General features: G+C 43.9%; 1 protein-coding gene across 1 annotated transcript; it reads left to right on the forward strand.

The window, feature by feature from the left end:
• Nucleotides 1–1,007: 1,007 nt before the first annotated feature.
• Nucleotides 1,008–206,225, forward strand: KCNJ3 (potassium inwardly rectifying channel subfamily J member 3). Its single transcript, XM_060257226.1, has 3 exons — nt 1,008–1,755; nt 35,585–35,801; nt 204,779–206,225. Exons 1-3 carry the CDS (start codon nt 1,069–1,071, stop codon nt 205,357–205,359), a joined length of 1,485 nt encoding a protein of 494 aa, XP_060113209.1. The 5' UTR covers nt 1,008–1,068; the 3' UTR covers nt 205,360–206,225.
• The last annotated feature ends 82,133 nt before the right edge of the window (nt 206,226–288,358 follow it).

The raw sequence follows: 288,358 nt of genomic DNA on the forward strand, positions 1-288,358 counted from the left end.
CTCACACACACACACACACACACGCACGCACACACGCGCGCGCGCGCACCCCTCCTCTCTCTCTCCTGCCGCCGCCTCCTAAGTCAAGCGTGCTCCTTCACGCCTCCCGCTAGCACGGAGAGGATTTGTCGTGTTATTTTATTCGCCTCGGGAGCTTCGCTGTCGGCGCCGAGCGGCGTGCAGGCTCGACCCAGGAGCTCGGCAGGGGGAGGCAAAGGCCACCCCGGACACAGCGCCCGACCAGGCGGTCAGTGCCGCTGGGGCAGCCAAAGACGCCAAGAGACTGCTGCGCCCCCGGGCTTGGGAAGGGGACCACCAGGGGCTGAAGCAGCGCGCGCGCTCTCTTTCCCCGGGCTCCAGGGGGCAGCACGAGCAGCAACTCTCCGCGGCACCGCGGCAGGCAGGCAGCTGCCGCCCCGTGGGAGCTGCCAAGGGGGCGCTCCGCTCGCCTCCCCGCTCTGCATTCCGCCCAGGCGTTTCCCGGGGAGCCGAGGCGGTGCCGACTGAGGGCGCCGCGGGGAAGGGACGCGGTGGCTCCCCGGGAGGGGGGAAGGAGGCTTGCCCAGCGATGCCTTTGCGGCCGCTCCTCGCGGGGTCGCCGAGGCGAGGCGGGCAAACGGCGCCCCAAAGCGACGGCCCGTCTGACTGACTGCGGCTGCTTCGCGCGGATCCAGCCCTTTTTCTCTCCCCCCACCCCGGGCTCCCTTCGCCTCTGCCGGAACGGAACTTCCCCGAGCGGCTTGAAGACGCCAATTAGAGGCGAGCTGCAGCAAGCGGCGGCGAGGGGAAGCTAGAATGGGACTTGTGCGGAGGGGCGCTGGAGTGTGAGCGGGGAGGGGGAGAGTCCTGACAGAGCAAAGGCGCGAGGGAAGGGGGGGGGAAAGGGGGGGGGAATTCGAAGCAAGCCGGAGAAGTGGGGGTGGGGTGGGGAGAGAAGGACGCGGAGAAGGCGCAGGGAGACGACGGAGTTGGAGAGCGAGGGGGCAGAAGAGAGGGAGGGTGTTCGAGCCCCCCCTCCTCCCCCTTTTTACCCGGCAGCTCGGCGACTCTGGCTAGCCCCGCCGGATTATGTCTGCACTCCGAAGGAAATTTGGGGACGATTACCAGGTAGTGACCACCTCGTCCAGCGGCTCGGGCTTCCACCAGCAGCAGCAGCAGGCGTCCAGCCACAAGAAAAAGCGCCAGCGGTTCGTGGACAAGAATGGCAGGTGCAACGTGCAGCACGGCAACCTGGGCAGCGAGACCAGCCGCTACCTGTCGGACCTGTTCACCACCTTGGTGGATCTCAAGTGGCGCTGGAACCTCTTCATCTTCATCCTCACCTACACGGTGGCGTGGCTCTTCATGGCCTCCATGTGGTGGGTCATTGCCTACATGCGGGGTGACCTGAACAGATCCCACGACGACGAGTACACGCCCTGCGTGGCCAATGTCTACAACTTCCCCTCGGCCTTCCTGTTCTTCATAGAGACAGAGGCCACCATTGGTTACGGCTACCGATACATTACGGACAAGTGCCCGGAGGGCATCATCCTTTTCTTGTTCCAGTCCATCCTGGGTTCCATCGTGGATGCTTTCCTCATTGGCTGTATGTTCATCAAGATGTCGCAACCGAAGAAACGGGCGGAGACGCTGATGTTCAGTGAACATGCGGTCATCTCCATGAGGGACGGCAAACTCACGCTCATGTTCCGGGTGGGCAACCTCCGCAACAGCCACATGGTCTCTGCGCAGATCCGCTGCAAACTCCTCAAAGTAAGTGGAAAGTTTCTAGCCCTCTGCGTGGCTTTGCACCTGCGCGTTCCTCGAGGTTGCATCTTTCCCTCGAATCCTTTCCTAACTCTCTCTCCTCTCTCCCCAGTCTATCCCTCACATCTCTTTCAACTCATGATCTGCCCGGTACCTTCCTTCTTGGACTTTTCCCACTTCCAGTGCATTTGCTTGGGAATGTCCCATGAGTTCTTATCTGTATATATCTACTCCTGTTGTCTCCAGGGTGCATAATTGCTATTGTGTTCCTTGATACAGCAGTAAGTCTAAGTATGGATCCTCTGCTTTTTAAAATAACAGTCCCAACTTCTTTTGCTTCTCTTTCTTCCCCCCCATGTAAGTAGATTCTCAAGCTAGAATTTGCATTAAGCTCTCTTCCAGCCTTCACATTTAGGGTTTCTTCCCCCCTCTCTGTTCTTTTGGTGCGTCTAAAATATTTCACTAGCACACGTCGCCTCTTTTTTAAATCCTTAAACCCACCAAACCATCTGTTCCTATTTTTTTGTTCTCCATTCCTACCGAAAACCATATATGTTTATGTATTTGTAATAAAAAACAAAGTTGTTATCGCTGGTGCTGCCAAAAGAACAAAATACTTTTCCAGACCAGTCCTTTGAAGAAGTCATAACCCCTTCCCCCATACCATAAAGGTGTTTCTTTGAGTTCGTTGGAGGTCTAACCATAGGAGTGTGGATTGTGTGCAGAGGTGGTATCATTACCGTGTTATGTGCAATGAGTACCATGTTGCTTTAAAGTTTGTTTTATTAAATTCTTTTATATTGTTTTTTACAATATTGTTACCAATCTTGGATCCTGAAATGCCTGGGAGAAAGGTGTGTATGCAAGCATTTTTAATAAATAAATAGCTTTATACCATCTAAGGAAAATGATTTGTTGTTTTTTTTTAAAAAAACCCTTTCTAAATATCAGCTTACCACCCTTTAAAGATTACTCAAGTATATTTACTCTGAAATTTAAATGTGGTCCAGAGCCTACAAAATATTTGTAATATGCCGGTATACTAAAAGTGCAGTATAAATTCACATTACTAATCTTGAGGGCACAACTGTATGATTACAGCTGTAACCTTAAAAAAAATTAAATACCTAGTTAAAATACCATCAGCACTGTACGTTGTTACATAATGGTGACTACAGATTGTTTGTGCCCCCCTTGGGTTAATGCAGGTGCGTCTGCATGTGCCCCTAACCACCAAGGCCACCCTGAGGACTTACATGCTCCTCCCTCTCTCCCCCTTTTACACAGGCATTCTCACTTTCCTTAGAGTTTTACATCTAACTGGTTAACGTTGCATCTGCTTTGGCACTTTCTGCTCACCATAACCAGTGTCAAAGCATTAACTTGCTGTCATGGTTTGAAAACCATGGTTTCAAAACTATGATGACGGTTACGTCGATGCAGGTGTAATGTTAACTGTAGGGGCAAAACATGTTAAGGAAGTCAAATGACAAAATAGAATTTGCATTATTATTGGAAATCCTGAGTACTATGCTCGGAGCTGGCAAGCCTTTCACCCTTGATTTTTGAGGTTGGTGGAGCTGAATAGCTTCTGTCTCACATATATGCCTGCTATATATGTATCGTTCCAAATGGGTTCAAGTGGGCTCACCCACTGCTTTCGGCATTTCTCACTAGTTATTACTAGTTACTACATTTTAGTTGGTTGCTGTGACCCCAAAGCGCGATCGAGCTTCATAGGGCAAAGACATATATAACATTAAGACCCAAATGTAGCAATAAGTAACAGAGATAGCCTATCAATGTTGGTTCAGCCAAGGTAACTGCAGATAGAGCTCAAGAGAGTCTTCCAGTTCCCAGCAGATTACAGGATGAAAAAGTGAAAAGTAAATTGTTAAGAAAGGGAATATGTAACTACAGCTGCTCTGCCCAGGATGGTAGACATAACTGTGATAGACAATACATGTTGAGACCTGGCATTTCTTTCTTTCTCCCAGAGGACATACACATTTCAAAATGTGGGAGAAAGAAATGTCAGCTTTCAACTTCTGTTGTCTATCACAGTAAAGTCCCAATAATATGCATGTTAGTTCTGCTTTTGGGGCGGGGGGGGGTGTTCTATGTAAATAGGGTTTTTTTATCGGTAATTTAAAGTGGTAAAATAAATTACATGTTAGGGTTTCTGGTTAATGTTTGTCTAGTCTTTAGAGGGCATCTCACCTACCGTATAGCAGACTTTTGTTATTAGGCTGTAATAATCAATTACGGAGAAGGACCGCAAAACTTTGCCCAGCCTTCAATTTAAGTTGTTATTCTGAGAACAGATTTGCATTGTGTGATGGTTACTGCGCTGGTTGATTAAAAAGTTGCCCCATTCTGTAACATTGAGATGTCTTTGCATATGATTTGAGACAGCTGAAACTGCTTTCAGAAACAGTGGCAGTTGCATGCTCAACTTTACAACAGGACTTTGCTCCCCTTTCCCACTCAGTTGCACAGTTTCTATAGCATTCAGTGTCCAATGGATATCTTATTTTAAATCTTTAACTTTTTTGTTTTTATGCTAACATAAAAAGGATTTTAAATCAAAAACATCATGCATTTTTCCATGAATGCATTACTGCACACCTTTTAAAAATACTCCCAACTTGTTATATAATATGGCTGTAGGAGTGCGTATTGTGTCTCTTAATTTAGAACAAAATATGCGCAGACGTTTAATATATAGGAAAGCTGAATTACAAGGTATAGCAGGGTACTGAGAAAAAAGTCTATACCATTTGGATTCCCGTCGGGGAGAGGAGGTAAGGGGATGTGGGGAATGGAAAGGATTTTCTTTAAAAGCACTACAAGAAAATTCACTAAAATGTGGGATGTTTCCTAACCTCTCTCACTGCAGAACAGTCTAGACCCAATGAAAAACTGATCACAATCTGTACCCCTACCCAGATTTATTCCTCCTAAAGAAATACAAAGGGATGTGTCTATTGAAAACAAATTTCCATTGAAGAACTTTGGATTGAAAAGATATAAGGGGAATTCATGCCTTTAACCTATGAACAGCACTGTCGTATAACTTAAAGTAAGGTTCAGAAATCCTTAACAGTGAATGCCACTGATATAGTTTGTGAAGTTAGGTGCTGCAGTGAATGGACTGGGAGGGAGAAGTCAGTCTCACACTGGGAGCTGGTAGAAGAGAGAGTAAATGAAAGACAGGAAGAATTGTGGCAGTTTTACAAGGCAGAGTCAAGTAGCACCTTAAAGACCAACAACGTTTTTTTTAAAACAATAAAAATATTGTTTATTATAATATTTTTATCTTGCCCACCAGCCAGAAATGTGTAAAATCCTTTCGTAGCTTGGGTGTAACAGGAGAGTTCTCTTACACAAGGCCTGAAATTAAACAGGAGCCATGTGGCGCAGAGTGGTAAAGCGGCAGTACTGCAGTACTGTGGTCTGAACTCTCTGCTCACGACCTGAGTTTGATTCTGGCAGAAGCTGGATTTCAGGTAGCCAGCCCAAGGTTGACTCAGCCTTCCAAACTTCCGAGGTCGCTAAAATGAGTACCCAGCTTGCTGGGGGGGGGGGAGTGTAAAATACTGGGCAAGGCAATGGCAAACCACCCCGTAAAAAGTCAAACGTTGTGAAAGCAACGTCACCCCAGAGTCGGAAACGACTGGTGCTTGCACAGGGGACCTTTCCTTTCCTAGTAGCATGGTATTGCTCATACTCAGTTCTTGTTGATCTCTATGGAACTTGGAGAATGTCTTGGTAGGTCGCTCTCATTTTGGTGGCATGAGAGGTGATTGAATGGTCTAGACCAGAAGGTGAAGGAGCAGATGTAGAAAATGTATATTAACAAATGAGTGGAACAAATTGTCCCAAAAATTATAGGAGCTGAAATTCATGTGTTTGATTAACTGATGAAAATTATTTAGAACGGCCACTTCCAGATTTCATGCTTGGCAGTATGTTTGGACAAATCCATCTGCCTAATTAACAAATGTCTGTGTACACTGCAGCTTGTTAAGATATAGTGACGTTATATGTCCAGCCAAGTTGCATGGAAGGTTTACAACTGTTTCTGGCTACTGGGATTACTTTGACTATTACTAAAAAGGTAAAGGTTCTCCCCTGTGCAAGCCTTAGTCGTTTATGACTCTGGAGTGACGTTGCTTTCATGTTTTCATGGCAGACTTTTTACGAGGTGGTTTGCCATTGCCTTCCCTAGTCATCTACACTTCCCCCCTTCCAAACAAGCTGGGTACTCCTTTTACCGACCTCAGAACGATGGAAGGCTGAGTCAACCTCGAGCCAGCTACCTGAACCCAGCTTCCAGCGGGATCGAACTCAGGTCATGAGCAGAGTTTGGACTGGAGTCCTGCAGCTTACCATTCTGCACCACAGGACTCTTACTATTACTACTAGTCACTAATTAAGGTCAAGATGCATCAAGATGGTAAGTGTGATATAATAGGCTGGTGAACAAAGAAATCTGGGTTCTGCTACCCACTTAGTAAAGATGTTCAGTGGGTGTCTTTATGTAAATCATTCTCTTAACCTAATCTGGGTAAACAAGAATAAAATGGGGCAACCATGTATAGCAGGGGTGTCAAACGTGGCCTGGGGGCTGAATCAGGCCCTCAGAGGGCTCCTATCAGGCCCCCGAGTGACTGGCTGTCATCTGCTTCCTTCTCCCCCTCACTTGCTTCTGCTTCACAGCTTGCTTTGCTATGCTTGCTCAATTGCACAGGAGCTACAGAGCAAAGCCTGTTTTTCCATTGGCTGAGGCTCCTCCCTTGGGGAGGAAGGGGGGAGGCAGAGCTTGCTTTGCCAAGCTCTCTCAATCACAGAGCTTCTGAGCCAAGCCTCTATTCTTTCTACTGGCTGAGGCTCCTCCCCCTCCTGGTCCCCTGGAGAAGGAAGGAAAGAGTCAGAGTTTCTTTTGCCCAATTCCCTGGATCCCATGGGAGAAATACAAAGCGAGCACCTTTAAGACCAACAAGTGCTAAACTTTAAGCGTGTTTTAAGGGGTTTTTTTTTAATCATTAATTGTGTTTGTCTGGGTCCTTTATAAAGTTTATATCTCTGCTATTTAATCTTAAATAGGTACACACAAGGCCCGGCCCAACATGGCCCAGCCCAACAAGGTCTCATTTATGTTAGATTCGGCCCTCATAAAAAAATGAGTTTGAAACCCCTGATACAGTGTCCTGCATTTAAAAACCAGTGTGAATAATTTCAGGTATTGGTAGAACACAAATATCAGCATTGCAGGAGTCACATTGACTGTGCAGATGAGGGAAACGACAGTGACGGTGGGGGGGGGGAGCAAAACTGCTCCTCTTCTCTCTGTCATCAGCTCCAAGCTCCTGATGGAAGACGGACCGTTTTACCCTCTTTCCTCCCCGTAGTAACCTATATGGCTTTTAGTTTGTGCAAATTCCGTGACACCGGGAATAATTTATTTATTTAAAACATTAGCTGTCTTTTGTTCCTTGCAGAGTTCAAGACTGTTTACATTACAACATAAAATATTAAAACCAAAATTAAAAATCACAACTCAGGACTCCTAGTAAACATAACCAAATGCAGTCCTAAATAAAGCCATCTTCAACTTTTTAAAGACTGAAGTTGAGGGAGCCAGACACACTTCCCTGTGGAGGTTGTTCCATAATTGTGGGGCTGTCACTGAAAAGGCCCTCTCTCATGTAAGCACCAAATGGACTTCTTTGATCGATGAGACAGTCAGGAGGGCCCTCTCACAGTCAGGAGGGCCCTCTTACATCCTTGACAGAAACATTAGAAATTTAGAACTGAGACTTAACATTCATCTTCAACCAGCTCTTTTATTTTAAAGCTGTATCTCCTATCCCAGATTACCTGTGCCATGCTTCTAAGCTGGCCTCAAGAATCAAGGTGAAATCTGATTTCTAACATATTGTACCCAAATATGTTAGAGAGTGAAGTTTTGTTGCTGATTCCACTTTTATCATATAGGTGTCTGTGGAATAAAGATTGATTCATTTTACATTTATCTTAATATCCTTACTTAATGCTCGAACCTTGTTTTTATAGAGTAAACAACAATGAACACTCCAAGTGGAACTTACCATTCACATTTTGACACTGAGGAGGACAACAGAGGAAAGGGAGGACAAGAGATTACTTTGTGCCAACGGAGTTAACACCCCTTATACTCTTAGCATTCCCCATGAGATAATTTCCAAAACTTAATAGAAAAAAGAACAAAAAAAAACACATCCCTCCAAAAGGCAATACAAGAGAAATATCAAGAGTACAAACCATGACCCAGAATTAAAAAAAATATATAATGTTAAAAGCACTTTGAACAATTTAGGACAAGAACAAGTACACGCTTATACGAACACAGGACGTGCCCTGCTGGGTGAGACCATGGGTCCATCTAGTTCAGCAGAAGGAACTGTGGGGGAAGGAGAAAGCAACAAAAATGCTCTTCGCCCAGGATCTTCCTCTGACAGGTTGCTGGATCTATTCCGCCCCCCCCCCCCCAAGTTTTGCTTAGCTTTCAGATCTAGTTATCCGTCAGCATTCAGGCCGTTTGTTTTCTGATTATATACAATTTCCTTGTAGATAATCAGTATCATTTAAAACTTTCAAAAACAAAATGCTGCAGTTGTCTGGAGCTGCATGGTACACGCAGATGTATTTTTAAGGAACGCATTATGTTTAAAATATTTATGTAAAAGCTCATGGTCATGTGATAGAATGACGTCGCTGTGAAAACACAGCCACTGACACAACCTAGTGAAATTTAATTCCTTATCTTACTGGAACTGTGTCAAATAAAAACTGATAAATGTCATCCGAGATTTTCTTTCATACTGATGGCATATACGTTTCAAACCTAAAAGTTAAGTTTTTAATATAGGCTGGCCCTAGACTGTCTTGCACCCGAGACGAGGCTAACTTCTGGTGCCTCCCCACGGATAACATCACCAAGTCACATGGGGGGTGTCCAGTTCAGGGCCCCCCAGAAGGCTGGCCCCCTAGACAACCGTCTAGTTTGCCTGGTGTCAGGAACTGGCCCTGTATATAAAGAGAGACCTAAAGCCACATTATAGGGCCTGATATATGACATGCTTAGATATTAGCAACAGAATTCTTTCAATATCTATTACCAACTCCTTTGCAATATAATTTGCTATGCAAGAAACTCTCTGTGTTCAGAATGTATAGAATAGGTTCAGGTTGTGACCTGGTTCTGTCCTAAGAAAACTTATTTGCTTCTAATGATGCATTCATATGATAAACATAACGTTGATTAAACTAAAGCTGGGAACCCACGAGGACTTGTTGGGGGCATCCCACTTTTCTCTATATATCCCTCAATACAGTATTTTCTTTTTCCCTTCTCTTGGCAGTCTCCATATCCTCACCTTTCCCTGCTTCCTTCTCACCCAACCACCCACCCACCAACCTTTTAAACTGCCACAAAACATCTTCAACTGTATTATTTATTTATTACATTTAGAACCCCTTCTATCCACAAGGGGGACTCAAATCATCTTATAACATTTTCCTCTGCTCCATTTTATCCTCCCAACAACCCTGTGAGATAGGTAGGGTTGCCAGTGCTCCTTGTCATTCCAGCGGGGAGATTTGGGGAGTGTTCTGGGGGTAGGCAGGGACATTTGATGTGCTGACATCACCCAGAAGTGATGTCATCACTCTGGGGGTGATGCTCTGGTTTTTGGGTCAAACTCTATGGTAAATTTGCCCCCAAATCATAGAGGGTTGCCCAAAAACTAGAGCGATCCCACACAACATGACATGATGATGCAATTTCCTGGTGATGTCATCACATCAGAGATGTTGCATGGATATGTCCCTGTTTAGGGGTGGGGTGACCAGCTGATCCATGGCAGGGAGAAGCCCCCAAAACTGGGGGATACCCTGCTTGGACCTGGGGACTGGCAACTCTAGACTACAGAGATAGGTTAGCCGGAGAGTGTGTGACAATCCCAAGATCACTCAATGAGCTTCCACAGCAGGGTGAAGATTCAAACCTGGGTCTCTGAGTTCCTCGTTTGAAATTCTAACCACTATACCACACTGGCTTTTATGGCATGGCTGCTTGAACAGTAGAAACCAACCAGTCCTGGGTGAATCAAAGTTGCATGGTAACAAGTTGCACAGTAGTTGCTGCTAGTCTTGGGCCTTATGCGACGAGTCCAACCTCAAAGGCCAAAACACCCCTAGCAAGGGCCCTGTCCCCTCTACCTCCCTTTTACTGACAGAACTCAAGGCTTGAAGGTTGTCTGTACTGTTGTGGTTGCCTAACATCCACACCACAACAGCCACTGAGAGTACATTCATTCCTACAGTTGTTACTTCTTTTATTTTGGGTTGTTTTAACCCCCCGAAGTTTGTTGGTTTATTTGTTTAGATGCCAGATGTTAGGGGTAAAGCTGGATTTTTTTTTCCAGATTTGTAGAAAGATCTGTCTTCTCTGTTCATGGCTACAGTCTCTGGATTTAATTGTGCTCATATGGGACAAGTTGAGAATTAGATATATTGATGTGCATGGACAGAGCTGGGTGCCAAGCTTGCACATGATCTCATTCTGCCATCAACCTCTCCTTTCTTGTGCAGAGCACGATGAAGGACATTTCAATTAAAACCTAACTCTGACTATTCATGACTTATGAAGGCAGGGTGTTGGTTAACTGGAGTTAATTTTCTTTTCACCGGCCAGATTCTAAACTTGGATTCAACTCTGATTTAGAAACGCAATTAGTGGGAGGAAGACTAGTCTTGGTTAATTTGCATGGCTGCATTTGCACAACATGGTTTGCTGGAGTTTGAAAACTACCTATGGCCCATTATGTAGCTGACTGCAAATTTTCCGAATAGTAAGCCTTTAATCTTGACTTCTGATTCTGTGCTCACCTCACGCACCATTCTTTTTCCTCCAGTATATTTATTCTGCAGCAACAATTAGAACCACCCGCACTTTTCTAAATCAGGGTGGAATGTCACTTGTGATGTGTGTGTGTGTATGTGGGTTGTGGGGGGGTGTGATGTCCAAAGTTATTTTTGTTTTAAAAAATATGCAGTTATCGCAGCTGTGCAGTAGTGTCCAGCAAGCGCTTTCCATTTAAAAACAGTTGACATCTTTAGACACCTAAAACTGTACTTAAATGATGTGTCCACACCGCTCAAAGTCTAAATCTACCCTGAGCTAATGGCTTAACTAGTTTAAATTTTAATCTGTTTTAGTTGTTCGATTACTCTATTATGTATTGCTGACTGTTTTACTGTTGGTTTGATTGTTTTATTGTGTTGGAACCTGCCCTGAGCCCATTACGGGAAAGGGCAGGCTATAAATAAATAAATCCTCATGGTTCAGGTTTTGCACATGCATGTTAGCTTTAATGCATTGAATGAAAGGGAACAGAAAGGAACGCAGGCAGAGGGGTAAAACCAGATGCTAAAAAATTGACTAGCAGCTGTGAAGCCCCATTTCCCAGATGGCTGAGCATTAGGGGGTTTTCTGTTAGGGTTCCCAGTCTCCCACCAGGGGTAGGTTTTCCCTTGATTTTGGGACTTTGCTGTGGAATTGGTCAGTGTGTGTGTGTGTGTGGGGGGGGGAACCCTGAAGAGCACTGGCACACTGTGACATGTCTGGTGCAATGATGTCACTCGGAAGTGATGTTATTGCATTGGGCACGTTGTAAGGGGATGCTCTAGCATTTGGGAAAAAACCCTCTATGATAATATTAGATTTTTCCAAAGTGTTAGAGCATTCCCCTGTGGCATGCCTGGTGCAATAATGTCAGTTCCTGGTGACGTCATTGTACCAGGAATGGAGAGCCAGTTTGGTGTAGTGGTTAAGTGTGCGGGCTCTTATCTGGGAGTACCGGGTTTGATTCCCCACACCTCCACTTGCACCTGCTAGCATGGCCTTGGGTCAGCCATAGCTCTGGCAGAGGTTGTCCTTGAAAGGGCAGCTGCTGGGAGAGCCCTCTCCAGCCCCACCACCTCACAGGGTGTCTGTTGTGGGGGAGGAAGGAAAAGGAGATTGTGAGCCGCTCTGAGACTCTTCGGAGTGGAGGGCGGGATATAAATGCAATATCTTCATCTACCTCACAGGGTGTCTGTTGTGGGGGAGGAAGGGAAAGGAGATTGTGAGCCGCTCTGAGACTCTTCGGAGTGGAGGGCGGGATATAAATCCAATATCTTCATCTACCTCACAGGATGTCTGTTGTGGGGGAGGAAGAGAAAGGAGATTGTGAGCCACTCTGAGACTCTTCAGAGTGGAGGGCGGGATATAAATCCAATATCTTCCATCTACCTCACAGGGTGTCTGTTGTGGGCGAGGAAGGGAAAGTAGATCGTGAGCCGCTCTGAGACTCTTTGGAGTGGAGGGCGGGATATAAATCCAATATCTTTTTCTTCTTCTTCTTACCACACACACAAAGAAGATCTCCCACCAGGTAAGACCTGGCAACCCTATTTTATGCTGTGTTATTGACCACCGTAAAAAATGGGAGTCACAACGTCTAATAATATGGGGGGACATGTTGAGTGTAGAGAATGTATGGTAGAACCCACTGACACTGGAATTGCAAGCTATGATTGTTGGCAACATTAAGCTATGATTGTGTGTGTGTGTATGTGCAAGCCTGGGCAAAGTCAGCTGTAACTCCACAATGCTTTGCACAGGGCTACAGTTTGTATGGGGGATGGGACCTCTGGCAGAAGCTCTGGGGAATTTTTTTAGTCTTGAAAAAAAAAACGGAGGGGGTATTTTTGCCAGTGCCCTAGTGCAGCTGCATAGTAAGACTAATTTCCTGCCCTTCCTTGTAAATTTGCATGGTTTTCTCTTTGTGATTCTCTAATCTGATTCTGAGGATGCTGGAAGACAGGAGGGCCTGGCATGACTTTGTCCATGGGGCCGCAAAGAGTCAGACTCTACTGTGCGATTGAACAACAAATCTGATCCTGCACACTGGTTGTGATTTTGGCAGTTTTTAAGAGCCTGTCATGTGCAAATTGCACTACATCCTCCAAATGAATTGATCTCAAGTGATAAGTTCAGCAGTTTGCAATAGGTCCATGTGACTCAGCCACTGTTTTAATGTTAGGCTTCCGAAGACTGCCAAAATGGACCCCCCCCCCCCAATTTTGTTTAATGCTTTAAAGTGGGCAAGAAGTACTGCAGTGGCATTTTGCAAGAGCTTATTTTATATTTTCTCTCTTATTTATATGCATATCACCCCATCTCTTTTTTCCTCTATTACTTTAATTAGATAGGACTTGTATGTTGCTGTCTGCTATTTAATTATCTTATGTTTTAGGGAGTTATTCGTGGGAGTTAATGATTGGTGAAGTTTAACTCCCTGACTTCCTTTCATATTTTTTCCCCTTCCCAGCTGCTGCTTTGGTAACGCTGACCTTGAGAAGAGCAGTTGTTTTGTTAGTGATTTAATTTTTATTTTAACATATAATTAGTTAGGATTAGATAGTATTAATGCATTAACCTGTTTTAAGATTGTGCTGTAATCCATTTCACATTAACTTTTAACGCTTTCAATTTTAATTCCTTTTAACTCATTTAATTTTATCTTTCTGTAAGTTTATTTTAACTGTTTCCAATAGTTTTATTTTCTTAACTATTCTTAACTATTTCTAATAGTTTTGTGTCTCTTTACTTTTCTTTTAACTACTTTAGGATATTCAGTAGTGGGGGTTAATTTAATTTAAATTTATTACAGAAATAAGAGCTAGGGAAACAGAATTATGGCAATAACAAAAGTCTTTTAATCTAAAAGATCAGCTGTGGCTTGGCAGAAAGCCTCTTTCCTTTCTTCCCCTCCTTTCTTCCCGTTAATTTCCCCTAACATCCCCTCTTCCCTTTATTTGTAAGTCTTAAGTTTTGTGTTTAAGTTTTAACTTCACAATCTTATATACGTTTTATGTTTCATATTTACATTTCTATATTGCTTTTAACTGGGGGCGGAGTGTCGACAGTGTTAATGACGGACGCGTGAAGGGAGAGCTCTGATCCTCGTGGCTTTGTTTCCTGCCCTCTTAAGCCTCCGATGGTCTCAAACTGCCGCGAAAAATGAAGAAAACAGAGGGGGGGGGAAGCTGCTTCCCCCCAAAAAACGGAGCGATTGGCACGAGCGTTTCCCCAGGAGAGAATGAGCGCGGAGTGTTAGCAGGGGGAAAAACAGCAACAACAAACATGGTGGATGTGCTAGGTGAGGAGGAAGCGCAGGACGCCTATTCTGAGGCCTCTATGAAGGAATTCTTCCAGGCTGCTCTTAAAACCTCATTGCAGGCAATAGAAGAGTCTATGCTTGACAAACTGTCTACCCAGATGGCTCTGCTCTTGCAACCTATCAATGTGCAACTTCAAGATCTTACAAAATCCCTCTCTCTCATGGAACAGACGGCAGACACAGCCCTGAATCTTGGCATGGCATTGCAAGAGGAAAATCAACAACAAGACGATCGCATACTGCAGCTGGAAGGCGGGGTAAGGCAAAATAATCTCAAACTTCGGGGTATAGCAGAAGAGGTGGTAGCTTCGACTGATTTAATTGATCTACTATTGACATGGTTGGCTCAAGTGTTAAATTTATCAGATGATTTCCCCTTGGTTATTCATAAAGCCTACCGCATTGGAAACCCCAACAATCCCAACAGAAAGCTTCCCAGGGATATCTTAATAACATTGCCTGACCCCTGTATAAAAGCATTGCTGTTAAAAACTGCAAGAGAAAGGGGATATTTGCAGGATCAAGACTGCAGAGTGTCCATCTTCCCTGACCTCCCTCAAGATATGCTGACATTAAGGAAGGCACTTAAACCGGTGACCATCAAACTGCAACAAGCCAATATCAAGTATAGGTGGACAATGTTGTATAAACTGCAAGTAAAGCATATGGGCAAACAATACATGACTTCTGACTTAGTCACAGGAATGACTTTACTCAAAGCTTTGAACCTTGAAGTTCCTACTGATATGATGAAGAAAACTGCAAAACGAAAACTCACTCTTACTCTAGAGAAGCAGAGCAAGATTCCAGTCCTGGACAAGACCCAAAGACTTAAAACTCTGATCCTTTTCACCTGAAGCAGACTTCTGAAAGAAGAATATGAAAATTGCTGGATCCAACACTTGAAGCGGATCTCCTGAAAATGTTATATGAGTATAAGGGGTCCGGGGGGGGAGGTGGAGGTTACGTTCTCCTTTTCAGATCTCCAATATAGTATTAGGAATTGTGTGTTTTTCAATGTTTAATTTCGCTTGTTAGATTAGGTATAGATATATTTGTAGATCAGAGTAAAATAGAATATTAGGATATTAGAATAAATAACAGAAAATAGATAGATATTTGGAAGTCGAAGTTTACAAAGTTAATATAGAACTACAAGTAGGGTATTTTATTTAGTGAATTCAACTAGCTTTGGAAGTAAGTGATCAGCCTACAGAGATCTTGAATCACTTAGCTTACATGATGAACTCCCTTAAAATTATGACATACAACGTGCGCGGTTTGAACAACAAAATCAAACAAAAGCGCATATTAAGCAAATAATGAAGGACAAACCAGATATTTTGTTTCTCCAGGAGACTCATCTAAAATCCAAAGATCACTCTGTGTTAAACTCCTCCTGGTTCCCAATGCAACTTATAGCTCCTGGAAATTCAAAATCAAGAGGGGTCACCATCTTAATAGCCAAACATCTCAGGTTTGAAGTCCAAGACTCTTTAATCGATCCTCAAGGCATATTTTTTGTTTGTAAAAGGCAGCTTAGATGGGCTTCCTTTAACATTGGCAACACTCTATGCTCCAAATTTGAATCAATTAGACTTTTTAAAACAGTCTTTGCAACAATTACAATCTATGCAATCCGAGAATGTAATCCTGGGCAGAGACTTTAATTTTATTTCTGATAAGTTCTTAGGCAGAACCCATGTGCAGCCATACCATAGAAAATTAAATAATACAAACACAGGTCTAGCCTCCATATTAGAGAGTTTTGGGCTGTACGTCACTCACACCCAAATGAAAGAGATTATACATTTTATTCAGCAAGACATGATGTTTACACACATACTGATTATGATCTGTTGTCTCAAGCTTTAATGCAATACTTACTGGATGTACAAATTGGTATAAAAGTATGGTCGGACCATACACCAATTGTATGCGCTCTGAAACCATTCACAAAACCAAACACAACACGGGGATGGAATTTTGAGGGGAAAAATGTATTGGATGAAGCTATAAAAGACCAAATTGCCTTAGGCATACAAAATTACTTTAAAGAAAACGATACTCAGGAGGTCCCAATAAATACAATTTGGGACGCCTCTAAGGCAGTAATTAGAGGCATTGTTTCTTCCTGCACAATCCACCTAAAAAAAACAAGACCACAATTAATAATCATAACACAGGAGAAGATTAAAAAATTGGAATCCTTATGTAAAGTAACTGGCAGCCCACGCATTTACAGGAAATTGGAAGCAGAACTAAATTTTACAGGATAAGGAAACTGAAGCAATCCAAAAACAACTGACGTATGTTAAACAAAGATATTGGAAAAAATTGCCTAGAGCGATAAAAATTTTTGGCGTGGAGGGTCGAACAAAAGAGGCAAGCATCTCATATCTACTCACTTATGGCACTTATGGTTCGAAACAGGTAGAAACGCAAAAAATTGTTAAAGTCAGGGCCTGACATGTCTAAAATGCAGGAATTTTTCCAAAAAAAGACCTGTTGCCCCATCTGATTGACTCTCACAAACAACTGATGGAGAAGGCTATCACAACTTCAGAGGAAGCTATACAACAACTAAAACCTAACACTACACCTGGCCGAGATGGCCTTCCCCCTGAATACTATAAAATTTTTAAAACCGAACTGGTTGGCCCTTTGACAACCTTATGTAACCACATTTTAGAATCTGGTTCTATGCCTCAAACCTGGTCAGAAGCAAACATTATAACAATCCCAAAACCAAATAAAGATCGCCAAGATCCCGCCTCCTATAGACCGATATGATTGCTGAATGTCGATAACAAAATTTTCACTAAGATATTGGCTAACAGGCTAAAAACCGTTCTCCCGGACTATATAAGACCAAACTGGCTTTATATATAAGAGAAATATTGCTGACAATACATGGCGGCTTTTAAACATTATAGCCCATTGCATTACTAACCATCAGGAGGCCCTACTTATTTATTTAGATGCCATCAAGGCATTTGATAGTGTAGAGGTCCCATATTTGAAAATGGTAATAAATAATATGGGGTTTGGCACTAAATTTAAAAATGCAATCTACACTTTATAAGAAAACCCATCGGCCAAACTACTGATTAATGGCTATTCATCAGAATCAATACCACTACAGAGAGGGACGCGACAGGGCTGTCCTTTGTCCCCACTCCTCTTTGCTCTTGCCATTGAGCCTTTGGCTGAGGCTATTCGTATAAACCCATCGATTCATGGAATAACTATAGAACAAATTACACATAAAATTATGTTATATGCCGATGACATTGTCATTTGCTTAACCGACCCAAGAGATTCCTTAACTGAGACACAATCTGTATTACAACAGTTCGGCATGATCTCGGGACTATCCTTTAGCCAAACTAAATCAGATGTCTACTTGATTAACTTGCCTAAATCAAATGTGTGCACTACCAAACAATCTTCCCCATACAATTGGATATTAAAAAAAATGGAAGTACCTAGGAGTGACTATCCCAGCAGACTGCACGCAGCTGTTTAAAGTAAACTTTTTAACCCTACAAAAGGAAATCAGGAACTCTATAAAAATTGGAATGCCATGGCACTTACATGGACTGATAGGCTAGAGCTCATAAAACATTTCATTCTCCCAAAATATCTCTACCTATTTCGAACCAGACCATTTGAAATTCCTAGGAAATATACAGAAGCATGACAAAAAGAACTTACCCAATTGTTATGGGCCAAAAAGAGACCACGCATCAACCATAGAACTCTTATCAAATAGCAAATAGCAAGCCTTTATTGGCATAAAACAGATTTAGCAGTATAGAACTCTTATCAGAACAACATCCGATGGAGGCCTAGGTGTACCTAATCTCCCTCTTTACTATGAGGCAGCTAATTTAGCCTCTCTATTAAGAGCCCTAATTTTACCAGACCTACCATGGGTTCAGATGGAACAACAAGCTACTGCACCTTTAAACTTATTTGACTTTCTATGGAATAAGAAAGCCTGTCATACAAAAAAAAAAAAAAAAAAGCCAAACGCATTTATTTGCATATGGCCCTTAAAATCTGGAATAAATACAGGGAGAACTTCGCCCCGAATCTTTCACTCCTATCCTCATATATGAATCAAGACTGGTCCCCCAAAGATACTGCAAAGATATTAACTTTGAGTTACAATACAGGGCTCACCCGAATAGTAGATTTCTTTCATAAAGGGAAACTATTGGAGAAGGGCAAACTGAAACAAAAGATTAGTTATAAAATGTCTTAGCTCCACTACTTTCAAATAAGAAGTTTTTTTTTTCAACAACCCAAATACAGAAAGCCTTACTCAGACCTTTAACAGAATTTGAAAAAATTCTGCATGATTTACCTACCAAAGACTCCAAACTTATATCTAGACTATATAATGTCTTAACTAACTCAGGGCAGAAACCCCCATTGAAATATCAACTTCAATGGCAATTGGACTGCAACAGAAACTTTACTGCCAGAGACTGGAAAGATATCTGGTCTCCATCATACATTTCTAAATGTCTTCCGGTTAGACTACAGTCTTATAAATTGATTATGAGATGGTACTTACCCTCTAATGTGCTTCACCATATCAACAGGGAGATAAGTCCAACCTGTATAAAACAATTCAGAGAAAAGGGTGACTATCTTCATTCTTGGTGGTTGTACAAACACGTACAAACTTATTGGAAACAAATAATTAATAACATAGCTATCATTACAAATACACCTTTACAACCTGAAGTCTTCCTTGTTGGAAAGTGGAGAGACCCTACAAGAGACAAAGTTAACACTGAAAGAATACATATTCTAATTTCAGCAGCACATACCACATTAGCTGCACACTGGATAAACAAATCCCTACCAACAATTCTGGAACGGCAACATCTTTGGGAATATTTTGTTATGTTAAAGATTTCTGTACAATCACAAACCGCTATAACAGAAAACGATGAGAATGTTTTCATTGCTGTTCGGTACCCTATAGTAAGCTATCTGTCTGATCTAGGTATTCTTCCAAGTAGAATGATATATAGTAAGATGTTATACTTCTAATTTTAAGCATTGAAAATAGTAACTTTAAGATTTGTAACCTTAAAATACCCACAGTAAATGTACTGATGGGGTTTTTTTTTGCTTATTCTTTTATGTATACTTGTCTTCCTGAATTGATACTTTGTGAAACTGTTTTTGTGATAACCTAAACCAAAATAAAGCTTGTTAAATTGGAAAAAAATGCTTTTATCCTAGTTTAAATTTAGCTGAAAAAAATAGCCTTTCGCACTTTAATTAACATTTTCAGGTTTTCTGCCAGTAAAACACCCAACATGTCTTCTGAGCCATCTGAGCTACTCCCACCTCTTCGAGCTTGTTTTATCTCAGGGAGAGGGGAAGAGAAAGAATAGAAAAAGAAAGGGATAGAGAAAGGGATCCCCTATGAAATTACAATCTACACACTTCTCTTGTGTTACTATGAAAAGCCACTTAAGACATGTACTCATAAACAGAGTAAATTCAAAACAGATTCTCACCTTTGCCTGAAGAGACTGGGGTGATTGAAGAGCCAAAATCCACCCAGGAGTTTGGCTATAAAGAGGCTTCACAAGAGCAAAATAAATTTATCATAGTAAAAATAAGAAATGTGAATGACATTTCAGAGGTTACTTCTGTTTCCTTAAAGGACCATATTCTATTGCTTGATAGTGATATAAGCACTGATATAACTAATCTGATGACCTCACAATCATTTCTGATAGCAGAGACTCTCCAAGTGATTTTGGATAAGGTTAATTCATTATCTCCAATTCTTTCAAATGACCATATTAATCATGATCGGTTTCCCGGATTCCACCAAAACAGAGTGAAGCGTACTGTCTCAGCCGCTAGCTTTCATTCTTTACTGTTGTTAGACCCCAAAAAGATTTTAAAAAATCTATTTCTCTTTTCCATGGATGGTATATTAAAGAACATTTGATTTATTGTATAGAATGCTTTCCCAAAGCTCTTGACTTACTTTTAAATGCTCCTGAGTTTTAGAGAGAACTGCATTATTTTAAGTTTTTATTCATCACGAGTTTCCATGTTGATTTGAACATGTCAGAGACTCTTAATCTCTCATGAAATCCTCCCAAAATGTTGCTTCACTTCTGAATCTCCTAGACCAATTTTCCTATTTAGATACTCCTCTAGAAAATACATCTTATCTAAAAAAGACTATGGGAATTGCCCAAGAAGGCAATGATAAACTTTGAATTTTCCCCTTCTAGTAAAAATGCAAGACCTCAGTTACTCAAAGAGGGCCAACCCCCAAAGGCCCAAGAAAGATTTAAATCTTGACTGTGAACGCTGACTGTGCCTTTGAACATATCCCATGAATCATTGACTGCTCCAGCAAACATACCTTATGTAAAAGACGACAAATTAACTACATCAGATAAGGAATTAATTCAAATATTTCTGCAAATTGCCTGGGGATGATCAGGATAATATAATTGATCAGTTAAAGCTATTTAAGGATAACCTAATCGCAAATAAGAATGAAAAGAAGAGCAATTTATTATCTGATTCCTGTGGAGTATGGCCATTGGGTTAATCAGGCTCTCAGATGACCTTGGGAACCACAGAAGGAAGATTACCTTTACTGATTTCACAGTGATTCTTCCTGAACCTTTAGATCCCAAAGTGATAGTTCTTTCTCCTAATTTATCAGCTTCTTTGCTTCCCCCAAAATAAAATCTGTCTATAGTGGACTATCTATTTAAAAACTGTATCTTGGAATGTGGTAGGTTGGTCTGTAAGATCAAGATGCAAAGAATCTCAAACTTTTTTGGGGTCTCTTTGTAGGGGTCCCAACCCTCCCGCCCTGGCGGGGGGGGGGCCGGGTTAGCACCCCCTTCTCCCGCTGTCCCAAAAAACAAAAGCGGGGGAGGGAAGGGGGCGAACGGCGCAAAGGCCGCGAGTCCGGGTCGGTCAGAGGCTGCTGAGCCCGTCTTGAGAGCAGCAGCAAGTTGAAGGCCTGGCTAGAAGAGGCGGCAGCGGCGCACAGCGGCGGCGTCAGCCTGCTCCGCTCCCCTCCCCTGTCCCCTCCCCTCTGAGGTCAATCAGAGAAGGGGAGGGGGCAGGCCAGGAGTCAGGCAGTAAGAGCGGGCAGCGGCGGCGGGGCCTGTTGCTTCCCTCCAGTCCTCTAAGGTGAGGGGGAAGGGCAGGCCAGGACTCACGGCAGTAAGAGCGGGCAGCGGCAGATGAATCCCTCCCAGTCTTGCAACAGCAGATTTGAGGGCAAAAGGGACCTGGGCTCAGGGCTGTCAGTGGTTTCATTTGGTGGAGCCGGTGTCTGTGTGTGTGCGAGTGCGGATGCACGCAAGATAATTCCCGGGCCTTTCTGCAAAACCGCATTGGGTGAGATTCTCCACCTGCCCTCTTTCTCTCTCTTTCTGTCAGCTCCGTTTTCTCTCCCTTCCCCCCCCCCTACATTTTGTGAACTAAAGATGAAAGACAGGAGGGGAGAACGTTCAAGGAATTGCCCACATGAGCTGCATCAGTCCGAGGCTTTGGGAAAGGAATTTCAACAGTCTCCCTAGAATTCAGTCCCAGCACACGTTTCCCTTTCCAAAGAACTGTTGGGTGGAGGTTTTCCCTAAGAAGGAAGGAAGGAAATGCTCCCTCTTCCCCCCTGCCTTGCAGACACACTTCTCAGTGCCGCTTCCCTTTGGGAGGAAGAAGAGAAGGGCTGATCTGGCAAAGCAATTCAAAATTGGGTCAGTTTGTTTGCACCAGTCAGAGATGCATGGCGAGAGGAGGCAGGTCAGTAGGGCTGTGCTGGTGTCTGTGCTAGGATTGCCAATCCCCAGGTGGGGGCAGGGGATCCACTGATTTGGAGGCCCTCCTCCCGTTTCAGGGTCGTCAGAAAGCGGAGGGGAGGGAAATGTCTGCTGGGAACTCTGTTATTTCCTATGGAGATTTATTCCCACAGAAAATTATGGAGAATTGATCTGCAGATATCTGGGGCTCTGGGGGGGGCTGTTTTTGGGGTAGAGTCACCAAATTTTCAATATAGCATCTAGTGCCTATCCCCAAAATACCCCCCAAGTTTCAAAAAGATTGGACCAGGGGGTCCAATTCTATGAGCCCCAAAAGAAGGTGCCCCTATCCTTCATTATTTCCTATGGAAGGAAGGAATTGAAAAGGTGTGCTGTCCCTTTAAATGTGATGGCCAGAACTCCCTTTGGAGTTCAATTATCTTTGTCACAGCCTTGATCTTGGCTCCACCCCTAATGTCTCCTGGCTCCACCCCCAAAGTCTCCTGGCTCCACCCCCAAAGTCCCCAGATATTTCTTGAATTGGACTTGGCAACCCTATCTCTTTGACATAATTTTAGTTTAAGAAAGATGGGCTTTGGCAGGTATTTCTCTCCCTGGATACTTTGTGTTATATCTCTGGTTATATCCCCTGGATCTCATTATGCTATATCCAGGTTATATCCCCTGGATCTCATTATCCTATAAAGGGAACTAAAGGCCACCCAAAAGGTGGCTTGGCTTGTTTAGTCTGTACAACTATGAACGTTAAGAAAGCTGAACTGGTCATATTCATGATCTTCTGCTAGGACAGGGGTGGCCAACTTACGACTCAGGAGCCACATGTGGCTCTTTCTCCCATGTTGTGTGGCTCTTGAAGCACCCACCACCCTGTCAGCAGGCTTGGAGAAGGCATCTGTCTGTTTAAATCACTTCTCCAAGCCAAGCCAGCCAGCAACCTGGAGAATGCATTTAAAGTTAAAGTCTTTCCACATCCCCTCCCCAATTCCTCCCTCTCTCCTTCCCTCAAACATCTGACGTTTATTCTGTGCGGCTCTTATGTTAAGCAAGTTTGACTACCTCTGTGCTAGGAATTAATTTTGAAATTACCAACTACTTTCTATTAATTTGTTCCATTTATTTGTCATAGTCCTGATCTATAGAAATACAGATTTGGGAAGTCTAATGCAAATATTCGGGCTAGTCTTCCATTTTGCCAGTTTATTTCAACTAGAATACAATCCGTGAGAGGTCACTATAATCGATAACACAACAAAAAATGCAAGCTAGTGACCAATTTACTAAGAAATATATAGAAACCAGTCCAAATGTCCAAGCATGTACATTCAAGTCCCAAAGTAGTGTGGTGACAAGCCAATCAATTAAGTACTTGTTTCTTTCCAGTCTTTATCAGACCTGGGACCACTAACAAAAGAAAATATTATACAAAAATATCAGAAGGACATTCAGACACCACCAACCCTCTTCCTGTGAAAAAATATCATACTTACATATTGATTCAATATTATAGATTCTTTACATAATTTTTTAAAAAGGGGATGCAGAGCGTCTCCAACAGCAATTTCACATCGGCTACAGCTCAGTATGAGGCTTCTTGCGCACCCTAATGGTGCAACTAACCTGTTTAAAAAGGCAAACATCTCATTTACAACTGCCATTACACAAACCTCTTAAAGGTAAAGTAACATATTTCTAATGCAACATGCTAAAAGACACAAACACCACAAACTATATCCACAGCAGATACAACATACAAAATATTCCATACAAAGAATGTCAAATCACATAATTTATACAAAAATGTGTTATCACACAGCCAAATTGTGCACAGCACTCATAATATTATAAAGAAGACCATTCATAAAAAACATGTCAAATCATTGGTCATATTCAGTCCATATGGAGAAATGCAATTCAACTGGTGTATCCAGTATGCCTCTTTTTGCAGCAGGATCTTGTACATGTCTTCATTTCTCTCTGTTTGTTCATATTTGTATAAGGTGAAAAAACAAAAATCTTCACAGTCATGATTCTTTTGCATAAAATGGCTGACCATAGGAGCTTCAATCACATGGTTCCTAAGTCTGCTTCTGTGTTCCAGGATACGTACTCTTAAGGGCTCAAATAGTGCTGCCAACATACCTTAGGCCACACCCACAGATGATCAAATACACAACACAGCGGGTAGCATATGTAGAGTAATGATTTAGAACAAATGGTCTAGTCTTTTCAGCAAAATAATACTCTTTGACATTCATAGATAAATGACAAAGTGCACACCTTTTACAAGCAAAGTACCCTTTAAGAGTATGCTTGACCGATTGGTATTCTCTAGATCTTACCAATTTATCCCTAATGGAATTCTATTTGTGGCAGCATTTTACAACCTCCAGTATCACTTACAATGTGCCAATGCTTCCTTACCACATTACAAATTCTGCTAAACAGTCTTCTAAATTCTAGTCTCCATTGTAATCTAGTATTTCTCATCCTGGGATTCTGTTTTAGTAACTGTGTTCGATCTAGATTGGCAGCCCTTTTTCTAGCTATCCTAACATCTTTTTCTGGATAGCCTCTACTAACAAAATGAGATGCCAACATCACTATCCTCAAGATAATCAGACATTAGGGTACTATTTCTTCTCAGCCTTACAAACTGGCCATATGGTATATTCTTTTTCAAAGCAGGTGGATGGAATGATGAATACTGTAAAAAAGCATTCCTATCTGTTGGCTTTCTGTAGGTTTTAGTTGCCAACTTATTCTCAGTAGTTTTATACACAACTGTATCTAAAAAAGGTACATCATTAGTGCTTTCCTGATAAGTAAATTCCACCTTGTCATGTATTGTGTTCATCCAGTTCATGAGCTCTGACACATATTTTGTGCGGCTTATTACAAAGAAGCAATCATCTATAAATCTGGTGTAAAAAATTATCTGTTTCAAAAAAGGATTGCAATTTTCATTGAAAAATTTTTCCATCTCAAGTTTGTACATGAAGAGATTTGCTATGCTAGGGGCACAACTTGACCGCATAGCTACCCCAGACACTTGCAAATAAAAAGAATCTCTATACTGGAAAAAATTCTTATCCAGGATTATGTCTAGCAGTTCCATAAGGAAATATGTAGGAGGCTCTTTAATTTCCCTCAACGCCAAAGTTTCTTCAACCACCAGTTTATTTCAACTGGCGATTTTAATGCTAGAATGGGGCCTCATGATAATATGTTGACGCAGAAATTAATTGGCCCAGAAGTCCTTCTCAATCCTTATTGGTTAGACAGAGTTCCTAAGGATACTGTTGTTAATTTGAAGAAGAAGAAGAAGATATTGGATATATCCCGCCCTCCACTCCAAAGAGTCTCAGAGCGGCTCACAATCTCCTTTACCTTCCTCCCCCACAACAGACACCCTGTGAGGCGGGTGGGGCTGGAGAGGGCTCTCCCAGCAGCTGCCCTTTCAAGGACAACCTCTGCCAGAGCTATGGCTGACCCAAGGCCATGCTAGCAGGTGCAAGTGGAGGAGTGGGGAATCAAACCCGGTTCTCCCAGATAAGAGTCCGCACACTTAACCACTACACCAAACTGGCTCTCCTGTTTTGAAGGGCCTTGTCCTAGTGAACCTTTATATTCAAAGGAGGGCCTAGTCCTAGTGAACCTTTATATTGCAATTAATGGTCGAGTAGGTCTCAACTTCAAGGGAGATTGCACATATATTGGTGCAAATGGCCATAGGCTGCTTTGTCTTATCAACAAGAGTGGCTTCCTTTGTGAAGGCTATGGATGATTTTCTGGGAAGTGATAGTCTCCCAGTTCTTTTATTTTTAGATCTTAAGCCTTCCCATTTATTGTCCTTACCTTTTGAGTCTCTAAGCCAATCATTCAGTTCTTTATGCCATACCCGATGGAACCCTTGATGTGATTCAATAATTTAAAAATTGCAGTTTTTTACTTAATTCTCTATAAAATTATTTTCATCTTCTGCAGATTCTCTGCACATTCTTTCTGAATCAAACCAATATATACTAGGCCTAAACACAGAGAAGTTGCCTCCCTAGGGTAATACATCAAAATCCTGGTTTTGATGGCAAATGCAAACAGATTAAAAAAGAACTCTCATGAAAGGCCAGAGAATTTTAAAAGAAAAATTACCATGAGACATTGACTGAACTGTTGGGACTTAAATGGTATTATAAATCTCTGCTGGCACATCACAAACACAACTTCATCCATAAGGGCTGGAAATAATTGATTGTGGCTGCTAATGATAATAATGCATCTGCATTCTTGTTAACTCAGGAATGAAAGTCTATTATAATATCTCTTTTTGCATTTCATAATCTATTTGGGTTAACTATCTCAGTTCTCTGTTTTCAGTGAAATCTAATTCAGTCTTAACTACTCCTGACAATCCTCCTGCTTGGCCCCCAGTCACACCTAAAGTAGTTGAACATCTTATCTGTGTGCAGGTGCAGATTTAATTCCTAATGAGATATTTAAAGTTAATCCTGTTTGGTGGGCTGAAACTTTAACCCCAATCTTTAGTATGATAAATGCCTCCAATAACATTCCATCTGCTTGGAAGTAGACTATCATAGTACCCTTTTTTAAAAAAAAAGATCCATTTCTAACCCAGTGTATTACCATCAATTTTTTAAAATTAGCCTGCTTAGGCAAGTTGTATTCCTCTTACCTATTAGATAAACTATTGGAATGGATGGAATCTAATAACATCCTAGGTTAGGAGCAAATTGGCTTCAGAAGAGGTTGCTCTTTCATTTAGCCAAAAAATATACTTCAGTTTCAGAAGGTGATCTTTACGTAGCCTTTCTGGATCTTAAAGGAACATTTGACAGCATCTCTCGATCAAGACTGGAACAAATTAAGGAAATCCACCATGGATAGATGACTGCTATGGCTGATAGAAGATCTTCATAACACCCAGAGTGCTCAAGTCTGTTGCAGTGTAGAAGAAGGTCGCTCTAAAAAAAATTCCTGTTGACAAGGGAGACTGACAGGGGTGCTTGTTAGATCCATTCTTGTTTAATTTATCCTTAAATGATTTACTCAGCTTCCTTGTCACCCTCCCTATCTACCTGGCCTAGAGATCCCACTCATATGCTGATGATGTGGTTTTGCTGTCCCGCTCTTACGTTGGACTCCAGAGGCTATTGAATAAATTTGCCATTCACTGTTGTTCTGAAGATCTAGAAATCAATTATGGTAAATGCAAAATACTCTGACGGTCTATTGATAACATTAAAATCCAACAAGAGGAGGAATTTGCATATTTGGGAATAGTTTTAACGTATAATTTAAGTTGGTCCTCTCATCAAAAACTCATGATGAAGAAAGCAGGATCTTGTACTTAAGGCATCCTAGAACTTTTTACGTATTCTGGAGGACAATATATACCCAGGTCTAATCAGGTTTTCAATTTGAAAATTGTCCCTGTTCTGCTTTTGGGGACAGCCATCTGGATCCAATCAGTCAAAGAATCCTCAGACCTCCCTCTACTCTGCTTCCTTCATAAATTGACTAGCCCTCCGAAATGTGCAACTGGACTATCCCTATAAGCAGAGTTGGATTAACCATCCTTTGAGGTTAAAGCTTGGCAACTGGCCTTCAATTTGTATCTAAAGTACTCTATAGTAACTCTGGATACCTGTCTTTATTAAAAGCAGATTCTCATAAATCTTCTTGGTCCAAGATTCTTGATACAAAAATTTAACTTATTGGACTAAACCCTTACAGAATTCAGGGCCTGGAACCTGCAGTTGTTAAGTCCTGTATCAAGAAGAATATCCAAGAAAGGGATTCTTGAGCTCATGGTCTTGTGCCTGCAGGGATCGCTCTTCGGTATTTTTTGGTATTCCTCCACCAAAATTGCTGCCTTCCTTTGCTTTTTATCTAAGTATCCCAAATTATTTCAGAGCTTTCTTACTATCTAAATTGAATGCACAGCCCACTCCTGTTATGAAGGGAAGATTCTTTACTCAGATTGCCTTTGTGATTGTTCTCAGGGAGAAATTGGTATTTTAATATACATTTTAGTGGAGTGTTCTCTTTAAAAATGAGGAGGAAATGGAACTTTACACTGACAAAGGGAGAAGGATGTAGAATGGGCAGAACAATCTTGATGTGGGCAAGGAAGTGACCTCTGAGGGGTGGCAAAAAAGCAGGGGAAAATCTGAGGGAATCTATATGCTTTTTAATTACCTTTGGTTTGGAAGTAAAGCAAAGGAAAAATGGCACAAAAACACTCAGAAAACCTGGGAAAACAGTGACCAGAAAGTGAACTGAGAGCTGAAGGGAGGAAAATCAGTGCAAAGAAAACCATCAAACATGCACAATGAAAACAAGGTATAACACCAGTGCTCAATAGGCCCATGATTCTTTCATCTTGCTCCATGTATATTGCAAGGGTGGGGGGAGGAGTAAGGAATGTGCAACAGCCTGACAAGCAAAGTTCATAATTAGTTGCCATCTGAATGCAGCCTAAGCGTGGTGCTTAAATCTTAAAAGTTAAATTTGAGTGTGGATCTGTTTAAGGTAAATTAGAATATGTAGTACATATACTGTGCATGCAGAAGATCCTAAGGTCAGTCAGTAGCTTCTCCAGATGAAGGATCTCAGAATCCCATTTTTTTGGGGGAAAAGTAGAATACTTTAAATATTTTAAATAAATAAATCTGGTATAACTTATATTGGGGAAGAGGTTACTCTGCTTTAAGATCCTGGAGAGTATCTTGTCAGCTACAACATATAATATCTTAAGATGGATCAGGTTAGGTGGGCCAGCAATAGAAAACAGCTTTACAATCCTCCTGATCTTTGCCTTTTAAAAAAGTTTGCTGTACAGTAATGTAATCTTCATCCTAGTTTGTTCTACTACATGTATTATCTGTTTATTGTGGGGGCAGGTATTTTTCAGTAGCTGTGCTTATTCATTGTTCTGCAATATGAATAGTTTAAACATATTTCCAAGTACGAGTACTTTATCTCTGATTCCTCTATACTAATACCGATGGAAAGCCCTCTAGAATTGAGTTGACTCTCACAAATATTTTGCACTCAAGCTCAGCCAATTCACTTCCTTATTATAGTCTCCATCTCACATGGCTTTATGTCAATGCAAGTCCTATGATTTCTAGCCCTTTTAGTTGTCAAAGGAGATCCCTTCCTCCCCTTTTACAAGCAGAAAAGCTGGTTGGATCAAATTTTGGTCCTAAGGTGATTAAATGACAAGAATGTTAAATATTGGCTGGTATCCAGCCACCCTGCATAGCAGAGTTTGTGGAAGAGAAACGTCAGTAGGAAGAAGTTCTCTTAGGCTGAAGGAAGCCTTTAAACTTTGTTGAACAATGTGATAATATGTTGTCATATGTCTATAGTAGACTATCAATTACTATTTGTATATCATTTATTAAGCACCAATAAACAGCTAGACACTGCACAAAAGAAATAAAACACAAGCTCTGGCCATGGAATTTTTTCTTCTTCTGTGTACAAGTTCAACCACAGAAGATCTGGATACTTAGTAAACTAGTCAAGGTGAAGGTGTTTGGATGTATGCCACTATAGAAATTAACAGTGGTATTGCTATATAGTTTTAGTTGTTGGTTGCATCTCTGGATTGGTGGAATATAAATTCTCTGAATGCGTGAATTAGGAATATGGTGTTAGCCAGGCCAGTCTTACTGTGGAAGTAGATAATGGCTAGAATTCAGAGACCCTGCAGTGCGACCCATGAAAGAGGCTTTCATGTTTCCTGCAGCACTACCCTGTCCTCCTGGAAAGCTATTCACAATGCCTCATCACATGGGATGTATCATGGCAGGCTTCCTTCCACTCACTGCGTTCTGTTGATGCAAGCAGAACCTCCTCCACAGTAGAGTTTAGACAAAGCAATTGAATTTAAGTTTCTGAAGTAACATCAGTCACCCGGAGGCAGCTTACATGCAGGTTGTGCTTAATCAGGTTGAGCAGTTAGTGCTTACAAAGAAGAGTCCTGAATGATGCACCAGTGCACTGTCATGCCACATAACGCTATGCTTGAATTACAGGATATTTTCTATGCGCATATGCCGGCACAAATGTTCAGGATCTTAACATACACGGGTTCCATTTTAAAGTACTTTTAATTAAGACGGGTTAAGATGCATATAACCCTCTTTAGTTTCTGGCATTTCATGCGACTGCCAGCCTTATCCTGGGAGCCGATGATACGGGAAAGTGTCTGTGCCTCTATGCTTTATCTAGAAAAGCAACTGGGCTGTTGTAATGTGTCAGTGTATTCCATCAGGGCCATTGCCTTTTGAAAAACGAATCTGTAGATACCCAACTAAGTTTTAGTTGGTTGTATAGATGGCCACCCATATGGTTCAAGTTAGCAATAACGTTACAGAGGAAACTCCCATGATATGCAAGTGTTAGGCCATCCTGTAAAGCATTATGTAATAAACAATTTTTATTAGTAACATATGGTAGCAAAACTATATCTACATCTTATAAAGACTTAAAAAAAAGAGAAATTCTTCTACCCCATATCTTACTTTTCCCCCACCCCTCCCCCCGTTACTTGACCCCCGCCAGTGTTATTTCTCTCTCTCTCTCTCGGCTTGGCTTCGCGAACGAAGATTTAAGAAGGGTGCAATAGTCCACGTTTGCTGCAGGCTCGCTGGTGGCTGACAAGACCAATGTGGGACAGGCAGGTCCGGCCACAGCGGCTGCAGGGAAAAGTCTGATTTAGGGTTGGTCCTGTAGCAGTGCAATTCTTCCTCAATCTCCTTTTGTCCTCAAGACCAGCTATGCGTGTGTTCTCAAAGGAAGAGACAGCCTGGTGGATGGTGTGCCTCCATGCTTTGCGATCTGAGGCTAGGTCAGACCACTGGTGATGGTTGATGTGACAGGTGCTAAGGGATTTCTTCAAGGAGTCCTTGTACCTCTTCTTTGGTGCCCCTCTATTTCGATGGCCGGTGGAGAGTTCGCCATACAGGGCAATCTTGGGAAGGCGGTGGTTTTCCATCCTAGAAATATGCCCTGCCCAGCGCAGCTGCGTCTTCAAAAGCAGTGCCTCGATGCTGGTAACCTCTGCCCGCTTGAGGACTTCAGTGTTGGTCACAAAGTCACTCCAGTGGATGTTGAGGATGGTGCGAAGGCAGCGCTGATGAAAGCGCTCAAGGAGTCGCAGGTGATGACGGTATAAAACCCACGATTCGGAGCCATAGATGAGGGTTGTCATCACAACCGCTTTGTAAACATTGATCTTTGTGCCTTTTTTCAGATGCTTGTTGCTCCACACTCTTTTGTGCAGTCGGCCAAATGCACGGTTTGCCTTTGCCAGCCTGTTGTCAATCTCCTTGTCGATCTTGGCATCTGAGGAGATGATGCACCCCAGGTAGCTGAACTGCTGGACTGTCTTCAGAACTGATTCACCCACAGTGATGCAGGGAGGGTGATAATCTTCCTGGGGTGCAGGCTGGTGGAGAACTTCTGTCTTCTTCAGACTAACTTCTAGGCCGAATAGCTTGGCAGCCTCTGCAAAGCAGGACGTCATATGCTGCAGAGCTGATACCGAGTGGGAGACGAGTGCAGCATCATCAGCAAACAGTAGCTCTCGGATGAGTTTTTCCATTGTCTTGGAGTGTGCCTTTAGTCGCCTCAGGTTGAACAGGCTGCCATCGGTGCGATAGCGGATGTAGACACCATCGTCCTCATCTAGATCTACTGCGGCTCTTTGAAGCATCATGCTAAAGAAGATCGTAAAGAGAGTTGGCGCGAGAACGCAGCCTTGCTTTACACCTGTGCCTATTGGGAAGGTCTCCGAGAGGTCGTTGCAGTGTCTGACTTGGCCTCGCTGGTCTTCGTGTAGCTGGATGATCATGCTGAGGAACCTTGGGGGACATCCTAAACGTTCCAAGATTTGCCACAGGCCTTTCCTGCTAACGGTATCGAAAGCTTTGGTAAGGTCGACAAAAGTCACATACAGAGCCTTGTTCTGTTCCCTGCATTTCTCTTGGAGCTGTCTGAGAACAAATACCATGTCGGTGGTGCTCCTGTTAGCTCTGAAGCCGCACTGGCTCTCTGGGAGGAGTTCTTCTGCAATGGTGGGCACCAGTCTGTTCAGGAGTATTCTGGCAAGGATTTTGCCTGCAATGGAGAGCAGGGTTATCCCCCGGTAGTTGGAGCAGTCTGACTTTTCCCCTTTGTTCTTGTATAGGGTGATGATGATTGCATCGCGAAAGTCCTGTGGTAATTTGCCTTGTTCCCAGCAGGTGACAAGTACTTTGTGAAGTGAGCTATGTAGTACTGTGCCCCCATGCTTCCAGATCTCTGGTGGAATTCCATCAACTCCTGCTGCCTTGCCACTTTTCAGTTGCTTGATGGCTTTAACAGTCTCTTCTAGGGTGGGGATCTCATCCAACTCTGTTTTCACCGGTTGAAGTGGGGTGAGGTGGATTGCTGAATCTTGAACTACGCGGTTGGCACTGAAGAGAACCTGAAAATATTCCGACCACCGGTTCAGTATGGATGCCTTGTCTGTGAGGAGCACTTGGCCGTCTGCACTATGCAAGGGACTCTGAGCCTGATATGATGGACCATATACTGCCTTCAGGGCTTCGTAGAACCCTCTTAAATCACCAGTGTCTGCACACAGCTGGGTTCTCTCTGCAAGCTTGGTCCACCACTCGTTCTGAATGTCTCGAAGCTTGCGCTGGAGGTTGCTACATGCAGCGCGAAAGGTTGCTTTTTTCCCAGGACAGGAGGGCTGAGCAAGATGTGCTTGGTAGGCAGATCTCTTTTTTGCCAGTAATTCTTGGATCTCTTGATTGTTCTCATCAAACCAGTCCTTGTTCTTCCTTGTGGAGAACCCGAGGACTTCTTCAGAGATCTGCAGGATGGTAGTTTTTAGGTGTTCCCAGAGTACTTCTGGAGAAGGGTCTGTGGGGCAACTGAGGTCCTCAATTCTTGACTGGAGTTTTGCCTGGAAGGCAGCTTTAACTTCGGCTGACTGGAGGCTGCCAACCTGAAACTTCCTCCGAGGGATACCTCCTCTCCTGGGTGTGGGTTTAAAGTGAAGACGGAGATTGCAGCGTACAAGACGATGATCCGTATGACATTCTGCGCTGCGCATTACTCGGGTGTGTAAGACATCTCGAAGGTCTCTCTGGCGCACCAGAATGTAGTCGATAAGGTGCCAATGCTTGGACTGTGGGTGCATCCAGGTTGTCTTCAGACTGTTCTTCTGCTGGAAGATAGTGTTGGTGATGGTGAGCTGGTGCTCCATGCAGAATTCTAGCAGGAGGCGCCCGTTGTCATTGCAGTTGCCAATGCCGTGTTTGCCAAGTACTCCTTTCCAGGCTTCCGAGTCTTTACCTACTCTGGCATTGAAGTCGCCAAGGATGATCACCTTGTCCTCTGTAGGGGTCTTCCGTACGAGGTTGCGTAGATCAGCATAGAACTTGTTCTTTTCTGCAGGATCTGCTTGAAGGGTTGGGGCATACACACTGAAGAGTGTTGCATGCTGCTTGTTTTGAAGTGGGAGGCGCATGGACATGATGCGATCTGAGTGACCTGTTGGAAGGTTTTCGAGTTTGGAGGCAATGGAGTTCCTGACCATGAAGCCAACGCCAGAAAGGCGGCTCTCAGCCTTTGACTTACCCGACCAGTAGAGGGTATAGCCAGCACCGTGTTCTTGAAGACTACCTTCCTCAGGGAAACGGACCTCACTGAGAGCTGCTATGTCGATATTCAACCTGAGAAGTTCGTGGGCAACTAGAGCAGAGCGTCGTTCAGGGCGACCACTGCCTACTGTGTCAAGCATGGTTCTGATGTTCCAACACGCAAGCTTTAGTCTTTGCACACTTTGTGAGGCAGGTGCATGCCTTTTCTTTGTTGTTATTTTTCGACCGCAAGTAAGGATGCCCGTTGACCGCGGCTAGCCAACTGGGGTGGGGGAGACGAGCTTTGTTTAGGCCACCTTTTCTAGGCCCCTCTCCGTGTGGAGCAAGCAGTGCTGTCCCTAGATAAGGCTGCTTGGTCGTTCAGGGTGCTGCCGAAAGATGCTTTCGTCTCCGGGTTAGCATCAGGCGACCAATATCCTGAACCGCCTACATGCAGGATCGGGACTGCGGCTTCCAGTGGCACCTTCCACCTGCCGTTTCGCCCCTTGCCTATCGCTGCAGGACTTGATGCGTTGTGGGTTGTGTGTGTGGATATGCCCTTCAGGCCTGCGCAGAGGAATTTTTTAGGTGAAGCGCAGTGTGCGCGGTACTGGCTCCACCCTTTCACCTGGGGGTCATCTGCCATGGCCCAGTAAGCCGGGACGCCGGCAGTGAGTCCTCCAGGTGGTAGGTGTTACATTAACGAGCTCTATCTGCCCGGGTTTGATGTTAGAGTTTTCCTTCTCTTAGGCTGACGAAGTTGGTGGGCCCAGCCTGCCCATCCGGTTATACCGCCGGACAATTCGGTCGCACCATGACGTAGCAAACTCTGTGAAAACGGGGGGGACCAGCGAGAAGGTGTTGCTACGGATGCAGTAATGCAGGAGAGGCCATTGCAGTGACCATCTGCCAGGCATAGCCAGACAGTGACCACGCGGCGTTCACTACACCGGGAGAGGAGAGGCTATGTATTGCGCATGCACTTTCCCTGGGGGGGTAGGATTCCCAGAGGGAGCCCACCCCCCACCACCCCCCCAGTGTTATTTACTTAAAAAAAACACCCCAAATATTAAAGGTACCTTTAACTATTAAAAAACCAAAAATTATACTTTTGTTTTTTAAAAAAAAAATAAAAAGAACTTAATCATTATCAATATCAAAATCATTTTCATCCTGTAAAGCATTATGAATGGAATGCAAGGATGGCAACAGACAAGTTCTCTTCTTCATCGTTTCCCTTGTAGTAAGGGAGAGGCTGTGGCTCAAGTGATAAGAGCATCTGCTGTACATGCAGAAGGTCCCAAGTTCAGTCTCCGGAATATCCCGTGAAAAGGCTCAAACAGCAGATGTGGAAGACCTCTCCCTGAGATCCTGAAGGGCTTTGGTGAGACAGAGCGGGCAGTACTGACCCTGATCTGCCAGTTGTCTGACTCTGGAGCCCTATATTAACGTTATAGCGAATGCGTGTACAATGCTTGTGTAGTGCTTTTATACATGTGTGATTTTTACATTGCATTTAACACATATTCAGCTGAACCCCACATTTATCCTGGTACCGGTCCACCAATTGATTTGTAAAGTGAACATATGCTGGCTCTTTCTTATACACAGGTTTACAAGTATATATTAAAAATGTATGTGCATTCACTGTAATGTGTGCAGGGTTAGCGTAAGGCAGCTTTGTGTGTTGATACCTTGAGTGCCCCCTGCCCTACTGGCGGGATATAATTGGATGTATGCTGCCTCAGTCACTTGTTTTAGCAGCTGCATTTTTTCTGCCAAGCAGTTTTTCATGTCTTATGAGCCAGTGAGCTTTAATTATAGTAAGATGTACTTATAAATAATGCATGTATGTTCTGTAATGTTTGGCTTCTGCCCTCCCTTCCCTCCTTTATAACATAGCTGCATAATCATTTGTTTGGATTTTCTCTCAGATGATTGATGGCGCAAAGCGTTGGCAAGGATGTGACTTGATGTCAGACTGACTTTGAATATCACTGAACTGGTTGCTGATTTTTCCCCCCCTCCCCTTCTCTCTTTCTCTCTCTCTTCGTGTGTTATGTAGTCTCGCCAAACACCTGAGGGCGAATTCCTTCCTCTCGATCAACTTGAACTGGATGTAGGCTTTAGTACTGGAGCAGACCAACTTTTCCTTGTTTCGCCACTTACGATTTGCCATGTGATCGATTCCAAAAGTCCCTTTTATGACCTTTCTCAGCGAAGCATGCAGACTGAACAGTTTGAGATAGTTGTCATCCTAGAGGGCATCGTGGAAACAACTGGTGAGTACAGTGATCTCAAAGCTTACCAAACCGTATGTGTAGTAGCTGTTCCCCCACCACTCAGTTTCAAGTCTTATTCCTCTCCAAACCCATCCCCAAAATAAACTACAAAGGTATTTCTGGGCTCAGTGTTGCAAGTGATTATTATCGACAGTGACAAGGTGACCTAAATACTGAAAGTTTTAAATATGTTAGGCATATATTCCACAGACTTACCCGTTTCATGTCAAAATACGTGAGAAAGAAAGCAGCCTAATGAGGTGATGGTGTATTTTCTGTGGATTGGGATAGTATTACTTCGTAGGAGCTTGCCTTGTGTTGGTATTCAGCTTGCGTTACGTTTGCGTTCCCTCTTGCCAATGTGGGTGTTTCCTTGTGGTGTCTGCACACAGCAGGTTGTATCAGGGAAACTAAGTTGTACAGTTGAATTTTGCAAGCCTGGATGTAGTATCTTACTATACACCTGCTGCTGCCTGTTTATTGATGGATCCTTCATGAAAAAAACAATCCTCAGCAATTGTAATTCCAATGGCAGCCTTTTTTTAAAAAAATGTGTTCCTCCATAGCAAGCATTCCAGATGTTCTAAGTTCAGTCAATGATCTCAAAGCTTACCAAGTTCATAGGGCCTGCAAGACAGAGCTATTCTGCTGGGCTTACAGCTGAGGCAGCGGGCGTCTTATTCCAGCTATTATTCCATCAGTTGGCCTCCCTTGTGGTGACGTTGTGTCTTACTGCAGTGCTATCCTGCTATTACTATCCTCATTTAATCTGGGCCTGTGGTGCACTTTATTTCTTGTGTTATTGTTTTTACTTGTTTAATTTTAATGTAATGTTTTAACTCTGAGCTGTAGGTTCTTATTGTTGTTACTGTATGTTGTGATCCACCCTGAGCCCGTTTACAGGAAAGGGTGGAATATAAGCCTACTAAATAAAATTAATAAAATAAATAAATCAGTGTCATACGCTGCAAAGCACAGTTGGCAGCTGGATTGTGATTGTGCAGAGAGTACCCCTGAAATATGTCAGTTAATTAATTGTAGCTTGTCTACTTTTTTGCTGTGTGTTTGCGCGCACACATTTGGTAACCACCACATGCCAAACAAAAGCCCTTCTCTGACACTTTGACTTGTAATGTATTTCTCAAAAAGCCTTATCTGCCACTCTTGCAAATTACAACTGATAGGCACTTTTTTGTGTTATCACATTAGATCTTATAATTATCCCTTGTGTATTTAAAAAGGTAAAGGTAGTCCCCTGTGCAAGCACCGGTTGTTTCCGACTCTGGGATGATGTCGCATCACGTTTTCACGGCAGACTTATTACAGGGTGGTTTGCCATTGCCTTCCCCAGTCATCTACACTTCCCCCCCCCCCCAGCAAGCTGGGTACTTATTTTACCAACCTCAGAAGGATGGAAGGCTGAGTCAACCTTGAGCCGGCTACTTGAACCCAGCTTCTGCCAGGATCAAACTCAGGTCGTGAGCAGAGGGCTCCGATTGCAGTACTGCAGCTTACCATTCTGCACCATGGTATTTACATTTTTATAAATTAGGCACCCTGAGGCCAGGCTAGAACATACCTTTGGGATTGCCAAGAAGGGGTGGCCCTTTATATCAGATTCAAAACAACAATGATTGTATGTAGAACCTAACGTGCTGTCAACCTGATATTGCTTTCCCTAACTGGAGAGCCAGTTTGGTGTAGTGGTTAAGTGTGCGGACTCTTATCTGGGAGAACCGGGTTTGATTCCCCGCTCCTCCACTTGCAGCTGCTGGAATGGCCTTGGGTCAGCCATAGCTCTGGCAGAGGTTGTCCTTGAAAGGGCAGCTGCTGTGAGAGCCCTCTCCAGCCCCACCCACCTCACGGGGTGTCTGTTGTGGGGGGGGAAGGTAAAGGAGATTGTGAGCCGCTCTGAGGCTCTTTGGAGTGGAGGGCGGGATATAAATCCAATATCATCATCACCATCTTCTTCTTCTAATTTCAATCAATTTTCCTAAGTATCTCATGAGATAGTACTTTTATCATGATTAATGAAATTATCCCAGTGAAGTACTTTGAGCACTTAGAAACATTATACAAATGCTATTACAATCTTTGTACTCAGTACCAATATCCATAGTTCCCATATATGAGGTCTTTCCTTACAAAATGAAATAATTTACAGAGACATTTCTACTATGCAGCAATAGTTATCATAATTTTTGTGGACATTCCTTGGAGATGTAAATATGCAACCTCCAACCCCTCCTTTCGGCTGCCCCTAAAAGTCTCCATATTGGGGACTATGTGAGGCAATGATACAAAACAGAACACTCCCAGAATTCTATTGCAGAAGAGACATCAGCTCTAAAGTTATAACTGGGAAAATCATTCCCTCGCCCTAAACATTTTTTTTTTACAAAATACCTTTTTTAATTTTTTTTTTAACAAAATACTATTAAAAGCCTTATTGGGGAGATTCAGGTCTAAGATAGCAGATCCCCTTGTTTCTCTCTCCACTTTATGGAAAATGAAGTTGCCAGGAAGACAAGTCAGGAATCTATTTGACCTTTCGTAGCAGAGTTAGACTTCCAACAGATGTCTAGATAGTTGAAATCTCCCATGACCACTGCATCGCTTCTCTTTCAGTACTTTGCAATCTGTTGTAGTAGTATTTCATCCAAGTCCTCTGCCTGGCTTGGTGGTCTATAGCAGACAGCCACCATAATATCACTGTTATTTCTTACTCCTTTTATTTTTTCTCAGAGACTCTCAGTTGAACTGCCATTCTCACAAATTTGTTCACAAGCAGGACTTTTTTTTGTAGCAGGAACACCTTTGCATATTAGACCACACACCCCTGATGTAGCCAATCCTCCAAGAGCTTACAGGGCTCGTAGTACAGGGCCTAATATGCAAAGTAGTTCCTGCAACAAAAAAAGCGCTGCTCACAAGTATATACCTCCTTCACATATAATGCTATGCCTCCGCCCTTCCTTATTTGTCTGTCCCTTTTAAGTAAGTTGTACTCCTCGGTCCTAATATTCCAATTGTGAGTGTCATCCCACCAAGGTTTAGAAATGCCTATTAGGTCATAGTCCCCTTCCTTTATTAGGACTTCCAGTTCCTCCTGCTTGTTTCTCATGCATTAGTGTAGAGACATCGGAATCCATGTTTTATGCTCCCTGAGGTTTTTGTTTCCTTACGTACCTGCAAGTTAATGTTACCTGGTATATGTGCCACTCCCCGCAAAACTTCAGCATTCTTATTTCTAGTTATTAGCATCATACTAGGCTTTGAATAATTGTCTCGCTTCCCCATACCATTTAGTTTAAAGCCCTCCTTATTAGGATAGCAAGGGTCTTACCAATCACCTTTTTTCCTGCCTTTTTGAGGTGCAAACCATCTGCCAATAGCCAGGGAGGCCACCATGTGACTCGGCTCAGCCCAGCAATTCCCAAGGGCCAGACCAAGTGATCTCAAGGGCCATAAATGGCCGTAGGGATGGACATTCCCCACCCGATATAAAGTCTCCATCACAGTTGTGAGTGTAAATAAAACGCCAGGTTCTGGGTCGCTCAGCTCAGGGGCCAGCTGCAGAAACCTCTGTCTCTGCAGTTCACTCATGAGGAGTAGCCATCAGGATTGCAATTGGGTTATCTCACAATCTCCCTTTGATCGAGGGAGATTTTGCCAACTGGAAACTGGTTCTGCTGGTGTTTTTGGCTGTGATGTTTCTCCATTTTTTTCCAGATGTCAGCACACCATAACACCTCACCAGAAGCATTACTCCTTACCAAAAACCAAACCTCTCCACCCCTTAAAAGATGCCTGCCTTTCAAACCTCCTCAAAATCCCTGGCAAACAAGCAGACCATCCCTTCATTTTGTTTCCCTGGATGGTTCAAAGATGTCACATATATATATTTAATAAGAATAAGGCCCGTTGTGAATAAAAACACAATCCTTGTTTGTCCTGGAACAAGGCTGAGAGGAGGAGGAGGGAGGGAGTGACAGGAAAGAGGTGACAGCTATGGGCTCTGAGGAAATGCTCCTGGTGGGGCCAGGCCTTGCTGCCTAGTCACATTATGACAGCAGCAGCAGCTCCCTGGCTATTTGGGCAGCCTTTGGAGGCTCTGTGTGCTGGGAGGCCTTCCTTGTTGGCCATTGATGTGGTAGCAGGAGTCTGTTCTTGTGGTGGCCGTGACGCCTTTCATGAGGCTGCAATAGAGCAGCAGCCCTTTCTGAGGCTGGTTGACAGAGAGGACACAGAGAAGCATCAGCGATGTGTCTGTCTCTGAAGTAAGACTGTTTTGGCAGTTTGTTCAACATTCCCAGGCCTGCAGTCAGCCAATGGGAGGTCAGAGACACTGACTGAGCCATGACGGGCCAATGGTTTATGGAGTGCATGAAGAGCTCCATTTGGCCCCCACCATAGGTGAATTATTATCTATGATGGTGGCAAGCAGGTCTCAGGTTCAGTGGGAGATCACAGGAGTGCAGCTCCTGAACCTTTCTGAGAATTCCACCTTCTTGTCCATTGAATAGTATGTGCAGCTGCATAACAATCCCTGGTTGAGCTCCACCACCTATTTTTCTGCAAAATGACCGCTGGTGGCAAGTATGTTAGACAACACCAATATACTTTATAGCAGGGGTGGCCAATGGTAGATCTCCAGATGTTTTTTGCCTACAACTCCCATCAGCCCCAGCCAGCATGGCCAATGGCTGGGGCTAATGGGAGTTGTAGGCAAAAACATCTGGAGAGCTACCGTTGGCCACCCCTGCTTTATATCTTTTGCATGGTATCTGTCAGAATCTCAGGACTGTGCCAGCTGTGCTATCACTACTTGTTTTGATGGGTCAGAGTGCTTTCCCCCCTGTGTTTTCATTTTTGTATGCTCTCCTGTAAATTTGCTAAATTTCAGGTATTCTTGATGTTAAAAGTAACAGCTGACAGTGAGTGATGAATGGTTTGATTTGCCAGAAGGAATCCTGTGGAAACATGAATTTTGCACACACACAAACAAATTTGTAAATGTATCTTTAAAATATTTATATGCTCTTGCTTTGGAGACCTGGAAGAGATTCATAAAATAATACAAGATATATATTTAAAAAACCCCCCATAAAATAAATGATTAAAAATCTAGGCAATAAAAATAGAACATATGAAAAATAGAACATATATACAGATAAAGTTGCAATTGTAGGTCAAAGAATTCTAACTAGAGTTGGAATGAAGATGAATTAATTGGAGGTCAGATAGAAGACTATTCATTGAGATTGATTATTAGCAATTGCAGGAAGCTAATTAAAGCTGAGTGCAGAATCAAAGGCAGATACCAGGAGCTGCCATGTAAGAGAGGCATGATGCTCTGAGTGGACAAAGATAAAAGCAGGGAAATTGATTTAATGCATAAGAAATATGCATCTGACTATGGATGGATATGAGCATGTGAAGCTCAGACCCTTGACTCATCAGGGTCAATATTGTCTGCTCAGACTTTCAACAGGTCTCCGGAGGCTCTGGTAGATGTCTTTCACATCACCTACTACCTGATTCTTTTAACTGGCAATGTTAGGGATTGAACCAGCAACCTTCTCATGCTGAGCTGATGCTTTACCACTGAACTGTAGCCTCTCCTTTATTGACTTTGTTTCAGCAAAAATTGCCAGTGTCCTAAATGAAGAAACTGAAAACCAGTAAGAGTCTGGTTTATGCAACGTCTGTCCTAAAATTAAAATAGTTATGAAATTAAGTTTAGCACCAAATATAGTGGACATCCGGTTGACAAATGTTGACTTGTGGATTTGTGGCAGCACAGTTGTAAGCATCTTATGACCCAGATGTTTATCACCTTTAGTGTGTTCCTGTGGCCAATGTTGGTTAGGAAATGCCTGAACTTTCCTCTTTAGTACTTGTGCAGCATTGGTGACTGGGTAATACACCTGAACATGCTGTTGTGCTGGTTTATGCAGTGATTTCAATGCTAACATTTTTTAAAAAAATTATCCACAATTGTGTCACTTACAAAGATATGTCAAGAAATGTATTTTCACACGGATCCTGGTTTGGATGACAGCTTTCATATCTGAGAAACTTTACGACGTCTTTTGTGACGTTCAAGATCGACAGACAAAGCTTCCAGATTCTGAACAAAATAGGTCACATGAAAAAATTGAAATGCATGACTCGAATAAATTATGCAAAGCAGGCAGATTTGCTCCGTTTACATGCTTTAATTGATTGCTTTCAAGTTTGTTGCAGATTAGGGATTATGAAGCAAGAACTGGAGTGAATGTGCCAGGTTGTGATGGCTCAGAAATATATAGACTTCTGCTTCCTAAGCATTTAGCAGAATCTGCACACAGTTTTGTTTAACCATGAGGGTAAGATGCTTGGTTTTTTAAAGTGAAAACTCGAAGTTTTTCATGATTCAGTAGTTGTCACTTTTGCATTGGAGTGACAGTTCTTTGATTCACAGTCACGTGGAGAACGCCTGCTGATTGTCACCCATGTACCTTGTGGATGTGCAGCATTTAATTTGTAAAAATCCTCTTTGTGGGTTTCTAATATATTTTATATTTGCTTCAAAGCATTCTGCATCTTTTTGGGAGGGTGGGGCGTAGGTTTATCTATATGTTTTATATGTTTATCCTAACCGAGAGATATAGGGGCTGTATTAGCGCTTGTGAAGACCCCTCCCCTCTTCCTTTTCACTGAAAAGGTGCTTGCATTGCTTCCTTCCCCTAACAAAGCTGAAAGTTGAATCGCACAGAGAGCAGCCTACTTGTGTGACTTTCTGGATGAAGAGTCAAAGCAGAGAAGACGAACGCTGATGCATTTTTTTTTTTTTAAAAAATACTGTATTCCATACAAAGATGCCCGCATGTTTCACACTTTACTTTGTCAAGGACTCTGTAAAGAAACTTTCATCAGTATGTTCTCAAGTTTTTTTTGTTCTCTGCTCTGACTCTACATTGGTGTGTCTCCCCCTTTCATCTCTGGATAAAGGTCAGAAGCCAGATTTTGGAATGCAGCAATTTATCCCTGCCTTGACAGCATCCTTTTTTCATATGCTGTAGCGATGTGACTTTCATCCTCTGGATCCAAGCCCTGAGCCTCTTCCGGCTTTGCTAACAAACCCGCCTACCCACAGCAGCTCTGAAAAGCCTCCCCTCTACCACTCAGTCACCAGCACCAAGCAGGAGCTCTGTCTGAGGGTGGGCAGCTGCCAAGTTGCCAGAGCCCCACTGCAGGGCTGGTGAGGGGGCAGGCTCAGGTGGGCGTTCGCGTGCTGGGCGGAGGGGAGGTGCTGCCAGCTCCTTCCTTCTGCACCTGACACTGCCTCTCCGGCCATATGTTTGGTGTCTACTCCTGAGGGCACACATCTTTTAGAAGTTTTAACTGGATATGCACATTATTAACATAGTGGGTTTGGTGCACTGACGAGGCGAGAGAGTAGTGAACATCAGCTCTTTATTAGGCACAGCATTAGATTTTCAAGTCTGGCTTTAACTTTGGCTCAAACAAAGAGCATGCTGGGTAGAACCAAAGTGTGACCAAATGCTGCTAGCAAACCCTTTCCTGTTCCCCCCTCCCTTTTAGAGAATCTCCCTGCTTTGAAATGGTGATGTGTGAAAAGTCTTATCTGAACCTTCTCAGCTCAGGCCCAGGGGAGAGGAAAAGAGCCTGAAAACCATCAAGGCCAACAGGCCTCTAATCAACATGAGAATGTATTGGTAACGTCTATGTGTGAATGTTCCCTGCACAATTCCCTACCCGTAGGAATGCCTTTGAAGTACTCCTTATATGCAATGTATCTACAGTACGTCTTTAGTCTTTTCAAGCCCTGGCTAAGGCCACAAGTAACCAATATCAATAAACTAGTTTCTTTGTATCCACATCGACTCATTGAATTTGCAGACTTGACATAGATAGGCTGCCCTTCAAGACAGGGGAACTGGGCCAATGGGGTCAACTATATACAATTTAGGGTTCACGTGCAAGCACGGTATTGGGTCATTCAGGAGGGGCTCGTGATTGGTGCAGGGCAGCAGGGATTTGGATCCTGCTGCCCGTTGTTCCCAAGTCCCCAAGCTCTGTTCTTACGGTTCCAATGAGCCAGGCAGGAACACCGTATACAGTCTTCACTTTGGTCCGCATACACAACACACATGCTACATCTAGCCAAATGTTTAAAGCATTCCCTGCCAATGATTTTTTTTCCTCTAGTGACCCGAGATTAGTGATAAATTTATATTGCTAACTCAGCTTGCTTGTAAAAACCCCCCAAATATTTTAAAGATGGAAAACCTAATCAATAGTGGAGCTTGTACACTGATGAAGGGAGTGGGATGGTGGGAGGTGCAGAGTGGGACAAATTACCTCAGTGTGGGCAGTAGAGCGGTGAGAAGAGGGCAGGTGGGTAGATCCAAGGAAATTCGTATTGTTTTGAATTGCCTTTGAAGCAAAGGGAAAAACCGTCACAAAATAACTCTCAGAAAGCTTGAAGAAACAGCGACCAAAAAGCAAACTGAGCACTGCAGGGAGGAATATCAATGCAGGATGAAAAAGAAATCCCTACAGACATGCAAGGTGAAAGTGAACGAAAAGGTAGAATGAAAATGAAAATCTGATGGGCATATACGGTGAAAGCAAGGGAAAACACCTGTACATAATAGGCCATTGTCTTTATTGGATAGCAGTATCTACAACCTTTTCTTTTCTTGTAAAGAAACAACCCTTAAAAGGTGTGTATGGCCTAAATTATGCCAAAATAGTCCAGATCAGATTGTCATGATTACAGCTTGTTCTTGTGCAAAGTTACAGGAGCTTTATGTGAGCATAATTGATTGTTATGCTTTTTTTTGTACCTTGTTTAGCAACTGAAATTGATGGGTTGCATCAGTTCTAAATCCCTACTCCCATTATCAGTAGTATCAGTGTTGCTCGTGAATGAATTCTTGAGGGCCAGACAACAGGAGAGGGGCTAGGACTGAAGCATGTAGCTTCGCTTTATATTCTTCGTATATCTTAGGACATAATTAAGTACCATCTTGCTGCTTTCTACTGAAAAGGATGCAATTTTATTTTATTTTTTTTGCCTTTCATTGCCAAATTTTTCAAAATAAGATTTTTTTTTTTAGTGGAGGAAATGATTGATTTTAAGTAATATAGCCAAGTAATACATAAGATCTTATTTTCCTTCAATGGTATAGAATTTTGAATAAAGTATGCCTGAGAATTTGGCTCAATTGGACCAGCAGCAACTTCCCACCTTGCGGCTGCTCTTTGTGGCTCACCTGGAGCAGCTCTGAGTGAGCAAGCACAGTCTCCCCATGCCGCTCTCTGTGGCTTGCCTGGAGCAGCTCTGAGTGAGCAAGCACAGTCTCCCCATGCCGCTCTCTGTGGCTTGCCTGGAGCAGCTCCTGGCAAGTCAGCGCAGCCTTCTCCCCACCTCTCTGTGGCTTGCAGAAGAACCTGGGGGAGGGGGTTAGCCACAGAGAACAGTCTTCCATCCCAGGCTGCCATAGCTCCACCTTCATGTCCGGTGTGGCTCCTGGGATGCTGTGTTATCAACCTGCTGTACCGCCTGCAAGCCCAGTGCGGATCTCAGGCTGTTGTGCCACCAGAGGTGGGTGCTTTCTTTGTACTTTTTGGGGGCGGGATTTTAAGCTTTCTACCATGTATAAAATTGAATTGAACTGAACTGAACAGAGATGAGGACACGGGTGTCTGTTAGAATATTCGATAATCATTTCAATGCAGTTTTGTGGTTTAGTGGTTTATGCATTGCATTGCTTTGCAACTCTGAGTTTCCATGTCCCTGTTTTAAAGTAATATTTCTCCAGTAAGTGGGATAAAACTCTGTAACAGTGGCAGGGCTTTTTTCCCCCCCAGGAACTCCTTTGCATATTAGGCCACGCACCCCTGATGAAGCCAATCCTTCAAGAGCTTACAGGGCTCTTCGTGCAGGGCCTATTGTAAGCTCCAGGAGGATTGGCTACATTAGAGGGGTGTGGCCTAATATTACAAAGGAGTTCCTGGGGAAAAAAAGCCCTGAACAGTGGTATTCCCAGCCTATGTTCATGAAAATTTATAAAAACCAAATAACACTCTCTCTCTCTCTTGGTATTTATGTATACGTATATGTAACCTATTCTATATTGAAACTGCATACATAAGTCACTGAGTTTTTACTCTTCAAACTATATAACATGGTAATTAGAATGAATTTTTCAGAATGTGCAATGTGAAGGCTAGGGTTGCCAACTTTTAAACTGGTCCTTCTTTCTGTCCTGTTAATGTCAGGTTGATCATCAAGCAATTATCAGGTAGTGTTATTTAATTTCATGCCATATAAATCTTCAGTGGTCCATTTCTGTTCATTAAATCTCTATTGAATGGACAGGACATTTCCCCCCTGTCTAGTTGGCAACTTTAGTGATTGCCTGCATTTTCATTTACACTTCTTCTGTCCCTTCTACAGACAATGTTTTCAATAATATGGAAAAAACATGCTATCTGTATAGCTTCTAAATCACAATCCTGAAGACTTTTCAGAAAAGCTTCTAAGTAAGGGCTAAGGTACAAAGATGCTAACCCATTTAATGGTATTTATGACTAAATAAGTGACAAGAGACAGAATCTCTCAGCTTCTAGCAACATTTTAAAAGTATTTGTTTGAGAACAGTGCTCAAAATAAGGTGGAATATGGTGAGATGCTATCCCACTTTTTCACCATCCTAGGACTAACGTATCAGTATTATGAAAGTCACTAAGAATATGTTTCGTGGTTACCCCAGTCTGAGCAAGGCTAGTTGGAAATAGATTCTGCTGAGCTTGGGGAAAGATGAAACTGTTGGGGGGGGGGCAAGGAATAGCTACCTTGGTCCTATTCTCTAGATTGTCTAGAGATGTTTGTGGAGCTGGACCAGGGAGAAATAAGCACTGCAGAAGCAAGAACTTGGATAGGCAGCTTTTGGAGGCTTCAGTTATTGCAGGAATAGGAAGCTGTCTGTTCAGGTGCCTGTGTCTGCAAGGTAAATCTTTCCCAGGCCCAGAAATGGTTCTAGGCTGAGGAAAACGAGAAGATGGAAATCAGCTTTGCTGGCTGTCAGGCTTGCAGGAGACCAGGAAGGGCTTTCTATTGGCTGTAACCACTTTGGTAAGGGTCTGCCTGGGAGGGCCCAGAGCACCCATCCGGCCAGTGTCTTTGTTTTCAGGAAGCACCTTTTATCTGTGACCTCAGCAAGCACCTTTTATCTGGGGGATGCAGACTTGGGCAGTATAATAACAATAAGTTTATTGTAAGTGTTCAAGAACAAACGAGTAGGTTGTAACTTTTAGTGCAAAAGTGAAAGTTACCAGGGCTTTTTTGGTAGAAAAAGCCCTGCAGGAATTTATTTACATATTAGGCCACACCCACTGGCAGCACTATCTTTCACACAGGGCTTTTTCAATAGAAAAAGCCCAGCAGAAACTCATCTGCCTATTAGGCCACACCTCCTGACACCAAGCCAGCCCCGATGCTTTTATTTTTTTCTTCCTTTAGTTCCAACTAACTTACCACTCTTTCAGTGAGGAAGCTCTCATGACTGTAGCCTTCCTCCAGCCCATCCTTTCCTGAGAACATGTCTCCCTCTCTGGCTTGACCTTTTATTTCCTTCCTTCCAGGTCCCTGGAGCCAGTTTGGTGTAGTGGTTAAGTGCGTGGACTCTTATCTGGGAGAACCGGGTTTGATTCCCCACTCCTCCACTTGCACCTGCTGGAATGGCCTTGGGTCAGCCATAGTTATCACAAAGCTTGTCCTTGAAAGGGCAGCTGCTGGGAGAGCCCTCTCCAGCCCCACCTACCTCACAGGGTGTCTGTTGTGGGGGAGGAAGGTAAAGGAGATTGTGAGCCGCTCTGAGACTCTTTGGAGTGAAGGGCGGGATATAAATCCAATATCTTCTTCATCTTCATCTCTCTGGTCTTCACTGGGCAAGTTTTCCCTCCAAAACTGCTGCCCACTCAGTCACGGGGGACAGAAGGGATCTGGGAAATGTAGGTCCAGTAGCTACTCTGATACAGGCTTTCCTGGAGCCTGTAGGCCTCGTGAGGCCTAGGATCATGACAGTCGCCTTTCTCTGTAGGCTTGCCAGCCCCTAGGTCCCAGGTCCTTGGCAAACTTAAAAGAACCTTGCAAACTGCTTGTGTTGTGGGCTCTGTGTGTGCCTTTAAAACTCAGCTGTATGGGCAGGACAAGCAAGCAGAGGAGGTGAGCGTGGGACGCATGTGAGAAAGGAAGAGAAGCCAATACATGTTTGTTTTGCGTTGGTTTTGGAAGTTGTGTGTATAGTAAAATGATGTTAATTAGAACTTTATCTCCAAATGGAGGAAAACTCCATGTCCTAGTTCTGCTCTCTTTTCATTTTCCTGTTAGTCTGAGGAAGATGATTGAAATACAGCAGATGGTTCAGCAACTCCCATGAGTAAATTACCCTAGTGACCACACAAAAGTGTGTGCTTGCAAACTGTATATTTTGGAAGCTTTGTGTGTGAGTTCACGTCTATTTAGTGGAAATGCAGCTGCTGGGGATGAGGAAATGAAGCTGTATTCAGGGGAACCGGACTGCTTTATTTTTATTTATTCATTTTAGGGAATGGGAAAGTTTCCTGGCTCCACCCCCAAGGTCCCCAGATATTTTCTGAGTTGGACCTGGGAACCTTGTTTCCCTGCCATTGCAGTGAGGAAGTGCACACGATTTGCCCAAAATTATCGGAAAACTATTTTTAAAAACAACTGTGATGTCTAATATTAGATTACATTTGTTAATGTGTGTGACTTCATTTATAGTAACTCTATTCGAGGTAATGATTGATAACTGACTCACTGTAAGGATTTTAAAGTGTGAATATATAATTCAAGCTTGTTAGCAAATGATTTATTCAGCAAAGATGTATCTATAGATGGTGAATGAACCACCAGCTAAATTGAGCCTGGCCTAGACTGAATGAAACCGTCTTATGTCCTTCTTGCTCACTTCCACTTCAAGCGCTGATTTAAAGCAAGCCTGGGGGTTGTATGTTCTAACTCTTTGTATGACCTATTTGGTGACATGCAGACTCCATTAATAGTTATTATTGTTGAAGAGTACCTGTGCTAGTCTGTTGCAACAAACATAAATTTGGTGACTTAAAAGTTTTTATCTTAGCATTGGCTTTCATGGGCTAGCGCCCACTTTGTCAGGTGCCTCATCCTAGGAAAAAAAATGTGTCGTTCTGTAGATTTTACAAGATTTCCATTTATTTCTGAAGACTTCTTTGTTCTCATTGTCTGATATCAGACATTGAGAACAAAAAAGTCTTCAGAAATAAATGGAAATCTTGTAAAATCTACAGAACCACACATTTTTTTCCTAGGTTGAGGCATCTGACAAAGTGGGCCCTAGTGCATTCCACACACATACACACAAATAAAGGTAAAGGTAGTCCCCTGTGCAAGCACCAGTCGTTTCGACTCTGGAGTGAACGTTGCTATCACAATGTTTTCATAGCAGACTTTTTATGGGGTGGTTTGCCATTGCCTCCCCCAGTCATCTACATTTCCCCCCGCAGCAAGCTGGGTACTCATTTTACTGACCTCGGAAGGAAGGAAGGAAGGCTGAGTCAACCTGGAGCCGGCAACCTGAACCAGCTTTTGCTGGGATCGAACTCAGGTCGTGAGCAGAGGGCTCCAACTGCAGTACTGCAGCTTTACCACTCTGCATCATGGGGCTCTATATATATATATAATTTTTTGGATAAGAAGAAGAGACAAGCTCACCTTCTTTCAAGGTGCAACCTTTTGCATGGTTTCATGAACGTATATACAAGGGGGTGCTTGTGTTAAGTAATGTAATATTTTCTACCAGTAAAGTTGGTGCCATCTGCATGTCTCAAACTGTTAATGTTCCTTCCCCTAGTTTTTAATTCTCCTTCATTGAAATATAATCTAGCTTTCCTTACTTTCCTTACAAGGTGTTCTGCATATAGACTGCAGACATAAAATACATTCTTGTCTGACACCTTTGCCAATTGGAATCTGTTCTGTTTCCGTGTTCTAACAGTAGCCACTTGCCCAGATTGTAGACTGTGCATCACAACAATCAGATGTTGTGGCATACCCATTTCTTTTAAAACCAGCTGTAGCTTTTCGGGATTGTACAGTTACAAGCTTTGCTGTGGTCTACGAAACACAGGCTGATTTTTCTTATGAAATTCTCTTGTATGTTCCAGTAACCAGTGTAAATTTGGAATATGATTTCTAATACCTCTTCCTTTTCTGAATACAGCTTGAACATCTGGCACTTCTCATTCCATGTACTAACAATTCTTGTTGTAGGATTTTGAGCATCACTTTATTGTTACTAATTTTTACTTCATTTGTACCCCTCCTTTCCCCCCAGTGGGAACCCAAGGTGGCTTGCATCATTCCCTTCCTCTATTTATCCTCACAACAACCCTGTGAAGTAGTTTAGGTAAGAATTTATGACTGGCCCAAGGTCATTCAGAGAGCTCCCATGGCACAGTGGGGAGTCCTAGATCCTGGTTGTCCTAGATCCTAATATAATAAGCTAACCACTACACCATGCCTGGCTTTACTCGTATAATTAATTAATGCAGTGGCCGAAGAGTTGCTGCAGGTATTTTTGGGAATCATGGGGCTGAAGGAAAGAGTTTATGAAGGGGTAGTGGGAGCTGGTGCTACTGGGGCAGTAGGAACTGGCATTTCAGATGAGTCCTGGCTCCTTGGATAGTCTGCTCTAGCAAACACGTGCTCTGCTGAGGGAGTTATATGGATGACAGGAAATTAAATGGCAAGCAGACAAAACCTGAGTAGGTCATTGGCCATTGTATGATATCACTTTAATTGCTTTGTCTTTACTTGCATGGAAACAACGTTGAAATGGTATCAGTTGTTAATTAATATGTCATGTGTTTAGGTTTTTAATTAATATTTTATGGGTTCTAATGTATATTGTGTTTGCTTTATACTGCGTTGCACTGTTTTAATTAACGCAATTTGCTATGGCTATGAGCTATTACGATAAACTTGACTTGAAATGGTGCCTCAGAACCTAGGTTGCCAATGAAATAGTCTGATCCAGGGCTTTTTTTGAGCAGGAACGCACAGGAACGCAGTTCCAGCTGGCTTGGTGTGAAGGAGTGTCACTTAATATGCATATGAGCCCCTGCTGGGCTTTTTGGTAGAAAACAATGGTGATTGCAGGGGGTGTGGCCTCAGGACTGGATCGACATGTTTTTTGAGGGGGAGCAAAATTAAAAAAATGATGCCCCCTTTTGGACCATTCTGTATTATGGTCCCATAGAATACAATGGACTCCATACCCAATTTGGCACCCCCTCCGTCGGCACCTGGGCAAGCACCCCTCTCTACCCCCCCCCCCAGATCTGGCCCTGTGTGACCTAATATGCAAATGAGTTCCTGCTGGGCTTTTTCCTACAAAAAAAGCCCTGGTCTGATAGTATACAATAGATGTTTGTTATCACACCATCTCCTGTGTATGAAGCAGGGGGTCAGAGCTGCGTAGTTGTGTTCAGGTTGCTTATAAATGGAAACAATACATTTATTTATAAACCTTTTAGCTACTTGTCCTTAATAATACCTAAAGTTGCATACAAAAATGGAAAGCAGAAAAAAAATACCATTTACTATCAGATGAAACAATAAAAAGAACATCCCTTAGCCATCTTAGAACAATTTTTGTAGGATATTACAGGGTGGGGCAGGATTTACTTCCTCGTGAATCTTATATGATATTCTACTATTTTGTCACAAAGTTTAGAGCTAGCTCTCAGTACTAGATCAAAGGGGTATGGGTTAAACCAGCATATGGGGGAAATAGCTCTGGATTCTTAATAATCCCACTAGTCCTCCCCTTCCCCCAGTGGATTCAGCCCTGTGTCTCCACTGAAACTACCTGTGTGCAAACGGTATAGTTTGTTGGGTTGAATATATGTAGGCAGGGTGTGTGTATACATATGATGTGTGCTAATGTGGTAGAGGTGAATGCTGAGGGAGTAAAATTGGCCGTATGGGTGGAGGGTACTATTAGGAGTGGTCATATGCATGGCCTGTTGTGTACAGAGCTGATGCTTCTGGTCTGTGGGAATAGGACACTTGACTCTTCAATCACAATGCAAAGGTTTCCTGAAACATATTGGACTTGATTCAGTGTAATTATCTTAGCAGGCATATGGTTACTTGGTTCTAAGGCATAGCATGTGAGAAACATATTCTTTTTATTTCTGTAGACATGCAAAACTAGCTGTTTGTATTTTGCTAGAGATTTGGGAATGGGAGAATTTTTCCTGCAATGGATACCGAAGCTATTGCAAACCTTATATTTTAGAACTCTTATAACTGAGATTATTTTAAATCGGGTGTCAAACATGTGGCCTGATGGCCAGATGAGGCCCCCAGAGGACTTCTATCAGGCTTGCAAGCAACTCACTGTCATCTTCCTTCTTTCTCTCTTGCTTCCTTCTGCATCACAGCTTGCTTTGCCAGGCTTGCTCAATCGCACAGGAGTTACAGAGCAAAGCCTCTATTTTCTCCATTGGTTGGCCAGCACATGAAGCAACTTTTGTTCAAAGGTTTGCAGTGCCCAGCCATTTCATGTTTTTCCCTGGGTCTTAGACTCAAAGCATTGACCATGAAATTTCTGTAATGAATGTCAATGAATCAAAAGTAGGTTTGCAATTTACAGACACAAACCTGAACAACACCTGAACAGCATACTCAAGATTGCTACAGCACAGACATTGTCTCCACATTTTAATGCAATACTTTAGAACAAGAGGTGTCAGTTATCAGATACTGTTAAATAAACAAAATATTGCAAAAGTGCTAATCTTTTAAGCGTATTTTAAGGTGTTTTTTTTAAATCTTTAATTGTGTTTGTGTCCTTTATAAAGGTTATCATTCTGCTGTTTGGCATTACATTTTATGACATACACGACCCAGCCCGACAAGGTTCCATTTATGTCCGATCCAGCCCTCATGAGTTTGACACCCCTGCTTTAAATAGTGAAACTATTTTAGTCTTAATCAGGATGTTTTTATCACCCTTTAATTTCATTTTGTCCTTGAACACACGCTTTTCCAGTGCTGAACAGTCTTTTGTTGGAAGTTTGTAAGACTTACTAGTTCATAAATGTTTTAAAATTTTCAATCTGCCTATGTATGCTAGTTCAAGTCTTTTGTGACCCATTAGAAATCTGAAAGAGAGTGGGGGAGAAACCATTTACAAAAAAACCCCCTTCCAGTTTGGTTTCCTGGAGGTAATGCTTACCAAAGGTGAATGCACAAGTGACTGTTTCAAAGCTGGAACAGAAGAATGAAAACCATCAAGGAAAAATCTTGCCCCAATCAAATCTGTATGTCCTGTAGAGCAATTTCTGCTTTCCTTTCTATCTCTTTTTTTCTGCACCTGAATGTACAATTCAGCAGACAGGTGATGATACAATAAATGTTATGGCAAAATAAAACAAAGATTAAGTGGGCTCATAGTGCAATGTCATTTTGAGTACAACTATATTTTGAGTACAACTATATTTTGCATTTTGTTTATAAAGCTGACTTGTTGACAGCCAGCCTCATGAGCAAAAAGGATCAGTTACAGAAGCAATAAAAATGCCACACAGAAACCACAGACTTGTGGTTTCTTCCTCTTCATTTCCTGAGTGTTCCCAAAGTACTTCTTTATCCAATTGACCCTTCTTGGTTTTCTTTACAGTCTTAATCCCAGGCATTTGCTCAGTTTGCTATGTCAAAATAAACAGAAGAGATCGTGGTGCTTAGCATTTATACCGCTCATTGAATTTAAATGGAAACCCAATACCTTTCTGCTTTCACTGAGATACAGCATTTAGAGTAAATTTTCCTCAGTATGTTTCTCATTATAATGTATAATAGGCATGATCTCTCATTTCTCCTACTCGGTATTACACAGTAGCACACAGGGATGCTACACTATAGCTTTTTCGTGCTCAACATGGCAAATTTTTTAGACATTCTACCATGGTAGATAAACTGAAATTATGAGAAGAAAATGCGTACATGCACATTTAAGTAGGGTTGCCAGACCTCCAGTCCAAGCAGGGGTTCCCTCAATTTTGGGGGCTCCGATCTGTTGCTAGCTGGCTGGTGGCAGAAGCCCCGCCCCCAAACAGCCCCCTCCCACCTTGACATCATCATTGCAATGATGTGCCTGGTGTGATGATGCCGATGACATTGCATGCAGTGATGTTGCCCTGATCTCCCCACTCCTGAAAGGCTCCCTCCCACCCCCAACAAGCTGGGTAAGTAGACCTGACAACCCCACATATATGCATTGCTCATATCTCATGTAGGAGAGCCAGTTTGGTGTAGTGGTGAAGTGTGCGGACTCTTATCTGGGAGAACCGGGTTTGATTCCCCACTCCTCCACTTGCACCTGCTGGCATGGCCTTGGGTCAGCCATAGCTCTGGCAGATGTTGTCCTTGAAAGGGCAGCTGCTGTGAGAGCCCTCTCCAGCCCCACCCACCTCACAGGGTGTCTGTTGTGGGGGAGGAAGGGAAAGGAGATTGTGAGCCGCTCTGAGACTCTTTGGAGTGAAGGGCGGGATATAAATCCAATATCTTCTTCTATCGTCTTCTAAAGTGTAAAGAAGTGAGATGCAGGTAGGACTATCTGACCTTAGCAAATCATTCTTTTGCACCCCATATATGTTCAACCTAGTTTAACATGTTGTTCTATAGAAAGTCCATGCTGGAAGACTTTGTTATCTTGAAAGGCAGTCAGAATGTTTATAGATCCAGAAAATGACAATGCATACACCATGATTAGTCTCCACGTTTTATTGTGAATATTTTTCAATAAAAGAGTATAAGGAAACAAGGTTGCAGTTCAACTTTTGATTTAGCTTCATCAAAAGCATTGTAAGGAACGCAAGCACTTCTGGCTGAGTGTGATCTTCAGCTATTTGGACTGTAATCAGGTTTTTTCTCTCTCTTTAGGGGAACACAGTGGAATAGAGCTCTGGAACCTCTTCCTGGAAACAAAATTCTCAAAATCTTTTTGTGTGTGTGTGTATGTATATATCTTCTTCGTGGTCTCTGTGCATCACACTTGTGGGAGTAGGCGCCAGCGCCGACCTCGATCGGTAAACTTCAAAGCTGTGGATTTCCGCGCCCCCGACCCAGTGCGCATGCCCAGAAGCCCCACCGCGCATGCTCACTGGGACGGGCGCGGACATCCCGCCAGTTGTCTTCTGACCGCCGCGCTGATCGGTTGATCTATCTGCCACGGTCGGTGAACTTTTTCTCTATCCATTCGGATTTGCTAGCTTAGTTGTATATAGTTAGTTAGTTTAGTTTTAGATAGTGTAGATAGCTTAGTTTTCGTCTTGTTTGGGAGAGCGGGGTTTTCCCTTTTTTGTTCCCGCCCTTCGGGGTAGGGGCCCCCTCTCCCCTTCTACGTTCTTCCCGCCTTTCCTTCCTTGCATGGAAAGAAAGTGGGGATTTTTCCGCCGCTGCTCCAAGTGTGGGAACAAAATTGCCCCACCTGACGGACACTCTTTGTGCTTACTGTGCCTGGGGGAACGACACAGGCCCGATTCCTGCTCGCACTGTGCCAAGTTTTCCAAACAGACGCGGAAGAATAGAGCGGCTAGACTTGCGGCGGCCCTGATGGAGCGAGCACTGTCTCCCCGAACCGAGCAGGCCGAGTCCGCGGCTGGTCAGGCGGACCAGTCTACATCGACTCCGGTCGATACCGGGCGGCCCATCGATACCGACCGACCCCGAAAGCGTTCGGGCTCGGTAGCCGCCTCGGAGTCCTCGGTGCCGATCAAAAGGCCCAAGGAGGACAAAGGGATGCCCGTCGAGAAAAAGAAACACAAGAAGTCGGAGAAGTCAAAGCGTGCAGCGACGACTCACTCCGCACCGGCATCCCCGGCCGATCCGACAGCACCAATCGTCCCGCCACTGAAACTCTTCGCCTCGCCCGTCCGACAATCGACTTCGCAGCTGGCATCGATGTCGACTCAACTCGTCATCTCCGATTCCGATTCGGAGATTGAGTCGGCCCAACGCGTCGGTACCGGAAGTAGCCCTATCGAAAAATCGACTTCTCAGTCCCGAAGCTCACACCGTCGGGACCGATCGTCCAGCAGCCACTCCCCTCGCTGCCGAGAGGAGGACCGCTCGCCACGACATCAGGCAGCCCAGATCCCCTGGGACCAGAGGCAGCGGCAATACCTGTACGGGGCGTACCCGGTGCAGCCTCCCTTCCCATGGCTTCAGCAACGCCAGAAGGACTGGGATCAAGCCTCTGAGACCTCCTACCGATCCCGGACGTCCCACAGGACGCAGCGAAATGCACCGTCGGCGTCGGTATCGAAGCCTCCTGAGCGGGACCCACCGGTCCAGAAGGACCCCAAGCAGCGCTCCCCATTGATGAAGGAATCTACCCCGGTCGCTCCAGAGCCTCCTACCCGGCACCGATCCGAACTCTATGATTCCCCTGATGCTTCTTCCAGGTCTCTGGATGACTCATCGCCCGAAAGAGAGACCTCCAGCGGTGAACCCTCACCTCCTGTAAAGACGTCCGAGGAGCAGCCAATCTCACCTTCCGAGGACCTCAAATCCTACGGTGATCTCATCAAGAGAATGGCTCAAACCCTCTCTCTCACCACTGTGCAGCCTCAGCCCACGGTGACGGACACGGTTTTTGACATAGTGCAACAGGATACCTCGACAGCTATTGCTTTACCGCTTACAAATGTCATGCTACAGACAGCCAAGGCCTCCTGGGACAAGCCTGCCTCCACGCCTGTCTCCTCTCGCAGGCTGGATCACATGTATAGGATACAGGAAGCATCAGCAGAATTTCTCTACGTGCACCCTAAGCCCAATTCGGTGGTCGTGTCGTCGTCTTCCAAGGCAAAAAAGACACACTCCACCCCGCCAGATAAAGAGGGCAGGAAACTAGACGCCATGGGGAGAAGACTCTATTCAGCCGGTTCCCTAGGCGTTAAGATCGCCAACTACACAGCCTGTTATGGCCGCTACCAATACGCCCTCTGGGACCAAGTCTCCACCATCTTGGGTTCCCTCCCCGAACAGAGCCGCAATGCTCTAAGGCGGTTGCAGAAAGAGGGTATGACCCTGGCAAAACAGCAGCTAAATTCTGCCAGGCATTCAGGGGACACTTGTGCGAAGGCCCTTACATCGGCTATCTCCCTGCGCAGGCACGCATGGCTGAGATCCACAGCGCTTCAACCCGACACACAAGCGTATGTCGAGGATCTCCCCTTTGACGGGGCGGGATTGTTCAGCTCGACGACGGACTCGGTCCTCCAGGAGCTGGATAAAAGTATCAAGACATCCAGGAACCTGGGGGTGTCCGGGCCGCGCCCTCCATCTAAGCGTCAGTGGCCTAAAACCTGGCAGAAGAAGCCGTACTCTAAGTCGCCTGAGAGGCAGTGGCGCTCAAAATCGGCTCCCTTCACTCGACCCTCCTACCAGTCAAAGCCCAAGTACTCCCCATCTTCCGCCCAGACGGCTCGCCAGAAGGGTGCGAAGCAGGGCAAGCAGGGCCTTTGACTTCCCCCCCGGGACGCTTGGCCCATCGGACTTGGACTCCATCCGCCTTGCCAAATTCTTCCCTGCTTGGTCCTGTATCACCTCGGACCGGTGGGTTTTGTATATAATCAGGATGGGCTACTGTATAGAGTTCTCCCACCCCCCGTGTACCCCGAGATTCGTCTCCACAGCACCATCTCCAACCCTCTGCGAGGAGGTCCAGTCACTCCTTCAGAAACACGCCATCCAGAAGGTTCCTGCGGACCAGGAAGGTCAGGGCTTCTACTCCCGTTATTTTGCAGTCCCCAAACGGGATGGAGGCCTTCGGCCGATTATGGACCTGAGAGCACTGAATGTATTCGTGAGGTGCGACAAGTTCAGGATGACTTCGCTGCAGTACATCCTTCCTCTTCTGAGCAGAGGAGATTGGATGGCGACCCTCGATCTGAAAGACGCATACTTCCACATCTCCATCCACCCCCGCCATCGGAAGTATCTGCGCTTCACGGTCGGAGACGAACACTTCCAGTATCGAGCCCTACCATTCGGCCTTTGTACAGCCCCAAGGGTATTCACCAAGACCATGGTGGTCATTGCTGCCCACCTGAGGTTACGGGGTGTGACACTCTTCCCGTACATCGACGATTGGCTCCTGGTCGCGGAGTCGAGGGAGCTCTTGCTGCGGCACATAACAATCACCTTGGCCTTGGTGGACGAATTGGGACTCCAAATAAATTTAAAAAAGTCTCGTCTGACGCCTTCTCAGAAGGTACAATTCATTGGGGCGATCCTGGATACTCGAGCCTGCAAAGCGTTTCTCCCTCCAGACAGAGCGGACGCTATAGTGCAACTGGTGTTTTCTCTCCAACTGAATCCGACCGCCCCTGCACGGACGTTGCAACGACTTCTGGGACTGATGGCAGCGACAACGTCTGTCCTATCGTTCGCGAAGCTCCGGATGAGGCCGCTGCAACTCTGGTTCCTGCGGAGTTTCAAGTGCAATGTGGAGCACCCCTCCAAGTTGCTGACGGTTCCTGCGGAAATCCTGTCATCCCTCTCCTGGTGGGGGCTGAAAAGTCGCCTGATGGAAGGGGCTCCCTTTCACAGGCCGGAACCGACCCTCACGCTCACCACGGACGCTTCCCTATGGGGTTGGGGGGCCCACATGGGAGGCATGTGCGTGGGGGACCGTTGGCCGAGCCACCACTCCAGCCAGCATATAAACTTTCTCGAGTTGCTGGCCATCTTTCATGCCCTTCGCTCCTTCCAACCGCTCCTGGGGGGCAGGTCGGTGGCGGTGATGACCGACAACACCACAGCAATGGCGTACATCAATCGTCAGGGGGGCACGGTGTCTCAGAGACTCTGCAAGTTGGCCCTCCTGGTCTGGGAGTTGTGCATCTCTCAAGGGGTGTTCCTCCGAGCAGCTCATCTTCCCGGGGACCGGAACGTACAAGCGGACTTCCTGAGTCGGGGCGGAGCTCTCCTGCACGAGTGGGAGCTCAACTGGGAGTTTCTGCAACCGGTTTTCCGCCGTTGGGGAGCCCCGGAATTGGACGTTTTCGCTACAAGGCAAAACACAAAATGCGACCTGTTCTGCTGCAGGGGAGGAGTAGACCCCCTAGCGTTGGGAGACGGACTCCTGGTGCCGTGGAGGTACCACTCAGTATACCTGTTCCCCCCCATACCGCTACTCACCAAGGTGGTGCAGAAGCTCCTGAGGGAACGTCCACGGGGAATCTTGGTGACGCCATGGTGGCCTCGACAGCCCTGGTTCCCACTGGTCCTCCGCTTGTCGGGAGGAACTTACCACCAATTCCCTCAGGTGGGGAACCTCCTGCTCTCTCACCAAGGACAAGTCCTGCACCACGACATCCCGAACCTGCGACTCACGGCTTGGCGTCTGGATCCAGATTTTCAGACAGAACCCAGTTTGTCATCCTGAATTGCAGAAAGTCATCTACCAGAAGGTCATACGCGGCCAAATGGGCCAGATTTGCCAAGTTTGCTACAGATCGTTCTGTGGTGCCGGAAAGAGCGGACTTATCGTTGATTCTGGACTTCTTAGTTACGCTGTTAGACGGGGGCCTGGCGCCCTCCTCGGTACGGGTCTACTTGGCTGCCATCTCTGCAGAACATCTTCCGATTGATGGCCACTCGCCCTTTACACATCCAGACACTAAGCGTTTTCTCAAGGGCATGGCGAGGCTGTACCCGGCAGTGAGGGCCCCTACGCCAGCATGGGACCTCCCCCTAGTTCTCAAGGCGTTGACGGCCAAACCATTCGAGCCGATGGCTACGTGTCCTTCCCACCTCCTGGCATGGAAGACGGCCTTCCTTGTGGCAATCACCTCGGCAAGGCGGGTCGGGGAATTGGCCGCACTCAGGTGCGACTCTCCCTACTTGGTGTTTTCGGCTGAGGGGGTCACCCTGCGCCCAGACATCACTTTCCTGCCTAAGGTGGTGTCGCCGTTTCACCTCAATTCTGAGATCCATTTACCTGTCTATTTTCCCTCTCCGGCTAATGACTCTGAGCGGTTGCTGCATGCTCTGGACGTCAAGAGGGCGCTCTCTTTCTACCTGCATCGCACCGCACCCTCCAGGAAGGACGCCAGATTGTTTGTGTCCTACGCTGCGTCCTCCTTGGGGCAGCGTATTTCGTCACAGCGATTGTCCAAGTGGATCACGGGAGCTATTCGCTTGTGCTATCTTCTTCAGAAGCAGCCTCTGCCGGGACCGCTACGTGCCCATTCGACAAGGGCTGTTGCGACGTCGGAGGCGTTTATGAAGGGAGTTCCCCTACAGGACATCTGTAGGGCAGCCACATGGTCCTCGGCACACACCTTCGTGACGCACTATGCCCTGGACCTGCGGCGCAGACAAGCCTCCTCGGTGGGCCGCGCAGTGTTGCAGTCCGTTTCCTTGTGATGGACCGGCGTACCCTCCACCAGGTAGGCCTGAGCTTGCTAATCTCCCACAAGTGTGATGCACAGAGACCACGAAGAAGATAAACAGGTTTCCTACCTGTAACTGATGATCTTCGAGTGGTCATCTGTGCAGTCACACTACCCGCCCGCCTTCCCCGCTGCAGCCGGTCCCTCCATGGGGCTAACGCGGCGGTCAGAAGGAACTGGCGGGATGTCCGCGCCCGTCCCAGTGAGCATGCGCGGTGGGGCTTCTGGGCATGCGCACTGGGTCGGGGGCGCGGAAATCCACAGCTTTGAAGTTTACCGATCGAGGTCGGCGCTGGCGCCTACTCCCACAAGTGTGACTGCACAGATGACCACTCGAAGATCATCAGTTACAGGTAGGAAACCTGTTTTTCCCCTGTTCCCCTTCATTTCCCTTTTGAAGAGTTCCAGCATCTCTTTTTCCAGGGGGGGGGAAAAGCCTGACTGTAATGATGTGCTGAGTATTTGTAACACGTTTTCATTGGATTTATATGGTGATTATAATCCTACCATGAGATTTTATGGTCTCATATTTTATGTAACTAAATCCTATAAAAGAAGTTGTATCCAGTTGGCCTTCCGCAAAAGTACAATGCAGGTATGATGTTGGTTCTCTGCAAACCATGTTTGAAAACTGGGAGCTATCCTTGGGACAATTAACTTTTCTTTATCCCCTCTCAGGAGCTATTTGTATTTCCCCCCTACCTTTAATGGTCAATTTCTAGTACATGTGACCTGGCAGGCCATTGATAACATGAAGCAAATTCCTTCATAACTATGATTTTAGTTTCTGGTATTTGAAAGGGCCATGAGAGCCCCATGGTGCAGAGTGGTAAAGCTTTAGTACTGCAGTCAGAGCTCGCTCACGACCTGAGTTCAATCCCAGCGGAAGCTGGTTCAGGTAGCCGGCTCCAGGTTGACTCAGCCTTCCATCCTTCCGAGGTCGGTAAAATGAGTACCCAGCTTGCTGGGGGGAAAGTGTAAATGACTGGGGAAGGCAATGGCAAACCACCCCCTAAAACGTCTGCTATGAAAACATTGTGAAAGCAACGTCACCCCAGAGTCGGAAACGACTGGTGCTTGCACAGGGCACTACCTTTACCTTTTTATTTGCAAGGGCCATGTTTTGTAATCAGCATACATAAAACTGGAAGGTCAAAATTGGTCTGGAATCGGAAAGGACCTGGGTTGAGAGATGGAAGGAGCATGTATTCCTGAGGTTAGCTTCAAATTGGCAAACCATATGCCGTCACCTCCTCCTCATAGGCAGTCTTCTCCTTGTAGTGCCTTAGAACTGTTGGTATAGAATGGGTGGCCAAACTGTGGTTCAGGAACCACAGGCATTTGTCTTTTAAAATGCATTTAAGGTTGCTTTCTTTCTACCTCTCCCTCCAACATCTGTTTTTCATGGCTCGCATCTCTCAAACATCTGACATTCATGCCCGACAGCTCTCAAAAACCTAACGTCTATTCTATATGACTGTTACGTTAAGCAAGTTTGGCCACCCCTGGTATGCCAAACACCTAAGTTATTGACATTCTCTATGTTTAAACCTACTCCTCTGGAATGGCCTATCCCAATATAGTGGGTGTGGAAGATATTGAACGATTCTGAGGGGGAGGTTAGCGAGGCTGTGGCAAAAGGTTTGGCTGACATCCTTACATTTAAATCTGACCATGTATGAATGCAACTGTAAGCTCGGTTTAAATGTTTAAATTTTTATATTCTGTGTATTTTTATTTGCCACTGTTATGCCTTTAAAGGTATGGTATGGGTGTGGAAGATGTCTTACTTACACTAAAACGGTTCTGTTTCAAAAGACATTTGAAGGAGGGTGAACTTTCTCAGTAGATGTATCTGTTTGTAGTTTTTAAAAAGTGTCTTCTTTTATTTGTTAATGTTGATGTTTTGTGTCTGTGTTATCCACCTTAAGGAAATAATGTGGGATATAAATATTGTAAATGAATACAAATACAATAGGAAAGGTGGCGGTAGATAGCAAATCAGAGGTTTCTTTAGCCCAAATGTATTTTTCTTGTGTGTTACTTTAAAGGATTCCTGTAGACCCGGATCAGATTTTTCTTTCAGGCAAAGGGATGTGTAGTCTTTATTCAGTTTTACTGACCTTTTCTCATAATTTGGAAATGATAAACCTATCGTCATTACTATTGGAATGAATATTTCATCAGTAGTTTTAGGAAATCCCTTTCTTACTGGAGAGAGGTAATAATCTGGTGCTTTAAAATCTTTTGTTTAATTTTCTGGGATTTTTCTACAGTCATATCTTGGGATATTGTTACATAATTGTGCTAATGTGGATAACAGTTTACACTTGCAATGGATTTGCAAAAACACAAAGTGGGATACTCTAGCACTTTTGGATTATGTAAAGAAAGCTAGATAGGGATTGCATGTCATACTATAAATTTGGTCTTTTCCTATCAAAAGAGCTTTGAGCTCTTTTTCCTTCTGGTATGGAGCTTCTTACTGCACAGATAAATGCTCCTGTAATGCAATTTTTTAAATAATTTTATTGTCCTAGCTTTGAAACAATTGATAATTTCTTTTTAAAAAATAATGTTTTGGTATTCTGACATTTCCTACACCTTTTTACATTTTAACGGTGAAATAAAACATGCCAGGACTGAGTTACTGGGCATTTAATACAGGCGTAGCAAAACTTCCGGCTGAAAAGGCGTTTGGTTCTTAATTGGACTGCTGTTAGAAGCCTAAACAGCATGGGTTCCTGTATCTGTTTGTGGCTGTCCATCAAGAGATGATATGCTTTTATAATTGCAGTGTTATTCTGTAATTTAGCAATAAGCTGCCGTACCTATTATGATGTGAGCAGCTAATGAGAATCTCAGATGAATGCAAAATATAAAGTTTCTATTAAAATTGGTTTATGGATTCGTTCGTTAAGCTCATTAAATATTATCTTGGAGACCTTTAGATTGTCTTCTGAGAGAAGACCTTAAACTGTAACTGCCACTTCAGAAAAGAAAGTGATTAAAAAGTGGCAGCTGAAAGATCCGATATTTTAATGAATGGAGGGAGTCCTAGAAACTCCTTTACTGGTAGGTTATATTTGCAGTTGCCATGACTTGTGTGTCCAAGAGCAGTTCGTATGATCTGCTGGGGTTAGCAGAAAGATCAGGGCAATGAGCTTCTTTTGTTTTTGAAACATTATCAGCTGTGACAACATCCCACAGAAGACAGTAGTACGCTCTAATCTTCTAAAATGCATGCTTTTATATTTCCTATCAGCTTTCCAGATTGTTGAATTGCTGATGAAGACTGTACTGAGCAAATGTTCGGTGTGCATTTGGTAGAGATGTGCTAAACACTTGGACTGAAATATGTGCACTCGTATTGAGTGTGATTACTGTGCCTATTCATAGGCGTCCACGGAACAGAGGCCGTCTGGAAGAACTGAAAATATACATACTATCCTAACAGTGGTATGCCCCACTGCTCTTCGTTCTGCCTCACGGCCATCTTATTCAACATATGCTCCTTTAGAAGTAATATTAACATCAGATAAATCGACAAATGACTTATTTAGGCTAAATAACTACCTTATAAACACAAAGTATAAACAGAATAATATAATTTTAAAAACCATATATTTCAAATGCTGTGCTAAAAATCACCCTCACTTACATGCAGCTGTAAGCATATTTAATAATAATAATAATAATAATAATAATAATAATAATAATAATAATAATAATATTTTATTTATATCCCACCCTCCCTGCCGAAGCAGGCTCAGGGCGTTTAACAACATTTCATACAATACAATATACAATGGGTATTAAAACAACATTAATCTTAAAACATTCTAATTATAAACTAAAATCGACATTTCTGGTGCTATTCTATCAGCGAATATGATGGCAAGTCACTTTGAGCAAGTCCTTTGATCATTCAGTCGGCAAAGGCCATCTTAAAAAGGATGGTCTTGCAGGCCCTGCGGAACTGTTCAAGGCTCCGCAGGGCCCGCACTTCTCCCGGGAGCTGGTTCCAGAGGTGTGGTGCCGCAATAGAGAAGGCCCGTATGCGAGTGTTCTGGAGTCTTGCCTCCTTTGGCCTGGGGATAGTCAGCTGGTTCTTCCCCACTGACCTCAGTGCTCTCTTGGGTTCATATGGGAAGAGACGGTCCCTTAGGTAGACAGGTCCTTGGCCATATAGGGCTTTAAAGGTAATAACCAGCACTTTGTAATGGACCCGATATATAACTGGCAGCCAGTGCAGTCCACGCAGGCCCGGCCGTATGTGCTCCCACTTCGGGAGCCCTAATAACAGCCTAGTCGCTGCGTTCTGCACCAGCTGCAGCTTCTGGGTTCGGCACAGAGGCAGCCCCATGTAGAGGGCATTACAGTAATCTAGTCTTGAGGTGACTGTTGCATGAATCACTGTTGCTAGGTCACAACGCTCTAGGAAGGGGGCCAGCTGCCGTGCCCACTTCAGATGGAAAAACGCCGACTTGGCGGTGGCCACTATCTGGGCCTCCATTGATAATGAAGGCTCCAGTAGAACCCCCAAGCTCTTAACTGGTGCGCCATTTTACACCTTTCTTATCCAGTTGACTTCAATTGACATAGAAAAATATAATTCTGCTTAGGAGTGCACTGTTAATTTGCTTGCTAAAACTAAAATTCCTACACCATCTCCAGAAGATACTCTAGTTTAAAATTTGGATAGCCCTCAGAAGATGAGCTTGGGAGGGGGGGATGATCCCTATGGGTGCATTCACACTGCACTAAATAATGTGTTTTAGATCCGAATTTTACTATGTAAGAATAGCAAAACTCCAAATGTAAAATACATTATTTAGTGTAGTGTCAGCAGACATGTCCCATTCACTAATTTGCCACACAGATAGTATGCTCATGAGATGTCTCTCTTCGTTATCTAAAATTGTAGTTATGGGCAGGATCAGGGCTTTTTTTTTTTTTTTGAGCATGAACGCACAGGAACACAGTTCCGGCTGCCTTGGCATCAGGGTGTGTGGCCTAATATGCAAATAAGTTCTTGCTGGCCATCTTCTACAACCCCCCCCCCATGTGAAACGATGACATCAAGGAGTGTGACCTAATATGCAGATGAGTTCCTGCTGGCTTTTTTCTACAAAAAAAGCCCTGGGCAGTATATAGGCAAACCTTTGACATAGAAGATTTCAGTCAATTTCCCCACATTGAGTCACTTTGCATTATAAACATTGAGTAATCAATGAGACTTTAGGATTTGGGCTGAATTAAAAGAAGAGGTACATCTATATATCATTTATATACTGATAGGGTGGCCAGACCGTCCCGGTCTCCCGGGACATTCCCGGATCTGGCCACCCAATCCCGGATCCCGGGCTGCCTATACCGGGACCATTAAAGGTCCCGGTTTAGGCAGCCCAGGAGCCGGTGGGCCGCGGGCGCGGGCGGGGAGTGAGGGAGGGAGCGTCCCTGCGCCTGCGCAGGGCCTCTGCGCACGCGCAGGGACGCTCCCTCCCTCACTTCCCGCCTTCCCCGCCCGCACGCGGGGCCCGGCGGCAGTGGTGGAGGCCTCTCCGTGGCCTCCGCTGGTCGCTGGAAGCCCTCCAGAGACTCTGGAGGGCCTCCAGCGACCAGCGGAGGCCGCGGAGAGGCCGCGGGGCACCCGGCGCTGGTCCCCGAAGGCCTTCCAGAGCCTCTGGAAGGCCTTCGGGGACCAGCGCCGGCCAGCGAAGGCTTCCCCGCGGCCTCCGCTGGTCCCTGTAGGCCCTCCAGACTCTCTGGAGGGCCTGCAGGGACCAGCGGAGGCCGCGGGGAAGCCGCGGGGCACCCGGCGCTGGTCCCGGAAGGCCTTCCAGAGGCTCTGGAAGGCCTTCGGGGACCAGCGCCGGCCAGCGAAGGCTTCCCCGCGGCCTCCGCTGGTCCCTGTAGGCCCTCCAGAGTCTCTGGAGGGCCTGCAGGGACCAGCGGAGGCCGCGGGGAAGCCGCGGGGCACCCGGCGCTGGTCCCGGAAGGCCTTCCAGAGGCTCTGGAAGGCCTTCGGGGACCAGCGCCGGCCAGCGAAGGCTTCCCCGCGGCCTCCGCTGGTCCCTGTAGGCCCTCCAGAGTCTCTGGAGGGCCTGCAGGGACCAGCGGAGGCCGCGGGGAAGCCGCGGGGCACCCGGCGCTGGTCCCGGAAGGCCTTCCAGAGGCTCTGGAAGGCCTTCGGGGACCAGCGCCGGCCAGCGAAGGCTTCCCCGCGGCCTCCGCTGGTCCCTGTAGGCCCTCCAGAGTCTCTGGAGGGCCTGCAGGGACCAGCGGAGGCCGCGGGGAAGCCGCGGGGCACCCGGCGCTGGTCCCGGAAGGCCTTCCAGAGGCTCTGGAAGGCCTTCGGGGACCAGCGCCGGCCAGCGAAGGCTTCCCCGCGGCCTCCGCTGGTCCCTGTAGGCCCTCCAGAGTCTCTGGAGGGCCTGCAGGGACCAGCGGAGGCCGCGGGGAAGCCGCGGGGCACCCGGCGCTGGTCCCGGAAGGCCTTCCAGAGCCTCTGGAAGGCCTTCCGGGACCAGCGCCGGCCAGCGAAGGCTTCCCCGCGGCCTCCGCTGGTCCCTGCAGGCCCTCCAGAGTCTCTGGAGGGCCTGCAGGGACCAGCGGAGGCCGCGGGGAAGCCGCGGGGCACCCGGCGCTGGTCCCGGAAGGCCTTCCAGAGGCTCTGGAAGGCCTTCGGGGACCAGCGCCGGCCAGCGAAGGCTTCCCCGCGGCCTCCGCTGGTCCCTGTAGGCCCTCCAGAGTCTCTGGAGGGCCTGCAGGGACCAGCGGAGGCCGCGGGGAAGCCGCGGGGCACCCGGCGCTGGTCCCGGAAGGCCTTCCAGAGGCTCTGGAAGGCCTTCGGGGACCAGCGCCGGCCAGCGAAGGCTTCCCCGCGGCCTCCGCTGGTCCCTGCAGGCCCTCCAGAGTCTCTGGAGGGCCTGCAGGGACCAGCGGAGGCCGCGGGGAAGCCGCGGGGCACCCGGCGCTGGTCCCGGAAGGCCTTCCAGAGGCTCTGGAAGGCCTTCCGGGACCAGCGCCGGCCAGCGAAGGCTTCCCCGCGGCCTCCGCTGGTCCCTGCAGGCCCTCCAGAGTCTCTGGAGGGCCTGCAGGGACCAGCGGAGGCCGCGGGGAAGCCGCGGGGCACCCGGCGCTGGTCCCGGAAGGCCTTCCAGAGGCTCTGGAAGGCCTTCGGGGACCAGCGCCGGCCACCGAAGGCTTCCCCGCGGCCTCCGCTGGTCCCTGTAGGCCCTCCAGAGTCTCTGGAGGGCCTGCAGGGACCAGCGGAGGCCGCGGGGAAGCCGCGGGGCACCCGGCGCTGGTCCCGGAAGGCCTTCCAGAGGCTCTGGAAGGCCTTCGGGGACCAGCGCCGGCCAGCGAAGGCTTCCCCGCGGCCTCCGCTGGTCCCTGGAGGCCCTCCAGAGTCTCTGGAGGGCCTGCAGGGACCAGCGGAGGCCGCGGGGAAGCCGCGGGGCACCCGGCGCTGGTCCCGGAAGGCCTTCCAGAGCCTCTGGAAGGCCTTCCGGGACCAGCGCCGGCCAGCGAAGGCTTCCCCGCGGCCTCCGCTGGTCCCTGCAGGCCCTCCAGAGTCTCTGGAGGGCCTCCAGGGAGCAGCGGAGGCCGCGGGGAAGCCGCGGAGCAGCCGGCGCTGGTCCCTGGAGGCCAGCGCCGGCAGCTCCCTCCCTCCCTCGCCGCGACGCCGCCGCCGGAGGACTCCCCGCCGCCGCCCCTGCTGGACTCCGCCGCCCTGGAATAAGGTAAGGGGGCCGAAAGCGGGGCGGGGGGCGGCCTTCCTTCCTTCCCTCCCTCCTCCCTCCCTTCCTTTCTTCCTTCCTTCCCTCCCTCCCTTGCCTTCCTTCCTTCCTTCCTTCCCTCCCTCCCCCTTCCTTCCTTCCTTCCTTCCTTCCTTCCTTCCTTCCTTCCTTCCTTCCTTCCTTCCTTCCTTCCTTCCTTCCTTCCTTCCTTCCCTCCCCCCTTCCTTCCTTCCTTCCCTCCCTCCCTCCCCTTCCTTCCTTCCTTCCTTCCTTCCTTCCTTCCCTCCTTCCCTCCTTCCCTCCTTCCTTCCTTCCTTCCTTCCTTCCTTCCTTCCTTCCTTCCTTCCTTCCTTCCTTCCTTCCTTCCTTCCTTCCTTCCTTCCTTCCTTCCTTCCTTCCTTCCTTCCTTCCTTCCCTCCCTCCCTTCCTTCCTCCCTCCCTCCCTTCCCTCCCTTCCTTCCTTCCTTCCTTCCTTCCCTCCCTCCCTTCTTCCTTTCTTCCCTTCTTCCCTCCCTCCCTTTCTCCCTTCCTTCCTTCCTTCCCTCCCTCCCTCCTTATGTTGTTATGTGATGCAGAGTGTTGGACTGGATGGGCCACTGGCCTGATCCAACAGGGCTTCTCTTATGTTGTTATGTGATGCAGAGTGTTGGACTGGATGGGCCACTGGCCTGATCCAACAGGGCTTCTCTTATGTTCTTATGTGACACAGAGTGTTGGACTGGATGGGCCACTGGCCTGATCCAACAGGGCTTCTCTTATGTTCTTATGTGACGCAGAGTGTTGGACTGGATGGGCCACTGGCCTGATCCAACAGGGCTTCTCTCATGTTGTTATGTGATGCAGAGTGTTGGACTGGATGGGCCACTGGCCTGATCCAACAGGGCTTCTCTTATGTTGTTATGTGACGCAGAGTGTTGGACTGGATGGGCCACTGGCCTGATCCAACAGGGCTTCTCTTATGTTGTTATGTGATGCAGAGTGTTGGACTGGATGGGCCACTGGCCTGATCCAACAGGGCTTCTCTTATGTTGTTATGTGACGCAGAGTGTTGGACTGGATGGGCCACTGGCCTGATCCAACAGGGCTTCTCTTATGTTGTTATGTGACGCAGAGTGTTGGACTGGATGGGCCACTGGCCTGATCCAACAGGGCTTCTCTTATGTTATTATGTGACGCAGAGTGTTGGACTGGAGGGGCCACTGGCCTGATCCAACAGGGCTTCTCTTATGTGACAATACTGACTTTGGTGGACCCAAGCACTGATTCAGTGTAAGGGAGCTTTGTGTTTGTGTCTTCTAGTGCAATTTTGTTCTCAGATCCTGTATTTACTTCATCAGTATATGGGATAAGGCACTTTCTCAACTGTGCTGCATAATGCAGCCTATTTATTTTGTCCTGTTGGCTCTGTTGGCTCTATCTGCGCCACCTTCATCACTTTCGGGGTGTGGATCCCCCAGTGGAGTGGTCTCCCGACTCCCTCCGCCGGCTGTTTCTGAGAGCCCTGCGCCCCCTCTTTCATTTGATATGTGTCCCGTGCGGGTGCCACCCTCCCGCCGGGAGATGCCGCAAAATGAGCCCCCTTGAGGCTTATGGCGGCAGGGCTCGGGGGAAGCGAGCTAGACTGCTGTTCTTTTGAGGGGTTATAGAGTGTTTCGAGCCCGTCCCTGTGGCATCGGTCCCATCGTTGTGGGGCCCAGGGGGCCGGCGCAGCAGCACGCTGAAGCAGCCTGTCGGTCACTTCCAGGTTCCTGTCCTGCATCTTGACCGGTGTTATTAGTGACAGGCTGCTTCGGCGTGCCGCTGCGCCGGCCCCCTGGGTCCCACAACGATGGGACCGATGCCACAGGGACGGGCTCGAAACACTCTATAACCCCTCAAAAGAACAGCAGTCTAGCTCGCTTCCCCCGAGCCCTGCCGCCATAAGCCTCAAGGGGGCTCATTTTGCGGCATCTCCCGGCGGGAGGGTGGCACCCGCACGGGACACATATCAAATGAAAGAGGGGGCGCAGGGCTATCAGAAACAGTCAGCGGAGGGAGTCGGGAGACCACCCCACTGGGGGATCCACACCCCGAAAGTGATGAAGGTGGCGCAGATAGAGCCAACAGAGCCAACAGGACAAAATAAATAGGCTGCATTATGCAGCACAGTTGAGAAAGTGCCTTATCCCATATACTGATGAAGTATATACAGGATTTGAGAGCAAAATTGTTTCTGGCGGTGATATTTGGGGGATTTTTGGGGACGTCACAGGAAGTGCTGTGAAGTCACTTCCTGTTTCCGGCAGGTGACGCGGGGGAAATGATGTCACAGGAAGTGATGCCACTTCCTGTTTCCGGTGGTGGCATGACATCACCGGAAGTGACGTCACCGGAAGTGACGTCACTTCCTGTTTCCGGCGGCGCGCTTCGCGCGCGCGCACCCCCCCCCCCCCCGTGTCCCTGGCTGGCCTTCAGACATTATGGTCACCCTATACTGATGAAACCTTACATCACATTTTTGTTCTTGTATGAAGGACTTAAGATACTTGGTAGACTCACAATGACTTGTGGGGAAGCATCTTATTTTTCCTGAAAGCCCCCAAAGACTCTGCCCCTTTGCTCTTTCTTCTCTGCTTTCCACCCACCAGCCAACCCACCTTTATCTACATTTCTGACATGCTTTCTCTCCATCCTTTCTCCTGGCAGCCTCTACCTTGGAAACCTATGGCACTGTTGCACAGTAGGGAACTTGCAAGGACTTCTGGGTAACTGAAAATGGCCCTGTCCCTAACTTTTACTGACAGAAATCAAGGTTTGAAAGCTGACAATATTGTTTTGATTGTCTTGCTCATGGCTCCAGTCTCTGGATTTAAGTATCTACAGATTTTGCCATGTTGATAATTAGATATATTTATGGAGCCAGTGTATGTAGAGGTTACAGTGTTGGTCTAGGGCAGAGGTCCTCAATGTTTTTTGAGCTTATAGACACCACTGGAATCCTGATACAAAATGGCTGCCACAGAAGGCGGAGCCAGCCACAAAATAGCCACCACAGCTTACCTTCAGTCACACAGTGAAATCTCCAGTGCCCAATCAGGAGCCTTGGTGAGAAAATTCCCACCTGATCCCACCCACTTTTTAAAAGCACTTGGTGAAAGCCAGGAAAGGTGTTGGTGGGAACCATGTGCCCAGGGGTATCGGATTGGGGGCATTTCCTAGGATAAGTGCTCATTTTTCAGTCCAAAAGCCCTCAAGATCTACAATACTGATTGTAGTTACATTCATTAAATACTTTCATGATCAACAAGATTTAAGGCTGGCTGAGTTGGGATTGGAGTTCATCATGCTTTGGTGCTTCCACACCTATCTGATTGTCTGTTTTCAGAACATGGTGCTGGCCCTCTTATCGTGATGCTGTGAAATCCTACACCATTCTGTTCTGTGTTCCATCATGCCATTTAACGCCGGGAGAGATTGCTCAAGGATTTGGAGTGATATGCCCACAATACGCATATGACACCCAGCTCTGTTTCTCCTAAACAGCTGGGTCAAGTGGGTTTGTGAGAAAGTTTTGATATAGATGACAAAAAGTCTATGATTTGAGTGGCTGCTGCATATTGCATATTTTTCACTATGCATGACAGATACACTTTAACTCTGAATAATATGACAGCAGAAATGGGCAAATCAAATGCTGGGTCTCTGTTCTTGCAAGGAAGGTAGCAATGGTAGTCTTATGTGCAGCAGTGTCATGCCCTGCCATTCATCAGTTGTCTTTAAGCATGGGTAACGCTAAGAAATTCTGGTAAAACTTAAGTGGAGAGCCAGTTTGGTGTAGTGGTTAAGTGTGCGGACTCTTATCTGGGAGAACCGGGTTTGATTCCCCACTCCTCCACTTGCACCTGCTAGCATGGCCCTGGGTCAGCCATAGCTCTGGCAGAGGTTGTCCTTGAAAGGGCAGCTGCTGTGAGAGCCCTCTCCAGCCCCACCCACCTCACAGGGTGTCTGTTGTGGGGGAGGAAGGTAAAGGAGATTGTGAGCCGCTCTGAGACTCTTTGGAGTGGAGGGCGGGATATAAATCCAATATCATCATCTTCTTCTTCTTCTTAAGTCCTTTTTTCAACATTTTGAAACCCATTACAGGATTGGAACAATTTATAATAATATACAAGACTTAGTAACCACTTCTCTAGTATTACAGAAGCATGTGTTCTGAAGGGAAGCAGTGGTCCACATTGCCTTTTTTTGAAATGTGATAGAGTATGTGGCACACACAGGACTATCTTTGTAGAAAAAAGCCCAACAGGAAATCATTTTCATATTAGGCCACACCCCTGACATCACCATTGTTTCACACAGGGCTTTTTTGTAGGAAAAAACCCAATAGGAACTAATTAACTATTTGGTCACACCCCTTGCCATCAAGTCAGCTGGAACTGTGTTCCTGCTAAAAAAAAAAAGGCCCTGAGCACACAGTACACACAACTATACGTTTCTAAATTATGGCCAGGTTCTGTAGGGCGTAATTGAGCCTATGAGCCACTGCAAATAGAAATACAGTTGGTGACAGCTAAGCTTACTTTTCCCTCTGTGATTCTAACATATTTCTGGTTCATGGCATCTGTAATCTCTGAAGATTAGGGTGTCAGACTAGGATCTGGGATGCCCAAGGTCAAATTCCCACTCTGCCATGAAGTTTTGTGGAAGACCTTGTGAAACTCACTCTTTTCTCAGTCTAGGCTACCTCCCAAGATTGTTGTTGGAATAAAATGAATTATTAATGAAGTAGTTAATTAATTAACTACACTGAGCTCCTAGGAGGAAAATTTGCATTGCCAAATCCCACTATTCCCCCACCTTTCCATTTAAAACAAAATATAATAATTTTAAGTATGTTTGTAATTTAAGTTTAAAAAAATCTTTGTGTTTCTCTGTGTCCTTTATAAAGTTTATATCTCTGCTACCTGGCATTGTATTTTATGATATGCATGGCTTGGCCCCACAAAGTCCGATCGGGTCCTCATAACAAATGAGTTCAACACCCTTGATCTACAGGGTAAAATCCTGAAATTGCACAGAATCTCCCTAGATGAGAAACAGACTCCAAATTCCTTTTTTAAAAAAGCAAAAAAACCCCAGATTGTTGGATTTCAGGGAGAAATGTGGGAAAGAGGAACAAAGAGAGAATTCATGCTGTTTGAGTGCGACAAGTTCTGCCAGTTGGAAGCAAAGGGCTCCATGCTATCCATGCATAATTATTCATTAGCAAAGGTTAGAATATACAACATTATATTCTAGGTTTGTCATCATGGTTTTCCCCATGCTACTAACAGGGTAAGAACATAAAACCTCTGCTTGATAAGACCAGTGGTCCAGCAAGTCTAGTATCTTTTCTCACACAGTGGCCAACTAGTTGCTCTGAAAACCAACAGCAGAGCATAGAGGCAAAGGCCTTTCTCTGATGTTGCCTCCTGGCACTGAAGAAGATGAGGAAGATACTGGATTTATATCCCGCCCTCCACTCCGAAGAGTCTCAGAGCGGCTCACAATCTCCTTTCCCTTCCTCCCCCACAACAGACACCCTGTGAGGTGGGTGGGGCTGGAGAGGGCTCTCACAGCAGCTGCCCTTTCAAGGACAACCTCTGCCAGAGCTATGGCGGACCCAAGGCCATGCTAGCAGGTGCAAGTGGAGGAGTGGGGAATCAAACCCGGTTCTCCCAGATAAGAGTCCGCACACTTAACCACTACACTTAACCACTACACCAAACTGGTATTCAGAGATTTAATATATTATTATTATTTATTGCATTTGATTAATTGCCCTGTCCTGGCTAGTGCCAGGCTCAGGGCGATGTACAACAGTAAAAACACACATATATAAAATCAATTACATTAGAATTTACAGACCCTGATGGCGTCTTTAAAGTACTCTTAGTTATTACATCACACCAGGGGTGGGGGAATCTCCTCAAGAGGGGATGGAGAGAAGAAGGTGCCAGCACGGCAACTGTTGCTGTCCTGGTTTAAAGAATTTTATTAATAACATATGGTAACATCCATTAATAACTTTTTTTTAATCTTCCCCATATGCTATTTTCTAAATCCCCCCTCCCCCCGTTAATTGACTCCCGCCGATGTTATAAACTTAAAATGTTAACACTTAAAGGTACCCTTAAACCATATGAACCATATAAGCCTAGATTCATATTCTTTTTTCTAATACTTAATCATTATTAAAAAAATTGTCCAATGTCCTTTTATTTTCCATTGTTTTTCTACATAACCTCTAAACTTTTTCCACTCCTTTCTATAAACTTCCAAATCATAGTCTGTTAAGATTCTTGTTAGTTTATCCATCTCACTCCATGTTATTACTTTTGTAATCCAATCCCATTTTTCTGGTATTTTTTCTTGCTTCCATAACTGCACATACAATGTCCTAGCCGCTGAAAGCAAGTATCAAATCAAAGTTCTATCTTCTTTTGGAAATGTTTCCATTTGTTGGGATTACAAATGCAACCGTTGCTGTCCTTAAACAAAGGCTTGGCGGAACAACTCTGCCTTACAGACGCTGTGAAACTCTAATAGATCCCGCAGGGCCCTGATGTCTTCTGACAGAGCTCTGTTTGACCACCAAAGCCACTGGTAAATCTATTCTGTATATATCTGTCTAATCACCTTTTAAAGCCATCTGTGCTTAAGGCCATAACTACATCCTCTTGTAGTGAATGCCACATTTTTAATCAATTGTTGATTATCTTCTTTAGTCCTGAATCTACCGTCAGTCAATTTCATTGGATGGACCTAAGTGCTAGTATTTTGGGAAAAGGAGAAAAAGTTCTCTGTCCACTCTCTCTATCCTATGTATAATTTTATAAACCTATCATATTCCTACTTACCGGTAGTTATCTTTTTTCCTAAACTGGAAGGCCCAGCATTCTTCAGAAAAGGACCTCAAACCTCCTAATCATCTTGTCTACCTTCTCCTGTACTTTCCCCAGCTCTGCAGTATCCTTTTTGAAATATGGTGACCAGAACTGCATGCAGCATTCTTTATGAAGCCACACCGTAGATCTATACAGGGGTATTATAATACTGGCCTTTTTATTTTCAATTCCTTGCAAATCCCCTGAGAGCCAGGGCGTTGTAGTGGTTAAGAGCCGTGGACTCTCATCTGAAGAACCAGCTTTGATTCCCCACTCCTTCATATGAAACCTGCTGGGTGAGCTTGGGCCAGTCACAGTTCTCTCAGAACTCTCTCAGCACCACCTACCTCACAAGGTGCCTGTTGTGGGGAGAGGAAGGGAAGGCAGTTGTAAGCCTTATTAGGGTAGAGAAAAGTGGGGTTTCAAGACCTACTCTTCCTTCCTAATAAACCCAAGCATAGAGTTTGCCGTTTCATTGAGCTGTACCAGGGGTGGCCAGCGGTAGTTCTCCAGATGTTTTTTTGCCTAGAACTCCCATCAGCCCCAGCCATTGGCCATGCTGACTGGGGCTGATGGTAGTTGTAGGTGAAAAACATCTGGAGAGCTACCGTTGGCCACCCCTGAGCTATATTTTATTTATTTATTTCATTCGATTTATATCCCGCCCTACCCCACCGAAGCGGGCTCAGGGCGGCTTACAACATAAAACTCTAACAATAAATCAGTTTAAAATACATTAATAGTTAATACAATAAAATACATAAAAACACATTTATCAATATACCATGCTACATCTTCCCTAAGTCAGTTCTTCAAGTATTCCAATGTTCAAATATGCTGATGTTCAAGAATTCAGATAATCAGGTATCGGTCAGTTATATGCTAGCCGGAAGAGGGTTGTTTTACAGGCCCTGCGGAACTGTCCAAGATTCCGCAGGGCCCTCACCTCCTTCAGAAGCTGGTTCCACCAACAGGGAGCTGCAATCGAAAAGGCCCTGTCCCTAGTTGTTTTCAGATGGGCCTCCTCCTATACACTTCAACTGCAAGGTCTCTGCCTCTCTTCTCAGCAAATTCAGATCCCATTAGAATGTAATTAAAACTGGGGGTTTTTTTTTGTTCCATTATGTTGTAACATATACTTACCTGCATTGAACTTTATTTGCCGCCTTGCAGTTCACTCACTCAAGTTATGGAGATTCCTGTAGCTCTTTACAGTCAGCCATGGTTTTCACTTCAGTTTGCCTACGTGACATCTTCATTGGTTGTTGCTGCCATTACTTCAATGAATAATCCCAATCATTTTATTGAAATCTTATGAAGACCGCATGCTTATACAGGGAAACAGATTTGTATAAACCCCTGCAGTCTGTTTGTACAAATGCATGAAGGTTAATGAAATTGGGTTTAGTATCCTATGACCCACCACCTCGCTGACGTAGGAGTTTTGGGGAATTCTTACAATGGTTTTCCTCTTTTCTGTGTGGTTGGCGACAGAGGGTGGCACTTGGTGAGGAGATCTCTCAGGGCGTTTTCGCACTGACCTTAATCGGCAGCGACACCCCTCTTCACCGCGCAGGATCTGTGCAGATTTTGCACCAATTGCCGCGGAGCACCCGGAAGAGCCGGAAAGTCCCGCAGCTTTTGCGGCGCAAATGGAAACCGCCAAAAGCCGCGGGACTTTCCGGCTCTTCCGGGTGCTCCGCGGCAATTGGTGCGAAATCCGTGCAGATCCTGCGCGGTGAAGAGGGGCGTCGCTGCTGATTAAGGTCAGTGCGAAAACGCCCTCCGTGATATCCACTTGAATGTGGAGTGCCACAGGGGGCAATCCTCTTGCCAGTATTGTCCAACATCCATATGTGCCCCCTAGCCCAGTTGGTCTGGGGGTTTGGGATGACAACCACTTTTGTCTGTTGTTGGATGGCTGCCTGGACTCCAGCCTAGGGAATTTCACCAGGTACTGGGGGTCGTGGCTGGACGGTTGTGGCAGAGTTGGTTGAAACTTAATCCAACAAAGATGGAGGTTCTGAACCTAAGCAAGGGCGGGGGACATTGAGCTAGGAATCAGGCTACCTACCTTGGATAGTGCACCACTTGTCCAGTTCAGGATGTGAGGAGCCTAGGATTGGTCCTGGGGGCCTCATTTACTATGGAGGCCCAGGTCACCACAGTTGCCAGGTCTGCCTTTTATCATCTTTGGCAGATCAGGCAGCTGGCTCCCTATCTCTGCTCCCCCCCCCCCCCCAGGACGTGGCACTAGTCACTTCCAGGCTTGATTACTGTAACTTGCTCTTTGTGGGCATGACCTTGTGGCTGATTTGGAAATTCCAGCTGGTGCAAAATATGGCAGTGCACTTGCTGACTGTGTTGCCTGTGTGGGCACACATCCAGCCAGTTCTACACCAGTTGCACTGGTTACCAGTTAAATACCAGATCAACTTCAAGGTTCTGGTTCTGACCTTTAAAGCCTTGTCTGGTCAAGGACCAACATACCTAAGGGACCGCCTCTCCCCATATGTGCCCCGGAGAGCCTTGTGCTTGATTGGTCAACATATTTTGGTTGTTCCTGGCATGAGGGACATCTGTCTAGCCTCAGCCAAGGTTTTTGGCCCTGGCCCTGGCCTGGTGGCTCTGTTCTGCCGGGCTTGTAAGATAGAATTGTTCTGCCAGGTCTTTGGTTGAGCAGGAGGAGAAAGCCACACAGGCATTCACGTTAAATCAACCTCAAATACTTAGAAATTCAATTATTTATATGGCAAATTATTCATAGAAAATACAGCGTATCACAAAGTGCAAAGAAAAACTACTCCCAAAACAACCATTCCTATATTGATATCCGACAGTCTGCTCCTTGAAATTGGAGTTGGGAAGTAGTGTGCGATGCCGTGGAAACAGAGTCCAATGCCCTAATTCTTCCCTGTTAGCCAATATCTGGATGGAATGCAGCAAGGCAATAAGACGCAACAGGGATGCACTAAATGCCCTGTTTCACCCGAGGCTTCAACGAGCTTCGGAAATGACTAAAACAATTCATATTGGAGACCAACACTCCTACATTCGACAGAAAAATGACGGCCATTTGGTTGAGCCTGAAGGTGTCCAATGAAGTCAGCCTCCCTCACTGAAGCTCTCCATCATTATTAGTCACTCCAGTTAAAATTGTTGACTCTCCAGTGGACACTTTTTCATGATTAGCAGCTGCATAAGGTCCCAATTTGAGCTATGATTGTCATGCATGGGAGGGGAGCTGATTCTCTTTCCTCACCTCATACATTCTCATTCTTAGCATTGGGAAAAATGGCACAGAGAGTGAAGAGTAAAAGCCCCTCTGTCTCAGTCTGGGAGCTGACAGTTCCTAGTTCCTTCTAAGCATTCATGATAGTTATGTTTTTTGGATATTTTTAAAAAATCTTTGTTTGCCTGAGTGATTTTGGCTTTTGCTATGACATACTTGAATTGTTGTTGACGGACACAGCGGTGGCAATTTGATTTGAGCATTAAAAGGGTAACTGCATTAAAATTTCCGGGGAATTTCAAGGCTACTATTAGCTTTTTAGATCTATACTGTTTGTTTTTGTGACTTTTTACCCTTTATCATAAAAGATGGTGTTTTGGAAATAATATTAAATTTGCTTCTGTTTTTTTAATAACACCTGCCTCCCAGTCTTATGTATAATTGCTATAATGAATCACTTAATTAATTTTTATCATTTGTAGTTTATTTCTTTTACACTGTTTTTAATGCCTTATTTTATATGTTCTGATCATGAAAAGGGAGAATATGAATTATTAAATAAGCAAATAAATGTACATGCTTCCCAGCTACCAGTCAGAAAAGGAATTTATATGGAGCCCATTGAAGAATAATACTAATATTGTTTTTGAAAAAAAAGTATTAATGAAATATTCATTTTTGGAATTGATACATCTGGCCAAACTGTATAGCTTGTGTATTGCAAACAAAGTAGAATGTTATATTATTTAAAAATCCTGAAATGTACACTGTGGGTTGCTATATATTTGAGTTGTCTCCAATGAATACATGCAACAGCCTGGGTTTTCCATCTCCTTTCCCACAACAGCCTCTCGGGAGCTGCTGCAGATGTTCTGTGGTAGTTCAGAGATGCTGAAAGAGTTCATAAGATGAGGTGAAGGAAGAGATAGAGAAATATGCTTCCGATATCATTTCACATGCCATGAACTATCCATCTGAAACAGAATTTGGAGCTGGATCAAGTTCACTGCTCCGCTTTCTCCAGTGAACATTGATTTAAATTCAGCCCAGCTCCCTCTGTAGAGATGCTAAGTGATGAAGCTGTGCTCAGAGTGTAAGCGGCAGCCTCCCACTGCCTCAGATGAAAAGATTGCTTCCTATTCCAGACTGGTTGCGGTTTTCCATGGTACTAGAGAGTTGTTATTTGAAGGAAAGCTTGTGTAGAAGGCTTATTGCGATTAGAGGGGAGAGTCAGTGTTAGAGAAGAAAATGAAAGATTCATCTGACATGTTAAAAATCCATGACTGGATCTCAGGATATATTAAAAGTCACCATGAAGCTGGGGAATCGGAGAGACTTCAGTCAACTATGCAGTGCTGAGGTGGGCAGGGTCCCCATCACTGTTTTCTGGTTTGAAATCAGGGGCCCTGAAGAAACTACTTGTCCCAGTATGAAAAAAAAAAAAGAGAGGCAACCTCTTGTTTCCGAATGGGCTGATTGCCACGTGTATGAATCACGTTTTGTCTAGAAAACATTTTTAGCGGCAGGGGAAGTCCCAGCACCACAGCCTTGAGTAGTTGATCTCATGTTGTGATTTGTATAAATAATAAGTAAATGAAAGTCTGGTTGATAATAAAACAGTGCTCAGGCTAGAAGCTGACCATTAAAACAGCAAAGATAGGTAGAGACGCTCAGTTAAAAGCCTGGGTGAAGATAAGTGTTTTGGCCTGATTCCTGAGGGACAGTAACATATTTGTGCCTTGAGCAGGGACTAGTTCTTGAAGGACAGTAATTTATTTCCGTGAGCAACTTGAAGCCTTGAATTGCTTTGCCGCAAGTGCAGGGCTGGCATGTGGGAGTTGGCGAGGTAGGCGGCCACCTGGGGCACCACCTCACCGCAGGGGTGGGTACCCCCTCCCCGCTCACGCCAACTCCCACGGTGCCTGCCCAGCTCCCTTTGAAGTGGGAGAGGGCTGGGCAAGGTCAGGGCGGGCTGAGCTGCACATTCTTTCTTCAAGTACATGCTGCTTAGTCCGCCCTGCCCCGGCCTCGCCTGGCTGTCTCCCGCTTCAAAGGAAGCTGGGAAAGAGGCCGCCTCCTTCTTTCTTTGCAAGAAAGAAGGAGGCGGCCTCTTTCTGGCTCCTTTGCAGCTGGAGAGGGGTGGGGCAAGTTGTGCGAAGCGCATGCAAATAGAGTCCTTTTGGGGGGGGCCACGGGGTTCTGCTGCCCAGCCTGCACCACAAGTGTCTGTGGAATTTGCAAGGATGCTTTGAGTGGGATTATTAGACAGGTTTATTGCTTTAACAGAAAATACTGAAGATGCATGTAAGAGCTTCCCCCAAAGCAATCTATTTTAGTAACATTTTATTCCAGTGTTTAGAATGGTTGCATAATTGTCTTGTCCTCTGCTCATTTGTCTGATCTGTAATATGTTGGTGTGCAGTGATTTCTTCCAATGTTTAATGAAACGTATTGTTACTGAATATGAATGGCAGAATGATGACCCAACATGGTTCTTATAAAATATTCATGCAAGTCAGCTGTCAGGAGAACACCATGAAGGGGAGTGACCTATTAACATTTAGAGTGGCTTCATTTTCCTTTCAAGATTTCTTTATTCTGAACAAAAATGCAAAGAAGGATTTGGGATTACAAAGGGTAATAAAATAAATGTATGCTCCAGACAGTGAACTGTGATTGCATAATGCTGTTGTGTATCAATTCTCTTTTGTCTGTTAGATACAGGACAATTGCTTCTTGAATCTATGGAGTGTGTAGTTACGTTGAGTTATATAAAACTAACTGTAGGGTAACTTGCTTTTGTGAGTAATGCGAAAGGATGCGTAATAATAAATTCAAGTATACAAAATACTTTAGATAAGTGTTTTATCAGTGTGGGGAGATTGTTTACATTGTGGAGAGAGAAGGAAGCATCAGGGGGAGCAGAGGTCCAGATTATTTATTTTATTCAGTTTGTCTCCTGCCCTTCCCACAAGCAGGCTCAGAGTGGTTTCCATCATAAAACCCCACAATATTGAAATCAGATTATCAAGTTAAAATACATCTAAAATAATCAGAACATGAACAACTAACCGGTGCATTAAAAACTGGCAACTAATAAAGTTCTACAGTTTTGTATTTAATAATTCTATGGGGTTAGCTGATTAATCATGGTCCTTGGTAGAGGAGTGGAAACTGAAGCAGATATGTAAGCAGTGGAGACAAGCTCATACCTCCAGAGGTGTTCATTGGAAGCATCGTTTATGGATCCATTTTTGTTTCATTCTTCCCTCTTTTTGGCATCCCAGATGCAAGACAAACTTCTAAGTAAATCACCTCAATATCAGCGTTGAAATTTCTGTTGAGTAACCGAGCTTGTGCAGTAGAGGCTTATTCTACAGCCTAGAACATAGTTTCTTTAGTTCTTAATGTTCTGAATTATTTATTTTTCAAAAAACAATTAAAACTGTACTAATAATTTTAAATTGTAACCTGTTTTAACTTTTAATTTGTGATTGTGATTGCTTTATTGTTTTACTGTTGACGTTATGATGTTGTTAGCTGCCCTGAGCCTGCTTCTGCGGGGAGGGCGGGATATAAATATGAAAAATAAATAAATAAATAAATAAATAAATAAATAAATAAATAAATAAATAAATGTGCCAACTTGCGGGCCTAGACAGCATTCTTTATGTGAGGTCACACAACAGAATGGTCTGTCACGCCACATTGTCTGTGGCAGAAATACGCCATTAGTATATTTGTTGCAGTGATAGTTTTAAGAGAGCTTGTCAACCAGGATGTCGACACTGTAAAATATACCTGACCCTGGGATCTATTTGGATACATTGGGAGGGGGGAATCCCAATTTTTGAATTGCATGGGTTGAATTGTGTCCCATACCACCTTAAAATAATAAAGCAGCATTCAAGTACATACTTGGAAAAAACTGCATTATGAAAGAGAGATAGAATGTAAATACAATCCTAGTATCAATCAGTGCCCTTTCCTTTTCCATTCTCATTCTGTGGAACAGCCTCTTTGAAAAAGTGAGGGGATCACCATTGCTAGAAATCTTCAGGAGGCTTTGCAAGGCCAAAGCTTTTAATGGAGTAAAACTGAAGGAAACTTTTCTGGGGTTTTGTTATGTTGGTTTTAAATTGTAGAGGTCTAAGTTGTAAGATGCCTTGAGGAGCAGGCAAAGTTGGATATGAATATCTGATGAAAAAAGGGAAAGAGAAATTAACATCCATTTAGTTGTTAATCCATCAGTCAATCATCACCAATTTTCACACTGTATGAGGGGGGAATTGCGTCCAGTTTGAAACTGTGCCCAGTTTGAAACTCATACACACACAAACAAGCCCCTGATCTGGTTTTATCTATACATATATTTTTGCCGTTTATAGAAGAGCCTGAGCAAAAAGCCTGCTTGTTATATTTCTAGCAGAAGCAGTCATTGTTACGTAAATCTGTATGGAATGAACCATTAACGCAGCTAATTCACACTGTTCTTTCATATGCTCATAGATTACTAATATTAGAAGAAGGTAGAAAGAGAATTTCTGATAAAGTTATTTAGCATTTTCTTATTAGGTTTTCATTTCTCCATTAGGCTGAAAATTATTATAGAGTGTAATAAGTGAACAAATCCATCACCCGAGTGAATTTCTGAAGCTTAGTTTTCAATCCTTGCTGTTCTGATTAGATCAGTGTAAGATGTCATGCACAGTACTGCAGAAATGTTCAGCTTCACTGATTCATTAATGCAGCTGAGTATGAAAATAATCTAAGGTTTTCTCATTTCAAAGAGGTAAGCATGAAAATTCTCAGCCTGGGGACGTTATTTCATCTCACACTACAAGTAGAAGGCCAAATGCTGCTAAGCACTGATGAATTTAATGCTTCTGTGTTTTCTAATTTTTCACAAGTGATAGTTTGACTATTATAGTTGGATTTATTGCTGTGCTTTTTAAGTTCTCATGACCATATACAGATGACGGCTTGTTTTCTTCCAGTTGTTCTTATGCCACAAACTAATATATCAGTATGACCATCATTTAGGTTCATGTTGCTGATATACGGCATCTAAATTAGCAAGAATGGGAGTCTGCCACACATTTCTATGCTTATTCATACAGTGATAGGACTGAAATACTTCTTTGTCTTTACCTTGGCATCACAAGGCTCACAAGGATGATGTAATATTCTGAAATCTGTTCCATGTTTTAGTATAGTATCAGGGTACCAAAATCTGGAGCAGTTCTAGGTAAGCATACTAGGTTCCTCACTGCAAGAAGCCTACTTTGCACACCGACTGGCTCTCCCCCACTCTGCCTTGGGGTGGGGGGAATGATGCCAGTACAGGGTGACAGGCAAATCTCCCTGGGGAGGGAATTCCAGAGTCATGATATCATGAGAGAGAAGGCCGTTTCTCAGGTCACCACCCACCTATTATCAGACTGTAAGAACAACCAATCCAGGACCTCCGAGGATGAGCAGAGTAAATTGTTAGATTCGTATAGGAGAGGCACTCCTTAGAGTGTGTTGGTTCCAAGCCGTACAGGGCTTTAAAGGTCATTACCAGAACCTTGAATTGAGCTTGGAAGCAATTGGAAGACAGTGTAGGTGGAACAACTGACACTCCAGTCAATGCTCTGCTGGCAGCACTCTGCACCTACTGCTGCTTCTGGACTGTCTTCAGGGGTGGCCCCACAAAGAGTGCATTGCAGTAATCTAATCTAGATGTTATAATATAGTATATAGTTGTATACTCCATAGTGGCCAGATCTTTTCTGTGTAGGATGGGCTGCACCTGGCTCACCAGCCAAAGCTGCTGAAAAGCATCCCTGGCCACGTCTACCACCTGTTGTCCAACAGGAGTCCTGTGTCTAAGAACCCTTGAGTGGAGTTATCCCCATCCAGATCAGGGGATAATCTATTTCCTGGATTAGACATCCCTCCTCCCCACCACCAGTAGGATCGTTGTCAGAATTAAGTTTCTGCTTATCCTCATCCATTCCCAAACTGCCTCCAGGCACATGGTCATGGTTTCCACAGCCTTCCTGGGATGTGAGGGCAGTGCAAAATACCTCCCCCCCATAAGTACCAACCATAAATTCACATAAATCTAGTTTTCATCTGTTTTCAGCTGCAAGGGAAAGGCCCTGGTATCTGTCAATACAGGATAACATTTCAAAATCTTCTCAGTTGTGCAATTAAAGATATGATGAGCTGGAAACCAGAAAGTGTATCAGAGGCCTAAAAAGGAAAAAAAAACCCACCTCTCACACTTTCCACCAGTTAAGTATTTGCTTTTATTTATTTATATCCCACTTCCCCCCATAGCTGGGACTTGGAGCTGGTTTTAGAACACTTAATCTTCATGGCTTGTTTGGGGTCCCAAGCTGGAACTATGTGTGTTCAGACCAGTCATGGAAAATATTTCCAAAGCTTTCTAGTAGGCTAGGAGTGCCCCTCCTCCTCTGTCACTATCCCACCAAAACAATGATATGACCAGGAGGAGGGGTACTACTCTCTTAGTTCTCTGTTTGCCCCCACAAAGAGAGGATCTCTGCTGTCTGTCTCTGGTTTTTCCTCACCTCATTCTTGAGACTGAGGAGACATATTTCTTTAAAAAAATTTTGTCAGCAGTCCACCTCCTTCACTCAGTGAGCTTGCTAATCTCCCAGTGTCAGCTTCACAGAAGCCATGGTGATGATAACAGGGTTGCAGTTACCTGTAGCTGTTGTTCATCAAGTGGTCTTCTGTACAGGCACAGATCCCTCCCTCCTCCCTCGCTGTGAACTCTCTGGAACTTTAGTGTCTTGGGGTCTCCAGTGGCGGCTTGGACAGAACTGAGAAAGTTGCACATCTCCTCCTAGTCATGTGATCATTTTTGGCAGGAAAATGCCAGGGGGAGGAGGTGCATTCCTAGCCTACTAGAAAGCTTTGGAAATCTTTTCCATAGCTGGCCTACACACATGCAGGCCCAATGTAGGCCTGCACAGAAGACCTCACGACAAACAACAGTACAACCCTGTTTTCTCCCCTCCTTTATTTTCTCACCACAACCCTGTGGAGTAGGCCAAGCTGAAGTTTGTGATAGGCCCAAGGTTACCCAGAGAGCTTGCATGGTAGAATTGGGCATTCAAACCTGGGTCACCAGAGTCCTAGTGTGCTGTTCTGTCTACTACAGCGCATTGGCTTTCAGTACCGCCTCTGCGACAGACTCAGGAACTTAGCCTGAGCAGCTGGGGACCAGCTGAACTGGAGAACTGGATTCTGGTGGTCAGCATGGCTACCCAAGACTCAGACCAGGAAACTAGTAAGGGCTGAGACACACCAGATGTGAGGTGTGAGTCCTGGAGGCTAGTGTGGAGTGTCTGTGAGGGAGAATTAACTGGCACCAGTCAGGAGTTCTATGTGTGTGCGAAGAGTGAGTCAGTTTGTTAATTTTATGATTTTAAGTAGCCAGAGAACAGGGCTATTTGAATGGGAGTGAGGGACATTCTAAGCACCCAGAAGGCACAGCCTGCCTGAAGTAGAATTCAGTTGAATTCTGAAGCCTGCCTGTTTATTGTTTTTGAAAAGATCTTCTGCCAGTGTTATTTGTTATATTTTACCTCAACCTGATAGAATCTCTACTCTCAGTAATTGGTTTATTCTGCCATCCGTCTGCCAACTGATTTGCCTTTTGAATATTGAACAGTTATAATAAATATTATTTTAGCCCACTCCCTTGCCTTTTGTTATCTAATAAATATTTTTGTGGTTTAGAATTTTTAAAATGGTCTGGTGCCTAATTTTGAGAAGTCTGACAGGATTTCTGTGAGTGTGACTGAGAGAAGATGACTGGGGAAAAATTTAAAGTGGTCGCCCTCCCTAGTAGACTCTGACTGGGTCCCTCACAGTCTCGCTCTCACATTCACTTACCTGCTCTCATACCCACTATTTTTGCAGTTCCAAGCAGTCATCAAAATCAGGAGAATGTCAGATCCTAACTGTTTGGTTAGGAGTGCCAACGTTTAAACTGGTCCCTTTAACTATCCCTTTAATATCAGTTTAACCTGCAACATTCAGGGCTTTTTTTGAGCAGGAACACACAGGAACGCATTTCCAGCTGACTCGGTGTCAGGGGGTGTGGCCTAATATGCTAATGAGTCCCTGCTGGGCCTTTTAAACAAAAAATTCCCTTTGTGAAACAATGGTGACATCAGGGTGTGTGGCCTAGTATGCAAATGAGTTCCTGCTGGGCTTTTTCTACAAAAAAAAAGGCCTGGCAACAATTATTATCTAATGTTATTTAACTCCATGGCATAAAAACCTTCAGCTTCCCATTTCTGTATATTTATTTGATTTGATTTATATCTCGCCCTCCCCGCCGGAGCAGGCTCAGGGCAGCTCACAACAATATTAAACCTCTATTCAAAGGACAGGCATTTTTTCCCCTGGCTTGCTGTCAACTTTAAGTGTTTTTAACAGCAGCTTTCACTGTTAAACTGTATTCGGTGGCAAGGTGGTTTATGAGCTGTGCAATCCTGGTTTAAGTTCATTGCTTCTTCTCTCATGGAGTCTTTCCCTGATGGGGTTAGTTGTGAGCTGTCCCCAAACATCTAATTAGTATTGCCCTGTCTGCCTTCAGACACTTTTGTCGAGTATTCAGGAGAACTGTATTGGCTAATGATCCCTTTCTTTATAGAATAGGTTGTAAAGTCAAATTGTGTCTGAGGTATTTGGCTGCCATTAATGGCTGAGCTATTTATCTGCATTAATTACAGTGCTCTTTTATTTATAACTCAGGAGATTTTATAAATATTTGGAGATAATTTGATATTTCTGGCTTCATGAATTCTCTTTTTCAAACATCATGAGATTAGTGAAACATTGTGAATCTTGAGGCAGTTGTCGGGGGGAAGAGTCTCAAAATAGTGCCTACAGTTTCTAGAATACTTGTGGTTCCATGGAATGACAGGTTTGTTGATAACAATAAATAATAACCTATTTTACTAGTGCTAAAATGCACAGCTATAAAAGCTTAGTTGTCCTTCGGTTTAGTTCTATTTTTGTTTAACTTTGCTTTTGCAAAACCAGATTAACAGTGCAGTCTTAAACAAGTTATACACAGCGAAATCTTTTGAAGTTAGTGGGGTTAAATGATGGAGATTATAGGATCTGCATAGACAAACAAATGGGCTCTCGTAAGGAGAACTGGGTGAGACTGAGAGAAAAAGATAGTGGGATCTAACCCTGTATATTTTTGAAATGCTGTCAACTTTAGGTGTTGAATAGCCTGATGTCAACAGATCTCATAAACTGAATAGCCTGATGTCAACAGATCTCATAAACTAAGAAGACTCAACCCTGGCTGGTATTTGGATGGGAAACTTCCAAAGAATTCCAGAGTCATGATGTGGAGTCAGTCAATGGCAAACGCCTCTGAACACCACTAGCTTTGAAAACTCTACTGGGTCATCGTTAAGTCTACTGTGACTTAATGGTAAAACCCCTCCCAACAAATTGCAGCGTTCTCCAATGTATAGGGTTGCCAGATCTTCACCAGGGTTGCCACCATTGTGCAGTGACACTCTAGTTTTTGGAAAAATTATATGGTAAAATCAGTTAAAATCAGTTACAAACCATAGAGTTTTGCCCAAAAACTAGAGCATCACCCCCAATGTTAGCATCATGATGACATCACTTCTGGATGATGTCATTGTGCTCCGTGCACTTTACACCACCCTCTCGGAGTCTCAGAGCGGCTCACAATCTCCTTTACCTTCCCCACCCACAAAAGACACCCTGTGAGGTAGGTGGGGCTGAGAGAGCTCTTACAGCGGCTGCCCTTTCAAGGACAACCTCTGCCAGAGCTATGGCTGACCCAAGGCCATTCCAGTAACTGCAAGTGGAGGAGTGGGGAATCAAACTTGGTTCTCCCAGATAAGAGTCCACGCACCAATTACCAGAAGAGGTGCGGGCCCTGCGGAACCTTGTCCAGGGCCTGCAAGACTACCCTCTTTCTGCTGACTTTTTCTTAATGTGGAATCTATTGTACCATTGTCACATAAAATCGTAAGCTGAGTAACATCGAGACTGTAGCATCAAACTAATTTGCTGGAAGTGAATTTGATGGTTTTAATTAGATGGTTTTAATGTAATAGTATATATAAGTGAATTGTAATATGTAATATGTTGTGTAACCAGAGTGCTTTTATTATTGTAATGTTTGTATTTTATGTTATGCTATTTGAGCCGCCCTGAGCCTGCTTCGGCGGGGAGGGCAAGATACAAATTAAATATTATTATTATTATTATTATTATTATTATTACTACTACTACTACTACTACTACACCAAACTGGGTGTAAGTGGTATCCCATCTCCTGGAGAAAATGACTGCTTTTCCAAACATTGTCCTCCTAGGCTTGCCAAACCCCCGCTGGGGGCGGGGGATCCCCTGGTTTGAAAGCTCCGCCCCCACTTTCAGAGCAGATATTGGCACCATAGAGACTAAGGAACATGCTAGAGCGTCGCTGCTGGAGGACTAACATCCTCTGTTTCCTCGGTGTGTTTTGCAAGTCCAGAGAGCAGGCTTGCCCCGCCTTCCTGCTTAAAGAAGCCCCCCCCCCCCCCGCAACCCTCATTTGACCTCGTGCAAGTGTGCTGCTGGTGGGAGCTCTTTGAGCTGTCGGGGTTGCTGTGTCCATTCCTGCATGGCCATGGAGAAGTTAAGTCCCTAAAGAAGCTGATGGCGGGGAGTTAGATTTTCACCCCTATCCCCAGGCCATTCCACAAGGGAGCCAGGGAAGGGGGGGGGGAGGCCGAGCGCACCCACTTTTCTCTGTGTGTGTGCACGCATGTGAGTGAATGAGAGAGTCTTTAAAATCAACAAAGATCTTCCCTGAGTGCGTGTATGTTGGAGGGGGATGGACTAAAACGAATGACAAGATTGTCCATAGGAAACAATAGCAGAGCCTGGATTGTCCATTGACTTGCATGGGCTTCATTGAAATACATTGAAGCACAGAAACGGCTGCAACAAAAATCTGGAATGGATTCTTTCAGGAAAGTCAAAAGATACTACAAGTGTCCTGGAATGGGATTGTCAGGGGGAGGATGAGTTGCCACACTCTGGGACTGCATTGCCAGGGGACAGGGTAGAAGGGCAGCCTCGGGGACTGGAGGTTGGCAAAGTACATTTCCCCCTGTCAATCCAGTCCTAGAGGCTTTTGACTTTCCTGAAAGAATCCATTCCAGGTTTTTGTTGCAGCCGTTTCTGTGCTTCGATGTATTTCAATGAAGCCCATGCAAGTCAATGGACAATCTTCTCTCCCATTATATCCTATGGACAATCCAGGCTCTGCTATTGTTTCCTATGGACGATCTTGTCATTCGTTTTAGTATATCCCTGTCGGGGGTGGGAGGGGGCTCTACTTGCCATTCTTTTCCCCCCTCCTGGGCATCCTGTTTGATCCAGTATCACCTTATCTTCCCTGAGTGTGCGTGTGAAGTGGCAAGCTATGAGCATGGATGGTAAATTGTTTCAGCATATCTGGCTGTGTTCATTCTTATTCTCTGTGTTTTTAAAATTCTGCGTGTCCTGAATTCTGAATGCTTTGCATTTCTGGTTTGTGCATTTGAATTTGCTAATTTGGACTGGAATATTGTGTGCCTTCTCAGCTGCTAGAAATAGCTGCTGAGAACACACCATATAAAGGGATATTATTCAGGTGCCTTTATCTTTGAATAAGCTTTTGAAGCAAGTCGTTATGTCCACAGATTAATTTGTTTTCTGGCCATTGTAAATTTAGTATTCACTGATGCAACCAACCTTCTAGGTGAAACGAAACGACAACAACTTCCCAAGGTCTTGATATGTACAGTAATGTCAGATGTTTGAGAGCTGCAAGACATGAATGTCAGATGTTTGAAAGCTGCAAGCGGAAGGAAGGAAGGAAGGAAGGAAGGAAGGAAGGAAGGAAGGAAGGAAGGAAGGAAGGAAGGAAGGAAATAGATGGGGGAGAGAGGGGTGGAAAGAAAAAAACTTTAACTTTAAATATCTTCTCCAAGCTGCTGGCTCGCTTGACTTGGAGCAGTTATTTAAAAGAGAGAAATGTCCTCTCCAAGCTGACCAAAGGGGCAGTAGGGGCTTCTGGAGCCACACAATATTTATGAAAGAGCCACACGTGGCTCCTGAGCCACAGTTTGGCCACCCCTGGTCTAATCATTTTTTGCAGTTGAGTCTCCTAGTAATACAGGAGAGAGGAGACGCTTTAAAGTGCCTCTCATTATACTTAGAAGAGGAAAGTTTTATTTCATAATCTCACCCTCACGCCCTATTATTTCATTGCCTTTAAACAATTAGAACAATTGGTTTTCCTTTTAAAATACTTATGGGATACTAACTGCTTTTAAGCTTTTCTTAAAAGTTTGTTGAAGTGTAGATAGAAATAAAAAGTCTGTAACTGAAGAGCAAGAGATTTCAAGCCATTCCTCCATTTACTTCAACAGTATATTGGCTACTGTGTTAAGACATTGCTGCTGATTGAACTTAACAAAGTTTTATAAAGCAGTGGATTGCAGCTCTACTATTGCCATCTTTTTCTCAAGATTTCACTGTCTCAGGGAACTCAGCAGTTCTTGCTGTCTTAGTAGTGCATACAAAGTTGTGACTTCTCTGTTCATATAATGAGAACTTCAGAATTAATAGGAGGGCTTATTTCTATGAGTTGATGTCTAACTAGCATTCTTTGATTTCTTTGCTATTAAGTGTTCATCTCCATATTTCTGAATACTGTTTATAAAACATACAGGGCTGGTTCAAAACTCTGGTTTGGTTGTTTTAGAATACCTAACGAGCAGGGGAGTCCTGGGGAGAGAAGGTGACAGGCATGGGTTGTATCTTTTGTCACCTTGCAGCCCACCCTTCTCCAATGGCCAGCAACCATATTCCACAGCCATTTGGAGGTGGGGGTGGGGAAGAGACAGTAAATCAGTTTTGCTAACTATTTAGAAATCAAAGAAGAGAACTGCCTGCGTAGCTGGAATTTTATTTCATTGTTCTCAGCATCAATTAGTTCCTAATGCCCTCAAACACAAACCTCTGTGCAGTTTTCAGTACACCTTGCCTGGTTAGCAAAAGAAATTCCTGCAGTGAAGAGTACAAGCAAAGCTCCCTTCAAATGTGCCTTCTTATTATGTACCCATCCTTTGGATTACAGCTTTAAAGGGGTAAAGTCTAACCTAGAGTGCTGGACTAGGGTCTGGGAGACCTGAGTTTGAATCTCTACCTTGCCAAGGAAACTTGCTGGGTAACATTGGAATACTCTCAGCCTCTGATGAAAGCAGCTTGGGTTCCCATTAAAAGTAGGGTATAAATCAGGATTGCCAGCTTCCAGATGGTGGCTGGAGATCCCCTGCTATTACAACAAAGGTTTGAGGGTCAGAAATCAATGTAAAGTGATAAATTTAAATTTGGAAGGGGGAAATGACATCACAGGAAGGCGTTTGGGTGCAATGTTCTGGAAGTGACATCATTTGAAGGGACGGTGCTTGGGAAATGACATCATATGACCTTTGTCCTGGAAGTGACATTACAGGATATGACATCACAAAGTGATGTCACATCCTTTCTCCTGGTTCCACCCCCAAAGTCTCCTGGTTTCACCCCCAAAGTCCCCAGATATTTCCTGAATTGGACTTGGCAACCCTATGTCCTCCCCAGGGTCCATCCCCTAAATCTCCAGGTATTTCTCAACCCAGAGTCGGCAACCCTATGAGACATCAAGTTTTAACAAAAAGAGAAATGGGATTGGATTGTAAAAGTTATGACATGGAATAAATGGACAGGTTAACAAGAACCTTAAGAGACTACGATTTAGAAGTATTTAAGATGGAGTGGAAAAAGTTCAGAAGATACGTAGAAAAAGAGTGGAAAATAAAAGGACATTGGACAGTTTTTGATAATGACTAAGTACAAGAGGGAGGAGGATATTAATTTTGGTTCTTATTAATTAAGGGTACCTTTAATATTAAGATTTTAAGTATATAACACCGGCGGGGGTCAAGTAATGGGGGGAGGGGTGGATAGAAAGTAATATATGGGATAGATTAAAAAAAAGGTAATTATTAATGAAGTAAGACATTGAAATTTATTACCATATGTTACTAATAAAATGGCTTGAATCACAAAGTTTTAACAAAAAATGATGGGAGGAGAATAAGCAAAATAGTTCAGGAAATGGTGGGCTGCTGCTGCAGAGAGTGCTAAATTCTTGTGAAGGCCCTATTTTCTACTTTATAAAGTTACAACATGGTGTCACGAATAGCAACAAGTGTGCAGTTAATATGATCACAGATAAACAAAGTCTTGTTAATAATTAAAAATTGTTGCAAAGCTCTTATCTGGGATATGAGGCGAACAGTGCCATTTGATTAATTGTGTTTGCTGATAGAGCGCATTGATGTTCAGAGATCTTTATTTAGGAAATTGGGTGTTTGCTTAAAATAGCAGGCCAGACATAGTTGGATGATATACACAGCATGCTAGCCAATGCCACCATCCCCTTTGTGAAGTTTATCTGTTAGATAAGCATTTGTGCCTTGCAGCTCTAAATCTTTTGTAGCATTTCAGAAACAAGGATGATGTTAATTAAATTATCCATTTTGCATTGTCATTATGGTAGTGAAATAGGTTGTGATTTTTCTCACTTCTATTCCAGAGAAATAAAACTTCATTAGGACTATTTGACTGGTTTTACAGTTGAGGTTCCTATTATGCCAATAACCAGCACCCCATTTATTAAAGAACATATTCTGTCATCTTTTCTCCAGGTTTGTCCCAAAAGTGGCCTGGCCTGGAGAGAGCAGTATTGTTCTTTAATTTGCGTATGTGCTTGTTTCAAAGCAGCCTGGCTGGTTGGGGTTCTACCACATCACTATGGAGCCCAGCCAGATATGACCAGCACTCTGCTACTTTCTCCCCCCTCCCCCCCAGGGCTGCCAAGCCCAGGAGGTTCCCCTGCCAAGGAGTTTCCCAACCCGCCGGCCCACATTGGGCCAGTGGGGGGAACCTCCCCCGACATCGTCAGCGCGATGATGTCACCCGGAAGTGATGTTATAGTGCCAGTGGCGGCACGCGGTAACCATTCACAATAGGTGCCATAGAGTTTTTCTCTCCCAAATGGGTAGAGCATCCAAGAAAACCATAGAGTTTTCCAGGAAATAGCTAGAGCGGCCGCAAGCGACGCCACACTTCTGGGTGATGTCACTTCCGAAAGTCCCCTGTGGGAGAACGGAGGGAACTTGGCAACCCTACCCCCCCACCACTGTGTCCAGCTTAGAGATCCATTGCATTTCCGGTTAAGAACACAGTATGGTACAGGAAAGCCTCATCTCTTCATGCCATACTTGGCCCAGGGTAGAGATGACTGTATTAGGCATTAGCTGAGGAAAGGCCAGCTGACCCATGGTGCGTTTGAAGGAAGCCATGTCACCCTTGTTTCTTAGCTAGTACAATTATTCAATGTGGCCATAAAACAGAAGACCAAACTGCCATGTTTTATCTATAACTGTTTATTTAGACTTGGACAAGCTATGCCTTCAATCTGTTGAACCCATTTTATTACTTGTTGGTAGCCTTTTATTTGCTTCCAATAGGCTATGATCATAATAATACGTTACCGTCTGCCAGTATCTCAGTTTTTATTATCATTTCAGATATAGGCTTGCTGAAAAAAATTATTCAAATTCAAAGGACTAGAAAGTCATAATGAATAAACTATGCAATGTGAATTGCTTAAGGCGTGCGCAGTCCATAATCTATTATACAATTTGCTTTTAAGTGAGATTTGCATATAAAAAAAATTAAGGATTTTATGACATTTACCACCACATTTACCATCCATTTCCATTTCATTTCACCTTTCTGAGGGGCAGCATGGTTGTGAAATGTCTTAGTGAAGCATATTAAATTAAACACCTTTGAGGTCTCCTTTCTAAAAATTCATGACTGTCTTTTACATGTGCCGTAAACCATATGTCCACAGTATTAGGGCCAAGTCTTTGAGCAGATGCCAATAAAATGTGCCAACTGACGTCAGTTGAATACTTAGCTATTCTCACAACCAAGACAGAAAAAATCACCACTCTTCCTTTGAAAAAACATTATTACATGCAATGCCTTGTACTGTTTTGATACCAAATAAAATTTTTTATAATAGAGGGGGGGGGGGGGGTTGACAGTAATATCCATGCTTCAAAAGACATGTGATGTTTATCATCTTCCCTTTTTCTTTTTATAAATGTTGGAGTGCATTTTACATTGTTTTTGTATTTTAATTCCAAAAATAACAAAAATCACATGGCATTTCTGTTTTTTCCTGTAGTTTTGAATAATCATGTACTATTTTAATGCAATACTTCCGGAAGCAATAATGTGAAATGGTCCTGACCAGTTCTTGTGTGTTGGATGAGCACTTTTTTTTTTTTACAACTGAGGTAAAAATATTTATCTGATTTAATTACTGTTTGCTAATGTGCTAAACAAAAGTGACATGCCAGTGCAATTCTAAACAGTCACTCCACTCTAAGGGCCAAAGTACACGGGGACTTGAAGCAGTATTGCAGGTGCTATTTTCAACTGGAAACTACATTTCAAATGGGGTTGCCAGTCTTCTAGGTGGTGGCTGGAGATCTGGAATTACATCTGGTCTCCAGCTTACAGAGATAGTTCTCCTGGATAAAATGGCTGCTCCAAACCCCTCCCTTACCTCTACACCATTTTTCTAAACCGACATGATGCCAGGGAGCAAATATCCCTGCAGAACTGAATTGTGCCCTCACAGAAATTTTAAAAAATGGGTTTCCTTCAAAACACACAACTGCAATATGGTTACATAGGCCTTGAATTCAGCAGAAGCTCACAGAAACGCAGCTCCTGAACCTTTCTGAGGGTTCCCCTCTCCACCTCCTTGTCCTCCACCTACCTTGTCCATGAAGTAGGTACAGCTGCATAACAATCCTTGGATCAGGAAAGCAGGCAGTCAGCCAGCCACCAGGAGCTCTGCCACACCCCCAGCAGCCCTCATTAACCCCACGAGAAGCCCACTCCACCCTTTCTCCATTTCTTATGTGATTTTGGTGGCAGGTGGCTTGCTGACCTTTTGACTGGGGCGGGGGGGGGGGCGGCCCAAGAGAGCCGCAGGTGAGTGAGGCCTGCTTGGGCTGGCTGGATCGCTAACCAGCCCAAGCAGACCTCACTCACCTGGGGCTCTGCTTTCTTGCGTTGGGTTGCTTTTGGCTGGTGTGTGGGGGGTGGCATATGCTAATGAGTTATACTAATGAGCTCCACCACCTAAGTCCGCATGATTCTCAAGCATGCGGGTTCAATGGACGAGTCAAAGTTGATACAAAGACTACGTTTATTGATAGACCGATACTTTGGTGTAACAGGTTCTTGAGAGTAACGCTGCCAATACATTGATACAATACTTTTAAGGCTTACTTCAAAAGGATTCCAAGGGATAGGGGTGCGGGGGTAGCATTCACAGACAAACTATCATAAATGTCTACGTTCCCATAGTGTTATCAGGACTTCGTCCTTGCTTTCCCCAGATGTCTTGTACTCCCTTACAGGAATGTATGGAAGGTGCTGATTACTTGTGTTCCAGTTCTCACTACTTCTAATTTTAAGCCATAAAGCAAGATGGGGGGAAGGAAAAGAATAACAAGCTAACAAAGTTGGATCCTCCATGATACTTCACAGACCAGGTTTAGGCAGGACCCTAAAACAATCAATTATCAATGGAATTTCACCATGCTTGACATAGATAGACAGACATACTTTATAAGATGTAGTTTGAATCTGAGTAGTTTGAACCTGAGAGCCTGCAGAGTATGCTCACCCCTGTTTTTTTTGGACTGCCGTACCCAAAATTGTTACCCCCCCCCCCCATATGTACTATCTTACCATCCAGTGTTATCGCAGGGCTTGTTGTTTGCAAGACCTGCAATAGTTTTGCGAGGAGATTTCTGAATAGGCCCTACACTGATTGAATTTCCCTGTGTGGCCTTAGCAGGATTGATGAATCCTTTCATGCTCTGCTGGAGTGCAGATTTTTTTGAGGTTATGAGGGATTACTATATTAAGCCTTTATTCAATCATTCTCCCCCCTCCCCCCCATACTCTGGAAACCCTGGCTCTTTTGCTCAGTGATAAGGAGCCTAAGATCACACTAGCAATTGTGAAATTTGTTTCACCCTTTTGTAGCCCATGCATTAAATAAATAAATAAATAAATAAATAAATAAATAAATAAATAAATAAATAAATAAATAAATGTCTTCTACTGCTCAAGATTCATTAATCAGTGAGCTTCTAAGGTACAAAAGGAAAGGAAAGATGTAGGCGTTTTCGCACTTACCTTAAGCCGGAGCGACGTCCCTCTTCACCGCGCAGCGTCTGCATGGTTTTCACACTAATTGCTCAGGAGCACCTGGAAGAGCCGCAAAGTCCCGCGGCTTTTGCGTCGCAAATGTAAACCGTGTTTTTGGCGGTTTACATTTGCGCCGCAAAAGCCGTGGGACTTTGCGGCTCTTCAGGTGCTCCGGAGCTATTAGTGCGAAACCGTGCAGATGCTGCACGGTGAAGAGGGACGTCGCTCCGGCTTAAGGTAAGTGCGAAATGCCCGTAGTTTGGCCCTAAGACCACTGAAATCAATGGGTTTAGACTGGAGTATCACTGTTTAGGATTACATCACAATGTAATCCTATGCAGTGATACTTCAGTCTAAACCCATTGATTTAAGTAGTTCAGGGCCAAACTATTCCATAATCTTAGCCCCCTGCTCCATGTGAAATGTATCAAGAACAACAACAAATGAATTAATTAGATTTCAAATCTTAAATAATAGATTTCATAGATTTTATGCAAGATCCTCACAATTAAAACTTTTGGCTAAGATCAAGTGTAGATTTTATGACTGTTCCAAGACTGCCAGATATATAGGGGTATTGATTTCATACTTTGCAGACAGAGAAGGATAAATTAAAATAATGATAATGTGGTTTCATCACTAGTACTGATGTCACTTAAGTTCCTAAATGGCTGATTGTATACAGTTACAGGTGTGTCTTATTGCTTATCCATGCTGTGAGGCAAGTACATTTCTGAGTCAGACTCTGAGAGATCTTCTTCAGCTTGGAATGGAACCTGAGCTAGAGGGAAAAAAATATTACTACCGTCTCTGGTCTCCAGAATGCCACAGCTACTGAGTTTTCAGACACCGTTAAAATTTAATATTGCTATCAGGTGCTATGGTAGCTTCCTATTCCTTATTCTTGGGTACTTAGCTGAGCCACAATACCTGTTGTTTCTTGGGTGTTCGCTGTCTATTCCATAAGTACTTACATGCTCTGATAAAGAATATTTTCCAGAGAGCATGTATATAACTAGAGTTCCCATTTTTCTACGGGGGGTGGGTTTCCCCCTGATTTTGGGGCCTCCAACCTGCCACTGTGAATTGGCCAGCAGGGGGAACCTGCCCCGAGGATCACCAGTATGCCTGATGTGCGTGGCATAAAGACATCACCTGTAAGTGACATCATCATCAAGCAGGCACATCGCATGGGAGATGCTCTTAGCATTTGGGGGAATCTTTATGATGGCTTGCAGCTGCTGCTCGAGGCTCTGATTCTGCAAGGAAACTAGTTAAAATGTTGCATGGCAACCTGCTTCTCCATGTACAGTGGAGCAAGACTGCAGGACACCTCCCCCCCCCCCACAAACCCCCCCCCCCCCACAGACACTTCCTGTCCTCATTCAAGGTGGGAAACAGGCAAATGACAGAGCATTCTCTCCCCGCCCCCAGATCTCCCAGGAAACTTTCCTGGGATCTTTCCCCATGGCATGCTATGCTTCAGTGCCAGAGCTGCTATCAGCTGGGAAGAACTTGCTGACTATCCCCGGGCCGAGAGAGGTAAAGCTTCAGAGTACCCGTGATCGGGCTTTCTCGGTTATGGCTCCACGCCTATGGAACCAGCTTCTGGAGGATCTGCAGGCCCCGCGGGAATTTGAACAGTTCCGCAGGGCCTGCAAGACCACCCTTTTTCGATTGGCCTTCACTGACTAAAGGGAAACTGCTAGTGGAATCTATATAATAGCACCAATATGTTAATTTTAATGATTTTACTGATTTTAGAGTTTTAGTAGAATTTAATTAATGTGTTACAATTAGTTATGTTTAAATACTTTGTAAACTATTGTATTGACTGTGTTGTTAGCTGCCCTGAGCCTGCTTTGGCGGGGAGGGCAGGATATAAATAAAAATTTGATTGATTGATATCGCAGCACCCACCTTCAAGCAAAAGGGATGGGGAAGCAGGTTTGGGATCCTTGCTCTTGCTTAGCTGTCAGTGCGTGGTTGCCCAATACGGTTAAGCCTATAAAAGCGGGGTACCTGTTAGTGTTCTGAAATGGGAGAGTATGGACTTTGCTTTCTTCCTTGAGCGTTAGCACTAAGCACCCTCTCTAAGTCCACACAACAGGGAGCTGTGAGACAGATGCCCATGCTGCTCTCTCAGTCTAACTACTGAGTTGTAAGATCTCTTGGCTGAAGTTTTTGTAAGGGGGGGGGGCTGTGATTGGATGCTGGAGAGCGGGCTTGGCCAGCTTGGGGAGGGAGGTGATTGGCTGAGCCTGTAGTCGGCATCCTGAGCTCCTCCAAGCCTAATGGTTGAGGCTGCAGCGGTGGGGGTATGACTTGAGTTTTCAGTTCAGTTGACACCTATGAACCACTCCATGTTTTCTGTTGGCATAACTCTCTGCCTCTGGCAGGGTGTGTTACCAGGCTGAAAGGGCTCAGGGAGCAAGCTACTTCTGGCCACACTCCCAAAACTACCCACAACCATGCCAGCACACTGGCCTACGGCTCAGTTGTGCCAACAACCAGCTGCAACAGCTCTCTGCCAGTACCTGAGAGTGACAGAATGGTGCGGGGGGCATGTGCCATCACAAATGGTCCTTACTCTGGCATATCTTGAACATATGTCGACACAAAAGTAAGTTGGCTCTTGGAATGCTTTCACCACCCCTTCGGGTTGCGCTGCAAATGTTGGATACTTATATAACTTCAGAGCCATCCATGTGTTATAAGACATGCCAGCATTTTCTTCCATTCTGTAAGAAGCAAAGTCTTCTCTTTTCTTCTAAAGAATCATTTCCTTAGACAGGTTTATCTTTATTATGGTTTTTTCCCCCCTCCTTCTAAAAAGTGATGAAACTGTGACTTATCCTTCCAGGGGTTCAGTACAGTAAGTTCTGTTCAATCCCTTCAAAGGCAAATACCTCATTAAAGTTGAAAATATCGAATGGAATAAATTTATAACAAATGCCTATGCTCCAGCGACATTTTATGAATAGAAAGACCACTTTTTCATCAGGAACCAGAGTTTTCTACAGCAGGACTGTAACTTTCAAAAATTATTATTTGCCTTTCTCTGTCAAATTTTTATTTGCCTTTCTCTGTATTTGATTATTGCTAGTTATGCTGCTAGAATTCTGTACCATTTTAAAGCGTTAATTGTTTGTTAGGTTGTTTGGATGCTAAAGAGATGTGAAGAGTATCGGTTCACAGAAGAGACTTTTGGTGCCTTTCCCTTTAATGTTGTATAATGTCCTGGGAACAATGCAGCATGCAACACCAGGCCAGTAGCCAGGATTTCTAAGGTCAGGGGGGTGGGGCATAGGGTTGCCAAGTCCAATTCAAGAAATATCTGGGGACTGGGACTGGGAGAGCCAGTTTGGTGTAGTGGTTAAGTGTGCGGACTCTTATCTGGGAGAACCGGGTTTGATTCCCCACTCCTCCACTTGCACCTGCTGGAATGGCCTTGGGTCAGCCATAGCTCTGGCAGAGGTTGTCCTTGAAAGGGCAGCTGCTGTGAGAGCCCTCTCCAGCCCCATCCACCTCACAGGGTGTCTGTTGTGGGGGAGGAAGGGAAAGGAGATTGTGAGCCGCTCTGAGACTTTTCGGAGTGGAGGGCGGGATATAAATCCAATATCTTCATCTACCTCACAGGGTGTCTGTTGTGGGGGAGGAAGGGAAAGGAGATTGTGAGCCGCTCTGAGACTCTTCGGAGTGGAGGGTGGGATATAAATCCAATATCTTCTTCATCTTCTTCTTCTGCGGGTGGAGCCAGGAACAAAGGTGTGACAAGTATCATTGAACTCCAAGGGAGTTCTGGCCATCACATTTAAAGGGACAGCATACCTTTTTAAATGTCTTCCTTCCATAGGAAATAATGAAGGATAGGGGCACCTTCTTTTGGGTCTCATAGAATTGGACCCCCGGTCCAATCATTTTGAAACTTGGGGGGTACTTTGGGGAGAGGCACTAGATGCTACACTGAAAATGTGGTGCCTCTACCTCAAAAAACAGCTCCCACAGAGCCCCCGAAACCTCCAGATCAATGCCCCATTATACCCTATGAGAATCGATCTCCACATAGGGAATAATGAAGTGCTCAGCAGACGTTCCTCCCCTCTCTCCCCCCCCCCCGTTTTCTGGCGACTCTGAAGTGAGGTATTGTCCTCTCTACTCACGAGTTGCAGCCAACGTCTTCCAAGTAACACAGACACCCCATCCCAAGAGGAAGCCTTTCCAATCAAAGACTGGAGCCTCCGGAGGGGGGGAAAATCACATGGTGGCTTTGGGGGCGGGGTTTCCCTCCACCGGCCAGCTGACTGGGGGCGGGAAGGAGACTGGGAAAGCGGAAGAACCCCCGCTGGGACCTGGGGATTGGCAAGCCTAGTGGGGCATGAAGAATGGTTGTGGGACAATTAGCAGCCACACAGACTTTTTTCTCCTTTCCCAGAAAAGAGAAGCAAAGCAGCAGCCCAGCTACTGGGTCTTCACTGTGCTGCTCCATCTCCTTCCTTCTGTTCTTTTTCCCTTGTCTTATCCCCCACAGTTAAAAGTGAAGGGGAGGCCCCCAGCCCATGTGCAGCCACCTCACCTTTGTTGCCCGGTATCCACTCCATTCCCACCCCGCTTCTCACCTCATACTCTCAGCTCAGCTTCCAAGGTGTGGGGCTAAAAGGAGGAGGGAGGAAGAACCCACCACTGCTACAGGGCAAGCTGTGTAGCACCAGGAAGCTGCTGCTGCAGTACAGCATAGCTCTGTGAGCCAGGCCAGTGATGGTAGGCTCCAGGAATCTGGCTGGTGAGCCCTGAGAGGCCACAGCACAGCCTGCCCTGTGAGCCCAGCCAGTGGCAGCAGGAAGCTGCCACCATGGTGTAGAACAGCTCCACAAGCCTGGCTGGTAAGCTCTGAGTTGTGGTGGCAGGCTCCAGCAAGCTGCCACCAGGACGCAGCCTGTTCCTGCGAGCCCAGCCAGTGGCAACAGGTTCCAGGAAGCTGCTGTCATGGTATGGCACAGCCCCGTTAGCCCAGCGGTGGGCTTCTAGAAGAAGACTCCAGCCAGGTGGTGGCATGCCCAGAGCAGCTCCTGAGCTGTGCAGCTGCCTCTGTCGATCGCAGAGCCCTGGACTGGGCCACCACCGCTGGACCCAGCACAGCTCCCCAATCCCACTGTCATTGACTGCTGTTGATGTTTTACATTTCATGCAATTTTTGATTGTAACCTTCTGTTTCTAGTCATTGCTGGCTTGGTAAAAGCTGTCTTGATTTACTGCTGCTGTATGTTTTAGTAAAATAAGTAAAGGCTCACAAACAGGGCAGGGTATTTTTTTTTTTTTTTGCCATGTTCTCCCTTCTGGCTGCATTAAGTTTCTCTCACCTTCAGGAGTAGTTTTGGGGGGAGAAGAAGCTGGTAGTCCTTTCTGCAAATTTACCACATGGGCAGTTTTTTAGGATTCAGCTCCAATTGTAATTATTTGACTGATGCAATTTGCCCTTTTATACAGGGATATGTAACAGTCTGGTGTGATACAGTTGACATTCTATAACAACTGGAAAAGGCCTGGCATCCCCCCCCCCCCATTTCATTCATACTAGTGTTTCTGATTGGAAAGCACCCTCCCCCCACACATACACAGAACAACTCACAATATTTATGTAGGGGAAAATATTGCAGTTGAATCTTTCCCAGCGGGTGATTGAGTTCTTGTGCTGTAAAGAACACTTTAGCAAATTTTGTTTCTTTTTTCTAAATGTTGCTGCTGATGAAACAACATTTTGGCACTAGAAACTCATACTGTGACCACTCAGTGAGTTGATTACATCTGTCCTCTGCTGCTTTTACCTTGTATGAAAAACAATGGCCTATTATGCATGGGTGTTTTCCCTTACTTTCACCGTTCATGTCTGTCGTGTTTTCTTATTTTGCTTAGAGGTCATCCCAGAAGTGATTGTATTAGTGTTTCATGAAACAGGAGTTGCTTGTATTTAGTGAGATGTCACAAGAAAGGTGGAGCTGCTGCCTATTCTTTTTTTGACTCCTTTTGGTAATGTCTTGTTCTGCATGGGATGAAGAGGCTGCATCCTAGGCTGCGTATTTTCCATTTCTGTTGCCGGTAGCCAATGAAGTGTGGTAAAGGCAGAGAGATAGCCAGTGCATTGACAGCACATCATATGTTGTGTAGATATTACGGAAGGAATCAGCAGCAGCGACTTTGTGACTCTTTTACTATCTAGTTAGCCTCTCTTATTTTATGTGCAGCGTAAAGCTACAAGGTTATGTTGCTCCAACAGCTTTGTCTTATCCTGATACTAGTAACTGTAAACAGGAGCTGTTGATGTCAGCGGTTGCCCTGTACTTGGAGATGGCGCAGCTTAAAAGTGGAACTGATAGCATGTTGTTGAGCTGTGAAGACGGTAGCAACCTACTGTCAGAATTCAGTCCCTCAGCTGTTCCTTGGGCTGTTTCTAGTGCCTTTGACCCATCTCTGTACTTACTGATCATTTGCAGCCTGCTTGGCTGCTTGGATGTCAGATAAATGCAGGCATCTAATCATTTCAGACGGTAAACTTATGAAGCACATCTCCAATATTTCCTTGTCTGCCTGACTCTTTTCCATTCATTTTCTGGAATAATTGCCTTTTTAGTTTTCACTTTTCTTCCTTGTTTTTGCTTCTTCTGGGTTCTAGAATTCCCATCCAATGCTTGCCTGGAATTTAGCCTTAGATTTTTCTGGCTATGGTTTTCTGTGCCATTTTGTGGTTTCTTTACTATTCTGGTTTATTGTGGCTTGCCTTGAGCTGTGTGCTTAGGGTGAACTGTGGTCCGTAGCTTTGGGACTGATACCTACAGCCATTTTCGTTTGGCATTTTGTGGCCTTCTGCTCACATCACCATGTGCTAACCTCAGGTGAAAGAAAACAATTTGGAGAGAATATAGCCTTGGCAGCGAGCAAAGCCAGATGGTTCTCTCTCTCTCTCCCTCTTCAAGGTTGGAATGTTATAACAGCAGGACAAGCCACTGTTTATGTTGATGCAGCCACTGCTACTACATGGGATCAAAATGACAGGTTAAAATTACATTTATATGGTAACAGATCTCTGAACACTATACTATCATTCTCAGATGAAAAAGGGCTATCTCTAAAAGACCGTTGCCAGTGAAAATTGCTGAGCATGGTTGAAGCCTCAGTTTTTTAAAACTTCATTTTTATTGCAAATTAGATTTTAAAATGTATTAAATGTCTGAACTGTCATGCTCTATCAAAGCTGTTTAAAAGCTAAATTTACATTCCCGCAAGTTTTTGACCTGTATCATATCTAATATGGTAATTTGGAAGTTACTATGCAATAATGTCGAAGTATCTGCATGGCTAGGAATTCTGTCTCTCCTATAGAGGACTATTTTTAGCAAGTTTTATTTTTACATGAATGAGATAAAGATCTGGCAGCTGTCCTCCATGTTTTATTTATTACTCTGTAAATAGCTCCGGAGTGAAAGAAGAGTTTCTGTACCTTTTTTCCTCTGTTTATCCAAGTTCCACTGGTCTTCCAAGACTTTAGTTGTTTAAAAATGTCCCAGAAGGTTAGGATCGTGACGAGCTTATGCCAAATCGATGGCTCTGAGAGATCTTGCAGACGATAATTTTGCAAACTTCTGAGACTCCTCAAAGCCTCAAAGGACCCTTCTCCAAAGCTCCTTTTCAGCCAAGGTAAATCTCTTCTAAAGTTTTTAGTGCAAGTCTTGGACCTTTCTCTCACTGAGAAAGGTAGGCAGTGGGCTTTGGTTTGCCCTCCACTACCCCGAACAAGACCTTCAGCTTGCTCCCGTTACGAGAGACAACTCAGCTCGCCATTTTCCTCCCCGGAAGCCCTATGTTTTATTTATTACAATGCATATTTATGCGATCCATTCAACAAAGCTGAGTGGTTTTCCTTAAGATCCAGTTCATATGTCCCAATGAAACATCTTGAGGAAAAATGTTATTAGAAATAACTATGTATAATGATGGGATGCTGTCAGGAGTAAAACAATTCTCAGAAATGACCTGCAAAATGTGTAGTGAAAGTCAAAACCCAAATTTAGACTCAGAATCATGATCAGGACACCCTAGCAAAGCATCTGTCAAGTTGTGTGGGAACATCAGTTATTTTTATTATTTTATTTTACACAATTTAAGCCTCACCTTTCTGCCCTCGTAAGGGCCACAAAAGCAGCTAACACATTAAAAATGTACTTAATAGGTGAAAATAGGTTAAAAACAAAACAAAAAAAAGCCTTGGGTTTCCCTTGAGGGGGGGAGTTCCCGAGTTTTGGTACCATGACTGAGAAAACCCTCAGAAGGCAGGGGCACCTAAAGCAGGGCCTCAGAAGATGACTGTAGTGTTTGGGTAATTAAATACATGTATTTTGTTTTGGGAACTGAGCTCTCTAGAATACTTTAGTATCCCTATTTTGAACTCTCTACAGTTCGAGAGGCTACATACTAAATCCGTATAGGAAATATGTCTCTGTTAAACTGGGGAAATAAAACCTCAAAATTTATTTAACTCCTTAAGTAACCTATGCAGTAGTTCCCGAATTCTGCTTTGTTTTAAGTATAATGCAATTGTATTTTTGTTTTCTTCAAACAGATCTGTATTTAACAAGCAACTTAAGGTCTACCTTTAAATTCCTGCATAACAATACCATTCAGTTTATAACCGGAGGATAGGGAGCATGTACTATTCCAATGTAAATTATATCAGCATATTAGGGCCGAGTATATACTCCCAATCTGTGCCAGTGTCCCTGGAAGAAATATTAGATTTCAGCTAGACAGATTATTGGCTGATAGGAACAAAGGAACCACTTTATGTGTGGCAAAGTTTGCTTCACGAGCCATAAGTCTCCGGAAGCAATTCTTAAGGGGAATACCCAATTGAACGCCTTGGTTCTGGAATTTAATCAGTGTTTTGGGGAGGAAATTATATTTTATACTGTCTATGTTTTATTCTCATTATAATATTGCCTAATTATATTTTATACTGTGTATGTTTTATTCCCATTTTACTATTGCCTGACTGTATCTTATTAAGTTATTTGTATTTAATTGATTGGTCTTTGACCGTATTAAACTTTCTTTCTTCTTTCTAGGCAGTAGTTCCCGAATTCTGCTTTGTTTTAAGTATAATGCAATTGTATTTTTGTTTTCTTCAAACAGATCTGTATTTAACAAGCAACTTAAGGTCTACCTTTAAATTCCTGCATAACAATACCATTCAGTTTATAAGGTATCTTACATTTCAAACTAGAAACATGTATTTCTCGATCACCTAAGGTTAATCATGTCAGCCTGAGTATCAGGCATTTAATATTAAGTATGAATTTGGCAAATAGTTACTAATCTAGATTCACATGCCACAGTAAATACCAGCTGTCACAATGTGTGGGCATATTAACAGGAATTATTCACCAAGTGAAATTGACAAAGTACAATAATCTCATGTTGACTATTCCACATCCAAAAGAAGCACAAGTCGATCCTTAACGGCCAGTAGAGAGCAAACTGTGGATGGCATAGAATAAGGGAGTGAGGATCACAGAATACAGCTGGAATGATATGTCAGTATCATAGAGAGCCAAATAGCCAAGGGCTCTCTGGACGTAGCTTTAATGTCTACAACTTTACATCACAGCATTATTATCATACTAATTGTACCCTTCACATAACAGCTGTGTCTAAATGGAAATGTGATAGAAAGGGGTAGCCTGAAGTTGGCAACATTATGCAATGTATTGCCATTATGTAGTTCTGGTCCAGCAATGTCAGAAAACAGAAATTTTCAGGGAAAGTGGCAGTGTTCAAGACAAACCTGCCTCAGTATGACAATCTCTCCGCTCCTCTGTGTCATCATTCTGGCTTGAGTAGTGGACAGGTTTAGTTTTCTGTCCACCAGGCTTTGGATTCAGCGGGAGCTCACAAGAGCGTCGCTCCTGAACCTTTCCCAGAGTTCCACCTCCTCCTTCCCACCTTGTCCATTGAATAGTAGGTGCAACTGCATAACAATCCTGGATGAGCTCCACCACCTATTTTTCTACGAAACAACCCCTGCTGTCCACACATACATCTCTTATGCACACATAGAGGCAGCTTTGTCCGCTGTATCCAATACATTTGCTGGATCGGACTAATGGTCCCTCTAGTCTAGAATTCTGTTTCAGATAGTGACCAATCAAAGAAGAATAAGGGGAGGGGATTAAAATCTGAATAAAACCCGAGAAACGTCTCTTTTTTAGATGAAAGCGATGATATAGAATATTTCGGTAGCATGATGTGGGCCTATGGAAGCTTTCGAGTGCATCACACTTTCAAGATTTTGTGTGGATGGATCTTAGAGAACTTCTGTATCCTATAGGACTGTATCCTATAGGACAGTAGGTGTGTACTGTTTTGAAGACACCTCCATCATTAATTTATATGACACCTACAAGATGATTCTTCTGCTTTAGGTGCCTTATTATGTTTCATTATTCTGGAAGCAAGAAAGAATTAGCTTTCCACACTATGTGTCATGAACTGGTGCTACAGAAGATGAATTGCTAACATAAATGATGCATAACATCAGTTGTCTTTCAGACATACTTTGTAGAGGACCGTGAGGACCTCTCCATTCTTGGGTTGGTGGGAAAGAATTTTATAGGACCTATAAATTTCTCCAGGGCAACATTTCAACATAAAGTAAATTATAGGTAGCAGAAGCTTGTTACTTGTGCTGATTTCAATTGAGGCAAACTTTTGCAACCAATGACAGACAGATTTCTTTATTTTACTCATAGCCATAGTGCCTATATTGTAGAATTAGCCACCTGATAAAAATATTATATACAAATGTACAGGTGATTATCCAGTTGTCTCTGGACCAAAAGTAATCCATTCTTGTAGTATTCATGCATATACCTTTACTTGTATATTTCTGTCAAGAGAGAACTGTGAACTCCAGCCCATATGTTTGCAATATATGTGATTGTGTCCCCTAGTTTAGGATTGAGAAACCATAAGAAGTTAAGAATTAATGGTAAAAATTGATTTACACCCATCTGTTCTGTGTCTACGATCTTTCTGATTAAAAGATGCAGGATAGCAGATAAGAGCGCAGTATTTGAATACTCCTTTTCAATCATAGTGTTTCCGAAAGCAGTTTACAATAACAGCAAAAAATCAATTAGATAATATTAATTAAAATAACAACTGCAGACTGACAGCACTTACCCATCTATGAAACAGAAAATAGGTAAAACTGACAGAGATAGCAATTATAGAAGGAACAAAAAATAAAATAAGGATAACTGACAAAAAGGATGAACTGGATAATAACAGGGCAATTTTTTTTTTGAATAATTATAAAAAATTGTGGGGTGTTTTTTATTCTTATTTTCAAAGCTGATATTTCCTGTCAACTGCCATATATCATCAGATGATGTTAAATATTGAAGTAAAGTATTAAGTAATGAAATTAAACCTCATCGTCAGCTTCCTAGCCTTCAGCAAATAAAAGCAGTAACTACAAAAAATACTACCTTGTGACATAAAGGAAGTAGTCTGTGAAGTATTGTTAGAATTCCTATCACCGAAAGACACATTTGAATATATGCTAAAAATACACATACTCTATTAATGCAAAGAGAGTTTAGCTTTCATGGGATTTCTAGAAGATAAGGAAGTGACATTTCAGCCTTATTTCATACCAGTCTGGAGATTCTCATATAAATATTATTTCAAAATCCTGTATCACTGCTAAAACATTTTACCTCCTGAAATGTTGTTCTTGAAGCACTAGCATTAGAACTTGAAACATAGATTAACCTCACTCTGATGGACAATATCCATTAAAGATTTGTGCTCTGATGCTTGAAAAATTTACAAACTTCTAAGATACAGAAGAGTTTGGGGAAATTGTAACAAAAATACGTATAAAAACTGTGCTAATAAAATTTGTTTGCAGTGATGTTTCCTTTCCTTATTTTCAAGGTTTTTATATCCTGATGGATAAGGTGTTGTTTTATTTAATATGCTCTATAATCCTTCTATATAATCTTTGAGATATTTTGAAGAATAGCTAATTTTCTGTAGTCTACTTCATGTAGACTAATTCTGACTGTACCAAAGTCAATGTAATACTAAATTCCAGACAGGAAAAGGTAATTTTCAGAATGTGTAAAAAGTTTCCTGTTCAGAAACACACACCTTTGTTAGGAGAGGAGAGGGAGAACAGAAGCTGCAAAAGTTTCATGTGTAATGTGCTTGTGTGATGAAGTGGAGTATCAATTGGGTATGCTGTTCAGTTCATATGTGGAATTAATTCTAGGCTTGACTACATCTTGCTTACAGATATTTCACAGGTTCCTTGCTCTTTTTTTTCTTCAGTCCCAAACAAACAGACCAAAATCAAGGTATATATTGCTCATTGTTAGAATGAGTTACGAAAAGTTATTTTGAGTCCAGTACCACCTTAAAAACCAACAGGATTTGAAGGGTATGACCTTTGGAGTGTCAAAGCTCTCTACTTCAGGAATCTTGAAAGATTACGTATATCCCCCAAAATCTAAGGTGCTACTGGACTTAGCTCTTACTATCCCAATGATTTCTGTTGGACAGTGATCTGCTTATGGTGGAGTGAGAGACTGCACTTTCTAAGAGGCTTAAAACGTGAAACTACAGGACTGTGAATGATTAACACTTCACAGAGCTGGAGAGCCTTGAGTGACAAGCTGCTCCAGGCCATCCAATTGGTTGTCATCAGCTGAGCAAAAAAAAAAAAAAAAAGTCTTGTGAGAGTTGTATGCTGAGAGAACAGATTCAGATTTCTGCCTTAACTGTGGCAAGACTTGCGTGGAGATTAGGGTTGCCAAGTCCAATACAAGAAATATCTGGGGACTTTGGGGGTGGAGCCAGGAGACTTTGGGGGTGGAGCCAGGAGAAATTAGGGGTGGAGCCAAGATCAAGGCTTTGACAAGCATAATTGAACTCCAAAGGGAGTTCTGGCCATCACATTTAAAGGGACGGCACACCTTTTCAATTCCTTCCTACCATAGGAAATAATGAAGGATAGGGGCACCTTCTTTTGGGGCTCATAGAATTGGACCCCCTGGTCCAATCTTTTTGAAACTTGGAGGATATTTTGGGGAGAGGCACTAGATGCTGTACTGGAAATTTGGTGCATCTACCCCCAAAAACAGCCCCCCCCCCCAGAGCCCCAGATACCCGCAGATCAATTCTCCAGGATTTTCTATGGGAATAAATCTCCATAGGGAATAACAGAGTTCCCAGCAGACATTTCCCTCCCCTCCCCCTGCTTTCTGACGACCCTGAAGCGGGAGGAAAGCCTCCAAACCGGGGGATCCTCTGCCCCCACCTGGGGATTGGCAACCCTAGTGGAGATCATCTTAGACTAGGGGTGAGATCACACTGGGAATTTGGCTTGGCAGTATCCTGGCTTTGAAAAAGCCACTGCTCTTTGATGCATGCCACAGCAATCACACAGTCCCTGCCCTGCTGCCGGGAGAGGCAGGGGCTGCACATGTACAAGAGGAGCATTCAGACTACTTCTGCGCATGCGGGGCACGTGCATCACATGCCCTGCCACTCAGACACCTGGGAAACACGCCATGCATGTGCTTTAGAGATTTGCTAGAGATTTAGAGTTCCTAGTAGCTATTTAATCTTGTCCCAGCTAGGCTCTCCAATCCCCAAGTCCCAGCAGAGGCTCTCCCACTTTCCCAAGCTCCTTCCCGCTCCCAGTCAGCTGGCCGGTGGGGGAAAGCCCCGCCCCCACAGCCACCATGTGCCTTTCCACCTCTGGAGGCTTCGGACTCCGCTTGGAAAGGCTTCCTTTGGGGATGGTGTGTCTTTGGGTGTTTTCGCACTCACCTTCAGCCGGCGCCGCGACCCTCTTGACGACGGAGGATCTGTGCTGATTTCCCACACGAAGCGCTGGAGCAACCAGAAGAGCCGCCAATTTCCGGCGCGAAGCCCGCTCAAGCGTTTTCCTGCTTCCTGGCGATTTGCGTTTGAGCGGGCTTCGCGCCGGAAATTGGCGGCTCTTCTGGTTGCTCCAGCGCTTCGTGTGGGAAATCAGCACAGATCCTCCGTCGTCAAGAGGGTCGCGGCGCCGGCTGAAGGTGAGTGCGAAAACACCCTTTGTCTTTAGGGCTGAATGGGGGCAGGAGGAGGCAGAAGAACATGGCTGCTCCCAGTGGCTGTGAAACCAGCCCAGACCCTCCGTTGGCTGTGCAATCTTTTCAGAGGTCCTTTGCATAGGAAAGATAAACTTGAACCTTTGGTTGATCTGTGTTACTTTGAAGAAGTTGGAAGTTCAGCAACTCATGAGTAGAGATGCCAATCCCCAGGTGGGAGCAGGCCCTCCCTCGCTTCAGAGTCGTCAGAAATGGGGGGGAGGGGAGGGAAATGTCTGCTGAGCACCTCATTATTCCTTATGGAGATTGATTCTCATAGGGTATAATGGAGAATTGATCTGGGTGTGTCTGGGGCTCTGGAGGGGCTGTTTTTTGAGGTAGAGGCACCAAATTTTCAGCATAGCATCTGATGACTCTCCTCAAAAAGCTCTCCACGTTTCAAAAAGATTGGAACAGGGGGTCCAGTTCTGTGAGCCCCGAAAGAAGGTGCCCCTATCCATTATTTCTAATGTAGGGAAGGCATTTAAAAGGTGTGCAGTTCTTTTAAATGTGATAGCCAGAACTCCCTTTGGAGTTCAGTTGTGCTTGTCATAACTTTGCTTATGGCTCCACCCCCAAAGTCCCATGGCTCCACCTCCAAAGTCCCCAGATATTTCTCGAATTGAACTTGGCAACCCTAGTGCCAGCCCATCCTAAAATGAGGAAAGGACGGGTGAGACTTGGGGCCAGATGTGCATGTGTGATCATGCACATTAAATCTGGAAGGGAGGCATGACTAGGTTGGGTCAAATATCTTGTGTGGTCACATCCTAGCCCCGACAGGCAGTGCTGACAAAGTCAGAATTCACCCATGATTTAATATAGAGCGTTTTTGCACTGACCTAACTCCGGAGCGACGTCCCTCTTCACCGCGCAGCATCTGCGCAGATTTCGCACCAATTGCTCCGCAGAACCCGGAAGAGCCGCAAAGTCCCGCGGCTTTTGCGTCGCAAATGTAAACTGGTTTTTGGTGGCTTACATTTGCGACGCAAAAGCCGCGGGACTTTGCGGTTCTTCCGGGTTCTGCGGAGCAATTGGTGCGAAATCCGCGCAGACGCTGCGCGGTGAAGAGGGACCTGGCTCCAGAGTTAGGTCAGTGTGAAAACACCCATAGTCTTAATGTCGCATTAGCTGAAGGCAGTTTTGCACACAGACAGAGAACTGGGAAAGGGTTTGGCAAGAAAGTTTGGCTGGCACAAAGAAGTCTCCCATTCAAGCCAAAGGAGAAATTGATAAATCATCTAGGGAGAGAAGAACAATCCCTACCCAGTTAAACAAGGAAAGTTATCTCTGAAGAGTAGATATTTCCTGGTTTACTGTTATTGGATGCTGCTTGCGGAGACTTAAAAGTCAGTTATCAAAAAGATTTTTGGTGTTTCAAGAGAAGGTGTTTGGGTACTGGGAACAGGGTACCAGCCTTCTGGGCACCAAAAGAGTCTGCTGTTATATTAATAAATTGAGCCAGAGTGGTTTGGGAAAACCAAAGGACAAAAGTCTCTCAAAGTAAAGAACTATAGTAACTGTGAATAATTCAAGAAGCTCTTAATAGCCTGAGGTTTTTGTTCACGCTTTTACTATTTAACCTCAGTGTTTTTGACCCCTGACTTCTCCTTAACCTTTCCCCTTGATGTTAAATAAAACCTTCTGTTATTTTTGAATTTTAAAATGTCTGAAGTGCCATTTTCTGTCGTTTAAGTTAAGGGAAACCCTAATCCTTCCCTCAGGTCCTGGGCTGAGAAAATAGCCATTACATATAACTGACTCAGGGTCAGACTGCTCAAACTACTTTATAGAGAAGAATACATGCTTCCAGAGCTGCTCAGTTGGTGAAGGGACACAAAAGAAAAATGGAGGGAAAATCTTGCCTAAAAGTGAGGGAAGTGGATGGGGTTTGTCATAGGGGGGTTACTTGGCTGTCCGTCAATAGATAATATTATCAAATTTGACCTCTGTTGCTTTGCTATGATGCCTTGAAATACCTCCCACTGTCTTGTTCAGAGCAAATTCCAATGTCTGTGTATTAGTAATGAATTCTAATTCAGCAGCTTCATGTTTCTGTTGGATCAGCACCCTCATATTACTTGCTCAGTTGCAGGCTGTGTTCTAACTGCTATAAGTATTTGGGAGCATAAGGTAAAATCCTTTGATGAGGAACTTCTCCCTTTGTAATGCTAAAATTGTACTTGCTTTCTTTCTCTTGCTCTGTTTATCATTTATGCCAGTAAAGGTACTGAATGGAGCATGGCATTTTCTTATAAAACATATTTGTTAGCCTGTCTTGGGAAATTCAGATGCTCCACATCTGAGTGTTATAGGGTTTTTTTATTATTTCTGTATATCCAAAGCGATAACTGTCATAAATCAGTGGGGAAGTATTTCATTCACCCTGGATATTGTATTGCACACCATAAGGTCAGTACATTATTTTTTTAAAAAAATAAACAAACCTGGATTCCAGCATGGAAAAGCCAAATGGAAATTCATTAGCAAAAGTTAGGTATAGGATGTGAAGGCCGGGGGGGGCGGGGGCGGGGGATGAAAACAGTCAGGTGAAAAGTTTTCCAAGGACTTTTTGCCAATTTTATTCCATGGAGAACTTGAAAATTTGGGGAACCACTGAAAAGTCCCATAAATATTTTCTCTTGTTTCATTTTTTTTTTTTTTGCCATCTGAGAGGTAGGAAGAAACAGAAGTAGGAAAAGAATCAGGAGTAAACAAAAGAAAGTATTTTATATGAATAAAAGTACGCTCTTGCCATACTTGTAGCAAATCATAGAGATGAAAGGGACCTCCAGGGCCATCTAGTCCAATCCTCTGCACAATGTAGGAAATTCACAAATACCTCCTTGCCACAAACCAATACCCAATGACCCCTGTTCCATGTCCAGAAGATGGCAAAAAACATCCAGGTACCCTAGCCAAACTGGCCAGGGGAAAATTGCTTCCTGATAACAAAAATCAAACCTGCCACAGAGCAAAAATTGTGGGATATGATGATATTGGCATAACATACCATCATACTTATGACATAGAGACTTATGCCCGAAACAACATTGAAAATGTGAAGCTGGTGTTGACCAGTGTCCACAATGACATCCAGACAATTGGCGTAAAAGTTGGGAAAGTACATGTTGTCAATGTTTACAAACCACCTGCCAGCACATGTCCTATTTGGAAACTGTCTCAGCCAGCTAATGTTCTTTTTGGAAACTTTAGACATGTCCCTCATGCCTGGATTTTTGGACACTGCAGCAAACCTATTGTTAACAAGTTCCCAAACGATTTATTAATACGGAATCTTTTGGATTTGGTAGAACATCTAAAGAGGTGAATGAAATTTTGGGAAGCTGTTATAGATGGGAAACATAATTGCTGATTTTAGGACTTGGGTCTAGAATCTGTGGGTTAAAATACTTGCTAAAATATGAACTGGTTGGTTTTCTTTGGGAAAGTCACTTTTTAAAAAAGTTCCTGATTTTATGTATTTATTTTTTATTTTAACAGATTTATATCCTGCCCTTCCCTGACAGGCTCAGGGCGGCTAACAACAGTTAAAAAAAAACATAAAATATTAAAGAATAAAATATATAATAAAAACATTTCCATTCATTAAAAGTCCAAGATGGCAAGTTTCTGAATTCCATTATATTAGTTCAGTAAGGGCATTTTCGCACTGACCTTACTCGGGATCAACGTCCCTCTTCACCGCGCAGCGTCTGCGTGGATTTTGCACTAATTGCTCCGCAGAACCCGGAAGAGCCGCAAAGTCCCGCGGCTTTTGCGTCGCAAATGTAAACTGGTTTTTGGCCAGTTTACAATTGGACGCAAAAGCCGCGGAACTTTGCGGCTCTTCCGGGTTCTGTGGAGCAATTAGTGCGAAATCCGCGCAGACGCTGCGCGGTGAAGAGCGACGTTGCTCCCAAGTAAGGTCAGTGCGAAAACGCCCTAAGATTGTTGGTGCTGTGGAATAATAGCCACCTCTCCATTAACCGTTGAAGGTGAGTTTGAACAATTCGCTCTTATAGACCCTGCAGAACTGTGGCAAGTCCCACAGGGCCCTAATGTTTTCAGGGAGGGAATTCCACAGAGTGGGGGCTATTACCGAGAACGCTCTGGCTCTGGTGGTGGACAATCGAGCTTCTTTCAGTCCAGGGATCTTAAGGAGATTTTGAGTCCCTGAACATAATGGTCTTTGGGGTACATAAGGGGAAAGGCGGTCCTGAAGGTAGACAGGTCCCAAGCCTTATAGGGCTTTAAAGATTATAACCAGCACCTTGAAGCGAATCCGGAGCACCGCAGGCAGCCAGTGTAATGCTTCCAGCGCAGGTTGAATGTGCTCCCATACAAGTAGCTCCATTAACAACCTGGTTGCTGCGATTTGCACCAGTTGCAGCCTCTGAGTTTGAGTCAAGGGCAGCCCCATGTAGAGTAGTCTTTTCTTGAGGTGACCGTTGCATTAATCACTATAGCCAAGTCGTTGCTCTCCAGGTATGGAACCAACTGCCTTATCTGCCTAAGATGATAACATTTGGCAGGGGTTGCGACCTGGGCCTCCATTGTCAGCGAAGGCTCCAGGAACACCCCCAAGCGCTTGACCTTTGATGCTGGCGCCAATGGCGTCCCATCAAAGGCCACCAGACCTACCCCAGCTGCCGCAACTTAGGCACAGGACTTCTGTCTTTGCTGGATTCAATTTCAGTTGACTCTGCCTGAGCCATTTCACAATGGCTTGCAATGCCAGGTCCAGATCTTCCAGGGTGCAAGCTGGACTGGCTTCCCAACAATAGATAGAGCTGGGTGTCATCCACATATTGGTGACAGCCCAGCCTGTATCTCCGGACAATCTGGGCAAGGGGGCACATATAAATGTTAAGAAACAACATTGGGAAACCTGAGGAACACCACATACAAGAGGGTGCCTCTGGGACAATTACTCCCCAATAGCCACCCTTTGTCCCTGGCCTTGGAGAAAAGAGGTAAGCCATTGAAAGGCAGACCCCTGAATCCTCACATCAGCGATTATGTGTACAGTAGAGATATTATTGTTCTACCTTACCAGGTTGATGTGAATATATTTTAGTCCAAAGAGACAAATGGTATTTTAAGAGAGCTGGAAGTGATTTGAGGAAAGCATTTATTCCCTTGGTACACAGAGACACAGTTTTCTTTTGTTTCACTGTTATCTATGGTCAGATTTTGCAGAGTTTAGAAATGATATAATAAAATGCAAGATACCTTTAACGAGTATATGAAGAGTGTAAACACAAGAAACACCATTCCATGGTTTAAGTCACCAAACACTATGGGCGTTTTCGCACTCACCTTCAGCCGGCGCGACCCCCCTCTTCACCGTGCAGGATCTGCGCGGATTTTGCACTAAATGCCGCGGAGCAGCCGGAAGAGCCGGAAACTCCCGTCGCAAAAGCCACGCAAACGGAAACTGCTTTTTGGCGGTTTACGTTTGAGTGGCTTTTGCGCCGGGAGTTTCCGGCTCTTCCGGCTGCTCCGCGGCATTTAGTGCGAAATCCGCGCAGATCCTGCGCGGTGAAGAGGGGGGTCGCGCCGGCTGAAGGTGAGTGCGAAAACGCCCTATGAATCCACCTCCAACCTAAGATCAGAGGCTGTATTGAAAGAGCAATCTGCGGAATTTCAGGATTAGAGAGCCATATGGGCTAATTGGCTTTTTTGACCAATCCCTACTGCCATTAGCTAGGTCTTTGTGCAGAGCTCCTGTGTAAGGATTGGAGTAGTAGACAGCTAAATTTGAGTTCAGTAGCCTCTAAGAGAGCAACAAGATTCTCTGGGCATAAGGTTTTGAGCTCCCTTTGTCATGTACTAAACAAAGGGCCGAATGCACATAGGTAAAGTGGAATTGCAGCAACCAGACCTCTATCCTGTGCATGTTTAGTTGACGTATGCACATGGGGTCAGGTTCAGCCATCTTGGTTCTGTTCCTTTCCTACCACTTCATTGTACACATGCAATGAGAGCTTGTTTGTTTGGAGGTTCTAGCAGAGGAGGAGCCCAGCTATTGTGTACCTTTGACTGAAGAATGATACACTCCTTCTATCTGGGATGGTCGCCCTCTTCTTCTTAGCATGCCGCTTCAGGAGGGGCACACATGGAGTGGAGAGGGAGGCAGGGGACACCCACCTAGCCAGCCAGATGAGCGGAATCAACCCTGGTGATCAGTGGAGTGACATATGTCACAGCCAGATCATCCTCACATCCCATGTAATAAGAGCAAAGGACTATATCAGCATGAGAGAATACCACTATTGAATTCTGGGTCTGCTTCTCTTCCTCCTTCAGCAAGTTATTAGTGTTATCGAAGACATGTTCCATCATCTACTCATTTTTGTCCTAGAACCACTAGTCAATTTATTGCGTGCCCTTGCTAAAAACAAGACCTGTATTCAGTCTTAAATGAATCTTTAAAAAAAAAAAATTATTGGTGACGCTATTACAAATGTCAAGAAACTTTTTTCTTTGCTTGACTCAAGTCTATACATAAATTGTTTATGCTTGCACTATATATTTGGTTATGGCGGTATCCATTTGCTTTTGGAGAAGAAAATCCACAAGAAAAACAAGTGATGTAACAACAGTTTGTTTCCTAGCAACGCTATGGATACATCTGCATTGTTTTAATACAAGCGAACAGCTTTCCCTACATGGCACCACTCGTACAACCTTTAATTGTGTCCTAAGCAAGATGATCGTGACTGGTCTTCTCAGTCGTACTTCTGTAATTAGCAGCTGAAATATTGTTGCAGTAAGCTAGCCAGTTGCCATCTTGCTTGAGAATTTTTTGTACCACCTTATAATAAACATTTCGGAGGGAGTTGAATAGGAAAATGAACTGGTTATTTGCAGACATCTCTACAAGAAGGTAAACAAGCGTAACATTTTAAGGCTTGCAAATGTTACAAATTAATGCATGAAGTAAAGTATAATAAATTTTAAACAGAGTACGCTGTGTACTACTTGTGCCATTAATGTTGCTGGAAATGATACCTTTAAGATCTGGGCAAAGCCTTTTTGAAGGAACCACCTGCAAACAGGTAAAATAGGCAGCTGTGAGTTCACATGCATTCTCTGAGGTGGCTCATGCATGGTGGATCAGTCAGCCTGAGGCTGTTAGAAAGGCCCACTTTTTTCATTTTACAAAATGTGCAAAACAGGATTGTTAAGAAGGGCATTCTTTTAGCGTGAGCAAAGCTGTGGAATAATTTATCATCTCAGGAGATGATTTTTATTAGGGAATAAAGTCTTTCTTATTACTGATTGTCTTGTTGCCTTGAACAGATTGTGTTGTTTTATTTCCCTTTGTTTCTGCAATCCTAGCCCAACTGAATTATTTGGTTTTACTAGGAAACTTTTAATGAGCAGAATATGGGACTTTCTTGTCTTTCTCCCCTCCCTCACTGCGCTTGCTGCAATCTCAAAAGGAGTCTTTGCAGGCACACCATGGCTTGACATTAGGGTTGCCAAGTCCAATTCAAGAGATATCTGGGGACTTTGGGGGTGGAGCCAGGAGACATTGGGGGTGGAGCCAGGAACAAGGGTGTGACAAGCATAATTGAACTCCAAGAGAGTTTTGGCCATCACATTTAAAGGGACAGCACACCTTTTTAAAAGCTTTTTTTCCCATAGGAAATAATGAAGGATAGGGGCACCATCTTTCGGGGCTCATAGAATTGGACACCCTGGTCCAATCATTTTGAAACTTGGGGGGTATTTTGGGGAGAGGCACTAGATGCTATACTGAAAATTTGGTTTCTCTACCTCAAAACATAGCCCCCACAGAGCCCCCAATACCCGCGGATCAATTCCCCATTATTCCCTATGGGAATCGTTCTCCATAGGGAATAGTAGATTGCCCAGTAGACATTTCCCTCCCCAATATGTTTTCTAAAGCAGGGGGAGGGCCTCCAAACCAGGGAATCCCCTGCCCCCTCCCTCTCACACACACAAATACTTACTGGGTCTTGTTCCTGCAGAGCTTTACTTGCTGTGAAAACAAAAGCAAAACAAAGGGAGGGGCCCTTCTCCAACGAAACTGTTACTGACCCTTTCCCATGAAGCCGTTCCTGTTTCCTGTTTCCTGTTTCCTGCTGAGTCTTAAAGGCACATATTTTTAAAATGGACCTGCAAGAGCTCTAAAACTACATGCTGATTGTGGGAGGCGGGGCTTCCCCCACTGGCCAGCTGGCTGGGGGCGGGGCGAAGCACGTAAAAACGGGGGATCCCCCGCTGGGACTTGGGGATTGTGAAGCCTACTTGACAACCAGCAGGGGATTGGGGGGCGGGGGGTATGGGAACTTTCTGAGGGGGGATATGATTGCTGTTACCACATGGTGTTTCTAAAAATTGTCATTATAAAGCTTTCGTATATATTCCTGTGATAATATTTTAAAAATAATTGTAGAATAAAGGTATGAGAGAAACACATTGTTTCTCTCATAAAGGTGTGCAATATAAGAGAAGTCTGCAGTGCAGCCATCCTTTGAAGCTTTTTCTAAAAATATCATGTAGCTCTTAGGAGAACAATATCATTTTTTCATTACCACTAGCACAAAAATGGCTGTGTAAATATCCCAAGTGCTGATATCCTGCAACAACACAGTATTGTGTTGCCTCTTTTGTATTAATACCGTTTATTCACCAGAATTAAAGAATGCTTGCATTTAGATGAAAACAAAATTCTGTGAGGGGAGTCTGTTAAATTTTTCACTGTTGGGATATTGCTTTCCTTTACTGAAGACAGTCTCATGTAACAGGTGGTTTTGAATTGATCTGATGGACTACGTTGCCTGATTCAGGAGTTTGTATACAGAGTACTGAGTATCAGGCAGACAGTCTGATTTATTCAAGGATACAGAGCCTGTTATAGAGAAGGAATCAATTTCTTTAAAAGTGGTGTTCTTCATTTCCATCAATGGAAGTTTAAATGCCAGTGTGGACTGAATTGAATTGAGCACCAGTGAATCAACTACTTGTATCTGTCTTGTTGGGATCTCTGGAATTTCTGGAACTTAAAACACACCAGTGGTTTCCACTGCCATATGTTCCCCAGAGAGTACTGAGGTCGGGTTCTCAAAATCTCCTTACAATCCCCGGGCCAAAGGAGGCCCGTCTGAAGTCTGAAGGGACAGGGCTTTTTCGATCACAGCCCCTTGCTGGTGGAACCAGCTGCCGGAAGAGGTGAGGGCCCTGTGGAACCTTGGGCAGTTCCGCAGGGCCTGTAAGACAGTCCGCTTCCGGTTGGCATACAACTGACCGGCATCTGAATATTTTAAGGAAGACTGTTTAAGGAAGAATATTTTAAGGATAGCACGCTGATGAATTGTGTGATTAAAATATCTTTAAAATGCTGATATAGTGAAACAGCCTGTATGCATTTATTCACATTTAACACATGAAGCTTAAATGGCCATGCTGTCCAGATTTATTTCTATTAAACATAATCCTTTTGCTTCCCCTGGGAAAACAAAAAGGACCACTCAAATGGCTGCAAACCTTCAGTGATTCTGATCACTAAGCAGGCTTGCAGCCAGTTTAGGCTAACAGCTATCCCTTTTCAGGGATCATTTTTGCTCCTCCACCCCCATTAGAAGGGGAGAGGAGGAGCGAAACTGGCCATGAAATGGCTGGCAGCCATTTGAGTTGTCCGTTTTCATCCCCCTAAATACCACTCAAATGGCTGCCAGTCATTTTCTGTTTGGGCTACTTCTGCTTTTACCAGAAATGGTCCAAAACTCCATTTGCATCCCCACCCACCTCCCAGAACATCCCCCCCCCCAAAAAAAAAGGCTTCCACTGGGAAGGTAAGGGTATTCGACAACCCTAGTGAGTGAGTGTGTGTGTGAGAGAGAGGGAGAGAGAGAGAGAGAGAGAGAGAGAGAGAGAGCAGCCAGCTACTGGGGAATGAGGAAATGATTGTATTCAGGAGAACTGTGCTGCTGTATTTTTATATTAGGGAATGGGAAAGTCTCCTGGCCAAAGTCCTCAGATATTTTCTTAGTTAGACTTGGCAACCCTACATGCCAGCCTTTAGATTTGTGTTCTGTTTTCTTAATGTGTAGCCCACCTTTCTCACCGAGATTCAACATGGATTGCAAAACAAGGAAAACCCAAGATAGATTACAAAAATAAGTTAAAAAAATAAGTTTAATTTTATATCCAAATATGCTGATAGTCGTGTTGTGACTTTTTGAGTCAGTTTCTATCTGTGTAATGCTTTCTTTTGGAAAAACAGCTTATAATGTTTCAGATGTTAAAATAAAAAGAATGTATGAACAAAATTAATAGGTAACACCATTATTTTTGGTCTGCATTTCAAATTTTAAAATAGATTCTGGGCTTCAGAATCTCCAGCCATATTTTGGGTTCACGAACCATCATTCTGCTAATTAGGATAAACTCAGCTTTAATGACTATGCCTATAGACTGGAGATGTAGACAATAGGTTTCCTTCCATTCCTAGAGAAATGCAGTGTCCCTCCTGGATTTTTCTATAAGTGACCATTTGTTTTTCTTTCTTCTGCCAGCTTTTGCAGTGCTGACAAGCAAGGCCTACTGGGGACAGGAGATCTCCCACCCCACAGCAAGCACATGCCATGCCTAACTAGTCATGATACTCGCCTTAGAATTTACCTGTTTCCCAGAAGGACATTTTTGCTTTGCAAGCAACATGTTCTTGCTAACAAGAAATAAAATTGTTATAAAAACAGAAAATTTGGCCTCAAAATAAAGGATGAGAGTTCCGAAGCAGTAGTTAGGAACAGGCAATAAAGAAATAAAGCTTAGGCAGCTAGCTCAGTATCGATCCACAGTGTTTTGATTTTAAAAGCTGAACTGATGTGTCTTGAGTAAGAAAAAATAGGATTGCTATCAAGTGCATTCAGCGTACTATACAGAACGTATTATTAAGAATAATTAAGGCTGAGTAAAAGACTGCGTTGTTTGTGTTTTAGGTACGCTGGTGAAGGAAAGTGCTAGGATAGCAAGGATTGTGAAACAAGGCAGCTAGGAATTGATTGAAACTTCAAATGACAAGTTGTCACAAACCTAGGAATTAAATACAACTGTGGATGTAATAGAGAAAGGGGTAAACTTAGAAATATTAGATAGGCATTGCCAAGAAAAATAACAAAAAATATAACAGTGCAGCCCTAGCTAAGGCAATTAAAGTTAGTAAGCTTGAAAAGGTGTTACTCCGTGTGCACAATGACATAATATATTTTATCTCATCCATATGTTTCCTGTTGTTTCCATCTTTACAAGTAGTAGCAAGGTGGCCAGTAGCCCAATTTAAGTAGTTAATAGTGTATGAGCTAAGAGACTTGCAGGCTAACTTTGCTTTTGGTCCTCATTGCTATGATTTACCTTAGGTAACGGTTCCAGTTTTACATTCACTTCAGTTGAGTTCAGATAATATAATGCAAAGCCTCTTGTGCCAATGCACATCATAGCCTCTTGTGCTAATGCACATCAATACACATCATAGACCTCTGAAAGTGCATGGCTAACTTTGCTTTTGGTCCTTATTGCTATGGAATTTTAACATTTTATTCTTTTAAAATGCATGTAAAATTTATTTTATTGTATCCTGGTGGTTTGTATACTGTGTATTGCCCTACGTGGCATTTTATCCATGGGTATTTAAGTTCTTGTCTTTGACTGTAATGAAGCCGGATAAAGCCAAACATTAAGTGTAATTCCACTGCCAGAATAATTTTATCCCCTCTCCTCAGTGAAGCCCCTTCCCAGCCCAACCACCATGATAACTAGTCCATGCAAAGCAGTTAGTCCATGTTAGGGTTGCCAGGTCCAACTCAGGAAATATCTGGAGACTTTGGGGGTGGAGCCAGAAGACTTGGGAGGTGGAGCCAGGAGCAAGGTTGTGACAAGCACAATTGAACTCCAAAGGGAGTTCTCACCATCACATTTAAAGAGATTACACTCCTTTTAAATGTCTTCCTTCCATTGGAAATAAAGGAGGATGGGGACACCTTCTTTTGGGCATCATAGAATTGGATCCCTTCGTCCAGTTTTCTTGAAATTTGGGGGGGGGGAGGTTTAAGGAGAGGCCCCAGATGCTATGCTGAACATTTGTTGACTCCACCTCAATAAACAGCCCCTCCCAGAGCCCCAGATACCCATGTATCGATTCTGCATTATACCCTATGGGGACCAGTCTCCGTAGGATATAATGGAGTGCCCAGCAGACATTCAACACCCCCCCCCTCCTTTCTGCTAACCCTGAAAACTAGAGGATCCCGTGCCCCCATCTGGGGATTGGCAACCCTAGTCCACATGGATCCTGTGACTTAAGGACTTTTCACACAGTTAGAAAGGATGCTGGAAAAGGAGAACAAGGAAAGGTCCTCATACATTCATCCATCCATCAGCAAGCTGAACTTATGAGGACATTCTGTTTTCCTTTCTTTTGTTGGTCCCTGAGAACTCTGCTTGGGATGGAAAATGAGAATGTCATGCTATCTACTCCAAGCCTCCCTTCTCTGGTGCTGGCTACACAGATCACGATTTGGCATTTGGAGGATTAATCCCCCCTCTTTTATATAGTTTTGTGATGGGGGGGGGGTGCTCTCCACTCTTTCTACTTGGTCCCACTTTTTTTGTTTTTGGTGTATTTTTTAAAAAAACAAACATGGTATGCCTCATTTTATACAAGAGGGGGGGAGGAGGGGGATTGGATTTCGCTACCCGAAGGAGTCTCAGAGCAGTTTACAATCTCCTTTGCCTTCTCCTCCCCTGTGAGGTAGGTGGAGCCTAGGGAGCTCTAACAGAAACTGTTCTTGAGAGGAACGGCTCTCTGAGAACTCGTGGCTGACTCAAGGTCACATCAGTAGGTGCATGTGGAGGGGTAGGGAATCGAACCTGGTTCTCTCAAATAAGAGTCCACAAACTTAACCACTACACCAAACTGGTTCTAAGTAATAAACTGCTTTAAGAAAGATCCAAATAGGCAGCCGTGTTGGTCTGAAGAAGTAGAACAAAATAGGAGTCAATTGCACCTTTAAGACCAACTTAGTTTTATTCAGAACGTAAGCTTTCGTGTGCACGCACACTTCTTCAGACGAGGAATGAGGTACAGTAAGCAGAACCACCTATAGCTGGGGGGGTTTGGAATGCCAAGTGGCACAAAGTTAAAAAAACAATAGCAGGATAGTAAAATTAATAAATTCAGAAAACCTTTGATCTGGGTTGCATTAGCGTGGGAAACCACAAAACAGTAACATGTCAGAATGTGAGAATGACTGTTAATTATTCTATTGCTGATAAACCTGGGTCAAAAAGAAGGCATTTCTTTCCCAGAAGTTTTTCCTGTCCAACTAATTTACCTTTTAACATGTAACATAAATGTATACATCATTCCAGTTTGCCATAAGGAAAAATACATTAAAATATAGTAGAAGATGGGTTTAATATATGTAATGAGATAAACAGCCAATATCCCTAGTTTGAGTATGTCAGTACAAAAGTATTATTCTGATACACTATCCTAAAAGAGAAATACATTGTAATACTGTGAATATATTGCCCTACTTGGTGAAAGTGGGTTTAGCATATGTAATGAGATAAAAAACAAAACATCTCTGTTCTGTCCTGGGGAGGTGTTGTTCAAAGTTTCATAATAGTTTGTAATTCAGCAATTCCCCACTCCATTCTGTTCTTGAAGTTCTGAGAGTGGGTTTAGCATCTGTAATGAGATAAAAAACCAATATCCCTGTTCAGTCCTGGGGAGGTGTTTGTTCCAAGTTTCATAATAATTTGTAATTCAGCAATTTCTCTCTCCATTCTGTTCTTGAAGTTCCTTTGCAGTAAAACAGCTACTTTGACGTCACCCATTGGATGCTTTGGAAGGTTAAAGTGTTCCCCCACAGGTTTCTCAGTTCTGTAATTCCTGATGTGAGATTTGTGTCCATTTATCCTTTGGCGGAGGGTTTGTCCTGTTTGCCCTATATAGAGAACTGAAGGGCATTGTTGGCATTTAATGGCATATATATTGTTGGAAGATGAGCAAGTGAATGAGCCTGAGACGGTGTAGTTAATGCTGTTAGGTGCAGTGATTGTGTTGTCTGGGTGTCTGTGGCAGCAAAGTTGGCACTTGGGTTTATTGCAAGCTCTGGTACCAGTGTCCATGCTCAGATGAGATGTTGTATTGCTGTGGGTGAGGAGTTGTTTGAGATTAGGGGACTGTCTGTGTGCAAGAAAAGGTTTACCCCCCAGTACTTTTGAAAGAGAGCTGTCACTATTCAATAGAGGTTGTAAGTTGTTGATACGTTGAACTGTTTTCAGTTGAGAGTTGTGTGTGACCACTAGTGGTGTTCTGTTATTGTCTTTTTGGGGTTTGTCTTCTAACACGTTTTCTCTGGGTATCATTCTGGGTTTGTGAATCTGTTTCCTGATTTCATTAGGTGGGTACTTATGAAAGTGACCAGTCAGTAGCAAGTTCCTTGAGGTCATTGAAGTACAGAGGTGTTATTCATATGCCTCTTAAACTGTCAAAGAAAAACAGCAAGTGTCACTCTTGCAACGTAAAGCTCTCTTGTTCTCAGGAAATGAATAAGCGCCACCTAGAAAACTGATTTTCCATTAAAGCTGCCAAGCAAAAAACTGACACAAGGATCCAGCCGTGCAAAAGGGACTCCCCACAGATTCACAGACTTAGAAATATGAAATGGTGGCCACCTCCTATTAGCTTGACAATTGCATATCTCATTTAGTGCAGTTCAGGAGACTCTATGCCCTTAAATACTATACCAAAGTAAAGTCTAAGGCCGTTTTCCCACTCACATTTTACTGGCGCCACGACCATCCTGACGCCGGCGAATCTGCCTGGATTTCGCATCAGAAGCTCCGGCGCTCCCAGAAGCACCGGCTACTTCCGTCGCTAAGCCAGCGCAAACGGAAATCGCAAAGATGCAGGAAAACGTTTGCGCTGGCTTAGCGACGGAAAGCGCCGGCGCTTCTGGGAGCGCCGGCGCTTCTGTTGCGAAATCCAGGCAGATTCGCCGGCGTCAGGATGGTCGTGGCGCCAGTAAAACGTGAGTGGGAAAACGGCCTAAGTCATTTTCTTTGCACAGCTGTTTTAACATGTGTTTCCTGGTCAGGGCTCTTTTTTAAGCAGAAGCTCCTCTGCGTATTAGGCCATGTCGCCCTGATGTACCCGATCTTCCTGGAACTTACAGCAGGCCCTGGACTAAGAATCCTCTAAGCTCTTGGAGAATTGGCTACATCAGGGGTGTGTGGCCTAAAATGCAGAGGATTTCCTGCTAGAAAAAGAGCCCTGCTCCTGGTGGGTATCATTCAACATTTTCCCGTCAGAAGTAGTTTCTGTGAAGCTGAATTGGTGACATTGCAGAATCCTTAGCATTTTGTGTTTTGTTTTTAAGTGGGTTGGAGAAGAGAAAGGTGAAGGAAGAGTCTGGATGGGGCCAAGCTACAAGCAAAATGGCTTTTTGTAGATTGTGGCACTCGTGGATGGCAGTGGAAAGATCAAGGGAATCTGTTTCATATATTTTTAACTAGTATACAACCTACAGTTATAAAAGCTCAGGAATTTCTTCTTTAAAATGTGCTCTCATACTTAGTTAGACGTCCCAATAAAATGCTCATTTGAGTGAAGTACCAAACTAAGTTGGGTAGCCCAATTATCCAGCATTCAGGCACAAGAATAGGTATTTTTAGGTACAGAAGATAACATCGTTGCATTTGTAAGTCTCTCTCATGCATTCTTAAAACCTTGAAGTGCAGCTTAACACTCTGACAATGTGCAAAAGACACACACAAAGCATTAAGAGTGTTCCTAGCTGAGATAATGGTCGTGTTCTTCCTTACTCCCTTGCTCATATTTTTTTCAGGTTTTAACCGCTCTACAATGAGGCTCCTTAAACATCTTTCTGCTTTTTACATTCATTGGGGAGTATTGGAGATTGCCCACGTATCTGCTTCTGTCTCTGAACCGTGTAGCACATCTCCAGTTTTCTTGGCTGTAGATGCCCTGCCTTCTTTTTCTAGAGGAGTGATGTAGTGTGAGGTAATATAATCAGTCATTCAACACTCTCTTCCAAAATCATCACAAGATTTGTCCATCTGTTATAATCAAAGGCCAGTTTCACATTATAACAATAAACGATCTCCTGTTTTCTTTATTTGGTTGTTGTTTAAGGCTTATATCAGACAGTTTTATAGCCTTGGATGAAATTCATACTTTAACTGAACAAGAGCCTGGTTCTTATTTGTGTAATTCTTCTTAGAGGAGTCAGTTGATTGCTTCTCATTGTGGTGTGAGCCATCTTTCAGACCTGTCCCAAATAGAAAATAGTTTTTAAACAAATAAATAAACTGCCTCTGTAAGCAACCACGCGGCAAAGGAAAATTTGTTCGTTATACTCCAGCAGCCTAGATCTGTATAACTTTTTTTTTTTTTTTTAAGATTTGGGGATTCATGAGGATAGCACAGCCTTGTGCCTTATCACTCCATTCACTAACAACAAATAAGGAGTTCTGTGTCATCTGTGATATGTGGTAATTGATCTAAAGAAATCTTAATGAATAACAATTGCCTCAGAGGAACAGAATTTCCTTGCTTCTTCCTGCATCACCAGATGCTCCCCAAAATGTTGCTTCTGATTGATGGGGGATTTTCAAGAATGGTATCAGTAGGGTTGCCAATCCCCAGGTGGGGGCAGGGGATCCCCCGGTTTGGAAACCCTCCCCCCACTTCAGGGTCGTCAGAAAGCGGGGGGTGGGGAGAGGGGAGGGAAATGTCTGCTGGGAACTCTATTATTCCCTATGGAGATTTATTCCCATAGAAAATTATGGAGAATTGATCCATAGGTATCTGAGGCTCTGGGGGGGGCTGTTTTTTGGGGTAGAGACATCAAATTTTCAGTATAGCATTTAGTACCTCTCCCCAAAATACCCCCCAATTTTCAAAAAGATTGAACCAGGGGGTCCAATTCTATGAGCCCCAAAAGAAGGTGCCCCTATCCTTCATTATTTCCTATGGAAGGAAGGAATTGAAAAGGTGTGCCGTCCCTTTAAATGTGATGGCCAGAACTTCCTTGGAGTTCATTTATGCTTGTCATACCCTTGCTCCTGGCTCCACCCCTAATGTCTCCTGGCTCCACCCCCAAAGTCTCCTGGCTCCATCCCCAAAGTGCCCAGATATTTCTTGAATTGGACTTGGCAACCCTAGGTATCAGGGACCACTTGAGAAGCTGTAGTGGGAGGAGCAGGGCTGTAGGCAGGATTTGGGGAGTCTTCTTCTTCTCCTTCCCCACCATTTCAATGCCCGGGAAGGGGTTGTGGAGTAGCTGCGGCTTCCCAGGCTATTTAAAGTCCCCCACCTCCAATCAATTCATTGGCGAGTAAAATGGCACCAGAGGCTCACGGCTCCTATTCTGGTTCTCAGAGATTATCACGATCAGTGCAGGGTGAGGGGGCAGCAACAGTGGGAAGGACAAGTTGCTGAAAGAGCGGCCGTGGCCACTGCTGCCTCCTCCTCCTCCCCCCTTCCTTCCTGGATCATGTGGGAAGAAGAGGGGGAGGAGACAGCTTTAAATAGCCCAGGACGCAGCGGCCACTCCATCACCCTTTCCTGGGCATTGAAATGGTGGGGAAGGGTGGGAGGAGGAGGCTGGGGAGCCAGGGAAGGACCTCCACAGCCCTCAAGCTACTGGGGCCCCCTAATACAGGGGCCCCCAGCCTAAAATCAGGGGGCTGTGCCCCCGCAGGCCCTCTTGTGGCTAGCGGCCTGGGGAGGAGGTAATTTGATTGATTAATTGATTGATTGATGAAAATAGGGTTACCAGTTGGGAGCAGCCCCCCCCCCCCCCGTTTGGAGGCCCTCTCCCACTTCAGGGTTCTCAGAAAGTGTGTGTGGGGGAAGGGAAATGTCCTCTGGGCATGGAGACCATTTACCATAAGGTATAATGGAAAATCAATCTGTGGGTATCTGGGCTCGGGGGGGGGGGGCTGTTGTTTGAAGTAGATGCGCCAGATTTTCACCATAGCATCTGGGGCCTCTTCTCCAAAGAAAATCCCAATTATCAAAAAGATTGGACTAAGGGATCAAATTCGAAGATGGCCAAAAGAAGGTGCCCCCATCCTGCTTTATTTCCTGTTGAAGGAAGCCAATTAAAAGGAGAGTGATCCCTTTAAATATGATAGCCAGAACTCCCTTTGGAGTTCAGTTGTGCTTGTCGCAACCTTGCTCCTGGCTGCACCCACAAAGTCCCCAGATATTTCCGGAGTCGGACCTGGCAACCTTAGATGAAAATCACCTCTCCTTCTGTTACTAAAAATTTATCACAGCTTCCAAAACCCTGTGTTCATAAAACCGTGGTCAAAATCAGTTATAACTCCAGTTAGTGTGAGTGTCCATATGCAAAATATTTTATTAACTGTTGCAGGCCGGGGTCTGTTTCTGTGTCTTCAGGTTTCTTTATTAATTACAGGTGGTTTTAGCTGTGATTTTGCATACATTAATGCAGCTACAATGTTTTAATCTTAGTTTAGTAGGCCACGAAGGATTAGGATGGCATTAGTGGTGTGGCGCTTACAGACAAGTTTATATTCTTCTGAGAAGTCTTGAAATTACCTACTGGTTTTGACACGATTTAAGATGTTGTGGTTATATTGTCTAATGTTGTGCAACACTCTCTTCTGGGGGAGCTGATTTCTGCCAGCTGGAGATCAGTTGTAAAAGTGGGAGATCTCTAGGCCGCACCCGGAGGCTGGCAATCCTGATTTATTTTAGAAGGATGTAACTTTGCATAAGAAACTATAAAAGCTTGTGACCACAGCATAATTTTGGCTTGGGTAGAATTTCCCTTATGGCATATAGTAAGGGCTTTTTAAAGACACCATGCGTGTGTTTGTTCTATCTTGTTACTTCCAGAATGGTCCTGATGGAGGGTCAACTGAATATAATCAAAAGCATTCTAAAAGCTTGTCCTTAGAAGAAGCTGATCATAATATTCAGGAAAGCATAATGGGATCATTAATGTGTGCCTAGGCAGGCAAAAAACCCCAGATACCATGTGACATTAAGTCTATAAAAAGTATTAGTATTTAGGTTCAGCTGTAAAATAGAAGATATCCTATTAAAATTCTAAGTAAAAAAAAAAAATTCCTTCCTGGCTCTTACTGCCTTGAAAAAGCAGTTGCATTTTCACATTCAACTGTATAGAAGTGCTCCTTAATATTTAAAATATTTCTTTTTTTAGCCACCCTGTGCGCACAATGGCATAGTTTGACCAAGGGTTCTAATGTCCATCAAGAACCTCTTAAAGAAGTGCAATGAAATTATTCATAGGAAGAGCAGCATCGCAAATGTAGTGATCCTTAGACAGAATGTGAGTAAGCCATGATATCAACAGCCCATTCTGAGTACTACGAATCATTCAGAAGCCACACTCCTCTGGTGTGTCAAGGTAGTGCCCCATATACCTCGTTTTACCCCATATCCTCATGTCTTCTGATGAAGATATCAGGTTCTTCTACCTTTTTGATTGCCACTCAGTGTTCATAACTGTTTGCACAGCAATCATGAGTGGCTATGCAAACTCCAGGAAAAGAAGACTGGAGATAGGGTTGTCAGGTCTATGTTGGAAAATACCTGGAGACTCTGGGGGTGGATGCAGGAGAGAGAGGGGTTGGAGGGGAGAGGGGAGGGGAAGAACCTCAGCATTGTACAATGCCATAGACTTCACCCTTCACAGCAGCCATTTTGTCCAGGGGAGCTGATCTCTGCCAGTTGGAGATCAGTTGTAAAAGCGGGAGGCTGGCAGCTCTAGCTGGAGAGGAGCAGGGGCGTAGCTAGGGCTTTGGGGGCCTGGGGCCCAAGATTTATGTGGGCCCCCCTATGTGTGTGCACGCCGCCAGAAACAGGATATGATGTCACTTCCGGTGATGTCACTTCCGCAAGATGGCCACCACAGATAAGAATTCACTTACCGAGTTGTAAACTCAGAAGGCATTTAAAGTTTAAATCCCTTCTGAGTTCACTTGACATGACTTGGCAAGTAAACTCAGCAAGTTTTCCAAATGTGTGCCCAAGTCCCAATATAATACCAATATTGGTATTTGGGAAAACTAATGTTTTTCATATTCTGAATTGGAAAAAAAACATTTTTTGCATGCCCCTTGAGTGAGGTGAGACACTTGATGCTTAAGAATAGGCAATAAGCACATTTGTAAGCTTCATACAAGCTTGTATGTGAGGCACATAGTTGTGGCATTGTTGCCTGGAGTTGCCTTTGCCATGGCAACCCAAAACAGCACTGGAGAGCTCCCAGGACTACCTTCATGAGACTCTGCTAGCATGTGATACTTTAAAAAAAAGGGTTAAGTTGTTTTGTGAATTCCACATCACTCTCTAGGACAGTGGTCCCCAACCTTCTTGGTACCGGGGACTGGCATCAGGGCTGACTCACCCACCACTGCCCCAGGGCTGGCAGAGTGGGAGCACAAAATTTGCCTCCACCCCCCGTGCCGCAGTCTCGTCACCTGCCCCCCCCCGTGACAAGGCTTGGATTCCCCCCTCCCGCCACCATCTTCCCTCTCTCCCCAGCACTGCAATGCAGCATGGTGCTCTGTCATTGTCACCCACCCTCCCTCCCATCGCGCCGAGCCAAGCAGCGCCGAAACTGGACCTTACCAGCTTCGCTGCAGCCGCGTCGTCTAACACTTTGGAGTTCGCGCGAGAGAAGACCTCCTTCCCTCCTTCCTGGAACCGGAAGTGAGGGGGGAGAAGTCTTCTCTTGCGCGAACTTCAAAGTGTTACATGGCATGGCCGCAGCGAAGCGTTTTGCGGCGCTAAAATGTTTCCGGGCAGGCAGAGCGAGCGCGAGGAGAAAAGGCGGCGCGGGGAAGCTGCCTGCCTCACTTGACTTGCGGGACTCTCGCGGGGAGGACGGCCGAGCACGAGGGGCCCTTCTGCGTCGCCCAGCGAACTTCGCGCCAACTTGCAGCCAGCGGCAGGTGAGCGGGGACCCCCCCTTGGCAATGCGGGGGCCCCCCAGACCTGGGGCGACCCGCCCCCCGCCCGCCCCTCACTACACCACTGGAGAGGAGTGAAGTGTTTACTCTTCTCTTGATGTAATTGTCCTTTGTAGCTTCATCTCCTTGCTAAAAGGAAGAAGCTGACGGCTGGGTGGACTTCCTTCTTCTGTGGTTATGTTCTATGATCCAAGAATCCCCAATTGTGTGGCACATTTAGAAATAGTAACAAAATACAGTATAAATTTAACCATTTACTCCCAAATATTCATAAAGATACCAAATGCATGAAATTCTAAAGTCATTCACAGTGAGCTACATGCTCCATTTCCCTGATACTGGATAAAAAGTAGGCGGAGAAGGTGCATCTTGCACTGCCAAGCAGTTAGTGTTATCCTTGTTCTCACCATATATTCATTTTCAGAAGGAATAAACAGTGGCTATTGTCTTCAAAATAAAGCTTCGGAGGCAGTTTTCGTTAATCTGTATTCACATGAATTGCTAATAATTTAATAGGGTTTCCTACAAGTCTTCATACTATTTTCTTACTTTACCTAGCATAAATGCAATCCATGCTACCCTTGTAAGCCAAAATGCCCTCAAAAGAGGTTGGGGAATTGGCAGGTGGGCACCTTTGACTTAAAAAGGATCTAGAATCTATGTATACAGGATTTCACTTCCAGAAATTATTGCCAAATTTACCAAGGGCACTAATTAAGTAAAACAATCATGAATTTATTACGGAAAAATATAGAACGCACATACAAGACAATGGATACATACAACACACATACAGTCCTAATAAAAATAGAGAGAAATGCATAGAGGTAACATAAGGATGGACAAACAGGGTGACAATTACCGATCGTAGTCTTCAAGGAAGGCTCCAATGGCGACAAACGAGGACTGCGGGAAGGGGACCCTCAATTGGCCAAGAATCGGGGATGTATCTAAGCAGCAGGAATGGGGTACTGCTACATGTTGTAAGCCGCCCTGAGACACTTCGGTGAGAAGGGCGGGATATAAGTCCATTAAATAAATAAATAAATAAGATGCACACCTGTGAGGAGCTGGATCACAGATTATAAGGACTACCTTGAGCCCTTAGGGTAGTAGGAGGTACAGGGGTAGATGACAGGTGGTCAGCTGGTACATGACCTCAGAAAAAGGGGAGGCTCCACAATGACCATAAGGGCTGGACTTATGCAGTAACCAATAGCCAGTTTATTGGGGGTACCTGATTGGATGCCCATACTTGGCCAATGAGCAGACCTGGCCCTGGTTACCTGATTGGACTTTCAGGTAACAATGGGCCAAAAGGGGGAGGCTCCAGGATGATCATTAAGGGAAAGAATGGGTGAAATTATTGGGGTGGAGGTGATTAAAAGGCTATCAAAACTTATCTAAAAGTGACAATAGATGGCCAAATTGCTACCTAAGGTAACACCCAATCTATACAAAGAAACTTGGCTCTAGATGAAGATGGTCTTCCTCTTCTTCACTCTTCTACTGGCACCATCCTTTTTCTTGGGTTCCGTTGGACAAAGGCTTAGGCTGTCTGACAGGATCCACGCCTAAGATAAGCTTGATTGCCTTATGCATAGGTGACATCTGTTGAGTATGTGAGCCTCCCGCTTTGCTGTAATGGAGTCTGGCACTGCAGGAAGATAGTTGCTGGTGATGTTAGCCTTCCCATATGGATTCTATGGTCAAGGCTGAAATCGGCTTGCCTGGACAGTTCCTGGCGGTGCAACTTCTTCTGCTGCAACGGCCGAGATGGTGAGTGCACGGAGCGACTGGAAACCCATCTTTCCTCCTGGTTAGCACTCTTCCAGAGACATGGAGTGCTCCTGCAACATTGTGGCTGTTAGTACTCACATAAGTCCCTTACAGTCTGGTAGACAAAACCCACGTTCTCCTGGCAGATGTGTGTGAGTTGAATCTCCAGGCACACTGGCAACCAGACTATGATGTTCTGAAACTAGGGGTCTTTTTCTCACATCCTTGAACTGAACCATTTCATAGATGTGATAAATGTAACATTTTCTTTAACTTGTGGACTTTTTACTGCAATGAAAGGCTTCGTTAAAAACCTTACTTCTGTTCCAGGACACCCAATTCTTTTTCTAAAGCCACTTATTTTGTTCTCTGTTTAAAGAAACCATTGACATGGAGCAGATATGGGGTCATAGTTATCAATGTGAACCATTTTCTCAGAAGCAAGGACCTGGACTCACCCTGGTCCAGTTTGTGGCTTCGCAGAGAGGGGCAAGACGGAGGGCAGCCTTTTGTCGGGTGGAGGGGGTGGGCCAGGCCAAGTGCGGGAAGCGGGCCCTGCCCCCAGTTTGATGTTGGCCCTATGAGCTGTCTCTGGGGTTGGTTGGAGAGCAGGGCTGAGAAGCAGCTACTTAGGATCTTGCGCTGCCGCCGCCTGCCCTCTTTGGCCATTGGGTAACAGTTATCAATATGAACCGTTTTCTCCGAAACAGGGCCAGCACATTCTTAGGAAAGTGGCTGAATGTAGAGACTAATTAATTCATCTATGAAACTCTCTGGAATGAAAGCTACATTCTAAAGGAGCTTTCTAATTGAGAGTAAATGCCTCATTAGCGTTGAGCATTTCAACCTGAGAACATCGGGAAAGTCAAACAGAATAATTAATAGCATTTAGATAACAGAATAGGCTCACAGATGCGCATTCGGCAGTTGGGGCAATTAGATGTTCAGAGTCCTAAGAAGTAGGTGCAACAATTTACGGCGCAAGGCAAATATGTTGCTATCAGAAACAGCAACAGTAATTAATCTATTAAAGGGTGGTAAGATGAATTGCAAATGCTGTGTCTTTGGAGTGGGCATTTTTAAGAGATTACTGTTGACTTGAAGAAAAGAGGGAGATGAGTATTCTGTACAAAGTGTCTTAGCATAGACTCAACTATAGGACTGTGACTGGCATTCCCAATAGGATACAAAATAGTAGCTGAAATTCAAGTTTGTAATGAAATAAAGTATTTATCAATTTAACTATTTACTGCGAAACGTTCATAAAGATACCAAATGCATGACATTCTAAAGTGCTTTTAAATTCAATTCGTCAATGATTAGTCTATAGAAAATTCTAAAGTGCTATTAAATACAGTTCATCCATGATTAGTCCATAGAAACCTGACGTTCTCAGTAAGAGTCTCAAAAATTCAAATGCAAAATTGCAGAAAAACCATTCCTATAGAGTAGCAATAATTTATCAGGAAAACCAGACCTCTCAGTTGATATATGGCAGGAAACCAGCCACAATAAACATTTCTTGAAGTCCTGTTGAGTTGTGTCAACTTCTTCAAAAAGCATGCTCTCTATTAAGTAACTGACTGGGTCATTCATACTCCACGATGTGAATTCAGTCCTTATATTTTCTCATACCCAGATTTGTCTTCTCTCAAATTCATATCCTCTTATGATACCAGCTGGCCTTAGGAAATGATTTCACCTGCAGTTTTATCAAAGATTCCAAGACCTCAGCAGTAAAAATCCTCCGATGCGACTTTAACGTCTGTTTTTAAAAATGTGGATTCTCACTCATTATGTTGTATATCAGATTCCCAGTAGGATACGAAATAGTAGCTGAAATTCAGGTTAGAGCATAAACTCTTGCTGTAGTCATTTTTTTGTTTCGGAGATTTTTTATGCTGCTTCCAAAGGCCTGTTCGTATAATTAAAATAATATACTATCTATATAAAAACAATATGCCATTAAAACAAGCCTAGGGACATAAAACCAGCATAAAATGAACAGTAAAACAGACCTAGAGATCTAGTAGCTTAGTGGTTATTGAGCATCGAACTAGAAATGGGGAATCACAATCAGTCCTGAATTGGGCTGCCAGATCTGTGTTGGAAAACACCTGGAGACTTTGGGGGTGGATCTGGGAGAGGGTGGGGTCTGGGGAGGAGAGAGGCCTCAGCATGGTACAGTACCATAAAGTCCATCCTCAAAGCAGCCATTTTCTCTAGGGGAGCTGACTTTTGCCAACTAGAGAGTCTCAAGCCCCGCCTGGGAAACTGGCAACCCTAATCCTGAAATTCACCAGTTTTTGGGCCAATATTTTTTTTTTCTGACTGGGTCTGTTGTGAGAATAATGTGCAGAAGGGAGAGCCGTGTAGGGAATACAAATGCACTAGATAGATTTGGATCCAAACCTCAGAAGGAGCTTTGTGCTCCTAGAAGGATCACATCTAGTGTAATTCGGTGGAAGTAGGAGGAATTGAATATAAAGCTTAAACCTGCGGCAAATAAGCATGCTTATAATATAGTAAATTTGCATTAAGAACATAAGAACATAAGAGAAGCCATGTTAGATCAGGCCAATGGCCCATCCAGTCCAACATTCTGTGTCACACAGCGGCCAAATATATATATATATATATATATATATATATATATATATATATATATATATATATATATATATATATATATATATATATATACATACACACATACACATACACACTGTGGCTAATAGCCACTGATGGACCTCTGCTCCATATTTTTATCTAACCCCCTCTTGAAGGTGGCCATGCTTGTGGCCGCCACCATGCTTGTGGCCACCACCACCTCCTGTGGCAGAATGCACCTCCTGTGCATTCATACCCAAACAAGGCAAGACTGTGCAAACAGGAGCAGACTTGATTCAAGGGCTATTGTTTCAAATGGTCTGCGGTTGCAATGCCTTTCCCTCCAGTCTTGTGGTCACTAGGAACAAAGGCAAGTTCAATCCCTATGGTAGTGTACCTAATTGAGGATAATCTACCCAGACTCTGCTGTCAGATTCAAAGGTCACTCAAAACGAGACAATTGCTTGTGATTATAGCAATACTTATTAAAGGAGTAATAAAGTGTTATGAGCAAGGTGATATACCATAAAAGCAAAGCAAGCTTCCAACATCCCTTTGGCTACTGATGACTCCAAACAACAGCAGATTAACATCTTGGGCCAGGTGGTGTGGGCCATGTCTATACAGTTCACCATCCACCAGAGAAGCCAAAGGGGGCTGAAGGTTTGGGCAAGTTTATACAATCCAGACTATTTTTGTTTCAGTGGTAGACAGTGCCAGCAAGTTGCAACCAGCCTGTGGTGACCCTGTGGGGTTTTGAAGCAAGAGACAAATAGAGGTGAACATATGAACATATGAAGCTGCCTTCTACTGAATCAGACCCTGGGTCCATCAAAGTCAGTATTGTCTTCTCAGACTGGCAGCGGCTCTCCAGGGTTTCAAGCTGAGGTTTTTCACATCTATTTGCCTGGACCCTTTTTTGGAGATGCTGGGGATTGAACCTGGGACCTTCTGCTTCCCAAGCAGATGCTCTACCACTGAGCCACAGCCCCATTCATGGCTCTCCAGGGTCTCAAGCTGAGGTTTTTCATGCCTATATGCCTGGACCCTTTTTAGTTGGAGATGCGGGGGATTGAACCTGGGACCTTCTGCTTCCCAAGCAGATGCTCTACCACTGAGCCACAACCCCATTCTCCAGGGTCTCAAGCTGAGGTTTTTCACACCTATTTGCCTAGACCCTTTTTTGGAGATGCCGGGGATTAAACCTGGGACCTTCTGCTTCCCAAGCAGATGCTCTACCACTGAGCCACCATCCCTCCCCGAGTGGTTTGCTGTTACCTGTGTAGCAACCTTAGACTTTCTTGGTGGTCTTCCATCCAAGTACTAATTAGGACTGACTCTGCCTAATTTCTGAGATCTGACAAGATTGGGCTAGCCTGGGTCACTGGTTTCAATTACAGAGCAAAAAAAGAAGTCAGCCAAGCAGAAAAGAAGATCCACACAGAGAGGCACTGTGTTTACAGCAGTGCTTATCTAAAATATGTTCCGGCTACATTGTACCAAGTACAGCGCTATCTTTAACTAGCTGAGTACTCAGACCTCAGCTTGTGTGCATTGTAAGAGTCCATAAGCAGGATAAAACATGAGCAGCCATGTAACCTGTGAATTCACTGTGCCTCCTTGCCATGACAGTAATCTTCTGGTGCTTTTCCAAATGCAAAATGCAAGAAACTAAAATAGAAATTCCTGAAGCTAAGCTGATATACAACATAATTCTAAGCATGCCTCCTTCTTCTCAGAAGTAAGTCTCACCGACAGTGCAATCAGTGAGCTTAGACTGGAGTTAACTCTGTATGGGTTTGCACTGTGACTTCAGTAGTATTTAGGTTTCTAAGGCAGGTCTTAATGCCATTGTTAATCCAATCAACTTGAAGTTAGTCCTACAACATCTAATAAAAACAGAATGTGATTTACATGCACAGGCATCTTTGAGCAGCATTCCCTGGGACCAGGGTTGCCAGCTCTGGGTTGGGAAATATCTTGAGATTTTGCAGTGGATTCTGTGGAGGAAGGGGTTTGATGAAGAGAGGGCCTTCAGTGTGGTATAATGCCATAGAGTCCTCCATAAAAGTGGCCATTTTCTCCAGGTGAACTCATCTCTGTTACCTGGAGATCAGTTGTAATCCCAGGAGATCTCTAGCCACCACCTAGAGGACGGCAGTGCTACTGAGACAGCTACTAGTATGTCTTAAAGCAAGCAAACAATAAAACCCTTAAAAAATACAGTCCTATGAATAATGTGCCTCACCTCAAACAATGGACAGATGTAGACACGGAATGTCTAAAGGTCTTTCTGAACTAGGATCTCCTCTTGCCTTGAAAAGTTGAAACTGTCAGAGAATCCAGCTCTAACACTTTAAGTGCAGAAAGAAAGATTTAGGAGACAACAAAAATTCCGGGAGAAGTCTGGGTTAAAGAAAAGGTGCGCACAAAGGTTGAGAGGGAATCTGTAGTCTTAGAAGACTCCTCTCAGAAGACTCCTCTCAGAAGACTCCTCCTGCCTTTGTCCGTCCAGCCTTTATTGAAACCATGACATCACAACATTCCACCAACATTAGCCAATTAATTATATGTCTCTGGTCAGCGTGACCACAAATAACGCCTGCGCAAATCTCTCAAACTAGCATGCTTCCTTATCATATCATAGCAAAGCTTCAATGCACAACACTCTGTGACGCAGTTTTAATTTCTCTGCTCTTAAACCTGCATCCTTACAGAAACCAGTAACTGCATTGCATGAACACGATCATTATGCCTCTCTGTTGGCTGTCCTACACTACAGTGGGTGGGGCAGGATCTGTCTGTAAAGCCACTGAGGAGTGATATATAGATTTGCTTTTGATGTGGTTCGCAGTAAAGATCATGCGCTATGTTGGCCGGTGTTTTGAAACTCCTTTTTATTTTAAATTTTAGGTGAACCCTCAATGTGGATTTTGAAATTTGTCTGCATTTCACGAGGTTATTTAACTGCAAGCTATTTAAAGCTCTCCATAACAACACCCACATTACTTTTTTTTTTGTTCTTTTCGAAGCACAGTGCTGGCAATGTGGTTATGGAAACTCTGCAACCATAGCATCTTAATGTGAAAAAGTCAAGAATGATTTGTATATACTCTCAGATTGTGAGTTGGATCCAAATGGTTAAAAAGTTTACCCCGAAACTGCTATGCTTGGGATCATGGGACCTGTGCGACAGAAGTCATGAGATGAGAGCTGTAGTAAGGAGAGGAACTGGGTGAGACTCAGTGAAAAGGTTTGCTGAAATTCCTTGCTGTCAGAGAGTGTTTTAAATTTTTCTGTGGTTATGTTTGATATTCGGGGGGGGGGGGGGGGAGTTAAAATGTTCAAAGTCTGTACATTTTAAACAAAAAGTGCTAAGAGTGCAGTGGTTCAAATGTTTAGATATTTCAGAACTCTATTTTTTTTTCCCCTAGACTCTTAAACTAGTGAAGCTGTCTGGAAATTGATTATCATTACTTTTTTTTCAAAGTACTAATTTTTATAGTACTTCTTCTGTAATTTTTTTGACCTCTGATCTGCATTTGTAAAAAAGAAAAATCATCAAATAGGGCTCAACTAGACGTGTGTGATACAAGTCTGGTTGGGCATCCCCACGGTTTGACCCACTCTAGAGTGCCATGTGGCCATGTTGGCTCAGGAAGGTGGCACAGGTGGGAAGGCTGAAGCCCCTCCCTCCTCTGAGCTGTGCTTCCCAAGCTAAATCAGGCCATGCAGCTCTTCAAAACATTAGTCCCCCAATGTTATATGTGACTTTTAATGTGGTAGGAGACCACCGATCCAACTCATGTCACATATATTGTCTTGTTTGGCCCACAGTCTTTAGAATAAGGCTTTTAATAGTGTTCAGTGGAGATGATGTTTGGGCAGGCTTTGTACATGTAATTTTGGGCACTTTTTTCTTTGCATAATGTCCTCTGCCATGAATGTGCAAAGGGTAATTTCTCCTCAGTCTTCCACAGCACATTTCTGCATACAACAAGAATGCTACTGTAGTTGTCCCTCACTTGTGTTATGTAGTTGTCCCTCACTTGTGTTGTGTTGCCAGTTGACTTGGTCTATCCCCAGCACGGGCTTGCACTGTGCACCCGGATAGGCGGACCTTTTACCACATTCCCTCGATGATCTTTTTGCAGAACCCCTGTCCTTCCGGGATCAGCATTTCGGAAGATGGCGCTTTATAGTAAAGGGATGGGTGGTAGAAAAATTGTGGTGCTTCTGTTTATTTGTTGAATTTTTATCCTATCCTTTCCCCCAAGAAACTCAGGAGAGTGTACGTTGTTCTCTCCTCCTCTTTATCATTTCAACAACTTGGTGAAATAGTGGGCTCATCGCTAGGGTGAGGCGTCTCGTGGCCACGCCTCCTCACTCAGCAGCCATGCCTCACAAGTCCTGCTTTTTAAAAATTACTTATTTAGGTAGGTAAGTCATCCTGCATCCTTCCTGGTCAGCCTGCAGCGCACCTGACAAGTCTTCCCCTCACTCTGGGGCTGCAATGGGGATTGCAGGTGGGCAGGGCTAGCGTCATGCTTCCTGATTAACTTGGCTGCATTTCTGGAATGAAGGATAGGGGCACCTTATTTTGAGGCTTATAGAATTGGATTCCCATGCCAATCTTTTTGCAGCTTGGGGGTACCAGGTGCTATGGTGAAAATTTGGTGCCTCTAACTTTAAAGAACAGCCCCCCAGAGCCCCTGATACCCACAGACTGATTCTCCATTATGGGAACTGGTCTCCGTATGGTATAATGGAGTGCCCAGCAGACATTTACCTCCCCCACCCCAATTTCTGATGACCATAAAGTCTCCGCCCAGTGGCAGCAGCACGGGAAAAGGGCGCCTGTGCCAGAAGTGGCTGTCCTGACTCTGGTCTTCTTCACGCCATGCCAGGCTTGGCTCTTCAATTTACCTTGGCAGTCATGTTATACCTGGCACAGCTAGCCTCTGTCCCTGTAAGGCAAATGGCATCCTCTCAGGCACACCAGCTGTCCAGGAAGGAGGGCCCCCTGCTGTTTGCTTGTTGGCAGAGAGCAATCCTGGGGCCAAGCTGCCATACACGTCATCCCATCTGCTAACCTCTGGCTTGGCTGCGTGAGGTAGTGCGTGCTAATCTGTGCTACAGACAGTCCCTGCAACCTGCAGTGAATGGGAAGCAGTGTGAAGAGATGTTTTAAGGCAGGTTTTGACCTGCTGGTCGCTGGGAAAGACATGGCATTTTATGCAGTTAGATCGAGGCTGTTATGAAGGGTGCACATCTTTTTGCATGCTAATCTTATGCATGCCACACCATTCCATCCTCTTTAGGGCCTGTGAAACCAGCTATCAGTTGCTGCTTAGTTCCTAGGGCACATAATGGCTGCACCAGAAGCAAACAGTTTCCCCCCCCTCAAGCTACAGGCCTGAGTATAGGTGAAATAGAATGACTGGTACAAGGTGACCAAGTTAGTTTCAACTGTGGTGGGCAGAGATTTGAACTTGGATCTCTCCAGGTCTTGTCCAGCCCATCCATCATACCACACTGGCCATTGATCTGTCCCACAATGTATCACAGAGTTGGGTAGAATCCCATGGCCAGAAATACTTAAGGACAGGGGTGGAATTCTAGCAGGAGCTCCTTTGCATATTAGGCCACACACCCCTGATGTAACCAATCCTCCAAGAGCTTACAAAAAAGAGCCTTGTGAGCTCTTGGAGGATTGGGTACATCAGAGAGATGTGGCCTAATATGCAAAGAAACTCCTGCTAGAATTCCACCCCTGCTTAAGGAGAAGGGAATTCAAGGGAATGGGAGTTTCTTGAAAGTGAAATATTGAAGGCACAATCACAAATGATTGCTATGAGAAGGAAAAATGGGAGGAGCCTAAAGAAGCCAAGGTGACTCCATAAATAGCTTTCTGAGGACTTGAGAAATAAAAAAAGAGAGAGAGACTCATTTAGGAAATGGCAGGACCAAGAATGAATATAAACTAATAACCAGTGCTTGTAGAGGGAAAGTTAGGAAAGCTAAAGCTCAGTATGAGCTTAGGCTATCAAGATGCTTAGAACAATAAAAAGGGGGGTTTTATGCTCAACGTAACAAAAAGATCAAGGACACAATAGACTGATTGCAAGGGCAGGAGCGTGAAATTGTTAACAGGTGATGAAGAAAGGGCAGAACTGCTCCATTCCTGCTTTTCCTTAGTCTTCTCTTGTGAGGGAAATGGCTCAACATGGCAAAAACAGAACATATGATGAGGGAAAGGGAGTTGCAGCCTAGGATCAGCATAGGGGTAGTACATAAACACCTAGTTTCTTTGAATGAAATGAAGTCCTGGGGGCCAGATGAATTGCATCCAACGGCACTAAAAGAACTTGTGGATGTACCTTGTGAGCCTCTGGCCATTATTATTATTATTATTTTTTGCACTCTTGGAGAACAGGTGAGGTGTCAGAAGAATGGAGGTGGGCATATCTTGAAGAAGGAGAAAAAGGAGGATCTGGGTAACCCAGAGAGTGCTTATCAATGGTTACTCATCCTCTTAGAGAGGAGTGACAAGTAGAGTGCCTCAAGGATCTGTCCTGGGACCTCTTTTGTTTAATATCTTTATGAATTATTTGGAAGAAGGAATAGAGGGAATGCTTATTAAATTTGCAGATGATACTAAATTGGGAGGAGTTGCAAATATGGTAAATGACAGGAAAAGTATAGCAGAAGACAGGCTGGAAAACTGGTCTATTTTAACTGGGATAAATGTAAAGTTCTTCATTTAGGTAGGAAAAACGAAATGTATAATTATAGTCTTGTCTTAGCAGAAGTATGTGCAAAAAAAGATCTAAGGGTTTTAGTGGACCAAACACTGAACATGAGTCAGCAATGTGATGTGGTAGCTAAAAAGGCAAATGTGATTTTGCTCTGTATCAACATAAGTAGGGCTTTTTTTTTGCGCAGTTCTGGCTGGCTTGGCATCAGGGAGCGTGGCCTAATATGCAAATTAGTTCCTGCTTGGCTTTCTTCTACAACAGGGGTGGCCAACGGTAGCTCCCCAGATGTTTTTGGCTACAACTCCCATCAGCCCCAGCCCTTGGCCATGCTGGCTGGGGCTGATGGAAGTTGTAGGCAAAAAACATCTGGAGAGCTACCGCTGGCCACCCCTATTCTACAAAAATAGCCCTGAACATAAGTATAGTGTCCAGATCATGTAAAGTGATGGTATCATTTTACTTGCTCTGGTTAAACCTCACTTAGAGTAGAAGGATATAGACTAGCTGGAACATGTCCAGAGGAAGGCAATGAAGATAGTGAGGGGTCTGGAGACCAAGTCCTATGAAAAAAGGCTGAAGGAGCTGGGTATGTTTCACCTGGAGAGCAGATAACTGAGAGGTGATATGATTACCATCTTCAAGTACTTGAAGGATTGTCATATAGAGGATGATGCAGAATTGTTTTCTGTTGCCTCAGAAGGCTGGCCCAGAACCAATGGGTTGAAATGAAATCAGAAAAGTTTTCAATTAAACATAAGAAAGAACTTTCGAACAGAGTGGTTCTTCAGTGGAACAGGCTTCCTTGGGCAGTGGCGGGCTCTCCTTGTTTGGAGGTTTTTAAACAGAAACTGGATGGTCATCTCATAGCAATGCTGATTCTTTGAACTTAGATCATGACAAGGAGGGCAGAAAGGGTTGCATCACGGCTTAGTTCTCATAGTCCTTTCTTACACACCCAGGGAAATGCAGTTTGCCACTTTGGGGTCACGCAGCAATTTTTCTCCAGGCCATGTTGGCCAGGGATCTTGGAGGCTTTTTGGTTTGTTTGTTTTGCCATTTTCTGGGCATGGAAGCAGGTGTTGAAGGGGGACCCCTGAATAATTAATGGATACCCCTATAATAATGAATAAAAGCATGCTTATGCCTTCAAAAAGAGGGTGTCTGATGCAACTCTTCGTTAGAAGCACAGACAGCCCCAAGTGAGTGTGAATTCAAGGTTTTATATTAGATAAAGAGACAGTGACCTCATTGAGGCCTCTGGACGTGTATTAGATAACAAAGGGGCCTCAGAGAAGCTTCTTGCTGGAGCTGATAAAGGAAGGAGACAGAAAAAGTGGAAAAGTACTATCAGTTACAGGGGGGTGGAGAATGTTGAATCAGATCCTTTTCTATGCTTGTCAGTTGCTTTGGTTTGATTGGGAGGGGGAGTGGAGGGAAGGGCTTCCAAATGACATAGGCTTGCTTTGCAACCCCAGCAGACCAAGGTGGCCAGCCCCTTTGCTGCCCAGCATCTGTTCCAGTGGGAACTCTGTCCTCCCAGCTTTGCATGGGTCTCTGCCCTCTGTCCTGCCCTGGGTCCTCTCCCTTTTTTTTTACAGCTTCAGGTGAAGAATGTTTTGTACAGATGGAGAGGCAGGCAGATGTGCCCCAGCCTCTGTAGCAGGAGGACATTCATATGCCACTTCTCCAGATACCTGCTTGATGCAGCTCACAAAGTAACATGAGACAATAAAATGATAAAGAAACCATAAAAATTAACAATAAACAACCATAAAACCCTGCCTCACTGTTTAAAACAGCCTAAAACAACGCAGAGCTTTATAAAAGCAGAAAATAAAAGGAAACAATGCTTTAAAGGTTGCCTTCGTTCTTGAGATGAGACAGATGAAGTGTAATGGCAGGGACTCAGTTAATTACTCTCAGCATTCCACAATGAATGATAGATCTGCCCTTGAATCTCCAATTTTGCCATATTTATTTCCTTCAGTATATTTCCTCTAAGAATTAAACCCAAACAAATTATAAACATTGGGGCTTTTTTTTCCCCTGAGGGAACATGAAGAGGTTCCAGAACCTCTTAATGGAAACAAAATTCTCGACCATTATTTAAAAGTTCATGAGGGGCAGCCGGGTGTTTCTCTTTCATTCCCTCTTTGAGAATTCCAGCACCTCTTTTTCCAGAAAAAAAAAAGCCTTGGAGAGGGAAGCATATACACTAAGCTTGTTATTAGTGTTTGGTCCTTGAATCTGTTAAACTTCTTCATTATCCTGTATGCTAATATACTGCTCACCCTCTACCTATGGACTGATAATTTTGTGCATGTACACTAAAGCTTATACCTTTAATAAGTCTGTTTAATAAGACTTATTGTTATTGGTCTTAAAGGTGCCCCTGGGCTCAGACTTTGTTCTGCTTCAGACTAACACCGCTACCCACATGAAGCGTTAATAGAGAAATTCATATCCTATTAACACTCTTACTATGCTGTAAGAAACATCCTCTTTCTTAAAGTATAGTGACCAAAAATATGCATCTTTATTCTACAGAAGTACTGGACTGTAAAAAAAAAATTAAGCGATAATGTTTCTTGATTTGAATTGAAATCTATCTAGCCTGTATAGCGGACTGGTGGAGTTTCAGGCTTGGGTGGGAGAGATGTGAGTTCAAATGCACACTCTGGTACGAAATCGCTGGGTGACCCTGGGCCAGTCACTTCCTCTCTCTTGCTAACTCACTGCATCTTGCTGCGGTGAGCATAAAACAGGGATGGGATGAAGTAATGCTATCCTGAGCTCCTTGGAGGAAGGGCAGGATAAAATGCAATGTAATAAAAATCTAGGAATTATGCCAGTTATCTTAGAAGTGTGCAGTTTACGCGGCAAAGTTTACTTATTTAAATGGAGCCAGAAGGCAATCAGGTAATCCTCTCCTGCGCATTTGGAGGATTTTTTTCCCCCCTCTGAAGAACTGAAGGTGCTTCGCAAATATTAACATCTTAAATCTGTTAAGAACTGAGAAGGATGGAGCCACGTGGCCATTGTTTGAGACATATGCAACTAGGGCAAGGGAGAACACAAATCCGAGCTTTCATAAATTTTCATACTTGGAGAATAATTCCTAGAGTTGGAAAGTAGCCCAGCGTCTTAATCCTTTCAATAGTTGCTATAGGATTTTGCTCTTTACCTTTATTTCTGTAGTTTTGCATATTTTTAAATTTCTACATTTTTATAAACTTCTTAAGGGTAGGAATAAAACTCTTCTCCCTGCTGAGGCTGAACATATGTATAAGCTATCTGATGCAATGGTAAAAAAAAAGATTGTCGGGGGAATTTGGCTGATGTATCCCCTTCTTAGACAGGACCTCATTACTGCAGCAGCAGAAACTTTTGCAGGACTTAATTTGCCTTTTTACGGTACAAAGCATTCCTCTGTTCACACAGTATAGCACTGAAGGGGGAAAAGTCTGTGACTTAAACATGTACAAGTCTATCTTTGCGTTATGCTTGCTCACATCATTTATTTCCTTGTCAGAATTTCTCTTTAGATATTGGGATGCCATGTTATTGATCATTGTTATGAGATAGCACCATTGCCTTAGGGAACTGCCTTTTGATTTCTGGATTTTGTCGAAGAAGAAGAAGATGATATTGGATTTATATCCCGCCCTCCACTCCGAAGAGTCTCAGAGCGGCTCACAATCCCCTTTACCTTCCTCCCCCACAACAGACACCCTGTGAGGTGGGTGGGGCTGGAGAGGGCTCTCCCAGCAGCTACCCTTTCAAGGACAACCTCTGCCAGAGCTCTGGCTGACCCAAGGCCATGCCAGCAGGTGCAAGTGGAGGAGTGGGGAATCAAACCCGGTTCTCCCAGATAAGAGTCCTCCCCCACAACAGACACCCTGTGAGGTAGATGAAGATATTGGATTTATATCCCACCCTCCACTCTGAAGAGTCTCAGAGCGGCTCACAATCTCCTTTCCCTTCCTCCCCCACAACAGACACCCTGTGAGGTGGGTGGGGCTGGAGAGGGCTCTCCCAGCAGCTGCGCTTTCAAGGACAACCTCTGCCAGAGCTATGGCTGACCCAAGGCCATGCTAGCAGGTGCAAATGGAGGAGTGGGGAATCAAACCCGGTTCTCCCAGATAAGAGTCCTCCCCCACAACAGACACCCTGTGAGGTGGGAGGGGCTGAAGAGGGCTCTCCCAGCAGCTGCCCTTTCAAGGACAACCTCTACCAGAGCTATGGCTGACCCAAGGCCATGCCAGCAGGTGCAAGTGGAGGAGTGGGGAATCAAACCCGGTTCTCCCAGATAAGAGTCCGCACACTTAACCACTACACCAAACTGGCACTTAACCACTACACCAAATTTTGTAGAGACACACATGTAGTTTGCTACAGCTTTGTTTCCATTTGCTCCTGCCTTGTTTGTTCTACTTTACCAATGCATTTCCATTAATTGATAAAACAGTGCAAAGTGAAGCTGCCAGGTCCCCCTGGCCACTGGGGGGGGGGGGAGGTTTGGGAGGATAGGGTTGCCAGATGCAGGTTGGGAAGCTCCTGGAGATTTGAGGATGGCGCTGGGGGAGGACAGGGACATCAGTGGAAGACAATGCTGCAGAGTTCATTTTCTCCAGGAGAACTGATCTCTGTCGTTTAGAAATGAGCTGTAATTCTGGGGGTTCCTGAGATCCCACTTGGAGTCCGGCATCCCGAGCAAGGAAACCTGATGTCCTTATGCATTTGGCTGCTTTAATGATGTGATTTTGCACATCGTGTGCTTCATCACGCCTTCATCTGTTGGTGTGCTAAAGGAGAAAAAAAAAACAACAAGAAAATAAAACTGAGAGAAACTCTCCTTATAGCAGTTCTAGAATTAGCTTTAGAAATGTTTAGTATTCTCTTACAAAGAGCGTGGAGAATAGCCCTGGGCCAAATGAAGCTACTGAACAATATTAGAATGTGACCAGGGAAATCTGTATTCCATATTAACTCTATAAAGGGATCCACGATAGGGCTATCCTGTTCATCACTGGTCAGGAACCATAACCTGGAGGAATTCTTTAATTCAGTTAGTGAAATCACATAACCATATTTTGCTTAAGAAATTTAGGAACTGTAGCTTAAGGTAACAGGACAGTAAGCAGTCTGGCACTCCTGGGTTTTCCCACCCCCACTCACCTGCCTTCTAGAAGCTCTGGAGAGTCACAGTTTTAATTCCAAATTATCACCATCTGGAACTGTTTTTCATTGAAATGGTATTGTGTTGTAACGCTAATTTAAACTATCTGCTGCAGATTGTTGTTTCTACTTCGATGTAAGCCACCCCGAGCCCTGTTTGCAGGGAAGTGCAGCCAAAAAAAAAAAAAATCTAATTCATAAATAAATAAGACTGTACAAACTCTCTCAAGCAAATGCATAACACAGGTTTATTTAAAATCAGAAATCTTTTCCAGAGCCAGTAAGTTTACTAGTGAAATGATTGGCAGACAGTAGAAAAGCTGTGCATAACAATGGTAGGTGGATTGTTTGGTGGGGGAAATACACAAACTGGTTGGGTGAAGTCCCTGTCAGCAGGGGTGGCCCTAGGGCGAGTGGCACCCGAGGCAAGCTCGCCACCCCTGCCCTCCTCCGTGGTGCTGTGCCCTGCTGCCTGACTCTTCCACCCCACCCCCCAGGGGCACATGCAGCAAAATAGGGTGGGGATGGGGAGGGTGCCCGGGTGGCTTCTGGCCTCTGTTCTGCAGCCCTTTCTGCAGAGAAGGTGTGTGCTGTTCAGTTGGCTTCTCTTCATCTCCCTTCCAGTTCTGGAAGGGGGCGGAGCGAAGCCAGCAGGCTGGTGTGCAAGCTTTCTGCGGCGCTCCCTGCCCTAGTTTGCTGCATGCGCCCCAGGGGGGAAGGGTGTGGGCATCGGGGGCAGCCGGGACATTTGCCTAGGGCACCAGGAGGGGGGAGGGCCTCTGGTCTGGTGTCCTAGGCAAATGTCTAATTTGCCTAGTGGTAGAGCTGCCTTCTCCTGTCAGGAACATATCTGCATAATCGTTTTTTTCCCCCCTTGTGTACTTGCTGCCTATGAAAATAAAACCCAGATAGTCAGGCACCAGTATAAATCATCATCATCATCATCGTTTTATTTATATCCCGCCCTCCCCGCCGAAGCAGGCTCAGGGCGGCTAGCAACACAAATCAATACATTCATTAAACAATAATTGACAAGACTAAATTAACAATTTAATTAAAATTCTATTAAAATTCTAAAATGATAAGATTAATATCAGTATGCTGGTGCTATTGTACAGATGGTAAGTTTACTTAGCAGCCTCTCTCTTTAGTCGGTGAAGGCCATTCGAAAAAGGATAGTCTTGCAGGCTCTGCGGAACGGTTCAAAATCCCGCAGGGCCCGCATTTCTTCCAGAAGCTGGTTCCATAGGTGTGGAGCCACAACAGAGAAGGCCTGGGCACGGGTACTCTGTAGTTTTACCTCTTTCGGCCCGGGAATAGTCAGCAGGTTCTTCCCTGCTGACCTCAGTGCTCTCTGGGGTTCATATGGGGAGAGACGGTCCCTAAGGTAGGCAGGTCCTCGGCCATATGGAATGCTACTAACTACTTCCAAATGGCAGAAATAATTCTGTTTGCCTTAGGTAATTTTACTGTATTTGCAAATGGCCACAGTTTAGTTCAGTTCTTGGTTATTTCTAACTACACTTCTGTAATATTTACTGGCCACTGAAACTTCAGTTGCTGCTGCACCGTTATGTATACGATTGTCATGGCTATCGTCCATGTCCATGTCATATGAAGTATACTGCGATGGTTGCTAAAAGGATAATGAGCACTTGCCACAGGGGAAAAAATACCATCTTCCTTTAATTCTTTCTAGAATATGGTGCCATTTATTTTGTATTCCCCCTCTCCTGAAGTCTGCTATGCTGAACAATAATAAGCAAAATAGCCCCCACATGACTTTGAAAGCATTTTCTTAGGGTACTGTCAAAAACTTAATTCTGATCAATCTTTTTATTGTTCCAAGTTGACAATACAGAGAAATTGAGAAATTATTCTTCTGATTTTAATGGTTATAGTCTGCTAAAGGTAACAAAAGCTACTAATGATGTCCCAACAGACTGCTTGGTCCTGGTTTTTGCTCTTACAAACATTGCAGCTATTGATATTTGCTTAATTAATACTAAAGGGCATCCTTAAAATCTTTCCATTTCACATTTATATTTCAGTTTGCTTTTTCTTAAGGCCATCCAGGACGGCAGATATTAAATTGAATATGCTGTCATTTTGGAGACATGTTTGTGCACTGGTTATAATGAATAAGAATGGGATTAAAGGACTGATGCTGAAGAAAAAAACTAAAATGGAATAAGCTTAGTGAAGACTTAAGAGATGGCTATTTACAAACAAGATCAACATTATTTTTTATATAGAAATTCATCTTTATTCTCTACATCAGGGTGGGGGCCGAATCAGACCCCCAAAGAGCTCCTATCAGACCCTCAAGCAACTGGTTGTCATCTGCTTCCTTCTCCCTATCTCTTCCTTCTTTCTGCATAACAGCTTGCTTTGCAAGGCTTGCCTGATTGCACAGGAGCGACAGAGCAAAACCTCTATTTTTTCCACTGGCTGAGGCTCCTCCCTTGGGGAGGAAGGGAGGAGAGGGACAGCTTATTTTTTCCAGGTTCTCTCAATTGCACAGCAGAGCTACTGAGCCAAGCCTCTCTTCCTTCTATTGGCTGAGGCTCCTTCCCCCCCCCCCAGTGCCCTGGGGAAGGAAGGAAAGATCCAGAGCGTCCTTTGCCCAGTTCCCTGGAACCCGTGGGAGAAACCTTTAAGACTAACAAGTTCTAGTGTTTTAAGTATGTTTTAAGTCTTTTTAAATATATATATTTAATTGTGTTTGTGTCTTTTATAAAGTTTATATCTCTGTTACCTAATCTACACACATGGCATGTCTCGGTCCAACTTGGCCTGGCCCAACCCAATGTGACCCAGCTCAACAAGGTCTCATTTATGTCAGATCCAACCCTCATAACAAATGAGTTTGACACCCCTTCTCTACATGGTATTAAAGGAAGGATACCCCATCTCCATTGCCCTGTCCACATTTATAATGCCTCATATCTTCAAAAGGATTATTAAAATTTGTAATTTAATGCAGATTACACATATGAAATTGTGGCAATAGGGTTGCCAGAACCCTGGTCCAGCCAGGAGATCCCCTGGTCTTCGGGGCTCCAATCCACCAGCTGGCAGTGGGGGATACCCACCCCCAAAGAGGCCCGTCGAACATAGATGTGGTTGGCTTGATGATGACACACGGAAGTGATGTCATCATGTTGAGGACGTCACACATTGATGCTCTAGTATTTTGGCCAAAATGCTAGAGTGTCGATGTGCAACATCCCCATATGATGGCACCACTTCTATGTGACATCACTGCACTGACCATGTTGTTCCATCCATCCCCATTCCTGGATGAGTTCTTCCCACCCCCTGCTGCCATGACAATTAGACCCTAAGTATGTATCCTACCACTTCATTGAGCTAAATTAAAAGCCTTTATCCAGCATAAGGAGCCTTCCTGCAATTTAAGTGGTTCAGCCAATAGATAATTAAGATGAAAAGATAAAAAAGAGAAAGGTTGTTTCTATTGGAGTGGACAGAACAAAAGTAGACAAGATTAAGATAACTGAAGCTATTAATTCACCTTGGAAGAGTGAGAAAATAAGATCTTTAGGCATTTTAATCTAGTAAATTGGACCATATGATGGAATAAAATTTATGTCCAATAATTAATAAATTGGAAAATGATTTTAAAAACTGGACCAAATACAAATTACCTTGGCTAGGACATAGTACTATCATTAAAATGAAAATTCTATCTAGGTTTCTGTTTGTAATTATGGCACTACCTTTATTAGTTAATCAGGCAATGCTGAAAAAAAATCCAGCAAATAATGAATAATTTTATTTGGGAGAACAAAAAAAATCTAGAATTAAAAAAAACCATGTTTGTAACATACTTGGGAGAAGTGGGCTTTCCCCCAAAAAATGTTGAAAGGTGCTATTTGGAATCTAGGCTTTCTGTCCTAGTTAATTGGTTCAGATTGGATGAGACACAAAGAATCTGGGGATTAGATCAGGTCTTGCTTGCTCATTGGATAATCGTATCTGGAAATATGATTTTGGGAGATTCAGAAATTTAAGATACAATTCATTAAAAAGTGGGGGAAGACTTACAGAAAGTTATTCCTGAGGATCATTGGCAGGAGCTATATAGGGACATAACTAAAGTATCAGCTAATACAGGCATAAAAGAAAATGGCATTAAGATGGTATATAGATGGTACCTTACACTTGACAGGATCACTAGGCTTTTAGCAGGAAGGTCTAAATTGCACTGGCAAAGTAACAAAGAGACTTTTGTTCATATATGGTGACAGTGTGTGTTGGTGCAAAAATTTTTGGAACAAAATACTTAATGAAATTAATAATTAATAATTTTCTGAATTGTGAATTACTGTTTGACCCTAGGGTGGTCTTACTAAATATTCTACCAAATAACCTTCATGAAATGGAGAAATACTTAGTCAAGAATTTATTAATTGCATCAAGGCAGTTGCTTGTGCAGTGTTGGAAGCAGTCTAAATGAGTAGTAATGTAAGATATGGTATGTATCCATAATAAATGAAATAAAATAACAGTACATAAGGTAATCTGCAAAGAAGGCTCTTAGGATTTTTTTTTTGTAAAACAGTCCATTATAAGGTACTGGAATAGGCTCAGTCCAAAAGTTAAAGAAACTATTCTAAGATAAATTTAATTATTTGACTATAGTTCATATAAATTTCAGCAGTAGTAGATGGGATATGGGTTTATGCTATGTGCTGTATGGAATGTCTCGTGTAGTATGACTTTTTAAAGCAAGTATTATGCTTAATCTGTTCTACTTGTGATTGTTGTTTGTAATTAAAGTAAATTCGTGATTATTGTAATATACTTTTTCTTTACTTTAAGAAAAAACCTTTCTCCAGCTGAGGAAGCCTTCTTGCAATTTAAGTGGTTCATCTCCCAACAGCATGACATCTAGATCAGTGTTTCCCAAACTTTTCCCCCCATAGCCCAGTTATTTTTACACTTCTCCTTCATGGCCCACTAAAATTCAGCCAGGAGACTTTGGGGGTGGAGCTGGGAGACAGGAAAGCCTGTCTCTTTCTTCTGTAGCGGTCTCCAAGGAAAGCTTAGGTCTCCAAAGCTCAGGCTTTGCAGCCTGTGTCAATCTTCAAGCCTAGCTTTTATCTGCACAACACAGAGCCATTGGGGGGTGGAAGGAAGGAAAACGAAGCTCAGGCTTTGCAGCCTGTGTCAGTCTTCAAGCCTAGCTTTTCTCTGCACAACAGAGAGATGGGAAAGAAAGGAAGCAGAACAGAGCTCATGCTGTTGTTGACTGTTGTTAGCCGCCCTGAGCCTGCTTCGGTGGGGAGGGCGGGATATAAATCTGAGAAATAAATAAATAGGGCTAGCTTTGGCTTTTCTTGTAACCCGGTATTGAGTCTTCCGTGGCCCGGTACTGGGTCACGACTCTGCAAATCTAAATGATATCTAGATAGAAAAATTAAGTATGATAGGTAGATATATAATCCAGCTGCAAACATGATCTACAAGAAGATGGTTGAAGGAAAACCCATTTTAAAATAAGAACATTGTCTACAGGGCATCTCAGAACTTTCTTCTACCCCAAGTCTTTAGACTTCTAATTACTTGACAAATAAATTATATCTAAATACAAGTTATTTATTTAGATTTTTAGGCCACTTTCCCCTACAAACAGGACTCAGGGCAGCTTATAACAGAGGGAATATAAAATAAATAACTAAAAGTTAAAATTCTGCTATAAAACACACCGCATTTTACTGTCCATTCCAATATGACCCTATATATATATATATATATATATATATATAATTTCCATAGATTTATAGGCCGCCCTTCCCCTAGTGGGCTCAGGGCGGCTTCCAATGCAATAAAACAATCAAGCCAATTTCAAACAGTTAAAACAGATTAAAATTCAAACAAGTCAGTCACAACTCACATTGGATAGGTGGCATACATGGTATAAACAGATCGATTAGGCATACTTGCCCCAACCTAGATGTTCAAAATGTTCAGGAATCAGTACCGTGCAGTGCAATCGGTGCAGAAGGTCCCAATTGAATAGTAGGACGCCCGTCTGCTGTAGGCCCGGTGGAACAGCTTCATCTTACAGGCCCTCCGGAATGGTAACAAATCCTGGAGGGCGCAAACCTCCACAGGGAGCTGGTTCCACCAGATTGGGGCCAAAAAGGCCCTGGCCCTGGTCGAAGCAAGCCGGACATCCTTTGGGCCAGGGATGGTCAGAAGATGTTGGCTGGCCGATCGTAGTGACCTCCGGGGCTCATATGGGGAGAGACGGTCCCGCAGATATGCTGGTCCCAGGCGGTGCAAGGCTTTGAATGTCAATACTAAGACCTTAAAGCAGACCCGGTACTCAATTGGTAGCCAGTGCAAACTGCACAGCATCGGCTGACTGCTTGCCCATACAGGCGATTCAGACAGCAGTCATGCCGCCGCATTTTGCACCAGCTGGAGCTTCCGGGTCAGTCTCAAGGGCAAGCCTGTGTAGAGCAAGTTACAGTAGTCTAGCCTGGAAGTGATTGTTGCATGGATCACTGTTGCTAAGTCCCAAGGGGCCAGATAGGGTGCTAGTTGTTTGGCCCCCAAAGATGGTAAGACAGATCGTGCAACAGCTGTGACCTGGGCTTCCATAGAGAGGGTGGCATCCAGTATCACACCCAAGCTTCTCACCTTCTGGGTTGGCACAAGAGATGCGCCATTCAAAGTGGGGAGCCGGATCCACAATCTTAGCCCCCCGCCCCCCCTTCCCCCAGTACAGGACCTCCATCTTAGTTGGCTTAAGCTTCAGCCGGCTCAGTTGCAGCCCATCGGCCACTGCTTCCAGCGCCCTGGTTAGATGGTCTGGGGCAGAGTCTGGGTGCCCGTCCATCGGCAGATAGAGCTGGGTGTCATCTGCATACTGGTGACAACCCAGCCCAAAACCTCTGGCAATCCGGGCAAGGGGGCGCATATAGATGTTAAACATCATTGACTAGAGAATAGCTCCCTGCGGCACACCACACACTAGTGAGTGCCAAAGGGAGGCCTTCTCGCCAATTGCCACCCCTTGTCCCTGACTACAAAGGAAGGAGAAAAACCACTGTAAGGCAGTCCCCTGAACTCCAATGTCGGCAAGGCGGTGGGTCATTAGATCATAGTCGACCGTGTCAAATGCTGCAGAAAGATCTAAAAGTAGTAGCAGCGCTGACCTGCCTTGATCCAGATGCCTTCTAAGGTCATCTGTGAGGGTGACGAGGGCAGTCTCCACCCCATGACCAGGACAGAAGCCAGACTGGAATGGGTCAAGGACAGGTGTATCTTCCAGGAAAGCTTGAAATCATCAGTCTTCACAAGCCTCCTAGGCCTCCAAATGAATTACAATTGGCTATGCACTCCTTACAAGGCAGCATTACAACAAACAAACAAACCTCCAAGGATCAATTTCTTTTTCTTCCAGTGAATCTAATCTGTGAAGTATGGATAAGGCATTGGTAGTTCATATAATGCATCCCTTATTCTGTGTTGTGCAATCCTTCAGTCTCTTCCAGCTTCCGCTTGAATATACTGTACTGTCCTTACACCTAGGCTGAAAAGGGCATGATTTATTGAAACTCTGAGCCATCTAAGAAAGCCTCCTTTACTAACTCTTTGTTCTATCCTATGTTTCTGTGGACAAGAACCTCATTTCAGTTTGGTCATTTGAAGATTTTGGCTTTGGAAGATCTAAATGTTCTTTCTTTATGATATAGCTCCTTGATCATAGCCAGTTACGCACTGTGTTTGATGTGAAATACTCTGCAATCCTGCTAAAACCAATGGATAATTAAGATGGAAAGATTAAAAGAAGAAGGGCTGATTCTTTTGGAGTGGACAAAATGATATATTGGGATGGAAGACTCAGATTCAAATGCTAGATTGGCATTTGATGCTGGAAATAAATTATATCTCATTCTATTGTACATTACTTCCTTCTAGGAATGTTAAAATCAATAAAGATATATTGTGATCCTTAATGGCAATGGTTTTTTTTTTTTATAAAGCAGTCTGAGTCTATAATATCTATTGCACTTTTCTTCTGTAGCTAACCATGTTTCATTGCTCTTTCCCTCATTTTGACTGCATTTGAAATACTAGTTAAGGCATGATGAGGATCTCATGTTGGAGTCCTTTGAAGTGAACACTGCAGCACAGTTTTCTAGTACTCTTGTTTCCACCGTAAAAGAAATATTCTAAAACACACTGACAGGCACATAGTTCTGTCTTCAGAACCACAGCTTGTAATGACATCTGTGGTGCTGGTTCTGTCATGCTGTCTTGTGGAGAAAATATATTTCAAAAATCTTTAGGGGAAGGCTTTGTATCTTCCTCTGTATTTGCTTATCTAATCATGGGCATTACCAAGTACCTTCTTGTAGATGGTAAATGCACTTTTTTGCTGTATCACATCTAATAACAATTGGCTGAAGGGAAGAAGTTGAATTATTGACCCTGCAATCCCTTGGGTTCCCCCCCCCCCCCGTGTTAATGAATCAGTTTTTGACAGCTAAAATTGAAATGCTCAAAATATTTGCGGTGTCTCATACGCAGCAATGAATAGAATATTGAATTTATTTTTTAAAAGCAGCTTTCCCAACTTTTGAGAGCCGTGGATCCATCATGTCATAAGCTGTGGTGTCATCTTGATGTGGTGTCACAAAACTTGCGACAGTTTTGACAAATTTAGGAATGGATCAGCTGACTAATTCTGGAGCCTAGACTCAGCTTCTTGAATTTAGGCAGGTGGAAGTGCCTAGCGCCAGAGGAAGAACACTGCACAGTGGAGGACTGCTTCCCCAGTGGCTAAAGAGAAGTGCGTATGGAAGGAAGGCATAGGATCCAAGCCAATATGTTCATTATGTCAATTTTTAATTAGATGGGGGGAAAAGCAAAAAAGAAATATAATCCCAAAGTGTTAAGTCATTTTAAAGGGCCTACTTAGATAATTAAATGCTTTCTTTCCCAAAGAACCATTGTAATTTCCCTTGGAATATATGATTATAACATGCTAATGAGTTTATGAACTTCATTAAACTAGCTAATTTTATTGCTTTTAATCAATTTGTAGCGTAATTATGCCATTCTGATTAAGATTTGTTTAGAAATAGATTGAATGAAACATGCAAAGCAAACACAGAGGCCCACTGAACTGCCACCAAGTGTTATTTATCTGTTTATCCTATTTTAGTTTATCTTACGACTTCTGGTATTTAGCATTGTAGCATCCTAAGGGCCACTATATCAGCACACTTCTGACATTAATGCTAGGGTAGCTTGTCAATATCAATAAGCTCTTTTAGCAGGGAAATGATATAGTGAAATAATTCCTGTGATAAGGAAGTGAGAACGTAGAAGCAACATTGGAGCCTGCCTGTAGCAACGGCACAAACAGCCATCAATCACTGAATACTATCAGGGCTGCCCACAGAAGTAGACTAGGGGTACACAGTTTCTGGGCCCCGAGTCAGTTTGAAGGCCCGGTGAAGGTGAATCATCCTGCATTTAGTGAATGCATTTCGGTTTATTTTATTTTGGATCCAATGCCCCCTGGCAATTTGTTAGATGCACTGGTAGATGATGGCTGGTAGATGATGGCTGTCTCTCTGAAGCCATTGACGGAATTGCTTTCCAGTTCCCTCTTTGCTCCCATTCCAAACCAGCTCCTTGGTACGCCATGGAGCTATAGAGGATGAAACAAGAGCCGAGACAGCTTGCAGTGGTGTCAAACTCATTCTTTACAAATATGTAATGCCAGGTAGCGAAGATATAAACTTTATAAAGGACACAAACACAATTAAAGACTTTAAAATAAAACATGATTAATACACTAGCACCTGTTGGTCTTAATGGTGCTTTCTTTGTATCTCATGGGATTGAGGGAACTGGGCAAAGGAAGCTCTGGCTCTTTCCTTCCAGGAGGGGGAGGAGCCTCAGACAATAGAAGGAAGAAAGACTTAGCTCAGTAACTCTGCTGTGCGATTGAGAGAGCCTGGCAAAGCAAGCTATTCCTCCCACCCCCTTCTTCCTCAAGGGAGCAGCTTCATCCAATGGAGAAGATAGAGGCTTGGCTTTGTAGCTCTTGTGCAATTGAGCAGCCTGGCAAAGCAAGCTGTGATGCAGAAGGAAGAAAGAGAGAGGGAGAAGGAAGCAGATGATGGCCAGTTGCTTGGGGGCCTGATAGGAACCTTCTGGGGGGGTCTGATTTAGCCCCTGGGCTGCATGTTTGACACCCCTGAGCTAGAGTGAATGTGGTGGTGGACTCATGACAAAGCTGCAAGAACATATTATGTTCTTTTAATTAAATCCTATGGGATGGCAGAGAAAGCCACAAAGAAGGAATTCTATGCAACTTCCATTGCATCCATTAGGTCTCCCAGCTCAGTTATTCAGAGTAATTAGATCATTAACCTCCCTCCCATAGCGAACGCAAAAAAGATAATTCGGGAATTAGCTGTGAGATCTTCGCGAGCTATTCTGTGGATAAAAGCTTGTTGCTCCACCAGGAGCTGCCGACCACTATTGTTGCTCCATCAGGATCTACAGGAGGAGCAAAAGGGATTGCTGAAATGGCTTGCAAAAACCGTTCAAGGGAAACAAACCTCATGAACCAAACTGGTTTACGAACCAGGGGAGGTTCATCCCGTTTTGTGATTCATGGGATCTCATGAACCGGAACAAACCACCATTTTCCCAGTTCGTGACCATCTCTAATCTGTAGAATTTCTACCTGAAGGTCATCAGCATAATGCCAGATTTCCTTCCTTTTTAATTAAAAAAGGGAGGAGGGGGATTTTTAATTGTTATGCTTAATATTAAATGCTTTTTTCATCATGCATTCAGAAAAAGACTCTTAAAATTATATGCATTAACATTTTTCACAATAAGCCAAGTTAAGTTCAAACATCCAGTGTTGATAATTGCTAGTTTTCATACCTCTATCATAGTGTTACTGATTCATCAGATTATTTGTTCTATTTTTGTGGGTTCATTATTTCCTTCTAACATTGTTTTAGTTGAAGACAAGTCATCATATTTAAATGTTATATTAGTCATAATAATAGTAATAATAATTACAGTGCTCAATACTTCTGCTATGTCAAGAATCAGATTCAGATATTTAGAATATTTTTTCTTATGAAATATCAGGACTATACATCTATCCTTCTCTAAGTTTACAGTGGGTGATTTCCATATAGGACCATCTCAATTATATCTTCTGTGTTATACTCAGTAGAAAAAACCCACATTGTTTCACTGAACAATTAGCTATTTATTGTTAGTTCAGTTTTTTGTAGCTCATGTTAATATGCAAAAAGATATATTCATAATTGGAAAAAAACCATATAGTAATATAGTTACAACTCTGTCCATCAAACAGAGCAATCTCTACATAACAGCTGAAAAGAAACAAATGAAATGTTTAAAATAGAATAATCAGTAACATACCTCTCTGAAAAGAGTCTCATTTACCTTATGGTGATTGGCAGGATATTCCAGAAAGCATGGTAATAGGGACACCACAGTGTGCACAAAACAGACAGTAGAATAATCTGTTCTTAATAAATAACAAGGACACCATGTTGAAAAAATGGTAATGTCTGCTGTAGAGTTGCTATTTCCAGTGAAGAAGAACTGGTTTTTATACCCCACTTTTCTCTACCCTATGGAGTCTGAAAGTGGCTTACAATCTTTTCCCCTCCCCATAACAGGCATCATGTGATGTAGGTGGGAGAGTTCTGAGAGAACTTTGAGTGGCCCAGGCTCATCCTGTAGGCTTCATATAGAGCAGGGGTGGCTAATGGTAGCTCTCCAGATGTTTTTTGCCTACAACTCCCATCAGCCAGCGTGGCTGATGGCTGGGGGTGATAGGAGTTATAGGCAACAAACATCTGGAGAGCTACCATTGGCCACCCCGATATAAAGGATTGGGGAATCAAGCCCAGTTCTCCAGGTTAAAGTCACAGCCCTTAACCACTACACCATGCTGCACTACACCGCACTAGGACTACTGAAGGTAATCACAATACAATAGTTTCAGTGCAAAATGTTCCAGTCCTGACTGGTTTCAGGATTGGTTTAGATAAAATCTTCTCAAGCACTGCAACATTTTATCATACGCCTTTCTTTCACAGTATATATCTTTGAAAAGTAATAAAGTATTTTGAGATTGACTGTCCTATAGAGGATGGTGTGGAATTGTTTTCTGTGGCCCCAGAAGGTAGGACCAGAACCAATGGGTTGGAATTAAATCAGAAGAGTTTCCGGCTCAACATTAGGAAGAGCTTCCTGGTCGTTAGAGTGGTTCCTCAGTGGAAAAGGCTTTCTCAGGAGGTGGTGGGCTCTCCTTCCTTGGAGGTTTTTCAACAGAGGGTGGATGGCCATGTGATAGCGATGAAGATCCTGTGAATTTGGGGTAGGTATTTGTGGGTTTCCTGCATTGTGTAGGGGGTTGAACTAGATGACCCTGGAGGTCGTATAAGAACTGGTATTCAAAAGGCCTAATATAGAATGCCTGTCCTGGAGGTCTACCAGCTGCTGGGATTGCAGTGAGATCCCTTAGAAAGAGGTTAGCAAAAGTTTCAATGAGGTACGGGCATTTGATTCCTGATACTTGGATTTTGAAGATTCCCCTCCCCAATTCTGTTTGAAAGAGCTGTCACTGGACTCAAACTGTGTTCTCACAGCTGTTTGTTAACTCTTGTATTTGTATGCTAAATTATAGCCATTCACAGGTTTCACCAACTGTCTTAATCCCATCTCAGCTATAATCACCAAGTTATTTATACACTTTGATTCTGACTAGCTCTTCCTAACAGCTAATCCTCTCACCCTTTCCTCAATCCTCTATATGGAGACTACAGGATGAGGGAATTCTGTTTCACTGTATTTGAAGAAGTGTGCTTGTGCGTGAAAGCTGATGCCTCGAATAAAACTTGGTTGGTCTTAAAGGTGCTGCTGGACTCAAACGTTGTTCTCGTCATCAGACCTCCACGGCAATTCACCTGAATCTACTTTTATTGCTGTAACTGCTTTTACCATGCACACAGATCCAACAAATAGCTAATTTGTTGGAACTTCAAGAAGGAGACCATGTCATCCACTTTGAAAGAACTGAAGTCCTTTCTACGGTTTCACATTATCATACCCACCTGAACAGAGAAGCTATTGAGATTTACAAACACCAGCACAATTTTAACAGAAAGGAAGAAGGCATTTTCATCCACCAATCTTGGTACCCAGCTCTGCAAAACACCCTACAGACTATAAATTGCAGAAAGTCTCAGAACAACCAGCAAATTCCACAGAACAATCAGCACAGTCAACAACCATCTTCCTTATCTTCAAACCCCTTCCAACCCTCCCAGCAATTAACACGGAACAATGGTCACATTCAACAGCCAGTTTCCTTATCACTACCCTTCCAGGAAGCCCCACCAAACAATGGCCACATCCACAAACTAATTGCCCTTTCATCACACCCTCTCCAGCCTAGAAATAGCAGCTCTCCAGCAGCCCTGGCCCCACTCAATGCACAGCAGCCAAGAAGGTCTGAGCGCCTGCTTCGGCTGCAACGCCACTGAGGATGTTCTCCGCAGCTGAGAACGAAACGTCTGGAAGGAAAACTTTCTCCAGTAGAACACGGCACTTGATCCCAAAAGATTCTACAGACCCTAATAAAAATAGCTAATTCACCTGCTTTCTGCTGTCAGTTTGTCTCTCCATCTTTGAGTAGCAACAGCGGTTGACTGAACAGAGGACTAATATCTGAATTAGCAAGGTAAGTGAGGAATAGAAGAGCAGGAATGATTGTTTTTCTCATCAGTGGTAGAGACATGAGGAGAATATCTTATGTGCACGGAGATTCCTGGTCCACACTGAATTCCCCATCCAATGCAAAATAAGAAACAAATCCATGCACATTGATCAGTGCATGAGGGTAGGCTTTCTGCATTCAGAATGATGGCGGAATTGCTTATTTCTAGGATTTCTTTAGCTTCATTTGATTATGTTCAGATGTGCGGGTTAGCTAAACTCAGGCTGCAATCCTGGCAATAACCTACACTGAATAAAGTCGGACCTCTAAGCAAGTGTGCATGGAATAGGAATGTGGTCTATGCTTAATTGAGTAGGGCACCAAGAGAGCAAGTCTAAATTCACAGCCAAACTAAACATGTCAGGCTGTAGTCTGACCAGAGATAAAGCCTAATGAGGTGATTTTAAAATCCCATGGGGTCCAGTCCTCTGATTGGGCCTTCTTGTTTTTCTCTCCCTGCTTCTTTAAGCGCTGAAACATTTGTGCGTACATGCACGCACAGTAGGGTTGCCAAGCCCAATTCAAGAAATATTTGGGGACTTTGGGGGTGGAGCCAGGAGACTTTGGGGGTGGAGCCAGGAGACGTTAGGGGTGGAGCCAAGATCAAGGCTGTGACAAGCATCATTGAACTCCAAAGGGAGTTCTGGCCGTCACATTTAAAGGGACGGCACACCTTTTCAATGCCTTCCTTCCATAGGAAATAATGAAGGATAGGGGCACTTTCTTTGGGGGCTCATAGAATTGGACCCCCTGGTCCAATCTTTTTGAAACTTGGTGGGTGTTTTGGGGAGAGGCACTAGATGCTATACTGAAAATTTGGTACCTCTACCCCAAAAAACAGCCCCCCCCAGATACCCGTGGATCTATTCTCCATGATTTTCTATGGGAATAAATCTCCATAGGGAATAACAGAGTTCCCAGAAGACATTTCTCTCCCCTCCCCCCGCTTTCTGACGACCCTGAAGCAGGGGGAGGGCCTCCAAACCAGGGGATCCCCTGCCCCCACCTGGGGATTGGCAACCCTAACGCACAGACACACACACACGGCTCTTTTGGCACCTGAAAAGGCAGGGAAGAAACAAACTCATCCTATTGTGTTACACTTGGACATTTTAAAATCACCTCATTAGGGTTTTAAACTGATTGCAGCATCCACAGGTTGGACCCAGGAATGTTGTCATATATAGTTTTGCCTTCAGAATCCTACTCAATGGGGCTTACTCCCAGGAAAGTGTTCTTAGGATAATACTGCCAGTCTACAGTCCTAGGCATATTTAAAGAGAGGAAGCAACACTGAAATAAGTGAAACTTTTTTCTGCATAGATATGCTTAGGATTGCTCTGTTCATTAGATGGTCATTGGCTTTAGAATCTGGGGTTTAAACATGAAATATTAAGGAAACTATGCATTCTTAATGGCAAGATACTCAGTTTTCTTTTGGTTTTTTTTGGGGGGGGGATGATTTTAATACTTTAAACTTAACTAAGCAGTATACTTCATTATCTTGAACTGTGAAAGGCATATAGTTTTGATAGGGATTTTTTTCCCCCTTTAGAATTAAAACGTTCTGTTGTTCAGTGTATGATATTTTTAACTTTTAATTTACCCCCTCTGACAGTGTGATTGCTAGTTTCCAGTATGTCTTTATCTGGACATAATGAATCCTTGAAATATTTTGTGAGCTGAAGTTGTGCTTTCTGATCAAAACCTCTTATAACTGGAAAACGCTGTTCTTTTGCACTGAAAGGTACTGCAAATTTGGCTCCAAAACAATAGATCGTGTTCTGAAAATTGTTATCCTTGAATTTCACTGGGCTTTCCAGATTGTTGACCTTCATTTGATATAAATCAGCAGTGTTTGCCGTTTAAAAGAGAAATCAGCATAGAAGAGCCCTGTTCCTTTGTTTGCTAAAAAGTTCTGTAGAGATACCAAGACTTATGAGGTTTACTATTAAACAGATCAGGCATATATATTGTATTGGGAGACAAAATTCTAGTTTTTAATGGCTATATAGGTATAAAGCAGGGGTCCTCAACCTACGGCCCGCGGGCCAGATGCGGCCCGCTGAGGACGTTTATGCGGCCCGCCAGGTTATGGCAAAATCAGACCGGAAGTGACGTTCGATCTAAACTCGCGTTAGCAACGCACACTTCCGGCACTGGGCTGAGGCGGCGGAGACAGAGTGTGAGGTGATACCGAGGTGAGGTGAGTTCCCAGGCCAGGGTGTGTGGTGTGGGGAAGGGAGAGAGATGCAGAAGACGGAGAGCTGACGGCCCGCAGCCTTGTACAGTAACGGCAGTCCGGCCCTCCAACAGTCTGAGGGACAGTGAACTGGCCCCCTATTTAAAAAGGTTGAGGACCCCTGGTATAAAGCTTAGCGAGTTCAAAAGACAGAGCCTGCTGAAACTGTTTTGTTTACCAAAAATGCACAGCTAGTTTTTACAAGTCTCCACTGCTCTGTACATAACACCAGGGAAACAGAGGCTTTATTTACACAATTTAGACTCCAAATATGTCACAAGCATGAAATAAAAGTGCATAACAAACATAGCATGCTTATACCTAGCTGAGACGAGAAGCTTATACCTAGCTGAGACGAGAAACTCAATGTAGCCTGCCAGACTCCTGTTTACATAGCCTTGGAATGTTTATTGGTTTTAAGGTTTTATCTGTTTTAAACGTTTTAATTGTTTATTTATTCAAATAATTGTTTAATTTTATGTTTGACTAACTGTTGGGAGCCGCCCTGAGCCACTTGTGGGAAGGGCGGGATACAAATCATAAATAAATAAAACATGTTCCATAACATGTGAAACATATACATAAGCAGCATGCTGTAGTTATTCTTTTGAATTATTGATGTCCCATCTTCTTTATCGTTGAGGTAAAGCATGTAGAGCAGGGGTGTCAAACTCATTTCTTACAAGGGCTTGATCTGGCATAAATCAGACCCTGTCTGGCCAGGCCGGGCCATGTGTGTACCTATTTAAGATTAGGTAGCAGAGATATAAACTTTTTAAATGGCACAGACAGACATGATTAAAGATTTTTTTTTTAAACCCCTTAAAATAAAACACGTTTAAAACATTAACCCGTGTTGGTCTTAAAGGTGCTTTCTTTGTATTTCTCCTGTGGGATCCAGGGAACTGGGCAAAGGGAGCTCTGGCGCTTTCCCTCCCTCCCCAGGGGACCATCGAGGAGGAGGAGCCTCCACCAATGAAGAAAATACAGACTTTGCTCTGTAGCTCCTGTGCGGTTGAGCAAGCCTTGCAAAGCAAGCTGAGATGCAAAAGGAAGCAAGAGAGAGGGAGAAGGAGGCAGACAAGAGCCAGTTGCTTGGGGGCCTGATAGGAACCCTTTGGGGGCCTGATTTGGCCCCTGGGCCACATATTTGACACCCCTGATGTAGAGACCATCATAGAAACCATTTCACCATTTTACCGGTGAGAAACAGTGAACCTGTGAGAATACATGTGAAAGAATGCAAATGAGAATGGACCGGTGTTCCTAGAGTGTGTTTTTGTGAGATAAGAGTGCAGTTTGGAAGAGCTTGATATGTCAGTGATAGTATACAAGAGAACGGGAAATGTGTTCGTTGCATTACAGTTGTCTTGAATGATCTTCTTTGCATAGGTTTTTAGTTCTTTTCTACATATTCATTCATTGTTCTGAACCTTCTGCTTTGCATGAATTATTAATTGTATGTATTTTAACTATGTTGTCAATCACCCTGAGCTGGGATGGGGTGATTAATTAAGTGTAATAAATGAAAAATAAATAAATTTTGGCTATCTTTCAGACTAGAGGCAGTTTCTGTTTCCCATCTGTAAAATGGATAAATAATTTCAGTTTGTTCAGATATTTTTATAAATATCCCAGTGGGGATCCAAAGCAGCTTATGACGCCATTATCTCTGCCTCCATTTTATCCTCACAGCAGCAAATGTGTAAGTTAGGAAAGGCTGAGAGAGAGTAATCGGTCACATGACCACATGAAGCTGCCTTATACTGAATTAGACCACTAGTCCATCAAAGTCAATATTGTCTACGCAAACCAACAGTGATTCTCCAGGGTCTCAGGCAGAAGTCATTCATCTACTACCTGCTGGTTCTTTTAACTGAAGCCGGGGATTGAACCTGGAACCTTCTGCATGTCAGGCAGATACTCTGCCACTGAGCCATAGCCTCTCTGAGCTTCCACTGCAGAAATAAGGATTCAAACCCACTCTCCGATCCTAGGCTGATACAGTAATCCATACCCCATTGGCTCATTTGGCAATCCTGAGAAAAGGTAGAGTATTAATTGTTTAAATATAAAAGTATTAAGTTTACAATTGCATATCCTACATTAAGTGCATGTTTTGATATGTAGGTGAAGATCAAAGAACTAGATCTAAAAACACTTTAAAAGAGGGGTGTCAAACATCTGTCCCGTGGGCCTAATCTGTCCCCCACAGTCCCGCCAGCAACTGGCCATCGTCTGCTTCTTTCTCCCTTGCCTGCTTCCTTCGGTCGCCTCTTACTCTTTCCCTCTTCCCAAAGGGAGGAGGAGCCTCAGCCAATTGAGGAGCTTGGCTTTGTAGCTCTGCTGTATGATTGAGACAGTCTGGAGTGCCAGGTGTTCCCAATCGCCCTGCAGAGCTACAGAGCCAAGTCTGCCTCCCTATAAAGAAGAGGAAGAAGGAAGTGGGTTTTGCTCTTTTCCTCTTCCCACCGCAGCCTCCTGACCTGTGTGGCTTCAGGCAGGTCCCCTTGACCCCAGAAGTAAGCTCTATCAAGAGTTAACATGGTTGCCGTGGGATTGGGAAAGCTAGGAAGATAGTGATCCTTGTGCAGACCTTACACAGTCCATGTGCTGGGTCCAGCCCAATCTTTGCACTTGAAGAAGAAGAAGAAGAAGATATTGGATTTATATCCCGCCCTCCACTCCAAAGAGTCTCAGAGCGGCTCACAATCTCCTTTTACCTTCCTCCCCCACAACAGACACCCTGTGAGGTAGATGAAGATACTGGATTTATATCCTGCCCTCCACTCCGAAGAGTCTCAGAGTGGCTCACAATCTCCTTTCCCTTCCTCCCCCACAACAGACACCCTGTGAGGTAGATGAAGATATTGGATTTATATCCCACCCTCCACTCTGAAGAGTCTCAGAGCGGCTCACAATCTCCTTTACCTTCCTCCCCCACAACAGACACCCTGTGAGGTGGGTGGGGCTGAGAGGGCTCTCACAGCAGCTGCCCTTTCAAGGACAACCTCTGCCAGAGCTATGGCTGACCCAAGACCATGCCAGCAGGTGCAAGTGGAGGAGTGGGGAATCAAACCCAGTTCTCCCAGATAAGAGACCGCACACTTAACCACTACACCAAACTTGATGTTGTTGATTCTTTCAGTCCCCCACCCCCCTCCAGCTGATATTGTTAGATGGAGTTATTTATAAACTGTTGGGAACAGTCATAAGACGTTGCTAAGGCTTTCGGGGTTCTTTCTTTCATCTACCTGCCTCACAAGTATTTAGGGAAATACAAATTATCGTGCTGGGCACAGAACTCTTTTCCTGCAAAAGTAGACTTTTAGGGTAGCATTAGTTGAAATCTGCTACTAAAAACTTCTTTCCTCAAGTGGACAAAATTGTCTGGTAGGTGTGATTGGATTTTGAGGGGAAGGAGTTGAAATTCAGATGTGACAGGGTTAACTCTGGGTTTTATAACAAATAGAATAAAGTGGTATACTGTCCAGAACTAGCTTCAAACTTTTTTGTGTAAAATTATTTGACTGTGTCACATTTCAGACTAACACCCTTTTCAACCCTTGAATGTTTTCCTTGAATAGCTTCATTCCTTTTCACACAAAAAAACGTCTTTGAAGATTTACATTTCATTTTCAAAAATAGTGCCATAGGTTAAAAAAAGAAGAGATGATTCTGCTGAGACCCTGACTCAGCATGATCTACAGAGAAATCCTTTCTTACAGGTTCCTGAAGCCTAAAGCTTTCACAGCCCTGACAATGAAATAAGACTTGAAACAAAATGCTATCTGTCTTACCTTTTAGCAGAAGTCAGAAGGTCTTTTTGTCAAGAAAAAAAGGGGTGGAGCCATCTTTTAAGCAGAAAAATGTCACGTCAAAAAGGGTTTGGATGACTGAGGCAGTGGTATTGTTATATTTTCTCTCTTGCTGTCCTATTAATACTCTGACCACTGCGCGCTTCATTTTGCATTGTGTTCCTTATCTAAATATGCTGGTATTGTAACACTCACTGTATATTGTGCCTTTTTCAAAGCTAGGCTTACATGCTACAGAACGGAAAAAGCATTTTAAATAAAGATATTTAAAGTAAAAGATTTGACTTCGATGCTAAATTTGCCAGATCTATTTATCACAAAGTATTTGTTTCCATTAGGCATATATGCGATTCAGTAAATTTGAGCTCACACTGCGAGAGCCAGTTTGGTGTAGTGGTTAAGTGTGCGGACTCTTATCTAGGAGAACCGGGTTTGATTCTTCACTCCTCCACTTGCACCTGCTAGCATGGCCTTGGGTCAGCCATAGCTTTCACAAGAGTTGGCCTTGAAAGGGCAGCTGCTGTGAGAGCCCTCTCAGCCCCACCCACCTCGCAGGGTGTCTGCTGTGGGGGAGGGGGTATTTGTGAGTTTCCTGCATTGTGCTGGGGGTTGGACTAGATGACCCTGGAGGTCCCTTCCATGATTCTATGAGGACACTGTCGGTTAAAGCTCAAGTACTACTGGTTAATTACCAAGGGTCTTTGATTAATGGCCGAACAAGGTGAAGCTTATCCCTGGTATAGTTAGATCCAGGTGGGTATCCATGTTGGTCTGAAGCAATGTTACAAAGTTAGAGTCCAATGGCACCTTTAAGACCAACAAAGTTTTATTTAGTCTGTTCAAGTTAGTATGATTTAAATTCTTGAGGTCGTGCTTCTGCTGTTCTCTCTCTGCCATGTGTTTCAGTATTGTCTAGAGAGAGTTTCATTTGCTCTGATGCGGGGGGTGGGGGGTGGCCAAACTGTGGCTTGGGAGCTACACACACATTGAGTGGCTCTCGAAGCTCCCCACTACTCCACTGGCCAACTTGGAGAAGGCATTTGTCTCTTTAGATCTCTTAAATCATTTCCCCAAGCCAAGCTGGCCAGCAGCTTAGAGAATACATTCAAAGTTAAAGTTGCTTTATTTCCCTCCCTCCCTTCCCTTTTCCCCTGACTTGTAGCTCTCAAACTTCTGATGTCTATTCTATGTTAAGCAAGTTGGGCCACTCCTGTTCTGATGCAATATGGCGAGAGAGACTAGTCCTTACACCAAGATGTGTCTGTGTGCAGAGACAAAGCAGGATAGAAGTAGTCTTGAACAATAACCTATATAATACTGAAGTCTGTCTTGATTCATTTGTTTCTTCTGGGAGGGTATTGGGCTCAGAGAAAGATATCCCTAACTTCAACCCTACTTCGAACAGTCACTTCCTTAGTTCTTGTGTTGTCAGTGAACATACCAAAAGACAGATAGCGTCTGTGAGAACATGCCAAAAGATGAATGGTCAGAACCCAGTTTCTCTTCACACCTTTTTTTTAGAGATGAAGGGAGTTTTCATCTTTACCTTTGTCTTTGAAGTGGCTGTTGGGAAGGAAAAGAATTGGACTTAGAAGCACTATGCCTATTAAGGCAACTTTAGAACCGAAATTATGTGGAAAGGAAGGAAAAATTGCATGGCGACTTGTGTTTGTCGAACAAGAAGCAAGTGCATACTGGCTAAATGTTCTGTTCTCCATGTGGTCTGTGCCTGTTGAACTCCAGCGCTGTGAGGAAAGTGCATGCAGAACTCTTCCTGTGAAGTTGGTTTTGGCTTCCATTTCCCAACATACTTCCTGCCTATCAGCTTGCAGTTGTTGACTGGGATGTCTATCCCCCTTCCCATTGCCATGTGCATCTTTACCATGGCAAGTCGGCGGAAGGGAGGCAAGGGGTTATCCCCTGCACGAGGTAGAAGCTGTGCCTCTCTGGGGACCCCTTTCTGATCTCTCCCCCAGCAGTGGAGATCATGGGACGGGGCTGAAAGGCATTCGGTAGTCTGACATACGTCACCATTCGGACACCTTATTGTACTCTAGTGTTTGTGGTGTGTGTTTGAACCCAGCTGATTCCCCATGCTTCGTTCCTATGCAGTTGTTAACAAACAATGCAGAGGATGGAGGCCGAAACTGACCCTGCATGCACACCACAGTTCTAATGTGCAACAGGAACAGTACACGGCTAACACTTGAGTTCTTCTTCTGGAACTCAGTTAATCAAACAATAAGTATATTATGCTACAGGTAAATCTTTTATCTTAAAATCTCTTGCCCCACTGAATGTTGTAGATCTTCCGCAGACTCTGTTACTAGGTAACAAAGTTGCCTATTAGTGGAACGTTCTGTACAGTTTTTTCTATTCAAAGCTACACAGAATGGAATATTGAATATTGTAGATGTGCTGATTTTTTGTTTGTTTGCTTGTTTTATGATGTACCACAGACATCCCCAAAGATGGATCTTTTATTCCAAGATGCTGTATTTAAATTTTAGCAATATACATTTTTCCAGTGGTAATTTTTAATGAATCTGTTATCGGAAGAATTTGCAAGGAGTACTTTGGGAGGCAAGTATGAATTACTAGAGATCATCTGAAAGAAATTAATTATTGTTCTTCCATGGGGGTTTATTAAAGAGCTAATGAGAGATTTATCTGGACTTTTTAGCAACTTTTACCCACATATTCAATCATACAATTGACTGTTTTGAAGTAATGTAGTATATGGATCTTCGGTATTTGTATTTTTGTGTTTTCCTCTCTTTGAGGTATCTTGTGTTACCGATTATTAGCATTGCTCTTTGTGTTTTGAAACCTCTGTTAAGATTTTTAAAATGGAATTATATTTAGCTCATGAGCATTCCATTGTTCCTACAGCTTATTTTGCAAACACCTTAGCTAATTGTCTAGGTAAGGATCCATATTAGCTCATTCCAGCAGTATCTTGATTGCCATTTTAGGGACTTCAGGCATACATAGGGCACAGTCCAGGAAAAGCTAGCTTCCAGTAGTTTATATGATAATCAGATAAGGAGCTGTTAGTGGCCACCATTCTGAAACCGAAAAGGTAGACAGAACTATCCTCTCAGCTTGTATTTTAAAATTGGATATAGAATGGATAAAAATAGACATAGAAAGATTATTTAAATTTGACTGGCATTTCAAGAAGAATGTTCGGGTATTCAAAGAAGCATGGGCTTTTTCTAAACCACTACAACAGTGGCTGTTTCATCTTATTGTTTCTGTGAAGTTTCACAGATTTCCACTTTGGTGTTTAAAAAAAAGACAGTAATAAACAACATAAACAATATAAAGGATCACTGGCTGTACAATTCTACATTATGGGTTGGATCTGGCCTAGACAATTCTGCAAGCGCAAGGATTTCTGCTCCTGAAGCTTGATTTTCTTGTCTCCACAGCATTCCAAAATATATGAACTGTGTTCATTGGGGGGAGTCCCCTCTCCCCCAGCAACAAGATTTTGGGAAGCATTTTGGCCTGCTGCAGAAAGGGAAACGGGAATATCATGCATAGTGAGTGGAAATTCTTGCACCTGTGGAAATGTTAGCCCAGATCCAGTCCTATGATCAGTGAGCAGAAGTTAATATTTGAACAAATTTGTCAAGGCCGGGAAGAAACTATAATGAATTTGATCAAAAATATCTTGGCTGTCACTACCATATTTTTACGAAGTGAAATGGCTCCAGGGAGAACAGTGCAATCAGAACATGCAATAATGATATTTATAGTACTGGCACATAAACAAAGCATCTAAATTGAGAAGCAAAATAAAAGCTCCAGTTTTCTCTCTAACATGAAAAAAGAAACCAATAAAATGAGAGCTACATATTGTTAAATTTAGATGTGAGCATTCTGAATGTATGCATTTTTACATCTCTTTCTTTCAAACAAATCCTGATGCTTCTTTTATAAGAAATATTTTTGTTTGTTTAATTGCTTTCCTCCTTCATTGTTGCTGTTAATGGAGATTCCAGAAATACAGAGTGACAAAGCATGCCATATATACGTAGCATGCCAGATATTTCAAAGAGTTTTGAATGGGTCTGAAGAGGAATGGGAGGACAATTTTCTTCCAAGTAATAATGACCACATATTGTCATAATGATGTGATCTCTAACTAGCTGGGGCCACACAGATAGAAGGAATATACTTACTCTGAACAGTCATTTAAATGGAAAAAAGCTACTTGCAGTCTTAGGGGTAAGGGAGGAAGGCAGGCTGAAGGAAAAGAACACATATCTGGTTGGTGAAAAACAGGCCAAAGCTTTTATGGAATACAACCACAGGAGTATTAGCACAACATAGGGATGGTCCCAGCACTGGGTGACCTGTCTGCTTCCCAGTGTCACTTCATTCTCCCAGCTCACCTGCTGGGCGAACACACATGGAGTGGAAAGACCCAGAATCCCAGAAGGGTGCAAGCCACTGCATAGTTCCCTTGCCACTTGGTATTGAGAGGAGCCAACATCCCCCTAGCTGGGAATGCTGCTGTATAGCTCCACCCCCATGACTCCATAAGAGACTCCCCAAAACAGGGGAACTGGGTACATAGGCACAGCCTTCCACCCCCGCTCCCCCGGTTCCATCCCAGTGCTTAAACCAGCAACTCAAGATATGATGAGAATGTCATCAACGAACAACAAAGTATGCAGCAACACAACCAGCACAGTGCCATAAATCTGATGGAGCATGGGAAGGGAGAGCTGGAACCAGCTGAGAATAAAGGCTCACAGCAGCCTGACTAAATAAGGAAGGGGCAGACTAGGGAGAAGCCTCTGAACTCCAGGCTCATCTGGAGACCTGCCCTTCCCAGGCTAGCCCCCAAAGGAGTTGATAGGCCAGCCCAGGTCTGTTGCAGAAGGCCATCCCACCACACTCTTTGACATCAACTCAGAGCCAATGAAATGGCTTGCTTTGTCTAGCTCCTGGACCCACAGCCACAAACGCAGCCCCAGATAAGCCTGAGGCCATTGCATTTTGGAGTTTTCATAGAAGAATTTTGTGTCCATCAACATAAGTCAAGCACATTTTTTTTTAAAAAGTCAGTGTTTTCCAGGATTCAGTTAGTCCTATAAGGCACTGATCCAGCATGTGTTTCAGAATATAATGCTTTACTGTGGAGTATCAGATGCAGAAATATTCTTAATAAGGGTAGTGCCAAATTTATTATGGTCTGTTTACTACCGTAGTGAACTCCATTAAAACTCATAGCTTTTTCATACACAAAATTAAACGTGTCTGTAAAACTGAAGCCAGTTGACCTTCAGCAAAAGATATTTTCTTGTCATCATTTATTACAGTTGATACTTTAGCCTGCTAAGATACAGGAAAAAAAATAATTTCAGTAGTTCTATAGTGAGGATGCCTCTGCCAGATCAGCTGTACACCTGATACAAAGCTTTTATCTATGCATGTGTGTGTTAAGCGCTGTCAAATCACTTACAACTTATGGCACCCCTATGAATTAATCACTTCCAAAATGTCATTAACAGCCTTGCTCAGGCCGTGCAAACAGAATGCTACAATATGTCATATCTGTATTCTTCTTTTAGAAGAAGACATTGGATTTATATTCCGCCCTCCACTCAAGAGTCTCAGAGCGGCTCACAATCTCCTTTATCTCCCTCCCCCACAACAGACACCCTGTGAGGTGGGTGGGGCTGAGAGGACTCTCACAGCAACTGCCCTTTCAAGGACAACCTCTGCCAGAGCTATGGCTGACCCAAGGCCATGCCAGCAGGTGCAAGTGGAGGAGTGGTAATCAAACCTGGTTCTCCCGGATAAGAGTTTGCACACTTAACCCCTACACCAAACTGGCTCTCTTCACACCAAACTGGCTCTTTTATAATCATATTTATCTCTTTAGCATAACATAGGAAGTTAAATCTCCATCTACCGTGTATGCTTAGAACATCAGATAATTTTGTAACGAAATTCTATGTCAGAGGTCCATAAGCAGCTTTCTAGTACATTCTTTGATCTGCTCCATATTGTGTATTGCCTATACATTAACTCCATATTAGAGCACAGTTAACTCATGAGAGATAGATGAAAGAATTGTAAAAATGATCATCAGATTTTAGACGTCTGTAATGTGGTTTCGTGCATTTTCAGCTGTGGATCACCTCCAACTATCTTTTTATTACTTTATCAGCTACAGAACAACATGATACAACTTTTTCTTCAGTCTCCCACAGTGAAGGAGTTACAATAATTATGTATGACATTGTGTGTAGTATAGCCAGGAGATCTGATTATTGTCTGGCAGCCATAAGTACTAATTCATTTAGCATTGTGCACCACTAGATGGTGAGCTTGACTTGTTTTAGGGGCTGAGAGAACTCAGAGAGAACTGTGAATGGTCCAAAATCACCCAGCTGGCTTCATGTGGGGAATCGAACCCAGTTCTCCAGATTAGAGTCTACCTTTCTTAAGCAATCTGGCTATCAGTGATTAATGTGAATAGAGCAGGGGTGGCCAATGGTAGCTCTCCAGATGTTTTTTGGCCTACAACTCCCATCAACCTCAGCCATTGGCCATGCTGACTGGGGCTGATGGGAGGTGTAGGCAAAAAAACAACTGGAGAGCTACCATTGGCCACCCCTGGAATGGAGGCAGCAGATTTTGTCTATTAGAGAAAGTATGGACCCTGCCCACTCCTCCAGGTGAGATCCCCCTATTTTGTATTTTGTTCTTTTAATAGGCACCCCTTTCTGCAGCCTAAATGCCAAGGGGACCTGAAACTTAGAGAGTCTCATAAAGACACCTGGGTTTTTCCATGACATTGGGAATTCCCAGGAACAGAAGGGGAAGAGTTGGTATTACAAACTGATTAAATGCGATCTCCCCTAGCTCAGAATTCTCAGAAACAATAAGACTTCAGTTCATTCTCAATAACAAAAGACATTTCAACCCTGAAATATCCTGGCATACCCCAGAGGTGTCTGCCTAGCCCAAGGAAGGGGGCTTTTCTACCACAAAGGCTTTGTACTGCTATCATCATGTTTATAAACTTTGGGAACACATGGATTTGGGGTTAAAATTGTTGGATGATCAGCCTGATCCTGTGTATATTTACTTTGAAGTAGGGATGGGCATGAAATACGCTGAAATGCTTTTGGAGCCCACCTCCAGGTCAGGCCAGCCTGAGTGGGCTCCTTTAAAGACCTTCAGAGCTCATTCTTGGAGCTCAGTCGAATCAGGTGATCTGACTCGACTGAACTCTCAGAGTGAGCTCTGAAGGCTTTTGTAGGCTTTTAGAGCCCACATCTGGGTGGAGCCTGCCCATATAAGGCATATATGGCCTATAAAAGCCTTCAGAGCTCACTCTGGGAGCTTAGTCAAGTCAGGCAACCCGATTTGAGTGAGCTCCCAGAGTGAGCTCTGAAGGCCTATAAAGGCCTTTGGAGCTCAGTCAGGCCAGCCTGACCTGGAGGTGGGCTCAAAAGGCATTTGAATGCTTTCAGAGCTCATTCCTGATGAGCTGAACTCCAAACCAGACAAACCACAAGCTGGTTCATCCAGTGGAGGAGTTTGTTGGTGGTTTGACCTGAACCTTGAACTGCAAACTTCCAGTGAACCTCCATTTTCCCAGTTTGTGGCCATGCTTACTCTGAAGTAAGTTTCATTTAGTTCATTGAAATGCATTCATCAGTAAGTGCGCACAGCATTGCAGCTTTATTAAGGTTGTATGTCAGAAAGTCATGTCATTTTTTCTTGGTTCTTTGGAGTAGAATAATATCTGCAGGTATCTGAATTTAGCAGACTGCTGGGATTACTGAAGCAAGCTGTTTATTTAAAAGCTAGCTGAAAATACATCAAGGAGAGGGGTGGAGAGTTTCAGCTGAGTTTTCCTCTTTCCCATGTCCCAAATTACATCCCATTTACTTTATCAGTGTCATGTAGGACTCAGGGGAAGCTGTGGCAAAACAAGCCACCTTCAGCTGCATATTTTTGCCTTCCATTCAGTCCATTGTTTGCACTAGAGTGTGAGGATTTTGGGGAACCAATATCTATGCTAAGAAAAAAAAAGAGTTCAGTTTAACGTTTGTGTTGGATCCACCCAGATTTTCTGCTAGTTGAAAAGGAAGGGGTGGGGGGATCTCCTTTGAGCACAAAACATGATGTGCTGGGAATCTTGGAACCTCCAAACACAAAAGCTATGTGGGCAGGGTTGTAGTAGAGACCTGGAGGGTGGGCGGGTTTGAATGAATGAAATGCTGGGTGGAACCAGCCCAATATTTTGGAGTCTAATTTATTTATTTATTTATATTTAGACTTATATCCCGCCCTTCCCACCGAAGTGGCTCAGGGCGGCTTACAACATAATAAACTTACATAAATTTAGCATAAAAAACATTTACATAAGAAGATTAAAACAATAAATTAATAAGACATAAAAACATAAAAACCAGCGGTCTATTAAATGCATTTTAGTTCCATCTAAAAATTTCTCAGTCCAATAAATTCCACTGGGAAATTAACACAAATTAAGTACCACCATGTTATCATCTTCTCCTAGGGTTCCCAAAATCATGGAGAAAAAAAATGTCCTGACCCTTTAAGAGATGCTAAATGGGATGATTTTGACCAGGTGATGTTATTTATCTTTGTACCATGTAGAGCTTTGACTATCCATTTTGACACGTCAAGTCTTTGTGAAAAGGACATTTTTTTCCCCCAGGTTATTGCCAACATCCACTCATTTATTTTTGAAAAACATCACATTCTTGTGTTTTTCACCATTATCACTGTATTTTCCCCATGCTGTGATCTGTAGAGGTTTTTTTTTTTTTTAAAGCTTTCCTGCACACACACTCTGGTGTGAATGCTATTATCTCACCTTGTGCACTGGAGCACTTAACACTTCCTTTTTATACTATACACCCATTAATATGCCAATGTAATTCACTGCTTTCTTCTTTATCATTCCTCTTCCCCCTTTTTGCTGTCTGCAAAATAGGCTTCAACAGTTGGGTGATGACTGCAAAGTGAAAGGCATTTTCAGTGTTATTGGTTACCTTTTAAAACTCTATTGGTATGCATACGAGCCCTGCCGTACACAGATCCTCCTGTCCTTTAAGTCTTTGGAGCAGTAGCAACAGCAGCAACAGATAAAAGAGGTGGACAGCTGAATTTTTCCCCTTTAATTAGGAGAGCAAAGGTGGGGAAAGAAGGCAGCCGAGAAAATAGGAGTTTGAAGCCTTTGATAGAAGCAGTACAGAAACAGGCATCTCAAGAGAGAGAATTAAATCTTGTTGGGGGAAAGTCACCTTCTCTTCTGTGAGTTAACAAAGATGGCCCAGATCTTCTTCGTGGTCTCTGTGCAGTCCCACACATGGGTCTTGCCGCAGGCAACGGATCCGTACCTCGGAGCTCCAATAGCTCGCCTATAGCGTCTTTTGGCGCGCTTTCCTCCCGCCCTGGGGAGCAGGCAGCGACTGCGCATGCCTGGAGCGGGGGGAGAGCGCCCATTCCACTCAGTTTCTTCCCTACCGCCGCCCGGACATCACCTACCTCGCTGCGTTTCCTCCTTAGCTCGCTTTTCTCTTCATCTTTATCTCCATCTGGTATCGTATTCTCGTCCCTTTATTCCTTACTATTTTCGTCCCTTTAAAATATAACAAAAAAAAAAAAAATCCGGTTTCTGCGCTTTCTTTCCCCTTTTTCTTCCCCTCCCTCCCCTCCCTTGTCCGGAGCGCATGGAAGGGAAGGTTACCTTCAAAAAGTACAGGCGCTGTGGGTCTAAAATCCCCACCACTGACGGCCACAGCCACTGCCTTTTCTGCCTTGGAGAAGCCCACCGGGTCGACTCCTGTACACATTGTGCGAATTTCGGAAAACAGGCCCGTAAAAACCGCGCAGCAAGGCTTCGGAGCTTTCTGCTTGAATTGTCTTTGCGGGCGATGCCCACATCTTCCTCGCCGCCTCCCCCACCTAGAGCGGGAGATTCGGCCGCTTCGGACGTGCCTCTCTCGCAAAAGCAGACGCACAAGTCCGTAAAGAAACTTTCGAAGCACGCCGGGACCGGCCATAAGTCTTCAAGAAAGTCGCGTCATCCCGACTCCGAGGGATCGGCGCCGAAAGCACCACGTCATTCGAAAGCGACGGATTCGACTCCGAGGAAGTCTTCAGAGTCGCACTCGACCGAGTCGCACCCGACCTCGCACTCGCATCGGGCCTCAACTTCGGCTCCTGGCCCTATGGATGCCTCAACTTCGCAACTCCGGCTCCCGTCGGAACTCTCGGCTCCGTCAGATGTAATCACTGACATGCCGCAGCTCACTCAGCAGTCTTCTACGGCCGTAGAAGTTATCCCTATTCACTCTCGTTCACCGTCGGTCCACAGCGTAGTTCCTTCCGACTTCTTGGAACCCGACCCGTCCGATCCTACTCAACACTACCCGAAGTCTTCACTTCGAATTGGATCTTTCCAGGACGTCGCACTTTCACCCCTTTATAGGGATTCAGCGACCCAAAGCTCTACTCATCGACTCCGTTCGCATTCTCCAGAGACCCAACACAGACCGCGTCGGATTCGATCACGTTCCCCGACACCTATGCCTCCTCGGTATCGCTCTCGCTCCCCGCGGGGATACCGCGATTCCGGCTCCTCCGCCTACTATGACCGGTATGACCCGTATGCTCGTCCACGCTACGACTACTCTTCGCAGTCACGATCGCCTTCGCCAAGGGTTAGGTCCCGTCATCGCCGATCTCGCTCTCCTTCCTACGAGGGAACTCACCGCTCCAGATATCCAGACCTCGGTCGTGATGTCGTTGCCCCTCGGATCCGCTATGACGACTCTCCTCGATCCCAAGTATACGATCCTCACCGAACCCGAGAATACGGTCGATTCCGTGACCTTCCTCCAATCCGACATTCTCCTCGAACCCGTGACGTCGATCGACATTCTCCTCGAACCCGTGACGTCAATCGACTCCGAGACCTCTCCGAGCCCCGAAGATCCGATCTCCTCCCTCGACAGTCGGCTCTGTCCCCACTGCAGGATCGCCCTCGGGACCTCAACAAGCCTGTTACGATCCCCTCTGGAACCTCCACGGCTCCCATCCGGGTTTCTCCGACTCGACCATCCCAGGACACTCACACTCCCAAGCTTCGGGCTTCGGCTTCGGAGTCGATCGCTCCGCATCGCTCACCCAACGCTGACGACTCCCACTCTGATCGGGAATCCTCCCTCTCATCGGATTCGGAGGATCACCCTGGCTCTGTCGCTTTGGAATCTACACCACAGCTGCGCCTTTCACCATCAGACGCTTCCAAAGCATACCTGAACCTCATCACCACTATGGCTGACGCTCTCCAGATTGCCCTGCCATCTGACTCTCCTAAAGTGTCAGACATTGTACATGACTTAGTACAGGCTGACTTCCCACCAGGGTCACTCCTTCCGATGCTACCCGTACACCTCGAAGGGTTGTGAGAGGCATGGGACAAGCCGGCCTCTGTGCCGCCTACCTCCAAACGATTCGACTCTCTCTACAGGGTTCATGCCCCGGATGCCAAATTCTTGGCGACTCACCCTGCGCCCAACTCCATTATTGTTCACTCTGCAACTAAGGCCAAGCCCTCACGGCACCCTACACCACCAGATCGCGAAGGGAGAAAACTGGACACCCTTGCTCGGAAGTTATACACTCTGGCCTCTACCAATTCCAAGCTCAACAACTACTTGGCTTATTTTTCTGCCTATGTCTTCAATTTAGCTAATCAATTCACACCCTTAATCCCTTCTCTCCCTGAAACCTCTCAGAGAACGGCCTCCAATTTGGTTTCAGAATTGTCCAGAGTCTCCAAACAGCAGATAAACACCGTACGACATGCTGTTTCCTGCTCTTCGAGAGTCTTTGCCTCCTCCGTCGCCTTGCGCCGTCATGCTTGGCTGCGTTCTACTAACCTGCAGCCCGACATCAAGCAGAAGATAGAGGACTTGCCCTTCGATGGCCTAGGCCTTTTCCATGCGTCCATGGACGAAGTGTTAACCTCTGTCGATGATGGCCGCAAATGCGCCAAACGCCTGGGAGTTTCCCAACCAAACTCCCAGCAGTTCAATCGAGCAAAAACTTGGAGACCATCATTTCCAAAACGACAACGGTCACCAAAACAAAGTGACTACTGGAGGCGGAAGGATCCGCAACAAAAGCCTCATTTCCAACAGAGACCTAAGCCCCAGCAAACCAAGAAGGCCTCTCTCCAGACCAAGCAGTCTCTTTGACTCTTTCACAACTCCACTTGCTCTCCAGACTCCACCGTCCTACAGCACACGTCTCCTTCCGTTTCTTCCCAATTGGAACTCGATCACAACCGACTCCTGGGTGCTGACCATCGTGCGCCTAGGTTACGCAATCGAGTTCATTTCTCCACCTCGCCACCACTACTTCATTTCTACCCCTCCGTCTTCACTCCTCCATCAGGAAATTCTGGACTTGCTCCAGAAAAATGCCATAGAACCCGTTCCTCCTCAACATCGAGGGACAGGCTTCTACTCAAGATACTTTCTGGTCCCCAAGAGGGATGGAGGCAAGCGTCCTAGTCTAGATCTGCGAAACCTCAATCGATACATCGAATACAGGAAGTTCAGAATGATTTCCCTGCAGTCCATCTTGCCCCTGATTCCCAGGAATTCCTGGATGGCTTCCCTAGATCTCCAGGACGCTTACTTCCATGTGACCATTCGACCTCAACATCGGAGGTATCTGCGATTCGCCATGGGTCAGGACCACTTCCAATATGTGTCCCTACCATTCGGCCTCTCCACTGCACCCCGCGTTTTCACCAAGTGCATGGCAGTGGTGGCAGCTGCTCTTCGCATCCAGAACATCCCAGTCTTCCCATATATCGACGACTGGCTTTTCATAGCTCCGACTCAACATCAGCTGCAGAGCAACCTCAACAGAGCTCTCACCCTTCTGAAATCCCTGTAAATGCTTCAAAATCGCACCTCACACCTACCCAGGACCTCAAGTTCATAGGGGCCCTTCTGCGCACCTCTCTCCATCGTGCCTTCCTCCCCCAGGATCGGGCACTAACTATCATTGCCTTAGCCAAGTCAGTTCAACAACAGCCTCGTCAGTCTGCATTCACAATCCAACGCCTGCTGGGCCTCATGGCCGCCACAACATCTGTCCTTTATTTTGCCAGGCTTCGGATGCGACAACTACAGCTCTGGTTTGTACGAGCCTACCATCCTCAGGCGCAACCGCAGAGCATTTTACTCACTGTTCCACAGAGAGCACTTCTATCTCTCACCTGGTGGACTATGCCTGACAACCTGCTCGCAGGCATGCCGTTTCTACCGACTCCTCCGATGGCTTTCGTGACAACAGACGCCTCCAAGTGGGGATGGGGAGCCCACTTAGAGGACAAGACCGTCAGGGGGCTTTGGACTCCCTCCGAGAGGGCCATGCACATAAACTGCCTAGAACTGATTGCTGTACACAGGGCCCTCCAATCGTTCCTCCCTCTCATCAGGGACCGGCACGTTCAAATTTCCACGGACAATATGGCAACAGTTTACTACATAAACAAACAGGGAGGCACCAGATCCCTCCACCTGTGCCGCATAGCCGTACTGCTCTGGGAATGGTGTGTCAAGCACAACATCTACATGACTGCCATTCACCTCCCCGGTGTGGAGAATATCCTGGCCGACTCCCTCAGCAGATTTCGCATAGACGACCACGAATGGTCCATCAATCCGACCTACCTTCGGCGCATCTTCCGATGCTTCGGAATGCCCAGGGTGGACGTTTTTGCTTCCAGGGAGAATGCCAAATGTCCTCATTTTTATTCCAGGAGGGGCAACGATGCCTTCCTTCACAGATGGGCAGGTCCCCTTCACTACTTCTTTCCACCAACCCCCCTTCTGACACGGGTGTTGGTAAAGATAGCACGAGATGGCACGGACTGCATCCTGATTGCTCCATGGTGGCCTCTGCAACCGTGGTTCACGAGACTTCTCCAAATGTCCTGCCACACTTACCGCCGTCTTCCTCCTGTGGGCGACCTTTTATCCCAGGCCAATGGGCAGGTTCTACATCACAACCCTGGGGTTCTAGCCTTGGCAGCCTGGAGGATACATCCGCCTGCCTCTCCACAGAGGTAGCCAACATCATCCTCAACGCAAGGAAGCCTTCCACTAGACTTTCGTACCAACGCAAATGGAAGCGCTTCTGCTCATTCGTGGCATCTAACCATCTGCAGCCAGAATCAGTGCCCCTTAACCTGATCCTTCATTATCTACTTTCTCTACAGAAATCAGGACTCTGCTATTCCTCCTTAAAAGTTCACTTATCTGCGGTTTCTGCGTTCCATAACCCTGTTGATGGCAAAACTGTGTTCTCCCATCCCTTGTCCAAGTCCTTTCTTAAGGGCATGTTGCACCTCAATCCACCTGTTAAGCCCTTCGTCCCGACCTGGAGTTTGTCACTAGTTCTTTCCTGCCTGATGAAAGTGCCCTTTGAACCTATGGCTACCATAGACCTTAACCTTCTTTCCTGGAAGACAGCATTACTGGTAGCCCTTACCTCAGGCAAACGGGCAAGTGACTTATGCGCCTTTCGCCACGATCCTCCCTACACCATTTTCCACAAGGACAAAGTTGTTCTGCGACCGGACCCTGCGTTCCTTCCGAAGGTTGTCTCCCAGTTCCACTTATCGACTTCAACTTCTCTACCCACGTTTTTCTCCAACCCATCCGACCAAGGACAACGAGCCCTGCATTCTCTGGACGTTAGAAGGGCTTTATCTTTCTACCTTGATCGTACACAACCTTTCCGCAAGGACCCTAATCTGTTTGTGGCCTACGGGAACCCTCACAGGGGACACAAAATCTCTACCCAAAGACTATCTAAATGGGTAGTTAGTGCCATCAGGTTGTGTTACGAACTGGCTAAACAACCTCTGCCCGAAGGTCTTAAGGCCCACTCTACTAGAGCGGTCTCGACTTCTTCGGCTTTCCTGCAAGGCGTCTCCCTAGAGGACATTTGTGCGGCTGCATCGTGGTCCTCACCATCCACGTTCGTCTCCCACTATGCCTTAGACGTTCGTGCGAGACGTGACGCCTCCTTCGGTCAAGCGGTCCTCAGATCCATCTTCCACTGAAGTCAGGGGTGAGTGCATCCGCTTCCATCTCTATGTTGCATAATATGATCTGACTTGTTTATGTAACTAACTTGCTTCTTTTACCAGCACCCTCCTCCAGGACATTTAGCTGGCTAGTCACCCATGTGTGGGACTGCACAGAGACCACGAAGAAGATAAACAGGTTGCTTACCTGTAACTGATGATCTTCGAGTGGTCATCTGTGCAGTCACACACGCCCACCCAGCCTTCCCCGCTGCTGGCCTCCTGTAATTGTTGCTTAACCTTATATAGTGTCAGTGCCAACGGCGGCTGGAAGAAACTGAGTGGAATGGGCGCTCTCCCCCCGCTCCAGGCATGCGCAGTCGCTGCCTGCTCCCCAGGGCGGGAGGAAAGCGCGCCAAAAGACGCTATAGGCGAGCTATTGGAGCTCCGAGGTACGGATCCGTTGCCTGCGGCAAGACCCATGTGTGTGACTGCACAGATGACCACTCAAAGATCATCAGTTACAGGTAAGCAACCTGTTTTTGCTCCTCTTCTTCCTTTCCTGTGTTTTTCCATTTCTCCCACCTCTCCCCCTTCTTTCCTATTATTTAGAGAAAGCTGCTCAATGGACTGCTCTTGCCACTAAAGAATGTTGTTGATTTTGTTTCTGTTGCGATATCATACCACTCAGGTGCATGTAAGCCAATAAAAAAGAGCATTCCTGGCAATTAAAACAACAATAAAGTAAGATCTGGTCCAGATGGCAAGAAACTCAATAGCACTCCTCCAAGGGTTGTCTGCGTTCTTGCAAGCTGGGGGTTTGGCGTTTACAGCTAGAGAGGGAAGCAAAGGAGAGCCCAGATAACCACGGTGAAAAGATGCTTTCTTCTTGCAGCAATTGTCATTCAGGCTTGCTTCCAAATGATAATAAAAAAAGTATTGTTTGTTTTTTTTCCCTTTTTTAAAAGACTAGTGGGGAAGGTAAAATTGTGAGAAAAGCTAGCTAGATCCAACCCAACACATATGGCAAGATATATAATAGTTCCTGGTTGAATTAGGACTGAACAGAAAGAAGAGTTCTTTATGAATATGTTTTTGCTTTTCCAAAAGCTCTGGGTAATTTTCAGGGATTTTCTCAGAATAAGTGAAAGGAAACCATTGTAAGATTAGGTAGGAAGGCCAGTGGCTAATGGATGAACTTTGCTTTCGCCATCAATTTATATATTACAAGCTAGGAAGCCTAAAGTGCTTGCAGGAGGTATCTCATTTTCCCCTTATGCCCCTCCCAAAACTATTTCCTTTGCCCTTCTTCATGGCAGACCTCATATCTTCTTCCCTTTCCCTGTTTTCTTCTCATCTAACAACCAACCTAACTTTTATCTGCCCCCACAATCTACAACTTTATTTACTTCATTTATATCACCTTTATCGCAGGGGGGATTCCAAGAAGCTTACATAATCAACCATAATAAAGGTCACCAGGCCTCTACTGGCTAGGGTTGCCTAGTCCAATTCAAGAAATATCTGGGGACTTTGGGGGTGGAGCCAGGAGACATTAGGGGTGGAGCCAAGATCAAGGCTGTGACAAGCATAATTGAACTCCAAAGGGAGTTCTGGCCACCACATTTGAAGGGACAGCACACCTTTTCAATTCCTTCCTTCCATAGGAAATAATGAAGGATGGGGCACCTTCTTTTGGGGCTCATAGAATTGGACCCCCTGGTCCAATCTTTTTGAAACTTGGTGAGTATTTTTGGGAGAGGCACTAGATGCTATACTGAAAATTTGGTGCATCTACCCCAAAAAACAGCCTCCTCAGAGCCCCAGATACCCGCGGATCAATTCTCCATGATTTTCTATGGGAATAAATCTCCATAGGGAATAAGAGAGTTCCCAGCAGACATATCCCTCCCCTCACCCTGCTTTCTGATGACCCTGAAGTGGGGGGAGGGCCTCCAAACCGGGGGATCCCCTGCCCCCACCTGGGGATTGGCAACCCTACCACTGGCCCAGCCTTTAGAGTGAATTTTGATTACTGGGATAGGAAATGCTCGGTATCCCTGGATAATTGGCGCGCTGGAATCCTGCATCCATGTTTCCTGTAAGAGAGCCAGTTTGGTATAGTGGTTAAGTGTGCGGACTCTTATCTGGGAGAACCGGGTTTGATTCCCCACTCCTCCACTTGTATCTGCTGGAATGGCCTTGGGTCAGCCATAGCTCTGGCAGAGGTTGTCCTTGAAAGGGCAGCTGCTGGGAGAGCCCTCTCCAGCCCCACCCACCTCACAGGATGTCTGTTGTGGGGGAAGGAGATAAAGGAGATTGTGAGCCACTCTGAGACTCTTCAGAGTGGAGGGCGGGATATAAATCCAATTTCTTCTTCTTCTAAGCAAAGAATGTCCAAATTGCATAGGAAAGTTAAGAAGTCAGGGTCATAAAGAGTATTTGGAGGCTGCAGCTAATACAGAATGCTAGATTCTGTTCATGGCCAGCTATCAGGAGCATGTGACCATGATATCACAGCAATTAAACTGGCTATTGATTCAGTCTCTGGCGGGGAGGGTGGGATGTAAACGAATAAAATAAATAAAAATAAAATAAAATTCAAGGTGTTGGTTGTGACCTTTAAAGCCCTACATGATTTGGGGGACTAGTGTATCCGAAGCACTGTTTTCTCCCATAGGTTCCTTCCCAGGAATCACTATTGCCTAATCATCACAGGGTTATTGAGGAAGGGCACGTGGGTGGCAACGACAGCGTCATAACCAGATGCATACACTCTATAATACTATCAGAGAAAGGGTGTGCAGGTGGTGCCAGCAGCTGAGCATGGGTGCTAGAGGGCTTGCAAGTTTGAGAAGGACAAACAGGCATGGGGCACCTGAGCACTTTTGGCCCAGGGCCTGGAGCTGGCCCTGGGGGTGATTATTTTAGGTCCAACAATAAAACTGGATGAGCATTCAGCAGAGTCCTAGTGAGAAAATCTTGTGATAGGCAATGGTCCTTCATGTAGCCTATTAGCCTATAAAGTGTGTTGCAATAGCCAGGTCACAGCTTGAATTTACTACCTGAGAGAAATGCTAATTGGTCTTCTTCAGGCCATAAAGCTAACTTACTCATAGGCTTGCTGTAACTCTTAAGCCTTCGCTGTCTGCAAACAGATGACCATTTTGGAATCTCAGGGGAAGGTGAGACAGGAGCTACTCATCCCCTTGTGCCAGCAAGAGGGGACCTTGTGTCATTTAAGAAAAATAAAAATTAAGGCGCTAAAATGACGCTGCATCCCTTGTGGGATTCTCTAGTGGAAACTATAGCATCTAGTTTGGCCCTCTGTTGCCTAACGAAAGAAATTTGTCAAATCCACATGCAGGTGCAAATTCACATAATCATTTTTACTTGCCTTTATAGTATTACTATAGTAAGACTTTATAGTTCTGTTGAAATCCCAAACAAGCAATTATTATGGAGCTGTCATAGTATAGACCTCAGCTTGCTAAAAATGTTCTCTCATTCTACGGTAGGCGCCCAGTATAAGTAAAACCCAGTATACCCATGCATATTCCAGTTATCATGATCAGTTATCAGGAGCATGTGACAACAATATTACAGCAATCCAGTGGCTACTGATTCTCTCTTGAGCCCAATTCAAGGTGTAATTATGAATATCTCCTAAGCTATTTTTTTTAAGTTATCTTTGGATAACTGTAGCTTCTACATAAGCTGCTTCTACTATACAAATATGTGCCTGCATCTATAACAGAATTACTTGTATCCAATGAACTGATGGTGAAAGGGGTCCAGATTTTCTCTGCATTCTTCTCCTTTCAACATCTCAAAAGAGGATTCCTTGCATCTTGTGGTTCCGGGAATAATCTTTCCAGGGACTGAAAGAGAGGCTGGGGGGGGGGGGAGGGGGGAAATATGAATGTGTGTTAAATCAGCATTTTGCAGGCAGGTTATTTACATTTATTCAAGAGAAGATCCCAAACAGTTTTAAGTAGGGAGTCTTGCATATTGATATAACAATATGCTAAATTAAAAAAAATTACAAAAGCCCTGGCGACCACTGCCCCCACGAAATTGGGGCAGGGAATCTACAAAGAAACCTGCCAGATGCAAAATCCTGTCCCCGTGTGGAAGGCACCCCCTTTTCAGATGGTTTGTGTACGATTTACCCTCTAATTCATTTTCCGCTATTTGCTTTTCAAAATATATTTTGGTGTTAGAATTGTGTGCCTAATTTCTGGTGCATAAGGCTGGGACCATTAGATTATCTGTATATACAAGTTTAATTTTACTTCAGTTCTGGCAAGGAAAGAAAAATATAAAAATATGGAACATAGGTCCATCAGTGGCTATTAGCCACAGTGTGTATATATATATATGTGTGTGTGTGTGTGTGTGTGTAAATCTTTTGGCCACTGCGTGACACAGAGTGTTGGACTGGATGGGTCATTGGCCTGATCCAACATGGCTTCTCTTATGTTCTTATGAATTTCTTGCCATAAGTGTTTGCTTTGCTGATTTATCTCAAAGAAAGCTTCTGCATTCATCCTGAGAAGTTCCCTTGAGTGATACTCAGAGCAAAACCTTTTATCTAGTTTTGTAGGTCTCAGCCCTAAGACATGGGCACTATAGAATATGTTCAGGAGTGATGCTAAATACATAGGCATTATAACTTCCAACAATTACCAATTGAACAAAGGCAACAAATAATACAGTGCTTCAAGCACTCCTTGCTTAACGAGAGGGCAAGCCCATCTTCCCCAGCACTTCTCCCTTTTCTCAAAGTAAATTTGCATAGGGTTTGGAGGCTAATAGGAGTGACTGATGAGCTCATTATAAGCCCTGTCTGAAATTCAGAGGGATTTTGAAATTTGCTGTCATTCCTAGTTCCAACCACCAATAGATGCTGCAGAGTAATTGATTTTTACCTCAGAATGTGAATGCTATTAGTGTATCAGAACAAGCAAACAATGTTTGGCCCTTTCACTTAAAAAAAATAGAGATCTAATGAGTTAAGTAGTCAAATATATGTCTTGCAATAAATCAATGCCCTAAAATCCTTTTTTTTTTGCTGCTATACAATAGAATGGCTTTTTTAACATTTAGTAAAACGTAATTTTTCATTTGTGGTGTGTGATTTTATGTAATAATTTTACTCACAAACCAAAGCATCACTGTGCAACATCCCCGATGTGATGACACCAGTGTTTGGGGGCAGAGCCCCACCTCACTTCTGAAATGTTCCCTCCTTCCTCCCGCCAGAGAGTTTCACGGACATGGCTGTCTTAGTCCTTTAGCACCTAAAAAACTAACACCTTTTCCCAGGATGTAATCTTTTGTATCTGGTAAAGTAACCTTTGGGCTCAAGAAAGCTTATACCTTGCAAAATGTTGTGGGTCTCTAAGGTTCAGTAGCAACATGGTAATTCACAGGATTTCTTGAATGCTCAGCATTACTTCATTTGCATCCTGGTTGTGCAGCAGCCGCAACTGAAACGCAAACTCGGTTGGGCAGATTGACAGAAACTTGGCCGTAAAATGTTAACACTGTTTTGAAATACTAGTATGAGGTTCTTAGACTTCACTTTTTTACTTCTAGATTATCGTGTTATATAAGTCCCCGGTAATTATTCTTTTTTCTGCCTTTTGTTTTATTGTTAGGAAGTAATTTTGCTTCTTAAAAATGCACCCCCTTGCCAACATATAAATGATTAAATACAAATTATTACATTTAATGAGGTAGAACTTTTGGCTTCAGAACAGAAGATCTATGACTGTACTCATGGCTGAGGTGCAAAACGTAATTGCTTTAGTATCGGCTAAGACTGTAGACGATCTAAGCTTTCATTTTCGCTAATGAAGAGATACAGCATTTTATTCCCAGGGGCAATGGGGAGTCTTACATAGACTAGGTTATTTGATTATCGCAAGGCAGCTTTTGGGCCAGGCCTGTGCTGTGGATTACATGGTGCACCATTGACTTGCATGCATTACACCTATTCAGCATCTGACAATTTGCTGCCTCTGAAGTTCTCCCTGTTATATGTATCTCTTGTTATTGAATCTGTTTGGTTGGTCCAGGGGGTGCATGAAGGGGATTCCAGTGCAAGCGATCGGCATTCACTCAAGTAAATGGGTATACATTCTATTCTTCTGTTTTTAAGAACATAAGAACATAAGAGAAGCCATGTTGGATCAGGCCAACGGCCCATCAAGTCCAACACTCTGTGTCACACAGTGGCAAAAAATTTTATATACACACATACACTGTGGCTAATAGCCACTGATGGAACTGTGCTCCATATTTTTATCTAAACCCTTCTTGAAGGTGGCTATACTTGTGGCTGCCACCACCTCCTGTGGCAGTGAATTCCACATGTTAATCACCCTTTGGGTGAAGAAGTACTTCCTTTTATCCGTTCTAACCTGTCTGCTCAGCAATTTCATCGAATGCCCACGAGTTCTTGTATTGTGAGAAAGGGAGAAAAGTACCTCTTTCTCTACTTTCTCCATCCCATGCATTATCTTGTAAACCTCTATCATGTCACCCCGCAGTCGACGTTTCTCCAAGCTAAAGAGTCCCAAGCGTTTCAACCTTTCTTCATAGGGAAAGTGTTCCAGCCCTTTAATCATTCTAGTTGCCCTTCTCTGGACTTTCTCCAATGCTATAATATCCTTTTTGAGGTGCGGCGACCAGAACTGCACACAGTACTCCAAATGACACACAGTACTCCAAAAATCAGCCGATGATGCTTCTGGTGAATAACATTCTCATTTAAGGAAGTTTTGGGGTTTAGATAATTCTCAAAGTTTAGCATTTGGCTGGACTAGGAATAGGAAAATCTAGGTTCAAGTTCCAATCAGCCGTTTTCTTGTAGGGTGACTTGGGCTAGTCTCTCTCTTTCAACAAAACCTACCTCATGGGGTTGTTGTAAAGATACACTGCAGAGAAAAGAGTCGCTGCCCTGATCCTCCAGGAAGGTCAGCATAGAAGTAATAAAATAAAACACACACAACAAATGAAACATGGTGCTTTACTTAATTCTAGTACATTAGAAATACTACAGAGGCTCCCAGAGTAGAATCCAGTGGTTCCAGCAGTTTCCTGAGTGTGTGTTCTGACTGATTAATTGTGACTGGAGCTTTTGTATGCAACATCCAAGTTCATCAGTGTCAAATTGAAGTACTTGTTTATGTGAGCATGCATGGTAAATGAATATATGTAGTGGGATTCAGGTGGATAGCTGTGTTGGACTGAAGAAGTGGAAAAAAGTACAGGTTTCTCAGTCTTTTGGTTCTTGACACCAGATCTGTGTCTATTTATCCTTTGGTATAGGAAGTAATTGTATTATGATGATAAAATTAAATTTTCTGTCTACATCATTGGTGCAAGAGTTTGTCCTCATTTGAGCTGGAGGTGAGCAGAGCCTTAGTTCCCACTGAGTAATGGTAAAAGAAAGATACATCTGAGCATGCCATATTTGTAGGGTTGAATGAGAGATCATGGGATAGAACAGAATATAGCAGGAGAGTTTGGAGGGTGATCTTGGAGTATACAGGGACATTGCACAGAGGACACTCTAGTTATTGGGGAAACTCTCTGGTTAAATATACAAAAGTGGCACAGTTATCAATTGCTGGTTAGCTGATTTTGAATGGACTCTAGAATCTTCGGATACTTAATATTCAGCATTAGATTGCTGTTACCTGTGGACTGATTTATACTTTGTATATGCAATGTGGTATTGATGTATTACTGACAATGTATTGTATGCTTTTGTAGCATCTTTGTATTTGTACCAATAATATTATAATCACAGTATTGTGTGCGGTTTGTGCCTTTAGTAACCAAACTGAATGTCTTGCCAACTGCATCATATGGGGATACTTCACCAAAACTCCATATTCTGACTGCTACTGCTGCTGGAGTAGCATCTGGAGTAACAGAATCTATAGATCACCTCATCTTGTTCTGTGATTGATGGACTCCACTCACAGACCGTTGGGTTACACCTGTCCTGAGAAAATATAAGCTGCCTGTCAAATCTTGCACAGTCTTTTCTTTCTGGCTGCAGCACCAATTCAGAAATAATGCATTCTGTTGCATTGCCCAGTTTCTACAACTTGTGGTTTCTCTACTACGCCTTTACAGAAATGGGTTTTAATTTGCCATGTTGTATTTTCATGTTTACTTATATTTTATCTTGTATTTGTTTTTTTGCTTTGCTCAAGAACTTTGGTCAGATAAGTATAATAATAGAAGAGAAAAATCTCCCTTGGTACCAGTTCATTTTGGTGTTGTCAGCTTGGTATAGCAGTTGACAATGACAAGCATTTGATTCCCTGCTGCTCAACATGAAGCTGGGCCTGTCGTGGTTTTCTCAGAAATCGTTCAGCCCCACCTGCCTCGCAAGGTGACTTGTGGGGGGAAGAGGGGAAGGTGACTGTAAGCTGCTCTGAGACTCCTTGGTAGTGAAGGGTGAAGTATAAAACTAACTGTTCTTCTTCAAGGAAAATTAATTCCCAATAACTCCCCCAATTTGACCCTCAGAAATTGAAAACAGTTTCCTATGCACTTGAAACCTCCTCTGTTTGAAATGTTCGGTGGATTGTGGTATAGCCCTTCAAGGCAGCTGCAGTTCCCCATATGACCATTTGCAACCTGGCCATCAAAAACGACGTCAACACACAAAATTATATTGGATGTTTAAAAATATCTGAACAGTCCAAGGGTGTTTGTGATACACTAGTCTAAAACGAGAGGCTGGATTATAAAAACCAACTTCTTTTGGAGTCAATATTAGCATGAAAAAAATAAATTATTTAGGGACTTGATCGTGGAGCGATCAAAATAGCATGAAAAACTAAACATTCTACTAAAAGCAACATTAATTTAAAATGGTTAAGTACATTAAGTTCAGAGCCCAAATTCATTCATCCAATATCATCATCATCATCATCATCATCATCATCATCATCATCATCATCATCATCATCATCATCATCATCATCATCATTTGTTGGCAACTAAATCCAAATCAGGTCAGTTGGCAACTAAATCCAAATGACTTCGGTGTACCCATGCTTTGTGTTGAACCATATAATTATCATTCAACAGTAACCTGTCCATGAGAGAAGGGACCAGCCAGAGGTCTCCTGAGAAGTGAATTCCAGTTGTGCTACAGGTTAGATTTTGTTCAATTTTACTTAATTGTAGCCTTGCCCTTGGGGGATCATTTGTTGCCAGCAACAAAAGACAAAATTTTAAAGGGGGAGTACGTGGATATTTTCTCCCTCCTTTTCCGGGAGTTGGAAGAAAGGACAAGGAGGACTTAGATGAAAAAGAAAAGGAAAAGTTGAAGAAGCGCAAAGTAGAGTGGACTTGGGCTAATTGGCTGCCTGAGTTTTTTATCTACACTGGGGTGATTGTATGGGCTCAGTCTTGGAGGGTGGCAGCCCTCATACAATAGATGGACATAATTTATAAGGGGTACACAATGTTTAGCGGGCCTGCTTGAATGCAGTACGACGAGGAATTCAGGATGAGGGCTGCTTTGTACCCTTCCCTTCAGTGGGACCGCATTCACCACCGGCTGGGGCTGCAGGTCATGTCGTCTGGGTGGCCAAACTTCGGCGACCGCTCTGACAGCGGTCATTTGGTGGCCAAGTCACCTGCAACTTCCTCAGCTTTGGCAGCCTCTTCCCATAGTTCTGCAGGGCAGATGGTTCAACCCCACATGCTTTGCTGGGAGTTCAGTTCTCACGGAGTGTGCAGCAGAAAGGCTTGTCAGTTCAAGCACGAATGCCCCATGTGTGGCAGGCCTCACTCCTTTAATAACTGCCTGAAAGCCTGGGTGTGTAAGAATCAGAAGAAACCAGGAGGAGGGGAAGGCAATTATCAGGCTGGAAAAGGGGCCCAGTCCGATAAAGGTGGGACCTCTTGAATACTGGCTGTCCAGGTATCCACGGAGGGATGACAGCATTTACCTTCTAAAAGGTTTTAAGTTCAGTTTTAGGATCGCTTTTCAGGGGCCCCAGGTCCCATTTATGTCTGGGAATCTTAGTTCTGTTAAGGGTTTAGAGCAGGTAGTTAAATATAAGATTGCCAAGGAGTTGGCTGAGGGCAGGGTTTTGGGCCCATTTTCCCACCCCCCTGTGGACAACCTTAGGGTTTTCCCCCTTGGGCGTGGCACCTAAAAAGGTGCCTGGTGAATTTCGTTTGATTCACCATCTTTCCTTCCCCAAAGGGAAGTCTGTTAATGATGGGAATTCCGAGTATTTATGCTCCGTCAGGTATACCAGCTTCGACCAGGCCGTTGCCGTGGTACGACACTGCAGGGTGGGTGCAGAGAAATCTGCATTTCGCCTTTTACCAGTTCATCCTGCTGACTTTGAACTTTTGGGCTTCTCTTTTGAAGGCCAATTTTACATGGACAGAGCATTCATTGCCAATGTGCTGCTCTGTATCGTGTTCTGCTTTTGAGTGTTTCAGCACATTCTTGGAGTGGGCTGTTCGTGGAAAAAGTGGGTTTGCAGGATGTCATTCATTATTTAATGGGTCTCGTGGGGACAGGGCGTTGTGCACAGTTGCTGTCAGGCTTTATGGAGCTGGCTGCAGAATTGGGGGTTCCTTTGTGTCAGGAAAAAATGGAGGGTCCGGTCCAAAAACTGATCTTTTTGGGGATTGAGTTGGATACCTTGGGGCAGTTGTCCAGGACACCTTTCCGAAAACTTGTAGATTTAAGGAACAGGATTCATTCCTTTCTTCTTAAGCGGAAGGTCTCCTTGATCGAATTGCAGCAGCTGGTTGGGCATCTTAACTTTGCTTGCAAAGTGATTGCCCCTGGGCGAGCCTTTCTCCGTAGGCTTTGTGACACTATGGCAGGCCTATGCTTGCCACAGCATAGAACACAGGTTACCAGCAGCATGAGAGAAAATTTGGGAGTTTGGCAAGAATTTTTGGAATCCTTTAATGGGATCTCCTTTTGGAAATATGACATGAGGCTTGAAGCTGAGCTCCAGGTCATGTCTGATGCTGCTGGATCTTTGGGTTTTGGAGTCTCTTTTTACAGACATTGGTGCGCTAGTTGGCCAGAATCCTGGATGCAGGTAGGAGTGAACCGAGATCTTATGTTTCTCAAGTTCTTTTCCATTCTGGTTGCAGTTTGGCTGTGGGGGATGGATATGGCCAATCGCACGGTTCATTTTTGGTGCAATAATATGGTGGTAGTCCATGTCAAATTCCCTTTCATTCAAATCCCAGCAGATTATGAGGTTGGTGAGGGCCTTCACTCTGCATTGTCTGCGGCTTAACATATTGTTTTTAGCCAAGCATGTTCCTGGGGTGAGTAATGGGGTGGCTGATGCTTTCTCTCATAAACAGATGGAGAGGTTTCGTCAGCTGCCCCCAGATGCCGATCAAGAGGCGGCACCAATGCCCCAGGACTTATGGCTGATTGGAGAGTCGAGGCTTGCAGAGCGATAGGCCTAGCCATTGCGCCTAGCACCAGGAAGTCTTACGAACGTTCTGTGCGGCAGCTTGAGGACTTTAGGGCCGAGGTAGGGTATCACATTGTTTGGCCCCTCCTGGTGGAGCAGTTGCTCCACTACTGTGTTTCTCTGCGAGGTAAGGGATTGGCTGTGTGATCCATTAGGGGGCGCCTGTCTGCATTGGCTTTTGCCAGTAAGGCGCTGGGTTATATGGAGGAAACAGCTGATTTTTGTCTCCAAAAAATGCTGGAGGGGTGGGCAAGAGATTCAGGACCTAGGCTTGACACACGGAAACCTATTTCCCTGTTGATTCTTAGGGGTCTGAAAGGGGTTTGGGGCACGGTGTGCGCTTCATATTTTGAGGCCTCTTTGTTTCATGCTGTGTCCTTGGTAGCGTTTTTCGGGGCTCTTAGAGTCAGTGAACTAGCGGCACGGTCCAGAAACGATGTTTCTGGTAATGCTTGGTACGGGACCTGAGGTTATCTGAGGGCAAAGCAGTCATTACTGTACGTCGCTCTAAGACTGACCAGTGTCAGAGAGGTACCGTGCTTGAGCTTGGCACCTGCTCTGAGCTGGAGCTGTGCGCAGTTTCTGCTTTGGCTGCTTATTTGGCAGCTCAGGGGCTCAAGGAAGGGTTTTTGTTCTGTCACAATAATGGTAGCATGTTGACGAAGCATCACTTTTGGGCTGTGACATCACAGGCTTTAGGTGAGCTGGGCTTGTCTGGGGTGCGGTTTGGGACCCACTCCTTTAGCAGTGGGGCAGCCTCTACAGCTGCTGCCCTGGGATATCCTTCTTCCTCCACTTGGGCCTGGGCCATTGGCACTCATCGGCCTACAAATCTTATGTACGACCTTTGCTCAGTTCCTGGCTTTGTTTGTTTGGTTGAAATGTTACTGGTTGCTATTTCTTCTTTGACTGTTTCTTTTTAGATGCTGTTGTTCCTGGCCAGAGGAGCCGAGTTCTCGTCTGTGGCCACAGCCATGTGTTTTGGGCCACACATCAGGCTCGGAGAACTTCGGTCGGCTCTCAGCTGGGACTCAGCCAACATGTTTGTATTGAGTGTCAGGGGCGCCGGGGTTTTCAGTGGCCGGGCTTGCTGCCTTTGTTATTTTGAGGGAGTATGGGTCTTTCTCCTCAGGTTTTAATTATTCACCTGGAAGGAAATGATCTTGGGCTAGCAAAAAAGCAAGGCGTTAGTCTTGCAACCCCTTGAGGATTTTCAGTACATTAGGGAGCGATGGCCTGGGACCACTATAATTTGGTCAGCCATGCTGCCCCGCCTTGTTTGGCGCAGTGCTTGGAACCTGGCAGCTATTGAGAGGACCCAATACAAAGCTAACAAGGACATTAGGAAGGCATTGGAAAGGGGGTTGGGCCACTATCTGCCCCATCTGGATATTTCTACGGAATTTCCGGACCTCTACAGAGGGATTGGGGTACATCTCTCAGAAAAGGGTAATATGCTTTTCTTGAGAGATCTCCGGCAAGGGTTGCGGGTGGCCTTGGGCCTCCCAGTGGGTGATAAGCCCTAAGTAGAGACTTGGCCTTAGTGGTGGCAGGTTTTACTGGGTTTAGGGTACTATGCGGCTAGGGGAGGACCATAAAGCATCCCCCTTTTGGGGAGTTAGGGGTCTGGCATAATCTACCTTTGGGTTTGATGACCCGGGGTGGGAAAAATGCAGACTGTCCTGGAGGCTCGACCAGAGGGTGCCTTCCATTGAGACATGCGTCTGGTGGTTGGGCCCTCTGGGGCATGCCTCCTTGCTGGGCTGGCCTGGCAGGAGCTGTGTCACACAGCTCTGGCTGGGGGCTGGGTCTCTCGCCCGAGAATGGCAGGGGAGCGGTCTGTTGAGACCCCTAGCCCTGACCAGGCTGCGCTTTTGGGTGCCCTTGCCATTCTTATTATTATGTTTAATAAAGTGACCCATAGTTATACCAATGCCTTGTGTCCGACTCTTCATTCCGACTTAGGGGGCAATAACTTGATAGTGCAAGAGAAACATTTGTGAAAAGCTATCATTTGCGTTTTCATTGCAAAATAGGAGTACTGCTCCAAGGATACTGTAGGGGAGGAAATCCCTACCTAAAAAATGCAATCATAGTTAACTTGCATACATATTGAAATTGAAATACCATAGCTTTTTCATACTTAACTCACAAAGTTAACTGAATATAGTGAGGATATGCATTAATGAATGGTTAGATGATAAAAAGCCGAACTTCCTTTAGCAGTACTCTTAAATTTCAGACAAACATTTCATTCTTGCCTGAAGCAGTGACAGAAATGCCTTTTTAAAAAAAATCAGGTGTAGCAAAGTAGACTGCATTAAGTCATTTGCTTTAAAGGCAGTTGTTTAAAATAGCTTTCTAATTTCACCATTACACATTTTTGAGTTGACTGCTTTTGTTAGTAGATCAGTTAATACTTCATGCAATTTCTAACTGCCTGCCATGGCTTAGTCAGTAACATATTTTTTTGTATTCTGAGAGAAAGAATGTTTCATTCCTTAGGACTTTCACTAAGAGTTTCTGAACTATATACGTGAAAAGAAGGTTATTTAACAGAATGAAAATGCACAGAAGCATAATGTTTTGGAAGGAAAGAACCAATAATTAACAAGTCATTTTGTGTAATAAAAATGAATTCATTTTTTCTCATTTCCATCACCTACTTTCTTCAGAGTGTTTTCTATAGTATTGTGACTAATGTATAAGGGAATCACTGTCAAAGCAAAAGTTTTAGAGGTCCCTTCTTTGCTAAGAATCCATTGCTCTTCTTCTAAAATCACTTCCATTTTAGCACTTTCATTTCACAGTTTATATGGGCACCTGATTAGAGAAGTATTGTATCATTACCAAGGACTTCTGTGTAGATGTTGGGATTATTGTCAGGTTTTCTTTTAAAGCTTTATGTTAGCAGTCACACAAGGATTTGTGAGGAACATCTCATTTCCTCTTTGTATCCACCTCTCCATAGTCTTTCCCTGCTTCTTTCCGTTTATTTTTTTTAAAAAATTCCATTCCCCCACCCCATCCTGGGGTGCTTGACTACCAAAACCAAAGCTTGGAAAGCTCTGCAATATTGTGGTTGCTTAGCAAGACCCCCTCCCCCCCCCCCAAAAAAAATCACCACTGAGATCTTGGAACATAGCCTCAAGATTCTCAGTGAACATTGATCTCTAAAGTTACAAACATTGCTTGCATTAGTTTGGAGTTTAACCTGCCATAGATTTCAAAATTTTCTGCAAACCTGTTGTTTCCCTCACGTTTGTAGAAAAATCCTGCTTGAATTACTGTGTAAATTTTTGATTCACTTTATATGGACCAGTTCAGATTGGATATAATGATAATTCAGTGTTCAACTGAATTAGAAACCACCTCTATGTTATGTTTGTACTCGAGTTATTTTCTTTTGATTTCTTCTTCCCCCAATATTTCTGCATTACTTTTTTGCTTCTCTACTCTTACATATACATAAAGAACAGCACCAGAATTATAGGAGCAGAAGCAAACATCATATTTATTTATTATTATTATTTTGGAAGGATTTGAAGCAATTTCCATAAAATGACCAATTTCCATAAAATGACCAAAGCAAGCACACCAGTCTAAGAGCAGAGACCTTTCCCCTCTTGCTGCAGTCTGCCCTTACTTCTGAAATTGTGGTACTAAAGGTTTGTGGACTCTCATGAGCATGAGGAATGAAATGGAAATCTGCAGTGAGATGGAGAAATTGCCTAATATCTCACCACTCCTTCCATAATCTTAAAAGCAGGTTAGGATCTAAGTGAATATCTATACAGATACTGTGATGGATTGTAGGAATAGAAGAAATTGTGGAACCCCTTTCCCTTTTATGCTCCAAGCTGTTTCCTCTAGTAAAATATGGTTTAGGGAAGCTGCAGGAAAAAAGTATAACGGACTGAAATTGTCTCCCACTCTCTTTTGCATGAGATTTTTCTCGAGTCACAGAAAAGCTTGTGCAAGAAGAAAGGGTGATTTCTGACTGTTTTCTCAAGGCCTTCTGCCTTCAATTCCAAGGATCTCTTGACTCTGAGATAGATTTTTAGGGGGAGAGGCACGGACATAAGGGAGAAGAGAGATAAATCTATTTTGTAAATTGACAGTTCATAAGATCCAGTTCAATGTGAGAGACATTTGCTGAAAAATAAGTCCTTCATTAGTGAGGCAGTAACTATTTTTTTTAAACTCAATTTTTTTTTTATTTTTCCAATATGTCACCATTTTTCAAAACAAATACATCATAAATACAAGCATCAATACAATATAGAAAAACAAAAATTCACCCACACTATATGAAGGAAGGAAAAAAACAAAAACAAAAAAAACTTTTTATCTTCTGCTACTCCAATACTCACAGCCAAGTCTGAAGGCCCCTTCTCAAATAAATCACATGCATTAAAATAAAATTTTAAATATTTTTTTGGCATTTCATTTTTTTTCGACAAATTGGCATTTACATAATCAAAAAAGATAAACCATTTTTCAATAAAGTTTTCTCCTACTTTCTTTAAAAATAGAAATGTGTTCTTAATTAAAAACAAAACCTGGAATGAGATTCAGATTACACCAGGATTTCTGTGTATGTAGATATGTTTGCAGGTGTGCATGTCAAGGGAAGCATTAGCTTTCCAAATCTTGTCAGGTTGAGAATAGTCCTACAGATCAAACAGCAAACTAATGTGAGAATTCTTAGCTTTGAGGTAACACTGCGCAGGTCACCAAAATCTCCCTTTTCCTAGGAGTAAAGGTGTACTTACACTTTGTGACTCAATAGTGTTTTGACATTAGTTCAAAATCACAGCATTACAAATTTCAGTGTTTGCTGTTTTAGTTCTCCTGCCTCACATACTGGCAGAGAATGCTGCACATAATACTCTTGATATGATCCGTCTGCATTTTGTGTGAATAAGATGATATGTATATGTTCCAGATTTGTCACACACGGCTAGAAGTCAGGAGTTTTCTAGGGCTTTTGATCATGCATATGAAAGCTAGAAAATGCATGTGTTGCGCTATTCATGCAACATGGCAACGGTGTGTATGGAGATGATCACACATAGCATATTCTCTTGGTACAAGGAGGTAGGAGTACTATGATTGTAATGACTGAAAGTGGTTATTATCAAGATGCATCCATAACCATTCTAGGAGAGCACTTACATAAAGTATGTTGTGCTTTTGTATGTGTAACAAATTATATTTAGATAAGCAACGGAGGGCACTAGTATGAGAGGTGGGGTTTTAATATTCCATACATTTAATCTTTTTATGGATAATACTTGTCTGTTAATATTCTATTGTGTTTATGAATTGGTACTATGATTGTAATGACTGAAAATGGTTATTATCAAGATGCATCCATAACCATTCACAATACAAGAACTCGTGGGCATTCGATGAAATTGCTGAGCAGACAGGTTAAAACGGATAAAAGGAAGTACTTCTTCACGCAAAGGGTGATTAACATGTGGAATTCACTGCCACAGGAGGTGGTGGCGGCCACAAGTATAGCCACCTTCAAGAGGGTTTTAGATAAACATATGGAGCACAGGTCCATCAGTGGCTATTAGCCACAGTGTGTGTGTATATATAAAATTTTTTGCCACTGTGTGACACAGAGTGTTGGACTGGATGGGCCGTTGGCCTGATCCAACATGGCTTCTCTTATGTTCTTATGTTCATTCTAGGAGAGCACTTACATAAAGTATGTTGTGCTTATGTATGTGTAAACAATTATATTTAGATAAGCAACTGAGGGCACTAGTATGAGAGGCGGGGTTTTAATATTCCATACATTTAATCTTTTTATGGATAATACTTGTCTGTTAATACTCTATTGTGTTTATGAATTGGTGAAACCCGCAATGTGGGAGGAATTGCTGGAAACATGACAACAGAAGTGGGACAAAGTAGACAATTTCAGGGAGGAAAACCTTGAGGAAACCATAGGCCATGAAAAAAAATTAGCATTCAAGAAAACAAGGCCTTTGATAAAATTAGAACTGAAGCTAAACCTCATTATTGGCCCAAGAGCAGTAAGAGCTTAATATACTAAGGATTTAGCCTGCAGTTGCCACCCCCCAGGACCTAGTCAGGGATTCTGTGGTTTGGGGGGAGGCTCCTCTCTACCCTGGACCATCCAATGGGGAAAACCCCTCCTTTAAATAGAGATGTTTCTGCATGACACCCCCAACATGACGCCATCCCCTAGAAGTGATGTTATCGCATTGGGGACAGTGCATGGGCGGCACTCTGGTTTTGAGGCAAGTTATATGGTTTAAGCCCAATTTAACTATAGAGTTTGCCCCCAAACCAGACATTCCCACCCACCCCAGAATGCCCCCCCACACCCCCATGCCAGATGGGCATGAGGACCTGGCAACCCCAATCTAGCCTAGAGGACATAGAGTTGCTGGGACTACAGTACAGAGGAATAATGCTACTTTTCCCTTTAAGGGTAGCTTTGAAGGGGAATTGTATCGTATGGTTTATGTTTCCACTGTAGAATTGTGTCCCTTTAGGTCCTAGGGTTATTAGCCCACAAGGAGGGAGTGTAGGCTATAAGCTTTGCATGCTTTCCTTATGGCAGCTTCTAGCTTTATGTATTGTTGCCCTCTTGGATAAATAGACGACTTATTTTGGATGGGTTAATTATTGGTTAGCCATTAGATGTAAGGTATTGGATTTATATCCCGCCCTCCACTCCGAAGAGTCTCAGAGCGGCTCACAATCTCCTTTCCCTTCCTCCTCCACAACAGACACCCTGTGAGGCAGATGAAGATACTGGATTTATATCCCACCCTCCACTCCAAATTTCAGAGTCTCAGAGCGGCTCACAATCTCCTTTCCCTTCCTCCTCCACAACAGACACCCTGTGAGGTAGATGAAGATACTGGATTTATATCCCACCCTCCACTCCAAATTTCAGAGTCTCAGAGCGGCTCACAATCTCCTTTCCCTTCCTCCCCCACAACAGACACCCTGTGAGGTAGATGAAGATACTGGATTTATATCCCACCCTCCACTCCAAATTTCAGAGTCTCAGAGCGGCTCACAATCTCCTTTCCCTTCCTCCCCCACAACAGACACCCTGTGAGGTAGATGAAGATACTGGATTTATATCCCACCCTCCACTCCAAATTTCAGAGTCTCAGAGCGGCTCACAATCTCCTTTCCCTTCCTCCTCCACAACAGACACCCTGTGAGGTAGATGAAGATACTGGATTTATATCCCACCCTCCACTCCAAATTTCAGAGTCTCAGAGCGGCTCACAATCTCCTTTCCCTTCCTCCTCCACAACAGACACCCTGTGAGGTAGATGAAGATACTGGATTTATATCCCACCCTCCACTCCAAATTTCAGAGTCTCAGAGCGGCTCACAATCTCCTTTCCCTTCCTCCCCCACAACAGACACCCTGTGAGGTTTGCGGGGCTGGAGAGGGCTCTCACAGCAGCTGCCCTTTCAAGGACAACCTCTGCCAGAGCTATGGCTGACCCAAGGCCACTCCAGCAGGTGCAAGTGGAGGAGTGGGGAGTCAAACCCGGTTCTCCCAGATAAGAGTCCGCACACTTAACCACTACACCGAATTATTGTAGATGTACAATAATTGCTTTTTCCTTTAAAGAACGTAATCAATGAAATTGTCTTGCAACTTTAAACATGCTCAAGCTCTATCTCACCGATGTTTTGTATCAGAATATCATATGGGTATCTAATATCTAATGCTGCTGTACTAATTTTCCACTTATTCATTTACAACAAAACCTTTAGTGATTAGAATCCTAACTGAATCCAGAACTGGAGAGGCTGAGGTTAACGGTCCTCTTACTGGCGTAGCTCTTTTAAAATGTAACTATGACTAATGAACAGCCGTGGAATAAAGAACCCAGATTGGCCATGCTACTCAGAGTAATTATCCTGGTTCTAAAATTAATTTCAACATGACCTGATGTGCAGTGTTGTTCTTTCATATGATAATTTCATACACAAAAAATGGAGATGGTGGGTGAATATGTGGGCTATTGAAGTAATTTATATCCATGAGGAAACTAATTACCAAAAATCCCTGCATATAATTTTATGCACGTATAAATAAATCTTGCTAAGGGTTTTCTTAACCTAATGCCCAACAAACCTTTAGTTGTATATTCTTTGTCTTTCTTTCAAAGGGCAGCAGTTTTGTTTTTTTTTTAAATACAAAATCATTTTGCTTGAAGGATATATTTAATATTAGGGGAAATATTCTTGTAAAGTAAAGGTTTGGATATTTTGATGGAGTGAGGATGCTCAGAGGTAGAGTATACACCCGGCATGCACAGAAGGCCCCTGGTTCAGTCCCTGGCATGTCCAATTAGATAGATCAGGTAGTAAGTGATATAAAGACTTCTGCCTGAGACCCTGGAGAGCCACTGCTAGTCTGAGTAGACAGGACTGAGTAAACAGGACTTTGATGGACCAAGGGTCTGATTCAGTATAAGACAGCTTCTTGTGTTCAAGGCTATTTTGGGGAGGGGTCATGGCTTAGCGGTAGAGCATCTGCTTGGCATGCAGAAGGTCTCAGGTTCAATCTCTAGCATCTCTCGTTAAATAGCTCAGGTAATTGGTATATGGAAAGACCTCTGCCTGAGATCCTGGAGAGCCATTGCCAGTCTGAGTACGGACTAATAGTCTGATTCAGTATAAAGCAGCTTCACGTGTTCATTGACCTGGCCATTAGAGCACAATGCACTGTGTTTTGTTGTCAAGCTTGTGAACTGTGAGAAAAATGGAACTTTTTAATGTAATAATGCAGGAAGTCACCTGTGTGTAAAATCTAGGATGGGGACTGGTATGGGCAAGAGTGACACTTTTGTGCCAGACGTTATCTCACCTTTGTATTTCTTGCAGTGCCCATGTGTTGATCTCCCTTTATCTTGCATTCCTTTTTTTAAAAAAATGCCAGTTCTTGTGAAAAGAGAAATCTGTTTAGGTGACTTGTAGTACAGTGAATTACTAAAATGTTATTAATAATATATTAACTGTTAATAAGTGTGATATATATTCACATGAAAAGCTGATATTCTTATTTTTCTTTCTCTTCATACCTTTTAGTATTCAGTCAAGAGGCACAACTCACAGTGTTAATGCAATGCAGAAAAGGGTGTATTTATATGTTTCAGGAGACACGTCTGCTCACACCTTTATGCTGACTCAAAATAAGCATTCCCTCTGGCACTTTACATATTTTACTATGTTGATTTTCATAGGCTTTTCTTTTTTTAAAAAAAAAAATCTAGCATACTGTTCCTACTCTTCGGATATCAAACCAGACATCTGCCCTGACTTTGTAGCATATTTGATAATTTACCAAAAGATGATATCAGCTACAGGATATGCCTTTTAAGGAATTGATTGAACAGAATTCTGAGCCTGTCTTGTCCACATTAAGTAGCAAAGTTACATATGTACTGCATGTTATGTCTTCTGAGGTGAAAAACAGAATTTAGAGAAGAATTATATGTAGCTGTGTCCTATTTGCATCCTGCCTTTTTCTTATACTCTGGATTGCATACATGGATGATCTGATTTTTATCTCTATAACGCTTTGCGATAATTTATGAGTTTCATGGCTGAGTGGACCATGCTTGTACATTATCTGACTGTATATTTTCTGATCTGTCTACAATTTTATCATTTGCTGCAATTAAACAGCAATTCATAATCCCTTCGATATTGCTTATTTGAAATTATTGCACAGCTGCAAAAGAAAACACAGCACCAAGTATTTGTGACCACCTTATTATTGCTAATTTTCACTCCTGTTCTGATTGCAGCATGTCAATAGATGAGTTGGGTTTTTGTAAAGTACAATATCACATACCAACTGTGCATAAAAACTTATTGCAGTTTAATTATTATTACATTTATTATTACTTTTCTTTTTTAGGGTTTTTTTTTTAAATGCCATTGATCCATAAAAACCACTGTCAGGTGGTACAACTACCATGTACAACTTCCAAGTAATTTTACCCAGCTTTTATTTTCTTTTTGATTGTAGGGATGACTTGTCAAGCCCGAACGTCATACACAGAAGATGAAGTTCTCTGGGGACATCGATTCTATCCAGTTATTTCCTTAGAGGAAGGATTCTTCAAGGTAGACTATTCCCAGTTCCATGCAACATTTGAAGTCCCTACTCCACCTTATAGTGTGAAAGAACAGGAAGAAATGCTTCTTATGTCCTCCCCTTTAATAGCACCAGCTGTAAGTAGCACTAAAGAAAGGAATAATTCTGTGGAATGTCTAGATGGCCTAGAGGACATTGGTACAAAGATACCATCAAAACTGCAAAAAATGACCGGAAGGGAAGACTTTCCTAAAAAACTATTGAGGATGAGTTCTACTACTTCAGAAAAGGCCTACAGTATGGGGGACCTACCTATGAAGCTTCAGCGAATAAGTTCTGTTCCTGGCAACTCAGAAGAGAAACTGGTATCTAAAACCACAAAAATGTTATCAGATCCCATGAGCCAATCTATGGCGGACTTGCCACCAAAACTTCAAAAACTATCCGGAGGTAGAATGGAGGGGAACCTCCCTCCCAAACTGCGGAAAATGAATTCTGATCGATTTACATAACATGAAGAGACCTTTAGATATTATTTCATGTTTGAATTGCCATCAATCCAGTTTAAGCAGGAAAATAGTACACCGGAAACTGTTTTAGATGACCAGTTTTCCTTAGAACTACATGCAGTCGGTGACAGTTCTCTCCCCTGAGGTCGAAAGACTGTTGAATTCAATGATAAAAGATCTAAAGTTCAGCTTGGGGCCATATGAAAGCTAATATTAATCGGCATGTAGTATCACAACAAGCATGCAATAATAGTACGCAAATTTTGCATATAGTTTTATGGCATGGTTCTTACTATATTTATACTGTATATTCTTGGGGGGAAAAACATGTAAATGAGGTGTTACTCTCTTATATTTCTTAAACATTAAATAATAGATAAACATAACAGTGGGTCGCAAACAGGGCAGGCTACGAATTGGTTTTTTTAATGGGCACAATCCAGCCAAAGTTAAACACTGTGAACTCAATTTATTTGTCTGCCATATCCTCCTCATTCTCCACAAGTTGCAGGGTATTCTTCTGCCACTGACCCTGTTTCCCGTCCACTGGAAGCCTTCCTGTAACTGGAGGAGAATTACACGGGAGGACATAATTAATAAATTGGATCTGTGTCTTTTAAAAGATTTAAGCAAACGCTGAAATCTTTTCCTTTTCAGTCAGTGAAACTTCAGAGTGTTTTGCTTTGGCTGAATCATGCCCAATAATAATAATAATAATAAAGACTTCTGATCTAAATTGTGATGTTTTGTTTCTACTGCATGTTTTCTTCGTTAAATAAGGCTAAAGCTATTATACATTCTGAACACCAAAACTTTTAACCTTAAATACCTTACTTTTTAAATAAATTTTCCCACCTTTTTGGCTAGAAGTACCCTGTTCCTTTGCTTTATAGGGTGTGGGGGGGAACATGACAGCGTCTGGGGCTAGGCAAAAGAATATGCCAAGGAAAATATCCATTTTAGATAGAAGGAATACAATTTTTTTTAAAAAAAAAAAAATTATGATAGATTTTTTTTCATGTTTGTTAAGATAAGGTTGCAGTAAAAGTAAAAACTGAAATATGTATTAACATATGAAACTGATGATTTCACTCCAGTAGGCAAATGATTAGTTTACTTCTTACACTAGGTAGATTCTGAATTCAGCCAGCCAGCTGCCTCCCAATAACTGCTTAAAAGCTTTCTGTGTCACTTGGAAAGGCATTGGTCTATAGCAAACATAATTATGATTATATGACCACACTAAGGGATGGATGCAGTGGAGGGCGTGGGGGAACATAAGAAATCCACGTATGAAAATGTGTTGCAATGATCTCTGATGACAAAAATTATCACCTCCTATAATCACAATATAAATTGAGAAATATACTGATAATGATACAAGAACACACAGAAAACAGAATACTAAAAATAATAATGGATTACACATAACATACAACTAGAAGCCATGGATTACACATAACATACAACTAGAAGGATCAAGGCATGAGTATAGAACAGTTTCATAAATAAAAGGTAGATGTTTCTTAAGATTATGAATTACTTTTCCCAAATAGATTACAAATACAGCATTTTGTCATTACTATTATTTGTGTTGATAGATCGAAGTGGGCAGCCATGTCGGTCTGAAGCAGTAGAACAAAGTAGGAATCAAGTCCACCTTTGGTCTTAAAGGTGACCTTGACTCCTACTTTGTTCTATTATTTGTGTCGTGATAAATTTTCATAGGTGGATTGATCTATACATATTTGGGTGGAAAGCCCATCGTTCCCACCGTTCACAGCTCCTGGGAAATCCAGGACAGCTTTTCAGTAGCTATTGCATGGGTCTTGGCCCTCACATTACAATTCAAGGTTGCTTTCCTGATAACTGTTTATGTGTCATTTCAGGGTTATTTCTCACATTACCAACAGCCTTCTGCAGCGGTAATTGTAACTGGGGCTTGCTCATTTCCTTTTCAGACACGTTAAGGCAATTAATGAAACCTGGCAATTGCACGGCAACGTTGAATTCCTAGAAATAATCTAAACATGACCTTTGCCCAAGGTGTTGCCATTTAGCGCACATAAAGGATAGGAAAGCACCTATGCTTCTTCAGTGATTTAAATGCACATATTGCTCATCTGCCCTCCCTAAGCAGTAGCCCCAAATCTCCAGAAATTTCCCAAGTCAGAGTTGGCAACCCTACTTATGGGGTGACGACAGCAGACTCTACGGCAATGCTTGTTAGTCAAAGACTATTCAACAGATCTTTAGGGATTCTTTCACAACCTAAATTAGATCTAATTGAGCTACTGAAGTATAAGTTCCATTCCCCCACCACCCCACAAACAAAGATTTATAGTAGAGCTCTTAGTTTTTCCTGATAACCACAAATCTTGCATGTTCAACTGGCCTGTTGGCTTTCTATAATTTGTGGACAAATAGTTGTAAAAATCTTGTGGAAGTCATATAGCCTAACACTCTGTACTGAGAAAGCAGCGGCAGTTTTTACCCAGGCATTCCTAATGAGAGTGGCCCACTAGAAAAAGCCTACAATAATTCCGTTTACAGTGTGCTGCGCACATAAGACATCAGGGATCAAAGTGAATATGCCAGAGGTGCCTGTAGGAAAAGAAAAAAAAATGTTTAACAAAACCCAGATGGCTTAATTATAGAAACTGTACTACATGCTTCAAAGGGAGGTCAATAAATGCAGTTACCAACTGCTCCTGTTATCAGTATAAAATTCCTTTCCAATGGGGTGATCCGCTAAGCCCTCAGAATGCAAAGTAAGGACCATCTGTAAAGCCCCAAGGCAAATACCCTTATTCTTAACTAATGCAGAACATTTAGGCCAGGATCCAAAGAGCTCCTCCTACAGACACAATAAAGCTTTTGATGTGTTTTTTTTTTCATTGTTCTTTTAGTACCAGATCCCTAGTCCTGGTTTTGAATTACTCTTAGCTTGCCATTTGCCCCATGGTGCAGAGTGGTAAGCTGCAGTACTGCAGTCCAAGCTCTGCTCATGACCTGAGTCCAATCCTGGCAGAAGCTGGGTTCAGGTAGCTGACTCAAGGTTGACTCAGCCTTCCATCTTTGTGAGATCAGTAAAACGAGTCCCCACCTTACTGGGGGTAAAGCGTAGATGACTGGGGAAGGCAACGGCAAATCAGTCTATAAAAGTCTGCCAAGAAAACGTTGTGATGTGACGTCACCCCACGGTTCAGTAATGGCTGGGTGCTTGCACAAAGGATTACCATTACTTTTGTTTTTAAATTGTCATTTGCTGCTGTTTGAAAAAGAGAATACCAAAGCTTCTTTAAGAGCATGGATACAGCTGGCTTTTTTGGATCTTGGCCTTATTCAACGTGGAGTTAGTGCTGAAATCATGAATCAATTCAAAACTCTTCAAAACTCAGACTTTCCATTCAAAAACTTTTCAGTTGAACATAATTTCAGGTTTTGCTTTGAAAATTTGACATCAGTTAACCGCTGCAAAACATAAACATATCGATTTCAAAATTTTGGCACCTTGTTTTTCAAAAACAAACCAACCAGCCCTGAAATACTGTAGCTTCTATGACTGAAAATGTTGGGGGAAAAAAATAGCTGAATTAGATAAGCAAACTGAAGTTAGGGGAATATGGCTACAATCCTAAAAAGACTTTTTTGGGATTAAACAGCACTGAATAAAATGGAACTTGCTTCCAGGTATACCTGTTTAAGTTTGCTCCTGTTGAGTTTTTGCCCAAAGTTTTCATTTGAGCCTCAATGTAGATCCAAATAGACTAGTTGGAAATATTTCATTTGTCCACTGGCAGATTTTGTTCTGGTTGTCTTTGGTTCTGCAACGAACATTCGCTAGATACTATATGCCGAGGGGCTGATTCCACAGGCGAATGTACATCACTTGACTTGACGTCTCATTACTTGATTGCTTGCATCTGAACTTGTGACCTGGCCTCAGTTGAAGTAAGTTGTGTTTTAAGTTTATTTGAGGTGATATGAAAGATGTACGCTTGGTCAGAGATGCTGTTTCACCCAAGAAAATATAATTTATGGACTTCTGTACTTGTCGAGCGATGAATGTGCAGATGTGAACTCGCCGTAAGTTGATAGCGAGATGAAATTAATGGCAGCCATTTTTATGGATATGATTTCATCTTCATTATTTCAATAAAAAAATATTTGTACAATTATGTTCCATGGGATTTATGAAAAATGATTAATTAAAGCCAGGGACCGCAAACCATATAGAAGTTTGGGATTGCGCATGAAGCAATTTTGCATTTCGTTTTCCGAAAGTGCTTTTTAAATGGGTAACGACTGGAATCTTTAAATTCAAATAACACAAATATGTCTGAATTTATAATGGCTGCTCATTTCATACCTTTATTAATACGCTTCAAAGGGCTCTGAACCATTAAAAATGAATGTGTGGCCATTTATAGCTGTGTATGACTCAATGGCAAGAGTAATAGCAGGTTTACTAATAACTGAAAATAATGAAACATCTTGTCACCTATTACAAGCAATGAAACGCAGACTTCTGCATTGTTTAAAGAGCTAACTCAACCCCAGACACCATGGGGGGCTGTTTTGATAATTACATTGTATATGTGCAGATTTTGCATTTTGCTCTATTTACAAAGTTCAAAAAATTGTATTTTGAAATGCATACTTTTAGACTTTATGCCAAATTGATCATTCATTTCGCTTCAAAACTTGGTGTATAATTCCTTGCCCACACCCCCAAATACCAAACCCAGAATTCAGCTGTGTAATAGGAAACGTGTGAAGATCTTTTCCCTTTCTCCGTACCGAGTTGTTAACAATGGTTTTAAAAATGCATTTGATTTCTGTGCCATACCCCTTCTTTTCCAAAATCCCACAACCCACGCACTTTGTAACATTTCTTAAGAGAACGCTGCCTCTTTGTGCTCAAGACTGGATGTTTTGTGATAGGTTATGTTTAATTGCCTTTGTTAACTTTACCTGCATTTTAGTATCACACTTTTATATGTTCAGCTGTATAGTGTTAAAAACTTTGCATAGTAACAATTGGGGTTGCTTGTCTATAAAGTGTTAGGCAATCCTTGTGCACTCTGACACAGCTAGCAGAATGAAACAGAAAAGACTGTTCTTTTGTTTTTTTTGTAGAACGTTGATCATTTTATGGGAGGAAAAAATTAATGCAGATTAATTCAAAGGACCTGGAATAGAAAGTTAAAATAGTTTCCCCTTGCCATTGCTCAAAGCAAGATTGTTAAACCAACCCTTTGGCATAAATTATATTAAAACGTATGTTTGAATGAAAGTATCTTTGTTTGTTTTTTTATTGGTCTATCAAAGCATAAAGAGAGTTTACAAATAATTTTAATTAGGGTTTGTAGAATCTTTCGGGCTCAAGTGCCGTGTTCTACTGGAGAAAGTTTTCCTTCCAGACGTTTTGTTCTCAGCTGCGGAGAACATCCTCAGTGGCGTTGCAGCCGGAGCAGGCGCTCTGACCTTCTTGGCTGCTGTGCATTGAGTGGGGCCAGGGCTGCTGGAGAGCTGCTATTTATAGGCTGCTATTTATATAGCTGCTATTTATATATAAAAAATATTTATATTTATCTTCACACCCCTTCCAACCCTCCCAGCAATTAACACAGAACAATGGCCACATTCAACAGCCAGTTTCCTTATCACTACCCTTCCAGGAAGCCCCACCAAACAATGGGCACATCCACAAACCAATTGCCCTTTCACCACAGCCCCTCCACCTGGAAGGAAAACTTTCTCCAGTAGAACACAGCACTTGAGCCCGAAAGATTCTACAAACCCTAATGATGTTACCAGCCGTGAAAACCTGAAATCTTAAATAATTTTAATCTTTTTAGTTTTAATTTTTATAGTGCTAGCCCTTTTGCTTAGTCTGGCCTTTTCATTACTTGTATTTTTGCTTAGCCCTACTGCATACGGTGCCAACTTAATTCCGTCTTGACTGCACAGCAGGTCTGTGTTTTTGACTGCTGAATTTATGCCTGAATTATATTGTAAATTGTACATATTCAAATTAGAATCAACTAATTGCATTTTTCTGGCATGCAATCTATAACTGTATAAATGTACAAGTTTATTTGGATAATATATAATTAAGACACTCTTGTATTTATTAATACTGCAAGCTCAGTTTTATTTAAAGCTATATTAAACTTTCAAAAATATTGATTTAAATGTTAGTGTCTGTTGAGTTTATCAAATTATCACTTATTTTGTTAGTTATGAAAACAAAATAATATTGTTTCTAAAGTTGTTTAGGTTGCATTACATTATTTATTAAATTGATATGCCAGCTTACACAGAGTTCCCAGGGAGTCTCTCATGTAGAGTTCCCATGGGGTGTCCCACATGTATTTAGTTTCAACAAAATTACTATCTTATGTCACTTTGAATATCTTGCCCCAAACTGTGTAGCTTTGCTCATTTGCAGCATTTGAATACGTGTATCCAGTTGCAAAGATTAGCTTATAGTGATCTATTTCTGCTTGTTGACTTTTTGCATTCCATATAGAGTTTTGGACACTTATAATGAGGTGTCTGTGATAGAAAATATCATGCTATTACTCATGCATTGTTTAACATTTTTAACGGTGGCTCAGTGGTAGAGCATCTGCTTGGTAAGCAGAACGTTCAATCACTGGCATCTCCAAAAAAGGGTCCAGGCCAAAAGGTGTGAAAAACCTCAGCTTGAGACCCTGGAGAGCCACTGCCAGTCTGAGAAGACAATACTGACTTTGATGGACCAAGGGTCTGATTCAGTATAAGGCAGCTTCATATGTTCATCTTCCTGATTTTTTTTGTCTGTGTAAGAGAAGTGTAGTCTTTACTACAGAAGAGAGGTTTAGATCTTCTTTCCACAACGAATGATTGGATCAGCTGTTTTCAAAAAGCATCTCCTTATATATTATATGAGCTAATGCTTATATCATTCTTATATAGCATTTTAGCTGAGTAACCAGTAGTCTAGTGACACCTAGCGAAAGAATACAATAATTATAACATATAGAAGTAACCAAGGTTATGAAGAACACCAGCACACATACAACTGCTCTTTCTATCTTCAAACAAGAAATTGATGCACAAGAAATGATGCACAGAGCACCCATGTGCTCCATTTAATTAGATTTTCACCTATCAACAACAACAACAATAAAAACCCTTAATGGCTAGGTCAAAATTTGTAATCATCAACCTATTTGCCTTTTCTTTTTAATGCCTCACTTTCTTCAGTTATATGTGGTAAGTATAATTATTGAATTTCTCAACCGCAGGGCAGAAGAAGTTTGTTTTCTAATATCTGGATTTTCACCATAGGTTTAACAACCTCCCCAAATCTTCCAGCAGCTTTCCTCTGCATGGAGAAATCTCATTAATTTCACTGGAGGAAATCAGTCAATCCATGCAAAGGAATGTCTATTATCATAAACTATAAAAGTTTTGTGGGCATCTCAGAAGACAATTACTGAATTCCTGAGCTATATTGAACTATCTCCTCACTTGTACAATGTTATACTTAGTGCAGAACAGTGAACATAATATCACACTTATCTGAGCCTTCCATGGATGTTCTTCCTGGACCCCATATCAACCACTAGGCACAAAACTCAGAGCCAAACCAGATTTTTTTTTTTTTAGTTTGCCTTGGGGGACATGAAGCCATACTGCAGCTATAGGTCCCCATGGCAACTCATGTGCAAAAAGCACAGACTGGTCTGATCCAGATTGGGACAGTGTTTTAAGGGGAAGAGGGAGAGCCAGTTTGGTGTAATGGTTAAGTGTGCGGACTCTTATCTGGGAGAACCGGGTTTGATTCCCCACTCCTCTACTTGCACCTGCTGGAATGGCCTTGGGTCAGCCATAGCTCTTGCAGAGGTTGTCCTTGAAAGGGCAGCTGCTGTGAGAGCTCTCTCAGTCCCACCCACCTCACAGGGTGTCTGTTGTGGGGGAGGAAGGTAAAGGAGATTGTGAGCCGCTCTGAGACTCTTCGGAGTGGAGGGCGGGATATAAATCCAATATCTTCTTCTTCTTCTGCTTCCCCACTATTTTCTGCAGGCAAAACAACTCAGGTTCGGCACTGTTTGACCTGTTGGGAGGCTGCAAGTGCAAATGTTCAGCCCCGGGTCATTTTGGCTGTTGAAAATAGTGGTGGAGGGAAGCAGGAACTTCCTCCCCCTACTGCTGTCTCAGTCAGAATCAGGCTCATCTAATGCTTTTACACATGACTTGACGCAGGAACTTGCACTGCAATATGGTTCCAGGTTCCTGTGGCTGAGTTCTGAAAGACAGACCGTTTTCGCACACAGCTTACCGCATGGGTCACGTTCCTGTTCTCTCCGCAACGTCCGTCGGATTTCCCATTATCTGCGCCGAAGTTACAGGAAGTCCCGCGGCTTTTGTGTAGCAAACGTAAACTGGGTTTTAACGGTTTACGTTTGCTACACAAAAGCCACGGCACTTCCTGTAACTCCAGCGCAGATAATGGGAAATCCAACAGACGCTGCGGAGAGAACAGGAATGTGACCGCGTGGTAAGCTGTGTGCGAAAACGGTCGTATTGTCTGGTTTGGCTGTCAGTCCTCTTGCTCAAATTTCTCTCCAGTCACACAGTTGTGAATGGTTGGTTGAGTCTGTTCCTGTTCCATTCAGAGCACCCATGTGCTCCAAAGCACTTTGGCAAAACTAATTAAAAAACAGCCCCACTAATACCTAACCCTATAAATATTTTTACATATGCCTGTCTAATTCTAAGGGCACAAAATATAAATGTTACCACAGATAATGTAACTTGCCTCTCATTGCTAACCAAAAGATATAACATATGGAAGTCACATGAAAAGCAAGGAAAGCATCTCAATAAAGCAGCACACTATATTTTTAGCTCTTGCAGACAAATACAATTTACAACTAAATACAAAGTGAGGTAAAGTCTTAATTACAGCTCTACCACGAGGGCAGAGTCTCTGGGAATGGCTAATACCCTCATAGCAACTGACAATTCCGCAAGTGGTAAAGCATTTACTCTAGCCAAGAAAAAAGTTGACAAAAATTGGGAGTGTTAAAAAACAAAGTAACTCAGCAAAATGGGGAAAAGAAGAGCTGAAAAGCGCCGCAAAAGGGGGGAACAATGTATCCTAGCATCTAAGTTAATAACCTCCTAACCTAATCTCAGTGACTCCAAAACCTTCTTTCTAACATTTGGCATATCAGTAGAAGAGAAGCACAAATTAAACCCTAAACTCAAAAACATATTCTCCATTAACTTATCCCAAGATGATCTATGAGAGTCAAACTTGACTCCATCATAAAAGCTCTGGTAAGAGCTCACAATCTGACAATAAGAGTTTAAGGGCGTTTTCGCACTGACCTTACACCGGAGCGACGTCCCTCTTCACCGCGCAGCATCTGCGCAGATTTTGCACTAATTGCTCCGCAGAACCCGGAAGAGCCGCAAAGTCCCGTGGCTTTTGCATCACAAATGTAAACCGCCAAAAACCAGTTTACATTTGTGACGCAAAAGCCACGGGACTTTGCGACTCTTCCGGGTTCTGCGGAGCAATTAGTGCAAAATCCACGCAGATGCTGCGCAGTGAAGAGGGATGTCGCTCCAGCGTAAGGTCAGTGCGAAAACGCCCTAAATTTTTATCCAGCTACCCAAGGCATTTGATTACAACCAGTTCCAGCAGTAGATTAGAATCTGAGATATATTTAGGGGCTCACAAAAGAATATGCAAGAAAGAAACTTGCATTGCCTCCAGCCTAGCTAACTTCCTATAGTAAGAAGAATAGCAGTCATTGAGTCATGCAAGAAAAAAATAATGACAGTCTTAGAAACAGCACAATATGCAAGTGTGCAATTTTTATCCTGCTTGCCGCATTTGGATTTATTTGTATTTTAAACACAAGCCAAAACCCTGCAACTTACGCTGTGCTTTTCAGTATACAGTTTTTTCTGGTCTATACAGAACATTTCTTTCCTTACCATTCCTACTGTTGCTTCTATAATACATATACAATACAAATATTCACCTGACAGTGTGGTGAGGAAAATTGGCAATTGAAAGAGGAAAACACTGAAGAATTCTATTCACTGCTCCATTATTGAAAATAAGATGAAATGTGTTCCTATAAGCCTCTTTCAAACCTATTAAAATATGACTGGAATGTTGGAGGCTATTGTGCACCTGAATATGAATAAATGTCATATTTATGCATATAAGCAGTAAGGGCAGCTATAAATAAAACTAAACTTTAACAAGGAGTCATGAAAAAATGTTTGTAGCAGGTCTCAGAACTAATAAATACAGTGGATATTAACTGTTCAAATGTTTTGTTCAAGCAAATTGCGTCTCAGACTTAGACTGAATCCTACCAGACAGATGGGTTCACCTGGAGAAAATGGCTGCTTTGGGAAATGAAGAAGAAGAAGAAGATGATATTGGATTTATATCCCGCCCTCCACTCCGAAGAGTCTCAGAGCGGCTCACCATCTCCTTTACCTTCCTCCCCCACAACAGACACCCTGTGAGGTAGATGAAGATATTGGATTTATATCCCGCCCTCCACTCCGAAGAGTCTCAGAGCAGCTCACCATCTCCTTTACCTTCCTCCCCCACAACAGACACCCTGTGAGGTGGGTGGGGCTGGAGAGGGCTCTCCCAGCAGCTGCCCTTTCAAGGACAACCTCTGCCAGAGCTATGGCTGACCCAAGGCCATTCCAGCAGGTGCAAGTGGAGGAGTGGGGAATCAAACCCGGTTCTCCCAGATAAGAGTCCGCACACTTAACCACTACACCAAACTGGCTCTCCTTGGCAGCATTATACTTCATTGCAAGTCCTTCCCCAAACTCTGCCCACCTCAGACTTCACCCCCCAAATCTCTAGGTATTTCCCAACCCAGAACTGTGAGCCCTACCTATCAGCCAACCTCTTCCTTTCCCTCATCCATGCCTTATACCAAACCACAGCATGTGCTGCATTATAAAACATAAAGTAATTTTATAGCCTGATTCTAAACTCTGCTTTGCGGGGCAAGCAGGTAGGACTACATGGACTAACTGCTACAGTGTACCATACAATGTGCTGTGTTAGTACTAAGCAGGGCTTTTTTTGTAGAAAAAGCCCAGCAGGAACTCATTTGCATACTATGCCACACCCCTTGACATTGCCATCGTTTCACACAGGGCTTTTTAAAAGAAAAGGCCCAGCAGGAACTCATTTGCATATTAGGCCACACACCCTGACACCAAGCCAGCTGGAACTGCATTTCTGTGTATTTCTGCTAAAAAAAAAAAAAAACCCTCTGGTGCTAAGAGTTTCCCATGAGGCACCATACTGCTGAAGCAATATAGCCTGACTGTGATGGGAATAGCTATAAATTGGCTGCATAATTGTACTGCTGCATGAATGCAAAACAACAGAAAATTAATATAGGCATGATGATACCGGGGGTTGCTCAATGGCTTTTCATCCTTTCTAGCTATTTTGAAGCAGAACTTGATGCAATACAATGAAATGAGATTAGATTAGCATTAATATCCATTTCCAATTGCCTGACATAAAATATCACACTTCAGAACACATTGATGTGTGTGCTGTCACAAATGAGTGTCCATTTAGAGTGTCCTACAGTTCTTATTCGTGGGCATTGTTCTTATTCGTGGGCATTCGATGAAATTGCTGAGCAGACAGGTTAAAACGGATAAAAGGAAGTACTTCTTCACCCAAAGGGTGATTAACATGTGAAATTCACTGCCACAGGAGGTGGTGGCAGCCACAAGTATAGCCACCTTCAAGAGGGGTTTAGATAAAAATATGGGGCACAGGTCCATCAGTGGCTATTAGCCACAGTGTGTGTGTATATATAAAAAATTTTTGCCACTGTGTGACACAGAGTGTAGGACTGGATGGGCCGTTGGCCTGATCCAACATGGCTTCTCTTATGTTCTTAAAACCAGAATGGACTAACGGCAGCAGATTTCAGAGACACTTCACATAGACATCCTCAAAACAGTTTAACCCGAACGGAGGATGTTGGTTATGTGGGCAAGACCTATATTGATAAGCCCCTGTTGTGGTTCTCACACAATAATGAGCATCCAAGTAAAGGCTTCAATACAATTTTATTTCACAGTGTTCTTTATTCAGCAGTGCAATAGTGCTGAGGCACCTGGAAGGTGAGGTGGGTGTGGGCAGAGTAGACTTGAGATAGTTCTGGTCTTTCCTTGCTGGATTTGATAGGGTCTTGCTAGAATAGCCTCTCATTTTTCTAGCAAGGTTCCGGAAAGCTTTGGGGACAGGACAAAAAAAAAAAAAAAAAAAGGACAGGACTAAACCAGGACAAAAAAAGAATGTTGATGGGGGCATAAGTTGTTAGAAGGTTAGTTTTCAATGCATTTTATCTGACATTTTAATTTAATTTAAACTGCTTTTATACTATCGCTGCCATCTTGAATTTTGAGATGTTCAGGAAAAGTTAAGGTAAGGTAGTCCCCCTGTGCAAGCACTACTCATTTTCGAAAAGGGCAAGCATATAAATATAGTAAATAAAAATTAAATAAGTAAATATTTCTTATATTTTTTATCTTACCTCCCTACCTCTGATGAGCTTATGAGGCATTAATGGCCTCCTGCTTGTATTTTCTCCTCACAGTGATCCCACAGGGCGTGTTAGAGACAGTGACCAACCCAAGGTGATCACCATGGATTTGAAACCAGGCCTTCCTGGTTCCAGCCCAGCACAATCCCCACAGAATGGCAGCAGTTACTTCCCAACATTAATCAACAGAAATCCATACAGGTACAGTTTAGCTGGGAAGGATGGTGCCTGTAGGCTTCCCAAGCCTCCCGCCCTGGCGGGGGACCCCAGGATTTCCACCCTCTTTCCCCCGCTCCCCGAAAAAAAATGGAAGCGGGGGGAGAGGGGGGAAACGGCGCCGGGGAGCATGGCGAGTCGCCTGGAGGCTGGCGAGTCGCCTGGAGGCCGCCGCACCGCTGCCGCCCCCTCCCTGCCCACTGCAGTTGCTCCTCCGAGATGGGCCCAGGCTGAGCCCATCTCGGAGGAGCAGCCAAGAGACGGCAACAGCGCAGGGGAGGGTGAGGCAGGCCAGGAGCATGGCGAGCCGCGAATCCAGGCCCTTCTAGGACCCGGACTTGCGGCTCGCCACGCCCCCGGCCCGCCTCCACACCCCCCCCCTCCGCTTCCACCCCAGAGGCAGAGCGGGCGAGGCTGAGCCCATCTCGGAGGAGCAGCACGGTGAGCGGAGAAGAGGCGGCAGCTGCGGGGCAGCTCGCCACGCTCCCCGGCGCCGTTCCCCCCCTCCCCCTAGCTCCACCCCAGTGTCTCCTGGCTCCACCCCCAAAGTCTCCTGGCTCCACCCCCGAAGTCCCCAGATATTTTTGGGTTCGACTTGGCAACCCTAGGTGCCTGTCAGATGGGGGTGGGATATAGCATCTCTAAGCAACCAGGATCTTCCAAAGCTTTCTGAAACTGCTGAAGAAAGCCAACTGATAGTAAAACTCAGGTGATTATCAGGAAATCGCTTTTTAAGTTGCAGGGACCTGGACTGATTCAGCCACTTTGAAATAAACACCCCAATAAAGCAAGGCAAAGTTCAGTTTTTAAAAAAGACCAATACATATTTGGCTCAAGAATCTCACTGGATTTAATTGCTGCCATTTCCTGTAGAGTTTGGCTTCATTATAGTTCCACAGGAAGGCTGAAGAGACAAAGGGTAGGATTTCATTCTTAGGATATCTTGTTGAGAATAACTGAATAATTGCCGACTGGTCACTTTCTGTCAGCAACATGTCAGAAGATGTTAAATGTTAAAGCCAACTGAATCATAACAGTAACTAGACAGGGGAAGAGCTCTGTATTTCTCAAAGAAGAACCAAGCAAGGCATGAAACTGATAAAATATAGAGCAGTGAAATATTGTAATGAAATCCAAGTATTCACAACTACTAGCAAGAAAATAATCATCGAGTGACAGGAACTTTGGGATTTGACTGCTGTATTTGTAAAGAGTTACTGCCTCACCTGTTTTCACAGGATAAGTTAGATGTGGAAATGTGAGGTGGTATAAAGTAGGAACATGAGGAGATCTCTTGCATAAATAAGGCAATCTACAGTTTTCAAAACTCCTAGCTTGTGTCTTCAGCAAATCAATACACTGATCAAAGAAACTAGTATTTGTGAAAAGAAACACTTAAGAATTGGGTGAAATTCGGGGCAAAGATCAGCATGATGGAGTCAAGTAAGTTATACGGTCAGATTAGTTGTACTTCCTACAGAAATAGCTTAAATGAATTCAGTTTCTATCTCAGTGTTCCCAAAAATTCAGCATGTAGATGGATGAAGAACATAAGAGAAGCCATGTTGGATCAGGCCAATGGCCCATCCAGTCCAACACTCTGTGTCACACAGTGACCAAAAAACCCAAGTGCCATCAGGAGGTCCACCAGTGGGGCTAGAAGCCTTCCCACTGTGCCCTCCCCCAAACACCAAGAATACAAAGCATCACTGCCCAAGACAGAGAGTTCCAACAATAGGCTGTGGCTAATAGCCACAGATGGACCTCTGCATATGCTTATCCAATCCTTTGCCTTTACACACTGAATACATCTATACCCATTGTATAGTAGAAACTTCAGACAAAGAGAAAGATAAATATTTGTTTCTTCTGGTTTTTGTATATGGTTAGAAAGATTTTGCACATTTTTCGGTTTCATCCCTATTACTATCTTTTGAAACCTTTTAAAATTCCATATTCCATGTGTTTTAATTCAATTTTATGCCATGTATACACCATACATTATCTTTGTACCATTTGTGTGCAATTAGCAAAACAACGGTCCATGTAACAAACATATTTTAATAATAATATACTTTTTATTTGTATCCCGCCCTCCCCACCAGGGCAGGCTCAGGGCAGCTCACAACATAGGAATACGATATACAGCAACAGTTATAATTATAAAATCATCATTAAAACAATTTACAAGTTATATTAAAATTAACATTATGGTGCTATAAACATTAGGTCTTCAGTAATTTTCATTAATTAGTATGGTTGACAAAAAGGCACAATTGTATACCATGTGTGGAGAAGCCAAAAAAGAAACAGGAATCTGTAAACCCAAACAAAAGTTTTCAGGAAATTCACTAACAATCCTAAGTATTATACCTATACACTAACAAACTAACATAGGGTCTATAGAATCATGAGTCCTAGTAATTTTTATAAAACCTTTTAGGCTGTCAGGAACTCAAGAATGGCCTCAACCAAATCACTTCAGTATTTATTGAAAAGCAACCTAAAGCATCAACTCTACATTAACAAATGAGGAACATCAAATGTTTACTTTATATTTACATAAATTTTATCTCCGTACTAACACACTAACATTAATGATAGATTGACATACGATTTGCATTGCAAAACTTTTTAAATTAATTTAGCAAAAACCAGTTCACTGGCTTCAATTCAGAGAAAGCCCTTATCTCAATCTTATGGGATTGCTTAAAACTAGTTTTCTCAATAACGTACGCAGAGCTGTCAGAGGGATGGTCCATGCCCTCAGCTTTGACTGTGTCAATAATCTGGTTTGTTCAAGGGATGGGGAACCTGTATACAGAAGGGCCATTAATCTTAGGAGTTTGGATGTGGTTCCATTCCTACATAGACAATCACACGTGCTTTGCCAGATGCTGAATGAAGGTGTCAGCCATGGGAACTGCAACTACTACTGTTTTGCATACAAAAACATAATCCACTGTATACGAATGTGGTGTTAGTGGTGGGAAAAAAATAAGTGCTGAAAATAATTTCCTATGTCAGGTACCCTGCCCATCTGATTTGATTGGTCCTCCACAGCGCCGCTAATAAAACTTGTTCTCCCGTGAGTCTAGGGTTTTCGTTTGATGTTGGCCATATGGCTTCCTATCTCTATTCTTTGCAAAGTCCTCAACAGCGTAGGGCCTTTTCATTGGCAAGATTTGATGTTATGCCATCAGCAGTTTTATATGGTAGATATCACAACATACCCTACCCGGCCAGACTATGTCCATGTAAGTCTGGATCTATTGAAACCATTTCACATATTCTCCTGTATTGTCCTTTTCATCTAAGCATTCGTGGTCGATTTTTGGATCCTATTCTTTTAAATAAGATGGGCCTGGCTGATCCAGATAAGGTCCAGTTTCTTTTGAAGGATGTTACTCCTGACATAACTGTAAACACTGCCTTATTTCTGTACTGGGCCAAAATGATTCGTCAAGACAAGGGACAGTTTTGTTGTCCCATTTAACTGTGATCTTATGTAAATGTACTTTAATCCTGATGTCCAGTATTTTAACCTATTTTCTGTTTTTCAACCCATTGTTCTTTTAACCTGTTTTTACATGCCATTAAAGGTTGATTGATTGATTGATTTGATTGGTATCACATCTCTTCTTCAAGAACCACTTTAACAAACTTGTAAAGCGAGGTCTTCTATAATTAATCAAAGTGTATCAAGTTATCATGTGCCTTCCTATTTATTTATTGATAAATTCAAGCTGCCTGTCCTCCCCATTTAGGGCCCCCAAGTTGGTGAGCCTTCCTCTCCATTCTGACAAAGCTTACTTCACTTCCGTTCAGAGAATGGTTTGGTGAATTGTTTCCAAAGGAAAGCAACCAGAAAGGAAGGTCAATGAGAAGTAACAAGAGAATTCCAGATAAAACAGAAAAGTCTTCACCTGCTGGTGGAAGATACTTTAGTTAGGTGCAGATGAGTTTCCCTGGGGAGGGAATCCCCCTTCTTTTTGGTTATCTACTTAGATGGTTAAGCTAGGGGATACTCATGTAAATATTGCACAGTACTTTGTAAAGGCACATATATAGAAATCTTCAATTTCTAACCCAGCCTTGCCACAAGAGGACTCAGGGCACATAACAACAAATGACTTAAACAATCAGGAAGATATCATAAAACCATTTAATTCTCACAGTCAGATATTTGACAGGTAGACAGATATTCTGCAATTTGAGATCTCTCCAAGTTCTTGGAAATTACAGATGTATCTTTGCAGGATTCTTTCTGTTCCAAGCAACATCGTCTACTGAAGCTGAGTTGCTGTTATTTGCTCAGTGCCCAGAATGTCCAGATGTTTCTTGAAACTTCTAGGCAGTGCTCTAAGGGCTCCAATGACAACTGGCATGATGGTCACCTTCTTCTCCCATAGTTGTTCTGACTCTATTTATAGGCCTTGGTATTTTGCGATCTCCTCCTGTTCTTTCTTTTCTATGCTGCTAGGATTGCAGTGTCAATGATCCAAACTTTATTTCTCATTTTTTTTTCTACAGTTGTGATATTAGGGGTGTTATGATCCAGGTGTTTATCTGTTTGCAGTTGGAAGTCCCAAAGAATCCTTTTTCATCATTCTCCATGATCTTGTCTGATTTGTGCTCCCATGAATTTCTAGCTGATGGTAAACCATACTTTTTTGAAAGATGCCAATGCAACATAGATAAAAATTCTATCATGGCATTCTTTATAGTCCGTTTGAGCAGGTACTGACCATGCGGTTGACTTTTTCATCCTTTGTCTTGCAAACTCAACATTTGCAGTCATCACTGGTCTTCTGATTCTTGGCTTTCATACAATTTGCTTGAAGCGTCTGCTCTTGTGCAACTAGAATGAGTTCTTTTGTTTTCAGTTGTCAAAGTGAGTTTTGATTTCAATCTTTTTGAAATCTTCTTTGATTACAAGTCTGCCTTGTATACTTCAACTAGAAGCTTTTGTCTGCTTTACTGGGTGTGGTCATTCGATGAAATGGCTGAGCAGACAGGTTAAAACGGATAAAAGGAAGTACTTCTTCACCCAAAGGGTGATTAACATGTGGAATTCACTGCCACAGGAGGTGATGGCGGCCACAAGCATGGCCACCTTCAAGAGGGGTTTAGATAAAAATACGGAGCAGAGATCCATCAGTGGCTATTAGCCACAGTGTGTGTGGGTGTGTATAATTTTTTTTTGCCACTGTGTGACACAGAGTGTTGGACTGGATGGGCCATTGGCCTGATCTAACATGGCTTCTCTTATGTTCTTATGGTCATTTAGTGCTGGTCTTTCTTCTTCAACTGTTTAACTTTCAGGAGACCTCTTCCACCTAATTTTCTTGGCAAACAGAGACAATCAACATCACTTCCAGGCTATAGCGATACATCATCGTCTTGTGGGTTTTGTGATCTACTGCTTCTAATTCTGCTTATTTCCAAGCGATAATGCCACCTTTGTATCTTAGAATTGGGACTGCCCAGGTGTTAATTGCCTTTACTGTGTTACTTCCATTTAATTTTGTTCCCAATATTTTTGGTAGTACTCCTTGGTTGTGTTTCTTTATTAGGTTGTCAGCTTCCAAAATTCCAAAATATTTACGGTTTTCTTCAAAGTCCAGTGTTTTGATGTTGCTGTTGTTTGGCATCTTGTTTTCTTCTTATCCAACAGTCTTTCTTCTATTCGGTGCTAATGCTGCACATTTGTCAAGGCCAAATCCCATCACTATATCTTTACTGAATACATGAACTATATTTAGTAAAAAAAATCCATCTCTGTGGATGACTTCCCATACATTTTCAAGTCATCCATGCAAAATAATCTTTGGGCCTGTTTTTGAAAGCTAGGATCCTAGGCTTGTGCTGTTGAGAATGATGATGATGAAGACGAATTTTCACAGATATGTGATCGGTAGATGGTGTTCTGCAATTTGAGAACTAGCCAAATCCTTGGGAATTACAGATGTAACTTCACAGGATTCTTTCTGTTCCCAGCAACCCTGTCTTCTGGAGCTGAGCTGGTCTTATTTGCTCATTGCCCAGAATGTTCTGGTGTTTCTTGAGACCTCTAGGCACTGCTCCAAGGGCTCAATGACAAAGGGCACAATAGTAACCTTCTTCTCTTAAGCCCACCCAAAGGCTTGGACATACCCAGTTGTATTTGTAAACCTTCCCCCCACCCTTGAATGACTGACACGGTTGCGCGGCAAAACAATATCACAACAATGTGCTTTGAAAAGCTTCCTCACTTTCAAAAGCAGCTTGCAATGTGGCCTAGAGGTAGGCTTCCCAATCCCCAGGTCCCAGCGGGAGATCCCCTGGTTTTACAGGCTTCCCCCCTCCCCCAGCCAGCTGGCTGGCGGGGGAAGCCCCACCCCCACAGCCATTATGCACCTCCATGAACAATTCCCATAAGGAATGATGGGGAATTGATCCGCGGGTATCAGGGGCTCGGGGGGGGGGCTGTTTTTTGAGGTAGAGGTGCCAAATTTTCAGTATAGCATCTAGTGCCTCTTCCCAAAATACCCCCCAAGTTTCAAAAGTATTGGACCAGGGGGTCCAATTCTACGAACCCCAAAAGAAGGTGCCCCTATCCTTCATTATTTTCTATGGAAGGAAGGCATTTTAAAAGGTGTGCTGTCCCTTTAAATGTGATGACCAGAACTCCCTTGGAGTTCAATTCTGATTGTCACACCCCTGTTCCTGGCCCCACCCCCATGTCTCCTGGCTCCACCTCCAAAGTCTCCTGGCCCCATCCCCAAAGCCCCCAGATATTTCTTGAATTGGACTTGGCAACCCTACCTAGAGGGGATGATATTTCAAGCATTGCAATCCCAAAACCACACTGGGGCTTCAAGTCTAGTTGTGCAAGCTGGTTTGTATCCCTACCACTGACCTGAGGTAAATATTTTATGCTGCTCACATCTTTCACTCCATAAGAAATTAAAATGATGATCCACTTCTGACAAGTCTGATTTTGAGTCTTTAAGTACTATTTAAGAAGAGCACAGTGTTGGTTTTGTTAATCTGTTTACAGCTCTTCCAAGTACAGCATGATTGCTATGAAAGCGCGCTTGAAATATCATTCCAAAAATATGCGCATAATCTCCTATCAGAAATGAAACACCCAAGCTGCTGTGCTACAGTCTGTTTTTTCCTCTTTTGAAATCCATCGAAGGCTTATTATGAGAAGCCCAGGAGAGTTTGCTTGTTGATTCAATTTGCAATTAAATTTTAAAAGTCTGTTCCTAACCGAAATGATAATTCTTCAGGATGGAGTGTAGGTTTTCTGCGATGGTACCAATAGTAGGGAAAAGTGAGAAATCTTACTTTTTTAAAAATCCTAAACTATAAGGAAAATCATTCTTACCAAAAAAAAAAAAAACACATACCCCAAACACACTTATCTATAAAAACAATAATTCTTAGGAAGGAAGTGTCTGATCCTGTGAATATGGCTGGCACTCTTCCGCATACATGAAAAATACCTGGGAGAGAAGCTCCCAAACATAATCACATTGGAAAAAAGGTGAGAATCCTGTTGCAATCAGCTTTTCTCTCCCTCTGGCAGAAGTTGCCAGTGATGACAGCTGCCTAACGGAGAGCCAGTTTGGAGTAGTGGTTAAGTGTGCGGATTCTTATCTGGGTGGAACCGGGTTTGATTCTCCACTCCTCCACTCGCACCTGCTTGTATGGCCTTGGGTCAGCCATAGCTCTGGTTGTCCTTGAAAGGGCAGCTGCTGTGAGAGCCCTCTCCAGCCCCACCCACCTCACAGGGTGTCTGTTGTGGGGGAGGAAGGTAAAGGAGATTGGGAGCCGCTCTGAGACTCTTCAGAGTGGAGGGCGGGATATAAATCCAATATCTTCATCTACCTCACAGGGTGTCTGTTGTGGGGGAGAAAGGGAAAGGAGATCGTGAGCAGCTCTGAGACTCTTCGGAGTGGAGGGCGGGATATAAATCCAATATCATCATCTACCTCACAGGGTGTCTCTTGTGGGGGAGGAAGGTAAGAGAGATTGGGAGCCGCTCTGAGACTCTTTGGAGTGGAGGGCGGGATATAAATCCAATATCTTCTATCTTCTTCTTCTAACCTGTTCAGTGAAAAAACTTTATTGCATGCAGCCATAGGAAAGCTAAATAAAAATATATATATATATTGGACATATCTCTTATGGAAAACTGAGGCATATGAAAAACTGAGGCATGTGGTTATCCTTACCACATTCCTGGATGATGACATGATGGCTTGAATCAAGCCAGTTTTTCCGTTGAATCTCCTTACTACAGCCCACATCCCACATGCCTTTTTCTATGGGGGTCCCATACAAGTACTGCCTTATGAGAGGTCAAAGGGGACCTCCTCCTCCCTTTTTCACCAGCAGAAAAGTTGTTTGGCTCCAACCTGGTATGTGGTAGGAGTACTTGCCACATGTGTTGATTGTTGCAGACGGTAATATGTTATTGTGGAGTATGAAAGTTTGTCTTTGAAAAAAAAAATCAATTGCAGTGTATATTCCTCTTACCTCTTCTCCAGGCTCTGGCAATTTGTATCTAATGAGTCACTGCAAACTTTCTTTAAAAGTTGCAGAAGCTATATCCGAAGCCTGCACTTTGAAGAAGAACCATACACATGGACGAGGCTAGACAATCTGGAATCTGAACGCGGAAGCTGAACAGATAGGTGACATCACTGAAGCCATCATCTTCTGCATGCATAATGCAAATGTTCAAAATGCCATGAGGTCCTATCAAATCATCACAAAATAAGGTTGCCAGCCTCCAGGTGGTGGCTGGTGATCTCCAACTTCTACAGTTCATCTGCAGGCGATAGAGATCAATTCACCTGCAGAAAATGGCCATTCTGGAAGGTGAACTCTATGGAATTATAGCCCACTGAATTCCCATTCCTCCCCAAGCCCCATCCTCCTCAGGCTCCACCCCCTAAATCTCCAGGTATTTTCCAACATGGAGCTGGCAGCCCTATCACAAAATTCTTGAGGTGGATTCCTGAGGTAACAAGAGAACAACAAAACACCAGATGCCAGTAGTAATCTTTAGTCCTTCACAGTCTGAGTGAAAACAGAAAACTCCATGCAGTGTGTGTAGACCAGATTGCTCATGCCCTTAACATTTCAGATAGCTTGGCAAATGTCTTCAATGTTACACTATTTAGTATCCACATTATGCAGAGTCTAAAGAACTGAATATGAATGTATTCATTTAGTCAAATGGAGATAGGGCTTTTATTGAGCAGGAATTCACAGGAACCCAGTTCTGGCTGGCTTGGCATCAAAGGGTGTGGCTTAATATGCAAATGAGTTCCTGCTGGGTTTTTTCTACCCAAAACCCTGGAGACAGTACATAAGTAATTGAGGGACCACTTTTCCACAAATTTCCCACATTCATACTCTCAGATCCGGCTGTGTAGGACAGAGGCTGTTGAGTAAGAAGAGTGTAACTTGTGGATTAGATGGCCCGCAGTAGACCAAGCAGCATGTACAATCCATTTTGGGCTGTCTAGTCTGACAGAATGCAGATTTTTTACTCAAAGCTCCAAGGGGTTATGAATGCCACAGTCCTGCTGATGGGACAGCGTTAACTAATTAATTAGTTAATTACTCATTGAAACTAATTAATTAAATAAAATTATAAGCTGGAGCTGAAGAGAAGTGGCTGGTTTACCGGTCTCCAGGATCTGGAGCTTTGTTTTGTTTCATTAATATTTTATATTTCAGTCTTTTTGTCAGAATTTTTTTATATCTAAGGTGGCTTCTAATAAATAGAGCAGATGAAAGTAAACAATAACAACCATCAAATTGACTGCCATCACCAAACAAATCCAATCAAATGACCCTCCCCCCCCCAATCAGTTATCCAATCAGATAACTGGGAACAAAGTATTACTGTCAAGGCTTTCCACAGCAGATTAGTTTACAAATTGGACCAGAAGGCCTGCGTGGAGGATGCCAATTGTAGCTCTTGAGTGATGCAGTTCCATGACTCAAGGGCCAGAACCATAAATGGGCCAGAATCTCACTAATTCCTGCCAATCACATTTCAGTGCTGTTTGCCTATGACACACATTGCTTTCACAACCTGTTCATGAATTTCCAAAGGCACAAATGTCTCTGATGCTTTTCTCTCTAAAATCATCTTGAATAGATCACCAAGATTTTTCCACTGTGTGTGAGGGAGAAGGGATGAAAGCAAAGGTACTCAATAAGCAGACAAGTAGTATAGGGGGCATCCAACAATGGAATAGTCCATTGCTTACATGTAAAGGACAAATTCTACAGTTAAGTTATCATGCACTCAATCAGAAATAAAGGTAAGGACAACTGGGGGTGGATATACGACAGATGGCTGACTCCCCTTATAGCTGCATGCTATCTGCCAGAAATTACTATTTGACAAGCAATTATTTGTATTTTCCATTCTCAAACTGTTATTAGTAAAACAAACAGCTTTCTCCCTATTTGGGACCCAGTTTTGTATACAAAAGAGCCCCGTGGCGCAGAGTTGTAAAGCTGCAGTACTACAGTCGGAGCCCTCTGCTCAGGACCTGAGTTCGATCCCAGCGAAAGCTGTTTCAGGTAGCCGGCTCCAGGTTGACTCAGCCTTCCATCCTTCCGAGGTCTGTAAAATGAGTACCCGGCTTGCTGGGGGGGGTGGAGTGTAGATGACTGGGGAAGGCAATGGCAAACCACCCCGTAAAAAGTCTGCCGAGAAAACGTTGTGAAAGCAACGCCACCCCAGAGTCGGAAACGACTGGTGCTTGCACAGGGGACTACCTTTACCTTTGACCTTTTCTGTATACAAAAGTGTACAATAGTTTTAAAAATGGAAGCCCCACAAAGTAACCCCACACCAGTGAGACAACTCAAACACATTGGTTCACAGAAATACTTCCAAAGAATTCCCTGTCCCTGCTCAAATGGAGCAGAACCAACATTTGCCCACTCGCTTTGAATAGAAACACAATGGGACTATGCCCATTGGTAATGGCTGGCTCAGTCTGAGGATGCATCAGAAGAGGCAACATTCCCTCTGTACATTCTGGTCTGCGCGAGCTCACTGCCCAGACATCCCACCCTCTTCATTAGTTGCAGTAACGGCTTCCTGGCTCTCTCCGACACAGGGTTGGAGTGAGAGGATGGATGGCGGCAGGATCAGGATGGCAGCATTGATCTGGGCAGTGACAGCATTTCTGGCAGACAAGGAGGCCTAGTCTGGGTGAATGTCACAGTACTGCAATTCCATTTATTGGGAAGGAGAGATTTGGGAGGCCTTTAGGGAGCGTTGGGTGGGTGTCCTTGGCGGTGAGTCAGTGGCCACGAGGCTTCTCCCTACCCTCAATTTTGATCAGCCTCAGTGGGCCTTGCTGAGCCATGTTGCCATTTCTCACCCACCCTCAGGGCACAGTCTTTCTAAAAATGCACAGCAAGGGACTTCAATGGTCGAGGCCAGGCTCCTGTTGGGCGCAAAGTTCCAGGAACCTTCAAGATTGATCCCCCCCTTCCCCTTCCCTCATTTAAGGGGCTTATGTGTGCAAGCATTATTCCGAATATTTAAAAAAAAGTTCAAAAAGAATTTGGGGCATTGCAGAGTACATCTGAGCTAGGATTTAATTACAGATTGTGCAGTGCTAGCTGCCAGGAGTCTTGACCAAAAGGCCACCTAAAAGACCAGTAGTTCAACAGAGCTCTTCTTCAGAGGATGAGAATGAACCTGCTACTAGGGGCTTAGTAATAAGAGAAATAATCACTGTGATGTACTGGCTGAGAATGTCTGTTGGCCAAGGATACCATGTCTCCTATTGGCAACACTGCCGCATTCCAGGTTCTGCAGAAGAAGAAGAAGGATTGCAGATTTATATCCCGCCCTTCTCCCTGAATCAGAGACTCAGAGCGGCTTACAATCTCCTATGTCTTCTCCCCTCACAACAGACACCCTGTGAGGTAGGTGGGGCTGGAGAGGGCTCTCCCAGCAGCTGCCCTTTCAAGGACAACCTCTGCCAGAGCTATGGCTGACCCAAGGCCATTCCAGCAGGTGCAAGTGGAGGAGTGGGGAATCAAACCTGGTTCTCCCAGATAAGAGTCCGCACACTTAACCACTACACCAAACTGGCTCTCCCCTCCAGAACCTCTCCCCTCCAGTTAATCCCATCTTTCCTGAAAGCTATTCTTCTAGTTGATGTCTTCATCTGCATTTCCTCTCTTCAGTTCCAAGCTATCAAGAAAATAATTCCCTTCCCTATTTTTACCAAATAACCAGGCCTCAGCTTCAGTGGGAGCTCACAGGAGCGCAGCTCCTAAACCTTTCTGAGAGTTCCACCTCTTCCTTCTTAGAGTTCCACCTCCTTGTCCATTGAATAGTAGTGCAGCTGCATAACAATCCCTAGATGAGCTCCACCACCTATTTTTCTGCAAAACGACCCCTGCAAATAACCATCTCCTGGCTCCATTCTCTGAGCAAACAGAACATTACGCTTTTGTGTCTAGCACCTGAGAAGCATTCAACTCACCCTTATTACACAAGGGAATTCCATCAACCCAGCCATACCTCCAGAATATATTGGACATGCTCATTGTGTCTCTATTCTAAAGACTTGCACCTCCAAACACGGTTTGGTCCACATCCATATTCACATCCTGTGCTTCATAGACTCCTGGACCTCATCTGGAAAGGTAGTATTACCCCCATAACGGCTCCTGCAAATCTATTTTTCACCTCTTATTCTCTTAACCCTGAATTGTGTGTATATTTTGGATTGCTTGTGTGTGATTGTAATCCATCATATTTTCTAGTAAAATTTCTTTAAAATTCTTTTCAATCTGGAGTATTCTTACTGAACTGGACCACGGTAGACAAAGGTGTGTGATCTCTGTACCCTCTTGGTCTCCCCCAGTCTCCTAGCTAATTCCCCAATAGTGAGGCAGGACCATTTTGGGTAACATGATCATCTGCTGCCAGCCATGAAGATAACAGTTTGGTGGGGAGAGTACATAGACCTGTTTACATTTCTTATGGTGCGGAGGTCAAGCCTGGATCAAAAGATGACCCAAGAGAATTAGAGAAAATCAAGAGGCAGCAGGTGGATATATATATATATATATATTTTTGCTAATTGGCTGGCTGCCTATATATCTATATGGGTGTAGTAATGCAGGTACAAGCAGAGAAAGACCAGGCTTTGGCGAAATACTTCAACTTGATTCATAGAGCATACAGGGAGTACACAGGTGCTGCCTGGCTGGCTACACTATGATGAAATATTCCAGTCAAGAGTGGCCATGGACCCCATGCTACCCTGGGATAGGGAGCACCTGCAATTGTAGTCACGGTGCATGGGAACTGTGGGGATGATCAAGGGATGCAATGTGGACAGTGGCCATGTGATGGCTTGCTCTGGAGGTGATGCTCGGTAAGGAGATACTTTGAAGCAGTGGATTCAATCCTGCCTTATCTGTTGAGATTTCAACTCTGGTAGGTGCAACTGGTGGCTCCGTAGATTCAAACATAGCTGTAGTTGCTACGGAGGGTCACATTTGGCTGCCACCGGTGGCAAAGGAGCAGGAGACACTCAGGTGGTGGTAAAGCAGCTGGTTCCCAAAAGTCCAATGGTGGTGGCTCTGGGAAGGGCATGCAGCCCGGTCAGGCTTAAGGTGCTAGTGTTCCTATTACTAACCTCTCCAAGGAGACAGGATACTGACTATTTAAAGCATGGGTTTAGAGTAGGGTGACCATAATGTCTGAAGGCCAGCCAGGGACACTTGGGGGGGGGGGGTGCGCGCGCGCTCCGCGCGTGCGCCGCCGGAAACAGGAAGTGACGTCACTTCCGGTGACGTCACTTCCGGTGATGTCATGCCACCACCGGAAACAGGAAGTGGCATCACTTCCTGTGACATCATTTCCCCCGCGTCACCTGCCGGAAACAGGAAGTGACTTCACAGCACTTCCTGTGACGTCCACAAAAATCCCCCAAATATCACCGCCGGAAACAATTTTGTTCTCAAATCCTGTATATACTTCATCAGTATATGGGATAAGGCACTTTCTCAACTGTGCTGCATAATGCAGCCTATTTATTTTGTCCTGTTGGCTCTGTTGGCTCTATCTGCGCCACCTTCATCACTTTCGGGGTGTGGATCCCCCAGTGGGGTGGTCTCCCGACTCCCTCCGCTGACTGTTTCTGATAGCCCTGCGCCCCCTCTTTCATTTGATATGTGTCCCGTGCGGGTGCCACCCTCCCGCCGGGAGATGCCGCAAAATGAGCCCCCTTGAGGCTTATGGCGGCAGGGCTCGGGGGAAGCGAGCTAGACTGCTGTTCTTTTGAGGGGTTATAGAGTGTTTCGAGCCCGTCCCTGTGGCATTGGTCCCATCGTTGTGGGACCCAGGGGGCCGGCGCAGCGGCACGCCGAAGCAGCCTGTCACTAATAACACCGGTCAAGATGCAGGACAGGAACCTGGAAGTGACCGACAGGCTGCTTCAGCGTGCCGCTGCGCCGGCCCCCTGGGCCCCACAATGATGGGACCGATGCCACAGGGACGGGCTCGAAACATTCTATAACCCCTCAAAAGAACAGCAGTCTAGCTCGCTTCCCCCGAGCCCTGCCGCCATAAGCCTCAAGGGGGCTCATTTTGCGGCATCTCCCGGCGGGAGGGTGGCACCCGCACGGGACACATATCAAATGAAAGAGGGGGCGCAGGGCTATCAGAAACAGCCGGCGGAGGGAGTCGGGAGACCACTCCACTGGGGGATCCACACCCCGAAAGTGATGAAGGTGGCGCAGATAGAGCCAACAGAGCCAACAGGACAAAATAAATAGGCTGCATTATGCAGCACAGTTGAGAAAGTGCCTTATCCCATATACTGATGAAGTAAATACAGGATCTGAGAACAAAATTGCACTAGAAGACACAAACACAAAGCTCCCTTACACTGAATCAGTGCTTGGGTCCACCAAAGTCAGTATTGTCACATAAGAGAAGCCCTGTTGGATCAGGCCAGTGGCCCATCCAGTCCAACACTCTGCGTCACATAAGAACATAAGAGAAGCCCTGTTGGATCAGGCCAGTGGCCCATCCAGTCCAACACTCTGTGTCACATAAGAACATAAGAGAAGCCCTGTTGGATCAGGCCAGTGGCCCATCCAGTCCAACACTCTGTGTCACATAAGAACATGAGAGAAGCCCTGTTGGATCAGGCCAGTGGCCCATCCAGTCCAACACTCTGCGTCACATAACAACATAAGAGAAGCCCTGTTGGATCAGGCCAGTGGCCCATCCAGTCCAACACTCTGTGTCACATAAGAACATGAGAGAAGCCCTGTTGGATCAGGCCAGTGGCCCATCCAGTCCAACACTCTGCGTCACATAACAACATAAGAGAAGCCCTGTTGGATCAGGCCAGTGGCACATCCAGTCCAACACTCTGCGTCACATAACAACATAAGAGAAGCCCTGTTGGATCAGGCCAGTGGCCCATCCAGTCCAACACTCTGCGTCACATAACAACATAAGAGAAGCCCTGTCACATAAGAACATAAGGAGGGAGGGAGGGAAGGGAGAAAGGGAGGGAGGGAAGAAGGGAAGAAAGGAAGAAGGGAGGGAGGGAAGGAAGGGAGGGAAGGGAGGGAGGAAGGAAGGGAGGGAAGGAAGGAAGGAGGGAAGGAAGGAAGGAAGGAAGGAAGGAAGGAAGGAAGGGGGAGGGAGGGAGGGAAGGAAGGAAGGAAGGGGGGAGGGAGGGAGGGAAGGAAGGAAGGAAGGGGGGAGGGAGGGAGGGAAGGAAGGAAGGAAGGGGGGAGGGAGGGAGGGAGGGAAGGAAGGAAGGAAGGAAGGGGGGAGGGAGGGAGGGAAGGAAGGAAGGAAGGGGGGAGGGAAGGAAGGGAAGGGAGTGAGGGAAGGAAGGAAGGAAGGAAGAAAGGAAGGAAGGGAGGGAGGGAGGGAGGAGGGAGGGAAGAAAGGAAGGCCGCCCCCCGCCCCCCCCGCTTTCGGCCCCTTACCTTATTCCAGGGCGGCGGAGTCCAGCGGCGGCGGCGGCGGGGAGTCCTCCGGCGGCGGCCTCGCGGCGAGGGAGGGAGCTGCCGGCGCTGGCCTCTGGAGGCCTCCAGGGACCAGCGCCGGGTGCCCCGCGGCTTCCCCGCGGCCTCCGCTGGTCCCTGGAGGCCCTCCAGAGACTCTGGAGGGCCTCCAGGGACCAGCGGAGGCCGCGGGGAAGCCTTCGCTGGCCGGCGCTGGTCCCCGAAGGCCTTCCAGAGGCTCTGGAAGGCCTTCCGGGACCAGCGCCGGGTGCTCCGCGGCTTCCCCGCGGCCTCCGCTGGTCCCTGGAGGCCCTCCAGAGACTCTGGAGGGCCTCCAGGGACCAGCGGAGGCCGCGGGGAAGCCTTCGCTGGCCGGCGCTGGTCCCGGAAGGCCTTCCAGAGCCTCTGGAAGGCCTTCCGGGACCAGCGCCGGGTGCCCCGCGGCCTCCCCGCGGCCTCCGCTGGTCCCTGGAGGCCCTCCAGAGACTCTGGAGGGCCTCCAGGGACCAGCGGAGGCCGCGGGGAAGCCTTCGCTGGCCGGCGCTGGTCCCCGAAGGCCTTCCAGAGGCTCTGGAAGGCCTTCCGGGACCAGCGCCGGGTGCTCCGCGGCTTCCCCGCGGCCTCCGCTGGTCCCTGGAGGCCCTCCAGAGACTCTGGAGGGCCTCCAGGGACCAGCGGAGGCCGCGGGGAAGCCTTCGCTGGCCGGCGCTGGTCCCGGAAGGCCTTCCAGAGCCTCTGGAAGGCCTTCCGGGACCAGCACCGGGTGCCCCGCGGCCTCCCCGCGGCCTCCGCTGGTCCCTGGAGGCCCTCCAGAGACTCTGGAGGGCCTCCAGGGACCAGCGGAGGCCGCGGGGAAGCCTTCACTGGCCGGCGCTGGTCCCGGAAGGCCTTCCAGAGCCTCTGGAAGGCCTTCCGGGACCAACGCCGGGTGCCCCGCGGCCTCCCCGCGGCCTCCGCTGGTCCCTGGAGGCCCTCCAGAGACTCTGGAGGGCCTCCAGGGACCAGCGGAGGCCGCGGGGAAGCCTTCGCTGGCCGGCGCTGGTCCCCGAAGGCCTTCCAGAGCCTCTGGAAGGCCTTCCGGGACCAGCGCCGGGTGCCCCGCGGCCTCTCCGCGGCCTCCGCTGGTCGCTGGAGGCCCTCCAGAGTCTCTGGAGGGCTTCCAGCGACCAGCGGAGGCCGCGGAGAGGCCTCCACCACTGCCGCCGGGCCCCGCGCGCGGGCGGGGAAGGCGGCGAGGGAGGGAGGGAGCGTCCCTGCGCCTGCGCAGGGGCCCTGCGCAGGCGCAGGGACGCTCCCTCCCTCCCTCGCCGCCTTCCCCGCCGGCGCCCGCGGCCCACCGGCTCCGGGGCTGCCTAAACCGGGACCTTTAATGGTCCCGGTATAGGCAGCCCGGGATCCGGGATTGGGTGGCCAGATCCGGGAATGTCCCGGGAGACCGGGACGGTCTGGCCACCCTAGTTTAGAGAGGGGTTTAGAATCCCATCTGATGGGGCCTGGGTGCACAGAAAATCAAAGAGTTTGGAGTCAGTTTTGGGTTTAGAATGGGTGGTGCAGCCGAAGATTGATAAAGAAATTCTTGAAGGCCGGGCATCTGCCCCTTTCATCAAGGCACCCATGCAATGTTGCACATCTCCCCTTGGAGGTAGTACCAAGGGGAGATGTGCTTTTGCCACCCCCAGCAAGACGCTGCCCCCACCCCTCCAGTGGGGAAGGGCCCCCAGCGCCCATCCAAATGCAGGCCTGTTTGCACAGAGGGCTCCTCTTCAGGAGCCCTCCATGCAACCCCCCCCCCCCACTCGACTTCCCTGCTGCACGGAGAAGACGAGCAGGGCCAAATGGTCCCATTTGCACAGAGGGTTCCTCTTGAGGAGCCCACTGTGCAAACACCCACACCCCCGCTCGACTTCCCCATGGTGTGGGGAAGCCAAGCGGGGCCGGATGGAAACCGAGTGGAGACGAATGTGCAAATGCCCACCCCCCGCTCAACCTTCCCCTGCAAGGGAAGACAGTCTGGGAGCGAGGCCAAGCTGTCCCTTTCCTCCATCCGAGTCTCAGGTGGGGGAAAGATGCCACGGGCCAGCTGGTGTGGGTGCACCTAGCAGCACCCAGTAGGCCATGAGGTGCCCTAGGCAGCCACCTACATAGCCTACTCCCATACACCGGCCTTGGGTGGTACCTAAGAAAGCTCCAGGGAAATATTTGATTGCCAGTTTTGGTTTTTGAGGGCCAGATCTGGCAGGTACCACTGGATGACTTGCGACCACCTCATTTGAATCCCCCAGGCCAGCTGCTTGTTACTGTGCTGCAGCAGCCACCCCACAAAAGTCTACATGGTATAGTGGTTAGCGTTTCAGTTTAGATTCTGAGACACTCAGATGCGCAGCAACCCTCCCCCCCAAAAAAACAATTATGAAGCATTTTGCAGAGCTAGACATATTGGGGACAAAAATATTGATATTCCTAGTTTCCTGGGTTCCAAATAACAGCATGGTATTCAGATCAACCACCCTCCCCCGCCCCGTTCCCCAGTTTCCAATATTTTTCATCTCCATTATTCCATATGGGAAATCTTTCTGGGGGCTGAGGGGGTGTTTTTAAAGGTACTGACACCAGAATTGCAAGGGAGTTGCTGGTTCCTATTATTTAAATATCCTCCAAATTTCAAGTCAGCTGAACCCAGGCATCTAATTCTATGAGCCCCTGAATAAAGTGCCCCCAGCTGTCCTCCATTGTTTTCTGTGGAGGGGGGAAAGGTGTAAAAAAATGCATAACCTGAGAATCTCCCCCATAGGAATGCTATTGAAAACTATTGTTAAGCCTAACAAATGTTAAACATGAGAGTTTGAACCTATTAAAATGTGAGAATCTAAACCCATGAAAACCCAACACAAACCAACACCAGCAAAGAACCAGCTTTTTAAAAATAACAAAAAAGCTTGAAACTCACAGAAGCCCTGGAGACACAGAAACACAGGAGGAAAAAAAAGGGGGGAGGGACAATCCTGCAAGTGCCGGGACTCAATATTTCCAGATAATCACAAATATTTCCAGAATTTTTCAGGGCCCATTTTTCAGTATCCTGAAAAATCTTGGATATTCAAATGTATCCAGAAAATACTGATAAGGTATTTTTCAGATATCTTTTCAGCTCAGGAATATCCAAATGCACATTCCTAGACCCAGGTTCAAATCTCTGTTATGCCAGGAGCTCGCTATGTGACCTTGGGCCAGCTACGCATTCTCAGCCTGATCTACTTCACAGGGTTATCGTGAGGATAAAATGGAGGAGAGGAGAATGAAGTCAAGGAATAATGAAGTGAATAAATAATAAATATAGCTGGAACTGAGAAAGAGAAAGAGGAAACAGTGGAGGAGAGGGAATTAAGATCCCCCCACGTGACCTTGTGGATCCCCCACTTGTTTCTCTCTGCACTGAAATGGATTTCTTCTATAGACAAATATCTCATTGCTCTTCTGTCATTGCATAACTTTTCCTTGCTCATCTTCCAAATTAATGGAACGGCATACATTACAAAATAGAACATTTCTAAATAAATTAAGCCCTGTTTGCTTTTGTGTTCATTACAGCCCTCATTTATTTCCACTCAGTTCTCAGTTGGCTTTATGAACTCTCTATAGACTTCCCAGTTGCTTCACAATCTATCAGATCTTTGCTCCTAAATGAGTAGCAATTGCGAGGCAAACCGGAGCCCGAGTATGTCAAGAACTGAGCTACTGCAGCACTGTGCCGCCTATTTGGTAAGTGATAATGGTTTGGAAATGGGCTGGAACATGTTTTTTTCTCCCAGGCAGCTGCTTAGAAAACAGCCAACCTAAGCAGCCTGGAGGCGACAGTGATCAGACCCTCTCAGAGGGAGAAAATGACTCTTGTCATTGCAGACGAAGCCTAAAGAGAATGCTCAGGCTTTGAAGCAGGAGTAAGAAGAAGAAAGAAATACATGTTACGTTGACGTATGATCTCCTTTCCTCCCCAACATTTTACATTTGGTCCTTGGAATCCATCAGCTTGGTGTGAACAGCAATATATTCTCCTAATCACCAAATGATTTATGTGAATAATAAGCTTTTCTTCGTGGCCATCAGCATTTCTCAAGGGCTGGTAGATCTCATCATTTTGCACAGTGCGCTGAGGGGGATGATTTCACATTTCTCATTATACTTCAGAGCCAGTTTGGGTGGAGAGCCAGTTTGGTGTAGTGGTTAAGTGTATGGACTCTTATCTGGGAGAACCGGGTTTGATTCTCCACTCCTCCACTTGCACCTGCTAGCATGGCCTTGGGTCAGCCAGAGCTCTGGCAGAGGTTGTCCTTGAAAGGGCAGCTGCTGGGAGAGCCCTCTCCAGCCCCACCCACCTCACAGGGTGTCTGTTGTGGGGGAGGAAGGGAAAGGAGATTGTGAGCTGCTCTGAGACTCTTTGGAGTGGAGGACGGGATATAAATCCATTATCTTCATCTACCTCACAGGGTGTCTGTTGTGGGGGAGGAAGGTAAAGGAGATTGTGAGCAGCTTCGAGACTCTTCGGAGTGGAGGGCGGGATATAAATCCAATAACATCTTCTTCTTCTTCAGCCCTGGACTTTAAATATCTGGGAGGCTGCAATTTTGCTTTTTATCATCTTTGTTTCCTGCTTCTTGTATGGCGGTTCCGTTCAAGATGCCATCTCTTGCTGACAATATATATATATATATATATATATATATATATATATATATATATATATATATATATATATATATATATATTGCTGACTGCATCACCTGTACGGATGAGCATACGGCCGATGCTCTGCAGACTTCACGGGCTGCCTATAGAGTACCGAGCCCATTTCAAGATCTTAGTTTTGACTTTTAAAGCATTGCGTGGCCTGGGACCAACATACCTGTGGGACCGCCTCTCCCCATATATGCCCCAGAGGTTGCTTTCTTTAGCTTCCCAAGATCTTTTGACCATCCCTGGCCCAAGAGATGCCTGTCTTGCCTCTACCAGGGCTAGGGCTTTTTTAGTCCTGGTCCTGACCTGGTGGAATCAGCTCCACATGGAGATCTGGGCCCTACCCGGCTTGTTAGCCTTTTGTAGGCCCTGTCAGATGGTGCTGTTCCGCCAGGCTTTTGGATGAGACAGCGGGTGTCCATTTGTTAGATTGATTGGCCTCCCCTGCTGTACCATCATGTTGTACCATCATCAGTGGTACTGGGAATTATTAGGAAGGGAATTGATAACAAATCAGCCAGTATCATAATGCCCCTGTATAAATCGATGGTGCGGTCTCATTTGGAGTACTGTGTGCAGTTCTGGTTGCCGCACCTCAAAAAGGATATTATAGCATTGGAGAAAGTCCAGAAAAGGGCAACTAGAATGATTAAAGGGTTGGAACACTTTCCCTATGAAGAAAGGTTGAAACGCTTGGGGCTCTTTAGCTTGGAGAAACGTCACCTGCGGGGTGACATGATAGAGGTTTACAAGATAATGCATGGGATGGAGAAAGTAGAGAAAGAAGTCCTTTTCTCCCTTTCTCACAATACAAGAACTCGTGGGCATTCGATGAAATTGCTGAGCAGTCAGGTTAAAACGGATAAAAGGAAGTACTTCTTCACCCAAAGGGTGATTAACATGTGGAATTCACTGCCACAGGAGGTGGCGGCAGCTACAAGCATAGCCAGCTTCAAGAGGGGATTGGATCAAAATAAGGAGCAGAGGTCCCTCAGTGGTTATTAGCCACAGTGTGTGTGTGTGTGTATATAATTTTTTTTTTGGCCACTGTGTGACACAGAGTGTTGGGCTGGATGGGCCATTGGTCTGATCCCACATGGCTTCTCTTATGTTCTAGTGCCAAAAAAAAATTATGGTATTAATATGGCATTGCTATTTCATCATTATTTGGACTGTTTGCTATTGACAGGAGCCAGTGGGTTCTGTAACATAATATATGGTATGTAAAGTGCTGATTATATTCTGAGCTCAATGCTGTAACTGATTTCATTATGATTTTAGCTGTTCTTGATTATTTTATTATTGCATATTTTATGTACTCTGCCCTGAGCCCCATGGGGGGATGGGGGGGAATAATAATAATAATAATAATAATAATAATAATAATAATAATAATAATAATAATAATAATAATAATAATAATAATTTGAGTTGTTTGTGAGGTATATCCAAGACATGGTAGGGTATCAGATGTTGAGAGGAGAATCCATGAAATAGCTTTGCTGCATTTTCTAATAATTTGTTAAAAATGCATGATTTCCATTTGATCATCAATATCTAATGCAAACTCACTAAAAATCAAAGCAATGTACAGGCCTTTCATCAGCTCTCCTGCTCCCCCTCCAGATGTCCCAGTTTCAACTCCATCAAAAATCATTGGATATTATTGCTCAATTTTGTATAAGGCTAGATATGGCAATCTACGCTCCACTAAAATTTGGACTGTTTCATTTATATACTAGGAATAAGGTCCACTGTGAAAATAAATACAATGGGCTCTAGAAAGAAGCTCTGGGTGAGTGCTCTGGCCTTGGACACTCAGCATAAATCTGCTGTGACATCATATAATGACAATAATCATGTAGATGTTAAAGCTCAGAATTCCTTTCATTTTTAGTGCATTGTTGCCCCCTTTTCCTGTCATATTCAGCCTTACAGCATTTAGTATCAGCATATGCTTGCGGTGTGATCTGTCTTTTTTGGCATGGCCTGGTTATGTTATGGTTTACCACAGAGTATGCACTTAAAGGTGGCTGTTTTCTGTAGGGGAGGTGATTTGACTTCAGCTTCCATCTACTCTCCAGTCCCTGCAGCCTCCACTTAGGAAAAGGGCAGCCTTTCTCCACAGTGGGGACCAAAGCAGGAGGGAAGTCACCTCGGCAGGATATAATGACACAGAGTCCACAATTTTCTCCAGGGGAACTTCTCTCTGTATCTGGAGAGCAGTTGTAATTCTGAGTGATCTCCAGCCCTCACCTGGAGATTGGCAACAATGGTTCCCCAAGAGGAAATGGCTGGTTTGGAGGGTTATATGACATTGTACCTGTCTGAAGTCCCACCCCTCCTCAAGTCCCACCCTTTTTAGGCTCTACCCCTCAAATCTCCAGGAATTTCCCAACCTGGAGCTGGCAACCCTATCTCCTTCCCAGCCAACCATCAGGCTACCTTTTTTTGCCCCTATGGCTTCAGCTTTCTATCTCCTCCCTCTCCCAAAAAACTTCTACTTAGAAAAAGGACAGTCTTTCTCTACAGTGGGAACCAAAGCAGCTTACATCATTCTCTTCTTCCCCTTTTGATCTGCACAACAGCCCTGTGAGGTAGTTTAGGCTGAAAGTCTGCATCTGGTTCAAAATTACCCAGTCAACTTCAACAGCAAGAACTTGGGTCTGGCAGACCCTTCTCTGAAGCACTAACTGCTATGCCATACTGGTCATAGGAGGGCTGCTGCTGCACAGGAGCAAGCAGCCAGACCTAGTTAAGTCATGCCAGTCAGGTGACATCAAGTCCCAAAGCTGCCAGGCCTAGGGTAGCCAACCTCCAGGTGGAGCCTGAAGACCTCCTGGGATCACAACTGAACTCCAGACAACAGATCTCACTGGAGAAAATAACTGCTATGGAGGGTGAACTCTATGGCATTATATTCAGCTGAGGCCTCTAATTTCCCCAAACTGTAGCTTCCTTGGACTGTACCACAAAATCTCCAGGAATTTCCCAACCTGGAGCTGACAACCCTAGTCATAGGCTTGCCAGTCCACAGGTCCAGGAGGGGATTCCCCCAATTTTTCAGGCTCCCCACCACTGCCAGCCAGCTGACTGGTGGGGGGAAGCCCTGCCCCAACAGCCACCATGTGCCTTCACACCTCATCAAGGCTTGGAAGAGGCTTGCAAAAGTTCGTGTTTCTGAACGTGTGTGTGCCTTTAAATCTCAGCAGGAAAGCTGCAAGAGGGTTGGGCAACCAGAGAAAGCCACGTAACTCTCAATCCCTCTGTTTGTTTGGAGGAAAACTCTATCCCCTAGACTGTTCTTTTGTTTTCATATTAGTCTGAAGAAGCTGGTTGAAATACAGCAGATGGTTATATTCAGCAATGTGAGTAAATTGTCCCAGTGAGATTGTGTGCTTGCTAACTGTGTTTATTTTGGCTGCTTTGTGAGTGTGTTTGTGTATTCACTTTGATTTAGTGGAAGTTTAGTTGCTGGGGATGAGCAAATGAAGACTGTATTCAGGGAAACTGTACTGCTGTATTTTTATATATTTATTTTAGGGAATGGGAAAGTCTCCCGGCTCTGCTCCCAAAGTCTCCCGGCTCCACCACAAAGTCCCCAGATATTTTCTGAGTTGGACCTGGCAATCCTACCTAGTCAGGACTGCCCCAATGAGTTCTCCCTCAAAGGCCAAAATAGGCCTGGAAAGGGTCTCTTCTCCCCACCTTTTACTGACAGAACCAGGCTTGGAATACTATGGTTACCTAGCAACAGCCACTGAGGGAAAATAGAGGACCCAGCAGGACAGGCCAATAGGATGTGAAGGCAGCTTTCCCAGTGGATGGATTGAGGGATTGAATGAGATGCAGCTCAGTCAAAGGAAGGGTAGATGAGTTGTCACTAGCATGGCTTGGGGTTTTTTTATCTATAGGATTCACAACCCTTCTGCCTGAAAGGCATTCCAGATCATATACAACTCATGAGAAATTCCGAAAGTTAAAGAGTAATTATACAAACACTTCTCTTTTCATGGGCGGTCAATCCTCTTTTTCCAAAATTTGGCCTCAGTTCAATTGCATGAGCATCATGGTTGCCATCGCAGCACAAGGATATTCACAGCATGACTGAATGTAAGTTGTATGTGTGCAAAAAAATATTTTTTTAACTTACATGTTCATTTTAAAAGGCATCCTGCCGAAGAGAACTTCAGCCTGAAATGTTGAAGAGTTACTATTAGAGTTATGCACAAACTCACTCCCTGGCAATTTGTGGTTGGTTTCACCACTCACAGCAGCTGTTTTGTACTCGCACCCCTATCCTGTGTCAGGATGCCAGAAGTGCCCACAGACGCAAAAAGGTCGGAGGCCCCAATCCCTTACGCATTTCTCAAGAGCAACCACTATTGAAATGAATAGTGACCACTCAAATGCAGGAGAATTCCAGTACTCAATTGAAGGATTTTTTAAAGCAACATTTTAAAAATTAAAAAAAACCCCTATTTTATAATGTTATGAAATGGTGCCAAATTGTGAAAGGAACTGTATTGGTCATAACAGTATGCCACAGGCTCTGACCACCAGGGGTTGGCACCATAATCACGTAGCGTAAAGTACTCAGTTCACCACGTAGTTTTACTGGGAGACCATAGCAGGAGACGTCCCAGCTTTTGCCTGCTGCCCCACTGCCACTCTGTGGAGCAGCTGGGGGGGAAATATGGGGGAAGTAGCTGTTGTTGCAATGCCTCAAGTCACTTCCAGCACAAACCCAGAAGGGATATCTGCAATAATCTCTAGTCCAGGCCTTTCATTCTGTACAGCCAATCACCCCAAAACCAGTCTTTCAAGTTGCAAGGTTCCAAGTCCCACTTCCTGAACCCTCCTTGTCTTTGAAAGGTCCTCCTTTGGCTTTTGGAGTGTGAAGCAAAGTGGATTTTTTCTTTCTTCGTCTCTCTCTTTTCACAGGCTGGCTTAATCTTAAAACAAAGAACAGATCTGATATCAAACAGGACCCTTTCCCCCAGCTCCTATGAAATCCGAGATGGGCTGTATGACTTTATAAGAACATTGTGATCAAGGGTAACAAATGCAGTGAAATCTATTCAATTTGTATGGATGACACAGTTCCCTCCCCCTCTAATATGATAGATGGCACAGTTGCCAGAACTGGGAGGTGCTCTGTGCAAATTTTCTGTGAGGTTCAACCTTGGAAACAATAACTAGACAAGCATTAACACTTTACTGTGTTGTATAATCATTCTGAACAGTACTCAACAGTCCCTGTTAGCCTTTCCTGAATATTTCAGGATACCTCCTGGCCCATCTTCCTCCAGCACCCAACAACCCTTGTCTTCCAAGACTCCCACTTTGCAGATACCTGTCTAGCCCTTACAGGTAATGTTTATGTTTGCTATGAGTACAGGAAATGGTCCACACTCTTAATAATTAGTTCTTGGCCAGTCTGTATATTGTATGCAGGCACCAAATATGACTGAACAATTGTATTATCTGCTCCAGTATCTCTCCAAGCAAAGACTTCATAGATGTTCACTTGCACAGTTTCTAAAAGCAGAATTAAGATCTTCTTAGGAAAACTTCTGACTTGAGGAAGACTCAGCATGGGTTCTGTAAGGGAAGATCTTGCTTCACTAGCCTGTTACAGTTCTTTGAGGGGGTGAACAAACATGTGGACAAAGGGGACCCAATGCATGTTTACCTTGACTTCCAGAAAGCTTTTGATAAAGTTCCTCATCAAAGGCTCCTTAGTAAGCTCGAGAGTCATGGAGTAAAAGGACAGGTCCTCTTGTGGATCAAAAACTGGCTAATTAATAGGAAGCAGAGAGTGAGTATAAATGGGCAGTCTTCGCAGTGGAGGATGGTAAGCAGTGGGGTGCTGCAGGGCTCAGTACTGGGTCCCATGCTCTTTAAATTGTTCATTAATGATTTGGAGTTGAGAGTAAGCAGTGAAGTGGCCAAGTTTGCAGGTGACACTAAATTGTTCAGGGTGGTGAGAACCAGAGAGGATTGCCCCCCAAGGTCGGAATAAAGAGTCAGACACAAAGCATTGGTATAAAATTGGGCCACTTTATTAACTAACACCAAAGCCAGCAAGGATACTCCACCAGCGGCCTGGCCAGGGCTAGGGGTCACCGTGACCGCTCCCCTGCCATTAACGGGCGAGAGACCCAGCCCCCCAGCCGGAGCTGAGCGACTCAGCTCCCTCCAGGCAGGCCCAGCAAGGAGGCCCGCACCAGAGGGCCCAAACCCAGACGCACGTCTCGGCAGAAAGGCACCCTCTAGCTGAGCCTCCCAGACAGTCTGCAGAAACGGGGGGAGGGGGGGAATGTCTGCTGGGCACTTCATTGTTTCCTATGTGGAGATTGATTCTCATAGGGTATAATGGGGAATTGATGTGGAGGTATCAGGGGCTCTGCGGGGGCTGTGTTTTGAGGTAGAGGCACCAAATTTTCAGCATAGCATCTAGTGCCTTTCCCCAAAATACCCCCCAAGTTTTAAAATGATTGGACCATGGGGTCCAATTCTATGAGCCCCAAAAGAATGTGCCCCTATCCTTCATTATTTCCTATGGAAGGAAGGCATTTAAAAAGGTGTGCTGTCCCTTTAAATGTGATGGCCAGAACTCCCTTGGAGTTCAATTATGCTTGTCACACCCTTGCTGCTGACTCTTTCCCCAATGTCTCTTGGCTCCACCCCCAAAGTCTCTTGGCTCCATTCGCAATGTCCCCAGATATTTCTTGAATTGGACTTGGCAACCCTAAGTCAAGGAAACTTTTTTTCTGACATTTCCAAATTTTTCCTTTGTGAAGACTCTTTAGCATTTAACACCTCCAAATCTCTGTTCCTTGCTTGAGGAAGGATGATAGCTTGACCCACCAATTATCTTCTGCTAGACCTATTAGCATTTGTATGAAGGCATTCTGGAAAGCAACTGAATTGACTCCCCATTTCCTGTCTTATCTCTGCCCAGGGAGGGGAAAAAAACTTTTAAAACTCAGAGTGGAGGCTTTATTGATTTCAAACCTCCAAAAAGTGCAATTTCAGACCTCACAGAATGCAATTTCCTCACACAATAATTTCCTCATAACAGTGAAAAGATGCCGGGGTTCTCTGCAACGACAGGAAATTTTGCACACAGACATGCCCATAGTATGACTTAAAGCTTATCATGATGTAGTCTTATAAACCACTACAAAACTGGCTATTTTTCTTAAGTTTGGGAGCTGTTCTTTATATCAATAATTAAGTTATTCAGGCTGGGGGCACAATGAGCTATTCTCGGCACATCCAAGGACTTGAGCATGCTCAGTGAGATTTTTTAATTGGGGCAATAAACACCAATGCGATACTATCTTCCATCTGAAACATGGTTTGCCACATAGCATGGAAAGTTGTCACCTGGAAAATGCAAGCTTCCGATTCCTTTAGACTCGGGTTTCTAGACATATGGTTCTAGACATATGGTGACTTCATTAGGCAACCATAGGAGAAATGAAGTTTAAAACCACTGTAGCAGTGAAGCTGAACTCCTAATAGAAAGTGGGAATGTGAGTGTATTTTTAAATGCTATCATTTTTTCTCCTTCTGTATTTTTAGGAAGTGAAAAAAATTGCCCACAATATTATGTAGCAATTTTAGATGATTGAATTCAAGTAACTTAAAAGCTGAATGAACTGTTAACATTTTCCACACATCTTATAAGATTACTTTATCAGGTAGCAAAACAGGTTGCCTGAGACTATCCCTTGCTCAAGCCCGCATGCTTCCTTAATCTTCTTTTGCTCCATTGTGATTGTGTGATATTTTAAAACCTTTCTCCCTTGAGAATCTGGTTTCCATTAATCAAATGAAAAGATTGCCTTGTTCATGTCTCTTTGGCTTCTTGTATTAACTCATTGCCAATGAAACATGGAATCTTGTGACACCACCATTTGAGTCTGCCAGTCCAATCACCTCAGGAAGGGAAAACACATGAATTAAATATAATGCAGGGCTTCCTTGGTATGAAAATAACTAATTCATGAAACATTTAAAATATTTGTTTAATTTCTATATGGTAGCAGCAGTTTCCAATTTCCAAACAAATCTTCTTCCTGGGAGACAGCAAACCCCAGGAACAGGACTGGAGGGCATTTAAGGCTGCTGTGGGAGGTAGAGGTGAGAAAGATGCATTTATCAAGCAGAAATCCTTCCACCCATGGAAGCATTCAGAGGGAATCTATGTCATAGTTTCCAAATTGAGATCCAACTTTTTGACTCGATGTTTTGACTTGAGAGCCAGTGTGGTGGAGTGGTTAAGAGTGACAGACTCTAATCTGGAGAACCAGGTTTGATTCCCCACTCCTCCATATGAAGTCTTCTGGCTGACCTTGGGTCACACACAAGTTCTCAGCAGAGCTGTCCTCTCAAGAGCAGCTCTCTGAGAGCCCTCTCAGCCCCACCTACCTCGTAAGGTTCTGTTGTGAGGAGAGGAAGGGAAAGAGATTGTAAGCTACTCCGAGGCTTCTTCAGATAGCGAAGGGTGGAGTATAAAACCAGCTCTTCTCCCTTTTCTTCTTCAGTCTCCCCAGTTCCCTGCCTTATTTATAGCCCTTGAGGACAGAGAAAAGGAAATATACTTTTTTACTCAATTGATAACAAAACTGTGAAATTCACAGTGCCAATGGATGTAGCGATGGCCCCAAGCAAGTGTGTGTGAAAAATGTTGTCATGTTGTGCAGCTGACCCCATAGGGTTTTTAAGGCAAGTGATTAACCAGAGGTGGTTTCAGCTGCAAATATGGATGGCTTTAAAGAATTAGATGCAGACTATGTCCATCAGCAGCTATTAGCCATGGTGACTAAAGGGAGCCTTTACATTCAGAGCCAGCAAACCTTTGAATACCAGTGATAGCAAGACAACAGGGGAAGGCCTTGGCCTCTCTGCCCTGCTCATTTGGCCCTCCAGGATAATTGATTGTAAAACATGTTACTTGACAGACGGATTGATCTGATTAAGTAGGACTCTTCTCATGACCAGAGGTGACCCTAGGCATCTGGTGCCCCAGGCACCACACCACCACCACTGCCACCACCATGGGCAAAGCCAGAGGGTGGGAAAGGCACGCACAGCAAAGTGCAGAGAGGCCACATGCCCCCGCTCACTATTGGAGAGCCAGTTTGGTGTAGTGGTTAAGTGTGCGGACTCTTACCTGGGAGAACCGGGTTTGATTCCCCACTCCTCCGCTTGCACCTGCTGGAATGGCCTTGGGTCAGCCATTGCTCTGGCAGAGGTTGTCCTTGAAAGGGCAGCTGCTGTGAGAGCCCTCTCCAGCCCCACCCACCTCACAGGGTGTCTGTTGTGGGGGAGGACTCTTATCTGGGAGAACCGGGTTTGATTCCCCACTCCTCCACTTGCACCTGCTAGCATGGCCTTGGGTCAGCCATAGCTCTGGCAGAGGTTGTCCTTGAAAGGGCAGCTGCTGTGAGAGCCCTCTCAGCCCCACCCACTTCACAGGGTGTCTGTTGTGGTTGTTGGCAGTATGAGAAGCGGGATATACTCTGTACTGCCTTAGATTGCTGGATAATCAAAGACCATATAAATGACTATGTGTCTGAGGCACTACATAAACATTGGATAGGAGTGAATTAAAGTTTTGAGTGAGAGGACCACAGATAGTGGTTCAGTAAGTGGTCTACTAATTCTTTCTTGCCGTCCTGCTTATGCATTAGGAATTCTGAATTTTCAGTTGCTCTGAGTAGAAAATAGAGGCCTACTTTTTTTCCTTGTAGGAGCTGAAACAAATTAATGGCGTCTGGACACCATCATTACCACCCCCTTTAAGAACCTCCTTCTTTCAAAAACGTAAAGACATACCTAGATCTGAATCAGAAAGTCAATTCTGGACAATATAATCCTTGTCCTTTAATAACAAGCTATAGCCTTATCTCCTAAAGGCCACCACAAAGGAAACAATTTTGGTAATTACTGAAGTCTCCTCCATAACACTGCTTTCCATATCCCAGGTGGTTATGGGAGTCTAGACTTTTGGTTTGATTCCGATAGCAAAATCTTTGTACTAAAATCATAGTGCAGCCCCCTCCCCCCCCCCCCCCAATTGGAAACCAAATCAATACCTGCAAGTTCTACATGCTCCTTGGCTGATTCCAGATTTTTTTTTTCTTTTTGGCAAGAAACAAAAGAACGATTACTATCTAGGGAGCTTTGGTAGAGATGGTGTGAATTTCATGTCTGTGCTAATCTCTGGGAGGCTCATTTTCCAGAAATAAAAAGCCACTCCTATAGAAAATTCTTCTGTTTTACGTCTTGGTTAATTTCCTGAGGGAAGAGTAAAGCAGCTGTTCTCAGAGAATAAAATCTTGCATCTACACTGAGAGCAGCTTTTGAAAAAATCTAAATCCTATGTTTGCTGTCTGCGTTTTCAAAATATTTTCACTGCTGGATGCATACAGACATTAACACTGGATAAGATCGGATATCATGGCTTTCCAGTAGATCTTTCACCTTTTGGGAAAATGTAGTCCACTTCCATTCAAATCATATTGAAAGTAGAACAAGGACCCAATTTTGTATCACACTGAGTAGAGCAATGGTTGCTCTCTATCTCCAGTTTCAGCCTATCATTTATTTGTGGGATTTGATATTGTGAACTTGTAAGGCTACCAGCTGCTTTAGTGTTCATTTTAAACAAAAAATATATATATACATTTTAAGTATAATCAAATATGTATAATTCATAGAAGCATAGTAAATACATGCAAAAGAAGACACACTTTAGGCAAGTATTAAGCAAGAATTAGATACGTATTTGAATGGCACTTTACAGTTATACGTTTCCTGATGTGTTTGACAGCTGGATGCATATATCAGTTCTTACAATTGGTGGGTTCTGTCAAGAATCAGATCTTGCCATGAATGTATAATGGATATTGTGCTTTGCAATTGTAGCTCTTGCTGTGTTTCGACTGTGTAATGTATATGTAACCATTCTTCCCTGGACAACAAACGGGGTGCTCAGATGGCTTGCATACCTCCCTAGTCTGTGAAGGCCACCTGTTATCTGTTGTAGCAGCACCTCCCAAGTTTTGCTTTTAAAAAAACAGCTCCAGGAGGGGGTTTCTTTCTCCTCCTGGGAACATACTTTGAACGTTGATTCCCGCTTTGCAAACCCACCAAATGTTGCTTACATAGTCATGTTTAAGGTGATAATATAACTGCATGGGCTGACCCTTTAAGGTCAGATCTTAAAGAAGTATCTTGGCTGTAACATGTCTCAATAAAGTACCTTATTTGATTTGCATCATAGAGGTGTACTTACGGAGAACTGTGCAGAACTTGACACCTGCGTAACACCTCCAATTCAACTTTCCTTCCTTCTCCACATAGAGTCATATTTCAGTTGCTGCCCACTTGCTTTCCAGCTCAATGCAAGGTGCTTTAAAGCATATTAAAGCCCCAAATAATCTGGGACCAGGATTCCTATATGGTAGATTTTCCTTATGTACTGGAAGCGTCAGTTGATGATCCAACAGGCAAGACGCTGGAAGAGCAAGGAGGTGAGAGGAAGAATCTTCTTTTCTTTTTATTCCTGATCAGCCAATCATATACCAGCAGAAACAGGATTATTACTTTGAGGACCGGGGTGAGGGTGGAGGTCAGAAAGAATGTTGAAACCAATTTGTGGCAGTTTCCTACAACAAGTCCCATTTAAAAACTTCACCAGACACAACACCAGGAGTCTTTACTTTTCTGCCTTCCCTATTGCACTAGAGATTCCGGTGGGAAATAAAGTTCTAGCATGGAATTTGACTTGAAGTTAACAGCTCTTCAGATCTGTGACTGATGGTTATGGTGTGAGGTAAACGCAGCAAGGATAAGATTTTTTTAAACAGAAGAAGATTGTTTACTGATCACAGGCCTAAGAACTGAGATAAGTATAACAACTTGGAGGTGAAGGATTAAAGTTTATCAGCTACATGCCAGGGGTGGGGCATGCTTAAATATATTGCTATACTCTAGTTACTCTGTTTCTGTTCCAAATACATACATGTAATTAATAACACTCTTTCCAGGACAGTATAGGAGGACAAAATTAATAAGCTTTCCCTAGGCCCTCTCTGATGCTCAGAGAGGCCCAGGCTAATTCCAGATTCTGAAGCCCCTAGCCATAAAAAAAGAAGAAAACGATACATGATGTCCATATAAAAGGAAGTTGTGAAATTTATCAAATGGCAACAAATTAGCAGAGTCTACATCTGAGGTCCTCCTGCCCTTTCCTCTGAATGGCCGCAGTTGGCCGCACTAGGCTTCCCAATCTGCAGGTCCCAGTGGGGGATTTCCTGGTTTTGGAGGCTTCTTCCCACACCCAGACAGCTGGCTGCTGAGGGGAAGCCCTGCCCCAACAACCATCATATGCCTTTCTACTTCAGAAGTCTAGAAGAAGCTTGGAAACTGCTTGCTTTTTAGAAGTTGTGTGTGCCTTTAAATCTGTAGGAGCCAGGCTGAATGGGGACAGGGGGGGGGGAGCCCGCAGAACAACATGGCTGCTCTCAGTGAACTGCTAGAAAGAAAGGGAAGCCAGCGCAAAAAATGGAGGATTTGTTTTACATTCCTTTCAGAAGTTATTTGCACAGTAAAATAGAGAGTAAAGAGTAAACTAGAACCTTTGGTTTCCCTGTGTTAGTCTGAACAGCTTGACTGAATATACAGCAGATGGTTACATTCAGCAACTCTCTGAGTAAATTGCCCCAGCAAGATCACAAAAGTGTGGGACTGCAAACTGTTTATTTTGACTTCTCTCTCTCTCTCTCTTTCTGTGTGTGTGTGTGTGTGAGAGAGAGAGAGAGAGAGATGAAGCTGCTGGGGAATGAGGAAATAAAGACTATACTCGGGGAACTGCACTGCCATATTTTTATTTATTTATTTTAGGGAATTTTAAAGTCTCCTGGCTCCACCCCCAAAGTCCCAGATATTTTCTGAGTTAGTCTTGGCAACCCTAGGCCGCACTCCAGTCCTGTTAATCTTACTGTTCAGCTAACTCTCATCTTAAACTCCCCATCTTCATTTGCCAAAATCCCAATTGTCCTATCGCAACTGAATCTCTGTGTCCTGTCTCATAGCTCCTATTGTCTGGTGGAACTCCTGGAGTTACTTCTCTCACTGGCACAATATCATATCCTCAGTGTTATCAGTACATATTGTAGTTTACCTCAAATTAATTATAAGGGAAGCCCTGGTGGGTTTGCCCATCTTATAGTTGATTTGGAACAGGCTTTATTTGAGGGGGGAAAGCTAATTTTTTTAGTTCAGATTGAATGATCTTGGTAAATGTGAGCCCATCTTATAGTTGATTTGGAACAGGCTTTATTTGAGGGGGGAAAGCTAATTTTTTTTAGTTCAGATTGAATGATCTTGGTAAATGTGAGCCCATCTTATAGTTGATTTGGAACAGGCTTTATTTGAGGGGGGAAAGCTAATTTTTTTTAGTTCAGATTGAATGATCTTGGTAAATGTGAACATATAAAAGTAGAGTAAAAGAAAAAAAAAACTATATAATTGAAGGATCCTGAAATCTGTCCCATTTTCTTCTGCATTATTTGGGTATTTGAAGCATTTTTTCTACTTATGCTGTAATACTAGAAATTGTCTGGGCTGAGAGAAAAATGCTAATAGCACTTGAGCATAGTGAAGAAAAGGACAATGTTTATCTCCATTCATGCCCACTGTTTTCCACTGAACATTAACCCACTTGTCCCCATTGATACTGTATAATAGGGATAAGTACAAACCAAATTATGAACCATAATTCATCATGAACCAGACGTGGTTCATGAACGTTGATTCCCGCCATCCCGCCCCCTCAAACCCCCCCCACCACCACCTCTTTAAATGCCTTCTCCAAGCCATGCCGGATTCCTTTAAATAGTTTTTGCAAGGTGTGCTGCATGACTCAACGTGTCAACTGAGAAGGCACTTAAATGGTGCACAACATGCAAAAGCCATTTAAAGCTGGGTGAATTCTACACTGCTGAGTGAATTCTCTGCTTGGACTCCGCTCCCTCATGGCACCTGATTGCAAAAGCCATTTAAAGAGAATGTTCCTTTTAAATGGCTTTTGGAAGATCTCCCCCCCCCCCCTTCCAATCTTCTGACCTCAGAAAGCTGCCCTCAGCAGAAAGGAGGGAAGAAAGGACCATGAACCTCTTGAACTTGATTCAGTTTGTGAAGCAGGGGAGGTTCATGGTTAGTGGGACCTCACAAACTATGAACCAGCATGAACCTCCATTTTCTTGTAGCCATCCCTGTGTAACTTTCAGAAACTCAGGAAAGTGAGGATCAAGCTAGATGAGATGGGAGGTAATCCATTATCAGCTCTTCCCAACATTATTAAAACTTCCACATGTGGCCAGATTTGAATCATAGTCATGGTCTGGAGGGAGGGAGGCATTTAATCCTTCAGTACATTTTGACACTCTGTGATGCTACTAGCTTTGAGGACCGGGGAATGAAATGAAAAGCAATAGGCAAAGATTGGGTTCCTATATCTTTCACATTCCTGATAACTCTGTGTATGTAGTTTGCTGAATTTATTCAAGAGGAAAACTTTCCCAAACGGTGAGCCCAATTTGAATCTGGACATCATACAACTCCTTATCACATACAACTGCTTACCAGGAGGCAATGGTATGAGATCCTTAGCACCATGCAAGTGCTCAGTAATTGATTGGCTATTCGCCATCATAGACCCCACCAATGATGGGAGAGAGCTATCCTGCCAGCACCCTTCAATACACCAGTTGAGGTTTTTGTTTCTTGTGACTGTCATAGCTACAGTAAGTCCAGAATTTTTTTTCTTATACATTACAGCTTTGTGGTTTGGAAGCAGAGTGTGGAAATGAGCACAAAGACAGACATCATTAAAGTAAGATAAATCTATTAGTTTCCAGTTTGATTTGGGAATCTATCAATTGCCATCTGATTCTGCTCTGCCCGCTGGAAGGGCTGAAATAATGTAGAAAACCCGATGCAAGGTGAAATAATATTTATTAAATTCTTGTAGACCCCAATGTGTTTCACAATTTTCTTCTTCAGGTGATCTAGTATAAAATATAACATAGAAAGCTGACCTTGACAGATTAGTTTGCAGCATCTCATTTAACTCTATAATGATCTGACTTTATAAAGTATAAAACACAACTAGAACATAGTGAATGATATTCCGGGTTATAAATACAAACTTGTAATATTTTTCAAAAGCACATCCAGTATCAAAGATTTGCAGGTTCACAGTGACACTTCCATTAAAAAAACAAAACAAAAAACCCACCACTCCTACCGGGTACAGATCCACCTTTGGGCCACTTCAAGTGTGGGAACTGTTCTTATTGTAAATTTACATGCAACATAAAAAAAATAAAAATAAATTCTACCGATGGAAGACAGTATGAACTAAGAAATTTTATGAATTGTAACTTCAAAAAAGTGGTATATGCCATCAGGTGCCCTTGTAACAAAGCAAAATTTGAAGAGACCTCTAGATGCTTAAAAATCTGTGAACATAAAAGCAACATATCCTTGAGAAAAACAGGAGCATCCCTTGTCTCACACTTTATAGAGAAGAAGCATTCACCTGCAGATATTGTTTTCTGGGCCATCCAAAAAGTACCAGCACAAAATGAGAGTGTATTAATGAGGAAGGAGGGTGAATAGATACTGAGACTAAGGTCTTTGGTCCCTCATGGATTGTGAAAGTCTGGATTTTCTACATATGTCCAGTCGTGGTGACGAAGCACTTTTGGCAAGAGTGCAGGCCCTTTAGGATCTAAGGAGGTGTTACAGCATACCTGGTTATAAAACACGGCCAACCTTTGTTTCAATTACCTTAGTGTTCAAAGTGGAAAGTGAATATCTTTGAAAATGACATGTCACCAATTTTGTTGTTCATTATTTTATACTGATTTCTGTACCTGAACGTTTCAGGACTGAAATTTTATTGCATTTTACTATAATGTTTTTCTTATAGACTTAAGTGTATTATGTTTGTATTGTTTTTTTTATGTATCATGTTCAGTCTTGTAACTATGAAAACTGTCGTGTTAGGTTTGATTTTTGAATACTATAAAAAAAATTTAATTGATTGAATTTTAATTTTACTTTGTATTTTATATTAGATCCCCTGAAGAAGCAAATTACAAAATGCATAGGGATCTACAAGAGCTTAATTAATATTATTTCACCTTGCACCTCATTTTCTACATTATTTCTGCGGGCTGATGTGGCCAATTTTGTCTTCATTGCTGGGAGGGCTGGCCATGACGACGCAAGAAAGAAAGTACAGTAGAATGGATATGGCTGACTTTGACTGGTGCTGCAATCTGTAAATGTGGCAGCATAAGGTCGCTACCATGCACCATTAACTGTCACACCAGTCACCACTAACAGTCATGCCTTGAAACTCAGAAACCTATTTCTTCTTTCCTACACTGAAATAACACCAAATGGTTAAACAATACTTTTGTGTTCTAGTTTGCAAAAGAGTGAAGCTAATGATAAACGGCGTGTATTAATAAACACGACCTGCAGTTTCTGCTGCTATGATGGAAATGGACTCATAGTCCCTGCTGTTTAGAACGCCATTCACAAGCTTCAAGAATGCCATTTTCCAATTCTTTATCTTTATACCTCACATATGGGAAAGTACCACTTATGTAAAACACATGCATGCACACCAACAAAAGCAAGTAGATTTCCAGTGTGAAAACGTTACCTGCAGTGTTACAAAATAACTACATAACAATTAAATATGTAAAAGAAAGGTTACATTTGTTGAGGTTATAAAATAAGCCTCTTTTGCATTTTAACTTGACAATGTAAACGGTTTGTATTTCAGCTCTTGCAGAGCTGGGCAAAAGTTTAATTGTATTCAACAAACAGGATAAATTCACAGGCATCTATTTGATGCAAATTATTGCCTCTCTTGTAATCCTTCGAGTAAAATAAGACAGTCTGTGAATTGATGGATGTTTCATGTTTCTTGTGTGCACTACTGAAAATAAGAAAGATTCTTTTGACTACAAACAGAGAAGATTTGATAGGGAGTAATTTGGGGAAATGGAAGATGTTTTAAGATGCAGTTTCCGAACAATAATCAGGCCTGATTCACTGTCTAGTGTGGAGTTCCCAATCAACAGCTGGGGGCAGGGGATCCAGCGGTTTGGAAGCTCTCCCCCCACTTCAGGGTCATCAGAAAGTGGGGAGGAGGGAAATTGCTACTGGGTACTCTGTTATATCCTATGGAGATCGATTCCCATAGGGTATAATGAAGAATTGATCAATGGGTATCTGGGGCTCCAGGGGGCTGTTTTTTTCTTAGGTAGAGGCACCAAAACATCAGAATAGCATCTAGTGCCTCTCCTCAAAACACCCCCCCCCCCCAAGTTTCAAAAAGATTAGACCAGGGGGTCCAATTCTATGAGCTCCCAAAAAAGGTGCCCCTATTCTCCATGATTTCCTATGGAAGGAAAGCATTTAAAGGAGCACTGTCCCTTTAAATATGATCACCAGAATTCCTTTTGGAGTTCAGTTGTGCTTGTCACACCCTTGCTCCTGGCTCTCACAGCAGCTGCCCTTTCAAGGACAACTCCTACGAGAGCTATGGCTGACCCAAGGCCATTCCAGCAGGTGCAAGTGGAGGAGTGGGGAATCAAACTCGGTTCTCTCAGATAAGAGTCCGCACACTTAACCACTACACCAAACTGGCTCTAAAGTAATGGTTGTACCGTTGTGCTACATTATTCCAAACACTTGTCGATTCATATTTAACTACTTTTAGGCATAAGCGCTTCACAACTGAGAATCTTGATTGTTATGGTTTTCAGAAGTGGCTACTTTTGTGTTGGATCCTACCAGCTTTTCACTAGTTCAAGAGGGAGGAGGGGCAATTTCACAGTTCCCATTTTAACTGCCTAGATTAGCTGGGAGATGGGGGGGGGGCAGAGTTGCCAGATGCAGGTTGGAAACCCTTGGAGATTTGGAGATGGAGCCTGTGGAGACAGGGAAATCAGTGGGGTACAATGCCATACAGTTCACCCTCAAAAGCCAGCGGGGGCCCCCTCCCCACGTGCCCTTCCACTTCACACTCGGAGAGCCAGTTTGGTGTAGTGGTTAAGTGTGTGGACTCTTATCTGGGAGAACCGGGTTTGATTCCCCACTCCTCCACTTGCACCTGCTGGAATGGCCTTGGGTCAGCCATAGCTCTGGCAGAGGTTGTCCTTGAAAGGGCAGCTGCTGGGAGAGCCCTCTCCAGCCCCACCCACCTCACAGGGTGTCTGTTGTGGGGGAGGAAGGGAAAGGAGATTGTGAGCCGCTCTGAGACTCTTCGGAGTGGAGGGCGGGATATAAATCCAATATCTTCATCTACCTCACAGGGTGTCTGTTGTGGGGGAGGAAGGTAAAGGAGATTGTGAGCCGCTCTGAGACTCTTCGGAGTGGAGGGCGGGATATAAATCCAATATCTTCATCTACCTCACAGGGTGTCTGTTGTGGGGGAGGAAGGTAAAGGAGATTGTGAGCCGCTCTGAGACTCTTCGGAGTGGAGGGCGGGATAGAAATCCAATATCTTCATCTACCTCACAGGGTGTCTGTCAGGGGGGAGGAAGGTAAAGGAGATTGTGAGCTGCTCTGAGACTCTTCGGAGTGGAGGGCGGGATATAAATCCAATATATTCATCTACCTCACAGGGTGTCTGTTGTGGGGGAGGAAGGGAAAGGAGATTGTGAGCCGCTCTGAGACTCTTCGGAGTGGAGGGCGGGATATAAATCCAATATCTTCATCTACCTCACAGGGTGTCTGTTGTGGGGGAGGAAGGGAAAGGAGATTGTGAGCCGCTCTGAGACTCTTCGGAGTGGAGGGCGGGATAGAAATCCAATATCTTCATCTACCTCACAGGGTGTCTGTTGTGGGGGAGGAAGGGAAAGGAGATTGTGAGCCGCTCTGAGACTCTTCAGAGTGGAGGGCGGGATATAAATCTAATATCTTCATCTTCATCTGGTGCCCTTTCCCTGCTGCCACCATGCTTGCTCTTGCTGCCCATCTCTCTGCTTCCCTGCAGGCAGGCAGGTGGGCAATGGGGGCATGGAAGAGGCACCGGGGTTTGCATGGCAGCATGGCAGTGTGCATGCTTGGAGGCACTCAGAGCCAGTCTCTGAGCACCCCTGAGCATGCCCACTGCTGTGCTGCCCCCGTTCAGCCTTTCTAGGACACAGGAAGGTTGAGTGAGGTCACTGGGGCAGTGTGGCAGCGGGAACACTCAGAGGCAGACTCTGAGTGCCTCCAAGCTCACATGCCACTCTGCTGACCCTGCTCAGCCTTCCTGGAGCCCGGGAAGGCTGAGTGGGGGTGGCAGGGTGGCAGCAGGCATGCTTGGAGGTTCTGGGAGCCACAGACCCAGGAAGACTGAGGTCGTTTTCGCACTCACCTCCAGCCGGCGCGACCCCCTCTTCACCGCGCAGGATCTGCGTGGATTTCGCACTAAATGCCGCGGAGCAGCCTTTTGAGCCGGAAACTCCCGTCGCAAAAGCCGCTCAAATGTAAATCGCCAAAAAGCAGTTTGCACGGCCTTTGCGACGGGAGTTTCCGGCTCAAAAGGCTGCTCCGCGGCATTTAGTGCGAAATCCGCGCAGATCCTGCGCGGTGAAGAGGGGGGTCGCGCCGGCTGGAGGTGAGTGCGAAAATGACCTCAGTCTTCCTGGGTCTGTGGCTCCCAGAACCTCCAAGCATGCCTGCTGCCACCCTGCCACCCCCACTCAGAAGAGGGGGGTCGCGCTGGCTGGAGGTGAGTGCGAAAACGACCTGAGTGAGTGCAGCACACAGCCACACCGCCTGTTGCCACCATGCTTGCCCTTGCTGCCATGGGAGCGGCTGGGGGCCTAGAGTGCCAAAAACCCTGGTGCCAGCCCTGCTCAAAAACATCCATTTTCTTCAGGGGAACTGACCTATGTAGTCTGGAAATGAGTTGTCATTCCACCGGATCCCTAAGTCTCAGAGGCTGGCATCCGTATTATTCTGCATAGTTCTTTGTCCACATAGCTTCTACAATCTGCAGCATCACTTTTTTTTTTTTTGGTGGGGGGGCAGGTGGGCATGGGATTGCTGGAAGAAAGAGAATGCAAGGAAAAATCAGCCTTTGCCAATAGAAAGCTAGTGGATTCCAATCCAGAAACAGTGATCCTGGGCCAACTACACGTGTGTACAGTTGTAGGTTGTTTGTGTTGGATCACTGACAAGCCTCTGTCTGTGTATAAAGGTCTCCATTCAGGCAACTGATGAAAGAGAAAGTCACAAGTTCAGCCACTGAGAAAGTAAGGCAATTGATCCCAAGCTTCTGCTTTTCCTTTTCCACTGTGCATCACATACTTCAGTATCTCAAATGTCAATTCAAGGATTACCAGAAGACAGAATTTCCTCTGTAAATACAGCTAGGTAGCTCAGGGGGAAATGGCTGAAAGTGAAATGATGCAAAGTACTAAAGTGTTATAGATTTACTGTGGTAGCTATCATTGAAGTTAATGGAGTAGAAAGATAAGAAGCAAGTGGATTATTCCTCAAAAGCTTTAGAAGTGGATGCTCATATAGTAAAACATGGAATTGGTTCTGTTGAGTTCTCTGCTGTCTGCACATATATCCTTGTCTGATCAGCTACCAAACATATGTCCAGCTTTTGTGTGACGGATTGAAAACGTTATTTTAGCCTGTCAATTTTTTTCCCTTTTTCTCTTTGATCTCTCTCTTTCTAACAACTCCTAGTTTCCAAGTATTTCATCTTTCTGAATGATACATATCATTTAACCCGTGGGCCTGAATAAGATTCTTTTTAAAAAAAAACGAAGCAGTGATTTTGTTCTGTTGCCTGTATTTGCTTCCAGAACATTAGTAAATCAGATATACGTGGCAGGATTGATATTTGAGAGGGATACAGATTTTTCCCGCTTATACAGAGAGTATTGTTGAAGTTTGATAACCTTAAGGGTCAAATGGGCATGTTCGGAAACAAAAAAAAATGGGGGGAAATGGGGGAAAAACTAGACAGTAAACCTGTCCTTAGAACAGAAGTCTTATCTTTAAAAAGAACAACTAATAGTTACTGTGTGGTCTCTTCATGCATGACATAGCCCCCCCCCCCCCCAATGTACACCTTTAGTTTTAATCTGAAGTCAAGTCAAGTCAAGTTAGCCTTTATTGACATAAAATATATAGATAGATATATCAGAGCAAATTGGTTAAAAGAGATAAAATGGAACGAGTGTGTACATATACATCAGAATAGGCCTAAACAAAAACTGTTTCTATGAGATCCTCTGACATGCCTTTAAACAGAGTAAAGGAACTTAGCCACTTTCTCACTGACACTAGAGGAAGTATCGTTCAAAAGTCTATAAACTGTACGTGCATCAGAACAATCAACTGTGCTAACTAAAAAAAGGATGTAAATACTTGTGACGAAGATCTGTATACAAATTACAGTAAAGAAGAATATGAGTAATTGACTCCACACAATTCTGCTTGCAGAGGCAGTATTTGACTGAGTAGGCTGTCTTGTTAAATCTGCCATAAAGAACGGCAGAGGGCATGGCGTTGCATCTGGCAAGGGAAAAAGCTCTATGCTGCTGTGGCACCTGCAAGATGGATAGATATGAGGCCATTTTCCCAGTACTAAGAGGGATCTCAAAGCTCAGTGGGGAACAAGTTTTCTAAGCCAGACTGTATAGGTCTTGGAGCTCAATATCTAGCAACCTGTTTTTAATTTGTTGGACTGCGGCAGTGAAGGACAGCATGGGGAGGGATGGTGGCTCAGTGGTAGAGCATCTGCTTGGGAAGCAGAAGGTCCCAGGTTCGATCCCTGGCATCCCCCCAAAAGGGTCCAGGCAAATAGGTGTGAAAAACCTCAGCTTGAGACCCTGGAGAGCTGCTGCCAGTCTGAGTAGACAATACTGACTTTGATGGCCCAAAGGTCTGATTCAGTATAAGGCAGCTTCATATGTTCATATGTTCAATAGTTCTAGAGATAAACCCATTGTTTTGATTTTTTTTCTCAATATGTGCTGACCAATTTGACAGGTTAAATTCAGAGAGCATTTGATAGACACAGCTCCCCGGTTCAGAGCTGTAGTGCAAGCATAGCCAGAATTTGAAGGTCATGAGCCACACACTAGTAACCAATAAAGAAATGCCAGTTTCTAAGCAGATAACTGCATATGGGACACATTTTGGCATGCCCAGAATTTTACGTGAGAATTTGGATTGGACACGTTCGATAGCACATTCAAAAGATCCAATCCAGATTGGGATGCCGTACAAAAGTTGTAAAATCACTTTGGCTTTGAATATTTTTATGGCAGCTGGCATAAAATTGGTTACCTCTGCCAAAAAAAATCTCAAAGAACAATGAATGAAGTATACAATATATATAATGTACTGTGACAACAGTCTAATAACATTAGTAATGTTTAGCTGCTGTCTCTACCTTCCACTTAACACTGCAATCAAATGGCATTGTTCAAATAAATACTAATTCTTAATTCAATGCTAATTAAAATGAACAACTGTCTAGGTGCTCCTTTTTTAATTGAATCCCTTTCAAATTTATATTTTAATGAAATTTTGCACACTGTGTTAAACTCTTCTGACTAACCATATCTGTTATTTTTTTAAAAAGCTTTTATATGTTGTGACATTTATTTTCCATACCAGACTTGTTGGGATCAATTCTTTGGTGATGTTAAATGGTCACCTTTCCAATCTTTAACAGCACAGGTTAATGATGAATAGATACCAGGTTTGATTATAACCACAGTTTTCAATAGTTTCAGATGTTTCTGAAACTATCATAGGAGGAGGAGTAGCTTACACATTCTCTTCTTACATTTCTTTTATAATGGAAAGTTATAAAAGGAGAGCCAGTTTGGTGTAGTGGTTAAGTGTGCAGACTCTTATCTGGGAGAACCGGGTTTGATTTCCCACTCCTCCACTTGCACCTGCTGGCATGGCCTTGGGTCAGCCATAGCTCTGGCAGAGGTTGTCCTTGAAAGGGCAGCTGCTGTGAGAGCCCTCTCCAGCCCCACCCACCTCACAGGGTGTCTGTTGTAGGGGAGGAAGGTAAAGGAGATTGTGAGCCACTCTGAGACTGGAGGGCGGGAAGCCATACTTTGGGGAGGGAAGAGGCCCCAGCTGGAGACCTTTCCTCCAAAGCAGCTATTTTCTCCGGGATGGGAAGAGAGATCTGTTGTCTAGAGTTCAGTTATGATGTCAGGAGATCTTCAGCCTCTGCTCTGAGGTTTCCAACCCTAGGCCTGGCAGCACCTTCCGAGTGACTTCATGCCACTCTGACCTGGAGGGCGGGATATAAATCCAATATCTTCTTCTTCTATCTTCTAAATACCTCACAGTGAACTTGCTGAAAACACACAAAGACATGGCACTTCTATAAACACATGCTGATAATATGCCCTGGTGCAACAAGAGAGCACCTCTGCCACCATGAGACTCAGAAATGAGAGATTATTGTTGGAGATGGATGATTAAGTGAAATTCATACTCAACATTATTTTTTTATCTGAGATGACTAACAGTGCCATCTTAAGCAGAGTTATACCCATCTAAGATCATTGACTTCAGTCACTTAGATTCATTGAGTTAGAAGGGGCCACACAAGCCATTTAGTCCAACCCCCTGCTCAATGTGTGATCAACGTAGAGCAGGGGTATCAAACTTATAGCCTGAGGCCTGCACCCAGCCCACCCGGGTCTTTAATCAGGCCCACAGTTCTTTTCACCCCATCCTTCCCCTCCTGTCATTATCCTTTGAAGCTCCAAGGCTGCTGAAGTGTCCAGCTCTTTTTGCCTTGCTTTTGCCTGCTCCAGCAGGAAGCTCTTTTGCGCTTGCGAAGCTGCAAAGAAAATGCAAAATGGGTTTTCCATTAAGGTCTATGCCTGGATAAATAGTCTATCTAGGCACAGAGACCATAATGGAAAATCCATTCCATGTTCTCCTTCCAACTTTGTCTGTGCTGCAATGTATTTCAATGGAGTGGAGCTCAAGTTTTACTTTCCAGCATTTGTATGGTCAGTTGAGGTTATTGCTTGTTGGAGTTGTCTCCTTGCAAATAAAGGATTGATGATGATTAGGGTTTGTAGAATCTTTCGGGCTCAAGTGCCGTGTTCTACTGGAGAAAGTTTTCCTTCCAGACGTTTCGTTCTCAGCTGCGGAGAACATCCTCAGTGGTGTTGTTCTCCGCAGCAGAGAACGAAACGTCTGGAAGGAAAACTTTCTCCAGTAGAACACGGCACTTGAGCCCGAAAGATTCTACAAACCCTAATGATGTTACTAGCCATGAAAACCTGAAATCTTTGATAAAGGATTGATGCTTTGAAGTAGCTTGTCTCTACTGAATGAATATGAGAATTTGTGCCTAGTGATTACTCTAACCTGGGAACCCACAGCCAAAGGGGGACATTACACTGGAGAGCCATTGCAAATCTGAGGAGACTCAGGGTGGGGTGGGGAGAGAAGCTTGCAATGCCCAGCCATGTCATGTTTTCCTAGGCTCGGAGCATTTTATATTTTAGTTTTAGTTTATGTTTTATTTTTAAAATTGCATTGCCAAGTCCCACTATTCCCCCACCTTTCCATTTCAAACAAAATATCACAAGAGTTTTAAGCATGTTTGTATTTTAAGTAAAAAATAATATTTTAATTCTGTTTGTATCCTTTATAAAGCTTGTATCTTCACTACCCGGCAGTACATTTTATGACACACATCACCTGGCCCCACAAAGTCCCATTTATATCAGATCTGGCCCTTGTAACAAATGAGTTCGACCTAGAGCATCCCTGACAAGGGTATAGATGGGTATAACTCTGTTTAGGATGGCACTGCAAGTGGGATAAGGGATGTTGTTGGATATTATGGGATATCTGCCCAGGATTTGGGGAAGGAACTGGAAACACTGGAAAACAGAAAATGTGGCATACTGAAATCTCTCCAGAGATCTGAGGATCCTTACAACATAATATAAAGAGCACAATACATGGAATGTTGGTCCCCCAAAGAAGTTTTGTTTCCAGGTCATGCATTCCCATTCAAGCTCTCTGTAATTTTTTCCAGGTTATTAACAGAAACTGCATGCACTTTAAAGGACCCCTCCGCTGGCATATGTTTAATATAGAAAAATGCGTGCAGCTTCAGTGATCACGGGTATGGACAGAGGAAGATGATCCGCCTTCCCTGTTCCCCTTAGCAGAGGAGGAGGCGGATCCTTGAGACCGAAGCCCTGCGCCATTGGAGTTGCCCCTCCAGTCTCCATCCTTGCGCCTGAAAGAGCAAATGAGAATGGCAGACATTCCAACGCGATGGTTACAGAGCTGCATTCATGCGCAGGCTTAGTAAACTATAGTATAGGGCCTCAGATTATGAGGGTCTTTTAACTAAGAAGTGCTTATTTTGGGGTGATACTCTGGGGTCTTGCCATGTCTTAATCTGGGCCTGGACACTTGCAGTTCAAATGCAAATTCTGAAGAATATGCCTGGCTAACTACATCAACAGCTCTTTACAGAGAAACACGAGTCAGGCAGCAAGGCCAGATCAGCTGTCAGTTATACATGGGGTGGTGGTAGGGTTGCCAATCCCCAGGTGGGGGCAGGGGATCCCCCAGGGTCATCAGAAAGCAGGGGGAGGGGAGGGAAATGTCTGCTAGGAACTCTATTATTCCCTATGGAGATTTATTCCCATAGAAAATCATGGAGAATTGATCTGCGGGTATCTGGGGCTCTGGGGGCGGGGGCTGGTTTTTTGGGTAGAGGCACCAAATTTTCAGTATAGCATCTAGTGCCTCTCCTCAGAATACCTCCCAAGTTTCAAAAAGATTGGACCAGGGGGTCCAATTCTATGAGCCCCAAAAGAAGGTGCCCCTATCCTTCATTATTTCCCATGGAAGGAAGGAATTGAAAAGGTGTGCCGTCCCTTTAAATGTGATGGCCAGAACTCCCTTTGGAGTTCAATGATGCTTGTCGCAGCCTTGATCTTGGCTCCACCCCTAATGTCTCCTGGCTCCACCCCCAAAGTCCCCAGATATTTTTTGAATTGGACTTGGTGGTGGTGAAGAGAGAACAAAGAGTACAGAGGGCAAGACTCTGGTGACAAGGAATAAAATGTGTTACCTTCTTATTTGTTTTAAGAGTGGAACTTGCAGTAGTTCTCCCCCACTCTGATTATTGTCTCATGCTTTACTTGGCTATAAATCTAATAACCTCACCCTGCGCTGTGCTGCGGGTAAACATTTTCAACCTGTTGAAACAAGTAACGATGCACTATTTAACAGCAGCATCGCTTCTAATGAGCTGTGAGGCTGGTTACCCTGCAGCTCCAAAGGCCCTTTTTGTTGGCCTGTCAAATTGCTGTGATTTTGTTTTTATGAGCTGTCTGCTTGCTAGCAGCTGTGCCCTTACGTGAACTGGTTAGCAACTTGAGAGAGCTGCTGCCAATCATAACAGATCATATTGAAGTTGATGGGCCAATCACATGTTTCAGCATAAGGCAGTTTCACATTTTCAACATATTTCTAGTGCTCCAGCTGTGTACTAAAAACCCACAAAAATGAACAGCAGTGGGAACTTCATATTTTTTCCAGTAGACTTTGACTATCTTCTCACTCTGACTTCCTCCTGGGTAGGATATATGAGAAAGGAAAGGTCCCCTGTGCAAGCACCAGTCGTTTCCGACTCTGGGATGACGCTGCTTTCACAATGTTTTCACGGCAGACCTTTTTACGGGGTGGTTTGCCATCGCCTTCCCCGGTCATTACATTTCTCCGCCAGCAAGCTGGGTACTCATTTTACTGACCTCGGAAGGATGGAAGGCTGAGTCAACCTCGAGCCGGCTACCTGAACCAGCTTCCGCTGGAATCGAACTCAGGTCATGAGCCACGGGACTGCGCCACGGGACTCTCTGATATATAAGAAAGCTTGAGTGTTAAAATGCTTTGATTGCCACAGGCAGGGAAAGTGTTTTCAATAGTAAAGCAAGGAGGCTAAAGTGAGAATAGGAGCAGAGATCATGGCGCCAAGGGATGAAAAGTCTCATTATTATAGCTACAACACCCCCCCCCCACACACACACACACTGTTGGCCCTTCCAAAGCAGCAGCTATTGATATGGCTGTGCTAAACATCCTGCATAATTGAGTCCCATCACCATTGCATACACAAATATACACAGTTAGGCTTATATAACCTTATTCCTCATTCTTGACTGAAACAAATTATAAATATATTTACCAGAATTGACTCTCATGCATCCCTCCCTTGTTACCAGTTCATTCCCTTCCACCTCTTTGCCTTCTTGTCTCCTCCACTGGTGATTTAAGATTGCAAACAGAGCATGGCAGTGGTCTTTCTATTTCACTGGCTAAAGCACCAGTAAATAAAACAGAGTGGAACCAGTAGTTCTGTTTTGCTGGTCCAGCATTTGATAGAATTTTGACTATAGGGTGCAAATTTTCTTCACATATTGGTTGAATTGGGGTGCCAGAACCGGTAGGGTTATTTTATAACAGGAGGGCAAGGAATTCTGTAAAATAATTCTCAGAAAGGTGTCTTTGAAAATGAAGGCCACATGTAAAACAGTCATTTCTTCCAACTGCTCCTTAATTAAATAATTTGTATTGAAGGGAGACACTACTCCATTTTGAAAACATCTGGTGATGTTTATGGATCTTCCTCCGCTTTTAACTTAAAATCTGTAGAATGCTTATACGTGCATCAGAAGGCAAGGAGGAATCTTAAAAAGAGCATTTCTTTCTTTGATGAATTGTTGATAGCCTGTTTTGTTCCAATGTCTTTGAGCTTGAGGATATCAGTCCTGACTGATAAAAGTACTATATACTGTTCCTATATGTGAGAGATCCTCAACCTTTTTCTACCTTTTTAAAATGTTGAGAACAAGTAGTGGGCATCAGCATAAAATTGCTGTCATAGAGACAAGGACAACCAGAAAATGAATGGCACGAGGTAAGGATCATATAACAAAGTTTTGAGAGGTTCCAAGCCAGACCTCTTCATATGATGGAGGTGCCTATTTCTCGAATTGGTGTTACCTGCGGATGATAAGATGAAGCTTCTTGGGATCGTCTGGAATATCTCCCAGTCCAGTCAGGGAGAAGAAAGTCAGAATTGCTCTTTGTTTATCAGAATAGATATTTTAAGGAAGAAGGAAATGAGTACTAGGAGACACATTGGCAGGCACTCTGGTGTCCATGATCACCATATAGGGGATAACTGCTACATACAATTATGTAGCAGGAGAGCCAGTTTGGTGTAGTGGTTAAGTGTGCTGACTCTTATCTGGGAGAACCGGGTTTGATTCCCCACTCCTCCACTTGCACCTGCTAGCATGGCCTTGGGTCAGCCGTAGCACTGGCAGAGGCTGTCCTTGAAAGGGCAGCTGCTGGGAGAGCCCTCTCCAGCCCCACCCACCTCACAGGGTGTCTGTTGTGGGGGAGGAAGGTAAAGGAGATTGTGAGCCGCTCTGAGACTCTTCAGAGTGGAGGGCAGGATATAAATCCAATATCTTCTTCTTCTTCTTCTACAATTATACAATCAGTAGCTGTTGATCTGAGCTGAGGTTTCTGCTGTGTGACATTACTTACTATCTCAGACTTACATACTGCAAATTGAAGTCTTGCCCAAAAACAGAGGCCTGATTCGTGCCATTATGCCCTTTTTTCATGCTGATTTTAAGACTGCGTTAAAAATGGCATAATGTCTCGGTTTCTGGGGTTGACCTACTAAGGGGATCCAATGCAAACATAACACTTGTGAAATGGAAAGAGACAGGGGTGAGGCATGACCATGCAACAATGACACCCTGAGATTGTCTTAACACAGGGGCCAGTTCTGCAGTAGACTTTTAATCCAGGGTCCAGCCCTGTCCCCAGACTGAAATTCTACACTTGAATCATAGAAACCAACTCTATGAATTCATAATTCTATGATTATAGTGTAGAAAATCAATCTGGGGACAGGGCTGGATCAGGATTAAAGGTCTAGTGCAGAATTGACCTGGGTCTTTGATGTATTTTATCATTTTCATCAGAATATCAGACACAGTTTCAAACTCATTCGCTATACCCCTCGACTCTCTGACAAACAAGGTGAAAAACCAGGACCTCCTCTGACAAAATGTGTATTCGTTTTGCATAAGTTATATAAATTTTGCATCTGAAATCACTTTTTCCAATACATTGGACAGATGGACTCACATTTTAGCTCAAAGTTGGAGTCCAGTAGCATCTTTAAGACCAACAACATTTTATTCAGAATGTAAGCTTTCTTGTGCATGCACACTTTCTCAGACAATGAAATGGGATACAGTGAGCAGAGTTACATATACCTGGTGGGCAGTGATTAAGCATGCAAAATAGTACCGAGTCAGAATCTATGCCAAAACAGTATAATTAACAAATTGAAAGAACAACCAGTCTCGTTTAGATATTCTAGTTGTATCTGAATAAGTAGCAGTGACTCACAAAAGCTCATACTCTACCACAAATTTTGCTAGTCTTTAAGGTGCTACTGAACCTTTGCTCTTTTCTACTGCATAAGTTATATAGATAGCCTAAGTGAGCGAATACAGTCTTCTGAAATAATCTGCTATGGCAACTAGGCTTCCCAACCCGCCCCCCCCCCCCGCCCTGCCGGGGGACCCCTGAATTAGCAGCCTAATCCCCCGCTCCCTAAAAATCTGATAGCGGGGGTGGGGGGCTGGAATGGCGTCGTGTCTCTTTCCTTGCCTGGCTTAAGGATTCTCCCTTCCTCCGAGTTACAAAGACTCGCCCACCGTCGGCCTGCTATTCGCTCCAGTTTGGCCTCCCTTCGCGAGGTGCATGCTGGGACTTGTAGTCCTTGCATCCTCTCACGTCTGCTGAGCATTATTCTCTATGTGGAGATTGATTCTCATAGGGTATAATGGGGAATTGATCTGGAGGTTTCGGGGGCTCTGGGGGAGCTGTTCTTTGAGTTAGAGGCACCAAATTTTCAGTATAGTATCTAGTGACTCTCCCAAAAGTATCTCCCAAGTTTCAAAACGATTGGACCAGGGGGTCCCATTCTATGAGCCCCAAAAGAAGGTGCCCCTATCCTTCATTATTTCCCATGGAAGGAAGACATTTAAAAAGGTGTGCGGTTCCTTTAAATGTGATGGCCAGAACTCCCTTTGGAGTTCAGTTATGCTTGTCACACCCTTGTTCCTGGCTCCGCCGCGATGTCTCCTGGCTCCACCCCCAAAGTCCCCAGATATTTCTTGAATTGGACTTGGCAACCCTAATGGCAACTGCCCTATTATAATAGGAATGAAAATAAATAGCAGTCTCACATTACCTTAAAAACTAGGAAGGCTTTACTCCAGCATAAGCTCTTGCGGCCTAGCTCATCAGATGCATCTTATGAAGTGAGCTGTACACCATAAAATCTCATGCTGGGGTGAGGGGAATCTTGGTTGCCATTAAACTGCTTCAAGACTCTTGTGTTGTTTTGTTTTTTTGCTATAGTAGTTTAACACAGTTGCTCCTTTGATACTATTACCCCAGGCTTGTTGTTCAAACAACCTTGGAGGGCAGGGTGGAACAGGGTCTGCCGGCCGGAGCAGGACCATTTCACCACAGGTCCAATCCTTTTGCGATACAACCATGCTTACTTGTACAATGTTCCTTAGCTCTGTCACTGCCATGCTGTGACAGATAACTGACAAATAAGTACACCTATTCATTTATCAACCTGGGTTTCTTTGGCTGTTTTCTATCACTGTGCAGATGTTTCCAAATTCCTACGTGTAGTCCTTTTTATCAATATGAGCCAGTTTACTGGCTTGGGTACATAAATACAGAGTAATCTGTGCATGTAATCAGCTTAAAAAAAAATCTCTAAGAATGACTCTCAATCTAAAGAATACATGAAATATACAAAGAGAAGCAGATAATCACGGGACAACCGCAGCCAAACTGGAACAAAGAAAAACGCAAATAATTGCATTCAAGGAACACTAGTGTAGAATACTTTTGGACCGCCAAGGTGTCTAACAACCAGTAATTATTTCAGTAGTTACTGACTTTTGCTGTACTAAAAGCGGCAAGAAGAAGATGGACACAGTGGTGATATTTGAGGTTTTCCTACCATTCCTGCCTGGCATTATTTCTGTGAATCAAGTTAGCTGGAATGCTCAGCTTCCTGATAAATCATGTAAAAAGCCTTCTACGGCACCACACGTTACTCACAGATTTACAGTCTTAATAACTAGTATATAAAAATTTCAACATATTGTGCTTCCAAGGACTCTGTTTGGATTTGCGTCGTTACGATTTCTTGCAGGGCGTTTTGAGCAGGAACACAGAGGAATGCTGTTCTGGCTGGCTTGGCACCAGGGGGTGTGGGCTAATATGCAAATGAGTTCCGGCAGGTCCATTTCACTGGACAGTGAAACAATGGGGATGCCAGGGGTGTGTGGGCTAATATGCAAATGAGTTCCAGCAGGTCCATTTCACTGGACAGTGAAACAATGGGGATGCCAGGGGTGTGTGGCCTAATATGCAAATGAGACCTGCTACTGCAGGTCCTCGGACCCCCTGAGGACACACCTGGAGGGGGATAGCAGCAGAAGGAGGAGGCAGAAAATTTCACCTTTGTGCAGTGCAGCTCTGCTCACCCTACCTGGGATCCATCCCATAATGTCCGTTGAGCGTATTTAATGGTACATGAAACAATGCGTAAATCTCATTCTGCCACTCATTTGAAGTTAAAATAATTTCTTATTATAATTCCTTTGTCTTTTAGAGGCAAGAAAGTTTTCTTTTCTTGCTCATAACCCTTTAAAAAACCCTTTTAAAAGTTTCTTCCTTTTGGCAACTCCTCTTGCTTCTATTGCCTCCCACTGGCACTTAACATCTCTAATTTTCTCTAGACTGCCTGGAGAGATCATGCTCTGAAGCATGTCACCCACCAATACTCTATTAAAAACACTTCAGTGAAATGGACCTTCAAACACACTCCTTGCATCTCTGTACGGTTGTTCCCCCCATCACCACCTCTCATAGAATCATAGAGTTGGAAGGGACCTCCAGGGTCATCCAGTCCAACTCCCTGCACAATGCAGGAAACTCACAAACACCTCCCCCTAAATCTTCATCGCTGTCAGATGGCCATCCAGCCTCTGTTTCAAAACCTCCAAGGAAGGAGAGCCCACCACCTCCCGAGGAAGCCTGTTCCACTGAGGAACTGCTCTAACGGTCAGGAAGTTCTTCCTAATGTTGAGCCAGAAATTCTTTTGATTTAATTTCAGTCCACTGGTTCTGGTGCTACCTTCTGCGACCACAGAAAACAATTCTAAACCATCCTCTCTATGACAGCCCTTCAAGTACTTGAAGATGGTGATCGTACTGGATGTCATATTGCCTCATGTCACACTGTCAGTGATAAAATATGACACCATGGAGAAATCAGATAAAATAGCTGAAGAAATAATAATTAGAGTACCCTTTAAAAAAAAATGGGAAAAGGTAGTCCCCTGTACAAGCACCAGTCATTTCCGACTCTGGGGTGACATTGCATCAGGATGTTTTCACGGCAGACTTTTTAGAGGTGGTTTGCCATGGCCTTCCCCAGTCATCTACACTTTACCCCCCAGCAAGCTGCGTACTCATTTTACCAACCTCGGAAGGTAAAAGTCAACCTTGAGCCGGCTACCTGAACCCAGTTTCCGCTGGGATTGAACTCAGGTCATGAGCAGAGAGCTTGGACTGCAATACTGCAGCTTTACCACTCTGTGCCACAGGGCTCTATACCCCACAACAGAACAGCCTAGCCAAGAGTTCTGTGGTCAACTCCTTGTAGATGGTAGTATTCAGGAATCTCATAATTACTCAGAGTGCTGAGAACTATGGGTGGGGGAACCCTTGCATATTAATATCATTATAAATCCTGAAAACTGAAGCCTCTACTAAAGCTCAGACTGTAAAGTCTCTGTAGCCCATATAGTTTTCAAAGCCTTAGAAGAAATTAAGGATTTCTGCATGGGACACCTGAAGGTCATCATCTAATCCAGCTGTACTCAGGCAAAACTTTTCCCAATGGAAGAATGCAAACTGTTTTCATTCAAATGATTGTGTATATCAGTCAGAGAGGGCAGACTGGAATACCTCCTGGAAATGGTATTACTGATAGGGCAATGAAAAACATTCAGCAAAATGCTTCCAAATAGGTCAGAAAAACAAAATAAAGCTGTATCAAAGGGGCAGAGATCCCTACAGAGACATAACTTGGCCTCACTTATATTTCTGATGATTACCATCAGTCTCTCCCCTCTCTTGGTTATTACAGAAGAATAGGAAGGAGAAGATCTTGTTTCTGATTGTTTCAGACTGGTCCTAGAAAGTGCATGATAGTGCAACTTTTCTTAGCCTATGTAGGTCTGAGTCCTGTCAGTGCCTGGGTAGGGGATATACTGGGAACTCTATGATGGAAGAAACATGTGACATACATTTAAGTAATACATACATTGCAGAAGGCATGAAGAAGGGAGGGCAGAACAACCACTTCTTGAACTCTGCCTTCCATGAGAGGGAAAGAGATTTCTCATTCACTCATATGGTCTGTCTTCCTCAGCGTGTGCTCCTGGTGCTCTTTAGCCACACAGCTCAAAGCTACTTAAGTACTATAATCTGTGCTTTTTTTTTCTTTTACCTTCTGAAGTCTAGTGACATAGAGAGGTTTCAGAGGTTCATCTTACCCACTAGGCCACTGCTCTTTGCTTCCTCATGTCAGGTCCTGGTGTAGGAGTGCCTTTGTTGATGATAACGATGATGAATCATCTGAAGATCCATCTCATGTGGCATTTTGTGGTTTTTGACACTGCTGTAATCTGCTCACCAGGGGGTAGAAACACATACAACAATATTTATTTATTAGATTTTTTTTAATCGCCGCTCACCCAAAGGGTCTCGCTGAGATATACAAGATTAAAAATCAATAAGGTAAAAACAAACAACAAATATAAATATTAACATTAAATATTAATATTAACTCCTACACTCCTGCCAATTGTTTACCGGGTTCGTTACAAGGTGCTGGTCATTACCTTTAAAGCCCTATATGGTCGAGGACCTGCCTACCTTAGGGACCTCTCTCCATATGTTCCCCAGAGAGCACTGCGATCAAGCTCAAAAAATCTTCTTGAAATCCCTGGGCCAAAAGAAACTAAATTAAAAGCTACCAGAGAACAGGTGTTCTCTACAAAGGCCCCCCAATGGTGGAACCAATTGCCGGAAGAGGTGCGGGCCCTACGGGATCTTAACCAGTTCTGTAGGGCCTGCAAAACTGCCCTCTTCCGTCTAGCTTTTTAAGACAGAACTCTTGATAAAATCAATAATACCGAGCCATCTTATATGCCATTCGACTGTATTTTAATGTCTTACTGTTTTATTGGTTTTATTCTTTAAATTATTAACTGTATTATCTATTGTTTATTTGTATCATGGTTTCTACCATGTCCTGTTAGCCGCCCTGAGCCTGCCTAGGCAGGGAGGGCGGGGTATAAATAAAAGTTTATTATTATTATTATTATTATTATTATTATTATTATTATTATTAAAATATCAAACTTTTAAAATATGTGTCTGTCACCATTCCACTAATAAAAACAGCCTGAACATGTGGTTACCCTCCAAAGGACAACCTAAATAATTCAGCCTTGCATTTACTGTAGAAACTGAACAAGTCCAGCAGGCCATGGATGTTATCCAGGAGTGCATTCCACAGGATGGGGCCACAAGAAAGCCCTTCCCCTGGTGACAGCTATTTGAGCCATCCCGGGGCCAGGTACCTGAAAAAGGCCCCTAGAGCAGTGGTCCCCAACCTTTGTGTGACTGGGAACTTGCACCAGGGCCAGTCCGCCCACCACGGCTCCAGGACCAGCAAGGTGGGGGCACTAAATTCAGCCCCACCTCCCTGCAGCACTGCACAGCCCCACTGCAACCATGCAGCCTCCCCATCCCCCACAGCCATGCAGCCTTGCCACCAACTTGCCCCCCCCGGCCGTGCAGCCTTACCACCCCATTTCTCCTTGCGGCCGTGCAACCTCGCTGCCCTGTCTCTCCTCGTGGCCATGCAACCTTGCCACCCCATCTCTCCTTGTGGCACCTCCTCCACCCTCTGTTTTTACAATTTTAAGACCAGAGAAGGGGCAGTGAAGTGCCACCTTCTCCAGCTCTTTAAGCCCCCCCCCCCCCCGCACGATCAGCGGGCGACCTGTTGAAGAAGTGGCACTGCCCTTGTTGTCAAGTCTGCTTTAACTCTGGTCAATGCTGGGCTCAAACTTTGGTTCAGAAGGAGAGCATCCTGGGTAAAGCCATACTGTATGCCAATGCTGCTAGCTATTCTCTCCTCTCCCCCCTCCTTTCCTTTGTTATGTAGTATTGCTTTGAAATGGGAATTTGGGAAGAAGATTATGGTGCCTTCCCAGGCAAGGCGTCAGTGGGAGGCTGGAGACGAAGACGCTCAAGGCCAAACCGGCCTGGGAACAAAATTGTAACATCAATGTGTGAATGTGCCCTGCATAGTGTACCCCTCCCTCAAGAATCCCTTTGATGTGTACCTTAATATGATTGCTTTTACTGTATGGACCTCAGTCCTTCAATCTCTCTGAGGTCGAGAACAATGGTATCAATAAACTAGCTACTTTGTATCAGCAAAGCCTCGTTATTGAATCCAGCCGACTTGACACTTGTCTCCTCCCCAGTTTCTTCCCACGCCCAGGAAGGAAGTGGAGAAGGGCAAGGGCGGTGGCACTTCTTCAGCGAGTTGCCGACTGCTGCTGCAGAGGTTTTCCCTGATCAGTGGTGGGGGGTGGTGGTGTCAGCCCTTAAAGATCTGGGGAACATGGTGCTTCACCGTCCTTAAAATTGTAGAAACGGAGGGTGGAGGAGGCACCGCAAGGGTGGGCAAGGGGGCAAGGCTGCACAGCGCTGGGGGGGGGGGCAGCCAGGCTTCATGGCCAAGTTGCTAACAGGCTGTGGACCGGTACCGGTCCACAGCCCAAGGGTTGGGGACCCCTGCCCTAGAGGATGTCTGAAGGGAGAGCAGGGGTTGTAATGAGAGAAATGGTTCCACAGGTATGAGGGTCCCAGACTGTTAAGGGCTTTAATGTCTAGCACCAACACCTTGAATTGGATCTTGAGACTAATTGGTAGACACTGCAGCTGCTGCAAAATTGGAATAATATGAGCTGACCATGATGTTCCAGTTAGCAATCTGGCAGCTGCATTCTGGACCACCTGCAGCTTCCAAAGCATTTTCAAGGGTATCCCTACATAGAACAAATTGCAGTAGTCCAATCTGAAGGTGATTGTTGCATGGATCACTGTGGTGAGGTCTGACCCAGAAAAATAAGCTGGTGGGCCTGTGTAGATGAAAAACCCACTGACCATGCTACCATGGACACTTGTTTATCCAATGATAGCACAGAATCCCACCACACCCCAAGGCTCTTTCCCACTTTTAGCTGGAAGCCATTGAGTTTCTGTAGTGACCTTCCAGCTATCATCTCAGTCTTTCCCAGGCGCATGACCTCCATCTTGGGTCGATTTAACTTCAGCCAGCTCCTCCCTTGCCATTGCACTACCACATCCAGGCACTGGGATAGTGCCAAGAGCCCTGCTGCCAGCTGTTTATTCAGCAGGAGGAAGAGATGAGTGTCATCAGCATACTGATGGCACCAATTGCAAACCTCCTGATGATTTCAGCAAAAGGGTGCATATATGTGTTGAATAACATCACAGAGAGAATTGAACCAGGTGGAACCCCAGAATTCAGGTTTCATCAGGAAGACCTTTCCTCCCTTCAGACAGCATCCTTGAAGGAATGAGGAGAACCAACTAAGGGCAGTCATCAGTCCATCAGTTGTCATCAGTTCATCAGACATGGACAAAACTTTCTTCTTAGCCTAAGCTATCCAGGTCAGGCTAAGACTCATAGTCACAAAAAAAAAATTAAAAGGATGACACATGAAAACAAAATATGAAATTTCAAAGAGGAGACAATATGGATTTGGATGAGTGTCTACAGTTGAGCTTGAAGCCTAGGCCAGATGGCCTTCCTGGTCCCTCTCTGGCTGGCCCCGAAGACTATTACCTCTTAACCTAAAGCTTACAAAAAGCATGCATCCTTCCAAACTGTAGCCATAAACAACATCCCTCTTTGCTTAGAAACCTTCTGAACAACAGATGTTAACCTTCTGCTCTTAAATAGCCCTTTTCAGTTGAAATATTCAGTCTCAGAGTCCCAAGCTTGGATTTTTCTGTTCACATTTTTTCTTTATCAGTTACTTCCCCCCCGCCACACCCCAATAATGTACTTCTCCACAGAGACGTGCAAATGCTCATCCTGTTTTGAAGGTTGTATCCCCTAGTGACACAGGCACTTCATTTATCCTGTCACAAGAAATCTATGGCTAGCACTGCACTAAACACAAATTATGCCGCCATTTGTTGAGTGACGAGTGACTCAATTCAGAATATTGATTATGAACATCTGCACAAACACAAATAGTGTTGCCTGCAGCATCTTTTCCAGTGCTTACTAGGCTGTATGTTTATTCTCTGTGTGGAGTGAGGAAGAACCACCTTTTGTACCAAATCCCTTTTAGTTTAAATTTTTCTTGTCAAGCTGTGATCTAGAGTGTCTGTGGTAGCTGATCTGTGCATACAGCCAGGGGGCTGGCAATTTCCATTCCTTCTACCTTTTAGTATTTCTCTGTAACGCCTCTGCTGCAACCTCAAGCACTGGAAGAGGGAAAAGAGCAAGAATATGAATCCATGTTCTCCGGTGAGTTTGTTATTGTTAAATAACAGCCACATTGAGCTCCATTTCAGATGATGGCCATGGGGTGAGGAAAAGGATGGTTTTTGAACAGTTTCCCCATGCTCAAACAGTCTCTGGGAACTGCTGTTTTGCCACAATGGGACAACATATAGGTCACCTATATGCTACCCCAAGAGCAAACTGCAGTTTCCTGACATTCATTGGTGGCTGAGAAAACAGCACAAGTAGAAAAGTTTAACCCTGCTGCTCCCATGCCATTAGGGTTGCCAATCCCCAGGTGGGGGCAGGGGATCCCCCAGTTTGGAGGCCCTCCCCCCACTTCAGGGTCATCAGAAAGCAGGGGGAGGGGAGAGAAATATCTGCTGGGAACTTTATTATTCCCTATGGAGATGTATTCCCTTAGGAAATAATGGAGAATGGATCCGCGAGTATCTGGGGTTCTGGGGAGGGGCTGTTTTTTGAGGTAGAGGCCCCAAATTTGCAGCATAGCATCCGGTGCCTCTCCTCAAAATCCCCTCCAAGTTTCAAAAAGATTGGACCAGGGGGTCCAATTCTATGTTCCCCAAAAGAAGGTGCCCCTATCCTTCATTATTTCCTATGGAAGGAAGGCATTTAAAAAGTGTGCCGTCCCTTGAAATGTGATGGCCAGAACTCCCTTTGGAGTTCAATTGTGCTTGTCACAACCTTGATCCTGGCTCCACCCTAATGTCTACTGGCTCCACCCCCAAAGTCCCCTGGCTCCACCCCCAAAGTCCCCAGATATTTCTTGAATTGGACTTGGCAACCCTACATGCCATGGCCTCACTGTAGAACAAGTGGAACACAACTTCTGTTTAATAGATGCATCTTCTCTGGCTTGAATCTAACAGCCATTTTCCATGAAGATCTCCTTCATTGCAGATTTTCAGAAAACACTGGCCATAGACTTGTTATGGATGCTTTAACTGTGGAACAATTACAAACCCTTCCAACTCTATGATTCTATGAGCCATTTGCGTCCATGTGTGACTGCGAGGAGCTAGCTGGTACACATCCACGAATGAGGGTTAGCAGCAGAGGGAATCTGTTTGCGAGGGAACTGCATGAGATTTCCTGGGCTCTTATACCTTGTAAAAGGTAATTAAAATTTGTGTATGTGTAAAGTTAATTGCTAAAGGTGAAGTTAAATTAAGCATAATTGGTACTATTAGAAATCATACCACTACTGCAGGGCTATATTTTTCAAGCTGAAAATTGTTTTTGTGATGTTCATTTTGCTCCCTTTTGCAAGAAGGATGTATTGCAAGAATCTAGCACTTTGGTGATGGCAAGCAAGAAACCCAACTGAGGCTTACATGAAAGGGTCAGATTGCTATGCAGGCAGGAGAGAAGAAGCCCTCTCTTTGCCTAATGCAGCGGTGGGGAATCTTTTTTCTGTCAAGGGCCATATGGATATTTATAACATCATTTGCGGGCCATACACAATTATCAACTTAAAAAACAGTGCTCCGCTGAGGGAGAACAATTCAGACCAGCAAAGTTAATACAAATAATTGTTTTTATATTTGAAGTCATGTGGGGAGAGCCTAATCTGGCACGCACATGCACACACATACACACCCTTTTTGGTCTGTAATCAATAAAAGCTGAGGCCTGTTTTTTATTCCAAAATGTTGTGTGGTGTATTCTGTGTACCTCCATAAGACCTCTTCTACTAAGCCCTGCGGCTGTAACCAGTTTCTTAATGATGATGAAGAAGAGTTGGATTTATACCCAACCCTTCACTTGGAGTCTCAGAGCAGTTTACAATCTCCTCCCCTTCCTCTCCCCACAGTAGACACCCTGTAAGGTAGGTGAGGCTGAGAGAGCTCTAAGAGAACTGATCTTGAGAGAACAGCTCTGAGAGAACTGTAACTGACCCAAGATCACCCAGCTGGCTGCATGTGAAGGAGTGGGGAATCAAACCCCGTTCTCCAGATTAGAGTCTGCCACTCTTCACCACTACACCAAACTGGCTCCCAACTGAATTCATAGAAACTATGGTTTTCTTCATGCTACAGTGAACACATGCACATCGTACTTATACATGCATACATCTGTTTGTAAAAAAGATGCAATGCACATTCACTTTATGTACCTGGATACATTTGTATCACATGTTCACCTGTGCTTGTGTTGAACGTAACTTGAGATACATGTACAAATAACTGTCAAGTGTATATTGTGTGTTCACTATAACTTGTGAACAGAGCTACTGTGTTGCCATTTTCTGTTCACTGTTATACCTATATGTTTAGCTTATACAAGCTTTGTTAAACTTTACTGGGTGTTTATTTAATTTAAGTTGTCTTGCAAGCTCTGTTCCTGAATTAGCCCCATAGAACTCACACAGGGAGAGGTGTACCACTTGTATTCTACCAAGCAAAATGCATTCCACTAGCTATGTAGTATGGTCTGCTAGGTGCTTAACTATCCTTTTAAAAATCTCATGCTATAGTTTGTCTTTATCTGGTGCACTTCCATATATGGCTGTTGAGTGCATTCAACAAGGACAACCAAACTGGCAGCAGAATTCTAGAGCCCAGCAGAATTCTGACTTTTGCGCTCTCAGCACAAGTTGGTATGGTTTTGCTGCTCAGGTCATTAGAATATTGTCTGGGTGTCAACTCTAGCTAGTTCTGGTGAAACTAATTTTAATACTCCACAGAGCAGGGAGAATAAGTAGAATCCTGACACATAAATGGTCCAGTAGCTACATAATTTTGTGAAATGATGTCATAAGATTGCTTCATTTGTGGAATCTTTTCTGTCTCTATGGATACTCAAAAGAACAAATGCGAACACATCTAGCCCTCCAATTTCTTTGCTTTCAGCAAAGTATTCATTATCATCACTAGAAGTGCAGTAGATTATTTCTCAAGTATCATACACAGAGAGTTACTAATGAGAGCACAACAAGCCTTAGCTTGGGAGGGATTGCAGTGGTGAGCCTGCATGGGGGAACCATTGCCGTGTCATTACATTAGCAGCAATTATAGCTTTGCAATGCACCCTGCTAGGAATTAAGAAAATAAATGGAACAGGAATTTATCAGCTTGCTTGGAGAGCCTTCTGAACCATGAGCAACAAATGTTCTAAACTGGAAACCAGAAACATATCAGCACTAAAAAGGCTAGAAGCTGTGTTGTAATTATGGGGAAAAACCTACCTAAAAATGGCATAAACTCTTCCACAGAAATGGAACAAATTTGTCTGATACTGATCTTCTGGATTCAGATAAAATTATTGATTTTTTAAAAAATATATATATTAATAATTAGAACACTGATTACTTTGTGTGATGAACAGGAGGAGGTTCTGCCCTCAGTTCTCCCTGGTAAGAGCAGATCAATCAAATTATAAATACAAAAGGAACTCTGAAGTGAAAGGGGGGGTGGAAATCTTGGACATGTTAACTGTCAACAGGCAATGGACAAACAGAGAACTGGGTTTTGGAGGGGAAAGGGATAGGAGGTATCTGGACCACGCAAGGAATTCGGTAGGGACTGCCGTAATTGATCTTTATAGGCAGGGTTTGGGAGTGTTCCCTCAGTGAAATGGTTTGAGGAGTCTATTAAGTTAAAAGCTGCTGAAAGAATAAGCATTGTAACTCCTAAATATAACACACCTGCCAGTTCTGGTACTGTGTCAGCTAGCAGGCTGGAGTGGGAAGGAATTATACATCATGCTAATCAAACAAATAAAATTATTTGTTTTGTTATATATGACCTCTTTGTTACAAAGGGTTGCCATAGCGACCTCGGACTCAGAAGCTGAAAGTGAAGATAAGGTAATGAAACCAAAAGATTTTCAATTAGAAGTTAAGAAGGCAATGGGAGCTGCCAAACACAGCATTATTAAAGCAATAACGAAGATAGTGGATGAAAAAATAACTAATTTAGCTGAGGCCGTTGAAGCTATGGCAGAGACTGTGAATAGTGCATGGGAAATGGCGCAGTTAAATGAGAAGAAAATTAACTTGTTGCAAAAACAGTCCAGACAGTTGGAAAAGCAAAATAAATACTTTAAAGATAAACTGATGGACTTGGAAAATCGGGCCAGAAGGTCAAATTTGCGGTTGAAAAATATTCCAGAAACGGAGGATATGGATAATGTGATTAAATGGATGGCTGAAATGCTCCCAGACTTAGAAATTTCAAGGGAAGTTTTGGACCGTATTCATCGAGTTGGGAAGCAGACAGCTGAGTGGAGGTGGCCGAGAGATGTGGTAATGTGCTTTGGAAAATATATATTAAAGGAGCAGGTGCTTAAAGGCATGAAGGCCTTGGATAGGCAAGATAAGTTACTGTATAATGATAAAAAAGCGTTGGTTTTTGAAGATTTATCACAGGAAACAATTAACAGGAAGAAAAAGTTAAGAGTGTTTACCAAGGTGCTGCAGGATAAAGGAATGAAATACAGCTGGAGAATGGCACCCTTTGCTCTGAAAATGGTGCATGAAGGAGTAGAGTTGTTTGCAGAAGATCAGAAGCAGATGGAGGAGCTATTTAAACGTGTTGGACTGCAGCTGCCTAAGGATTACAAGCATTTCCCTGACCGGGACTCAGAAGGGGAAAATAGTTTGGAAGAGGAAATGGGGAACACTCAGAAACAGAAGAAGGGGGAAAAAAAGAAGGAGGAAAAAAAGACTTGGGACTTCAGGGAAAGGACTAAGACTAAGAAATGATTAAGGGAAGATGGATTAAGGAAGAAGGAAAGAAGATAGAAGGACCGGAATAGCTCAACATGAACAGTTTTTTGGGTTTTTTTTAATTGTTGCTGTTGCTCTTTTTGAGTTTACAGTGTGGGAGAGATGTCTTTTTTCTCCCCCCTCCCCAATATGGATGTCAGTGGTAGCTGGATGTCTGATGTGTTTAGTGGTATGATTGGGAAGAAGATGTGTAGATGGTGGCTGATTGGGATGATGTTGGTATGTTTGGATGGTGTGATTGGGGTATGGATGGATGATTGGGATCTAAGGGGTGAATGGGTGGATTATGAATGGAGTAAGAAGGTGAGTGAATGCATATTGGGTAGAATTTTTTATACAAGAGATATGCCACGAGCATTGGCATATTGCATTTCTCTTGGATGGGTAGAATTGGTGATGGAGGGTAGGTGGAGGGTAGATAAGCAACATCACATGGGGCTGGTTAAGGGTTGTTGGGGTTTAGAATTCCAGGCTGGTAGAGAACAGAAGAGATATGGGGAAGAGCTATGGTTAGGTATAATATGATAAAAAATGTTAATGTTATATGTACAATTCTTAATGTTAGAGGGCTAGGAAATCCAGTGAAACGGGCAAGAGTTGGGAGATATATTCAAGAATTAAAAGCAGATGTGCTGTTTTTGCAGGAGGTATATAATGGGGGGGAAAGAGAGATGAATTTCCCTGGATTTGGGAAAGGTAAGAAATTTATTGCTCCAGGCTCCTCGAAGAGCAGAGGGGTGGGAATAGTATTTAATTCTAAAATAGATTTTGTTGCAGATAAGGTAATGAGAGATAAGGATGGAAGGTTTATTTTTGTACAGGGTCATTTGGAGGGAGAGCTGGTGGCTTTAGCTTCTTTGTACCTCCCTAATGTGCATCAGTTGAATGTATTGTATAGATTTTTGCAGAAGTTTGAAAAATTTTCACCCTATACTAAAATAATAGGGGGGGATTTTAATATTGATTTGCAGGGGAAAGGCAATGTTAAAAAAAGAAAGGCAGAGAAATTTAAAAGAGTGTGCGGGAAATTTGGTCTGCTAGAATTATGGATGGAAATGTTTCCTAATGATGATGTGTATTCTTTTTACTCTGCCGTGCATGGAACTTATTCAAGATTGGATGGAATCCTAGTCTCTCAAGAAATGAGGAATTGGGTTAAAGATATGGAGATTGGGATGATTAAGATTACTGATCATGCCCCTGTTTCAGCCTTTTTGCAAATAGGTCATTGTAATAGATCTTATCATTGGAAGTTTAATCCATGGTTAGTGGCAGATGAAGAAAGTAAGTGTAATATTAAAAATGCAATGGAAAGATATTTTGAGGAGAATAGGAAATCAGATACTTCATTAACAATAATATGGGAAGCAATGAAAGCCACTATTAGAGGTGTGTGTATACAGAATTTGGTGAGATTGAAGAAAGGTAAAGATAGGAAAATTAAAGAAGTAGAAGAAGAAGTTAGAGTATTGGAGAAGAAATTTAGGAAATCTAAGAAGAAGGAGGATAAAGAACAAGTAGTTAGGAAAAGGGAAGAGTTGAATGTATTGGATGTTAATAGGACTACGTTAAAATTATGGTATAACAGACAGAAGTATTATGAGTTTGAAGGGAAAGGAGGAAGAATTTTAGCAAATAAAATTAAGAATTTTCAGGTTAGGAAAAATATTAAGGCAATCAGGAACGATATAGGGTTTTTGGAAACTGAACCTAAAATGATACTGGAGAATTTTATAGAATTTTATAATAAATTGTACGCAAACAAAGGGATTAAAAAGGAAGATATAGAAAAATTCTGTGAGGGGTTGGAATTTTTAGAATTAAGTGAAGATAGTAGGAAAGAATTAGATAAGGATATAATGGAAGAAGAAGTTAAGGTGGCTATAGATTCTATGAATATGCAATCTGCACCTGGACTGGATGGTTTTAATGCGGTATTTTATAAGCATTTTAAGGATATATTGGTGCCTCATGTGACTGAATTGTTTCAAGGAATTTTGGATGGATCTCCTACACCGCCTACATGGTTGGAGTCGAGATTGGTGTTAATTCCGAAACCTGGGAAAGATCAGACTTTAAGGGATTCTTATAGGCCAATTTCAATTACCAATATGGATTATCGAATATTTGCAAAGGTTATGGCAATGAGACTTAAAAAATGTATAGCACAATTGATAGGGAAAGAGCAATTTGGGTTTATGCCTCAAAAGTATTTAGTAGAGGCAGTTAGGAAGGTGATGGGTATGGTTTATTTAGCTAAAAATAAGGATTTGCCGCTTACGCTTTTGGCGTTGGATATTTATAAGGCCTTTGATTCTGTGGATTGGACATACATGAAGATCATATTTCAAAAGTATAGGATTGGGGAGAAATTTCAAAATATGATTGAGGCTATATATTCTAAATCTAAGGCGTTGATAGGAGTTGGTGGATCAGTAGAGGGTTATGTTCAGGTAATGAGTGGTACGAGGCAGGGATGCCCTTTATCCCCTATGTTATTTATTTTAGCATTGGAACCATTAGTGAATAAATTAAAAAAGGACAAAAGAATTATAGGCTTTGAAGTTCCAGGGAAAGGGAAAATAGATGGGAATCTCTTAACAATGTATGCAGATGACATGATGGTGACAATTAAGGATGTGGAGCCCGCAGTGGCACCTTTAAAAAAGATACTACAGGAATTTGAGGAAGTGTCAGGGTTAAAAGTGAATTTTTCAAAATCTTCGATGATGTGTGTTAATGTAAAACCAGGGTTACAATTAGCAGCTTCAAAAATTTTGGGTATTCCCATAGCAAATAAAATGGTGAAATATTTAGGGGTTAATATTCCTAGGAATATTAAAAAAATATTTGAGTATAATTATAAAAGAATCTGGAGTGGAATTCAAGTTAAAATGAGAGACTGGAGGAAGAGGAAGGAGTCAATTAGTACAAGGAATGCTATGGTTAAAATGTTTCTAGTTCCTAGGTTGACTTATTTATTTTATGTATTGCCTTGGCATATACCAGAATACGTACTGAAGAGATGGCAAGGAGATATAGATAGATTTGTTTTTGCATCAAAGAAACCAAGGACAGCTAATAGGTATAGATATTATGGTATTAAAGATGGGGGATTCCCAATATAATTTACTATTATGATGCATATCAATTAAGGCACTTAATGATTTGGTTGGAGGGAGAATTAGGAGAAGAGCTGAACGGGATAGAAAAGGAAAATTTAGAGGTAGTAGGAGGTAAGGAAAGTTTATTTGAGAGAACGAAAAGGAGGAAGAAGATAGGTGATAAATTATCAACCTTTATGGGGCCCAGTAGGGTATGGGAGAAGTGGAAAAAAGAACTCGCTCCGGAGATATCATCTATTACTAAAATGTGGTATTATGATAAATTTGCTCCATTAAGGGGATCGCTGTCAAAGGAAGTAGGAGATAAACTGAAGAGGATTACGATTCGAGAATTGAAAGAGGTTTGGGGTACTGATGGGGTGAAGAAAGAGGAGTATAATATTTTGAATAATATTAATTGGTTGTTAAAAAGTCAAATCTCCTCATTGCTGAAGGAGGAAGAACTTAAAAATATTGGTAAAAGAATTAATACTCCCTTTGAAAACTTGGTGAAAGAGTATAGCGAAGATAAGTCAAAAATAGTTTCAAAATTGTATAAGATTTTATTAGGTACAGGGAAATCCCCGAGAGAATTTTTGAAGGAACATTGGGAAACAGATATTGGAGATAAAATTTTAAATGAAGATTGGGAGAGGATGTTTAGATTACCTCCCTTTGTTACAACATCTAGGTTAGTGCAGGAGCAGGGATTGAAGATGATACAGAAATGGTATTATACACCCATTAAGATGTATTATATTTCTAAATCAGGGAGTAAAAATTGTTGGAGGAAATGTGGAGAAATTGGAACTTTCAGTCACATGTGGTGGGATTGTCCCTTAGTGAAAAAATTCTGGTTGCAGGTTGGCATAGAGATGACAAAGATTATGGGATGGAAAATAAGTATATCTAAAGCAATGGCAATTATTAATTTGGATGGTGTGGGATTAAGATCAAAAGAGGATAGTAAATGGATTAATTTGATGTTAGTAGCAGCAAGACAAGTGATAGCAAGGAATTGGAAAGAAGCTGAGGAATTGACAATTAATCACTGGAGGGATAAAATGAATTATATAATTATTTTGGAGTATTTAACGATGAAGATACGAAGAATGAACGGATTAAAGGTTAGGGAACAGGAGGAGGGGTGGTTTAGGAAGATGGTGAGATATTTGGAAAAGTTTAAACAATTTAAGACGATTGGTTGGTTAATAAGAAAATGAATGGATAAGATGTTTAAATAGAGTGATGGAGTTGTATTTGGATGAAATGTTAATAGTTATAAATTTATGGAATATTATAATGTATCTATGGCCTGGGACTCTCACAGAGGTGGATTGGTGTTGGAATATATAACAATAAAATTTAAAAAAAAAATGAAACAAAGGGTTGCCATAGGGGAAAAGAGTATGTTCTTGTGATCAAAAGTCCATTGAAGACTTACCTCATGCTATATTTTATTGCATAAAACATGAAGCTGAACAAAATATGTTTTTATGTCCCATTATATCTCACCTTTCTAAAAAAACAGACCAAGAGAAACTGGTCTTTCTATTGTCAGATAGGGTAAAATATATCAGTATCCAAGTGGCCAAATTTGCCGCTGCTGTTATAGGAAAAGTGGAGAAAAAGAAAAAATGATAAATGCGACATTTAACCTGCTTCTGGTTAATTTTTAAATTGTTTTTTTTTTAAGTTTGTACTGATTTCATTACAATTTCATCGTTGATATATAAATTTTACTAATGTAATGATGTTTATACTTGTATTTTACATTTTGGAATTACCCAATTTTTAATTGTTTTGCTGGTTTGATTATTGTATTATGCTCTTTTACTTTTAAGTTTACTTGCTGCGGCTCTTATTGCTAATGCAATCAAGTTTATGTATGTATATATGACCTTTTGTCATCCTCAGTCCAGATTGCCCACTACATACTCTATAAAACTCAGGGAAAAGGGATTTGGATTTGTTGTAGATGTATTCTCTGTTCCAGGATGACAGAATCCTGTGTATGTGTCAAAGTGAACACACTAAAGAAAACAAATTCACTTTTCCACACGTGCTTAAGGAAACAGTGAAATCGATATTAAGTCATATAAAAGAAAAGTGTGGGCAGTGCATAACTCTGTAGTGTGTTACATCTGTAGCCTGAATGACTTGTTATTGGTAAAGAATTATAAAATACAATAACAAGAGAAAGGCCTGCATCAGGGGCTTTGCTCTAAGATGCTCTTGGTGCAATTATGAATTTATCAAAGATTTCAGGTTTTCACGGCTGGGAACATCATTAGGGTTTGTAGAATCTTTCGGGCTCAAGTGCCGTGTTCTACTGGAGAAAGTTTTCCTTCCAGACGTTTCGTTCTCAGCTGCGGAGAACATCCTCAGTGGCGTTGCAGACAGAGCAGGTGCCCTGACCTTCTTGGCTGCTGTGCATTTCATTACACTCAATCACTCAATTGCATTTCATTACACGTGCATTTCATTACACTCAATCACTCAATGCACAGCAGCCAAGAAGGTCAGAGCGCCTGCTCCGGCTGCAACGCCACTGAGGATGTTCTCCGCAGCTGAGAACGAAACGTCTGGAAGGAAAACTTTCTTCCAGTAGAACACGGCACTTGAGCCCGAAAGATTCTACAAACCCTAATTATGAATTTGTTAAGGGATACAAGACAACTGGTAGGCTGAGGCTCCAAAGAGGATCTTTCTTCCACATCCTGCCACCCCACCAGCTAATCTTTCAGAAAGTATTCCTCAGAGGATTCCTTTGAATCCCTTGAGTTTACAGAGCATTTGAGGCACCAAGTGTTAAATAACAACCACGTGCATGGTGGCATGTGCACAAAACATGTGCCTGAACAAAGTCTGGGTTCTAGCCATAGGTTATTCCTCCCTAAGGATCAGTCAGTAAGGAACAGCTACTACATGGAAATGGTTTAAAAATTTCCCCACGGTAAATTTTCATGTTGCAAATTTTATATATAGAAAATTGCTTGATCTACATGCATGGCTCAGAGGCAGCAGCAGGGGAGGCTAGAAGAGGTCCCACCTACTGGGTAGAAGGCAGCAGCTGCTCCAGGACAGAGTGGGGCACCTCACGAAAAAGCAGTAGTGGCCTTATGGACCAAGCAGGACTGGGGAGGGGGCACCACCTGTAGGATAGCCTCCCTCCTACCAGGCAGCAGCTGAACATAGCAGCAGAAGGTTTGCCAGCCCAGGGCATTAGTTGAGGGCACAAGGGACAGGAAGGGCCTCTAGATAGCCCTATGCAAACCCAGCGGGGATGGGGCAAGGCAAAGAAGGATATAAGAAAGGAAGAAGGGCCTGGGGCAAGGTAAGGTTACAAGACCTGGGCAGGCCTGATGGAACTGCCTCCAAGGTAGAGGCACAGCTAGGGTTGCCAAGTCTAATTCAGAAAATATCTGGGGGTGGAACCAGGAGACTTTGGGGGTGGAGGCAGGAGACTTTGGGCAAAGCCAGACTTTCCTATTTCCAAAATAAATGCCTAAAAATATAGCAGTGCAGTTCACCTGAATAGTCATTATTTCCTCATCCCCCAATAGCTGCAATTCTAGTAAATGAAAGTATAAACACACAAAAAGCAGCCAAAAGGCACAGAGTTTGCAAGCTCACATTTTTGTGATCTCACTGGGGCTTT

This window comes from Heteronotia binoei, chromosome 16, assembly GCF_032191835.1.
Source record: "Heteronotia binoei isolate CCM8104 ecotype False Entrance Well chromosome 16, APGP_CSIRO_Hbin_v1, whole genome shotgun sequence".
NCBI lineage: Eukaryota > Metazoa > Chordata > Lepidosauria > Squamata > Gekkonidae > Heteronotia > Heteronotia binoei.

Bases quoted from the DNA above. Each gene is read 5' to 3' on its own strand.
- KCNJ3 (XM_060257226.1), top strand. From the start codon at position 1,069: ATGTCTGCACTCCGAAGGAAATTTGGGGACGATTACCAGGTAGTGACC. The intron at 1,756-35,584 runs GTAAGTGGAAAG...TGTGTTATGTAG, and splicing joins TCCGCTGCAAACTCCTCAAA to TCTCGCCAAACACCTGAGGG. The intron at 35,802-204,778 runs GTGAGTACAGTG...TTTTGATTGTAG, and splicing joins GGGCATCGTGGAAACAACTG to GGATGACTTGTCAAGCCCGA.